The sequence below is a fragment of the Macaca fascicularis genome, chromosome 20, assembly GCF_037993035.2.
Source record: "Macaca fascicularis isolate 582-1 chromosome 20, T2T-MFA8v1.1".
Taxonomy (NCBI): domain Eukaryota; kingdom Metazoa; phylum Chordata; class Mammalia; order Primates; family Cercopithecidae; genus Macaca; species Macaca fascicularis.
This window is the reverse complement of record NC_088394.1, coordinates 22,299,099-22,585,738: the sequence shown is the minus strand read 5'-3', so window position 1 is coordinate 22,585,738 and position 286,640 is coordinate 22,299,099. Positions and strand designations below refer to the sequence as shown.

At 47.1% G+C, this 286,640-nt stretch overlaps 3 protein-coding genes across 7 annotated transcripts; 2 read left to right on the top strand and 1 right to left on the bottom strand.

Annotated features, from left to right (window-relative positions):
* Positions 1 to 2,105: 2,105 nt before the first annotated feature.
* Positions 2,106 to 48,994, top strand: GGA2 (golgi associated, gamma adaptin ear containing, ARF binding protein 2). Of its 4 annotated transcripts, none has more exons than XM_065537592.2 (18): positions 2,106 to 2,274; positions 14,670 to 14,754; positions 17,282 to 17,366; positions 18,683 to 18,758; positions 19,598 to 19,696; positions 21,250 to 21,373; positions 24,596 to 24,699; positions 26,377 to 26,457; positions 27,018 to 27,155; positions 30,172 to 30,253; positions 32,411 to 32,536; positions 33,312 to 33,434; positions 34,051 to 34,079; positions 34,462 to 34,595; positions 38,805 to 38,962; positions 42,663 to 42,832; positions 43,836 to 43,946; positions 45,628 to 48,994. In XM_065537592.2, exons 3-18 carry the CDS (start codon positions 17,302 to 17,304, stop codon positions 45,736 to 45,738), a joined length of 1,731 nt encoding a protein of 576 aa, XP_065393664.1. In that variant the 5' UTR covers positions 2,106 to 2,274; positions 14,670 to 14,754; positions 17,282 to 17,301; the 3' UTR covers positions 45,739 to 48,994. The 4 variants fall into 4 exon arrangements, 3 of the variants coding, with proteins under 3 accessions (XP_065393664.1, XP_045238716.2, XP_005591520.3); XM_045382781.3 differs by lacking the exon at positions 14,670 to 14,754 and adding an exon at positions 10,051 to 10,160; XR_012429460.1 differs by lacking the exon at positions 14,670 to 14,754 and having other exon boundaries at positions 30,921 to 32,536; positions 45,628 to 46,723.
* Positions 48,995 to 59,176: 10,182 nt separating this feature from the next.
* COG7 (component of oligomeric golgi complex 7) lies at positions 59,177 to 125,946 on the top strand. Of its 2 annotated transcripts, XM_074028152.1 has the most exons (18): positions 59,177 to 59,539; positions 66,704 to 66,852; positions 67,489 to 67,605; positions 70,351 to 70,519; positions 78,118 to 78,239; positions 78,773 to 78,855; positions 79,826 to 79,948; positions 89,299 to 89,497; positions 95,384 to 95,511; positions 97,091 to 97,245; positions 100,446 to 100,562; positions 103,650 to 103,715; positions 107,530 to 107,716; positions 109,959 to 110,099; positions 115,627 to 115,710; positions 120,808 to 120,922; positions 121,673 to 121,816; positions 125,348 to 125,946. In XM_074028152.1, the coding sequence occupies exons 6-18, from the start codon at positions 78,817 to 78,819 to the stop codon at positions 125,512 to 125,514; spliced, it is 1,665 nt and encodes a 554-aa protein (XP_073884253.1). In that variant the 5' UTR covers positions 59,177 to 59,539; positions 66,704 to 66,852; positions 67,489 to 67,605; positions 70,351 to 70,519; positions 78,118 to 78,239; positions 78,773 to 78,816; the 3' UTR covers positions 125,515 to 125,946. The 2 variants fall into 2 exon arrangements, with proteins under 2 accessions (XP_073884253.1, XP_005591519.3); XM_005591462.5 differs by lacking the exon at positions 78,118 to 78,239.
* A 7,201-nt stretch (positions 125,947 to 133,147) lies between these two features.
* Positions 133,148 to 221,497, bottom strand: SCNN1B (sodium channel epithelial 1 subunit beta). Its single transcript, XM_005591460.4, has 13 exons — positions 221,359 to 221,497; positions 167,997 to 168,315; positions 163,503 to 163,776; positions 161,096 to 161,286; positions 147,843 to 147,946; positions 144,324 to 144,487; positions 143,916 to 144,023; positions 139,938 to 140,055; positions 138,583 to 138,658; positions 138,437 to 138,494; positions 136,627 to 136,688; positions 134,282 to 134,357; positions 133,148 to 134,031 (listed from the first exon to the last, which is right to left on the bottom strand). The coding sequence occupies exons 2-13, from the start codon at positions 168,305 to 168,307 to the stop codon at positions 133,651 to 133,653; spliced, it is 1,923 nt and encodes a 640-aa protein (XP_005591517.3). The 5' UTR covers positions 168,308 to 168,315; positions 221,359 to 221,497; the 3' UTR covers positions 133,148 to 133,650.
* Positions 221,498 to 286,640: the final 65,143 nt, after the last annotated feature.

Below are 286,640 nucleotides of genomic sequence, written 5' to 3'. Positions count from 1 at the left end.
CCTCCCAAAGTGCTGGGATTACAGGCGTGAGCCACTGCGCCCGGCTGGTTCACTCTTTGTGAGGAACATCTGAACCCTTGGCCCCATCCTGTGGTACGCAGGCCATACGGGGGATCAAGGCCCTTTGTTTGGGGTTAAATTGAGGTTGCCAGATGGAGGTTGCTAAGGGAAGGGTGCCATTTGAAAATACTATATAAACTGATGCTTTTTACAAATGGTAGTGGTCCTCCTGTCCAGCCCACTACCACTAGACTGCCCCGTAAGTCCCCTCAGTAAACCTGCCTCATTCAGTGACTCTGGGTCTCTTCCGCCTCTCAAACATGGTGCCATCCCTACTGAAGTTAATAGGGGTGCGGCACAACAGCTTCAATGGAAAATTATGCGTTGTCTAGACAGCACAACCTTCCAGGTTCCAGCCTTTGTCTTTGAGAAGTCTTATATAACTCTGTTAAGTTGTAGACACCTGATAGCAACTCAAAATAATTCTTGCCTATAAATAGGTAAATTAATTCTGCCCACTGGAGGGACAGCTCTCACGCCGATGGAACAACCAGTTTTGTGTCCATTTGCACACTCATTTTACATTCCTTTTTTTCCAGATAAATTTGCCCTTCTTTGACTTCACTTTTGGATTGATTATAACATCTGCTTGGTTCACTCGTAATTAAATAAAATGTTTAACATGTGTTCATTTCATAATTATGAGAATCATGACATACGTTTTTGGGAAAATTATCTTTTAATAAAATAAGCAAGTAAATAATATATCGATGGTGTACTGTGTGATGCAGAAAATGAAGCAGAGTGTTGAGGAATGCAGGACATGTTATTTTAGAAGTGTTCCAAGAAACCAGGGAGGCGGAGGTTGCAGTGAGCTGAGATAGCGCCACTGCACTCCAGCCTGGGCGACAGAGCGAGACTCCATCAAAAAAAAGAAGTGTTCCGGGAAAACCCTTCTGTGAATAAAAATGCAAGCACATAGGCGGGGCGCAGTGGCTCATGCCTGTAATCCCAGCACTTTGGGAGGGCGAAGCGGGCAGATCATGAGGTCAGTTCAAGACCAGCCTGGCCAACATAGTGAACCTTCGTCTCTAAAAATACAAAAAAATTAGCTGGGCGTGGTGGCACGCGCCAATAGTCCCAGCTACTTGGGAGGCTGAGGCAGGAGAATCGCTCGAACCCGGGAAGCAGAGGTTGTAGTGAGCCAAGATGGCGCCACTGCACTCCAGCCTAGGCGACAGAGTGAGACTCCATCTCGAAAATAATAATAAAAAAAAATGCAAGCACTGTGGAAGGTCAAGGTAAGAGGATCTTTTGTAGCCCAGGAGTTTGAGACGACCCTGGGCAACATGGTGAAACCCAGTGTCTACCAAAAACACACAAATTAGCCTGGCGTGGTGGTACCCGCCCGTTGTCCCAGCTCTTCAGGAGGCTGAGGCGGGAGGGTCCCTTGAGCCCGGGAGGTGGAGGCTACAGTGAGCCGTGATCGCGCCTTTGGACTCCAGCCTGAGTGACAGAGCAATACCCCATCTCTTAAAAAATAAAAATGCTAAAAGAATTATTCACGTTCTTAGGCCGGGCGCGGTGGCTCAAGCCTGTAATCCCAGCACTTTGGGAGGCCGAGGCGGGTGGATCACGAGGTCAGGAGATCGAGACTATCCTGGCTAACATGGTGAAACCCCGTCTCTACTAAAAATACAAAAAAAAACTAGCCGGGCGTGGTGGCGGGCGCCTGTAGTCTCAGCTACTTGGGAGGCTGAGGCGGGAGAATGGCGTGAACCCGGGAGGCGGAGCTTGCAGTGAGCCAAGATCACGCCACTGCACTCCAGCCTGGGAGATACAGCGAGACTCCGTCTCAAAAAAAAAAAAAAAAAAAAAAAAGAATTATTCACGTTCTTCTGAAAATCAAATTTAACTGGGCGTCCTGTATTTCATCTAGCAACCATATGGTGAGTGGTCTCAGAAGACCCGCGCTGGGTAGAGGGATCTGGGCTGGGAAATATCCCGGCCCGCCCCGCGTGGAGGCGGGGCCTGGGAAGTGGGCGTGGCATCAGCGGCTCCGCCCCGTCACGTGCCCACCGCGCCTGCCGCGCAGTCAGCCGAGTAGAGCGCCAGGCGGCTACGGCAGCTAAGGAGGCGGTGGCGCCCGCGGCCGCGGCGTCGGGGCTGAGGCGATGGCGGCGACTGCGGTGGCGGCGGGGGCGGGGGCTGTGGCGGGAACCGAGTCGGCCCAGGGTCCCCCGGGCCCGGCAGCGGCGCTGGAGCTGTGGCTCAGTGAGTAGCCTGGCAGGCCCTCGGCGCGGCCGCTGCGCCGCACGTGAGGCCTCACTTCCCGCCTCCCGGGGCCTTGCTTCTGGGCGGGCGGCCGCAGGGAAGGCTGGCGGCCGGGTAGGGGGTCTGGGCCCTGCGCGGTGGGGAGGATCGCCCAGAGGTCCGCGGAGAGACGCCCCAACCATCCGCCGGGGCTGCGGCCCCCGTCTGCGCTCTGCCCCTACCCCTCCGCCCACCCGTCCCTTAGCCGCAGAACAGGACCCGGACCCCGACCCCGATACCAATGGCTACGTGACCTGCGCTTTCCTCTGCGCCAGGCACTGCTCACAGCGTCTCAGCCCTGCTTAATCCTCGTTCCCACCCCGAGCTGGCTTCTATTAACCCCACTAGGGAAGCGGGGACGTTGAGGCTTAAGGAGACGCAGTCGTGCATGACACGCAGTCTCTTTGGAGCTGAGAAAGATCTCTATCTGGCTACCGCGTCAAAAAGAGCTTTTTTACCTCTTGTGTTTACTTTGGCCAGACTTTTTTTTTTTAAATGCATATATATATATATATATATTTTTTTTCCCCCCCTCTAAGAGACGGGGTCTCATTATGTTACCCTGGTTAGGCTCAAATCCCTTGGCCGGAATTCTTCTGCATGTCTCCTGTAAGCTTCACAGTAATCTTAGGGGCTATTATTATCTCCGTTTTACTAATGAGGGATTGAGGATAAAAAGGATAAATAATATTCCCTTTGTACCCAGCCCTGCTAGGTGCCGGGAACACTGAGAGGCATAACACAGGGTCCTTGCTCACAAAAACACTTTTTAGTGGGTACAGGCCGGCAGTCCCATCACCTTACTAAGGGGATTGGCGAGGAGGAGGAGGGCGTTCGTTTCACCTGTTGTGGTAGAAGTTGGTTTACCTGGGGGTCGTCACAGCCGACCGCATTCCAGGCAGAAGAAACTGCATGTGCAAAAGCTGGGGACAAGAGAATGTGGAGCACTTCGGGAACAAGTAGGTCAGTCCGCTGGAGTGCAAGCCTAAAGCGCAGGAATCCGGGAAAGGCTGCACGGCTAATTGGGGCGAGATCTTCATGAGCCTTGTGTGCTGCAGAAAGGAGTTTGTTTTTTCCGAGGGCGGGGGAGCTGTTTGGGAGTTTTCAGCCAGAGAATCTGATCAAGGAAGCCTGTTAAAGGCGTCACTTGCAGCCATATGGTGCTAAGTTGGGCGGAGAGGGTGAGACTTAAGGCAGGGAGAGCAGCTAAAAAGCTCTTTTGGTGGTGGTTGGGGGTCGCAGGAGGACTAAGGCAGTGGGGAGAGGGAGAAGTAATGAGCAGGCGCAGTCAGCAGCCTCGGTGCCTTGGAATGGAGACAGGGGACAAGGAGAAATCCAGGCTAGATCGCAGATTTCAGGCTCGAGGAACTGGTGGGTTACAGATGTCTCCCCTGTGAGGAGGAGCTGGTTCAGACAGAGAAGGTTGAGATGTGGAGTTTGAGGTGCTTGTGGCATAGTTAAAAAAGAGATGCCCTCTAGGCAGCTGGTTGGCACCGGAGAGGGCGAGTGTGGGATGTACGGTTTGGGAGTCTGGTTCATTGGCAGTCAGCTTGCGGGAGAAGCTTGTGTATATTAAGAGCAGAGGTTTGGGGAGAGAGCGTGGGGAGCCCCAGCATTGAAGAGGCAGATGGGAAGAGAAGACTGAAGGCTGAGCAGAAACAGGCAGGGGGAGACCTGCAGGGGCACCCACTGATAGCAAAGGAGGGATGTGGTTGTAAGGTAATTTTGCTACTTAAAAATGGGGTAGAATGAGGAAGGAGAAGAGGGAACTTTGAATTTGGTAACCAACCAGTTATTTAAGGAGACGTCCTTGAGTTAAACAGTAGACAGAAGGTAGTAGTTTTAGGAGGCAATGGAGAACAGAAGGCTTAGACTGGAGTTGCAGGAAAAAAAAAAAAGGACTGGTCATGCCTGTAATCTCAGCACTTTGGGAGGCCGAGGTGGCGCGATCCTTTGAGGCCAGGAGTTTAAGACCGGCCTGGGCAACAGGGTAAAACCCCATCTCTACTAAAACACAAAAAATAGTCATGTGTGGTTGCACACACCTGTAATTCCAGCTAATTGGGAGGCTGAGGTGGGAGGATCGCTTGAACCCTTGAGGCAGAGGTTGTGGAAGTGGAGCCGAGATTGCACCACGGACTCCACCCTGGGCAATAAAGCGAATCTGTCTCAAAAAAAAAAAAAAAATGTAGCCGGAGTAAGAGAAAGTAGCTGCCTCAGGTGGAGGAGATAAAAGGGGAGGGCTTGGGCTTGGAACTGCCCAAGGACACGGTTCTTCAACTCCAGCTTTTTTTGAAACAGAGTCTCACTCTGTTACCCAGGCTGGAGTGCAGTGGCACGATCTCAGCTCACTGCAGCTTACCCCTCCTGGGTTCAAGCATTTTTTCCACATCAGCCTCCCCAGTGCTAGCTTTTTAAAAATTTTTATTTATTTATTTATTTATTGAGATGGAGTCTCGCTGTGTTGCCCAGGCTGGAGTGCAGTAGTGCCATTTCGGCTCATTGCAGCCTCCGCCTCCTGGGTTCAAGCAATTCTCCTGCCTCAGCCTCCCGAGTAGCTGGGATTGCAGGCACACGCCACCACAACGGGCTTGTGTGTGTGTGTGTGTGTGTGTGTGTGTGTGAGATGGAGTTTCGTTCCTGTCCAGGCTGGGGTACAATGGCATGATCTTGGCTTACTGCAACGTCCACCTCCCAGGTTCAACAAGCGATTCTCCTGCCTCAGCCTCCCAAATAGCTGAGATTACAGGTGTTAGCCACCACATCCGGCTAATTTTTGTATTTTTAGTAGTGATGGGGTTTCACCATGTTTGTCAGGCTGGTCTCAAACTCCTGACCTCAGGTGATCCGCCTGCCTTGACCTCCCAAAGTGCTGGGGTTACAGGCATGAGCCACTGCGCGCAGCCCAGGCTAATTTTTAATATGTTTTGGTAGAGATGGCGTTTTACCATGTTGGCCAGGCTGGTCTCAAACTCCTGACCTCAAGTTATCTGCCAGTCTTGGCCTCCCAAAGTGCTGGGATTACAGGCGTGAGCCACCGTGCCCGGCCTAATTTATTTTTTATTATTATGGTTTTTTTCATGGCATATACATTGTATTAAGCTCCAGCTTTTGGGGGCAATGTCCCAAAGTTGCTAGATCTTCCTGTTTTTCAGGAACGACTAGAACCTATATTCTTAAGTGAAATCTCTTGGGTTTTCAGAAGTTGGCGCCGACTTTGGGCCATAATTTGGGGAAGGCCAGGCAGAATAAATGTGTGGGGAGGGTGCAGCCAGTGGTCTCCTCAGCCGTTTTTCATGAGGCTTGAATGTAGAAGGAGGGAGAAAGGGTAGCAAGAGGGAATTTAGGAGTAATGGAGATTGTTTTAGAAGGAGAGGGGCACATGTGAGCCCCCCTTCATGTTGATGTTCCTTTGGGGAACTGCCCCTCCCCAATTCTGGGTACAGTGTCCCATACATTGCAGAGGGGCCTGAAGGTGCTCAGAGCCAGAGCAAAAAGGGGGGACCTGGCCTTACAGAGAGGAAGGACACCTTTTGTTTTTCCGACTGTCTGGGGAAGGAGATCAAGATGATTGCACATGCAAACAAGTTTGTCCGTGCCACTATCACCACCCGAGTATTAGGTGCTCAAGTGGAACAGGGGACTTGAGGAAGGTGGGGAAGCGTTGGGGGAGTGGCTGGTGAGGCAAACCGAAGGGGGCCCACCCAGACAGAGAGCTGGGTTTCTCAACCTTTGCATGAGTGACATCTTGGTCTCAATAATTCTGTGTTGTGGGGGCTGACCTGTGCACTATAGGATGTTTAGTGGCATCCCTGGCCTAAACCCACTGGATACCAAAGCTCACACCCTTCCTCCCAGTCATGACAGCCAAAAATGTCACCAGATACTGCCACGTTTCCCCAGGGTTGAGTGGGATGGGATCACTCCTACCCATCTCCCTGCTGAGATCCTGCATTAGGACTGTGGAGTGCTGACTGGACATCAGGAATGTGGGTTGCAGTCTTCATGGCTGTATTTGTTGTTGTTGTTTTTCTTCTGGGAATAGGAGCAGAGAAGAAGTGAACGATGGGTTAAGCCAGATTTGTTGGGGATGGTGGGGCATTGGTGCTGCAATGGAGGGATAAGGGGGTCGTGGGATTGATGGTATGGCCAAGATGTGGGTGTAGTTGAAGGCAAATGCGCATGCGTCTGAGCTGGATGAAGTCACCAGGTGTTTGAGGAATGGCCAAGCTCAGGTCACTGGCCAAGCTCAGGTCCCTGCAAACAAGGCAGCGGTATCTTTAAGATGGGAAAAGAGTAATAAAACCTGTCCTTAGGGTTGTTGAAAGAATCAAAGACTTTGGTACACAGAAAGCACTTAAAATAGTGCCTTACTATGCTTGTAGTAAGTGCTCAAGAAGAGCCAGCTATTATTATCATTAGGCTTTTATAGCTGCAAGTAATCGAAACTAACTCATACTCACTTACCAAAAAAAGGAAAGTAAAGAAAGTCCCAGAGTAGGGGTGGGCTTAGTCCAGGAGCTCACTTCTTTAGGAGGCAATGACAAAGAAGTCATGGTTCACTTCTTTGAATTTTCTCTGCTTTGCTCTTGTCTGTACTGCAATCCCAGCAGAATTCATTTCTTTTCTCCATTGATTTGCAAGAGTTATTGCTCTTCTGCCTGTTGGCTTGGGTTTTGTGTCCACCTTGGAGTCAGCATGACCTGGGGTCCTGAAATATGAAGATGGCCAGACCTGGGGTGGGGTGCGGGTGGGGTGCAGGTGGGGTGCAGTACCCAACCCAGGGCCAAGGGTGGGGAAGGTGAATGGGGGACCTAGAATTGAGGAGAGGGGTTGTTCCCAGAGGAATATCAGGAAGCTGTTACCAGAATCTCATGCCTTAAAAATACAAACGGCAGCGCCTGTGCATTCTGTCATTCGGTTCTGCAGCCTTTTTTTCCACTTCATGTATTTTGGTCATTGTTCCACATGACTGCAGATGTAGTCACCTTGTTCTTTTAAATGAAAAGCCTTAGATGCCCTGTTGTATGGGTGTCCTAGGATCCTTTTAACCGGGTCCCTGTTGGTGGACATCTTAGGTGTTGCTAGCCTTGTGCTATTAAAAACAGGACTCCTCTTGGACTCTGGGATTCTAGCTCTGGTAGTGCTGCCAGGGAGGCCATGGCTTAGTAAAAGTTGGGTGCTCAGTAAATCTGTTTCTTCCTTCCACTTGGAATGATGTGTAGGACATTCCCATGCTGGGTCTTGGAGGTTTTCACATGTGCTGAATTGGATGACTGCCGGACTCTTGGAGTCCACATGTTCCTCCTGGGGAAGGAGTCCCTCTGCAGCGTGGACTGCTGAAGGATTGCATTCTGCTCCTTGGGGTGACCGCTTCCCTACAGCGTTGGGGCTCCCCTTGCTAGCACAGGCGGCTGCTGGTGCCAGTCATGACCCCGGTGGTTGGTTGGCAGCTGACGTGGGATGGTTTGGCTTCTGAATTAGTCAATCTTGGATGAGCCATTTCACTCACAGCTGGAGGTCTCAGCTGTTTTCTTAACACCTCTGGCCCTATAGCACGCTTGAAATGAATCATACAAACACTGCTTTTAGTGAGGAAATACATGGCAGCAGTGTTATTTCTCAGCACCCCTCTGTCCTGCTCAAGTGCCAGCTATAAACCACCTTGGAGTCTGGGATAGCCCAAAACAGAGAAGGCATCCTTTGAATTTCTCCCTGGCCATGCCCTGTCTGGCCCCTAGCTAGTCCTTGGAGCAGATTAGTATCAAACTGACCTGCAGGGGTTGCTGTGGCCTGGTCAGACCCAGCTGCTGGCCCCCTGGGGGTCATTTTTTGGATCTGCGCAAGTCCTCTGAAATAGTTTGTGCAGGCTGGGATTATGTGTTTAGGGGCCCAGTTATTTCAGACTAAGATAGCCATCTCCCCGTGATACCAGTATGTCCAGCCAGCTGGCCAAACACTGTCTAGCAAAAGAGGAATCATCTATTCAGTAGGTACCTGCCAGCAACTCTTCTAGGTGCTGGAGCCTGTGAGAGTGAATGAGACAGGCGTCCTTTTTGCCTTCAAGGAGTTTATGAGCGCGAAGATCAAGCTGGCTTCCAAGAGAGGCCCTAACTTTGTCAAGGAACTGAAGACCTCACCGCGAGAGTGGTTAGAAACACGTCCAGGCTGTGGAGCTGGGCCAGCCTGCAACTGAATTTTTGTTTCTGCCATTCCCTTGCTTTGTGGCTGGGTAGGTTTCTTCATCTGTAAAATGGTGTAGATGTTTGTGCCACCCTGGGTTCTGAGGTCATCTGGCATGGTACCTGGCTCATAGTCGGTACTTTTTCTTTTTTTCTTTTTCTTTTTTTTTTTTTTTTTGATACAGAGTTTTTTGTTCTTGTTGCCCAGGCTAGAGTGCAATGGCATGATCTCAGCTCACCGCAACCTCTGCCTCCTGGGTTCAAGCAGTTCTGCTTTAGCCTCCCAAGTAGCTGGGACAACAGGCACGCAACACTACACCTGGCTAATTTTGTATTTTTAGTAGAGATGGGGTTTCTCCATGTTGGTCAGGCTGGTCTTGAACTCCCGACCTCAGGTGATCTGCCCACCTCGGCCTCCCAAAATGCTGGGATTACAGGCATGAGCCACCGTGCCTGGCCTCATAGTAGGTACTTTTTAAAATGACAATGAACACCGTGACTTTTGAGCCATGATAAATCTTTTTGTTTTCTTCCCCGCCGCAGGAGAATCCGTTTTCCTTTTATTCATTATGCAGTGGGGCTAAAGTGCAGGGCACGAAGGCTTTTACACAAAATTTTAAGTTTTTATGTATAGGTTTTCATGGAAATTTAAACATTTAACAGTGATAGGGATAATAACCCATCATAAGTACATTATCACTAGGTTTCAGCAACTCTTTATTTTGCCATTTATTTTCAACTATCCAAATATTCTAGAAGTATTTTAAATCAAATATACAATATCATTAATTTTGGGAAAAAGTAACTATATCTGACAAGTAAAGATAAAAAGGAAAATACCATTATTACAACTAATACAATTTTCAATATGTAAAATAGATCAAATTATGTATTCACCAAAGAGTAGACTCTACAACCACTGAAGGCTTTGCATGAAATGTTTTGACATGGTTCATCCAACATTTCATCTTCAGACACAAAAAATCAATACATGAAAATAATTACATATAAAGGGCCATCGACTATGGTTGGAGGAGGAAATTGCAAATCAACAGTGGGATATTCCAAACCACTGTATTGTGAAAGGAAACCCAAGAAAGAAAATAGGAATTACTATTGTTCCCGATAAAAGGAAAGGAAAGGTAACTCCTAGGGAGCCACTCCCTCACTTTGCCGTATTCAGATGTCTAGAACAAGGCACAGGTCTGGCCATATCCAAGGGAAGATGAGGATTCAGGGTATAACAAAAGATAGCAGAGATCATGGGGTGTCTTAGGATTCTGTCCCCCACATCCATCCTTGCACAAAAACTTAATCTAACATCTCACATTGGTGGGGATCTGGTGTTCTTGTAAGAAAAAAAGTCTCAGAAAATGTTTCCCTTGTAGACTCTGGGGCAGTTGATCCTCAGCACTTTCTATTTTGGAAGCCAGAAAATTCTTTCTTGATTGAGAAGGGGGGCAGTCTTGTGCACCATAGGATTCCCATTGTTGACTGCATGTCAGTGGGTGCCACCAGTTATTAAAACCAGAAATGCCTGGGCAAACTTCCTCAGGATGCAGAAGCTGCTCCCGTGAGAACCGCTGCTCCTCTCCATATGTGAACAGACTGACAGATGCAGGCAGCACCAGCAATCTCTTGAACCACTGAGGTGCACTGGAAAATGTGAATCACAGTGTGCCCCTGTGTTAGAATTATTAAGAGGCTTTTGTTTTGTTGACAAGAGCTGAGACCATACAATGCACCACGACAAGATTCGCTGGGAAAATGATCTTTTCATAAAGTTTTGAACCCAGATGTTCCTCCTTTGTTGTTTTCCTGGAACTGGGTAAATTCAGTTTTCACTTCCATAGCTCCCCTAACAATCCCAAGGCCAGGTCTTTTACTGCTTCCCTAGGTGGCGTGACCATTATCAGCCTGGGGGAAGATGAGCTGATTTCATCTCTTATCGGCCTGGGGGAAGATGAGCTGATTTCATCTCTTCCTTTATAACCATGACATGGGGGCCTCATTTCACATGCACAGATACCCTCCAAAGACTAGATGAGCAGGCCTGAGCCACCCTGGTGCTTGGAGTAGTGACAGCCGTGCCCCGATGCCACTCTCTTCCCACCATTGTTGAGTTTTGGGCCATCATGCATTCAGTGCTTCAGTGGACAGAGAACCAAATGCAGGTGCTCTCACAAATCTGGAGCCAATTAAAGTTTTTTGGACTCCAGCTCAGCTCAGACCACTGTCACCAGCTAGGGACTGTGGACACCACTGGTACCTGCTTGAGACTGTGGGTGACTGTGGGCTCTGAGCAGGGATGTGCTGTGTCCATGTGACACTCCTTCTCCCCAACAGTTCAAGAAGGTGGTGCCCTAGGAATGCCATCTGGACCCAGTGGAACAAGAAGGGCAGAAAGCACCTGGCACCCACTGTTCATACCACTGTCATCCAGTTTCACAATATGGCTAACGTGAAGATGTTTCCTCTCGATGAAAATCTAAACAACAACAACAAAAAAAGAAAAAAAGAAAAGCCTAGTTTTGTTGTTTCTCTCAGCAGAAGTGATATTTTCTAGTCTTTACAGTTGAGAAGTTCAGGATTTTATAACGTTAATTTCTCTCTTTAAGATGGCATTAGTGCACCGAATACCAATGAAATTCATGCTGATAGCCCTTGTCATAGCAGCGGCATGTCGATGCAAGTCTTTGTATTCACATGGCGGCGGTGACACAGCCTCCAGTTCCTGTGCTTTATCTTTGTGAAGAAAACTAAATAGAAAATACAGGTCACGGTCATTTGCCAAGGCATGCAGGTCGAAGTAATATTTTGTATAAACACTGGCAGACACATGAATATTAAACTCAAGTGGCTCCAAAAAACACTTCTCCATCTTGCTCATGTTCTCAACTGCCATGTCCTTGGGATTCTGGCTGTCATCCACACTCCACAGACCACGAGTTCTCCAAACCTTGGAGGCAAGAAGCATGGCTCCGAGGACAATCTTTTTCCAATTAGTAGGACAAAGATCGATGTTAGCATTAGTTAAAAATCATTGGATGTACACCAAAGCAACGACTGCACATGGAGCTGTTAGTTTTATGACTTGAAAGAGTACAGAAATATCTGAAAGTACAGTTGCGTTTGGGATCATGCTCGAAGGATTTGCCTGGAACCTTCTCTTGTGAAAGTAGATATATTGGCTTGTCAAAAATAGCCACAGATCTATTTGCATATCTGTGCTTTGTGTTGTAATATATTGCCAAAGTCACACTTTCTAATGTGTGTCTAAGATCAGGCTGGCTGACTGTGCTGTTATCTAGCAGTATGGTGGAACAAGAGCTGTATTTTCTATCAAGATGCCATGGAGGTATATAATATAGGTGAGAGCTCCTCCTCTTTTCTTGCACACTCATTTGATATTTTCTCAAAAAGAGTGTGCTTTCCCTTGGGTGGTCAGAAGCAAAATATTTGAGCATCTCCTGGTCACTGATGTGCTGCAGGTCATGGCCCTCACGGGCTCCTAAATCCGGCTAGGCAGGCTCCACAGCAGTGGGGTGTGGCACTACTGCCACCTCCGCCTCCATGATGTTATAGCTGCAGGGCGGTTCCGCCCACCGCACCCTGCACTGGCTTTGCTTGGGGCTGGCATTGGGGAGCAGCATGTTCCATCTGTTGCACCTCTGCTCCTCTCTGCCTTGGCCTGCAGCTTTGCTTGACGCTGCCTCATAGATGTCAGCACTGCAGGACAGCTCCCCAGACCCCCTGTGCTGGCCCCGCTTGGGGCTGGCATTGGGAAACAGCATGTTCCATCTACTGCACCTCTGCTCCTCTCTGCCTTGGCCTGCACCTCTGCTTGCCACCGCCTCATAGATGTCAGAGCCGCAGTACAGCTCCGCAGACCCCCTGGGCAGACCCTGCCTGGGGCTGGCGTTGGCACACAAGCAACAGCTCAGCGTGTTCCCCATGAGGCAGCTCGGCTCCTGGCTCCTCTCCTCTCCGGCAACTTGGGCCTTCCCTTGCTTCCAAGTCTGCAGAGCTCAGCACTTCCACCTCTTCCCAGCAAAGGCATGCTGGCAGGGCTAGCGCCTGGCTATGGGGCTGCACTCCACCAGCAGCGCACAACCCCCCTCAGCCGCCTCCCCGAGCTGACTTGTCTACAAGGGTCCCTTGGGAACCTGTTTGATTTCTTTAGAATGGGTCTAGATGCAGCAAGCCTGAGAGCTGTGATTGCGGAGAAGAGAGCACACAGGGAGCTCCTCCTGCCACTGCTTCCCACCAACTGAAGGAGGTTGCCCTGCCAACCACCAGAGCTCCCTCCTGGTTCCCAGGAACCTATCAGGCCCAGAGTCCCCTCCACGCGCCCTCGCCCCCATTGTGATGTGGGAGCCTAGGCACGTGGCTCACCAGTTTCCGCCCTGCCGGTGGCCCCGCCCCTACCTTTCATTCAATTGCTGGCTGCTGGGAGCTTTCAGGTTTTTCCAATGTGAGGAACATCTTACGGTTTCAGCAAACGAAGAGGCTTATGTAAAAGAAAACCAAGCCAGGCAGGGTGGCTCACATCTGTAATCCTAACACTTTGGGAGGCTAAGGCAGGTGGATCACAAGTTCAGGAGATCAAGACTATCCTGGCTAACATGGTGAAACCCTGTCCCTACTCAGGTGATCCGCCTGCCTCGGCCTCTCCAAAGTGCTGGGGTTACTGATAAATCTTGATTGAGTCCTCATGATACAAGTTCTAGCAAATAAGAAAGAAACCTCCTTACGTTTTGTAAATTATTTTGCTGTTTGGCCTTGGTTAAGGGTTTGGAACGTAATTTAACCTCAGAGATTTTTTCTTTCTTTAAGAAAGCTGGCCGGGCGCGGTGGCTCAAGCCTGTAATCCCAGCACTTTGGGAGGCCGAGACGGGCGGATCACAAGGTCAGGAGATCGAGACCACAGTGAAACCCCGTCTCTACTAAAAATACAAAAAATTAGCCGGGCGCGGTGGCGGGCGCCTGTAGTCCTAGCTACTCAGGCAGGAGAATGGCGTGAACCCAGGAGGCGGAGCTTGCAGTGAGCCGAGATCGCGCCACTGCACTCCAGCCTGGGCAACAGCGTGAGACTCCGTCTCAAAAAAAAAAAAAAAAAAAAAAAAAGAAAGCTGGTGTCGTCTGGGCGTGGTGGCTCACGCCTGTAATCCCAGCACTTTGGGAGGCCGAGGCGGGCAGATCACGAGGTCAGTAGTTCGAGACTAGCCTGGCCAATATAGTGAAACCACGTCTCTACTAAAAATACAAAAAATTAGCTAGGTGTGGTGGCGGGCACTTGTAATCCTAGCTACTTGGGAGGCTGAGGCAGGAGAATCACTTGAACCCGGGAGGCGGAGGTTGCAGGGAGCCAAGATCGTGCCACTGCACACCAGCCCAAGTGACAGAGCGAGACTCCATATTAAAAAAAAAAAAAAAATCTGGTGCCCATCAGTGCTGTGTCTCTTGTACTTGGCAGCCAGGGAGGAGGGAGAAGGCTGGATTCTGTGAGGGGAGTTTGGGCCATGCCTCCTGTTCTCTGCTTCTCCCGTTCTCTCCCTGCCTCCCCCTGTGCTCTCCCTGCCTCTCCTGTTCTCTCCCTCCAGGTCCAGTCACATGTGAGATCAGAATTCTTTTGAAGTGTCAACTTTGACCTTGTAGTGAACTGAAACAGAAGCTTAAATGGTATAGACTTTAGGTGATTCAGACATAATCGCTGAGAATCACTGCTTTAAATAATTTATTTGATGAGTTTCTATTTTGTACCTATGGGTAAGGCACTGTAAGGAAGATACGGTTTCTGCCCTCAAGGTTTCATTCTCTTTAGGTAGGACAAAGCATGTGTACATATTACAGTAAAATCCAGAGACTGTACATAATAATGAACAATTATCTTTTATAGACCTCTTAACTGCATGGTGCTGTACTAAGCATTTTAGACACCTTCTCCTTTAAATCATATGACAGTCCCATGAGGAAGGTACTATTTTCCCTATTTTATTTTTTCATTTGGAGAGATGGGGCCTCACTATGTTGCCCAGGTTTGTCACGAACTCCTGGGCTCAGGCAATCCTCCTACCTTAGCCTCCCAAAGTTCTGGGATTACAGGCATGAGATACTGTGCCCAGACTGTTTTTATTATTATTTTTGAGACAGGGTCTCATTTTGTCCTCCCAGGCTGGAGTGCAGTGGCACAACCATAGGTCACTGCAGCCTCGACCTCCTGGGCTCAAGTGATCCTCCTGAGTAGCTGGGACTGCAGGTGAGTGCCACCATGCCTGGCCTTTTTTGTTTGTTTGTTTTTTTGGAGACGGAGTCTCACCCTGTCGCCCAGGCTAGAGTGCAGTGTCATGATCTTAGCTCACTGCAACCTCCGCCTCCCGGGTTCAAGCGATTCTCCTGCCTAACGCTACTGAGTAGCTGGGACTACTGATGCATGCCACCATGCCCAGCTAATTATTTGTATTTTGGTTGAGACAGGGTTTCACCGTGTTGCCCAGACTGATCTCCAAGTCCTGAGTTCAGGCAATCCGCCCTCCTCGGCCTCCCAAAGTGCTAGGATTAAGGCGTGAGCCACTGTGCCCAGCTGTCTAATTTTTTAAAAAAATTTCTGTGGAGATTGGATCTCGTTATGTTGCTCTGGCTGGTCTCGACCTTCTAGACTCAAGCAGTCCTCCTCTCTTGGCTTCCCAGAGTGCTGGGATCACAGGCATGAGCTCCAGCGCCTACTCCTATTTTATTTTATATTTGAGGAACTGAGGCTGAGAGTCCAAGTACCTGTGACTAATAAGGGGTGTAGCTGGAAATCCCTATCGGAGAAGGGGCAGATAAAATATCTGTTCAGAGGAGGGGGAGACAGCTTTTGTTTTATGGGGACGGGAGATAAAAAGATCAGAGAAGTCTTTAGGGTGGAATGTGAATTGGAACTCAAGGGTAGATAGGATTTTAAGATACAGAACATAGGGAGAGAGCTTTGGGGGAGTGGGGAGGAGAATATAGGAATCACTGATCCTTCCCTCGCCCTTGTGTTCTCTCTTCACTTAGAATGGAGTCAGTGGGCAGGAAGATGGTAATTACCTGTCCGATGACTCTCCCTGTCTGGATACACGACTTCCACGTGACATAAATGTGACTGCAGTCAGGAAAAGTTCAACTCTGGGCTGTGTTGAGTAATCAGAGGGAGAAGCAGTGGGGCTGTTGTAGCGGGAGGGAGTTTTCTGCAGGAGCTGGAAGTTCAGACGGGTCTGGAAGAATATGGATAGGGCACTGAAAGGCACAGAGCTGACACTCCAGCCAGGAGAATAATGGTATCAGAAGTACTGCCCCGAGAAGCAACACCTCATTTCCAGATCCTAAAAGAGCTGCTCTGTCAGAACTAGTACGGTTTCTCATCGGAGCAGCTGGTCAGGCCAGGACTGGATGGCCAGAGGGGAATTGGAAGGGTTGTTGTTTTGTTTTTTTGTTTTTGAGACAGGGCCTTGCTCTGCCGCCCAGGTTGGAGTGCAGTGGCCTGATCTCGGCTCACTGCAGCCTCAACCTCCCAGGCTCACGCAGTCTTTCCACTTCAGCTTCCTGAGTAGCTGTGACTGCAGTCACATGCCACCACGCCCAGCTAATTCTTTTTTTTTTTTTTTCTGAGATAGAGTCTCGCTCTGTTGCCCATGCTGAGTGCAGTGGTGCCATCTCAGCTCACTGCAACCTCCACCTCCCGGGTTTAAGCAATTTTCCTACCTCAGCCACCTGAGAAGCTGGGATTACAGGAACACTCCACCACGCCCAGCTAATTTTTGTATTTTTAGTAGACACAGGATTTCACCATGTTGGCAAGGCTGGTCTCAAACTCCTGAACTCAGGTGATCTACCTGCCTCTGCTTCCCAGAGTGCTGGGAATACAGGCGTGCGCCGTTGTGCCTGGTCTTAATTTTTTTAAATGTTAGTAGATACGTGATTTCCCCATGTTGCCCACACTGGTCTCAAACTCCTGGGCTCAAGTGATGCACCTCAGTCCCATGAAGTGCTGGGATTACAGGTGTGAGCCACCGCGCTGCCACTAGAAGTTTTATGAACGGGCAGGATTATATTCCTTCTGGTGGCGTGTTCTTGTCTTCCTGTTACACAGTTGAGACGCTTCCAGGTGGCCTCTCTTCTGTCTCCGCTGGTCGCAGGCCAGGTGGGGGTATCCCAACTCGGGTGTGAAGACAACACCCGGGCCAACCTCTACACTGAAAGTGAAGCCACTGTCAGGGGAATAACTTGTCAGGTAATTTTTTTTTGAGACAGAGGCTGCCTCTGTCTCCCAGGCTGGAGTGCAGTGGTGTGATCTCGGCTCACTGCAACCTCTACCTCCCAAGTTCAAGTGATTCTCCAGCTTCCCAAATAGCTGGGATTACAGGCATGCCTCACCACGCCGGCTAATTTTTTTGTATTTTTAGCAGAGATGGGGTTTCATCATGTTGGTCAGGCTAGTCTCAAACTCCTGACCTCAAATGATCCCCCCACAGCCTCCCAAAATGCAGGGATTACATGCATGAGCCACTACGGCCAGCCAGCTGTTCTTTAATTTGCTGGTTCATTCAATTAGCAAATATTCAGTAAGGGCATACCATGTGCCCAACACTGTGCTGGATGGTGGTGGGCAGCATAGGCACAATTCCTCTCCTTCCAGCTGTCTGCCCACTGGTCTGATCCTGTAGATCCGTGATAAGACAGCCCTTGGCCACCGTGTGTATGGGGAGGGGTGTAAATTTCTTCTTCTTATGCATATTCTAACTTTATTATTTATTTGACAGACAAAGCCACAGACCCAAGCATGTCGGAACAGGATTGGTCAGCTATCCAGAATTTCTGTGAGCAGGTGAACACTGACCCCAATGGGTAAGGTGACTTACACATAGTTGACTCTGGGGGTACCCCACACTGAGTGTAGGCCTTTGTCTCTCAAGACTGTTTTAGGGTTAAGTTCTCTAGGCAAGGCTTGGTGGCTCATGCCTGTAATCCCAGCACTTTGGGAGACCAAGGCGGGAGGATCGCTTGAGCCCAGGAGTTTGAGACCAGCCTGGGTGACAGAGTGAGACCCTGTCTCAAAAAAATAGAAATACAGTCAGGCCGGCATTCATGCTGTCATTTTCCCCCATAATCCTGAGAATGTTATTTTTCTAAAATTAGCAAATTCATGTGGGGAAAAAAAAACACAGGATAGCTCATTTGCAACTAGCAGTTATTAATTTTAAATAGTGTTATAAAACACTAATGCTGAGGAGAACTCTGAATGTTACTGATACAATATAGACACGTTACCTAATTAAGAGATCGGTGTGTTCTCCACCATTTAAATGTAATCTTAAGAAAAAGGAAAGGGGGAAGGTTTTACTGAATTCTGTTTCCACAGCATCTGGATAGGACCTGAAGACTCAGAATCAAGTGAGTCATCCAGATGTTTTGTTTTTGTTTTGTTTTCTTTTCTTTTCTTTTCTTTTTCTTTTCTTGAGACAGAGTCTCACTCTGTCACCCAGGCTGGAGTGCAATGGCGCGATCTCAGCTCACTACAACCTCCACCTCCTGGGTTGAAGTGATTCTCTTGCATCAGCCTCCTAAGTAGCTAGGATTACAGGCACGTGCCACCACACCTGGCTAATTTTTGTATTTTTTTAGTGGAGATGGAGTTTCACCATTTTTGCCAGGCTGGTCTCAAACTCCTGACCTCAGGTGATCCAACTGCCCTGGCCTCCCAAAGTGCTGGAATTACAGGTGTGAGCCACTGTGCCTGGCCCATCCAGATGTTTAATCTGTGTGGTGTCACATATTTGGCCAGTTTGAACCCAGAGTTTGATCGCACTTTCTGCTCTAGCATTTCCTGGGCATTTATCACAGCCATACAGGGCCTGTGCTGCTCTGGCTATGCATGGGAATGGGCTGGGACTGGAAGCTTGGAGTTTGGGGGCTGGGGGTTGGCTGAGGTGAGGGCAGTATGCCCTGGGCAGGAGGAGGAACTTGTGTGCTGTAGGTGCAACCAGGGTGGGTGGGAGGTGGCCATCTCCAGGGCCCCCATGAGGGCTGTTTGTCAGGCACACTCCACCTCTGCTTTTGGACACCAGCCCCTGGAAGAAAAGTGACTTTACTGAGCATGCTCAGCCACTTGGGTTAGTTTCTTCTTGCCTGCCCAGAGTCTAGGTCTTTTTGTTTCCCTATAGCCCCACACATGCGCCCTGGCTACTGGCCCACAAGATCCAGTCTCCGCAAGAGAAGGAAGCTCTTTATGCCTTAACGGTGAGTTTGGCTTGCCTTGTAGCCTAAGCTTTCCTATCCTTGTCCTATAGAGAGCTGAGAAGCACTTTGCTTCCACCCAGATCCTTTCCATTGGGGCTGGGAGCTCCTCTGAGAGGTTCACCTTCACAGCAGGTTGGAGGAGGGAGTTCTGGGCCAGGGTCCCCACCCTTCTTCTCTTTCTCATCTGTTTCTTCAGGACAACATTGAGTCTACTGTGGGAGAAGGAAAGGAAGGTTTTATTTCATTTGCCCTTCTTAGACCAGGGCTGGCAAGTTCATGTGCCCTGTCTAAAGAGGGCAGCTCTAGCACAGGGCCCACTGACTGTTGGCAGGTATGAGTATGGGCTCAGGATTGCTAGTTTAGGTCTTTGTATGTGTTTGAGAGTTTAGATGTTGGTGACTAATTTTCAGTGTTGAAAGCCGTAGTATGGACCAGAGGAGGGGTCTGCAGGCCCAGCTTGCCTCTTGAGTGCCAGTGGGTGATATCTGGCTGGTCTTGGGCACTGGATACCAGATTTCTGCCTCTGGGGAGGAGTTGGTTCTTGAGCCACTTTCACCTCTCAAAGGGTCTCCTTAAAGGTGGAGTGACCTCAGGGTTTGACATACACCACTAAGCTCTTTCCTGGGCATAAACCTGAGGCAGTTATAGCAAGATTGAACAGGGGGCATTTTTTTCTTGATCTGAAAAAGTCCTCTTCATCAAAACTTCAGTGTCCTCATAGGCTTGAGGCAGGGTTAGCCGTGGTTCCAGCGCAGTCTCCAGCAAGTGGTTACCAGTCTAGAGGGGAGCCTGGGACCACTGGCTTTCCACCTTCTCACGGGGGTCGTGTGTCTGTGCAGGTGCTGGAGATGTGCATGAACCACTGTGGGGAGAAGTTCCACAGTGAGGTGGCCAAATTTCGTTTCCTGAACGAGCTGATCAAAGTGTTGTCCCCAAAGGTGAGTACCTGGGCTTGGCTCTGCCCACTGTGTCACACCTATGCCCGCCGTCAAACTCCTGGTGCCCTCCTCAGGCCAGAGGCAGGCCCACACATGGGCAAAACCTGCTCCTGCCTGTGAAAGCGCTCTTCTTTCCAAGCTCTAGGAAGAGGCTCTGCTCATCAGCTGACCTGTGCCCCTCACTGTTAGCGTTTTCACATTTCCCCTGTAAGAAGGCCATGGAGACATGTGGCCTAGAGGAGATGAGGAACTCCAGCTTGGAGGCACAGGTTCCTGGTAGAGACAGTGAGAGATCCCAGGGGTGGCCTGAAGTTATCCTATCACCTCCTCCCTTGTCCTCTGCACCTGTCCTCCTGGCCCCTGTCTTAGCTCAGCCAGTCTCAGGTAACCAACATTGAGCCCTGCCTTACTGTGTTCCCACAACAGTGCTGACACTGACTGTGGGTCCCACAGTTCATTTCAGTTCTGATGCTCCTCAGAGCTGCATACTACCCAGACCCCATGCGGTGAGGGCTCAGTGCTGCTTAGGCTTCCCATGTTTCAGCTGCCAGCCATGAGTCTCATGTGTCCTCAAACTGCTGCACTTCTGCATCCCCAGCTGCAGATTCAGGGGTTCCCATGAACGCCCCGCCTCCCGCCGCCGCACAGATTCCATAATTCCCTAGAATGATTCACATAGACAGGAAAGCACTATACTTTCTATCCCTGTTTTATTATAAAGGATACAAATGGAAGCAATGCATAGGCAAGGTCTTGGTGGGGCAAGAGGGGACAGATCTGCTGTCCCTCTCCTGGACTCTGAGCTTGCCGTCCTCCCATCGTAGGTTCAACTGAGAGGTTCTCTGAGCTTCCTTGTTTCAGTGTTTTTTCTGTTTTTTTTTTTATTTTACACATCATTGCTGGCTTGAACTAGCTCTAGGTTTTATTACCTAGGCATGATCCATCGAATCATTGGCCACGTAGTTGAACTCAATCTCTAGTTCACACCCCCCTGCCTGCCCCTGCCACCTCCGTCGTTGGGGATGTGAGGGCACGGGTCAGGGGATGGGGCTGAAAGTTTCAGCCCTCTGATCACAGGGTTGATCTCTTTGGAGTGGCCAGCCCTTGAAACTCTCTAGGCACTCACTGTAAGTCATTAGTGAAAACTCAGGTGCACCCTGCGAGAGTGTCTCTTGAATAACAAGACACTCTTATGACTCAGGAAATTCCGAGGGTTTCTGAAGTTCTGTGCCAGGAACTGAAACAAAGACCAAGTTTTATTATTATATTCTTGTCTGAGGCATAAAAATGACTGTCTCCAGTGGTGTAGAACAGGCTCTGACCTAGGCCTCTGCATGGTGGGGTTTAGTGTGAGTATTGTGGAGATCAATTCCTTGAATGCCGGGAAGGACTCCGGGGCTGGGCGCCAGATGGGGTGGCCTCTAGTCTCTCCTCACACTCGTACTGTTCCTGGGTGCTCGTGTCTCTGGGCCTCAGCAGCTACCTCTTCAGTTAAAGTGTCGGTCTCCCAAGTCTCTTCCAGCTCTAGAATTCTCTTTCCTTTTTACTTTCAGTACCTGGGGTCCTGGGCCACAGAAAAAGTTAAAGGAAGAGTCATTGAAATACTCTTTAGTTGGACAGTCTGGTTTCCGGAAGACATCAAGATCCGAGATGCCTATCAGATGCTGAAGAAACAAGGTCTGACTTGCGTTACTGTGTCGTATTTCCTCTTGGCTTGGCCTGTATCTTCCTGCTTTTTCGTCTGCCTTACAATTTTTGTTGAAAGCTGGACTTCTTATGTAGGACCATAGACACTGAGGTAGAGTTTTGATTTTTTTTTTTTACGCAATAAATCTTTTATCTACTTACCTTTAAAAGCCATAGTGCAAACCTAGAAAGATGATGTAAGGCTTGCTTTTTTCCCTGTTGCCTGGATCATAGGAAACCACAGCGTGAGAAAAGTCAAAATACAAGCTACGTATGTCACTAAAGCACTTATTTATCTTTTAAAATTCTTGGTTGCTTAAAAACTAACCTTTTCTTTTTTTTCTTTTTTTTCTTTTTTTTTTTTTGAGACAAGGTGTTGCCCCATCACCTAGGCTGGAGCACAGTGGTGGAGTCATGGCTCACTGCAGCCTCGACCTCCTGGACTCCAGCCATTCTTCTGCCTCAGCCTCCCAAGTAGCTGGGACTACAGACGTGTGCCACCATACCCAGCTGATTTATTCACTTATTATTCTCCCACCCGCACCCCCCCCCCCCCACACACACACACTCACTCACTCTCCCTCTGTCTCTATCTCTGTCTCTGTCTCACTTGCTCTCTTACTTACACCAAATATTTTTTTTTTTTTTTTTTTGAGACGGAGTCTCGCTCTGTCGCCCAGGCTGGAGTGCAGTGGCCAGATCTCAGCTCACTGCAAGCTCCGCCTCCCGGGTTTACGCCATTCTCCTGTCTCAGCCTCCTGAGTAGCTGGGACTACAGGCGCCCGCCACCTCGCCCGGCTAGTTTTTTGTATTTTTTAGTAGAGACGGGGTTTCACCGTGTTAGCCAGGATGGTCTCGATCTCCTGACCTAGTGATCCGCCCGTCTCGGCCTCCCAAAGTGCTGGGATTACAGGCTTGAGCCACCGCGCCCGGCCTACACCAAATATTTTTATTTTTTATAGAGACAAGGTCTTGCAATGTTGCCCACACTGGTCTCAAACTCCTGGGCTCAAATGATCCTCCCACCTCAGCCTCCCAGGCGTGAGCCGCCATGTCCATCTTTAACCTCTTTTCCTGAAACAGTGGAACCTTACTGTGAAGTACAGATAAATGCTACCTATGAGCCAGAGTGTGAAAAATGCTATTGTGATAAAAGTAACAATGTGCAGACAGATCTTTCAGTACTTTTTTTTTTTGAGACAGAGTCTTACTCTGTCGCCCAGGCTGGAGTGCAGTGGGACGATCTCCATTCACTGCGACCTCTGCCTCCTGGGTTCAAGCGATTCTCTTGCCTCAGCTTCTCAAGTAGCTGGGATTATAGGCACCCGCCACCATGCCCGGCTAATTTTTGTATTTTTAGTAGAGATGGGGTTTTTACCATGTTGCTCAGGCTGGTCTTGAACTCCCGACCTCAAATGATCCGCCTGCCTCAGCCTCCCAAAGTGCTCAGATTACAGGCGTGAGCCACTGTGCCCAGCCGTGGATTTATTTTTAATTGACACATACTTATACACATTTATTGGAGACAATGTGATATTTTGGTTCATGCATACAATGTGTAGTGATCAAATCAGGGTAATTGGCATATCCATCAGTGAGGTAAGGAGTTTTTAATCCCTGGAATTGGGTAGAGCTTTCCTTTTGGTAGGCAGGATTTGAACTGGGTGTGAGATTTGTTGTTGCTGTAGTTACATCAGACTTCAGATTCCTCTGGTGTTAGCCTGTATTTAGGTTGGGGGCTAGTTTGTTAGTTTTTTCAGGATCTGTTCTCTCAGCTGTAGGTCTTCACTTTCCTCTGCACCTCAGAGAGAGCCTTTCTCGTTGTTCTTGCCACTTGTAGCAGTAGACAGCTGTCCCTTGTCAGAGGGATAGGGTGGTGGGCAGGGCCAGTCTTTGTTCTGGTTCACCCTGGTTCTTAGGCAGGCACTGCATCCTGGGTCTTGGTAGGATCTGTTTGTGATCCTGCCTCACCCCAGTGTAGATCTGGGCCCAGGACATAATTCCTGCTCCTCCTCCTAGGGTACTAGGGTTTGTTTTTGTTTTTTCTCCCCTATTTCTTCTCTAGCTGCTGTGGGTTCCACCAGTGTTCTAAGGCTGCAGCGTTTGTTCCTCTTCTCCCTGTAATCCTGCCTTCAGGCCTTCCCGCTGTTTTTGTGAGCCTCTGGAGAAGAGCTTATTTTCTTTCTGTTGCAGCCTCCAGAAATTCTGTATTCTCTTGGCAGCTCACACTGGCCTGTAAACAATTTTAAAATAATTCTAGCTTAGTTGTTACTATTGGTATTGCCTTTTGTCAATCCTTGGAGGTTGTTTTTTTCCTTAGATTTCAAGTTACTTGGTTGTTGCCCTGTGATCTGAGCTCTCTGATGGATTCAAGGAAGTTGTAGGCTGGGCATGGTGGCTCACGCCTATGATCCCAGCACTTTAGTAGTTTGAGGTGAGGAATCTCTTGAGGCCAGGAGTTTCAGACCAGCGTGGGCAACATAGCAAGACCCCATCTCTACAAAAAAATTTTTTAAAAATTAGCTGGGTGTGGTGGTACCCACCTGTAGTCCCAGCTACTTGGAAGGCCAAGGTGGGAGGACTGCTTGAGCCCAGGAGTTTGAGCTGCAGCAAGCTGTGATCATACCACTGCACTCTAGCCTGGGAGACAGAGCAAGAATCTGTCTCAAAAACAACAAAAATGTTGTGAATTTGCGCACTTTCCAGTGTTTTGTTGTTGTCACAGTGGGGGTGATAGTTCCCACCCTTGTGTGTCCTGTTTGGAAGATGGGAATCTGAATTCCTTTTTATATTGGGCTCTTAAAAAAAGGAACCCGGGTTCAGAATGGACTGTTGTTCCCTGTCACATGCACTCAGCATTTTCAGGAGCTTCATCAGGGACCCTCCAGACACTTTTGATCCCTGGGAGGTTATGTAGCTGGATAAACTGATTCATGTTTTTATAGCATAGGGCCCACAGACTGCAGGCCTTCAGGACTGGCTCTTCTCTGACATAGTTGGCTCTGATGTCCCGGGCACCATGGTGGTCCCTTGGATTCTCCTAAGAGATGATGTAAAACTTCATTCATAGACTGGGTGTTGTCTTTGAAGGCTGTTGACAGTGCTTTCCTAGCATGGTATCAGGAACCAGGGGTTTCTGGACTTTATACTGGATTCTGACTGAAGTTTCTGGGTACCATATTGGTGTCTTAACTTTGTAAATTGCATTTTTAGGAATTATAAAACAAGACCCTAAACTACCAGTGGATAAAATCTTACCCCCACCATCTCCCTGGCCCAAGAGCTCCATCTTCGATGCTGATGAAGAAAAGTCCAAGGTAAAGAACCAGACCTACATGGTGTCTGATCAGACCTTTTCCCTTAGGGACTGTAAATGCCCTTTGATGCTTGAATCAGATTGTGAAGGGGGGCAGGTTACGTGGATTCTCCTGTCCAGACAGGCCCTTAGGAGTGAGGTAGCAAAAGATTTGGGTGCATTCTTTACAGATAAGCCGACTAAAAAGGTGCTGGGCTCTTTGTGCCTTCTCCCTTTTCTGCACAGCCTTCCTTGGGGAAAGAAGGTGCAGAAGGCTAGCTCATGGGAAGTGTGGGTGATGGGTCATGTCCTCTATGGGTGTGGTATTGGGGTGGGGAAGGTGGAAGGACTTGCTGCTGTGTGTTGGTTCAACTCTTTCTCAGTGCCAGTGAGCCTGGCCCTATCCATTTTTCATCCACTATGAACTCCCCAAATCATTGTTCCTTGGACATCAGTATCTAGAGGGACAAGAAGAGTAAGGTGGCCAAGACCCAGGGATAACTCTATGATGCCTGTGAGTGGGGAACCCTTTGGCCTAGTGCTGGCAGGGTTTTCGGTCATGACTGTTCTTGGTCAGTCACAGGTCTAGTTCATGGAGCGTTGGAAGGCTACACGCTATGTACTCATTTCTGTGTGGTATGGTCTGCCTGCCAACGGCACCCCCTCCCTGTACCCACTCCTTGGGCCTAGATACTCTGTGGCCATCAGGTCTCTGTTGTTAGAATGAGCAAGACTAGTCTAGGCTCTGGGCCGCCTTTCTCCCTGGCTTTCCTCCTGCTTGGTGCCTTGGGTTTGCAGAGGGTGGGAGGAGCTAGGAAGGAGGTATGGTGTGACTTCTGAGAAAGAATCCTGTGTTACTAGCCCTCATTTTCCCCACTTTTCCTGCCATCCGTTCCATGAAGATTGAGTGACTTCTCTGTGCCAGGCATCCTGCTAGGCATTGGAAATGAAGGGATGAACAAGATCACCAGGGTCTGTCGCATCGTAAAGCACATGGTCCAGGGCAACTGCAGACCTAGCACCCTTTTGGGCCAGAGAATTCCCTGTCGCTGGGGACTGTCCTGTGCACTGTAGGATGTTCACAGCATTCCCGACTCTACCCACGAGCTACCAGTAGCACACCCTCTCTAGTTGTGACAACCAAATTTCTCCAGACTTGGCCAGACATCCCCTGGGAGAAGTAATCCCCCACGTCCCCCTATCCTACTGAAAACCAGTGGCGGGCTGGGCACAGCGTCTCATGCCTGTAATCCCAGCACTTTGGAAGGCCGAGGCAGGCGGATCACGAGGTCAAGAGATTGAGACCACCCTGGCCAACATGGTGAAACCCCGTCTCTACTAAAAACACAAAAATTAGCTGGGCATGGTGGCACACGCCTGTAGTCCCAGCTACTTGGAAGGCTGAGGCAGGAGAATGGTGTCAACCTGGGAGGCAGAGGTTGCAGTGAGCCAAGATCACGCCACTGCACTCCAGCCTGACAACAGAGCAAGGCCCGGTCTCAAAAAAAAAAAAAAAAAAACAGTGGTGTATTGGGATAGTCAGAGTGCCTGCATCATAGTGTCCTTGGGACCATTTGGTGAGACAGTGCATGTAAAATGTGTGTGCTGTTGTTAGTGTTAACTCTTCTGTAGCTGCTGCTTCTGCTCTGGTCCTGAGGGAGTGGTGGTCTCACCTACTCTTCCTGTTCCCTCTCTCCAGCTTCTGACAAGGCTTCTAAAGAGCAACCACCCTGAGGACCTTCAGGCCGCAAACCGGTTAATCAAGAATTTGGTCAAGGAGGTGGGCATTCTTCCAGTTGGTTCAGTAGAAGCAGCATTTGACAGAGGCTGAAGGACAGTGCGCATGAGCCTATGCTTGAGGGATAGAGGAATGGTTGCCTGGGAGAAAGAGTGGCTCCTAGCCCTGAACTCTGGGGAACAGCCATAGGCTCCCTCGAGGGCAGCAAGGTGGTGATTGGAAGCAGAAACCCCGCTGCTGCCGTACTTCTCAGCTGCTTTCATCCATGCTGCTCAAAGCATTTCCTAGACACCAGCTTCGGTCCCAGCAACAGGTATTGGTATGGACAAAGTCCAGGTTTAGAAAACTGCTTTTCAAAGGGCTTGAGGCTGGTGGCACAGAGGCAGAGGTCACGGTCACCATTCCCCAAACTGCAGTTTCCTCCCCAGGAATTCTGGGCTTTTGAGTATTTTTTCATCCACTGTGTGAGCTCTCCCATGCACTTAACGTCCTGGTGACTCCCCTGAGTGAGCTCTCTCAATAGTGACTCTTTCCCATCCCTTGTTCAGGCTTCAGCCAGAGTTTCTGCTCCTTCACTCCCATCCTCTTCTTTTTCCCAAAAGGAACAAGAAAAATCGGAGAAGGTGTCCAAGAGGGTCAGTGCGGTGGAGGAAGTGCGAAGCCATGTGAAGGTACTGCAGGAGATGCTGAGCATGTACCGCAGGCCAGGGCAGGCCCTGCCCGACCAGGAGGCCCTGCAGGTAATCTTCAGGTGTAACACAGGGGGCTGCACGTGTTTACTAAAGTGAGTTCGTGGTGCTTTCACCTGTATGCACCCATGAAGCCATCTCAGAGTCAAGATGGTAAACATATCTGACACCTCCCCAGATGTCCTTGTGCTGCTTTGTTCTCCTTTCCTGTCTCCCCTACTCTGCAATCCCCGGGCAGCTACTGATTTGCTTTCTGTTCTGATTTGCTGACGACTCCCAGACTCTTGTATAAATGGAATGATGCAGTACATAACCCTCTATTTTTGCCTGGCTTCTCGATCTCACTCTAGATCCATCCCGTTGCTGTGTGTAGCAGTAGCTTGTTTCTTCTTACTGCCAGGTACTATCCCATCACCTGGATGTACCACAGCGTGTAACTATTGATGGGCCTTGCGTTGTTTCCATCTTTGGGTGATTATGAATCACGCTGCTATAAACAGTTGTGTACACGGGATTTTGTGTGAACATCTATTTTCATTTCTTGTGGGTAAATGTCTGGAATTACTAGGTCATATGCTAAGTATATATTTAACTTGTTAGGAAACAAAGTGGCTAAGCTATCTTCCAGGGTAATTGCACCATTTTACAATCCTAACAGCAGCATATGCAAGTTCTAGCTCCTCCACATCTTGAGATCTTAATTTTTATATAGCATCTTTATTGAGATAAAAATTAACATACCATAAAAGCAAACATCATATCTACCTAGTTATAGAATATCTTAATCACCCCTAAAAGAATCCTTGTACCCATTAACAGTCATTCCCCCTTTCCCAAACTCCCCTTTCCCCAGTCCTTGGCAACCACTAATCCACTTTCTGTCTCTCTGGATTTGCCTATTTGGATCCTTTGTCCAAGTGCGGTTACGCAATACATGGGCTTTCGTGTCTGGCTTCCTTTACGTAGCCTAATGCTTGCAGGTGCATCCATCTGGTAACTTTTGTCACTGCTCCATTTCTGTTCATGCCAGAATAGTGTTCCATTGTTTGGCTATGCCACATTTTGTTTCTCCATTTATCAGCTGATGGGCATTTGGTTTGTTCCTACTTTTTGGCTATTATGAATGATGCCTTTGAATTATTCATTACGATTAATGACTTTGAACTTTGTCTAAGTTTTTATGTGAACATAGGTTTTAAATTCTCTTGGGTATATACCTAGAAATGGAATTGCTGGATCTTGGGGTAACTCCATATTTAACATTTTGAGAAACTGCCAAACTGTTTTCCAAAGTGGCTGTGCCATTTTACATTCCCAGCAGCAATGTATTGGTTCCAGTTCTCTGCATCCTGCCAACATTTGTTGTTATCTTTTTGATCGGAGCCCTCCTGGAGGGTGTGAAGTGCTGTCTCGTTGCAACTTTCTGTTTCTTAACGGCTCGTTTATTTTCTATGCTTATTGGCAGCTTGTACATCTTAGAAGACATGTCTGCAAATCCGTTGCCCATCTTTTGGAGTGTCTTTTTGAGTTACAAGCGTTTTTTTATGTATTCTGGATACAAGTTCCTTATCAGACAGTTTTCTCCCATCTTTTTCACTGTTTTGATAGCATCTTTTGAAGCGGGAAAGTTTTGTTTTGTTTTGTTTTTTGAGACAAAGTCTCGCTCTATCGCCCAGGCTGGAGTGCAATTGCGTGATCTCAGCTCCCCACAACCTCCTCCTCCTGGGTTCAAGCGATTCTCCTGCCTCAGCCTCCCAAGTGCTAGGATTACAGGAATGTGCCAGCACACCTGGCTAATTTTGTATTTTTTTTTTTTTTTTTTTTAGTAAAGACAGGGTTTCTCTATGTTGGTTAGGCTGGTCTCAAACTCCGACCTCAGGTGATCCGCGTACCTCAGTCTCCCAAAGTGCTGGGATTACAGGTGTGAGCCACCGTGCCTGACCAGTAGAGACAGGGTTTCACCATGTTGGCCAGGCTGGTCTCGAACCCTGACCTCAGGTGATCCACCTGCCTTGGCCTCCCAAAGTGCTGGGATTACAGGCATGAGCCACCATGCCTGGCCTTCTTTTTTTTTTTTTTTTTTTCTTTTTTTTAAAATGTCTTGCTGGTGCTTTTGTTGTCACATCTAAGAAACTACAGTCCAGCTGGGCGCAGTGGCTCACGCCTGTAATCTCAGCACTTTCAGAGGCTGAGGCAGGTGTATCACCTGAGTTCAGGAGTTCGAGACCAGCCTGACCAACATAGAGAAACCCCATCTCTACTAAAAATACAATATCAGCTGAGCATAGTGGCGTATGCCTGTAATCCCAGCTACTTGGGAGGCTGAGGCAGGGGAATCATTTGAACCCGGGAGGCGGAGGTTGTGGTGAGCCGAGATCACACCATTGCACTCCAGCCTGGGCAACAACAGCGAAACTCCATCTCAAAAACAAACAAACAATCAAAAAGAAACCACAGCCTTTCTGTGGCAGGTTTGAGGCAGCCATGCTCTTGGTCTCTCTTGGAGCTCTGTTCTCCACCTCCTTCTGCAGGTCTGTTTCAGCCATCTCCCTCTGCATTCCAGTTTTTTTTTTTTTTTAAATGTTTCTCTGCACAGGAGATCCAACCCCCACATAACTCCTTCCACTTCATAAGATTAGCAGAAATGAACTACTGTCTTTCCAAATTCCTAAGAGAAAGCCTCCTGAGTAGCTGGGATTACAGGCACCCACTAACTTTTGTATTTTTAGTAGAGACAGGGTTTCACCATGTTGGCCAGGCTGGTCTTGAACTCCTGACCTCAGGTGATCTGCCCACCTCAGTCCCCCAAAGTGCTGGGATTACAGATGTGAGCCACCCTGCCCAGTCAGATTCTTTTATTTTCAAAAATCATACACTTGTAGCCTGTAATCGTTTTCTGAAACTCTGCCATGTTACTTCAAACCTGCGCTCTCGAAGTCAGGACCAACAGGAGGCCTCCTGAAGCCCCAGACACTGCCACCTGCCTGATCAGAGGTTCCTGGGGCCCTGAAGGGGGGCGTTGTGGGGTGCCTGGGCATGTGTCATGAACCACGTTGTGCTCTTTCAGGTTGTGTATGAGAGGTGTGAAAAGCTGCGGCCCACGCTGTTCCGGCTGGCGAGTGACACCACTGATGACGATGATGCACTCGGTAAGTTTTCTTTCTTTGGGTGTAGCTAGCAGCACGGGTGCAAGACAGATTCGGTCCCTCCTGTCACGCTGCTGTGCCAGGAACAAGACAGAGTGGACTTGATGTTCCATGGAGCTTGTGCTTAGGTAGGGTGTGGCTTGAGTTGCCTCAGAACTGACTTCCAGCAGGATCCAGGCTTCAGTAAGAAATCAGCAACAGGTCTAAAGCCTGAAAAGGGGTGGAAATTGACCATGGAGATTGGGGTGTGAGAGGTAGAAGAAAGATCCCTCTGGAGGCTTCAGGAAAAGCTGATCAATCTCAGGGGCCAGAGAAACAGCTGTGGGTGGTGTCTCAAAGGGATCACCAGCTTTTGTACCTTCAGGGGCCAGGTAGGTCACCTAAGAGAGCCTGGCCGATTGGAAATGGAAGGGACATCCGTAGGGACGTGAAAAATTGTCCACAGTTACTAAAAAAAAATTTAACTCTTTATTATGGAAAATCTCAAAACATGAGAGACGGGAATAGTAAAATAAATCCTATGTATTCTTCACTCATCTTTAATAATTACCAGCTCATAGCTGATTTTTCAAATCTTGTTTCATCTGTACCTCTTTTTGTACCCACCCATTCCCTAGTCTGTTTTGAAGCAAATTCTAGACATTCCTTTTTCTTTTAATTTTTTTTTTAGATGGAGTCTCATTCTATCGTCCAGGCTGGAGTGCAGTGGTGTAATCTTGGTTCACTGCAACCTCCACCTCCCGGGTTCAAGCCATTCACCTGCCTCAGCCTCCCAAGTAGCTGGGATTACAGGCAACCACCATCATACCTGGCTAATTTTTGTATTTTTGTAGAGATGACGTTTCACCAATTTGGCCAGGCTGGTTTCAAACTGCTGGCCTCTAGTGATCTGCCTGCCGTGGCCTCCCAAAGTGCTGGTCTTACAGGCGTAAGCCACAATCCCCAGCCTCTGGACATTTCAAAATAATCAAAGATTCAGTCAGTGTTCAGATTTCCCTGATAAAATTTCTCCTTAATCATCTCTTGCTAACTTAAAAAAAAATTGTTCTAAATCAGACGCAAAAGAAAAGCCATACTGTATAATTGGTTTATATTTCTTTAGTCTCTCTTAGTGGATAGCATGTGCATGCCCTCTGCAATCCTTTTTCGTTTTTTTGAGACAGTCTCACTCTGTTGCTCAGGCTGGAGTCCAATGGCGTGATCTCAGTTCACTGCAGCCTCTACAGCCTCTATCTCCTGGGTTCAAGCAGTTCTCATGCCTCAGCCTCCTGAGTAGCTGGAACTACAGTTGCGCACCACCATACCTGGCTAATTTTTGTACTTTTCGTAGAGATGGAGTTTTGCCATGTTGGCCAGGCTGGTCTCAAACTCCTGGGCTCAAGTGATTTGCCCGCCTTGGCTTCCCAAAGTGCTGGGATTACAGGCATGAATCACCACGCACAACCTTTTCTCCTTGCATGAAAATAGGCCCTCTGAATTGAGAGTATTCTCAGTCTCAGTTCTGCTCGTCGCATCCCCCATGATGCTGTTAATGTTTCTGTTTCTGATATTTCTTTTTTTCTTGAAATAGAGTTTCGCTCTTGTTGCCCCGGCTGGAGTGCAATGACGTGATCTCAGCTCGCTGCAACCTCCCTCTCCTGGGTTCAAGCAATTCTCCCACCTCAGCCTCCCGAATAGTTGGGATTACAGGCACCTGCCACCACGCCCGGCTAACTTTTTGTATTTTTAGTAGAAACTGGGTTTCACCATGTTGGCCAGGATGGTCTTGAACTCCTGACCTCAGGTGATCCGCCCACCTCAGCCTCCCAAAGTGCTGGGATTGCAGGCCTGAGCCACTGCGCCCAGCCAACAGGTTCTGAGTTAAAGTTAAAAGTTTGTTATTTAAAGGGCCTTAATTTGAGTGCTTACTGCTGGCCAGTACTCTGGACAGTACAGGTGTAGAAGGTAAACAGATTTGCTTCCTTCTGCATTGAGAACTATTAACATGTTAGGACTCGGGTTAACTGACTAGGCCTGATATGGTCCGATGACACAATCTAGGGGCTGGAGCCATATGAACATAGTCGAGCCATATGAAGGCTGTTTTATGGAAACGCTTAGAAAGGATTGAGATTGTTGGTCACCAAACCAGGGGGTTCTGATTCTTCCCTCATTCTTCAGCGGAAATTCTCCAGGCAAATGACCTCCTCACCCAAGGAGTTCTGCTGTACAAACAGGTGATGGAGGGCCGGGTCACCTTTGGAAACAGAGTGACCAGCTCAGTGGGAGACATCCCTGTCTCCAGAGGTATGTTTGAAAGCCTCTCCTTGCCTTCTGCGTCAGGGCAACCTGCAATTCCCAGAAAAAAAAAAAAAAAATGGGTCCTAAACATAGTCTGGGTTAAGGAATAGAAATGAGAGAACTCGCCCTTTGTTCCCCTTCCTGTGAAAGCGGGTTTCATGTTGCCATGCCCAGCCACAGGAATCGTCATGAGCTGGTTGCCGGGCTGGACCCCAGCTTTGACTACACACGGAAGCAGATGGCTAAGCTGTGCCTGGGTTTGAATTCTCATAAATGCTTGCATATGGGAGCTAGAGACAAAAGAAATGGTCTTCCTCAGTGGTTCCTAGTGCCAGGTCAGCTGTATCAGAATCACCTGGAGCACTGGTTGAACTGCCACTGCTTAGGTCCCTGGCTTGGACCTTCTAAATCAAGACTGCTTGGAGCTGGGCCTGGAGGTCTGCGTCTTTCAAGCACTGCAAGTGATTTTGATCACCTGTGGTCAGAAGCCTCGGAATGGCCTGAGCTGGAGAAGGCCGAATCTGCTCTCCTCCAGGGTGATGGGACCTTTGCATGATGGCCTGTGATCCCTGGGGTAGGAAGGCAGACCTTGGCTCCCTATTGTCCTGGATGCCAGCTCAGCTTGTGTGTCAGGACACTCACCTGAGTGGAAGGTTCTTGGAAGGGCAGGAAGGGCATTACCATTTGATTAGGAGGTGGCCTGAGGGAAGCTGATTGGATTTATGTGGAGACTTTGCTCTCATATCCAGCTGATTTCTCTTCCTAACCCTGGGCTTTCTAGTCTTTCAGAATCCAACAGGCTGCATGAAGACCTGCCCCCTGATTGACTTGGAGGTGGACAATGGACCTGCGCAGGCGGGGACTGTGGCACCATCTTTGCTTCATCAAGACCTGGCAGCCTTGGGTGAGGGCAGGTCCTTGTGGGGAGCAGGCATAGGATGGGTGCCAGTAGGGAAGCAAGCTGGTTCCCTTCGCGGAGCACGTGCCTGCTGCTGAGGGGGTTGAGATGGTTGTGAATAGGAAGAATGAGCTGGTTCCCTCTGGGGACACGTACCTGCTGCTGAGGGAGTGAGTAGGGGAGTGAGTTGGTCCCCTCAGGAAGCACGTGTCTGCTACTGAGCGAGTCAGGATGAGTGTGAGTAGGGGAGTGAGCTGGACCCTCGGGGAACACGTGTCTGCTGCTGAAGGAGTCAGGATGGTTGTGAGGAGAGTGAGCTGGTCCCCTCAGGAAGCACATACCTGCTGCTGAGGGAATCAAGGTGGTTGTGAGTAGGGGAGTGAGCTGGTTCCCTCAGGGAGCACATACCTGCTGCCGAGGGAATCAGGTGTTCTGGGCAGTTGAGCGGGTCCCCCTTGCATATTAGTCACAGATTGGCCATGGATGAGTCGCATGACCTTCAGTAAGTTGCTTATTTGTCTAGACTTTCTGGATGTCCTAGAAAGGGTGGGTGTGGCATTAATCACCATCTTGAAGCAGGTGGAGTTAATGTTATGCATCTCACTCCACTCCTTTCTTACAGGAATCAGTGATGCTCCTGTTACAGGCACGGTGAGGATGCTCTTCCCAGGGCCCAGAGAGAGAAGGGGAGGGTCTCAGACCTGCCCTTGTGAGGCAGCACTGCCTGGCGAGCGGAGAGGTGCTCCTACACTGTCCCGGTGGAATCATGGCCTTGGAGGTCCAAAGCCTCTTCCTCACCCATACTGTCTGGCTGGTACCCCAGGGGAGACAGGTTACACCAGACTCCTGCTTCCTGGAGGTCTGCCCAGGAGCCGAGTGTGATCTTGCCCTTTCTTTCCCCTCTTGCCCCAAGAGATGTCACCAGCCTGGGCCACAGCAGCTTGGGTGGGTTCAGGAGAGCTGTGCCTTGGTTTTACTGTGGCTGATGGTCACTCATACCCTGGTCTTACTTTAGCCATTCCTGATTTGACAGGTTGCTGATCAGAATTGCTGTGAGGAAAAGAGGAATCCCTCCTCCAGCACACTGCCAGGCGGTGGCGTTCAGAACCCTTCTGCAGACAGGAATTTGTTGGACCTCCTCTCACCACAGCCAGCTCCAGGCCCTCTGTGAGTCTTCTGGGCAAGGGGAGTGGGAGAGTGTGGCTCCTGAGTGCAGTTCCTTCTCATGGGACAAGGGCCAAAGAATGGTGCTCTAAGACAGCCTCTCGCCCTGGAGAAACATCTTTCTTTTTTTTTTGAGACAGGGTCTCGCTCTATTGCCCAGGCTAGAGTGCAGTGGCACAATCTGGGCTCATTACAACCTTTACCTCCTGAGTTCAAGTGTTTCTCCTGCCTCAGCCTCCCGAGTAACTGGGATTACAGGCACATGCCACCATGCCCAGCTAATTTTTTTTTAAGTTTTAGTAGAGATGGGATTTCACCATGTTGGCCAGGCTGATCTCAAACTCCTGACCTCAGGTGATCCGTCTGCCTGGCTGAGAATCATCTTTCTATTGAAAGTTTAGGCCAGGTGCGGTGGCTCATGCCTTGTATGAGTTCGTTTTCACACTGCTGATAAAGACATACCCGAGACTGTGTAATTTAAAAACAAGCCGGGCGCGGTGGCTCAAGCCTGTAATCCCAGCACTTTGGGAGGCCGAGACGGGCGGATCACGAGGTCAGGAGATCAAGACCATCCTGGCTAACACGGTGAAACCCCATCTCTACTAAAAAATACAAAAAACTAGCCGGGCGAGGTGGCGGCACCTGTAGTCCCAGCTACTCGGGAGGCTGAGGCAGGAGAATGGCGTAAACCCGGGAGGCGGAGCTTGCAGTGAGCTGAGATCCAGCCACTGCACTCCAGCCTGGGCGACAGAGCGAGACTCCGTCTCAAAAAAAAAAAAAAAAAAAAGAGGTTTAATGGACTCATAGTTTCACATGGCTGAGGAGGCCTCCCAATCATGGTGGAAGGCAAAAGGCATGTTTTCTTTCTTTTTTTTTTTTTTTGAGACAGAGTCTCGCTCTGTCACCCTAGGTGGAGTGCAGTGGTGCAATCTCAGCTCACTGCCACCTCTGCCTCCCGGGTTCAAGCAATTCTCTTGCCTCAGCCTCCTGAGTAGCTGGGATTAAGGCGTATGCCACCACACCTGGTTAATTTTTTGTGTTTTTTTAGTAAAGATGGGGTTTCACCATGTTGGCCAGGATGGTCTTGATCTCCTGACCTCATAATCTGCCTGCCTCTGCCTCCCAAAGTGCTGGGATTACAGGCGTGAGCCACTGCACTCAGCCAAAAGGCATGTCTTATGTGGCAGCAGACAAGAGAGAATGAGAGCCAAATGAAAAAGGGTTTCCCCTTATAAAACTGTCAGATCTCATGAGACTCACTACCATGAGAACAGTGTGGGGAAACTGCACCCATGATTCAGTTCTCTCCTACAGGGTCCCTGCCACGACATGTGGGAATTGTGGATGCTACAATTCAAGATGAGATTTAGGTGGGGACACAGCCAAACCATATCATACCTGTAATCCCAGCTCTTTGGGAGGCCAAGGCAGGTGGATCGCTTGAGCCCTGGAGTTCAAGACTAGCCTGGGATATATGGCAAAACCCCATTTCTACAAAAAACACAAAAATTAGCCAGGCGTAGTAGCTCATGCCTGTAGTCCCAGCTCCTCAGGAGGCTGAGGTGGGAGGATGACTTGAGCCCGGAAAGTCGAGGCTGCAGTGAGCCATTACCATGCCACTGCATTCCAGCCTGGACAGCAGAGTGAGACCCTGTCTCAACAAAAGTTTAATATGCTGCTTCCCTTTTCTCATTTTACTTCCTTTCCTAAGTCGTTGGAAAATACCTGCTTTGGCCAAGACATCTGAAAGGGGGTTTATTTAAGGACTAGGAATAATAGAACATGAGGTTTTTGCTGTTTGTTTTTGTTTTCCCTTCTAATAACCATGTAATTGAAGTTAAGTAAAATTTGATCCATAGAGAAATATACAACAAAGTGCAAAGTACCACTCCCTAAAAACAAGGTTGAATGTTCCTTCTTTGCTTTTTTTCTGTACAAGTAGTGGTGCATTCTTGTGGCTTGTTGCACAAACAGGATTTTTTTTTTTTTTTTTTTGAGACGGAGTCTTGCTCTGTCGCCCAGGCTGGAGTGCAGTGGCCGGATCTCAGATCACTTCAAGCTCTGCCTCCCGGGTTTACGCCATTCTCCTGCCTCAGCCTCCTGAGTAGCTGGGACTACAGGCGCCCGCCACCACGCCTGGCTAATTTTTTGTATTTTTTAGTAGAGATGGGGTTTCACCGTGTTAGCCAGAATGGTCTCGATCTCCTGACCTCGTGATCCGCCTGTCTCGGCCTCCCAAAGTGCTGGGATTATAGGCTTGAGCCACCGCGCCCGGCCACAAACAGGATTTTAATTTACAAACTGCACTCCAGCATGACCTTTTCATATCATTATCTGTGATGCATTTCATATCAGTTTCTATAAATATGCCTCAGTCTTCTTAATAGCTACATTATAATTCATTGCATGGATGTATTTGATCATTTCCCTTTTGTGCACATTTACATAATTTCCAGTTTGGAGATGCTTAGGGGAGTGCCTTATAGTACAGATCCCTGAAGGGAGAGGTTCTCTTTTTTTTTTTTTTTTTGAGACAGAGTCTCGCTATGTCGCCCAGGCTGGAGTGCAGTGGCCGGATCTCAGTTCACTGCAAGCTCCGCCTCCCGGGTTCCCGCCATTCTCCTGCCTCAGCCTCCCGAGTAGCTGGGACTACAGGCGCTTGCCACCGCGCCCGGCTAAGTTTTTTTTGTATTTTTTAGTAGAGACGGGGTTTCACCCTGTCAGCCAGGATGGTCTCGATCTCCTGACCTCGTGATCCGCCCGTCTCGGCCTCCCAAAGTGCTGGGATTACAGGCTTGAGCCACCGCGCCCGGCCGGGAGAGGTTCTCTAAGGTGTGAACGTAACAACATTTTCATAGATCCTGTCCCTTTGTCTCTGGAAAAGTGCAGCTTACCTTCACCCAAACAGCCTGAAAGTGCCTGTGTTCCTGATAGAAACCGCCTGGCTCTGGCAGAAGTGGGATGTCCTGGGAGTTCATTCCCATTTGCCGCCCAGAGGTCATTTCTTGCAGTCTTCTTTTTTTCAGCCACTTGGGCAGGGTGGGTTATTTCTTCTCGCGGGACTTTAGTTTTCTAAAATGTTTTCAGTTTGTGTCCCAAATGGACAAAATCATGGAGTGGATAGTAGCTGGTTTAATTTGTGTATCATCTGCCTGGCTTACGTCCCTCTGTGATCACACCTGGAAAACAACCTGCCTGAGCTACTTACTGTCAGGGACTGCCTGACAGGTACAACATGAACAGCCCTCATAACAAAGGCTCTAGGTTATTGGGTTCTTATTATGTGTGGACATTTTAAGTGCTTTTCTTTCTTTCTTTTTCTTTTTTTCCTGAGACAGAGTCTCGCTCTGTTGCCCAGGCTGGAGTGCAGTGGTATGATCTCAGCTCACCACAAGCATGCGCCACCACCACCTGGCTAATTTTTAATTTTTTTTTTTTTTAATTTTTGTACTTTTAGTAGAAACTGGGTTTCACCATGTCGGCCAGGCTGGTCTTGAACTCCTGACCTCAAATGACCCACCTGCCTCAGCCTCCCAGAGTGCTGAGATTACAGGCATGAGCCACCGCACCCAGCCTCTAAGTGCTTTTCACACATTGTCTCGTTTGAATCTTGTAACAGCCCTACAAGGTAAATTACTTTTCTTTTTTCCATTTAACAGATGAGGAAGCTGAGGTATGAGTTTGATTACTTGACAAAAGTCATGTAACATCTGGTATATTAGCTCACACCTGTAATCCCAGTACTTTGGGAGGCTGAGGTGGGCGAATCACCTGAGATCAAGATTCAAGACCAGCACGGCCAATGTGGTGAAACCCTGTCTCTAATAAAAGTACAAAAATTAGCCGGGCGTGGTGGCAGGTGCCTGTAATCCCAGTTACTCAGGAGGCTGAGGCAGGAGAATCGCTTGAGCCTGGGAGGCAGAGGTTGCCGTGAGCCGAGGCAGTTCCACTACACTCCAGCCTGGGCAACAGAGCAAGACACTGTATCATCAAAAAAAAAAAAGAAAAAAAAAAGGCATATAACATCTAACTGTGTGTGTGTGTGTGTGTGTGTGTGTGTGTGTGTGTGTGTGTTTTTTTTCCCTTGTTCTGTGTGTGTGTGTGTGTGTGTGTGTGTGTGTGTGATTTTTTTCCCTTGTTCTGTAATAAGCCTAAATTCCAGGAAATCGCTACAATTTTTGCTAGTCTTTGATATTTTTTATTTCTTTGTAGGAATTATGTTTCGCAGAAAAGTGTCCCCAAGGAAGTGCCCCCAGGTACTAAGTCCTCTCCAGGTTGGTCCTGGGAGGCTGGCCCGTTGGCTCCTTCCCCATCTTCACAGAATACACCTCTGGCTCAAGTGTTTGTCCCTTTGGAGTCTGTTAAGCCCAGTAAGTACAATTTTGCTCCCCACCTTTTTTTTTTCCTGGGAATCTATTAGACTCCCAGCTTTTTCCACTCCAGTTTGGTAGAGGTAGCCCTTAAATTTGGTTGATGAATGGGAGAGATTTTGCATGAGGGCAAAAAGTAAGAGGTTGTGGCCAGGTATGGTGACTCATGCCTGTAATCCCAGCACTTTGGGAGGCTGAGGTGGGAGGATCACTTGAGGCCAGGAGTTTGAGACCCGCCTGGGCAAGATAGCCTTGTCTCTATTTGGTGGGGGGAAGAAAAAAATGGGGAGGCTAAGGCAGGTGATCACTTGAGGCCAGGAGTTTGAGACCAGCCTGGCCAACATAATGAAGCCCTGTCTCTACAGAAAATACAAACATTAGCTGGGCGTGGTGGTGCATGCCTGTAGTCCCAGCTACTTGGGAGGCTGAGGCAGGAGAATTGCTTGAACCCAGGAGGTGGAGGTTGCAGTGAGCCAAGATCATGCCACCACACTCTAGCCTGAGTGACAAAGTGAGACTCCATCTCCCAAAAAAAAAAAAAGTTTGCTTCTTTGTCTTTTAGCTAATTTTCTTAGCCTTCCTTAGTATTGACACTGTCAAGGATATGGGCAAGCCTTTAGGCACATAATGTTCATTGATTTGGGATTCAAGAAGGGAATGTTTAATGTGGCCTGAAATGACTGGCAAGAGGTAGAATTCAAATGAGTGGAAGAATTTGTCTAGTGATAATCCTTCTCTAGGGATCCTCATTAAAGCAGAAAAGTGGATATTACCTATGTTACAAAGGGAAGGAAATGGAAGGCTCAGCTAATCAAGGTGCATACTAGCGCAGAGACCGTAGTATGCACAGCAGGACACAACTCAGGTCATCTGTTCCAGGGCCTGGGCTCTTTAGCACAGAGCCCTCCTATGGCTCTTTGTGATGAGGTTAGATTGCAGAGAGCCCTGAAAGCCAGGCAGACAAATTTGTAAATAAACAGAGTTGGTAAACAGTGGGAGCTCTTTGCACATTTCTTTATTGATTTTTGATTTAAGAAATAATACATGTTCAGTGTTAATTTTCTGAATTCAATAATTGTACTGTAGTTACGATGTTAACATCTGGGGAAGCTACATGAAGGGTATATAGAAATTTTTGTATTAGTTTTATAACTTCTTATAAGTCTGAAATTATTACAAAGCAAACTTTAAAAAGTAAAAAAGTTAAAAATACATGTTCAAAATGTAGAGTTTTATTAAAGATAGAATAGGCTGGACTCAGTGGCTCACGCCTGTAATGCCAGCACTTTGGGAGGACGAGGCAGGCAGATCACTTGAGGTCAGGAGTTTGAGACCAGCCTGGCCAAAATGGTGAAACCCTAAAAATACAAAAATTAGCTGGGTGTGGTAGTATGCACCTGTAATCCCCAGCTACTCAGGAGCCTGAGTCAGGAGAATCACCTGAACCCAGACGGCAGAGGTTGCAGTGAGCTGAGATCGTGCCACTGTGCTTCAATGTGAGCAACAAAGAAGACTCTGTCTCAAAAAAAAAAAAAGATGTACTAGAAAAGTAAAATCATCTATACCATTATGAGCCAGAGATGGAAATTCTGTTCATGTCTTGATAGATTTTCTTCTTGTCTTATCATGTACGTATATTTGTACATACACAGTTCTTAATAATTTTATACCACAGTGTGTACAGAATGTTACTCTATTTACTGTTATTTTATAAGTCTATACCACACTGCAGCCTCAAATTCCTCTTGGGCTCAAGCAATCCTCCTGCCTCAGACTCCCAGGTAGCTAGCATGACAGGCATGCACCACCATACCCAGCAAATTTTTATTGTCTTTTTGGGGATGGGAGGCAGATCTCACTATATTGCCCAGGCTGGTCTTGAACTCCTGACCTCAAGCAATTTTCTCATCTCAGCCACCTGAGTAGCTGTGATTACAGGCATGAGACACCATACCCAGATCTAAGCTATATTTTAGTAATGTATATTTTGATATTAAAGCGTTTTCCCAGCTGATTAAGCAGTCTGAGTGCCATTCATTGAGCCAGCCCTGATTTTTGAAGGATATGTTATGTTACAGTCTCATTTAGATCTGTTCTGCATGTTCTGTTTTATGCCACTTTACTTGAATTGTAATTTTATCTGTGTATTTGCTATAGCCCTGCCCCCCTTATTAAATTTATTGGTCTTACATAGTTTTCCCCCCTCAAATAAACATTAGAGTCACTCCTGAGCTAAATTAAAAGTATCTTTAGAATTTCCATTGGAATGCTATTAAACTTACTAATTTGAGGTGATTTGGTTTCTACGGTTTTGTACAATTAAATATAAGGTGGTGTGTGTGTGTGAGCATGTGCGTGTGTTTGTAGTCACACAAAAGAGACTAGAAGGAAATAAGTGCTTATTTCTGGGTAGAATTAAGAGTGCATTGGCTGGGCGCGGTGGCTCATGCCTGTAATCCCAGCACTTTGGGAGGCCGAGGTGGGCGGATCACCTGAGGTTGGGAGTTTGAAGCCTGACCTCCCCCAGCCTGACCAACATGGAGAAACCCTATCTCTACTAAAAACACATAAAACTAGCTGGGCATGGTGGCGCATTCCTAGCTACTCTGGAGGCTGAAGTAGGAGAATCATTTGAACCTGGGAGGCGGAGGTTGTGGTGAGCCAAGATCATGCCGTTGCACTCCAGCCTGGGCAACAAAAGTGAAAGTCCATCTCATAAAAAAGAGCATTTATTTTATTTTTTTATGATTGTGTGTGTGTATGTGGTTTTTTTGTTTGTTTTTTCGTTTGTGAGATAGTCTTGCTCTGTCACCCAGGCTAGAGTGCAGTGGTGCAATCTCGGCTCACTGCAACCTCCGCCTCCCGAGTTCAAGTGATTTTCGTGCCTCAGCCTCTCAGATGGCTGAGATTACAGGCGTGCACCACCATGCCCAGCTAATTTTTGTATTTTTAGTAGAGATGGGGTTTTGCCATGTTGTCCAGGCTGGTCACGAACTCTTAGCCTCAAGTGATCCACCCTCCTCGGCCTCCCAAAGTGCTGGGATTACAGGCATGAGCCCCCACGCCTGGCTGATCATTTTCTGTTTTCTATAGTGTTCATGCATGATTTTAATCATGATCATATCTTCCTCAAAAATGTGATTTTTTTTTTTTTTTTTTTTGAGATGGAGTCTCGCTCTGTCGCCCAGGCTGGAGTGCAGTGGCCGGATCTCAGCTCACTGCAAGCTCTGCCTCCTGGGTTTACGCCATTCTCCTGCCTCAGCCTCCCAAGTAGCTGGGACTACAGGCGCCCGCCGCCTCGCCCAGCTACTTTTTTTGCATTTTTTAGTAGAGATGGGGTTTCACCATGTTAGCCAGGATGGTCTCAATCTCCTGACCTTGTGATCCGCCTGTCTCGGCCTCCCAGAGTGCTGGGATTACAGGCTTGAGCCACCACGCCCGGCCAAAAAATGTGATTTTTTAATAACTGGTGGTGTGTCTGATGGTTGAATGGTGGGGAGAGGTCAGTTTGGAGGGTCATAGGAGTCCAGCTGGAGTCATGGGGACTTGGATTATTGTAGTGCAGAGAAATTCAGTCCTGGACATGTTCTGCATGGAGAAGCAGTAGCATCTGGGGATAACATGTATATCTCTTTCCAGCCTGGCTGTCTGGGGGGTTTTGTAGTGGTGTTAACCCTTCTGCTCGTGCCCTCTCTACCAGGCAGCCTTCCACCTCTCATCGTGTATGACCGGAACGGATTCAGAATTCTGCTCCACTTCTCCCAGACGGGAGCCCCTGGGCACCCAGAGGTACAGGTGCTGCTGTTGACCATGATGAGCACGGCTCCCCAGCCTGTCTGGGATATCATGTTTCAGGTGGCTGTGCCAAAGGTGAGTCATCTGTTGTGGATTTCTCAGTAATGGCTGTCATTTTTGAGTGCCAAGTTCTTTGCTGGGACTTATCTGTCGAGTGTCAAGGAAAGAATCTTCACTCAAACTAACTGAAGATAAAGTGGGAATGTAATGGCTTACCTGACTGGGGATTCCTGAATATCTGGCGTCAGATATGAGTGGATCCAGATAGGTTCTTAAACGATGCCTCTAGAGTCTGTCTGTATCTCTTGACTCTGCTTTTCTTTGTCTCCATTCTGACAGTTTCTCCACAAAGCAGGAAAGTGGCTACCCACAGCTCCAGGGTTGCATGGTCCTTAACCCTCTTTATCTCAGAAACTCTCACCAGGCATGAAGCATGTATACTGATTACCCAGGAAAGGGCTCTGATTGGCCTTGTTGGTGTTACTTCCATACCTTGGACCAGGAACTTGTGTCCTGGGATATGAGGCACTTGGCCAATGTGAGATAACATATCCAGCCCTTTTCAAAGGAAGTGGGGCCCTACTGCTTAACAGGCACCCCACAGTCACAGGGGAAGGGGCCCGTCCTGAAAGGAAAAGATTCAAGACAGACAAAAATATGACATGCAGTCTCTACTTCTCATGGTAGTCCTGTAGGGAATGTTCTGCTACTACCTGTTGTATAAGTTAACCCAAGGCTCAGAAATTAAATATTTTACTCAAGGTCACAGAGCTAGTGAGAAGCAGTTAGAATTCAACCTAAAATGTGCCCTGGCTGTTGATGCTGCTTCTCAGATGCCAGTTATTGACCACACAACTCCAGATCCATTCTGTATGTGGAAGGAAAGGCCTCTTAGATCCTTTTAACAATTAGTGGGAGTCTGTCTGCTTGGGCTTCCATAGGTGCCTCGGGGTACCACGTCTAAGAGGGCCATTTCCTCTTGGAGGGGTGTTGGGGAGGTCCAGCTCCCCCTCACCTGATCTTCATCCTGGAAGCTGTGGTTAGGAATGAGTTACATGTTGGTTTTCTTCCCCCATAGTCAATGAGAGTGAAGCTGCAGCCGGCATCCAGCTCCAAGCTTCCTGCATTCAGTCCTTTGATGCCTCCAGCTGTGATATCTCAGATGCTGCTGCTTGACAATCCACACAAAGTATGTTCTAGTGTCTGTGGTAGCAGGGAGATGGGGGCCCCTGAACTGTAAGAGGAGGTAACTTTGTGGGTAGAGAGAGGCACATTGAGGCCTTGCTCTAAAGTCTCTGGTTTGCCGGGCGCAGTGGTTCACCCAAGTAACCCCAGCACTTTGGGAGGCTGAGGCAGGTGGACACCCTGAGGTCAGGAGTTTGAAACCAGCCTGGCCAACATGGTGAAACCCCATCTCTACTAAAAATACAGAAATTAGCTGGGTGTGATGGCACGCGCCTTTAGTCCTAGCTACTCAGGAGGCTGAGGCAGGAGAGTCGCTTGAACCCAGGAGGTGGACGTTGCAGTGAGCCAAGATCGTACTACTGCACTCCTGGGCAACAGAGCAAGACTCCATCTCAAAAAAAATAAATAAATAAAGTTGGCCAGGTGCAGTGGCTCATGCCTGTAATCCCAGCACTTTGGGAGGCTGAGGCAGATGGATCATGAGGGTCAAGAGATTGAGACCATCCTGGCCAACATGGTGAAAGCCCATCTCTACTGAAAATACAAAAATTAGCTGGACACGGTGTCGCATGCCTGTAGTCTCAGCTACTGGGGAGGCTGAGGCAGGAGAATTGCTTGAACCCAGGAGGCAGAGGTTGCAGTGAGCTGAGATCACGCCATTGTACTCCAGCCTGGCGACAGAGTGAGACTCCACCGGAAGGATGGATGGATGGATGGATGGATGGATGGATGGATGGATGCATGGATGGATGAGAGAGAGAGAAAAGAACAGAAAAGGGGAGAGAGAAAAAAAAAGAAAAAAGAGGAAAGAGAAAGAAGAAAGGGATGGATGGATGGATGGATGGATGGATGCATGGATGCATGGATGCATGGATGCATGGATGCATGGATGGATGAGAGAGAGAGAAAAGAACAGAAAAGGAGAGAGAGAAAAAAAAAGAAAAAAGAGGAAAGAGAAAGAAGAAAGGGCCGGGCGCGGTGGCTCAAGCCTGTAATCCCAGCACTATGGGAGGCCGAGACGGGCGGATCACGAGGTCAGGAGATCGAGACCATCCTGGCGAACACGGTGAAACCCCGTCTCTACTAAAAAATACAAAAAACTAGCCGGGCGAGGCGGCGGGCGCCTGTAGTCCCAGCTACTCGGGAGGCTGAGGCAGGAGAATGGCGTGAACCCGGGAGGCGGAGCTTGCAGTGAGCTGAGATCCGGCCACTGCACTCCAGCCTGGGCGACAGAGTGAGACTCCGTCTCAAAAAAAAAAAAAAAAAAAAGAAAGAAGAAAGTCAGTCAGTCTCTGGTTTGGTTGGGTGGTAGGAGTATATGTGGAATATCCCTCACTGGAGTCTGTCTTTGGGGCTCATTGAAGGAAGATCAGATGGATTGTCATAGCTGGGGACCAAGGGAGGGACACATGAACTCTCCCTAATCCTCTGGAATCCTCTGAAAGGGCAAGGCCTGTCTTCCTAAGCTGGTCTCTGAATTGCAGCCTATCTCAGGATTTCAGGACTGCAGAAGTATCGAAGGGTTCCCAGGATATGTGCCTATTTCCCCTTGTTTGTAGTCCCAAAGTGAGTATCCTAGGTATTTTGTGTCAGAATTGTTTGAAGCACTCACTTGACTTAACATGGTCACCCTGTTCCTGGGTTGCTCTCCACTGATTTAACATCTTCTGTCTCTTCTATCCCAGGAACCTATCCGCTTACGGTACAAGCTGACATTCAACCAAGGTGGACAGCCTTTCAGCGAAGTAGGAGAAGTGAAAGACTTTCCAGACCCGGCTGTCTTGGGTGCAGCCTAACTTTTCACAAGACGGACCCTTCATTTCAAGCTTAGTCTGGCGTTACTTTTGCTGTCAAGTTGGGACTAATGGTGTTTCAGTGCAGAGTGCCAAGAGTCCTATCCTGACGTCAGGCTCTGGGTGTCAACCTCTGACTTATTCTGCAGATGCTGTGTGTGTGTGTGTGTGTCTGTGTCTGTGTGTCTGTGTGTTTGGGGAGAGGGTGGTAGCGCAGGGCTTGGGATATCGGCAGTGTGGGAAATGTGATGCATTTCTCATCATCATCATCTCTGCTACAGTCATGTTTCTGCATGTCAGCGAGCGACACTGTCCGTGCCTCAGGTTGGAGGTTTTATCAGCCAAAGTGTTTTTTTCATGTATTGTTCGTTCCATTCATCCACTCTGTGCCTTGTCAGCCTTTGAAAGTCTTGGTTGCTCCCAGGCTGCTGTTCTCAGGGACCTTAAAAGGGACCTGGTTAGTCTTGGGGCAGAGAGTATATTCTTGGGCACTCTCTTCCAAGAAAGACCTTGTCTCCATTTTCATTAGACAATGCTTCTTGTGTGTGTTCTGGACGATCTTCTAAATGGAATGCCTGTTGCACTGTTCCCAGGCGAGTGGCTGCCATGAGACCTGAGGACCACACTTGGGGGACCAATCATGTCCTTCACCACTGTGCCTTAGAATCGCCCCTGGACAGGCCTCCTGGGCAGAGGGGAAAGCAGCTCCCAGGCCTTATTCAGGCCTCAGGTCCATGGGTTGGGCAGCCAGTCTGGGCCCTTCTCAGGATCCTCATCTCCATCCTCATCCTCTTCCTTCACGGCATTTACTCGGAGCTCTTTGTGACACACCATGTCGGTCATGGTGAATTGGCCAACAGCCAGCCCTTGCCAGCTGACGTCACAGTCTAAGATGGGGAACTGTGGTACAGATAGACATGAAGAGAGCTTAGCAGTGATTGAGGTGGTGACTAAATATACAGTCATTAAATAAATACCATGTAGCAAATGTACTTTGTGGAGTGTTGAGTAAGTGGAAAATGGAAAGCCAGTTGCATTTAGAGATGATAGGCCTAAAGGGAACTGTCTTCTGTCGAGAAGTAAAGGAAACTTCCTGAAGGATGTAGAAGTTTCAGAGAACCTGAAGATCTGAGGCAAGCTGGACAGGAGAGGTGGGTATTTGTTGAAGGAAAAATTCAAGTTTATAATCACTTCCCACTTAGTGAGCACCTACTGTGTGCTAGGAACTTGAATGTGTATTTTTGACAAGTCCTGCTTGGCCTGATGGGTGAGAGAAGGAACCTGAGCCTGGCTGAGATGGCCAGGTGGAGGGCTTTGAAGTCCAAGCAGCTGAACTGGCTGGGTGGGTTTCTACCTCCGAAACTGCAAGGCTTGTTTGGAGTTCTTAATCACAATATCTGATATTTTTAAAGTCTGATCTTTTGGCTTCTACATATAGTGGAAATCTGCCAACACTAATTGGTAGAGGTGGGAACTGTAAAAGATGAAGTATGCTAATTTTAAGCAAATGTAAAAACTCATAAAACAGATAAACAGTGAGGTGATTTCATTTGCCATAATTCACATAAGACAAATTTTAATCTAAAAGTACTTGCTTGTGTTCTGTGTGCCTTTTTTTTTTTTTTTTTTTTTTTTTTTTCTGTTTTTTGAGGCCACTCTGTCACCCAGGCTGGAGTACAGTGGTACGATCTCAGCTCACTGCAATCTCTGCCTACCAGGTTTAAGCGATTCTCATGCCTCAGCCTCCCAAGTAGCTGGGACTACAGGCGTGAGCCACCACGCCCAGCTAATTTTTGTATTTTTAGTAGAGATGGGGTTTCACTACGTTGGCCAGACTGTTCTCAAACTCCTGACCTCAGGTGATACGCCCACCTCAGCCTCCCAGAGTGCTGGGATTACAGGCGTGAGCCACCACACCCGGCCTCTGTGTAGTTTTTATATGCTCTGTTGCTGTTGCATAGGCTTGAAGAGATACCCATCGTAATGACAGCATCTCCCTCTGAAGGGTTTTGGTCAAAATGGGTGAATGAGACTTACACATAAAGACAGGCTTTCTCCCCTATTGTTCAGAGGTGAACTCACACGTGTGTACCTGAACATTCTTGCTTTTGAGGAGACAGACTCCCAGTGGTACTTACTATGCTTAGGTGTTGGACAGGATAGGTGTGGGAGGAGAGAAGGCAGGCTGCTGTCCTGAAAGTGGCCGTGGTTTATGTTATCACTCCCTTCTAATCAGCAAGTCCAGTGGCCACTCACAGCCCAGCTCCTACCTCTTCATTCACTCAACAAGTAGTGGCTCACACCTATAATCCCAGCATTTTGGGAGGCTGAGTGGGATGACCACTTCAGCCCAGGATTTCAAGTCCAGCCTGGGCTACATAGTGACACCTCGTCTCTGTTTTTAAAAAAACTAGTTGTTGACCAGCTACCCTGAGCCAGGGCACCACCTTGAAGGAGCTTCTCTTCCTCTGGGGAGAAGCAAATTCATGATGTGTGTGCTGGAGATCTGGCACTCATGGCCAGTGCTTTCCAGTATCCTGAACTCTTCAGGGGTCCTGTTGACCCCTATTTCGTGACCTACCTCCGTGACTGCTCTTTTTCCTCTGTCTTGTAAGTGTGGTGGTTTTCCAGAGTCCAATCCTCAGGACTTTCCTATCCACACAGAGGCCTGGTAGTCAGGCGACTCTAAACCATTAGATGGATTGTAGACCTCTCTCAAGCTGCCACCTCCTTGCTGTCCCCAGATCATATTTCAGTCTGTCAGTGGATATCTGTATCTGGAGGTTCCACTGTTGCTTCTATCTCAGTTACTTAGAATGGAACACAGAGTCCTGCCCCTTTCCACCTACATGCCCTTACTTGAAAGCACCTGAGACTTATTGGGTCCCTGATTCCTGCTTCATCTGTATCTGCGGAGTAGTTGTATGTCAAGTGGCCTGTTTTCTAAACAATCCCACATCATGTCCTCCCTGCACTTACATTGCCACTGCTCTGGTTTGGGCTTTTTTGGCGGAGGGGGATGGGGGAGACAATGCCTCTGTCCCAATTCTGAGTACCAGCTCTGGTTCTTGCCACTACCAGAGTTCTCTAGCAAATCTGAGCATCTGACCAGGTGAAAAATTCTGAATGGCTTCCTGATGCCTAACTTTATGGGATCAAATTCAAGTTGCACGCTGACACTCAGTGCCCTTCTGGTATCATCTGCCAAGACCAGGGCCTGCTTCACCACAGCCGCAATAAAAGTCCTTTCAAGCCCTGATAATGCCATGTTTTGTCATAACCTTTTGCCTACATATGCTGCAGTTAATTACTCTCCCTATTATCTTCCACGACCTGGGCAAAACGTTTCCTTATCTGTGAGCCGCTCTGAACACAAATAGGTCATGAAAATAGTGTTGAAAACAGAATGACAACCAAAAGAAAAGCGAATATTACGTAGTACAAATAGTGTAAATTAAGACAGCAAATGTTAAAGGTAGAAAGCAAAGGCAATATTCTAGAATACAAATAGTGCTTGCCTACTACAATATTAATCCCAAATCCTTTAAATATACCCATTATAGAAGATGCTTACCCAGCGTCAAGAGTGTGAAAGTGGGTTGGTTGGTTTTCTTGAGACAGAGCTTTGCTCTATTGCCCAGGCTGGAGTGCAGTGGCACGATTGTACTCAATGTAGCGTTGAATTCCTGTGCTCAGGCGATCCTCTGCCTTCAGCCTCTGGAGTAGCTGGGACTACAGGTACATGCTACCACGCCCAGCTAATGTTTCAGTTTTTGGTAAAGACTGGATCTCTTGTGTTGCCCAGGCTGGTCTCCTGGGCTCAAGCGTTCCTCCTGCCTTGACCTCCCAAAGTGCTGGGATTACAGGCATGAGTCACCATGTCCTGACCCCCAGTTTGTTTTAAAGCCAAGTGATGCACCAAGATGTTTGTGTGCACATGTTACAGTGGTAATCTTTGGGTCATGGAATTATAAAATTTCTTTCAATTTTATTTGAGCTTTCTAAAATCTAAGCTGAAAATAAAACCTTATTTTTTATGCTCAGTGTTGGCTTTTTTTAAGACAAAGACATTGACATGATTCAAAATTACGAAAGGTGAAAATTCTTCCCACCCAGTTACCACCCTCCTCTGTCTTTTCAGAGGGATTCTAGGCATGTTCAAGAAAATAGTATACTGTTCTGTGTTTTGTTCTTTTCATGTAACACTATAGATAGCTTGGAGATAATGCCATTATCAGTATGAATTACTTAGAAACGTAACCCCACTCTCTTCCCTGAGCTCATATGGTACAAATCAAGCATTATGTGTTGAAAGTGCTGCATGTTAAAACTCGGTAGCAATTCCCTCATAGTTTCTTGTATCCTCTCCCTCCCACTGGCAGCATTCCCAGGCACCCAAGCAGACTGGACTTTTCCCGGGCAACCCTCCCTTGTCTCGATTCTGGCAGCCCTGTGCGCTAGAGTGAACCAAGTATGGGCTGGGGAGCCAGGTTCAATTTCTAGTTTTTTGCCACCTGGGTCTCTGGGTCTCTGGGTCTCAGTTTTTATATCTGTAAATGGTAAAAATGTTAGAAGTCTACTTCACACATTTTGGTGAGAATTTAATGAGGTGTACAAAATAGCAGATACAATAGATAGTCTATAAATTTAGGTGCTATTTCTCAAATCACCTTCACATCTGAGATTTTTTTAACCGTTGTAACAGTGGTGACTTCCATTTCATCACTGTTCATTTCACAGCCTCTCCTCATAAAACCACAGAAATTGTGCTAAGAATACTGATAACTTATGAATATTTTTATAGGCAGCAGAAAAGGTTGATAATAAAATCTGACCATACTAGCTGGGTGTGGTGGCTCACGCCTGTAATCCTAGCAGTTTGGGAGGTCAAGGCGAAGGATCACGAGGTTAGGAGTTCGAGACCAGCCTGGCCAACATGGTGAAACCCCGTCTACTAAAAGTACAAAAATCAGCTGGAAATTGCTTGAACCCAGAAGGTGGACTTGCAGTGAGCCGAGATCATGCCACTGCACTCCAGCCTGGGCAACAGAGCAAGACTCCATCTCAAAAAACAAAAAAAAATCTAACCATACCCTTTGTTAAGATCAGGATCAGCTGCAATAAGCAAACCCAAAGTAACAGTCAAAATGTTTACTTTTCTCTGTATTCGTTCATTAGAACTGCTATGACAATGTACCGCAAGCTGGGTGGTTTAAGTCAACAGATGTGTTGTCTGAGTTCTGCAGGGTGGGAGTCTAATATTGGGGCCATGGTTCTCCCTCTTGGTGGTTGCTGGCTTCCACCATCTTTGACTTCCTTAGCCTGCAGCTGCGTAACTCCAGCCTTTGCCTTCATTGTCACATGGTGTTCTTGTGCCTTCTTTACATGACCAGTTTTTCTTAAGAGACATGCTGGAGTGCAGTGGCGTGGTCATAGCTCACTGCAGCCTCAAGCTCCTGGGCTCTAGGGATCCTCCCAGTTTGGCCTCCCAAGTAGCTAAGACTACAGATAGATGCATGCTGCCACACCTGACGAAGTTTTAAATTTTTGTAGAGATAAGGGCCTCACCATGTTGCCCAGGCTAGTCTTGGACTCCTGACCTCTCAAAGTGCTGGGATTACAGGCATGAGCCACCATGCCTAGCCTGACCGTACTACATCTCTAATCATATATAATTAGTACTGCATATCTTTTTGGATTAAGTAAAATCAATTGCCCTAGCATTCAAGTTTCTCTACAGCATAGCCTCATCTCAGCTTCAGTTTCCTCTTTTGGAAATAGAAATACTACCTGCCTTAACTCAAAAGGCTGTGAGGAAACCACGTGGTGGCCTGAGCCTGTAATCCCAGCACTTTGGGAAGCTGAGATGGGAGGATCGCTTGAGCCCAGGAGTTTGAGACCACCCTGGGCAACATAGTGAAACCCCTGTCTCTACAGAAAATTACCTGGGAATGGTGGCATGTGCTTGTAGTCCCAGCTACTCCGGAGGCTGAGGTGGGATGTTGGCTTGAGCCCAGGAGGCAGAGGTTGCAGAGGAGGCAGTGGTGAGACAAGATGACATCACTGCAATCCAGCCTGGGTGGCAGAGCTAGACCCTGTCTCCAAAAAGGCGGAAACTGTCATACTGGATTGAAAACACCACCACCACCAAATGCCAACTCTATGCTGTCTGCAAAAGTTACACTTAGGTTCACAAATCAGTTAGAAGTAAAGGATAAAAAATTAGCCATGCAAGTAGTAATCATAAGAAAGCTGGAGTGGCTATGTTAATACCACACACAAAATAGCTTTTTTTTTTTTTTTTTTTTTTTTGAGACAAAGTCTTGCTCTGTCTTCCAGGCTGCAGTGCAGTGGTGTGTTCTCACCTCACTGCAACCTCCACCTCCTGGATTCAAGCGATTCTCCTGCCTCAGCCTCCCAAGTAGCTGGGATTACAGGCACCCACCACCATGCCTGGCTAATTTTTGTATTTTTAGTAGAAACAAGGTTTCACCATATTGGCCAGGCTGGTCTTGAACTCCTGACCTCAAGTGATTTGGCCTCCCAAAAGGCTGGGATTACAGGTGTGAACCACTGCACCTGGCACAAAGATAGACTTTAAGACAGAAGTATTACTAGAGACAAAAAACATTTAATACTGATAAAAGATCAATATACCAGGAAGACATAAAATTATAAAATGTATATGCACCTCACATCAAAGCCCCAAAATACCTAATGCAAAAAGTAATACAATCAAGTGTAAAAATTGACAATTCAATCATAATTGGAGGCCAGTCACAGTGGCTCATGCCTGTAATCCTAGTATTTTGGGAGGCTGAGATGGGTGGATCACCTGAGGTTGGGAGTTCACGACCAGTCTGACCAACATTGAGAAACCCTCTCTACTAAAAATACAAAATTAGCCGGGTGTGGTGGTGCATGCCTGTAATCCCAGCTACTCGGGAGGCTGAGGCAGGAGAATAACTTGAATCCGGGAGGCGGAGGTAGCGGTGAGCCAAGATCACACCATTACACTCCAGCCTGGATGACAGAGCAAGACTCTCTCAAAAATAATAATAATTGGAGATTTCAATACCTTACCTTCAGTAATGACAGAACAACTATATAGAAAATCAGCAAGGATATAAAATAGTTGAACAACACTATTAATGTAGCTAAAATATATACCACACTCCACCCAATGACTGCAGATACATATTTTCAAGTGCACATGGAACAGTCTTCAGGATAGACCAATGCTAGGCCATTAAACAAGTCTCAATAAATTTAAAAGAATTTAAGGGCTGGGCACGGTGGCTCATGCCTGCAATCTCAGCACCTTGGGAGGCTGAGACGGGATTGCTTGAATCCCTGGGGGATTTTGAAACCAACCTTGGCAGCAAAGCATGATGCCATCTCTATAAAAAAAGAACATAAACCAGCCGGGCACAGTGGCTCACACCTGTAATCTCAGCACTCTGGGAGGCCGAAGCGGGCGGATCATGAGGTCAGAAGATTGAGACCATTCTGGCTAACATGGTGAAACCCTGTCTCTACTAAAAATACAAAAAATTAGCCGGGCATGGTGGCGGGTGCCTGTAGTCGCAGCTACTCGGGAGGCTGAGGCAGGAGAACGGCCTGAACCCAGGATGCGGAGCTTGCAGTGAGCCGATATCGTGCCACTGCACTCCAGCCTGGGCAACAGAGCAAGACTCCGTCTCAAAAAAAAAAAATTAGCCAAGTTTAGTGGCAGGTGCCTGTAGTCCCAGCTACTTGAGAGGCTGAGGCAGGAGAATAGCTTGAACCTGAGAGGTGGAGGTTGCAGTGAGCCAAGATCATGTCACTGCACTCCGGTCCAGAGACGGACTGAGACTCTGTCTCAAAAAAAAAAAAAAAAAAAAAAAAGCATATAAATCATACCAAGTATGTTTTCTAATCACATGGAATTGAATTAGAAATCAACAACAGGAAATCCAAGAAATACCCAGCTATTTGGAAATTAACATGCTTCTAAATAACCCATGGGTTAAATGAGTCACAAGAAAAATTTAAAAACATTCAGAATCAAACAAAAATGAAAACATCAAAATTTATGAATTACAGCTAGAGCAATGCCTCAGAGGATTTTTTTTTTTTTTTTTTTTTTTTTTTAATGGAGTCTTGCTTTGTCACTGCAATGGCATGCATGATCTTGGCTCACTGCAACCTCCGCCTCCGGGTTCAAGTGATTCTCCAGTCTCAGCCTCCTGAATAGATGGGACTACAGGCGCCCACCACCATGGCCAGCTAGTTTTTGTGTTTTTAGTAGAGACAGGGTTTCACCATATTGGTCAGGCTGGTCATGAACTCCTGACCTCAGGTGATCCACCCGCTTCGGCCTCCCAAAGCGCTAGGATTACAGGCATGAGCCACCGCGCCCGGCCTCAGAGGAAAGTTTTTTTAGAGATGCTCTCACACTGTCACCCAGGCTGGAGTGCAGTGGCACTGTTATAGCTCACTGCAGCCTCGGATTCCTGGGCTCAAATGATCTCTGGCCTCTCAGGCTTTTGAGTAGCTGAGACTACAGGTGCAAACCACCATGGCTAGATAATTTTTTTAAGTATTTTTGTAGAGACAGTGTCTTGCTTTATCATTTTAATTTTTGTTTTTATTTTTTCCTAGCCATTAGACTATGAGGGAAAAATTAGCAATTTTAGATGTTTATATGAGAAAAGAAAGTATTTCAAATCAGTAACCTAAGATTCTACTTTAATACACCAAAGAGCAAACTAAATTCAAAGAAAGAAAAGAAACTGATTAGCACAGAGATCAATAATAGAAAATGAAAAATAGAAAAAAAATTAACAAAGTTGAATAGAAAAAAATAAACAAAGTCAAAGTTGGTTCTTTTGTTTTGTTTTATTTTGTTTTGTTTTTTTTGAGACAGAGTCTTGCTCTGTCACCCAGGCTAGAGTACAGTGGCCTGATCTTGGCTCACTGCAACCTCTGCCTCCCAGGTTCAAGCAATTCTCCTGTCTTAGCCTCCCAAGTAGCTAGGATTACAGGCACCCACCACCATGGCTGGCTACTTTTTGTATTTTTAGTAGGGACAGGGTTTCACCATGTTGGCCAGGCTGGTCTTGAACTCCTGACCTCAGATGATCTGCCCGTATCGGCCTCCTAAAGTGCTGGGATTATAGGCGTGAGCCACCGCACCCGGCCTGCAGCTGGTTCTTTTAAAAGAGCAACAGAATTCACAAATTTCAGCAGACTGACCAAGGGAAAAAAGAATTACCAACGTCAGAAAAGAACAGGCAGACGTCACCATAATTCTACGGATGAGAAAAGACCATATGAGAATCCTTTGAACAATTTTATACCAACAAATACAACTTGGATGAAATGGACAATTATTTTTGAGATGGAGTCTTGCTCTGTTGCCCTGGCTGGAGTGCAGTGGTACAATCACGGCTCCCTCCAACCTTTGCTTCCCAGGCTCAAGTGATCCTGCCTCAGCCTCCCTAGCAGCTGGGACTACAAAAAAAAAAAAAAAAAAAAAAAAAAAAAATTCGCCATGCAAGTAGTAATCATCCAGAAAGCTGGAGTGGCTATGTTAATATCACATAAAATAGACTTTCTTTTTTTTAGACAAAGTCTTCCTCTGTCTCCCAGGCTGCAGTGCAGTGGTGCGATCTCACCTCACTGCAACCTCCACCTCCCGGATTCAAGCAATTCTCCTGCCTCAGTCTCCCAAGTAGCTGGGATTACAGGCGCCCACCACTATGCTCGGCTAATTTCTGTATTTTTAGTAGAGATGAGGTTTCACCCTGTTGGCCAGCCTGGTCTTGAACTCCTGACCTCAAGTGATTCGGCCTCCCAAAGTGCTAGGATTACAGGTGTGAGCCACCGTGTCTGGCCTCAAAACCGACCCCATATATATATATATATATATATATATATATATTTTTTTTTTTTTTTTTTTTTTTTTTTTTTGAGATAGAGTCTTGCTCTGTCGCCCAGGGTGGAGTACAATGGCTCGATCTCCACCTACTGCAACTTCTGCCTCCTGGGTTCAAGCAATTCTCCTGCCTCAGCCTCTCAAGTAGATGAGATTACAGGTGTCCGCCACCACACCCAGCTAAACGGCTAATTTTTTGTATTTTTAGTAGAGACAGTGTTTCACCATGTTGGCTGATCTCGAACTCCTGAGCTAGTAATCTGCCTGCCTCGGCATCCCAAAGTGCTGAGATTACAGGCGTGAGTCACTGCGCCCAGCCCAAAATGGACAATTTTTAATAAAGGCCCATGTATTTTTAAACTTTTAGGGTTAGGGGTACAAGTGCAGGTTTGTTATATAGTTAAACTCATTATTAACAACTGATTCAGGCTGGGAACCGTGGCTCATGACTGTAATCCCAGCACTTTGGGAGGCCCAGGTAGGCAGATCACCTGAGGTCAGAAGTTTGAGACCAGCCTGACCAACATGGCAAAACCCCGTCTCTACTAAAAATACAAAATTAGCCGGGCTTGGTGGCACATGCCTGTGATTCCAGCTACTTGGAAGGCTGAGGCGGGAGAATTGCTTGAATCTGGGAGACGGAGGTTGCAGTGAGCTGAGATTGCCCTGCTGTACTCCAGCCTGTGTGACAAAGCAAGACTCTGTCACACACACACACACACACACACACAAAAAAAAGTCGTTTTTCTGTAACAAGAAACTATGAAAATTAAGAAAATTCCATTCACAGTAGCATTAAAAGGAAACACTTATTTTATTTTATTTATTTATTTTTTGAGACGGAGTCTCACTCTGTCACCCAGGCTGGATTACAGTGGCACAATCTTTGCTCACTGCAACCTCTGCCTCCCGGGTTCAAGCAGTTTTCCTGCCTCAGCCTCCTGAGTAGCTGGGATTACAGGTACACACCACCACACCAGGCTATTTTTGTATTTTCAGTAGAGATGGGGTTTCACCATGTTGGGCAGGCTGGTCTCCTTTTGAACTCCTGACCTTGTGATCCACCTGCCTCGGCCTCCCAAAGTGCTGGGATTACAGGTACGAGCCACTGTGCCCAGCAAAGGAAATACTTACAAATAAATAAACAAAATAAGTGCAAGACTTGTATTATACAATGAAAACTACAAAATATTGCTGAGAGAAATTAAAGAAAATCTAAATCAGATCTAAATTCCCAGGGGTGATTCCCACTAGGGGACACTTGGCACTGTGTGGACAGATTTTTGGTTGTCACAACTTGGAGGAGAGGATGTTGCTCCCAATGGGTAGCAGCCAGGGATGCTGCGAAATATCCTACAATGCATAGGACAGCCCCCATAACCAAAAATTATCTGGCCTCAATAGTGCCAAGGCTAAAAAATTCCAATCTAAATAAAGGAAGAGGCATTTCACGTTATGGATTGGAAGAGTCAATAGTGTCACGATGGGAATTCTCCTAAAATTAATCCATCAGTTCAACAATTCAACATAATCCCTATCAAAATTCCAGCAGGATTTTTTTTTTTTTTTTTTTTTTTTTTTTGAGATGGAGTCTGGCTCTGTTGCGCAGGCTGGAATGCAGTGGCGGATCTCGGCTCACTGTAACCTCCGCCTTCCAGGTTCAAGCGATTCTCCTGCCTCTGCCTCCTGAGTGGCTGGGATTACAGGTGCATGCCACCATGCCCAGCTAATTTTTGCATTATTAGTAGAGACGGGGTTTGACATGTTGGTCAGGCTGATCTCAAACTCCTGATCTCGTGATCCGCCCGCCTCCGCCTAACAAAGTGCTGGGATTACAGGCGTGAGCCACTGTACCCCGCCTAAATTTTTAACAAGAACAAAGTAAGAGGACTTACACTATCAGATTGCTCCCCTCGCCTCCCCTCCTCTCCCCTCCCCGCATTGCTCCCCTCCTGTCTCCTTCCCTTCTCTCCCCTCCCCCCAAATAATTGGGACTCCTAGCAGAAGGGTTACCCCAGTTAAAACCTACTCAACCCAGAAGAATGAGACAAACCAATGGAGATGCCAATGAAAAACCAGTGGCTATCAGGCATGGAGATGGCAGCCAGCCACTCATACCCCAACGACAGGCCACCCTGGAAAACTCCCCTGTAGGGTTTCCAAGGATGACATCTTGTTCTCCCCCTTGGGTTCGTCCCACTCTTGAAATAACATAAAACTTTAGAACCTAAAGAATACCCTCATACCTCCCCCTACCTTTTCTTCTTTTCTTTTCGAGACAGAGTCTCGCTCTGTCACCCAGGCTGGAGTGCAATGGCATGATCACAGCTCACTGCAGCCTCGACCTCTTGGGCTCAGGCAATCCTCTCACCCCAGCTTCTTGAGTAGCTGAGACTACAGGCGCACGCCACCACACCCGGCTAATTTTTAAATTTTTTGCAGAGACGGGGTCTTCCTATGTTGCCCAGGCTGAGAAATTGTTTATGACTATGGGTTATGCACAGATTTCTCAGTTGTAACACCAAAAGCATGATCCATTAAAAAAAAAAGGTGATAAGGAACTTAATCAAACTTTAAAAGGTCTGCACCTAAAAACACATCATTAAGAAACTAATTAGGCCGGACGAGGTGACTCACGCCTGTGATCCCAGCACTTTGGGAGGCCGAGGCGGGCGGATCACCTGAGGTTGGGAGTTCGAGGCCAGCCTGGCCAACATGGTGAAACCCCGTCTCTACTAATAATACAAAAAGTAGCCGGGCGTAGTGGCACGCGCCTGTAATCCTAGCTACTCTGGAGGCTGAGGCAAGAGACTCGCTTGAACCCGGGAGGCGGAGGTTGCGGTGAGCCGAGATTGCGTCACCTGACTCCAACCTGGGCGACAGAGCAAGACTCTGGTCACAACTTGGAGGAGAGAGGGGAGGGGAGGAGAAGGGAAGGGGGGGGAAGGGAGGGGAGGGGAGGGGAGGAGACGGGAGGGGAGGGGAGGGGGAGAGGAGGAGGAGGAGAGGGAGAGGGAGGGAGAGGGAGAGGGAGAGGGAGAGGAAGAGGGAGAGCTGGGCGTGTGGTCGCGCGCCTGTAGTCCCAGCTACTCTGGAGGCGGAGGTGGGAGGATCGCTTGAGCCCAGGAATTTGAGGCTACAGTGAGCTGAGATCGTTCAATTGCCCTGGAATTTGAGGCTGCAGTGAGCAGAGATCGTTCAATCGCACTCCATTGCTGCCCAATGCGCTCCACTGTTGCCCAGGCTGTCCTCGAATTCCTGGCCTCAAGCGATTCTCCCGCGTCAGCTTCCTAAAGAGCTACAGGCGCAAGCCACCGCATAAATGCGCTAACGTATGTCAGGGCTTTATAGTAAGCACATAGTTTAGTCCTCGGCAAAAGGTAGCTGACGTGGGATGTTTGTCGGTGCCGGGAGCTCTCAGTCCGGGGCGTTCTTCCCACAACCAGCCCTGCTCAGCGCTCCGGACGCCCGCAGTCGCTATGGTAACAGCCAACGATTTCCGGAAGAAGAACGGCGGGCGGCGAGGGTCATTCCCAGCCGCAGCCTGACTGGGCTGAACAGAGAAGCGCAAAGGGGCAAGTTACCGGTCCTGGGGTTTCTGGGGTTCCCTCGGAGGCCAGCCTCGGTGCTCTCTCAGGCTCGCTCGCTTCTGCATCCCCGTTGCCGCCCGAAGCCAACTCTTAAGTCCTGGACGCCAGGCCTTAGACAGTGCCGCCATGGACTTCTCCAAGTTCCTGGCAGACGACTTCGACGTGAAGGAGTGGATCAATGCGGCCTTCAGGGCCGGCTCCAAGGAGGCGGCGTCCGGGAAGGCGGATGGCCACGCAGCCACCCTGGTGATGAAGCTGCAGCTGTTCATCCAAGAGGTGAACCACGCCGTGGAGGGTGAGCCGCGCGGGGCCCTGGCCGCGGGACCCTCCCCTGCTCTTGGCTGGGCAGAGGTCACCGAACTTGCGTGGGGCACTCGGGTGGGCGGTGCACGCATGGACAGCAAATACCCTCGGCGAGAGAACAAGCCCCGAAGTCCTGATCACATCAGCGGGAGTCTCAGCTGGGGGCCGGGCTGTCTTGTCCACTTGCTAATTTTGGGTGTTGCTTTTCCTCCTCTGGCTGGGCTATAAGTTTCCTTTTTCTTTTCTTTCTTTCTGTTTTTTCTTTTGAAACAGGGTCTCGTTCTGTTGCCCAGGCTGGAGTGCAGTGGCTCGATCATAGCTCACTGCAGCCTCGAACTCCTGCACTCAAGCGATCCTTTCGCCACCTGAGTCGCTGGGACTACAGGCAAGAGCCACCACGCCTGCAAATTTTGTTTAAAAAAAAAAAAAAAAGGCCGGGCGCGGTGGCTCAAGCCTGTAATCCCAGCACTTTGGGAGGCCGAGGCGGGCGGATCACAAGGTCAGGAGATCGAGACCACAGTGAAACCCCGTCTCTACTAAAAATACAAAAAATTAGCCGGGCGCGGTGGCGGGCGCCTGTAGTCCTAGCTACTCAGGAGGCTGAGGCAGGAGAATGGCGTGAACCCAGGAGGCGGAGCTTGCAGTGAGCCGAGATCGCGCCACTGCACTCCAGCCTGGGCAACAGCGTGAGACTCCGTCTCAAAAAAAAAAAAAAAAAAAAAAAAATGTAGAGATGGGATCTCACTGTGTTTCCCAGGCTGGTCTCAAATTCAAATTCCTGGGCACAATGGGTTTTCCAGTCTTGGCCTCCCAAAGTGCTGGTGATTATACCTGTGAGCCACCACATCTGGCCTCAAGTTTCCTTTTGGAACTTAAAAGAGTGGATCTTATTGCAGTTGTCCTTCTCTAACTCAATAGTAGATCTCTGGGATTCCCTTTTTGTTATTATCCATAGGCATTGGAAGACAAGATGGATCTTTTTAAATGCTACAAGTTTTAACCAGTTCTTAACATGTCTTGTTGAGGCACCTTCCAGAATGTAAGATAGAACAGCTCCGGTTTCTGTTATGGTGACTTGAATGTCAGAGTCAAGGGCCCAGTGTCAAAGAAATTGGCTTTGACTTTTTGTAATCTAGGAGCACGAGTCTATGAGATGTTTATTCAAAGAGTTAGGCAGCCTGTTTTTGTACCAAACAATAAACGTAAAAAGAAAAAAAAAAGTGAATTTTGAGAGTATGAAGGAATAGCCAACAGATCCTTATATCTGGAAAAAAATATTATAGTATAGGTGTAAGGGAATGACACAGATCTGGAAAACATTGTTTTGGTGGATTTTATGTCAGCTGAGGAAGATAGGCTGGTCTCAGTAGAGACTTAAACCATTTTTTTTTTGAGACAGAGTCTCATTCCTCATTTTGCTGCCCAAGCTGGAATGCAGCGATACCATCATAGCTCACTGCAGCCTCAAACTCTGGGTTCAAGCAATCCTCTCGCCTTAGCCTCCCAAGTAACTGGGACTATAGGCATGTGCCCCCTTGCCTGGCTAATTAAAAAAAAATGAAATTGTTTTTAGAGACAAGGTCGCACTATGTTGCCCAGGTTGATCTCAAATTTCTGACCTCAAGTGATCCTCCCATCTTGGCTTCCCAAAGTGCTAGGATTACTAGTGTGAGCCACCACACCTGGCCTAAACCATTTTTTGAGGATAAGTTAAATTATAAAAAATAACATGCACTGGCAACCATTTCATATAACGCCTCGACTTGACTTTTATTCACTGTGTGTTGACTCAGTACATACTGCACACAAGTCTCTCTCTTAGGCTCAGATGGAAAGACCAAACAGACTGCTTCCACTGGGAGTGGATGGTCCAAGAGATGTTCCCATTTTTGTTTGTTTGTTTGTTTGTTTGTTTGAGACAAAGTCTCGCTCTATCCCCCTGGCTGGAGTGCAGTGGCACCATCTCAGCTCACTGCAACCTCCGCCTCCTGGTTTGAAGTGATTCTCCTGCCTCGACCTCCTGAGTAGCTGGGATTGCAGGCGGCTGCCACCACACCGGGCTAATTTTTTATTTTTAGTAGAGACAGGGTTTCATCATGTTGGCCAGACTGGTCTCAAACTCCTGACCTCAAGTGATCCACCCGCCTCGGCCTCCCAAAGTGCTGGGATTACAGACATGAGCCACTGCGCCCGGCCATATGTGCCCATTGTTTAAGAAAAGGTAGGGAGGGGGCTTTATTTCACTGCAGATTGTTTTCTTTCTTTCTTTCTCTCTCTCTGTCTTTCTCTTTCTTTCTTTCTTTCTTTTCTTTCTTTCTTTCTTTCTTTCTTTCTTTCTTTCTTTCTTTCTTTCTTTCTTTCTTTCTTTCTTTCTCTTTCTTTCTTTCTCTCTTTCTCTTTCTCTCTCTCTCTCCTTTCTTCTTTCCTTCCTTTTTTTTTTTTTTTTTTCAGGATCTCACTTTGTCAACCAGGCCACAGTGCAGTGGTGTGATCAGTGCTCACTGCAACTTCACCTCTCGGGCTCAATGAATTCTCCTGCCTCGGCCTCCTAAATAACTGGGACCACAGGCATGTGCTACCATGCCAAGCTTATTTTTTGATTTTTTTGTAGAGATGGGGTCTCACTATATTGTCCAAGCTGGTCTCAAACTCCTGAGCTCAGGCGATCCTCCAGCCTTTGCCTCCCAAAGTGCTGGGATTACGGGTGTGAGCCACCACGCCCAGCCCATATTCTTTTTTTTTTTGAGACAGAGCCTCACTCTGTTGCCCAGGCTGGAGTGCGGTGGCACAATCTCGGCTCACTGCAAGCTCCGCCTCCTGGGTTCACACCATTCTCCTGCCTCAGCCTTCCAAGTAGCTGGGACTACAGGCTACCACGCCCAGCTAATGTTTTGTATTTTTAGTAGAGACGGGGTTTGACCATGTTAGCCAGGATGGTCTTGATCTTCTGACCTCGTGATCCCCAGCCCATATTCTTTATTGTACCTTGCATCTTTTACTAATTATTGAGCATCAACTATGCATGTGTCCAGAAATGGGCAGTGGGGAGGAAAAGTTTATCTTGCTGGAGCTTGCTGCCTATGGGGAAGATAGAAACACGGTAAATTACAGTGAGGGGTGGCTTTACTCAGAATAGAATCTGGAGTTGTGAGAGCTGGCAGGAGGGTGCAGTTACGTCTTGTTTAGGAGAATCGTAAAGCACTTCCCTTGTGTTAGACTTTGAAGGAAAACTTTGTAGGACAAAGAGGAAAGGACATTAATAATAATATAATGGCAAATTGGCTGGGCACAGTGGCTTGTGCCTGTAATCCCAGCACTTTGGAAGGCCGAGGTGTGTGAATCTCCTGAGGTTGAGAGTTTGAGACCAGCCTGGCCAACATGGTGAAGCCCCATCTCTACTAAATATACAAAATTAGAGGTGGGTGTGGTGACATACGCTGTAGTCCCAGATACTCGGGAGACTAAGTCAGGAGAATCACTTGAACCCAGGAGGCAGAGGTTGCAGTGAGCAGAGATCCCACCACTGCACTCTAGCTTGGGTGACAGAGCGAGACACTGTCTCAAACATAATAATAATAATAATAATAATAGTACAATAGCACATATACAAAGTTTGGTACATGTCAGACACTCTTTTTAGTGCTCTATATGTATTAACCAAGTGATTCTCAAACATGGGTTGCAATGCCCTCCTCACCTCCCCTTATCCTTGTTCCTGTCCTCAGGAACAGGGAATATTTGGAAATTGGTGGGAGCTTTTTTTTCTTTTTTCTTTTTGAGATGGAGTTTCACTCTTGTTGCCTAGGCTGGAGTGCAATGGCGTGATCTCGGCTCACTGCAACCTCGGCCTCCCGGGTTTAAGCAATTCTCCTGCCTCAGCCACCCGAGTAGCTGGGTTTACAGGCATGTGCCACCATGCCTGGCTAATTTTGTATTTTTAGTAGAGACGAGATTTCTCCGTGTTGGTCAGGCTGGTCTCGAGCTCCTGACCTCAGGTGATCCGCCCGCCTCAGCCTCCCAAAGTGCTGGGATTACAGGCATGAGCCATTGCGCCTGGCCTGTGGGAGCTTTTTCAGTTGTCGCAGTAGTGGGGAACGTTGCAGTGACATTCAGATATAGGACATTCAGTGGGAGGACCCAGTGATGCTTAATGTCCTGCAGTGCTTGGTACAATCCTGCACAATGAAGAATTGTCCTGGCCTAAATGTGAACAGTACCTGCTTTTGAGCATGGTTATTTAATTTAAACCTGACAGTTATCCTTAGAGGTAGGCACAGTTATTACGCCCACTATAGACTTGTAGAAACTGAGGTTGAGAGAAGTTAAGTAACTTGCTCAGCATCATGTTCCTAATGAATGGGGAGCCTGGACTGAACCCAGACAGTTGGTTCCAGAGCCCAGGCCCTTAACCATCATATTTCACTACTTCCTTGGTATTAGAGAGAGAGAGTAACATATACACAGGAGTGTGGCTATAAGAAGGCGTAATCCAGGGAAAGGTGAGAAGTTCAAAAAGAGCTGCATGAATAATATCAGTAAACAGTCTGGGTGTGATCTCAGTGCTTTGGGAAGCTGAAGTGGGAGCATTGCTTGAGGCCAGGAGTTCCAGACCAGCCTAGATAACGGAGCAAGACCCTGTCTCTACAAAATACTAAAAAACTAGCCAGCATGGTGGTTCATGCTTGTAGTCCAGCTACTCTGGAGGATTGCTTGAGCCTAGAAGTTCGAAGCTGCAGTGAGCTAGGATTGCACCACTGCACTCCAGTTTGGGGGACAGAGTGAGACAAGATAATTAGTAGTGTTATTATTAGAGAATCACACTTTTGTAGGGGAAATGTAACTGAAGATGAGGTAGATAAAGAGATTGGGATCAGCCTGCGAAAGACCTTTCTAGCAATTCTTCGAGTTTGGCTTTTATTTCTTAGGCAGCAGGTAGCCTTCATAGGTTTAAAGCGTCATTTATTTTTATGCAAGATGAGACAAGGGCCCAAGTCTGTGATGAAGAAAGTTGATTGTAGCTGTTCAAGCACATGTTGAGGACCCCAAATTGGAGGACTGATTTCTTCATTTAGTCAGTCAAGAAATTTTTATTGGGCACAAACTCTTTTCTAGGTTCTAAAAACACACTGTTGAACAAGACCCAGTGTTGGATTGGAGAGGTCCACAGGGGCCACGTTATGCAGGGATTTTATTTTTATTTTTATGTATTTATTTATTTTTGAGACAGAGTCTCACTCTGTCGCCAGGCTGGAGCGCAGTGGTGCAATCTTGACTCACTGCAACCTCCACTTCCCAGGTTCAAGTGATTCTCCTGCCTCAGCCTCCTGAGTAGCTGGGATTACAGGTGCGCACCACCATGCCTAGCTCATTTTTATATTTTTAGTAGAGACAAGGTTTCACCACGTTGGCTAGGATGGCCTTGATCTCTTGACCTCATGATCTGCCTGCCTCGGCCTCCCAAACTGCTGGGATTACAGGCGTGAGCCACCACACCTGGCCAGGGATTTTATTTTATTTCTTTATTTTTAAGAAACAGGGTCTTGTTCTGTCACCCAGGTTAGAGTGCTATGCAGGGATTTCAGTGTCACATTAAAGAGTTTGAATTTAAGGCCGGGTGCAGTGGCTCATGCCTATAATCCCAGCACTTTGGGAGGCCGAGGTGGGTGGATCACCCGAAACCAGGAGTTTGAGACTAGCGTGACCTACGCAGCAAAACCCCATCTCTACTAAAAATATAAAAATTAGCTGGACATGGTGGTACACAACTGTAATGCCAGCTACTTGGGAAGCTGAGGCAGGAGAATCGCTTGAACCTAGGAGGCAGAGGTTGCAGTGAGCTGAGATTGTGCCACTGCACTCCAGTCTGGGTGACAGAGGGAGACTCTGTCCCAATAAATAAATAAATAGAGTTCAAATTTAATTTTAAAATAAGGCATTGTAGGATTTTTAAGCAGCGGAGTAACATGGTTCAGGAGGCTATTGCTGAGGTCCAGAAAAGAGATGATAGTGGCTTCAACTGGGGTGATGGCGGTGAAGATGATGAGTAATGGGTAGATTTAAGATATTTTTAGGCTTGACGTTGTGGCTCACACTTGTAACCCCAGCATTTTGGGAGGTCTAGCCAGGCAGATCCCTTGAGCCCAAGAGTTTGAGACCAACCTGGGCGACATGGCGAAACTCTGTCTCTACCAAATATATAAAAATTATTCAGTCCTGGTGGTGTGTGCCTGTAGCTACTCGGGAGACTGAAGTGGGAGGGTCACCTGAGACCAGGAGGGTGAGGTTGCAGCCAGGAGGTTGAGCTGTGATTTCGCCACTGCACTCCAGTCTGGGCAACCGAGTGAGACCCTGTATCAAAAATAATTTTAAAATAGGCCAGGCGTGGTGGCCACACCTGTTTTCCCAGCACTTTGGGAGGCCGAGGCTTGTGGATCACCTGAGGTCAGGAGTTTGTGACCTGGCCAACATGGTGAAACCCAGTCTCTACCCAATCTTTACTAAAAATACAAAAAATTAGCCAGATGTGGTGGCGGGCGCCTGTAATCCCAGCTACTCGGGAGGCTGAGGCAGGAGAATCACTTGAACCCTGCAGGCAGAGGTTGCAGTGAGCTGAAATTGCACCACTGCACTCCAGCTTGGGTGACACAGTGAAACTCTATAAAAAAAAAAAAAAAAAAAAGACCGTGGAAAGCAGGCATTGGGGCCAGACCCATGTGAGGCTTAGTTTTAGCTCTGTAAGATCCTGGGCAAGTTGCTTTAACCTCTCTGAGTTTTCTTATCAGTAGGAAGTGGCTGCTACTGACAGCCATGGACATTAAGTAAAACAGTGTATGCAAAGCTCCTGGGGCATGCCTTCTTGCAAATGGCGTTATGATTTCATTGGTGGTGGCAAGCTGGTGTTGGGACAGGTTGATTGTTCATTCCTTGTGAAATCAAAGGCCCTTTCCCATCAGTCTGGGGATGTGATCCTGGCAGGGGCCACCTCACTACCCATCTCGTCTCCTGCCCCATATTTTCTACAGGCTCCAAAAACTGGTTGGTCGTGTGTTTCCTTTCTGTTGTCTGATTTGTTTTCTATTTTTTACTGGTGACTGGTCCAGCTTTCACCTTTTGTGGCTATCGCTGTTCTTGATTTTTTTTTTTTTTTTAACTACAGAAACAAGTCACCAAGCTCTCCAGAACATGCCCAAAGTGCTCCGTGATGTTGAAGCCCTAAAACAGGAGGCATCTTTCCTGAAGGAACAGATGATTCTTGTCAAGGAGGACATTAAAAAATTTGAACAGGATACATCTCAATCCATGCAGGTATTTTGGCTCCTGTCGTAAATGGTGATTCTTGTTTTGGGAAGGTGGTCACTCTCGTAGAGGGTTTAGAACAGCACGGTGTTTTGGGAGGCCAGCCATCACTCAAGATTCTGCCCAGCACTCAAACTATGCTCTTTTTTTTGAGACAGAGTCTCGCTCTGTTGCTGGAGTGCAGGCTGCAGTACAGTGGTGTGATCTCGGCTCACGGCAACCTCCACCTCCCAGGTTCAAGTGATTCTCGTGCCTCAGCCTTCTGAGTAGCTGGGATCACAGACGTGCAACACCATGCCTGACTGATTTTTGTATTTTTAGTAGAGACAGGGTTTCACCATGTTGCCGAGGCTGGTCTCGAACTCCTGGTCTCAAGTGATCCTCTCATCTCGGCCTCCCAAAGTGCTGGGATTACAGGCATGAGCCACTGTGCCCGGCCCCCCGAAACTATGCTTTTGCTTGGGTCTTTCAGCTGATTCATCTCTTCAGCACTGCTGAATAAATTTAGCCAGATGATTGGTGTTTTGGGAGACAGAAGCTCCCTAAAGACAGGAGCAAGCCACCATACTTACATTTCAAGTCCCTGGTGGCAGATGGAGAAAAAGGGCCTACCCCTTCATTTTTCACCCCTCACGTCTCTTTCAGGTGTTGGTAGAAATTGACCAGGTGAAGTCCAGAATGCAACTTGCTGCCGAATCTCTTCAGGAAGCAGATAAGTGGAGCACGTTGAGCGCTGATATTGAGGAGACGTTTAAGACTCAGGTAGGTTTCTTGTTTAGGGGATGTTATGAAAAGTATTTAAGCAAGAACTTGAGGTTTGGAGAAAGCAAAAGAGATAGCATTCGTTGAAACTGTAAGGGAGAGTTGACAGCCAGTAGCAGCATTCAGAAACCTTCAGACTCTGGGTGGGGAAGATCTGAAGCTGCTCGGTGTGTTTCCAGCCTCTTTAGCTTGCACCGTCTGTGTGACTGAAGCCTCTTAGTCACAGAGTGAGTTCAGGAGAAGTCTCGATAAAGATGTACAGGCACCAGGCACAGTAGCTCATGCCTGGAATCCCAGCTCTTTGGGATGCTGAGGTGGGAGGATCACTTGAGGAGGAGTTTGAGACCAGCCTGGGCAACATAATGAGACCCCCATCTCTACAAAAAAATTTTAAAAAATTAGCGAAGTATGGTGCTGCACACTTGTAGTTCCAACTACTCAGGAGGCTGAGGCGGGAGGATCTCTTGAGCCCAGGAGTTGAAGGCTACAGTAAACTATGATCATACCACTGTGCTGAGGGACAGAGCAAGACCCTGTCTCAAAAAAAAAGAAAAAAGAAAAAAAGAAAAACCAGCACAGGCAGAGAAGGATGGGGGTAAATGAATGAGAGGGTGGAACATGGGGAGTGGGGAGCCTTATATACCATGGGGACTTGGTGGGTTATTGACCCCTTCTGAGGCTGCCAGGTGTGGAAAATAGTAATATTTTCGACCTGGGATATAAGGATGAAGTAAGATGATGTCTTATGAAGAACTCTTACTCAATTATAAAGCAAAATGAATGATTTATCAGTCAATTTTTTAAAAAAGTTACAAATGCACATGGGAACAAATTTATTAAACATGAATAAACTGCAAAATAAGTTTTTTTCCTAACCCTGATCCCCACCTTAATCCTTGAATTTTAGTTTTTTTTTTTCTTTTGAAACGGAGTCTCATTCTGAAGCTCAGGCTGGAGTACAGTGGCATGATGCCTCCACCTCCTAGGTTCAAGTGATTCTCCTGCCTCAGCCTCCTGTGTACTTGGGATTATAGGCGCGCACTACCATGCCCAGCTAATTTTTGTATTTTTAGTAGAGACGGAGTTTCACCATGTTGGCCAGGCTGGTCTTGAACTACTGACCTCAGGTGATCTGCCCTCCTCGGCCTCCCAAAGTGCAGGGATTCCAGGCGTGAGTCACTACGCCCGGCCAGGGGCCAATTTTTCTTGTACAGACTAGCCCTGTTACCAGCTTTATGCACATCCTTCCAGATACTCACATGCATATTTATGTTCCCTGCCCCTTTTTTCTCACAAAGCTCATTGTGAACACTGCTTTGCAGTTTGTTTTTTCATTCAACAATATATCTATTTTTATTTATTTTTGAGACAGAGTCTTGCTCTGTCGCCCAGGCTGGAGTCCAGTGGCATGATCTCGGCTCACTGCAAACCTCTGCCTTCTGGGTTCAAGTGATTCTCTTGCCTCAGCCTCCCGAGTAGCTGAGATTATGGGTGGGTGCCACCACACCTGGCTAATTTTTATATTTTTAGCAGAGACAGAGTTTCACCATGTGGGCCAGGCTGGTCTCAAACTCCTGACCTCAGGTGATCCTTCGGCCTCGGCCTCCCAAAGTGCTGGGATTCCAGGCGTGAGCCACCCCGCCTGGCTGCCTGGCCAGTTTCTTAAAATGTTTTGTAAAGACAAGGTCTTGCTATATTGGTCAGGCTGGTCTCGAACTCCTGGCCTCATGCAATCCTCCTGCCTCAGCCTCTGGAAATGCTGGGATTTTTAGGTGTAAGCCACTGTGCCCTGCCTGGATGTGAATGTTTTTAAAACTCTTAGCACATATTGCTAAATAGCCTTCCAGAAAGACAGTATAAATTTAAATTTATGATACCAGACAGATGGTCTTTTTTCTTTGTACCCTCACTAACAATTCCTATTATGATTTTTCAAACACTTTTCCAATTTGTTAGCAGGAAAATGGCACTTTCTTGTTTAATTTAATCTGCATTTGTTTGAGTACAGTTTTTTGGGTTTTTTTTTTTTGAGACAGGGTCTTTGTTGCCCATGCTGGAGTGCAGTGGTGTGATCTTGGGCTAACTGCAGTCTCCACCTTCCAGGCTCAAGTGATCCTCCTGCTTTAACTTCCTGAGTAGCTGGGACTACAGGTGCACACCACCACACCCAGCTAATTTTTACTGTTTGTAGAGACTGGATCTTGCTGTGTTAACCAGGCTGGCCTTGAACTCCTGGCTTCAAGGGATCCTCTTGCCTCAATCTACCAAAGTGCTGGGATTACAGGCATGAGCCACCACCATGCCCAGCCCCATTTTCTTGCTTGATGAGTTGCCTTTTCATGTATTTTATCTATTCCCAATTGAGGCAGTAGGGATCTTTTAAAATAAATATCCTCGGCCGGGCGCGGTGGCTCAAGCCTGTAATCCCAGCACTTTGGGAGGCCGAGACGGGCGGATCACGAGGTCAGGGGATCGAGACCATCCTGGTTAACACGGTGAAACCCCGTCTCTACTAAAAAATACAAAAAATTAGCCGGGCGCGGTGGTGGGCGCCTGTAGTCCCAGCTACTCGGGAGGCTGAGGCAGGAGAATGGCGTGAACCCGGGAGGCGGAGCTTGCAGTGAGCTGAGATCCGGCCACTGCACTCCAGCCCGGGCGACAGAGCAAGACTCTGTCTCAAAAAAAAAAAAAAATAAAAATAAAATAAATAAATAAATAAATATCCTCTATTCTGGTCTTTTCTAGGACATAGCTGTGATTTCTGCCAAGCTAACAGGTATGCAGAACAGCTTAATGATGCTTGTTGATACACCAGACTACTCAGAAAAGTGTGTGCACTTGGAGGCACTGAAGAACAGGCTGGAGGCCCTAGCCAGTCCGCAGATTGTAGCAGCATTCACCTCTCAGGCTGTAGGTGAGTGCTAGCTGCTTCTCATCTCTGTGTAGATCTCTCTGTAAAGATAAGGCCTTGTAAGTCTTCAGTTTTTAGAATGTCTTTTTTTTTTTTTTTTTTTTTTTGAGACGGAGTCTCGCTCTGTCACCCAGGCTGGAGTGCAGTGGCCGGATCTCAGCTCACTGCAAGCTCCGCCTCCCGGGTTCACGCCATTCTCCTGCCTCAGCCTCCCGAGTAGCTGGGACTACAGGCGCCCGCCACCTCGCCCGGCTAAGTTTTTGTATTTTTAGTAGAGATGGGGTTTCACTGTGTTAGCCAGGATGGTCTCAATCTCCTGACCTCGTGATCCGCCCGTCTCGGCCTCCCAAAGTGCTGGGATTACAGGCTTGAGCCACCGCGCCTGGCCTAGAATGTCTTAATGGTGATTGAATTATATAGATTAGAAGGAACTCTGTAATTTTTTTTTTTTTTTTTTTTGAGATGGAGTCTTGCTCTGCCACCAAGGCTAGAGTGTAGTAGAATCTCGGCTCACTGCAACCTCTACCTCCCGGGTTCAAGCGATTCTCCTGCCTCAGCCTCCCAAGTAGCTGGGATTACAGGCGTGCACTGCCACGCCCGGGTAATTTTTGTATTTTGAGTAGAAATGGGCTTTCACCATGTTGGCCAGGCTGGTCTCGAGCTCCTGACCTCAGGTGATCCACTAGCCTCAGCCTCCCAAAGGGCTGGGATTAACATACGTGAGCCACTGCGCCTGGCCAGGAGTGCCTTTCTATTGCATTTACGTGTAGAAAGCAATAACTGATTTTGGAATTCTTGGGCCACATGCTTTCTCCTTCAGACTTCTTCATTGTCTTCTGCCATCTATATTTATTTTATTTTTCTTTTTCCCCAGAATGTCTCACAAAACAGCCAAATATACTTCTGTAAAGACAAAAGGTGAAATGCTACTTCTGTGAATTCTGTCTTCTAGTGTGAATGCATTTCCCTCTATATTCTGATAAGTATGAGATTGGCCTGTTTCTTCTTCCTATTTTTTTTTGTATGTATGTAGCTTGTGTTTCTTTTTCCTAAATAGTTATAACAGGGACTGACAAACATTTCTTGTAAAGGGCTGGATCATAAATATTAGGATTTGGGGGCCATATGGCCTCTCTCACAGACACCTCTGCAGTTGTGGCACAAAAACCCACTCATAAATGGATGGGCTTTGCGGTGTTTTTTTTTGTTTTTGTTTTTTTGAGATGAAATCTCGTTGTGTTCCCCAGGCTGGAGTGCAGTGGCGTGACCTCAGCTCAGTGCAGCCTCCGCCTCCCAGGCTCAAGCAACTTTCCTGTCTCAGTCTCCCGAGTAGCTGGGATTACAGACGTGTGCCACCACACCTGGCTAATTTTTATATTTTCAGTAGAGATGGGGTTTCACCATGTCGTCCAGGCTGGTCTTAAACTCCTGACCTCAAGTGATCTGCCCACCTCAGCCTCCCAAAGTGTTGGGATTAGAGGCGCGAGCCACCACGCCTGGCCAAGTAAAACTTCATTTACAAAAACAGATGGCAGTTTGGCCTGCTGGCGCATAGTTTGCCAAACTATGGCTTATAAGATTCTTTTACCTTGTAGTTTAGTAACTTCTCTAGGTTCTTTTTCAGTTTTGAAAATTTTTAACTTTTCCAGGAACCCAGTGTCACCCCTTTTCACCTACTAATTCATATCTTCATTTACAGAAAATTGCCTTCCTTAAAATTTTTTTTTCTGTTTTATTTGTTCTCTGTTTTATTATATTGATGTTTGAGAACATCAACTATCTGTTCATTAGCTCTCCCTTTTCCCTCTCGGTATATATCATATTTTCTCTGGTTTCATTTGGATGTTTGCCTACTCCCTCTCAGTCCCCTCCTGCCTTGTGTTGTTTTTCTTTTTCTTTTTTTTTTTTTGAGACAGAGTCTCACTCTCACCCGGGCTGGAGTGCAGTGGCCGGACCTCAGCTCACTGCAAGCTCTGCCTCCCGGGTTTACGCCATTCTCCTGCCTCAGCCTCCCGAGTAGCTGGGACTACAGGCGCCCACCACCTTGCCCGACTAGTTTTTTGTATTTTTTAGTAGAGACGGGGTTTCACCGTGTTAGCCAGGATGGTCTCGATCTCCTGACCTCGTGATCTGCCCGTCTCAGCCTCCCAAAGTGCTGGGATTGCAGGCTTGAGCCACCGCACCCGGCCCTTGTGTTGTTTTTCTAAAGCTTGTTTTTCATTTGGCTGATGGGGTTTTCCAAAGTGTCTGTTCTGGAGCATATATGCAGGGCAACGTGAATCCATGACCCTGATATGCAGTCCTCAAACTTCACCCAAATAAACTCTCTACTTATTTTTGAAAATAAAATATCTGTTCTCTGCCGTGTGCAGTGGCTCACACCTGTAATCCCAGCACTTTAGGAGGTCAAGGCAGGAGGATCGCCTGAGCGCAGGTGTTTGAGACAAACCTAGGTAGCATAGCAAGACCCTGTCGCTACAAAAAATAAAAAATTAGCCAGGCATGGTGGCGCACGCTTGTAGTCTCAGCTACTCGGGAGGTTGGGGCAGAAGGATTGCTTGAGCCCAGGAGTGACAGAGTGAGACCTTGTCTCAAAAATAAAAAGTTTTGTTATCTTTGTTCTTCTAATTAATTTTTAATTTTTGTTATGTCATGATTTACTTCCTAATTTTTTTCCTTAGCTCTGCCAACCTCCCTTTTTATCTCATTGTAATACCTTAGATTCTTTTTTTTTTTTTTGAGACGGAGTCTCATTCTGTCACCCAGGGTGGAGTACAGTGGCATGATATCTGCCTCCTGGGTTCAAGTGATTCTCCTGCCTCACCTCCCGAGTAGCTGGGATTACAGGCATGTGCTACCACACCCAGCTAATTTTTTGTATTTTTAGTGGAGATGGAGTTTTACCATGTTGGCCAGGCTGGTCTTGAACTCCTGACCTCAGGTGATCTGCCCACCTTGGCCTCCCGAAGTGCAGGTATTTACAGGCGTGAGCCACCATGCCCAGCCTACTTTTTTTTTTTTAATAGATGGGGTCTTGCATTATATTGCCCAGGTTGGTCTTGAACTCCTGGCCTAAAGCGATCGTCACATCTCACCCTCCCGAAGCCTTAGATCCTATTAAAGAAAGGATATGTAATTTATTTGAGAGTGAAGAAATTATTGCCTAAAATTTTCTTCTCTTTCTTAGGGAAAATCTTTGGAAGTGTTCTCTATTTTTTAGAAAAAAAAATTAAAAATTGTGGCAAAATACACTTAACAAAATCTACCATTTTAGTAATTTTTAAGTGTGCATTTTAGTGGCATTAAGTACATTCACATTGCTGTGCAAACATCACCACCTTCCATCTCCAGAACTTTCTTCATCTCTGAACTGAAATTTCATACCCATTAAACAGTAACTGTCCATTCCTCCTACCCTCACCTGCCAGCAATCATCATTCTACTTCTGTCCCTATGAATCTGACTACTCTACATGTCTCCTATAAATGGATTCACATACTATTTTTCCTTTTATGGCTTAGCATAACATCTTCAAGTCTCATCCATGGAGTAGCATGTGTTAGAATTTCCTTTCTTCTTAAGGCTGAGTAATATTCCATCTTATATATATACCACATTTTCTCTATCCATCTGTTGATGGACATGTAGGTTATTTCTACCTTTTGGCTATTATGAAGAATGCTACAATGATCATGGGTGTAAAAGTGTCTGTTTGAGTTCCAGCTTTCAATTCCTTTAGGTATCTACTCAGAAGTGAAATTGCTGGATCATATGCTTATCTTTTTTTTTTTTTTTTTTTTTTTTTTGGAGACACAGTTTAACTCTGTTGCCCAGGCTGGAGTGCAGTGGCATGATCTTGGCTCACTGTAATCTCTGCCTCCCAGATTCAAGTGATTCTTGTGCCTCAGCCTCCCGAGTAGCTGGGATTAAAGGTGTGCACCACCACACCCAGCTAATTTTTGTATGTTTCGTAGAGTCGGGGTTTCGCCATGTTGGCCAGGCTGGTCTCGAACTCCTGGCCTCAAGTGATCTGCCCGTCTTGGCCTTCCAAAGTGCTGGGATTACAGGTGTGAGCCACCACACCCGGCCCACATGGTATTCTGATGTTTAATTTTTTAAGTAACTGTCATACTGTTCTCCATAGCGACTGCACCATTTTACACTATCACCAGCGATGCACAAGAGTTCCAGTTTCTCCACACCTTTTGAACCCTTGTCATTTTTTGTGTTTTTGGATTATAGCCATACTAATGAGTATGAAATGGTATCTTATGGTTTTGATTTTCATTCCTCTAATGATTAATGATATTGAGTGTATTTTCATTTGCTTATTGACTCTTTGTATATTTTTGGAAAAATGTCTATTCAAATCCTTTCCCCATTTTTGTTTTGTTTTGTTGTTTTGTGAGAGAGGGTCTTGCACTGTCACCCAGGCTGGAATGCAGTGGTGCAATCATGGCTCACTGCAGCTTTGACCTCCCGAGCTCAAGTGATCCTCCCACCTCAGCCTCCCACGTAGCTGGGACTACAGGTGTGCACCGCCATACCCAGCTAATTTTTTGTTTTTTGTAAAGATAGGGTCTTGCTATGCTGCTTAGGCTGGTCTTAAACTCCTGGGCTCAAACAATCCTCCCTCCTCAACCTCTCAAAGTCCTGAGATTACAGGCATAAGCCAGGGTACCTGGCCCTTTACCCAATTCTATATTGGGTTATTTGTTTTTTTGCTGGTGAGTTGTAGAAATTCTTCATATATTCTGGATATTATTCTTTTATTGAATATATCTTGCAAATATTTTCCTCCATTCCATGGATTGTCTTTTCATTCTCTTATTGGTGAAATCTTTTGATGCCCAAGTTTTTAATTTTTTTTTTTTTTTTTATTGGAGACGGAGTCTTGCTCTGTCTCCAGGCTGGAGTGCAGTGGTGTGATCTCGGCTCACTGCAACCTCTGCCTTCCGGGTTCAAGCGATTCTCCTGCCTCAGCTTCCTGAGTAGCTTGGACTACAGGCGTGTGCCACCACGCCCAGCTAATTTTTGTATTTTTAGTAGAGATGGAGTTTCACCATGTTGGCCAGGATGGTCTCAATCTCTTGATCTCGTGATCCGCCTGCTTCAGCCTCCCCAATTGCTGGGATTACAGGCGTGAGCCACAGCACCAGGCCCCAAGTTTTTAATTTTGTTGCAGTCCAATTTATTGAGTGCATAGGTACTGTGGTGGAGTTTTCTTTGTTTCTACTGATTCATGTTTGTGTGTGATAGTGCTTTTGTTCTGGGCATGGTATTTACTGAAAAACAGTGGAATTTCCTTGGAAGCCCTTCCTTGTTTACCTGGGTTTTGTTGAAAGCGTTCCTTTAGTGAAAAGTTACATTCTCCACTGTGCTCTTCAGTTACCTAGAAAGACCTCAGTACTCATCTCCAGCCCTCTAATTCCCTGTCTTCCCCATTTGTTAATTCTTTATTTTGAGTCTTTTCTTCGTTCACAGGATTCTAAGGCTGGAGCTGGGGGGTTGGGAAGTCGCCGTCTAGGAGCTTGGTTCCTCACGTTCTCTAGTAAATTTGTTGCTACTACAGAGCTCACTTTTCTGGTTGGGGTTACATCCAGTTATGTGGGGTGGGGGGAGTGGGAGTGGCGATGGAGAGGTGGTGGCTCCATGCATTTAAGGTTTTTTGTTTGTTTCCTTCGGAGTGAGCTGGCTCCTGGGAACTGGTGCTGGATTTGAGTGATGCCTGGTGGTTCAGCATCATGGGTTTGCTTTTGGAGATAAGCACTTTTTGACAGTTTTTGTGCACAAATTTGAATCAGGCTTGACTCTAGGCAGGACGTGGATTCAGAAGGGGAAAATGGAGCTTTTGAGCCCAGTGGGCTGCCTCCTCAGCTGAGCCGCGGAGGAAACAGCCCTCCATCCCAAGCCCCTCTAAGCCCCCTTGGCCCCCAGTCTTTGGCCCTTTGTACTGTGCTGCGCCACCCTTACCACCCAGACTTTTACCAGCTTCCTCGCCCATTGTGGCCCGAAGTGATTGGATATCTGGTTGGGATTCTCTGAAGTATGTAGTACAGATATTTTCCTGGCTTCAATGCAGATAAAATGATGTTTTTCTTTTAGCGATTAATCTTAATTTTGGCAAGTATCAGGAAGGGTTCCCCCCCGCCCCACAGGCAATGTGCTGTTTATTATCAGCCATGTTTCATAGAAGGCTGAGGTGGTTCTTTATCTAACGGTTTTTACTTTTTTATTTTTTTTTGAGATGGAGTCTCGCTCTGTTGCCCAGGCTGGACTGCAGTGGTGTGATCTTGGCTCACGGCAACCTCCGCCTCCCGGGTTCAAGCGCCTCAGCCTCTGGAGTAGCTGGGATTACAGGCGTGCGCCACCACTTGCCTGGTTAATTTTTTATATTTTTAGTAGAGGTGGGGTTTCACCATATTGGCCAGGCTGGTCTCCAGCTCCTGACCCCAAGTGATCTGCCCACTTCGGCCTCTCAAAGTACTCGGATTATAGTTCTGAGCCACCTCGCCCAGCCTATCTAATAGTTTTTAAAGGGAATTCTCTGATAAATTTGTTCATCCCCAACATGTTCCCCTTTCCCATCTCTCTCCTAAAGTGACAATGTGGGTATAGCCAAGTATACATGCCCAGTTCATTTTATATAACCAATGAATTCAGCTGATACACTGAAGCAACTTTTTATAGAATTATTTTAATTCATTTTTTTGCCCCTCACTGGTCAAACCCAATTTATAGAATTTTGTGTTTTGAGCTAGAATCTTGCTCTGTCACCCAGGCTGAAGTGCAGTGGTTCACTGCAGCCTTGTCCTCCCGGGCTCAAGTGATACTCCCAGCTTAGCCTCCCTGGGTTTACAGGTGTGCACCACGCCCAGCTAATGTTCTATTTTTTGTAGAGGGGTCCTGTGTTGCCTAGGACATTTTTGAACTCCTGGGCTCAAGCAGTCCTCCCACCTCAGCCTCCCAAAATGCTGGGATTATAGGTGTGAGCCACCACACCTGGCCTATGGAATAATTTTAAATGTAGCAGGAAGATTCATTTATTTAAGTGTTCTTATGAAAATAATAAGCATTTTAAAGGCAAGTATTTGTTTTCTAACTCATGGATTTCTGCCCATTAAGTCGAGTTCCACCGGCAGGTCTCCAGTGCTTAGCTGGGCGTCCCACAGTGGTTGCTGTTACATTTCCTTCACAGCAGTTTAATGGGCTTCCCAGAAGTGAAGGGGAACAAAGCAAATATAAGAAGTTTGGGGACCTGTTAGCTCAGGGTTTTTTTTTTTGTCTTTCCTTTTGATACAGTTCTAAGGCTGTGGCATGTACGTTTTGGCCAGAAGGGGGCAGACAGGAGCCAGAAGTGGCGCTGCTGTGCACGCTAGTCAGAGACTGCACGGAAACCCTCCTTCCTGTCTGTCCAGTGGTGAGCCTGGAAGCAAGTGCTTTGCCCAGTCATTTCCTCTGCCCTTAGGGAAATGTGTAAGAAACTACTTGATATTAAGCCCATAACTTGGGTCTTAGAATCCATTGTTATGTGTGGAATGCTGATAGTTACCAAATTATTTGATTTTATGTTTGTTTTGTTTTGTTTTGTTTTGTTTTAGATGGAGTCTTGCTCTGTCGGCCAGGCTGGAGTGCAGTGGCACGATCTTGGCTCACTGCAACCTCCACCTCCCGGGTTCAACCAATTCTCCTGCCTCAGCCTCTCAAGGAGCTGGGATTACAGGTGTGCACCACCACGCTCGGCTATTTTTTTTTTTTTTTTTTTTTTTTTAGTATAGATGGGGTTTCACCATGTTGGCCAGGCTGGTCTCGAACTCCTGACCTCAGGTGATCCGCCTGCCTTGGCCTCCCAAAGTGCTGGGATTACAGGCATGAGCCACCGCGACCGGCCCAAATTATTTACTTATTCCTCAAACCACCAGATATGTTGACATGTAGAAGTTCAGTGTGTTTGCTTTTTTAAAGTTCCCATTGGGTATAATCGAAGTAGGAATTTTCAAAGACATAACTAACCTGTCAATATTAAGTTAAAATATGAATTCTGTGAGGAACAGTGGGGAAAATACCTTACAGTATCTGGTTTTCAAGCCATGCTTATTTTTCAAATTTATGATCCCCATGCATGAGTTAATTCAGTATCTAGGCAGGAACTTGTGAATCCTAGCTTCCATATATCCATCTTCATCCTGGTGACTTTTTTCTCATGTCTACACCAGAAAGGCTGGTAACAATATATATACCTTGTATATTCTTTAGATCAGTCCAAAGTGTTTGTGAAGGTGTTTACTGAAATTGACCGGATGCCCCAGCTCCTGGCCTACTACTACAAGTGTCACAAGGTAAGAAGCTGTGCACCATGACACTTGTGCGGTTGTGGAATGCTCATAACTCTGGATCACAGAATCGCAGGTTCATAATTCAGAAGGTAAAGACATTTGCCTCCGTGCCCTCTGGCTGTTTTTCTCTTAATTAGCCAGTAGGGGGTGCTCTTGGTCTAGCATATGGATTTATTTAATTGCCAGTTGAAAAAAGAGTTTCCCGTTTTCATTCTCTTTTCTGTTTACAGCTGGATTCATTGTAGACTTGAAACATTGTTTTAATTTATTCTCATTTTTGTCTTTTAAGGGAGATTTATGTCTTAAGCTTTATTACACCCTAGGAAGCAGTAAGAATTTCTCTTTTTTTCTTTTTTTCATTAGAGATAGGGTTTCACTATTTTGCCCAGCCTGGAGTGCGGTGGCTATTCACAGATGCGATCATGGTGCACTACAGCCTCGAACCCCTGGGCTCAAGTGATCCTCCCATCTCAGTCTTGTGAGGAGTTGGGACTACAGGCACGTGCCACTCCACCTGGCTTGGAATTTTATGTTTTCTAGGTTTGCTGAAGTTAGATTGCCAAAAAACTTGACAGCTTCCTGAGCTGACCTTAATTCCTTCAAGTCCAGTGCTCTATGTCTTTTGAGCAGTGATATTAGGACATGAAGCTTAAACACACACGTCTACCCGCTCTTGCCCCGAGGTCTATTCAGAAGAGTGATGATGTGCCACGTGGTTGCATGTTACATGCTTTTAGGGCAGGATAAATGGAGAGGGGATCACATCTGCAGGACAGATTAAAGCTGTGAATCAGTGCAGGTAACTGCACGTAGTTTTTTTCCCTACCTTTCTTTGAAGTGGATGGACCTCGCTGGGCTGCCCAGTGAGCTCATTGAGCAATCTGTGATTGCTCTGGGTAGCAGGGCAGGGCAGTGTTAGCAGGCAACCTATGTTGACGTACCCAGTAAGGTTCCCTTTGTTCTGTCTCTGCAGGTGCAGCTTTTAGCAGCCTGGCAAGAGCTGTGTCAAAGTGACCTACCCCTGGACCGGCAGCTTGCTGGACTCTATGACGCCTTGCTTGGGGCTTGGCACACACAAATCCAGTGGGCTACACAGGTAACAGCTCATTTTTTTTCTAGGAAGAGCAGAGCCTATGGTGACAAGGGAACGGGTGACCGCCTCCGGAGTGGCCACCCTCAACTGCAGAGTACTGCTCAAAGAACTTCCCCGTTTGTTGCCATCATTCAAGGGGTTAAAAAATAACCAGTTAGGCTGGGTGTGGTGGCTCACACTTGTAATCACCACACTTTGGAAAGTCAAAGCAGGCGGATCGTTTGAGCCTAGGAGTTTGAGACCAGCCTGGCCGACACGGTGAAACCCCAACTCTACAAAAAATGCAAAAGTCAGCCAGGTGTGCTGGCACAATTACTCAGGAGGCTGAGGCAGGAAGATTGCTTACGTCCAGGAGGTTGAGGCCACAGTGACTATGATTGCACCACTACACTTCAGCCTGGACAGCAAAGCAAGCAAGACCCTGCCTCAAAAAAACAAACAGACAAAAAAAAAAAAAAAGATAACCAGTTAAATGTTTAAGTTTAAAAATAAAAGATAATCTTAGAAGCCCACGTCAGTGAAATCTTTAGGTCTCCACTGAAACTCTTCTTACCACTCTTATCTATAACTTAAATAAGACCTAATGTGACAATACCACCTGTTGTCCAGCAAGGGAGCCTGTGGAATTCCTAAAGGCTGTTTTATTCCCATCTAAAAGCAGGAGGCCCCTGGTCAGGTGGTGTTTGAGTAAACAGGAATGTTTTTATCTTTACTTCAGGTAAAATTTACCTACCTGAAGTGAGTCTCCCTTGTTCTTACGATATACCAAGAATTGGGGGAAGAGATAATTTTAAAGGTACCCCTTGACTAAGAGTGAGGACAGACAGAGGAACTTTGTTTCAAGTGGCAACTTTCCATCATTTACTTTCCTGAAGTCTCTAGGCATTTCTAGCCATAAAGGGTTTAAACCATTGTTCTCTTGCCTTGAGACAGGAGGCACCGTAGAATCTCTTCTAAGCAGGGGAAGAGCCTGTCTTACTTTGCAGTAATGACTTACTGGGCCTGTTTCTGGTGTGGCTTATTTTATTTGTTTATTTTTTTCTTATTTCTTTTTTTTTTTTTTTCCAAACCTTTATGCTGAGGGCCGATTTTCAGTAGCACTCAGATAGAGAGCTATTGAAATAGATTGCAGTGAGGGAGCTGCTCTGCTACGTACGAAACCCCAACCTAGAAGCAGATCATCTACAACTGGTTTAGTGCCAGGTTCCCCATATTTTATTTTTTACAATAGTTGTGAATCACTCTTCAGATGTTCATCAGTCATTTGCTGGAATGAACTTGACTATGGTTGGAGAGAATTCCTTATACAAGGGTCATGTCATTCAAGTTGTTGGTTAAAGCGCTTTTTTCCATCCTTGTTCTTTTTCCTTGAACTAACCTAATTCATTCTTAGGATTTTGTTTTGTTTTATTTGAGACAGGGTCTTGCTCTGTCATGCAGGCTAGAGTGCAGTGGCATGATCCTGGCTCACTGTAGCCTCAGCCTCCTGAGCTTAAGCCATCCTCCTGCCTTAGCCTGCAAGTATCTAGGAATACAGGTTTGTGCCACCATGCCTGGCTAATTAAAAAAAAAACATTTTTTTTGGAGAGATAAGGATCTTAGTGTGTTGCCCAGGCTGGTCTCCAAATCCTGACCTCAAGTGATCCTCCCACTTTGGCCTCCGAAAGTGCTGGGATTACAGGTGTGAGCCACCACGCCTGGCTCTATTTTATTTTTCTTAAGAAGAATATTTCTTTTTTTTTGTTTTTTTAGACAGAGTCTTGCTCTGTCGCCCAGGCTGCAGTGCAGGGACACAATCTCTGCTCACTGCAATCTCCGCCTCCTGGGTTCAAGCAATTCTCCTGCCTCAGCCTCCTGAATAGCTGGGATTACAGGCACCCACCACCATGCCCAGCTAATTTTCGTATTTTTAATAGAGATGGGGTTTCACCATGTTGGCCGGGCTGGTCTTGAACTCCTGACCTCAAATGATCTGCCCACCTCAGCCCCCCAAAGTGCTGGGATTACAGGCATGAGCCACTGTGCCTGGCCAAGAAAAAAATTATTCATGTGTTCTTGCTTCTTCTACTACTTCTTGTATCGCAAGGATAAAAACAGCTCATGTTCATACATACAAAAGCCTTTCGTCGTCTAAGAAAAAGAACTTAGACTTCTCAGACTTCTCTTGGGGCCTCATCCTAGACTTTGGGAGACATGAGTTTCTGCTGATTTATTCTGTTGGCCCGTCACCCATTTTCTTTTCAGGATGTAAGTATAATAGCTGGGCCGTCACCTCCTGAAGATCGATATGGCACACAGGAGCCAGGGCACATGTGTCTCCTTCAGATTTTTCCCCCTAGCATTTTCATATGAAAAACTTCCAATATATAAAAATGTTGAAGGAATTGTCCAGTGAATACCCATGTATCCTAGGTTGTGCAGTGAGCATTTTGCTCTATTTGCTTTATTGTACATCTGCCCCTCTATCCCTGTCTCTGTCTGTTCATTAATCCATCTTATTTTTTACAATTGTTTTTATTTGTATTCTTTTTTTTTTTTTTTTGAGACGGAGTCTTGCTCTGTAGCCCGGGCTGGAGTGCAGTGGCCGGATCTCAGCTCACTGCAAGCTCCGCCTCCCGGGTTTACGCCATTCTCCTGCCTCAGCCTCCGGAGTAGCTGGGACTACAGGCGCCCGCCACCTCGCCCGGCTAGTTTTTTGTATTTTTAGTAGAGACGGGGTTTCACGGTGTTAGCCAGGATGGTCTCGATCTCCTGACCTCGTGATCCGCCCGTCTCGGCCTCCCAAAGTGCTGGGATTACAGGCTTGAGCCACCGCGCCCGGCCCTGTATTCTTTTTTATATAAAAATATTAAACAGAGATGCGGTCTCACTATATTGCCCAGGCTGGTGTCAAACTCCTGGGCTCAAGTGATCCTCCTACCTCAGCCTCCCAAAGTGCTAGGATTACAGACACGAGCAAAGTGTCTAGTCAATCATCTTATTTTTTAAACTCATTTCAAAATAAGTTACAAGGCTGGGCATGGTGTCTCACACCCATAATCCCAGCACTTTGGGAGGCGGAGACAGGAAGATCACCTGAGGTCAGGAGTTCGAGACCAGCCTGGCTAACATGACAAAACCCCATCTCTACTAAAAATACAAAATTAGCCAGCTGTGGTGGCAGGCGCCTGTAATCCCAGCTACTCGGGAGGCTGAGGCAGGAGAATCACTTGAACCTGGGAGGTGGAGGTTGCAGTGAGCTGAGATTGTACCACTGCACTCCAACCTAGGCAACAGAGCGAGACTCCGTCTCAAAAAAAAAAAAAAACAGAGTAAGTTGCAAACTTCATTCACTTCACACCATACATATTATTAACTAAAGGTCAATGTTTACTTATATTTTTTGAGGTAAAATTTGAAATACAATCTTTTTTTTTTTTTTTTTTGAAACAGGGTCTTGCCCTATTACACCCACTGGAGTACGGTGGCATGATCATGGCTCACTGCAGCCTTGACCTCCTTGGGCTGAGGTGATCCTCCCCTCTCAGCCTCCTGAGTACTGGGACTATAGGCGTGTGCCACCACACCCAGCTAATTTTTGTGTTTTTTGTGGAGACAGGGTTTTGCCTTGTTGCCCAAGCTGGTCTCGAACTCCTGGGCTCAAGTGATCCTCCCACTGTTGGGCCGCAAGCCTCCCAAAGTGCTGGGATTACAGGCGTGAACCACTGTACCCGGCCACAGTGATCTTAAATATGCCATCCCATTCATTTGACAACTACAAATACCTGGGTAGCCTAATCCCCTTTGAGGATTCAGAACATCCATATCACCATCGCCCTGGAAAGTTCCCTCATGCTCCTTCCCAGTTGGTCTGTGCACCAATACCCTTAAGGCAACCACTGCCCTGATTTTTTCCATCATAAGTTAGTTCAACGTGTTCTAGAATTTCACCTAGATGGAATCAGCTTCTTTCACTCAGCATGTTTTTGAGATTTGCTCGTGTTGTGTGTATCACTAGTTCGTTCCTTTCTGTTGCTGAATACTGTTACGTGGTGTGTATATACCTGTTTCTTTACACTTTTTTTTTTTTTTTTTTTTTTTTGAGACGGAGTCTCGCTGTGTCGCCCACGCTGGAGTGCAGTGGCGCGATCTCTGCTCACTGCAAGCTCCACCTCCTGGGTTTACGCCATTCTCCCGCCTCAGCCTCCAAGTAGCTGGGACTACAGGCGCCCGCCACCTCGCCCGGCTAGTTTTTGTATTTTTAGTAGAGACGGGGTTTCACCATGTTAGCCAGGATGGTCTCGATCTTCTGACCTCGTGATCCACCCGCCTCGGCCTCCCAAAGTGCTGGGATTACAGGCTTGAGCCACCGCGCCCGGCCTCCTTTACACTTTTTTAAAAATTTTTTGAGACGGAGTTTCGCTCTTGTCACCCAGGCTAGAATGCAGTGGTACGATCTCATCTCACTGCAACCTCTACCTCCCAGGTTCAAGTGATTGTCCTGCCTCAGCCCTGTGAGTAGCTGGGATTACAGGCACACACCACCATGCCCAGCTAATTTTTGTATTTTTAGTAGAGGTGGGGTTTCTTCATGTTGGCCAGGCTGGTCTCGAACTCCTGACCTCAGGTGATCTACCTGCCTTGGCCTCCCAAAGGTGGTGGGATTACAAGCCTGAGCCACTGCACCCAGCCTGTTGATACTTCTTATTGGTAGATACTTCGTATGTTTCCAGTGTTGGGCAATTATGAATAAAGGTACTTTGAATATTGTTCTGTAGGTTTTTTTGTAGACATATGTTCCCATGTCTTGGGTAAATACCTAGGAATGGGATTGCAGGGTCAAATCATAGGTGTATGTTTTGGTTTATAAGAAACTGCCCAGCCAGGCATGGTGGCTCACACCTGTAATCTCAGCACTTTGGGAGGCCAAGGCAGGAGGATTGCTTGAGCCCAGAAGTTTGAGACCCACCTGGGCAACATGGCAAAATCTTGTCTCTACAGAAAGTACAAAAATTAGCTGGGCGTGGTGGCACATGCCTGTAGTCTCAGCAACTCAGGAGGCTGAGGTGGGAGGATCACCTGAGCCTGGGAAGCTGAGGCTTCAGTGAGCCATGATTGCTCTACTGCACTCCAGTCTGGGCAACAGAGTGAGACTCTGTCTCAAAAAAAAGAAAGATGGCTGGGCGTGGTGGCTCATGCCTGTAATCCCAGCACTTTGGGAGGCAGAGTTGGGTGGATCACCTGAGGTCAGGAGTTTGAGAACAGCCTGGCCAACATGGTAAAAACCTGTCTCTACCAAAAATACCAAAAGTTAGCTGGCTGTGGTGGCACACGCCTGTAATCCCAGCTACTCGGGAGGCTGAGGCAGGAGAATCGCTTGAACCTGGGAGGTGGAGGTTGCAGTGAGCCGAGATCACACCACTGCACTCCAGCCTGGGCGACAGAGTGAGACTCCGTCTCAAAAAAAAAAAAAAAAAAGTAAATAAAAGGAAAGAAACAACCACTTTGCTCAAAGCGGTTGTACTTTTTCCACTCCTACACAGTGTGTAAGAGTTCTGGTTGTTCCACATCTTTGCCAAAATTAGGTGTTGACATTCTCTTTATTTTTAGCCATACTGGTGGGTGTGTAGTAGTATCTCATCATGGTTTTTATTTGCATTTTCCTGATGACTAAGGATGTTGAGGAACTTTTCACGAGCTTACTGGCCATTTGTGCATCTTCTTTTGCGAAATGTCTATTCAAGTCTTTTGTCCTTAAAAACAAACAAACAAAAAAAAAAAAACCAAAGGTGATTTGCCTTTTTATTATTGAGTTGTAGCAGTTTTTTGTTTTTTGTTTTTTTTGAGATGGAGTCTTACTCTGTTGCCCAGATTGGAGTTCAATGGCATGATCTTGGCTCACTGCAACCTCTGCCTCCTGGGTTCAAGCAATTCTCCTGCCTCAGCCTCCTGAGTAGCTGGGATTACAGGAGTGTGCCACCACATCCAGCTAATTTGTTTTTTTTTTTTTTGTTTTTGTTTTTGTATTTTTAGTAGATATGGAGTTTCACTATGTTGTTCAGGCTGGAGGACAGTGGCAAGATCTGGGCTCACTGCAAACTCCTCCTCCCTGGTTCAAGTGATTCTCATGCTGCAGCTTCCGGAGTAGCTGGGACTGCAGGCGCATGCCACCATGTCTGGCTAATTTTTGTATTTTGCGCAGGCTGGTCTCAAGCCCCTGGCCTCAAGCGCTCCGCCCACATCAGCCTCCCAAAGTGGTAGGATTACAGGTGTGAGCCACTGTGCCAGGCCTTGAATTTTTAAAATAACATTTAAAAATAATGAATTTGGTGGTGGTCTAGAGGGTGAACTGATGAGGCTATGTTGGAGACAGGTAAGAACCTTTGGTAGAGGATGGTGATGGAAATGCTGAAGTTCAAGAAGAATGAGCAGTTGTTAGGACCTGGTAACAGATGAATGGACCACAAGAACGGAGAGTCGGAGGGCGGTTTTCATCCTGGTTAAATGGAGACGTTACTGACGGGAACAGAGAAGTTGAAGGAAACAGGTCTGGGGAGGTCAGTGGCAAAAGAATGAATTCCAATTTTGACTGCTTTTAAATTCCAAGTGAGAGTGATGCATCCTAATGGTGACATCCGGTAGGTGGTTGGAAGAAGCACAAATTGAAGAGTCCTCAGCGGTTTAGCTGTTTTTGTTCTTTTTTTTCTTTTGAGAGGGAGTTTCCCTCTGTCACCCAGGCTGGAGTGCAGTGGCGCTCACTGAGTCTCAGCTCACTGCAACCTCTACCTCCTGGGTTCAAGCAGTTCTCTGCCTCAGCCTCCTAAGTAACTGGGATTACAGGTGCCCACCACCACATTTTTAGTAGAGACGGGGTTTCACCATCTTGGCCAGGCTGGTCTTGAACTCCTGACCTCGTGATCCACCCGCCTTGGCCTCCCAAAGTACTGTGATTACAGGCATGAGCCACAGCGCCTGGCCTGTTTTTTGTTTGTTTGTTTGTTTGCAACAGAGTTTTGCTCTATCGTCCAGGCTGGAGTGCAGTGGTACAATCTCAGCTCACTGCAGCCTCTACTTCCTGGGATCAGGTGATTGTCCCACCTCAGCCTCCCAAGTAGCTGGGACTACAGGTTCACACCACCACACCTGGCTAATTTTTAAACATTTTTTGTGAGACAGGATCTTGCTTTGTTGCCCAGACTGGTCTCAAACTCCTAGACTCAAGCGATCTTCCCACCTTAGCCTCCCAAAGTGTTGGGATTACAGGCATGAGCCACTCTGCACCTGTCCTGAATTTGTTTATTAACTCTAAAAGTATTTTGTGGATGAAGATTTTCTACACATAAAATAATGTCATCTGTGAACAGAGATATCTCTGTTTTCAATTTGGATGCCTTTTATTTCTTTTTTTTTTTTTAGCCAGTTGCTCTGGCTAGGACTTTGGGTTCTTTGCTGAATAGAGTGGCAAAAGCAGGCATCCTTATCATCTTCCTGTTCTTAGGTGAAAAGCTTTCAATCTCTCACCATCAGGTATCACATTAGCTGTGGGTTTTCATATGCGGCCTTTATTATGTGGAGGAAGTTTCCTTCTATTCCTAGTTTAGTGTTTTTCTCATGAAGGGTATGGAATTTTGTCAAATATATTTTCTGCATTAATTGCGATGATCATGTATTTTTCCCTTCATTCTGTTAATGTGTTATATTACATTGATTCGTTTTTAAAAATTAGAGATTAATAATATTTTTATTTTTTGAGGCTGGTCTCAAATTCCTGTCTTCATGTGATCCTCCTGTTTTGGCCTCCCAGGTGCTGGGATTACAAGGCTGAGCCACCACCGTGCCCGGCCTTGATTCATTTTTGTTTAGTTTAACCATTCTCCCATTGCTGGGTGAATCCTACTTGGTCATGGTGTACGATGTTCTTTCACATGCTGCTGAACTCAGTTTACTAGTGTTTTGTTGAAGATGTTTGCATGTGTATTCATAAGGCATGTTGGTTTATAGTTTTCTTTTTTTTCTTTTTTTTTTTTTTTGTGTCACCTAGGCTGGAGTGCAGTGGCACCATCTCAGCTCACTGCAACCTCCGCCTCCCAGGTTCAAGCAGTCCTCCTGCCTCAGCCTCCCATGTAGCAGGGATTGTAGTCATGCACCACCGCGCCCAGCTAATTTTTTTGTATTTTTAGTAGAGACGCAGTTTCACCACGTTGGTCAGGCTGGTCTCCAACTCATGACCTCAAGTGAGCCACCCACCTAGGCCTCCCAAAGTGCTGGGATTACAGGCATGAGCCCCCACACCTGGCCCATAGTTGTCTCTCTAGTTAGTTTTTGGTGACCATCAGAAAAATGCTACATGAATGCGTTCGTTAGATTTGAAAATAGCTAGACACTTGGGGCCGCTGATAGACAACTCGCCAGTTGTTCTGGGCAAGTTGCAAGTTCCAAGTATTGCCGGTTTACTTTACTTTCTGAGCATGTTCACATTTGCCATGAGAAAAACTTTGGGATTATAGCTCTAAACTAGACCTCTTTTCATCGATCAGGGAGATCCTTTTGAGATGACCCAGGAGACAGCTTCTTTAAAAGTTATACTTCTTTAAAAGGTGCTGTGGCTCACACCTGTAATCCCAACACGTTGGGAAGTTGAGGAAGGAGGATAGCTTGAGGCTAGGAGTTTGAGACCAGCCTGGGCAACATAGTGAGACCCTGTCTCTACAAAAAATAAAATAAAATAAAAAAATTAGCCAGGTGTGGTAGTGTGCCTGTAGTATCAGCTACTTGGGAGGCTAAGGTGGGAAGATCACTTGAGCCTGGGAGTTAAAGACTGCAGTGAGCTATGATTATGCCACTGCACTTCAGCCTGGGTGGCAGAGTAAGACCCTGTCTTAAAAAGGTTTTTAATTTTTAATTTTGATTTATTTTTATTTTTTTTGAGACAGAGTCTCGCTCTGTCACCCAGGCTAGAATGCAGTGGTGCAATCTTGGCTCACTGCAACCTGCACCTCCCGGGTTCAGGTGATTCTCCTGCCCCTGCCTCTCGAATAGGTGGGATTACAGGCATGTGCCATCACACCCAGCTAATTTTTGTGTTTTTTTTTTTTTTTTTTTTTGAGACGGAATCTCACGCTGTTGCCCAGGCTGGAGTGCAGTGGCGCGATCTCGGCTCACTGCAAGCTCCGCCTCCTGGGTTCAGTCTCGCCATGTTGGCCAAACTGGTCTTGAACTCCTGGCCTCAAGTGATCTACCTGCCTTGGCCTCCCAAGGTGCTGAGATTACAGGCATGAGACACCGTGCCTGGCATCTCAGAAAAGTTTTTAAAAAAAGGTGGGCTCCTACTTGGCTCCTTGTGCTAAGGCAGGTACACCTCTCTCTCACTGCAGGTTTTCCAGAAGCCCCACGAGGTGGTAATGGTGCTGCTGATTCAGACCCTGGGGGCCCTCATGCCCTCGCTGCCCTCCTGCCTCAGCAACGGTGTGGAGAGGGCAGGGCCCGAGCAGGAGCTCACCAGGCTGCTGGAGTTCTACGACGCCACCGCCCACTTCGCCAAGGGCTTGGAGATGGCACTGCTCCCCCACCTACGTAAATATTCCTTCCTGCCAGTTCTCCAGCTTGTCTTTACTCGCTCTTTCTGAAGCGTCTGGGGCCTGGATGTTTGCCTTTTCAGATGACTGATTTTACAGAAGTGGAAGGGATCGGTGTTTTCCTTCTCAGCAGATGTGGAGGGCTTTTCCACGAAAACATTGCCATCAGGGAAATAGTTGTTTAATATATTTGCCTGGCTCCAGTGCCGCCTGGGTGCCTTACATGCTCCGGGGATGTGATGGACACCTCTGCGGGGGCTTGGGATATAAAAGAGGCATCACAGTGAGGCAGGTAGACGTTATGGCAAAGAGTTGGCAGCAGATTACACCAGGAGGCAAGTGTGCTCATCCCTCAAAGTCATCACGAAGCCTCAGACAGTTCACCCTCAAAAGTCAGTTTTAGAGAACAAATAGGCTACAGGGGCTTTTTGTAGGAGCAACAGCAAGTGTCCTAGGGCAGGGGAGCTGTGTTAGGAGTACAGGTGGTTGTAGAGAAAATGGGCTTTCCCCGGTGGCCAACTGAGAGCAGAGGACCCCTTACTCCCATTTGGGTAAACAGCGCCTGGTGTGTGACGTGCTCCAAGCTCTTTCCCATCTCTGTTAAAAGCTTCATAAATTTTTAAAGAACACAGATCCTGTGACGTATGTTGCTGTCAAATCAGGAAATCGCTTCAGGAAGGCCTTGTTCTGCTGTTGGCGGCTGTGTGTCACTGACTTGGTTTATTTAATAGTTACTCTCTTTAATTACATTTGTGTATAATTGCATCGTACATTCCAGGGAGTGTGTTTATTGTTCGGATTCCTGATGACTCATCGGTGTTTTTGGCACGCTCACAGGTCAGGCCTTAGTTATGGGAAAGGCCCGGTGGATGGGGAAGCTTCCAAGGGACCGTGATGCCTTTGTGGAAGTGGCTAAAGAGAATTGAGAGAGCTGGGCTAAGGCGAGTTACCGCAGCACAGTGGGACGAAGGTGGAGCAAGGAATGGCCGTATCCTTCCCCTGGGGATGGATGTAGTGGGGAAGAGAACCACTCTTGAGACAGATCTAGAAGTGCTTTGCTAGTCAGCCATGGGACGAGTCTCAGTCTCGCCCAGGCTGGAGTGCAGTGGCGCGATCTCCACTCACTACAATCTCCACCTCCTGGGTTCAAGCAATTCTCCTGCCTCAGCCTCCTGAGTAGTTGGGATTACAGGTGTGTGCCACCACACCCAGTTCATTTTTGTATTTTTTAGTAGAGATGGGGTTTAGCCATGTTGTCCAGGCTGGTCTCGAACTCGTGACGTCAGGTGATCGACCCGCCTCAGCCTCCTGAAGTGCTGGGATTAGAGCAGGTGTGAGCCACCATGCCCGGCTGGGACTTTAGATTTCTTTTATTTTTTTTTTTCTTTTTTTTTTTTTGAGACAGAGACTTGCTTTGTCGCCCAGGCTGGAGTGCAGTGGTGTGATCTTGGCTCACTGCAACCTCCGCCTCCCAGGTTCAAGCAATTCTCCTGCCTCAGCCTTCCAAGTAGCTGGGATTACAGGCACACACTACTACATCTAGCTAATTTTTTTGTATTTTTAGTAGAGACAGGGTTTCACCATGTTGGCCAGGCTGGTCTCAAACACCTTACCTCAAGTGATCCGCCCATCTTGGCCTCCCAAAGTGCTGGGATTACAGGCATGAGCCACCACACCTGACCTAGATTACTAATGATTCTCCCTGAGGTTTTCCAAAAGAGTTTTGGTTTTTCTTTTAACTTTAAAATTCTTTGGAAACACACAAAAATAAAAATAAAAAGAGAGCAAGAACAATCCATAAACTCATCAGTCAGAGCCACCAACAACATTATTTGCTTCCAGTAATACAAATATAAATACACATTGTTCACAAATATTAATATAAATACTTAATGTCTATCATATAAATATAATAAATACATAATATATATTTAACATATGCTTCTATGTATTTACATGTAATAATATGTTATATAATATATACAAAATATCTTAAAATATTGGTTGTAGACAGTCTTATATTTTCATTTTTTGAAATGCTCAAAATAATATAATGAGCATTTTTCTTATGTCATTAAATGTTTTCCTAAGACATAGTTTTGTTGTTTTTGTTGTTTTTTTGAGACAAGGTCTTGCTCTCTTGCCCAGGTTAGAGTGCAGTGACACTATCACAGCTCACTGTAGCCTTGAACCTTCTGGGCTCAAGTGATTCTCTGAACTCAGCCTCCTGAGTAGTTGGGACCACAGGCACATGCCACCAAGGCTGACTCATTTTTAAAAATTTTTTGTAGAGACAGGGTCTCCTTATTTTGCTCAGGCTGGTCTCAAACTCCTAGACTCAAGCGATTCTCCTGCTGGCCTCTCAAAGTGCTGGGATTACAGGTGTGAGCTACCACACCTGGCCAATTTACTACCATTTTTTAATCACTATGATATATAAAACTATTATGAACTGTTTCATACATTAGTTTTTGAGCCTAGCTCTGATTATTCCTTAGGATAAGTTTAAATTTGCAGTTGCTCAGAAATGAAAAATTTTTTTTTTTTTTTTTTTTGAGACGGAGTCTCGCTCTGTCGCCCAGGCTGGAGTGCAGTGGCGCGATCTCCGCTCACTGCAAGCTCCGCCTCCCGGGTTCACGCCATTCTCCTGCCTCAGCCTCCTGAGTAGCTGGGACTACAGGTGCCCGCCACCTCACCCGGCTAATTTTTTTGTATTTTTAGTAGAGACAGGGTTTCACCATGTTCGCCAGGATGGTCTCGATCTCCTGACCTTGTGATCCGCCCGCCTCGGCCTCCCAAAGTGCTGGGATTACAGGCGTGAGCCACAGCGCCCGGCCGAAATGAAAATTTTGAAGATTTTTTTTTTTTTTTTGAGATGGAGTCTCGCTCTCTTGCCCAGGCTGGAGTGCAGTGGTGCGATCTCCGCTCACTACAGCCTCCACCTCCTGGGTTTACGCCATTCTCCTGCCCCAGCATCCCGGCACGTTTCGTTCTTTAGACCTATTTTTGTATCTATCAGTAGTGAACAAAGGTGCCTGTGTTCCCATGCCCTCACCAGCACTAGACTCTTTTTTTCTCCTGTCATTGGCAGGTTCTTAGACAATTACTGATGTATCATTTTAGTTTTTCACTTTGGTTATTAGCAAGTTTGAAAGTTATGTTATAAAAAGTATCTTTTCTCTTTTGAATTGCTTATTCTTTAGCCTGTTATTCTGTTTGGGAGTTTAACTGATTTCTGGTTAATTTGTAAGAGCAATTTATTTAAAATAATATATTATTAACTATATTATAAAAAACGACAAAAGTATGTATTATAAGAATTAATGATATAGAAATCTGTGACACAAAATAACTCTCCTTTAATCCCACTTTAACCACTGTTACAAATTTGGTGCATATACCTGAAAGATCCTTATATAGTCAGGAAGTTTTACCATTGGTTATCAAATATGTTGTAAATATATTGCCTAACTTTTAGTTTTACCTTTAACATTTTCTCTATTATTTTAGTAATTAATACAGGTACCTAATACAATTCAAAATATAAAAGATTATGCAATGTAGAGTAAATTTTAAAAATTTAGATTGACTTTATCATTATAGAAAAATCTAGAAAATACAAGGACGGAAAAAAAAACCATTCGCAACCCACCATTCAGAAACAGCATTTTGGGTCAGGCATGGGGGCTTGCACCTGTAGTCTCAGCACTTTGGGAGGCCAAGGTGGGGGAATCATTTGAGTCCAGGAGTTCAAGATGAGCCCTGGCAACATAGTGAGACCACATCTCTACAAAAAACAAAAAAATTTAGCCAGGTGTAGTGGCACGCACCTGTAGTACTAGCTACTCAGGAGGCTGGGGTGGGGAGGTCTCTTGAGTCTGGGAGGCCAAGGCAGTGGTGACCTGTGGTTGGACCACTGCACCTTAGTCTGGGGAACTGAGTGAGACCCTATCTCGAAGAAAAAAGAAAAGAAAAAAGGAAATAACACTTTGGATTCTATACATGTGCAGATTTGATTATTACCACATTAGACCCACATTACTTTACCTAATCTCTACAAAACCTTGTAAAATTGGTGCCAGAAATCAAGACCAGCAGACTTTAGCTGAGTGAGTATTGAAGGAGAAGTAGGAGTTAACTAGATGAAGAGGGGAAGGGATGAAGCCGGTCCTTCCAGACAGAGGATCAGCATGTGAGCAGAAGGAAGCTTTTAGGAACTGAGAGAAGGCTAGGAGCTAGAGGAAGAGGGAAGGAGGATGAGGCTGTAGAAGTAATAATAAAACTATCTGGAGGAGGGGACCAGAAGGAGGTGAGGACACCAGTAAGTAGGCGATTACTTTTACTAATCCCCTGTTGAGACTGTGTCCAAAGCTTTCTGATTCTGAGCCATGTTTCCAGGAGCATCCCTCTATCTCTGTGTATTTGTTGATTTCTTTGAGATGATTTTCAGGAACTGAAGTACTGTGTTATAGAATATGCACATTTACATTTTGATACGGCGTGTTTTACATTTTTATGTGGTTGAACGTAGGAATTTTTGGAATGCCTGGGCTTTTGTTTTTTGTTTTTGTTTTGAGACAGAGTCTCGCTCTGTCGCCCAGGCTGGAGTGCAGTGGTGTAATCTCTGCTTCCCGGGTTCAAGCTATTCTCTTGCCTCAGCCTCCCAGGTAGCTGGGACCCCAGGTGCGTGCTACTATGCCCAGCTAAATTTTTTTTTTTTTGTATTTTTAGTAGAGACGGGTTTCACAATATTGGCCAGGGCTGGTCTCAAACTCCTGACCTCAAGTAATCCGCTCACCTCGGCCTCCCAAAGTGCTGGGATTACACGCGTGAGCCACCATGCCCCGGCAGTGGGAGTATCCTGTTTCTGTGAAGTCCTAGGAATATGTGACATGGAATTTGTTCTTCCTGTATTGCCTTTTTTCTGTGGCAATTCTTTTTTTTTTTTTTTTTTTTTTTTATGAGATGGAGTCTTACTTTGTCACCCAGGCTGGAGTGCAGTGACACGATCTTGGCTCACTACAACCTCCGCCTCCTGGGTTCAAGCGATTCTCCTGCCTCAGCCTCCCGAGTAGCTGGAATTACAGGTGCCCGCCACCATGCTCAGCTAATTTTTGTATTTTTAGTAGAGATGGGGTTTCACCATAATGAGTAGGTTGGTCTCAAACTCCTGACTTCAGGTGATCCACCTGCCTCGGCTTTCCAAAGTGCTGGGATTACAAGCATGAGCCACCATGCCCGGCCTCTGGCAATTCTTGAACCTGACCTTGACGAAGGTTATGTTTTTTTTTTTTCTTTTGGAGACGGAGTCTCGCTCTTATTGCCCAGGCTGGAATGCAATGGCGTGATCTCGGCTCACCACAACCTCCGCCTCCCAGGTTCAACCGATTCTCCTTCCTCAGCCTCCTGAGTAGCTGGGATTACAGGCATGTGCCACCATGCCCGGCTAATTTTGTATTTTTAGTAGAGACAGGGTTTCGGTTTCTCCATGTTGGTCAGGCTGGTCTCGAACTTCTGACCTCAGTTGATCTGCCCACCTTGGCCTCCCAAAGTGTTGGGATTACAGGCATGAGCCACCATGCCCAGCCAATGGGGGTTATCTTTTGAAGGGATTCTTATCCGTGATGGGCCATGAGATTCAGGGGGCTGGTGTCTTTAATAGTGCTTTAGGCAAACCACATGCAAAGCCCAAATTTATCCAGATATTTGCTGAACTGATTGTAGGAGAAGCTTCCATGAATGATAAAAGCTGCTTAACAAAATGTATTCCCCTGTGGAGATCAAGTGGGGAAAGTTCTAATAGAGCGCCTCTTGATTGTTGCTTTCCCATAGTTAATTTCAGTTTCTTTGTTCATGATCGTTTTACATTTCTGATTCTCTAAAGATGAACACAATCTGGTAAAAGTCACGGAGCTGGTGGATGCCGTGTATGATCCATACAAACCCTACCAGCTGAAGTATGGCAACATGGAAGAGAGCAATCTCCTCATCCAGATGAGCGCTGTGCCTTTGGTAAAGTCGCAGTGTGTCCTGGGGCCACTGAGGAAGCATTCTGTTAGCCAGGCTCTCGGCCACGTCTGGGAGAGGGCTGGGGAGTTGGGATAGGGGGTGCTGAAATACGGGATTTAAGCACTCGTGGGCTCTTGTAATCCCAATGTAAAACGAGTCCGTATATTTGTTACCAATTTTCTGTTGATTGATGGATTGAAACAGGGTCTCCATCTGTCACCCAGGCTGGAATGTAGTAGTGCGATAACAGCTCATTGCAGCCTCGACCTCCTGGGCTCAAGTGATCCTCCTGCCTCAGCCTCCTGAGTAGCTGAGACTCCAGGCATGTACCATCACGCCTGGCTCATTTTTGTGTATGTTTTATAGAGACAGGTTTTGCCATGTTGCCCAGGCTGGTCTCAAACTCCTGGGCTCAAGCAATCCACCCACCTGGGGCTTCCAAACTACTGGAATTACAGGCGTGTGACAACCTACCGGGCCCTAGTTTTCTATTTAAAATCCCCAGTGAAGGTTTAAAGAAAATGAGAGGCTTAAATCTTTTGGGGATAAGTTGATTACCTCCCTGGTTTAGTAATTTCTTATTAAGGCTGTCTTTTGTTTAAGGAAGACATGCAAATGGGCACAGGAGCTTAGCACTCCTGGGCAATGTTGCAGGGGCAGGTTCACTATGTGGGCATGAAGGGTGGAACTGAGGCCATTTCCATTTCAAATATTATTCTGTTTTCAAGTCATAAGGTTGTCTAGCGAGAGGTGCATTGACATTTCAGAATTGATCTTATAGTAGTTCAAATCTACTGCCTCTTACGATTTTCTCGTTTTCTGGGGATATGCCTAGAAAGTCTGTTGCACTTCAGTGCCATACTTGCCCCTGAAGGAAGGAAGCATTTTCCTTTTGCCTTATTTATTTATTTATTTATATTTATTTTTTTGAGAGGGTCTTGCTCTGTCACCCAGGTTGGAGTCCAGTGGTGCCCAGGTTGATGTGCAGTGGCACAGTCACAGCTCACTGCAACCTTGATCCCCCAGGCTCAAGCGATCCTCCCACCTCAGCTTCCCAGTAGCTGGGACTACAGGTGCACGTCACCACGCCAGGCTAATTTTTGGTAGAGATGGGTTTTCGCCATGTTGCCCAGGCTGGTCTCAAACTCCTGGGCTCGAATAATCTGCCCACCTCTGCCATCCAAAGTACTGGGATTACAGGCTTGAGCCACCGCACCCAGCCCCCTTTTGCTACATTCTTTGGAGCTTCTGATACGGAGAATTTGAATCTCGAGAGCCAGAGGGAGAGATATCATCTTAATAATCACAGAAAAAGAGGAAAGCAATGAAAAACACTAGGATGAAGTAGACAGACATTTGATCGTGCTTTTCTGCTAGGAGTGAATTTCCATGATCCCACTGATGACTTAGACTGTTCTCCCTTGATTCAGGTTCTAGAGGAGCGTTCAAAGGTTGGGACTATATTTTTGACATCGTTATTAAGTGATTTTACTACAGATGAGAGGGCTTGGAGGTCTTCCCCTATCTCAACGTCTGTTCTAAAGCCTGACATAGCTTTTGTTTGTCTGTATTTCCTCACCAGGAGCATGGGGAAGTGATTGACTGTGTGCAGGAGCTGAGCCACTCTGTGAACAAGCTGTTTGGTCTGGCATCTGCAGCCGTTGACAGATGCATCAGATTCACCAATGGCCTGGGGACCTGCGGCCTGCTGTCAGCCCTGAAATCCCTCTTTGCCAAGTAAGGCTGGGGGACTGGGGACCAGACGGGCCACATTGGAGCACTGTCTGTCCCAGTTAAAAATGCACGTGTTCTGTATTCGTTCTCTGAACCCTGGGAAACACTTGCACCTGAGCCCAAGAGGATGTTGTTAAGGATATTCACAGTGGCATTGTTTGTAATGGTGGAACATTTGAAACAACGTAAATGTCTACCCATTAGGGAAGGCTACATAAGATGTGACATATTCATATGAGGAAAACTTGTGCAGCGGTTAAAGTATGTTAAGAAAAAAAAAAAAGAAACCTTAGACAAGTTAAATTTAACAAAGTTTATTTGAGCAAGAAAAAGGATCTATGACCTGGTGCGGTGAGTCACGCCTGTAATCCCAGTACTTTGGGAGGCCAAGACAGGTGGATTGCTTAAGCTTAGGAGTTCGAGACCAGCCTGGCCAACAAGGTGAAGCCCTGTCTCTGATTGTTCCAGAAATACCGAGCATGCCTCTGTGAACTGTGGAGGCTCCTTGGACCCAGAGCTCTCTGGCATTGCCATCGGGCATCCAGCATCTCAAAAGTAGTTCCTCATAGACATTTCTATAGGACCACATCATCTGGTGTGGCTAGATGAGCCCGGATATGTTCCTACAGAAAAAGAAACATCAGACTGGGTGCAGTGGCTCACACTTGTAATCCCAGCACTTCAGGAAGCTGAGGCGGGTGGATCACTTGAGGTCAGGAGTTCGAATCCAGCCTGGTCAATGTGGCGAAACTCATCTCTACTAAAAATGCAAAAATTAGCTAGGCATGGTGGTGGATGCCTGTAATCCCAGCTACTTAGGAAGCTGAGACATAAAAATCGCTTAAATCCAGGAGGCAGAGCTTGCAGTGAGCCAAGACTGCGCCATTGCACTCCAGCCTGTGCAACAAGAACGAAACTCAGTCTCAAAAAATAAAAAATAAATAAAAATAATACATTTCCATATTAAGCATTCAAACTGTGCAAAAGTATACCTGGCAAACCCCGGCCATCTTCTCTAAAAGGGAAGATTTTGAAGTTACCAAAATAGCTGATGCTTATAAAATTAGGGAAATCAGGTTGAAGCTAACTTGAGCAGGGTTCAAATGGCACATTGTTCAGTAGTGAGGAGGGTTTGGGGAAGGGCATTAAGGGAGGCAGGGGCAAGGAGGACAGGGCCTGCAGGGAAGGCAGGAGTAGGTTGGCCTAACTCAAACTAGGATGAAGCATAGAGTATAGCGGCCAACTGGTGGTTCAAGAAGGAGGGGTATTAAGACTGTGATGGGCACAGGAGCTCTGGACACTTACTAGTGGGGACCTTGGAGATGATAGTGCTCCTCTCTGAGTAAACTGATGATGACAATATCTCCTTTCCAAGGAGACTGTGAATATTAACCAAAAACATACCATTAAAGCCCCTAACACAGTGACTCTGATGTGGTTGACAGCTGGAAATGTGTATTGTGAGAAACAGCTGGAGGGTTTGAGGACAAAGATGATGTGATGAAAGCGACGCTTTCCTCTGAGATTTCATGACAAACCCATTTAGAATTCTGGATCGACAGATAATGAACTGGAGAAAGCATTTGCTTATAGCCATACCTGAGAATAGCGGCTAAACACAACTCCTCCTGCAGGGTGCGCCTGCTCTTTCTGCAGAGCACATGGATGTTTGCCATAGTTTCGGGGGTGGTGACACGGTTGTTTAACCTCCCATGGCTAAAGCACAATCATGTTCCTTAACATTCCCCTGTCGGTTTGTCCTTGAGGCCAGCCCCTCTCCCTCCTGGGACTTACAACCCTAGGAAGCTTTCACCTCTGTTGATGCAAGGGGAAGGTGTTGTCAGTGGGACTCTGTGTTTTGTAGCTTTCCGCCTGAAAGCCGTTTCTTCCACTTGGTGGCCTATGTCTCCACTGCATGGACTGACCTTTCGGGACTGTGCCCTGGGTCCTCACATTTCACTTTCCTCATTTAGAGCTTCGGTTTGGGAGGGGCAAGCAGCAAGGCCTCTTGTGATACATGCAAATGTCCCAGGTTTCTTAGCTTTCAGAGGACATGGGGGTATAAGTATGGGGCACACACTCTGTTCTCCCGGAGCTTAAAGTCTAGCAGCAGCAATAAGCATCACACAGGCTCTTTCTTTATCTGGAAACAAGGTCTTGCTCTGCCACCCAGGCTGGAGTGCAGTGGTGTGCTCATGGCCCACTGCAGCCTTGACCTCCTAGGCTCAAGCCATCTTTCCACCTCAGCCTCCCAAGTAGCTTGGACTACAGGCACATGCCACCACGCCCAGCTAATTTTTGTATTCTTTGTAGAGACAAAGTTTTGCCATGTCAGCCAGTGTGGTCTTGAACTCCTAGGCACAAGTGGTCCTCCCACCTTGGCCTCCCTAACTGCTATGATTATAGGCATGAGCTACCACACCCGCCTAATTTTTTTTTTTTTTGGAGATGGGTTCTCACTGTATTGCCCAGGCAGGTCTTAAACTCCTTGAGCTCAAGTGATCCTCCCTCCTCAGCCTCCCAAAGTGCTGGGATTACAGGTGTGAGCCACCACGCCCTGTCTAAACAAGCTGTTTAACTACAGTGTTTTAGACGCTATGAGGGAAAAGTAGGTGTGTACAGTGAGAGCAAACAGCGCAGCCTGTGAGGGAGGATCTCCTGGCTTTGAATCCACTTTCATGCTTCTGTCCCATTAAAGTCAGACCCTTGCCAGCCGTGAAACTTTAATCTCTGTGCCACGGGTATTTACATTTAGAGGATGAGAATGATGCAGAGGTACCTTGGATGTCATGACCTTCCTTACGTTATCCCAGGTCACAGTCAGTTATTACCTTGGGACTGTGATGTTTAAATAGTTCTTCAAACCTGCTTTCCCAGAAATGTACTTATCTGGATGAGGGGGGATTTATCAGCATCATCTCTCACGTGGTTGCTCCCTGGAGTCAACTTCATGATTATTCCTTCCTTCTCCTCTTGGGCATCTCTCTTAGAAACTGCTCAACCAGGTGGTAAAGACAGTCTTGCCACATAGAGAAGACCTTTTTGTGGTCAGAGGTTTACAAGCAGTTTCCCTCCTCGGTGGGAGCCTCTAAAGATGCTCTCAAGGCCATTAGCAGTTGGTCCAGAGCTGTAGAATTCCAGGTCTCTTTAGAGCTGGGGAATCGATGGTGACCTCCCTACCATTTTCTTCCCTTTCCCGGCAGGTATGTGTCTGATTTCACCAGCACTCTCCAGTCCGTACGAAAGAAGTGCAAACTGGACGACATTCCTCCCGACTCCCTCTTCCAGGAAGATTGGACGGCTTTTCAGAACTCCATTAGGTAACCCGGGGGCGGTAATTCCAGCTTGCTGCTAATGTAGTCAGCATAAACATGCATGTGCAGTATATAGAAATGACAAACGTGTTTGGAAGGGGTTCATTTTTTTTTTCTTTCACTGCCTTTTTAAAAAGCAAATACTCCAGACTCTAAACACAAACCAATAAATAAAAACCCAACCCAAACTAACCAACAAAAAGACCCCTCCAGCTCTTAAGATATTTTTTAAAGTTCAAATGCCTCATCTCCTTTAATGACTTAAATTTTTTATATTTGATGTGAGATTTTTTACCCCCCCTTAGCCTATAGTTTTTATAGACCTAAAATAACGTAGGGCTTATGTACTAGAAAATGCACAGGTGTTTGGATCCTGTTTCTGGATCTGAGAACCATGGTACATGGTAGTAAATGGTTCCAGGCAATGCTATTTGGCCTGGAAAAGGCCATTTAAGAGTTCAGTGAAAGGGCTGGGCTTGGTGGCTCATGCTTTTCATCCCAGCACTTTGGGAGGCTGAGGCAGGCAGATCACTTGAGGTCAGTAGTTCGAGACCAGCCTGGCCAACATGGTGAAACCCCGTCTCTACTAAAAATACAAAAATTAACCGGGTGTGGTGGCGCATGCCTGTAATCCCAGCTGCTCGGGAGGCTGAGGCAGGGGAATTGCTTGAACCTGGGAGGCAGAGGTTACAGTGAGCCGAGATCCTGCTGCTGCACTCCAGCCTGGGTGACAGGGTGAAACCCTGGCTCAAAAAAAAAAAAAAAAAAAAAAAGGGTTCAGTGAAAGAAGGAATTGAGGTGACCCTCTCAAGTGTTTGTTGATGGCCAGATTCTGGAATAGCCTGTGTGGCCTATGGGCCACTAGGTAGACACCCTATTTTGCCCCAGGCCCTGAGGCTTGATGGAGGTTCCATCAGCAGTTGCCTGAGAAAATTTGGTCCTTGACATGTCCAGCTGGAGAGCATGGACTGTTGGCCTATGGCCAGGTTTGACCTATGGACATGTTTGATCATTGCAGTTTTTAACAAGTGGATTTGTTGCCAATATTGAAAAGCTAGATTTAACATGATCCGGATTTCTAATGTCACCTAAAAAATGAGACGCTCAGGCAACACTGGGCCTGCATTGTCATAGCCACTGGGGCTGGCAGCAGGGGTCCCTGAGGAATGGCACGGGTTCCCTGTTGTGCGGTGCTTCTCTCCTCTCCCAAGTAGGCTAACAGCGATACAATTAGGCTCTCAGACCACTTGGGAGAGAAGAGAAGCACCATACAACAGATGAAAAGCAGGCTGGGCACGGTGGCTCACACCTATAATCCCAGCACTTTGGGAGGTCAAGGCAGGTGGATCATCTGAGGTCAGGAGTTCAAGACCAGCCTGACCAACATGGTGAAACCCTGTCTCTACTAAAAATAGAAAAATCAGCTGGGCATGGTGGCCCATGCTTGTAATCCCAGCTACTTGGGAGCCTGAGGCAGGAGAATTGCTTGAATCTAGGAGGTGGAGGTTGCAGTGAGCCAAGATTGCACCATTGCACTTCAGCCTGGGGGACAGGGCAAGACCTCATCTCAAAAAAAAAGCAATCTGGACGTTTCTTTTTCTTAAAACCATTCCTCCTGGATATATTTTCCCAAGAGAGAAATGGCCGTTCACCTGGCGCACTTCACCCACTTTCATGTCTTACCTGACCCTTGCCCTGACACATGTAGTTCTCAATGCGGTGGCCTGTGTCAGAGCAGACCCAGACCCACCCAAGGCTTTTGGGTAGATCTAGGACCACTCAGGACTATTTTAGATTATTACCTCACCTCACAGGCTCTGTTCTGGATTTTATTTTGATGAAATTTAATGTTCTATGGGTTGATAGGTGCAGCAAACCATGATGACACACAGTTACCTATGTAACAATCATACACATCCTACACATGTATCCCGGAACTTAAAATAAAATTAAAAAAAATTTAATGTTCTAGATGCTAACTGTATCCCTTATCACCCGTGGTGGTTTGGTATTCTGGAAAATATTATGCACAAGTTTGTTCTGTTGCACTTAAGGGAAGTGGCATATTTTACTTTCTCATAAACTTTTCTTATGATGGAATGCCTAGATACCCTGGTGATGATGGGCAGTTTTAGAGAAAGTTAAAAGTTAACTAGACTTAAGATGTTTTTAATCCTTGGATTTGTCCTGACATTATGAGTTTGGTGTTGAAGGACTCAGCAGCTGGGAGTTTGAGGCTTGGCATAAAATAACTTGAAAATTAAAGGATCATTCAATACGGATATGATGGTCATTTGGGCTTATCTCTGAGAAACAAATGGATTCATCTTCATCTGCCTTTCATATCATCAGGGAAAGATACTTCTAGTACCAAAACATTTTCTGTGTCTGGCAACTAACAGGCGTCTAACAAATATTAAGTAATACATTTAAAAAATTTTTTTATTTTAGATACAGGCAGGGTGTGGTGACTCACTCCTATAATCCCAGCATTTTGGGAGGCCAAGGCAGGCGGATCACTTAAAGTCGGGAGTTTGAGACCAGCCTGGCCAACATAGTGAAACCCCGTGTCTATTAAAAATACAAAAATTAGCCAGGCGTGGTGGCGAGTGCCTATAATCACAGCTACTTGGGAGGCTGAGGCAGGAGAATCGCTTGAACCTGGGAGGCAGAGGTTGCGGTGAGCCGAGATCACGCCATTGCACTCCAGCCTGGGTGACAGAGCGAGACTCAGTTGCAAAAATAAGTAAATAATAAATTTTAGATGTAAAGTATCTCTGCCCTGTTTTTCTCAAGGACAAAGCTGAGTATTTTGGAAATGTAAAATTATTTGAGGGGCCCATGGATAGAATTGTGCTTTCGTAGCAGAGATGCCATTGACAGTGGAGGTTATTGGAAGGGACCAGCATTTTCTTTTTACATTAATGACTAATGAATGAAACATTTCAGACCAGCAAATGTTTAACAGCTTTCCCAGAACGAGAACTACCCAAAGGAGCAAATAGTTAGGATTTTTATGAATAAGACAATGTTTGTCCTGTAAAGGTCAGCATTCCAGATACTTGAACTTGAAGTGCTTTTTGTTTTGTTTAGGATAATAGCCACCTGTGGAGAGCTTTTGCGGCATTGTGGGGACTTCGAGCAACAGCTAGCCAACAGGTAGGAGAGAGGAGTCATTGTCCTCTAGACCCTGGGGTTCCTGATCAGCACGAGCTTGGTCTAGTACACAGTACAGCAAGGACAGCATATGGCAGATCTGAAGGCCACAGGGCTGGAGGGCTGTCTGTACCTAGATACAGCGTGTCATAATTGTCATCATTAAACTTTACTCAGCACCTAAAAAGGGCAAGGCTTTGTCCTATTTGGCAGGGGTCACGTAATTTTGGTTTGATATGTTGGTTTCAGCCTAAATGAGGAAACAGTACATCTTGTCTCCAAATTAGGAATGGGCCGGGTTCCGACTGCATGTTTATAAATTAGCTGTTGGGACTGAAAATAAATTTCCATATAGAAACGGTGTGACAAGTGGTGGTGAAGTCCCTTGCGCCAGCCTTCAGGATCGGGGTGAACTTAGGCAGTCTGCCTTCTGGGTCCTGCAGTCAAATTCGTGCTGCCGAAGGGCTGTTTGTCGAAGGGGAGTCTCTGGGGTCTGCCCTGGAAAAGCTTGTTCTACTCTCTTCCTCTCATCTCATACCTGCCAGGGCTTTTATATTGCCCTGAGGTGACCTCCTTCAGACAGTTTTTCCCTTCAAGGGGCTCTGGCTTCCCACATTTCTTTCTTTATTCCTTTCAATGAAATCTCTCGATTCCCTTGGTATGGCTGATGCCTTCTATTCCTTAGGAGTAAAGGGGAAGAAGTCTGTTTGATATAGTTGTTTGAGGGACCAGCAGCAATTCCTTAACCTCCTTGGGTGATTCTTTATTGCCCTAAAGTAATCTCTGGGTGATGGAATTTTTAGCAGTGGTACAAGGTGAAATGAAAGCACCACTGTTCCAAAAGTAAGGAGTGGGCCCTGGGAAAATACAGAGGAGCCACAGCAATCTCCCTATATCTCGCCCAAGCTGCCCAGGATGAGAGAAATCTCTCAGATGAGATTTCAGCTCGGCCTTGCTTTACTCAGCCCGTAAATCACAAAATGATTCCTTTCTGCAAATAAGTGATCATAAGAGCTGGGTGGCCAATGTCAGTCTTGTCACTGGAGCAGCCCAGCGCGTTCTGACCTGTTGCCTCTGCCACCCGCCTGTTGGTGGGGAGTGGTCCTTGGTAGGAGTCTAGGTGCTGCAGGTGAGATTGATGGGGAGATAAGATAAGCTTTACAGGCGCCTGCCACACACACTGTGCAGCCTTTCAGCCAGGAACACAGATGGTGACTGTCCCTTTCCAGGCTTAGTGCTTCCAGGGTGACATCATCTCCTTCAGGAACTCCCTTGGATACACCCAGGCTGTTCCTGACTTGAAGCTCAGCCAGGCTTTCAGCCTCTCTGGGCTGCAAAATGCAGCCGAGAGAGGCCCATCTTTTACCTATTGTGTCCCCATTCATGCTCCTAACCAGTCTCTCCTTACTCTTCGGAATGTAATACTTGACTTCATGAAGAGATTGAGGAAAATCTGTGTCCTAGGAATTACCATTTACTTCATTTACATTATTTACGCATACTCCATTGTATGCCTGTGGCACTTCAGTTTTATTCACTCCTGAAAGTCACACAATTTCTGTGCTGGGCATTCAGGAGCGAGTTAGGAACAGCAGCAGCTGCTCCCACTCTATCCTGCTGTGAGCCTTTCCCCATAAGGAGAACCATCACAAAAAGTCTTGGACTAAAGACAGCTGGTGGTCTCAGAAATGACGGAAAACAAAGAATTGTGAGAAGAAATGGCCAACGAAGAGCACAGACCTTCCTCAGCAATTTGCCCCTACCTCCTGCCCCACCTCCTACCCCACTTGCCTCTACCTTCTGCCTCACTCACCCCCTACCTCCCGCCCCACTCGCCCCCTACCTCCCGCCCACTCGGCCCCTACCTCCTGCCCCACTCGGCCCCTACGTCCCGTCCCACTCGGCCCCTACCTTCCACCCCACTCGCCACCTACCTCCCACCCCACTCACCCCTATCTCTTGCCCCACTCACCTCTGTCTCCCACTTTACTTACTCCTACCTCCCTTCCCACTGGGCCACAGCTTCCCTGGGCTCTAAGCTAGGTCTTGGGGATATCAGATAATTAGACTCAATCCTTGTCCTCAAAGAGCTTAGAGATTAATGGGAGCATCCAGCATGTGCCAATATGCTGATTGCTGTGCCAAGAGAACGCAATGTGCACAGAGGAGGGAGCGTTACAATTCCATTGGTTCCCTCAGCTATGACAAGTTATTGCCCACTTCTCAGCCATGGAACTTGTAAATTTATACTAGATTTCCAAAACCTGACTGTCTCATTGCACTGTCCCCTGAAGACCTGGTCACCAAAGCCTGGGTCACCCGTCCTTCAACAGTTGTGGAGCTCCTGCCACATACCAGGCGCCATGCTAGTGCTAGTAATTCACAGATGAAGAACACTCCAGGTTTTGTCCTCACCATCCAGTTGGAGGGAAATGAGACAGCATGTGTTAAATGCAGAACAGAAGCAAGAGCCCTTTGGGAGTTCTGCCATTGGTTGATGGGGCAGAGGGCTGAAACCTCCCGGGGTCCCTAAGGCCTCTCCTCTGCCAGGCCTTTCTAATGCCCCTGTGATGCACTATCTTTGGGAAAAAGCCAAAATCAGATTTGCCTTCTGGGAAGATCATTCTGCTGACCCTTAGGAGGACAGATTAAGTAGAACTTCGAGGACTAGAGGAAGGGAAGCCAGTTAGTTGGAAGCCTGCTGCGATCCAGGCAAGAACTAGTGAAGATTAGAAGTAAAGCAATGGCAGAGACAGGCCACAATTTGACAGATAAGAGACCCAACCAAAGTTACTGGTTGGCTCAAGCAACAGGAAGAATTAACTTGACCTTAATGGCAGAGGCAGGTAGCTGCTTATGTCAGCAGTGGCTCCTGAGGAAGATCCTATCGCTGGGATTTATTTGCAAGTACAGGCATTTCTTGACCAACTCAAGGATCTGTTTTTGAAATAGTGAGTGCATCCTAAAAACTGGTATGTCCAAAGCAATGTTTTCATAAGAAATTACAGTAAAGGAGAAGGCAGGGAATTAGCCACATTTGGGATATGTCTTAATGTGGTTCTCCTAGTTATACATGTTCATGTAATTCTGTACATATTTAGACAGGTAGGATGGGTGGTAAAGTTGGGCTCAGGAAAACAGGGTGGAGGTTAAGATTCCACTTCCCCAGCAGTACAAGGGGTGGATTATCATATGGAACCTCCTCTAGGCGTTTGTCTTTCTCAAAGAGTTTGGAAAGTGCCAGCCTCAATAGATCTCTCTGTAACACCTAAACCACAAAAATAAACCTCCCTGTGCCACCGAACACAAACACCACGCAAGCTCGGCATGTAGGACAGGCGGATCCCTTGGGTAAAGAGGTGTGCAACGAGCTGCTGTCACTGTTCTCCAGGAGCCAGCCAGCTGCTGTCCTGCCCGGCGGTCTCTCTGATGGTGGTGCTGGTGGCCCACCCTGGCATTTGACTGTTCTACACCCTGATGCTCATATAGCAAGAAAAGTCTCCACAGAAGGTGCACAGTGTTCCAGACCAAACTGAGAGCTGCCCCTATGTAGGCTGTTGGTCATATTAGGGAGATGGCATGTTCTGGCACTGTGAGTGTTAAGCAGGAATAAAAACACTGGGATTTTTATTGTGCACCTGAGGTCCAGCTCACTCCTCAATGATGAAGGGCATCCTTTCATTGCCTTATAAACTGGACCTTAGTTCAGTCTGTCTCATGAGGATATCTTAGAATTTAGTAAGGGCAACCTGACTGCTCCAAGAAGAAAGTTCCATGCATATAGCTCAGGGCATAATGGTCATTCCTTTCATTACAGGATTTTGTCCACCGCTGGGAAGTATCTATCTGATTCCTGCAGCCCCCGGAGCCTGGCTGGTTTTCAGGAGAGCATCCTGACAGACAAGAAGAGCTCTGCCAAGAACCCATGGCAAGAATATAATTACCTCCAGAAAGATAACCCTGCTGAATATGCCAGTTTAATGGAAATACTTTATACCCTCAAGGTATGAGACCAAATGGATGGCATTCTTGCAAATGAAAGGCTTCCTCTCTTCACTCACCCTCTCCCTTTCCAGGATACAGGCGGGCCCTGTGTGTGGCCCTGGGCTGTGATGTACCCTGCTACTACTTCTCTGTCTCATTTATGTTGGGATTTTAAGGAGCTAATATATTAAACTTGAAACCCATTGTGATACAGATGTAGAAGTTAGAAGAGATGCATCTTTATTACTGATAAAAGCCAGGTTAGAGAGTGTGGCTTTAGGCCGGATGCAGTGGCTCACACCTGTAATCCCAGCACTTTGGGAGGCCGAGGTGGCTGGATCACCTGAGGTCAGGAGTTTGAGGCCAGTCTGGCCAATGTGGTGAAACCCAGTCTCTACGAAAAATACAAAAATTAGCCAGGTGTGGTGGCATGCGCCTGTAGTTCCAGCTACTTGGGAGGCAGTGGTGGGAGAATCACTTGAACCAGGGAGGCACAGGTTACAGTGAGCTAATATGGTGCCACTACACTCCAGCATGGGTGACAGAGTGAGACTCCATCTCAAAAAAAAGGAAAAAAGAGAATGTGGATTTAGATCTGTGGCTAGGGGGACTTGCTGTAATTCACTCCAGAATGAAACTTGTCAGCCGGTCAGGCAGAGCTGGATAGCCCCTGGCCCTGTTCAGGGTCAGCCTCCTGAGAGGGAACCAGATGTGTACTGCTTGCAGGCAGGCAGACCTGTAATAGAGGACCCCAACCCAGGATACCAGGAGGAGCAAGAGAAGTCACTCCTCTTTCCCAAGGGAGGAGCCAGGCTGCAGAGTCACCAGGAGTCTACCCAAGTACAAGTTCTTCCACATGGGACCATGAGGACTTGGGGATTGGTGTTCCCTCCTGGTGTTTTTCTTTAAACTCTTAGTTTGCCTGCCATAAAGCTGCCCTTGACTTTGAGCTTTGGGCCCCTTGGGGTCCAGGGACAGGAGAACTTCGTAACAAATGGAATGGGTCACACAACTGCCCGGGAGTGGCCTCCAGGGTTATAAGAAGACCATGGGCATCCTTTGCAGAACTGTCCCCCTCCTCACTGGTCTGGCTTTAACTTCACTCTTGGTGATAGACAGAGGAGACATTGCTGTTCCTGGAGCACCAGATGCAGTAGAAAAAAAATTATTTTTGCGACGGAGTCTCACTGTGTCGCCTAGGCTGGAGTGCAGTGGCACGATCTTGGATCACTGCAACCTCCGCCTCCCAGCTTCAAGCAATTCTCCTGCCTCAGCCTCCTGAGTAGCTGGGATTATAGGCGTGCGCCACCACACCTAGCTAATTTTTGTATTTTTAGTAGAGACAGGGTTTCACTATATTGGCCAGGCTGGCCTTGAACTCCTGACCTCAGGTGATCTGCCCGTCTCAGCCTCCCAAAGTGCTGGGATTACAGGTGTGAGCCACCCTGCCCGGCCAGATGCAGTAGAAAATTATCCAGGGCCTAGAGCTCTGGAATGAACTGCACAGGGGGCCTGGACATGTGTGAGGCTTCAGTGCTGTTCTCCCAGGGCCTCCCCATCTCTTTGCACCTTGACCCATCAACTGGCTGCATTGAGCTTGACAAACACTTCTTAAAGCAATTCTGTAAACTCATTCATCCATGCTTCTGTGATTAGGTTAAAACAACTCTGTTTATCTTTATTGCTAATCTGATTTATGTCTGTTGTAATCGGTTCATTTATAATAGCAAAACTAAGGTTACACTTTCCATCTCTGTATTTTCTCAGGCTATTTGGAATTCCTTGGGACTCATGGAGGTTGTACATACTCTGGCTTTCAGCCAAGTGTATTTGACCTGACCTCCCCGGGAATTAGGGCTCTGTACATCACTCTGATTTATATGTGAAGCTTCTGATCTTGTTTCCCCCCTCTTTCCTACCTCCTGTATCCCTGAGGGATGGTCACAGGTGAACTTTTCCTAAACTAGAGAGTCTGTGAGCTCATGTTAGGCCAAATGCATCAGAATCACCTGGGAAAGTGAATTTAAAATACAGATTCCTGGGCTTCAACCCCAGTGAACTCTGATGCAGTAGTACTGGGGTGGAGCTTGGGAATCTGTAATTCAGCATGTTCCACAGGGGGGCCTGGGGCACAGCCGGGTTTGGGGAACCACTATTGCATAGAACCCCCAATTCTCCTGTGAGTTTTCAAAATGGTTAACTAGCTAATACTTGGGTTGGGTTTCGGGCCTAACAACTGCCTTTTGCATTTTCTTGTCTTAGGAAAAAGGGTCAAGCAACCACAACCTGCTGGCTGCACCTCGAGCAGCACTGACTCGGCTTAACCAGCAGGCCCATCAGCTGGCTTTCGATTCCGTGTTCCTGCGCATCAAACAACAGCTCTTGCTCATTTCCAAGATGGACGTGAGTTTCGCACTGACCGCATCAATTTCCCCCGGGTCCTGCCTCCAACTCAAGCATATTGAGTGTGGGCTTAACCCTCTCTGTTCCAAGAGTTTTGGGAAGATCCCGCTTTAACTCTCCCAAGCCGGAAAGAGCCACTTTCCAATTTCACCTCATTGCTTAACATGAATTTCTTATCTTTATTGTAGTTACTCTGATACTTTATTCACAGACGGTTCTCAGGATTATTAAAATTGCTTGATTAACTTTCCCCATTTGGAGCAGTGGAGAAGTAAGAGAGATTATGTGCCCCTTCGTAGGTTAGACCAGGTCAGAAGAGCTAATTGTCTTTTGAGATTGAATTATTTTCACACCACGCGAAACATTTCTGGAGAATTGGTTCTGGAACTTTACTCAGGGGAGTGCCTTATCAGAATGGATCTTGTGTTTTTGAGGGGGCTTTGGAGGGCTCTGTTCCTTTCTTTCCTTGATACCTTTTCTGTTTGGCTGTTTCTACAATCGACTCACCTTCCTTTCCTTACACCCTCTTCTCTTTTCTGGTTGCCCAAATTATTTTTCAAGGCATTGCCTATTAATTCTATTTTCTTTCCCTTGCTCCAGATCTTGTTACTTTCCTTTTGGATTACTGGGCAGTACAGTCCCCTGGTTAATGTATCTTACTGACCCTTCAAGGTCATTTGGATTCCAGTTATGGGCCTTTAATAACCAAGAGATCTTTTTACAAAATGACAAGAACTCATCTGGCAATATCAAACGTGCTCTGCTTTCTGCCACCGTCTAGAAAGCCTGCAAGGCTGGGATTCCAGGGCTCCTGCATGGTCTCAGTCAGGCCTCACCCCCTCACTGGAAGTCAGGATTCCCATCCGCTTTAAAAGGACTCAGTTAAACGACATGATCATGAGGTTCCTTCCACCCTTGAAGTTTGTGATTTTCACTCTTTATGATTTTTCTGTGCATAATGCCATGAGATCTATTTCAATCAGATTTTGTATTAGTAGGGCAGAAGGGGATATAAAGTGGAGGAGAGATGTAGCAGAAATGAGGCGGGTGCCATCACGTGGCTGAGTTATTCCTTCCTCTCTGAGCCTCCGTTTCCTCATCTGTGTAATGGGGATACAGTAATTCTCATATAGATTGGTGAGGATTAAGTAAGATTTTGTATATTGATAGAATTTAGTATCGCACTGGCTACAGAGTAGATGTATAATAAGTGGTAGTTTTCTTCCTTTCTGTGATTCTCATTTTTTAGGAAGAATGACTTACTTGATTTTTTTAAAATAAAAATTGTATAGGTATTTATTTTTAGAAACTCAAGCAATACAAGAAAAAAAAAAAATCTAATAAATACCTTCAAGATCCCACCATCGAGAAATAATCAGTGTCAGCAATTTGATGTCCAGCAACCCAGACATCTCTCTCTGCATGCCTATACATGGTAAAGGCTGAGTGGCCATCAGCAGACAGATCTATAGGAAGAAATGGAATTATACTATAGTGCTGTTTTTAAGAAAAACAAGATATGCACAATATAATTTTATTTGAATTTAACCAGAAAAAAAGAGACACTAAATGAAACGAAAGGAATTATTGAACTTGAGACATTTTTCTTTTCTTTTTTTTCCTTTTTTTTTTTTTCCAAGACTGAGTCTCACTCTGTCACCCGGGCTGGAGTGCAGTGGCATGATCTTGGCTCACTATAACCTCTGCCTCCTGGGTTCAAGCGATCCTCCTGCCTCAGCCTCCCGAGTAGCTGGGAGTACAGGCACCTGCCACCACTCCGGGCTAATTTTTGTACTTTTTGGTAGAGATGGGGTTTCGCCAGGTTGCCCAGGCTGGTCTTGAACTCCTGACCTCAAGTGATCCACCCACTTCGGACTCCCAAAGTACTGGGATTACAGGCATGAACCACCAAGCCTGGTCGAGATTTTTTTTTCTTCTCCACAAAAGATACTCATTTCCCAGAAGCTCTCTCCAAGGTTATGAAAAAAAGATTATGAAAACTATGAAGAGATTGGAGTTGCCATTGCTTTTTGTTAATCCTGTTTCCGTTGCGGACAGATACTGATACATATGATCCATTGAAAGACGAGGGGATTAGCTTTCCTTGTCTCTCTCCTGTCCCCTCCCCAGCCTCCAGATTGGGTTGTTTGTATTATTTTTATTTTGTCAAAGCTGACGGTACTGACTTTCTGTTCTGAAACCTCAGTGCTTCCCGGTTTAGTTCTACATTTAAACACGGCTGGTGCTTCCCCCGTCCTTTTCCCCCTACTTCTGCATTCCAGAGTTCATTATGATGGAGTTCCTGGGTGCTTGCTCCTACCTTTTCGTTCCGGCTTCACCGCAGCACCCCGGGCCCTTGGGAATGGGCGCAGGTGGCTTTGGAGATTAGGAGGAGCGCTCCGAGAGCGCCAGCACACAATACCAAGGCAAACACTCCGGCCTTAAGGATTTGAAAATTAAACCCTGGTCATCAAATGTTTGTTTTCAGCATTTGCTGGTAAATTCTATTGCCCTTTTATATTCCAAGACTACAAACCAACGCTTTATTTGATTTCAAAATAGATTATTGAAGTGTACCTATTTTACCTGGTGACAGATGGATAGAAAAGCTCATTTGAAGGATGCTTTAAATAAATTTTGAACAATTAAAAAATGACCTGCAGCATTTCCCTATTGCCCTCAAGTGACATTCTCTGCTGCTTTCCCTCCCCCTCCCTTTTTTTTTTCGAGACAAAGTCTCACTCTGTTGCCCAGGCTGGAGTGCAGTGGTGTGATCTCTACTCACTGCAACCTCCGCCTCCTGGGTTCAAACACTTCTCATGCCTCAGCCTCCCGAGTATCTGGGACTACAGGCGAGCGTCACCACACCCGGCTAATTTTTGTATTTTTAGTAGAGATGGGGTTTCACCATGTTGGCCAGGCTGGTCTCAAACTCCTGGCTTCAAGTAATCTGCCTGCCTCAGCCTCTCAAAGTGTTGGGATTACAGGCGTGAGCCACCGCACCCAGCCCTCTGCTGCTTTTTAAGCACCCCCTATTTCAAACCACTCTGTCTTGCCCTTCTTCCAAACTTCTTTCCCACTCTGGCTGTTCTTTCCTTCTCTCCTCCGCCTGTTCATGTTTTGAACAGGCTCCTCCTGCCTCCTCTCTGAGGCCTTTCCTGGGGCCTCCAGGCTGCAGTCCCTGGGATGGATGGCGGCATTGCTTGTCTTCGCCCTGCACATCAGTACCTGCTCTTGGTCTCCTGGAAGCAATTGCTTCTCCCCACACTCTGCTTCCCAGCCTGTCAGCATCTCAGCTCCCTGCTGCACCCCTTTGCCAACAAACCACCAAGGATTGCTGTCCTTTCCTTTTCTCTGTGTCCCCTACCTGTTTCCACGGGGGGTTCTCATCATCTCTGTTTATGAGCTTGCCACCTGCCCCCCACCCCAATTTTCTGCAGAGCTGCTGTATTTACCTTCACAAACTTTGTTTTGGTTTTATCTCTCCTCATTCAAAACCCTCCCCAGGGTAAGTCTGATTGTCTGTTTTTAGAAACCTTTTCACGCATACGCAGTAGGGAGAAGAGTATAAGGAACTCCATATACTCATCACCTGCTCCTAGCCATCCTGTTTCGTACATACCCCCTCATCTGAAATAGGACTCTAAAAATAATCACAGTACCACAATCAACCCTGAAAAAGAAAAAGAAAAGGAATTCCTAATGTCATCAGTGTTCAAATTTCCAGTTGATTTATAAATGGCATAATTTATTTTAACCCTTTGAGTCAGGATCTAGGATCCAGGATCCTGCACACTGAGATTTATTGGGATGTCTTTTGTGTCTTTTTTGAATGGTAAGTTTCCTCTCTCTCTCTCTTTCTTTTTCCCTTGCAATTTACTTGTTGAAGGTAAAGCCTTTACTTAGCCTGGTGTTTAAAGCTGTGCCTTCTCCCTGCAGCCTCTTTCTGCCTCTGTGTACCACATACCTCCTATGGCCAGCCGCTTCTCTCGTCGCCCTGAGCTCTTGCTCCTTGCCTCCAACACTGAGAGCTCTAGAAGTGGGAGGCAGCACTCATGTGTCTGCAGGGGGAAGAGAGGAGGGCCCAGAACAGGATGGGAGGTGTGGGGGTGTACAGGGTGGGAGTATGTAGGGGGGCCTTGCTTCCCCAAGTAGCTCCCTTCTAGAGAGCAAGGAGCAAATCTTACATTTCTTTGTCTCTTCTCTGCAAAGCCTAGCACAAGACACTCGACGTCCTGGGTACTTGGTAAATGTGGATGGTTGGCGTGTGCCTTCTTGGTGGATTGGGAGTTAGCTGGAAAAAAAAGTAGGCTCTTTTGAGACAAAAGAGCATTCTCAGGCAAGAACAAAGAGTCTAGAAAACTGTAGGACAGGGGTTGGGGGCACCTGGGGTGGGGAAGAAAAGAGCTCATTTACATCAAAGAAAATGAGACCTAATCGAGTGGGCGCTAGAGACCATGGGGAGGGCTGCCGAGGCTGAGCCTGGGCTGGGAGCCCAGGGGTGTACGTGGTCATTCCTTTCCCGGAATGCTACTTAAAGGATCAGGCAACCGGATCCGGCATCAGGTGGCTGCAGACAGCAGTTCCTACATGACCGCCAGAGTCACTCCCAGAGTTCAGCCAGAAAGGGCCTTGTGTTCCAGGCTGGCTTTAGAGTGGCTCAGGTTGGAGGTAAGAAGCGAGATTTCTGTGTGAAGGTGTGCCACGCTGAAGTCTGTGAGCACATGTGCACGGGTCCTTTCCCCAACTCTGTACAGACTGCTGGCAAGACTCCCACAGCAACACGGAAGACGTATTCACTCCAAATGGCAAGAAACGCATGGTGGTGCCGAGGTTCTTCTCACACAGGGGGACCACAGAGAGGCCAGAGGGGCAGCTGTTGGGGTTTGGAAGTGCCATCCCATCCCCGTCCCTCTGAGTTCTGATCAGTTGAGAAACAGATCCAGAAGGTGGTGAGAAATAAAGCAGCAGCTTTTGTTGAGATAAAGCAGTATTGCCAATGAGGCTTGGCTCTTCCTGCAGCCAGAAAGGCTTCTTAGGCCTCCCTCCCAGATCAGGGATTGACACGTGGCCTCTGTGGGGGACCTCAGGGAGCCCTGTTCTCCTTAGTGTGCTAAGGACCCATGAAGCAGTGAGGCTGCCTGCACCCAGCACCTCTCTACACAGTGGCCCCGCTACGCAGAGAAACTTGGACCAAAAATATCCGACTTTCTCCTGTCACAATCTCAGCGAGATAAATAAAAGGGATCAGTTCCCACCCCACAGTTCAGCCAGTGTGGCAGTTCCTGTTTTATGGACCTGCAGGAATGCAGAGAGAGAAACCATTGCCTCTGTTTGGCGGGCTTCCAGGTGAAGCTTTAAAGAAGGGAAGCCCCTGCCTGCTGAGTGGTGAAGGCTCCAGCGGTCAGTTCTGACCAAAGATGGTGCCTCTGGGGAAGGCCACATTCTTCTTTGTGTATTTCTGGGTGGCGTCTTCACGGCTGCCCGGCTGCTAGGTACTGATTGTGTCCTCTCCTTCCACCCCTAGAGCTGGAACACAGCTGGCATCGGAGAAACCCTCACGGATGACCTGCCTGCCTTTAGTCTCACCCCTCTCGAGTACATCAGCAACGTAAGAGCTTCTGTGTGCTTCTCCGGGATAGTCCAAGCCTTTCAGACCTTCCTTGTCTTTTGATTCTTGCCCTTATAGATAGTCATTTCCTCATAGGTGTTATCTGACCCTTTTGGATAGCCTGTGCTTTAGGGTAGTCTGCACCCAGATCCTGGACTTTAAGAAGATGCAACAGAGCCACATGGCGATTCCAGACCCCGGCACATTCTCACCCCTTCACCATCTCCCTATATGAGATGTGGCCACTACCTAAGGGTGCCAGAGTTGAGAGTCTAATAGGAAATCCTGACTTGGGAAGTCAAGAGGCAGGTGGCCACATTCTTCTCTGTGGCTTTCAGAAGAGTAGTGTGTGTTTGTGGTTGTGAATTCAAATTCAGGCAGCTTTTAGTGATCACCTACCATGTGCCAGGCTCTGTGCGGAGTGCTTTCATGTTTAACTTCATAGTAACAAACAAATCTCTTCGGAAGAATTGCAGTTATAGAGACTGAATATTAAAAGAGAACAGAATAAACCATGCAGGGGAGTGGGGGCACGTGGAATCCTTGCTGCCCTCCCCATTCACCCCTGGGAATTGACAGTCACCCAGACACCTGCATACAGCCTTTCTTTCTGTTCCTTCCTGCAGTCTAGCTCAGGTGCTCTTAAATGTCAGTGCACACAAGAAACACTACAGAGGAGTAATATGTGCCAAACCACACTCACCTCACACAATGGGAGATTTCTGGGATTTTTCAAGGTGATTTCTGCCTTACGCTCTTGCCTTAGAATCCAACCCCTATGTGTAAGTTGTGACTCTGCTGAAATAATTAGAAGGGAATTTTAAAAGTATTATAAATATTAGGCTGGGCCTGGTGGCTCATGCTTATAGTCACAGCACTTTGGGAGGTGGAGGCAAGAGAATTGCTTGAGCCCAAAAGTTTGAAACCAGTCTGGGCAACATAGGGAGACCCCACCTCTACAAAAAAGTAAAAAATTCTCCAGGCATGGTGGTGTGTCCTGTGGTCCCAGCTACTTGGGGTGCTGAGGTGGGAGGATCGCTTGAGCCCAGGAGGTCAAGGCTGCAGTGAGCTGTGATTGCACCCCTGCACTCCAGCCTGGGCGACACAGCAACCCCCTGCCTCAGGAAAAAAAAAAAGTACATGTTGTATAATTGCAAGAAGTGCATGGCAGTCCCACTGGCAGGCAGTGAGGTGGCTGGCTCTCTGCTCTCTGTTCATTTGGGGCAATATCAAGTCTAAAACAACAGTCATTTCCCTTCTATTTCCCAGGGCACCTGATACCCTCTACTGATGAAACTGTTAAGATGTGGGTTGGTCTTTACAACCCATGGGAATAATCTGATTTTATTTTTATTGATTTATTTATTTATTATTGAGATGGAGTCTCGCTTTGTCACCCAGGCTGGAGTGCAGTGGCACTATCTTGGCTCACTGCAACTTTCACCTCCTGGATTCAAGTGATTCTCCTTCAAGTGATTCTCCTGCCTCAGCCTTCCGAGTAGCTGGGATTACAGGCGCCCACCACCACACCTGGCTAATTTTTGTATTTTTAGTAGAGACGGGGTTTCACCATGTTGACCAGGCTGGTCTCAAACTCCTGACCTCAAGTGATCCGCCCACCTTGGCCTCCCAAAGTGCTGAGTTTATAGGCATGAGCCACCGTGCCTGGCTGAATGATCTGATTTTAGAACGGAGATAGTATGCTTGCAATCTAAATTGATTCAGAAAATGATGGTGCTGGATGGGACCTGAGAGGCTGCCAAGTTGATTCTAAGGTTGAATAAACTGGGGTCTAGAAAGGGAAGGAGGGCTAGGAGGAGTTTCCAGGCCTAGGCCCTTCCCTGCCTGCTGCTGTCCTCCTGGGTTGTACGGAGGCTGATGACCTGAACCCAGGAAAGAAAAGGAACACCTAATTGAACACGTACTGTGTGCAAGGACAGTGCCAGGTTGGTTAGTGGCTGGGCCAGATCGTGTCTGTGAGACAGGTGTGGCAGCCCTCCTTCACAGTGGGAGTAGGGCTGGGAGGAAGCAGCGACTTACCCAGTGGCTGCTCTGTTAGGACACCAGCTGCTTTACGTGCATAGCACATGTATTAATTCTACCCTCACCACAACCTTTTGAAGTAATATGAGGTCATCCTCATTTCAGCAATGATGATCCAAGGTCCTGACAGATTAAAGTTGCCCAGGTTCTCACAGTGGTAGAGCCAGAACTCCAACCCAAGTCTGTCTGGCCTCAAAACTTTTCATTTTTCCCAAGTCACTGAGTTAACTCAACTAGAATATCAAGAAATATTGATTGCATATGTGAGAACAGTAGACAAATATCCACAGGTGGGATAATAAGCAGCCCTTTCCATGTTGATTTCCATATTGATTTCCAAAGAGTGAATAGAGCCAAGACCCCTGAGAGAAACCTGCCCCGTGAGATCCATCTAGGAACCCCAGCAGTCCCTACAGTCTAAGGCTAATTGATTGAAGTTAGAGGTGTCAGATTGTTGAAATTTTTCACCTAAATGATACTTTGCCTTATTGGTGAAAGCCCTCACCCACACAGAATCATGTGAGCATTGTAAAGAGATGAAATAGGAGAAAATGCTTTGAAATTTTAAAACAATGTATATGCAAGGTAAAGCTGAGTCTGTGCACTTAGCCAAAAGCTTATGGCTACAGATGAAAGGTATACCAAATATAGGAGTATGTCTGGGGTCTTTGTATATAGTAGGTGTTCAGGAAGGGCTTGTTGAGAGGAATTATTATAGTGTGGAGAAATTCCAACACCAGAAATCAGCATCCTTCTCTTCCCCTAGCCTTGGGGAAAAATGATGAATTTGTTAATACTTCAGGCTGAAATTTACAGTAGTTGTTATTAGTGAGGTAAGTGGCCACTTGCTTACTTTGGGTGAAAGATTATACTGAGTACATCAAAGAAAAAAATGATTTATTTTACCATCTGTGTATCTCTTACAAAGGGACACCAGGCCGGGCGTGGTGGCTTACGCCTGTAATCCCAGCACTTTGGGAGGCCGAGGCGGGCAGATCACCTGAGGTCAGGAGTTGGAGACCAGCCTGGCCAACGTGGTGAAACCCCGTCTCTACTGAAAATACAAAAATATTTAGCCAGGTGTGATGGTAGGCACTTGTAATCCCAGCTACTCGGGAGGCTGAGGCAGGAAAATTGCTTGAACCCAGGAGGCGGAGGTTGCAGTGAGCCAAGATTGCACCATTGCACTGCAGCCTGGGCAACAAGAGCAAAACTCTGTCTCAAAAAAAAAAAAAAAGAAAGGGACACCAAACTAATCATGAATGTTTACACTCACACAGCCAAACCATATTGAATGTTTAGAAACAAGGGCATGATCATCCTGTAGTTCTCTGGGCTGGGTAGATTTTTGAGTCTCTGTTAACTTCTGGACACCACACCCTGAAAGGAGCCCGCTGTTACGTAGACATGTGTGAGGCCAGACTGAGAAGATCTTGCTTCGATAGTCCTCTGACTTTTAGCTTACAGAATTAATTATCAGTGGCAGGAATGTCATGGAATGAATATGTAGCCAGAAAAAAAAAAGCAACAACAGGCTCAAAGACCTTTTAAAAACATATATTATCTTTTTGAAACCTGAAAAGTCAGCCCTCTTATTTTGAAACAAAACGTATACTTAACCTTAATGAATGATAATAGAAATAGGAAACAAATGATTGAATGAATGATAAAAACAATGAATGATAATAGAAATAGGAAATAGTGGTCTGAAATACACTCTTGGCATCACATGGGTATCTGACAAACACATAACCAAGACTGCTAATTGTGGGCATGTTCTAAATGTCTTTTAGGACAATTGCAAATGACCTTTTGCAATTCCCCACCAGCCAGGGTTTTGTCTATCTTTAGTTTCAAGAGTTTATATTATGAAAACAATATAGTTTTTTCTTCAAATTAATTTATAGTTATAAATGGCTTTTTTTCCAAACAGAATTCCTTTCTTCTTCTGGTTAAATTATCTAGGAGGGAGAGAATCAGATCCAAATCCAGAAGACAGGATTTTTTTTTTTTTGAGAGAGAGTCTCTTTTTTTTTTTTTTTTGAGACAGAGTCTGCCCAGGCTGCAGTGCAATGGCATTATCTCGGCTCACTGCAACCTCTGCCCCTGCCGAGTTTGAGTGATTTTCCTGCCTCAGTCTCCCGAGTAGCTGGGATTACAGGCGCCTGCCACCATGCCCGGCTAATTTTTGTACTTTTAGTAGGACAAGGCTTCACCATGTTGGCCAGGCTGGTCTTGAACTCCTGACCTCAGGTGATCCATCCACCTCGGCCTCCCAAGGTGCTGGGATTACAGGCATGAGCCACTGCGTCTGGCCTCAGAAGACAGGATTTGAATTCTTGCTTGGCCTCACACTTTCTGAGACTGGTATCTTATTGGTTTTTCACCTATGAACAGTAATAATATATTTATAGAGTGCTTCAAATTTTACAAAGCATTTTGATATCCATTAGTTCATTTGAGATAGAGATTGTGTTGAATGCATTTCAAAAATATTGGGGCCATTATAAGAAGGACGAATCTGGCCGGGCACGGTGGCTCAAGCCTGTAATCCCAGCACTTTGGGAGGCCGAGACGGGTGGATCACGAGGTCAGGAGATCGAGACCATCCTGGCTAACATGGTGAAACCCTGTCTCTACTAAAAAATACAAAAAAAAAACTAGCCGGGCGAGGTGGCGGCGCCTGTAGTACCAGCTACTCGGGTGGCTGAGGCAGCAGAATGGCGTGAACCCGGGAGGCAGAGCTTGCAGTGAGCTGAGATCCGGCCACTGCACTCCAGCCTGGGAGATAGAGCGAGACTCCGTCTCAAAAAAAAAAAAAAAAAAAAAAAAAAAAAAAAAAAAAAAAAGGATGAATCTATAATCTATATGCAAACTACCAGTGATTCTTTTTTAGGGTACTGCCATAACAAGCATCACCACATACTAGAAAGATCAGACTTGGGATCACCCGAGGTCTAGCAATTTTGTCTCTCTGCCTTTACACAAATGTACCCATAAAGTAATAACCCATATGTATCAATGTCAGGCTAACAGCACTTTCTTTTGTTTCAGATCGGGCAGTACATCATGTCCCTCCCCCTGAATCTTGAGCCATTTGTGACTCAGGAGGACTCTGCCTTAGAGTTGGCATTGCACGCTGGAAAGCTGCCATTTCCTCCTGAGCAGGGTAAGCGGGGATGGTTTCTGGCGATGTTACAAGTCAAGTTGTCAGTTTCCAGGGTAGAAACCCCAGATGACACCTTATCCTTGGGCTCGTTTGTCACCAAGCCCTGTTTTTTTTTTTTAAACCTTCTAACTTGTACTTTTTGTACAGATGCCACATCTATAACAATATCACAACTTGAAAAAATCTATAAGCACATCCCACTGTGGAACACACTGGTATTTCCACTTTCGCTTGTGCCCTCTGGCTCTGCTCTGTAAGCAGATGGTATTTTGTGTGTAACTTTATATTCTGTATTATTATTATTATTATTATTATTATCATTATTGAGACAGAGTCTTGCTGTGTCACCCAGGCTGGAGTGTTGTGGCACGATCTCAACTCACTGCAACCTCCGCCTCCCGGGTTCAAGCAATTCTCCTGCCTCAGCCTCCTGAGTAGCTGGGACTATAGGCACGCACCACCATGCCTGGCTAAGTTTTGTATTTTTAGCAGAGACGGGGTTTCGCCTTGTTGGCCGGGCTGGTCTCAAACTTCTGACCTCAAATGATCCGCCCATCTCAGCCTCCCAAAGTGCTGGGATTACAGGCATGAGCTACTGCACCTGGCCCTAAGATGTAACTGTTCTCGGTTTCCTGTGTTTCCCATTGAGGCCGGAAGCTTCCTGGCACTTTGGTGCATTCAAGCAGCTACTGCAGGCCAGGTCACCCAGCAGGTTCTGCGTTTTCCTTGGTGACCTCCTTTTCTTTTCAGGGGATGAATTGCCCGAGCTGGACAACATGGCTGACAACTGGCTGGGCTCGATCGCCAGAGCCACGATGCAGACCTACTGCGATGCGATCCTGCAGATCCCCGAGCTGAGCCCGCACTCTGCCAAGCAGCTGGCCACCGACATCGGTGGGTCCTCAGGGGACAGGCGGTGGCAGGGACAACTCTTGCCCACTGCATCTGTCAGTTTCTCCTTTGCCCTCCAGGAATCTCATCCCAAGTCTCCCCTTAGCTTCAGCTGTGGATTTGGCTCTGAAGCTGGTTGCAAATTCAGATTCTGCAGGCCCCGCCCCAGAGATTCTGACTTAGCAAGGCTGGGTTGAAGCTCAGACATCTGTGTTTTCAAAGAGGACTTGAGAACCATTGAGGGGAGCTTCAGTGAGATAAGCTTCAGCAAGTCCTGCAGCCTGGCCTCACCTGGCCTGCTCCATTTGTACCATAATTCCCAACCCGTGTTTAATGAGCTCTTACTGCATACCAGGCATGCCTGGCGCTGGACCAAACACTCGCACCCATCATCTTATGAAATTCCAAACTCCCCTATGAGGTGGGTGCTCTCTTCTCCATCATACCGATAGGGAACAGAGGCCCAGGGCGGTTGCATAACAAGGCTACGTGGCCAGGATCACTCTGTGGTCTCCATCCAGATAGCATCCTGCCTCCCAAGTCAGTGGGCGTGTCCCCTCTGCTCCTGCCTGCCCTCTTCACTGGAGGGCCTCACTGCCCAGGTGTGCTCTGAGCGTGGGGCTACTACTGGCAGGTAGCAGGGAATCTCCCCAGTCTCTTGATACCATTCCATTGCCTTGCCTGCTCTTTAGCATAACACAGCTCTTGGGGTGGTCAGGAGAGTGGGTGGTAGACGCCTGAAAGATCAGCTCCCTGGGGACCCAGCCAGAGCTTCGTCCTCAGTGACCACAGGGCTGAGCCAGGCTCAACCGGCTTCTGGCTCTTGTTTTGCAGAAGAAGAACTAGAAGGGAGGTGCTTTTCTCCGGGTCCCAGAGCTGTTAGTGGTGGAGCCAGGCCTGGGATCCAGCTGTCCTGAGTTCCTGACCCCTGCTCATTTCATAGTCAGCTCTCCGCACTTACCAGAGGCATAGGCAGCCTTTTGGCTGCTTCCCATCAGAGAAAGATGAGAGAATTCAGTTGCGTGTTGGTGTTACCTGTCAGTACAGGCAGCAGCAGGGGAAGAACTGGAACTAGTAAGTGGAGTGAGATCTAGGGATTGCCCCTCAGTTTAGTTGTTCTTGTTATTCCTCCCTGTTAAGCTCCCCCTGCAGATTCATTTCTTCACTCATTCAGCATTGCTCCAGCATCTGTGGGCCAGCCGTAGTTCTAGGAGATAGAGACAACAGAGCTTTAGGCAGCTCCCATGCTTACTGAGCTCACACTGTAAGGATGTGAGGTTAGGGGCAGGGAAGGTAAGGCTAGTATATGAAACTGACAGGGTGTAAGGTGATAGAGTTGGTGAGGTCTGTGGCAAAGCATGCACACCCGAAAGACATTCAAATTAAGCGTGAGCACAAACAGAACAAAAAACACTGTAGGCCAAAGAAAAGTGTCCTAGGAGACTGTGGGCCTGCTGTTTGCAGCTCTTGGCTGACAGTCAAGTGAAGCTCACGGTTTTATGGATAAACTTGTAAAGGAGTAGGTACCTGCCTGGCGGCACCTTTGCTGGGAAGCAGCTCTTCCTGAGTCAACCAGGACAGAGTAGGCACCTCCTCCCTGCCCTGCCCTGCCCTGCCCTGAGTTGGGCCTCAAAAAGACAACACAGGGGGCCAGGCACCATGGCTCGTGCCTGTAAACCCAGCACTTTGGGAGGCCGAGGCAGGAGGATTGCTTGAGCCTAGGAGTTTGAGGCCAGCCTGGGCAACATAGCGAGACCCTGTCTCTACAAAATGTTTAAAAAAAATTTTAAAAAAAAGACACAGGGAAGGTTGAGGCCTTGCCTGGAGTTCCACTGTAGTCAGGGAGAAGACATGAACCCAAGATCAGAAAGTAGACAGGGGGGCTGGGCTCAGTGGCTCACGCCTGTAATCCCAGCACTTTGGGAGGCCGAGGTAGGTGAATCACGTCAGGTCAGAAGTTTGAGACCAGCCTGGCCAATATGGCGAAACCCTGTCTCTACTAAAAATACAAAAAATTAGCTGGGCATGGTGGTGGGTGACTGTAATCCCATCTACTCGGGAGGCTGAGGCAGGAGAATTGCTTGAACCCGGGAGGCGGAAGTTGCAGCGAGCTGAGATCGCGCTGTTGCACTCCAGCCTGGGCAACAAGAGTGAAACTCCGTCTCGCAAAAGGAAACAAAAAAAACAAGAAAGTAGCCAGGGGTGTACTGGGTGGTGCTGTCTTTCCAAGCATGAACTGGGAGGAGCTGGAGAAGGCTTTGCAAGGCTTCCCTTGGGTTGGGTTGCACTGCCCAGGATGGAGGGAAAGGCAGCGTTGATCTACTGATGACCTGTGACACATTGGGTGCTCTCATGTTCGTTTCCCGCTTCATGCCCTATCCATGCTGCCTGATGGGTGGTAACTGTGTGGACAGATGGAAGCAGAGACTCAGGGACGTGGAAGGGCTTCTCTTGAGGTCACACCTGGCTGCACCTGGTTTGCTCCCCCATGCTGACAGTGTCGCCCAAGCTTGCCTGGTGTTTAGAACCACTGGGGTCGGCTGGGCACAGTGGCTCAAGCCTGTAATCCCAGCACTTTGGGAGGCCGAGACGGGTGGATCACGAGGTCAGGAGATCGAGACCATCCTGGCTAACATGGTGAAACCCTGTCTCTACTAAAAAAAAAAAAATACAAAAAACTAGCCAGGCGTGGTGGCGGGCGCCTGTAGTCCCAACTACTCGGGAGGCTGAGGCAGGAGAATGGCGTAAACCCAGGAGGTGGAGCTTGCAGTGATCTGAGATCCGGCCACTGCACTCCAGCCTGGGCGACAGAGTGAGACTCCGTCTCAAAAAAAAAAAAAAAAAAGAACCACTGGGGTCACTTTGTAGAATGACAGAACCCTAGAATCCTCTCTTGGGATGCTCGTCGACCTAGTCTGGGGGTAGGCTCAGAAATCTGTATCTGGCTGTATCCCCAGGGCCTCAGGGGTCATCTGGGAAATGTGGAAACCTGCATTATACCAGGGTCCCACCCTGGACACTGTCCTTGTCTTCACTTCGGGGTTCTGACGGGAGGTCTTTGGTAGCTGCTTAGACAAGCTCGTGTGTCTCCTGACCCTCTGGGTTTCCCAAGTGGTCGGTGGATACGTTAGGGTCCAGGGCTGGGAACCCAGGAGTCCCCAGAACAGAGCTTTGGGTGAGGTCAGCTGGTCCTTCAGACTGGTGCTGAAGGCGGGTGTGTGCATGGGAGTGTGGATGTGAGAGTGTGTGTGCATGTGAGTGTGGATATGTGTGTGCGGGTGTGGATGAGAGTGATGTTGGTTAGTTCTTTATTAGAGTTCCTAGACTCAAGCCAAGCTCACAGTCTAGTCTGACACTGTGGGAAGAACCTGGCGAGTAAAGGGTACTACCTATTGAGGGCAGGGTGGGCGCCCCGCATCTAGGGACTTGGCAGGGCGGCTTCTCTGTTTCGTATTCAGCGGAGGCCTTGTGGGGCTCTCTCGTGCTTGGTGCTGAGTCTGTGGAGCTCTGTCTTTCTCCTCTCCGCCCCCACAGACTATCTGATCAACGTGATGGACGCCCTGGGCCTGCAGCCGTCCCGCACCCTCCAGCACATCGTGACACTCCTGAAGACCAGGCCTGAGGACTATAGACAGGTCAGCAAAGGCCTGCCCCGTCGCCTGGCCACCACTGTGGCCACCATGCGGAGTGTGAATTACTGACCCCACCGCACACCCGACCACCAAGAGAGCCAGGGGTGCTGTTCTGTGACTCGCCAGCACAGATTTGCTCAGAAACTCTGCCCAATCTTGGGCAAAGTTACTTGAAAAAGACTTAATTCAGCCATGCACAGTGGCTCACACCTGTAATCCCAGCACTTTGGGAGGCCAAGGCAGGCGGATCACGAGGTCAGGAGTTCGAGACCAGCCTGACCAACATGGTGAAACCCCATCTCTACTAAAAATACAAAAATTAATGATAGAGTGAGACTCTGTCTCAAAAAAAAAAAAAAAAAAAAAAAGGCCTTGGTTCATTTGTATAATCAAAAAGGAGTTATAAATTAAAGATGTATTATTTATCAGAGAAGACTTTTTAGATAATTTTTTAAAGGATCAGATCTTGAAAATGGAATAAATAACTACTGTGAAATGCAAGAAGACTGTTTCCTTCCTTCTTTTTTTTTCCCACCCTCACTCTTTCACCCAGACTGGAGTGCGGTGGTGTGATCTCGGCTCACTGCAGCCTCTGCCTCCTGGGCTCAAGTGATTCTCCCCCTTCAGCCTCCCGAGTAGCTGAGATTACAGGCACCCACCACCACACCCGGCTAATTTTTGTATTTTTAGTAGAGACAGGGTTTTGCTGTGTTGGCCAGGCTGGTCTCCAACTCCTGACCTTAAGTGATCTGCCTGCCTCGGCCTCCCAAAGTGCTGGGATTACAGGTGTGAGCCAGCGCACCCAGCCTCTTCCTTCTTCAATGCATTTTTTAGTGCTTCCCACATGCCTGCCGTGCTGTGTGCACTGGGGATGTCTGGGGATACGGGTCCTGCCCTGTAGCTTATGCTCGGTGGGAGAGGGAGGGAGGGAGAAGAAGGTAAATAGGGGTAATTTCGGAGGTAAGTGCTAGCGGAAAAGCGGGTGTCAGGGTGGAAGCTGGCACTGCATAAAGTGGGCAGCCCAATAGTCTTGATTGACGTTGATCAGAGAGTCTGTTACAGAGTAAGAGCCATGTGGCGGAGAGTGAAGGAAGAGGCGCGTTCAGGCCCAGGGAGTGGTGCAGACTGGGCCCTGAGGCATGTCCAAGGGCAGCTCGGGCAGGAGAGGAGGGGCTACATGGAGGAAAGGGGAAAGCAGTATCCCTGGAGAAACTGGGGGCCACATCATATGGGGGCTCATCAGCCATGGTAAGGAATTTGGCTTTCACTTTTTTCCTTTTTTTTTTTTAAGACAAGTTTTCACTCTGTCACCCAGGCTGGAGTGCGGTGGCACAATTGAAGCTCACTGCAGCCTTGAACTCTTGGGCTCAAGTGATTCCCTGCCTCAGCCCGTTAAGTAGCTGGGACCGCAGATGGGGACCACCATACCTGGCTAATTTTTAAAAACATTTTTTGTAGGAACGGGATCTTGCTTTGTTGCCCAGGGTGGTCTCGAACTCCTAGGCCCAAGTGATTCTCCTGCCTTGGCCTTCCAAAGTGCTAGGACTACAGGCGTGAGCCACTGTGCCTGGCCCACATTTTTTCTTTTTTAAAATGTATGGTGTATGAACTTCAGCGTTTTTCATTAATAGCGTCTATCTGTTAAGATTATATTTGGCTATAAGTAATGGAATAACGTAATTTGAGTGACTTAAACAGAAATTAATTTTTCTTGATAACAGGAAGTAAAAAGTGGCTGGGCACGGTGGCTCTCGCCTGTAATTCCAGCACTTTGGGAGGCTGAGGCAGGCGGATCGCCTGAGGTCAGGAGTTGGAGACCAGCCTGGCCAACATGGCAAAACCCTGTCTCTACTAAAAATACAAAAATTAGCTGGGCATGGTGGTGCATGCCTGCAATCCCAGCTACTCTGGAGGCTGAGGCAGAAGAATTGCTTGAACCTAGGAGGCGGAGGTTGCAGTGAACCCAGATCGTGCCACAGCACTGAAGCCTGTGTGACAGAGTGAGACTCCATCTCAAAAAAAAAAAAAAAAAAAAAAAACGTGGTGGCTACAAGCACTGATGTAGTGGCTGGTTGGAGTCAGGCCCAAGGCCAGCCTTTCTGTGATTTGAAACTTTGCCCCATGTGCTGGAGGCCTCATCGTGGAAGGTGACTCTTGCAACTGTAGGTGCTGCATCTGCATTCAGGGAAGAAGAGAGCAGAGATGGTAGAGCAGCAATTCTGGCCCTTCTATCAGGCAAGTGGCAGCTTCCCTGAAGCCCTGGCCAACCTTCTAGCCCTCACTGGCCATTTCTCAGTCATGGGGCGTCCCCGCTACAAAGGAGGTGGGAAAGCCCAGGCTGGCTTCTACCAGCATTTCTCAGCCTTGGCTATGGACGTTTTGGGCTGGACAGCTGTGTGTTTGACGGTGTTCTGTGCAGTACAGGTCATTTACCTTTCCTGACCCACTAGGTGCCAGTAATATTTTCCTAGTTGTGAAGCCAAAAATGTCTCCAGAAATTTCCTCCAGTTGAGAAACACTGACTTAGACCAATCAGGACTTACAGCCTGAGCTGGGCTTATTGACTGCCTTGATTGGGTTTCTGTTAACAAGAAAGAAAGGGGATGGCAGTGGTGTCTGTCACAGGGGCTGTCATTGGAATCGAGCCCTGCCTGGATCTCAGGGGCTGGGCTGAGCTCTGCCTCTCTCTGGGGTATCTCACTTAAACCTCACCACAGACTGGGCATGGTGGTTCACGCCTGTAATCCTAGAGCTTTGGGAGGCTGAGGTGGGAGGATCACTTGGGGCCACGAGTTTGAGACCAGTCTGGCCAACATAGTGAGACCCTGTCTCTACAAAAAAAAATCAACAGCCTGCTGTGGTGTGCACCTGTGGTTTCAGCTACTCGGGAGGCTGAGGCGGGAGGATTGCTTGTGCTTGGGAGTTTGAGGCTACAGTGAGCCAAGATTGCACCACTACACTCCAGCCTGGGTGACAGAGCAAGACTCATCTCTACATAAAATTTTTAAAAATTATCTGGGTTTGGTGGTGGGCACCTGTAGTCCCAGCTACTCAAGAGGGTGAGACAGGAGGCTCAGTAGAGCCCAGGAATTGGAGCTTGCAATGAACTATGATCTCAACACTGCCCTCCAGCCTGGGTGACAGTGAGACCCTGTGTCAATCAATATATAAATAAATAAACAGACCTCACTTGAGCCTTGGGAGGCAGGGAGTCTTATCCGCAGTATGGCGAGGTTTAAGGACTTTCCTAGAGCCACTCAACTACCATGTGGCAGGGCCAGAGTTCAGAGTGAGCCTGGTGACCGTGGTACCTGTACTCCTGCCTGGCTGCCAGGCAACCTTCCTCCTGTGGGACACGGTGGGCACGTGGCAGGACACGTCATCCCAGCGGGCAGGCAGGTCACCCAGGCCAGCCCTCTGGAGTGACCCTGCCATGCCCAAAGGCTTTTTTTTTTTTTTTTTTTTGAGATGGAGTCTTGTTCTATTGCCCAGGCTGGAGTGCAGTGGGGTGATGTCAGCTCACTGCAACTTCCGCCTCCTGGGTTCAAGTGATTCTCGTGCCTCAGTCCCCCAAGTAGCTGGGATTACAGGCACATGCCACCATGTCTGGCTAATTTTTGTATTTTTAGTAGAGACGGCGTTTCATCGTGTTGGCTAGGCTGGTCTTGAACTCCTGACCTCAGGTGACTTGCCTGCCTTGGCCTCCCAAAGTGCTGGGGTTACAGGCATTAAGCCACTGCAGCCAGCCTCCAAGGCCATTCTTGAACCAGCCCCACTGGGCTGCCAGGGCCCGTGTCCCACCGGCTCTGTCCTCACAGGGCTTCCCACACATGCCATCCTCACATCCTCAGAACCAGTTTGGCTGGCCCCGACAGCATCTGCTTCAAACCCACACGAAGAAAAATATTTTGGTTTCTCATGTGGTGGATCACAGGCTGTTCCTGGCAGGTTTGAGCCTGGCTATTGCCTCGAAGAAACGAGAGCCAGAAACCTGGAAGGTGACACGTGCTGCTCGAAAGTGGAAGTGGAAGCTTTGTGGTGAGCTTTGTGCTGGGCTCATGAGAGCTACTAGGCTGTGGAGTGGGACAGGCTTGGGCTTCATTCAACGCTTCGCCACCTCCCAGCTGCTGTGTGACCTTAGAAAAGTCACCTCACCTCTTCGAGCCTCATTTCCTAATCTGGAAACTGAGAGTCAAAATGGTACCTAACTCAGGGTTATTTGAAGAGCCACCGAAATGCAGTGGTGGTAGCCACATGTACACAATGTTAATTTCTTTCTTTTTTTTTTGGAGACAGAGTCTCACTTTGTGGCCCAGGCTGGAGTGCAGTGGCGTGATCTTGGCTCACTGCAACCTCTGCCTCCCAGGTTCAAGCGATTCCCTGCCTCAGCCTCCCGAGCAGCTGGGATTACAGGCATGTGCCACCATGTCTGGCTAATTTTTGTATTTTAGCAGAGATGGGATTTCACCATGTTGACCAGACTGGTCTTGAACTCCTGACCCCTAGTGATTCGCCCACCTCAGCCTCCCAAAGTGCTGGGATTACAGGCATGGGCCACTGCTCCCAGCCCACAGTGTTAATTTCATAGTCGTCTGGCATCTGTAACCCACCTTCCTTTTTGGGGTAGAGTTAGGATTTACAGAATGCTGTTTTCTGGGCAATTTGGTCTCTGCAGCCTAAGTTTCCAGCCGTAAAAAAGGAATCTCAGAGTAGGAGCAGGACAGCATTTCTCTCCGCTAGATCCAGAGGGCAGGGGAATGACTTTTAGCAATGAGGCCATTGCACCACGGCCTGGCCCTCACGGCCCCCTGAGAGCAGGGATGGCAAGGTGATGCTCACCCCCAGCCTGGTCCTGACCTCACAATCTACAGGCAGCTCCAAGACGTCTCTGAACAGGACCTCTCACAGGTGTCTGTAAAGGGCCGCCCTCCATAGATTCACTCAGGGCCGGCCAGGCAGTGTCTCCATCCATTCCCTGTTGCCGTGGCCTGTTCAGGATGATCATGGGCCCTGGGCGGGTCCAAATGAGCCTCATTCCTGGGGCTATTGCTGGGAAAATGTGCAGGAAGAGCCTTCTTCCCCCTGGAGTTGCTGTGCTGAGGGGACAGGGCTGCAACTGCAGGTGTAAAGAGATATTCAGAAAGAACAGCACATGGAGGAAACCTTTCTAAGAAGGACAGCAACATAGAATCACCTGATGGGGCCAGGCGTGGTGGCTCACGCTTGTAATCTCAGCACTTTGGGAGGCCGAGGCTGGTGGATCGCGTGAAACAGGAGTTCAAGACCAGCCTGGACTACATGGGAAGACCCTGTCTCTCCAAAAAATACAAAAATTAGCCGGGCGTGGTGGTGCATGCCTGTAGTCCCAGCTACTCAGGGAGGCTGAGGTGGGAGGATTGCTTGAGCCCGGGAGGTTCAGACTGCAGTGAGCCGTGATCGTGCCACTGCACCGCAGCCTGGGCAACAGAGTGAGACCCTGTCTCAAAACAAGAAAAAAAGAAACCTTAGGCCAGGCATGGTGGCTCACGCCTGTAATCCTAGCACTTTGGGAGGCCGAGGTGAGTGGATCACCTGGGGTCAGGAGTTCGAGACCAGCCTGGCCAACATAGTGAAATGCCGTCTCTACTAAAACATAAAAATTAGCCAGGCATGGTGGTGGGCAGCTGTAATCTCAGCTACTCAGGAAGCTGAGGCAGGAGACTCGCTTGAATCCAGGACGCAGAGGTTGCAGTGAACTGAGATCGCGCCACTGCATGCCAGCCTGGGCAACAAAAGCAAAACTCCATCTCAGAAAAAAGAAAAAAGAAACCCCAGATCTGGGCGAGCCCGTGCATACAGCCGTGCCTGAAACCCTTTTCCTACAAGAGCTAATGAATTCCCTTTGTAGCTTAAACCTGTTCAAATTGACATGTGACTGAAGAGCTGCCACGCGGGCTAGATAATAATGCCCCCTACCTTCAAATGAGAGAATAGATACGAAAGCTCTGGGCTCCTGTAAGGGACTGGTATTGTTATGACCATTGGCACCCAAAGGGTGAGGCTGGGGTCTCAGCTTTGTCACTTACAAACCTTGAGTACCTTACTTCACTTCTTAAGCCTCAGTGTACTTACCTGTGCAATGGGATGCTATTGTACTATTTCTCAGTGGTTATGAGAATGAAATAAGATTTAAAAAGTTCTTGGCATGGTGCCTGGCATATGATAAGTACTTGATCCAATGTAGTCCTTGTTTAATGACAACAAATGGTAACAGTGAGTGTGGCCACAACTACTACTGCTAGTAATAAAAGCAGTAATCACAGTAGTGAGGGTGGTAACCACCAAGAGTGGTGGGCCCAGCCTGCGGACTAGCCAGGTGCCAGGCTGGGAAACCCGGTTTCCTACTCAGCCCTCCCTACTCAGCCCCTAGCAACGTTGCCTTTGACTGAGGTGGCACCGACTCTGTGGCACCTCCTTCTTCCAACAGGTGCCATCCTGAGCACTTGGAGGCCAGCTTGTTTACCCTCCAGACCAAGGGATGCAGGTGACGTAGGCCAGGAAGGCTGGGCCCTCAGAGGCTTAGGCTTTAAGCCAGCCTCTCCTTCATCACCAGGGGCCTGGTGGGTGATAGCAGGGTGCTGCAGTGCTGTGTGTGCACCTGCCAGACCATACTCTTCTTTGGGGACAGCTCCCTGATCTCTCTTTGGGGACCTTAAGATTCTGGGGGACTATATTTGGCAATTAAAAATACAAATAAAAAAATTAAAATTAAAATTTAATTTAAAAAAATTAGCCAGGCATGGTAGGGCACACCTGTAATTCCAGCTGCTTAGGAGGCTGAAGTGGGAGGATGGCTTGAGCCCAAGAGTTTGAGGCTACAGTGAGCTATGATCATGCCATTGCACTCCCACCTGGGCGACCCTGTGCCACCATGACACCCCATCTCTATAAAAATATATATGTATAAAATGCTCAAGAAAAACAACAAATGATTTATTTGTATGTGTCTCCAGTATTGTATGGATGTACATATACTAAAAAATCAGTTTTTCAGCCGGGGTCGGTGGCTCACGCCTGTAATCCCAGCACTTCGAGAGGCTGAGGTGGGAGGATCACCTGAGGTCAGGAGTTTGAGACCAGCCTGGCCAACATGGTGAAACCCCGTCTATTAAAAATACAAAAATTAGCTGGGCGTGGTGGCATGCACCTGTAATTCCAACTACTCAGGAGGCTGAGGCACGAGAATCACTTGAACCCAGGAGGCAGAGGTTGCAGTGAGCCGAGATCGCGCCACTGTACTCCAGCCTGGGTGACGAGAGCGAGACTCCATCTCAAAAAAATAATAATAAAAATTCAGTTTGTATATCTGAAATTCAAATTCAACCAAGCAGCCTGATTGTTATCTGGCAACCCTGGGAACTGTGCCCCCGCCACCCTTGGACCATGTGATTCTCCTGGGGGCCAAACTGGCTTCAGGTCTGGGCAGATGAATTCAGGTGTGACCAATCAGAGCAGCTTATCTAGCTGGCCACACTGACTGGGTCAGAGATGGGCGCACAACCCAGGCAGGGGCTAATGAGTGTTGGCCTGGGAGCTGGCAGTGGAAGGAGGGGCTTGAGACCCTTTCCCTTAAACCAATTTTGGTCTCTCTCAAGCCATTACGGATGCCCTTCTGCCATCAGGGCACCCCGGCTGCCCAGTCAAATGAAGAACACAGCTGGACTCAGTGTTTTCTGCGTTTATTTTCTAGAGTAAATTAGGTGCCACCTGGCAGGGTCCCCACACCTGATGCCCTTCCATCTCTCCACCACCCCTGCCCCAGAGGCCAGCCAAGGCCCGGAAGGAGAAGACCATATGGCCCGCCTGCCTGTTCCTCTCTGGGGTGGACGGAGACTGGCACTGGGAGGGAAGTGGTCTGCCACCAGGAGAAGGTGTTCTGAGGGGTCTCCAGGGCCTGGCCGGGACCAGGATCAGGACAGGTAGGGACAAGGGTAGGAACCAGGTGAAGATACAACTAATTCCTGCATCCTGCACCAGCACCATGATCCTACGGAGCCCTTGGCCAGGAACGGGCCAGTTGCTGCTGGCCTCTCTGTTGAAGGACACAAGCTCTGGCCTGGAGAGCTACCCTCTCCACCCTTTGGAGAGGGCACCATAGAGTGAGGCCTTGGGCAACAGTCTCGGCTGCTCAGTGAGTTCAAGCCACTGGGGTGGGCAGGGGCAGGGTTAGATGGCATCACCCTCACTGTCAGACTCGATGACGTCCAGTGGCTGCAGACGCAGGGAGTCATAGTTGGGGGGCGGGGTGCCCGGGATGGGCAGGGCCTGCTCACTGGGGTAGGGCCCGGTGTTGGGGCTGCGGGGGGCCGTGTCAGGCTGGTAGCCGAAGTTGATGTGGGCCTCCACCAGCTCAGCCACCGTGGGCGGTGGGCCGGAGTAGCTGGCTTGGGCTCGCCGCTGCCGGAGGCTCTTGGCCAAGGCCACCAGCTTGATGATGGTGATCCACACAAAGTCGATGATGATCTCCCCAAACTCGATGAGGCACAGCACAGAGCCCCCCATCCAGAAGCCAAATTGGCCACCCAGATTCGAGAGCAGCCAGACGAGCTGTGGGGAACGGGGAGCTGGGGTGGGCTCAGGCCACACATTCTTGCCTCTAGCCCAGACTCACAGGTTCCTGGGAGGTGATTCTTGGGTGGGAATGGGAGGCGGTGACCATCTTGGCCCAGGGGAATAACTTGGGACTGCTTTGGGGATCTCCTAATCCCTCCATAGGGCTCAGAACCCTTCCCCCTCCCTCAGGGTGCAGGGGTCAGGGCAGGGCAGCTCTGGGGTATCAGGAGCCTCCTAAACTCACGTTATTGGCTGCTGATTCTTCAATGGTGCGATAGTTAAATTCTTGGAAGTAGATGTTGAGCTTGACAATTCCCTTCCTGCAGGAGGCAGCGAGAAGGGCCAGGACTAATGTATCCCCCTTCCAGACAGACAGACAGACACATGCGTGTACATAGACACATGCACACACATACATATGCACACACACCCACATGTATGCACACACACCCGCATGTATGCACACACGTATGCACCCACATGCACCCACACACCCATGCACACATGCACACGTGAACACACACAGGAAGGCAGCCAAGGAATGGCCGCCCCAGCCCTCCTCTATCCTGAGCTTCTCTCATGCATGCTCCCATGAGTGGTGAAGTCCAAACAAGAATTGCAAGTGCAGCCCTTCCCAGCCCCTCTAGGCATCTCCACCCAGCACCCGTCCTATGGCCCCCTTCTTCCACCCTTGCCTACCAGTTCCCTACAGGACACTCTGGCCTGGGACAGCCCCAAAGATCTGCTCCGAGCTCCCCACTTTGTACCCTCAGGGTGGCCCGGGTTACACGCAGTGACTCTGCACAGAGCTCTTCACTGAGCCATGAGCACCTTCACTGCACCTGGGACAGAAAGGGGTGGCTGTGTGGGCTTCCCCTCCCACGTGGTGGTCCTCAGAAAGGCTGTGCTATCTCGTGTCTCCAGGGTTCCAAGCTTTGTCTTCTGCCTGGACATTGGTGCCTCTTCTTATTTGAACAGCACTTACTCCTCCTTGGAGAGTTCACGCAAAGCCACCTCCCTATGCAGACCTCCCTTATCTCTCAGGCATACTAAGGCTCCTTCCCTGCTGTACTCAGACCCTCCTCTCCTTAAGCCCTTTTTGCATATATTTGCCCCCTGAACTCCTGCTAGCTTGGACTGTGTGTCTTTCTTGTGCTCAACTAATGTTTTTGTTGAGTGGATGGAGAGATCCATGAATAAATGGAGGATGGCTGGGTGTGCGGGTGGGAGAATGGAGGGGTGGATGATGGAGGATGAATGGGTGGAGGATGGCTGGGTGCGTGGGTGGGAGAATGGATGATGAATGGGTGGAGGATGCTGGGTGTGTGGGTGCGAGTCTGGAGGATGAATGGGTAGAGGATGGCTGGATGCGTGGGTGGGAGAATGGATGATGAATGGCTGGAGGATGGCTGGGTGTGTGGGTAGGAGAATGGAAGGGTGGATGATGGAGGGATGAATGGGTGGAGGATGGCTGGGTTCGTGGGTGGTTGATGGAGGATGAATGGGTGGAGAATGCTGGGTGTGTGGGTGGATGATGGAGGATGAATGGGTGGAGGATGGCTGGGTGTGTGGGTGGAGGATGGAGGATGAATGAGTGGAGGATGACTGGGTGTGTGGGTGGGAGAATGGAGGATGAATGGGTGGAGGATGGCTCGGTGCATGGGTGGATGATGGAGGATGAATGGGTGGAGGATGCTGGGTGTGTGGGCGGAAGATGGAGGATGAATGGGTGGATGATGGCTGGGTGCGTGGGTGGAGGATGGAGGATGAATGGGTGGATGATGGCTGGGTGTGTGGGTGGAAGATGGAGGATGAATGGGTGGATGATGGCTGGGTGTGTGGGTGGAGGATGGAGGATGAATGGGTGGAGGATGCTGGGTGTGTGGGTGGAAGATGGAGGATGAATGGGTGGATGATGGTTGGGTGCGTGGGTGGGAGAATGGATGATGAATGGCTGGAGTATGGCTGGGTGTGCGGGTGGGAGAATGGAAGGGTGGATGATGGCTGGGTGCGTGGGTGGATGATGGAGGATGAATGGGTGGAGAATGCTGGGTGTGGGGGTGGATGATGGAGGATGAATGAGTGGAGGATGGCTGGGTGTGTGGGTGGATGATGGAGGATGAATGAGTGGAGGATGGCTGGGTGCGTGGGTGGGAGAATGGAGGATGAATGGGTGGAGGATGGCTCGGTGCATGGGTGGATGATGGAGGGTGAATGGGTGGAGGATGCCTGGTTCGTGGGTGAAAGAATGGAGGATGAATGGGTGGAGGATGGCTGGGTGCATGGGTGGATGATGGAGGATGAATGGGTGGAGGATGCTGGGTGTGTGGGTGGAGGATGGAGGATGATTGGATGGCTGGGTGGACAGTGACAGAGGGAAACACAGGCTCCTCCTTAGTAGCTGGTAGACTCAGAGTCCCCGTGGCTGCCTTTCCTCTCTCTCACTCCTAGTGCCTCCTCCTGGAGACTTGCTCCTGGGTCTGACCCATGTGAGAAGGTGTCTGAGGAGCTGTCCTGTGTCCAAACTCCTGCCCCGAGTTTCTGGACCCTCTTCTCTGCTTCCCCAGCCCCGCCCAGGCTCAGGCTCACCTGCTCAGGGTGATATTGGTGCTTTGGTCCCGCTCCTGAGACAAGACGTGGAAAATCCAGTCCTGGAACCCAAGAAGGCGGCTGCAAAAGTTGCCATCTGCAGCATCCCTCCCAGTCATGGCCCTGCTCCCTGGGGGAGGTAGACCACAGCCCTGTCCCTTCCCAAGGCCCCTGGGGGAATCACAATTTGGATGGGGAGCAAGAGGAAGGGTGTAGTGGAAGCTGTGGCTGCTGTTCTGGGGAAGAAGGGACTCGGGTCTCCAGACTCTTCCCCGGCGGGCCTGGCCACCCTGCCCGGCTCTTTCCCACCTCTGGTCCTCATGCTTCCTGCTCCCTCTGCCTGGAATCCTCCTCAGCTCTGCCCATGTTGACTCAGCCTCTGCCTCCAGGTGTCAGCTCCAATGTCACCTTCTTAGAGAGACCTTCCTTGACCACGCTATCTAACGTGCTTTCCCAGAGGGTGGGCATGGTGGCTCATGCCTATAATCCCAGCATTTTGGGAGAGCTGGTGTGGGAGGATTGCCTAAGGCCAGGAGTTCAAGACCAGCCTGGGCAACATAGCGAGACTCCATCTCTTTAAAAAGTTTAACATATAGCCAGGCCTGGTGGCATATGCCTGTGGTCCCAGCTGAGGACCACAGCTAAAGCAGGAGGATTACTTAAGCCCAGGAGTTCGAGGCTTCAGTGAGCTGTGATCATACCACTGCACTCCAGCCTGGGCGACAGAGCAAGCCCCTGTCTCCAAAAATAAAAAATAAAGTAAAAATACAAAAATAAAGTAGTTTCCCCCAGTTACTCTCTCCCATCACCTGTTTATTTATTTCACAGCCATAATCACACTTTGAAATGATTTTATTTCTGTTTGTGATCTTGGCCTTCTCCTATTAAAAGGATTATGTCTGTCTAATTCTGTGTTGTGTACATAGCACACTGCCTGGGAGAATATTGGTGGAAGGAAAGAAGGAAGGAAGGAAAGAAGGAAGCAGGGAGGGACGAAGAAAGGGAGGAAGGAAGAAAAGAGGAAGGAAGGAAGGAATGAAGGAACGAAGGAAACAGGGAAGGAGGGAGGGAGAAGGAAGGAAGGAAGAAAAGAAGGAAGGAAGGACAGAAGGAAGGAAGGAAATGAGAAGGGAGGGAGAAAGAAAGGAAGGAAAGAAGGAAGGGAGAAGGGAGGGAGAAAGGAAAGAAGGAAGAAGGGAAGGAGAAGGAATGAAGGAAGGAAGAAGGGACGAAGGAAGGAAGAAGGAAGGGAGAAGTGAGGGAGGGAGGAAGGAAGGGAGAAGGAAGAAAGGAAGGGAAAAGGAAGGGAGGAAGGAAGGAAGGAAGGAATGAAGATGGAAGGAAGAAATAAAGCAGACAAAGGAAGGAAGGAGGGAAAGAGAGAAGGAGGGAAAAAGGCACCCCCTCCAAATTTCCAAATAGCCCACATCTTTTTTTTTTTTTTTTTTTTTTTGAGACGGAGTCTCGCTCTGCCGCCCAGGCTGGAGTGCAGTGGCCAGATCTCAGCTCACTGCAAGCTCCGCCTCCCGGGTTCACGCCATTCTCCTGCCTCAGCCTCCCGAGTAGTTGGGACTACAGGCGCCCGCCACCGCGCCCGGCTAGTTTTTTGTATTTTTTAGTAGAGACGGGGTTTCACCGTGTTAGCCAGGATGGTCTCGATCTCCTGACCTCGTGATCCGCCCGTCTCGGCCTCCCAAAGTGCTGGGATTACAGGCTTGAGCCACCGCGCCCGGCCAAGCCCACATCTTATGCCCAGACTTGTCACCAGCCCAAAGCTGAGGGCCAGGAACTCGGCCCCCAACTGTCTCACCTCAGAGGCCTCAGAAGGCCAGTCAGCCATGGAGATAGTCATCTTGTACTGGGTGTCACTGAAAGAGAAGGTCAGGCCTGTTGCGGTCCCTGCCAGTGATGCCCCTCCATGCCCACCCGCTGCTGTGCCCGCCCACCCGCACTCACTTGCAGGATTCCTTGCACATGCCAATGCAGGTCTCTCTCTGCGCCACGCTCATCTGCAGATCTGAGTAGCAATGGGCTGTGCAGGAGACAGAGAGGTGGCCAAGAGGTTGGAGGGGGCTTTCTAGCCCCGGTCCCCTGCTGAGCCTCTGGCTGGCCCCTCTGCTCTCCTGGCCCTGTGGTTAGGTGGCGGGAGGAGGTGTCATGAACAATCACCGCTCCCTACCCAGCCCCCGACCTCCAGCATTTCACCCCAGTCTGGCCTGGGTCCCAGCTCAGGCCGGTCAGAGCAGCTTTCCTTTTGCCGGCCATCCCCATCCCTGCCTGGGGGATGGGGTTATGGGGTCATGAACAAAGGGTGGGTGACTGGAAGGAGTAACGTTTTTCCCGTTTAGTTTGTGTTGGTTGTAAGTGGTGAGTCTCCTGCTGACAGCATTCTTTTTATTCTCTCTCTTTTTTTTTTTTTTTTTTTTTTAAGAGACGGGGTTTTTGCCATGTTGGCCAGGCTGGTCTCGAACTCCTGGCCCCAACTGATCATCTTGCCGCAGCCTCCCAAAGTGTTGGGATTACAAGCATGAGCCACTGCACCCTGCTGACAACATTCATCGGTGGTTGGACTCCAGACCGCCAGGGCTCCCAGGCCCCAGCTCCAATTGCTTGTGAGCCCAGCAGGGCTCTTCTTCCCGCTGTGACTTCAGGTTTCGAGTCCTCGGAGGCCACCATCATGCTAATGGCTTCCTCACCCTCCCCTCCCACCCAGCGCCTTGCAGAGAGACCCAGTGAACCCACACAGACATGAACACACATGCTGAAGAGGGACGCATGACCTTATCCATACATGCACGTGCACACACACACACATACACACGAGTGCACTAAAGCCAGAGTGTACAAATGCAGACCCTGGAAGTGATTTGTGCCTGTGCATAAACCTACACACAGCAACCCACCACACTCACGAATGGCTCCTGTGCGTTTGGACGCAAGCACGGAAATGCCTTTGCATGTGTGCACTTGAAAACATGAGTGCAAGCACACACTCGCCAGCAGCCACATGCCTAGGGTTGCACGTGTGCGAGCATTTGGCACACAGACACAGGCCCACAAGGACACGTGCACCCTATGCCTATGTGTTTCAAGCCCATGCTTCATGAAATTGAGGAGCAGAGAGAAGGCTGGGTTCCTGCAGAAAGGAGGCCTGGGAAGGGATTGTAGGAGGGACCTCAGACTGCGGAGGAGCCACCCTGGGCACATCTCTGGACTCTGCTGAGGGCACTGAGCTCTGCCCGCTCCTCTATGGTCAGAGCCTCTGTGGCCCCAGGTGGCTGGAGTGCCGATCCCCCTGTGTCCCCGCTCACCCCAGTCTGGGAAGTCCCGGTTGTTGCAGTATTTCTCCCCACGGGGCAGTGGGTAGAGGTAGTGCCCACACTTGCAGCTACGGATCATGTGGTCTTGGAAGCAGGAGCGAAGACAGGCCTGTGGGGGGTAGGGGGTTCATAAGGAGAGAACACAGGCACGGTCAGTGATGTCCCCATCCCAGCACCGGGGTGTCCAGAGAAGTGATGCCCAGGTTAAGGGAGCTGGGGGAGCTGGCGGAGGTGCTCCAGGGCTGAGAAGCTGTGCTGAGATGACTGGCTGCAGCTACAGACCCCACAGTCCTGGACGTTTTTGGGCTTCCCAGCAGGTCCCTGGACCCCGCAGAGGGACCTAGGCCAGACCCCAGTATCCCAGGTCTCACCATTCAGAGCTGGGGTCCTCACCCTTCACCATGGGGAAGAGCAGCTTGCTCCTGATAATAAAGCCAATGCTCAGAGAGCTCTCATTATGAGGATGCCAGCCTCCGTCCAAGCACTTGACACAGATGCACCCTGATAGGCCGCCAAGGAAGCCAGGCAGGCTAGCTCTGTGTTCCTTCCTCCCAGAGGGAAATGCCCAGGGAAAGCCAGGAGAAGGATGATCGCTGAGTGTCCTGACGCACAGTCAATGACAGAGGAAGTGAGTGGCCCACTGGTCTGCAGAACATCTCCTGGTGGGGCGAGGAAGAAGAGGGCTCCTGGGCAGCCTCCGGGAGGCTGGATGTGATGAGTCTCAACTCACTCGGCCCCAACATACTGGGCTTTCAGGTCATTCTGACCTGGTTTCAGTCCACTCAGAGACCAGCTATGTGTCCTAGGGCGAGTCATGACCCTCTGGGGCTCGGTTTACTCATAGGTGAAATAGGGTGTGGAGGACACCTGTCTCCTGAGGTTGGGAGGGAGGATTCAGGGCCACATCAGGTTCTCGGGAAGCACTGCACGGATGGAGGCAGCGGTTCTTGGTGTTTCATTGTCTATCCAGTTTCTTAGGTCCTGACTACCCTGGGCTCCTGGATACAGCCCTGGCCAGCTCCTCCCTACCTCTCTCCACTCAGCCCCGCCCTCCACACCTGCGCCCCTGAGTCCCCTTCTGCTCCTCCTGCGTCTCCGTCTCAGGTCCCTATGTGTTGCCTTTCTATTGTCCCTAATGAGTCTGTGGTTTCCTGAGGGCAGGAAATCGGGGCTGGGTGGCAGATTAAATGGCATGGCCAGGAGGAGCCAGAGCTGGGTTTCCAGCAAGTGTTTTACATTCTTTTTTTTTTTTTTTGAGATGGAGTCTTGCTCTGTCGCTCAGGCTGGAGTGCTGTGGCATGATCTCGGCTCACTGCAACCTCAACCTCCAGGGTTCAAGTGATTCTCCCGCCTCAGCCTCCCGAGTAGCTGGGATTACAAGCACGTGCCACCACACCTGGCTAATTTTTGTATTTTTAGCAGAGACCAACTTTCACTATGTTGGCCAGGCTGATCTCAAACTCCTGACCTCAGGGGACCCACCCACCTTGACATCCCAAAGTGTTGGGATTACAGGCGTGAGCCACTGTGCCCAGCCTCTTTTTTACTTTTTTTTTTTTTTTTTGTATTTTTCCTGAGACAGGGTCTCACTCTGTCGCCCAGGCTGGAGTGCAGTGGCGTGATCATAACTCTCTGCATCCTCAAACTCCTGGGCTCAAGCGATCCTCCCGCCTCAGCCTCTGAGTAGCTGGGACTACAGGTGTGCATCACCGTGCCCCACCAAGGTGTCTTATATTCTTGTAGACCTCTCTGTCTCATCTGGAAAGCGGGAGTCCTTCCCAGGCCCTGTGACGGAGGCTGGGGTGGGCTCAAGCCGGCTCCTGGTTGGAGTGGCCATGGGAATGGGCAGAGCTCCCGATCAGGGCCTGGCTCTTGGCTAAGTTTTCTGGCCTGAGTGGCTACCACACCGGAAGAAACGAGAAGCGCAGTTTTCCTGGAATGAAGTTTCTGGGGCTGGCGCCTTCTTCTCCATGTTTCCCACCTCCCTGTACTGCTCTGTCTGTCTGTCCCTCCAGAGGCTCAGATGACGGCTAGAGTTCTCCATAATGGGCAGAAGTCCCTCCAGACGCGAGGTGGCCAAACCAGCCAAGCAATGGGTGGGCAGGTGGGCACCAGGAGGGTCATTTCCTGTGACTACAGGGAAAGGCAAACCATGCCATGCTCGGGCACCCAGACACTGAGGCTGGCATTGGGCTGCCCTCTTGTTATGCCTCAGTGCACTGATCTGCCAACGCAGACTGGGCTGGAGAGGAAGTATCAGCGAGTGGTCATTTTTGTCACCTTTGCAAGGATTCAATCTGCCCTCTCCAAGGGGGCCAGGACTAGGGGCAGGTCTGGGTTAACTCTGGAGATCAGGACAAGAAGGAAGCTGCCAGCTACAGCAAAGAGGATTGAGGGCAGATACAAAGAGGGACTTCCAGTGGGTGCAGTGGCTCATGCCTATAATCCCAGCATTTTGGGAGGCCAGAGTGGGAGGACTGCTTGAGCCCAGGAGTTCGAGACTAGCCTGGGCAACATAGCAAGACTCTGTCTCTGCAAAAAATTTTAAAAATTAAGAAATTAGCCAGGCACAGTAGCTCATGCCTGTGGTCCTGGCTACTAGGGAGGCTAAGGCAGGAGGATCACTTGAATCCAAGAGTTCAAAGCTGCAGTAAGCTATGATGGCACCGCTGCACTTCAGCCTGGGTGACAGAGCAAGACCCTGTCTCTCTTTTTTATTTTATTATTTTATTTTTTGAGACAAGGGTCTCGCTCTGTCACTCAGGCTGGAGTGCAGTGGCATGATCTCAGCTCACTGCAACCTCCACCTCCCAGGTTCAAGCAATTCTCTTGCCTCAGCCCCCTGCGTAGCTGGGACTACAGTCGTGTGCCACCACACCTGGCTAAATTTTTTTTTTTTTTTTGTATTTTTTAGTAGAGATGGGGTTTTACCATGTTGGCCAGGCTGGTGTTGAACTCCTGACCTCAAGTGTGATCCACCTGCTTTGGCCTCCCAAAGTGCTGGGATTACAGGCGTGAGCCAGCATGCCTGGTTATCTCTTTAAAAATAATAATAATAAAGACCGGGCATGGTGGCTCATGCTTGTTATCCCAGGACTTTGGGAGGCCAAGGCGGGTGGATCACAAGGTCAGGAGTTCAAGACCAGCTGGCCAACTTGGTGAAACCCTGTCTCTATTAAAAATACAGAAAAATTAGCTGGTGTGGTGGCAGGCGCCTGTAATCCCAGCTTCTTGGGAGGCTGAGGCAGAGAATTGCTTGAACCTGAGGCGGAGGTTGCAGTGAGCTGAGATCATGCAACTGCACTCCAGCCTGGGTGACAGAGTGAAACTCCATCTTAAGAAAAAAAAAAAGTAGGGGGATTTCTTAGGTAAATTGATGATGCATTTGAACTGGGGTCTGCCAATCCCAATTTCCTCATTCCTAGAATGGGAATGATAATAGCATCTACATCTTAGGGTTGTTGTGAAAGTTAAATGATGTAATGTATGTAAATTACTTACAACAGTGACTGCCTAACACATGGTAAGCCTGCTATTATTAGTTTATCAATAAATGCTGCTGTCATTAGTATATTATGGATTCATGTGGGGAGGGGGTTGAAAGACTAAACGATGATGGAATGTGTTCCAGCCCTTAGCACAGTATTTCACACGCAGTGAAAGCTTGATGGTGTTAGCTGCTATTTTTTGTTTTCATCTCGGGAAACCCCAGAGTAAGATCCCTATATTCCCCTGGGCGTCCCCAAGGGCACACCTGCTCAAGTGGGGATGAGAAGTGGCCAGTCCTAGGCCCTGGTGAGAGAGCTCAGGAAGGTGACTGGTCCCACAGGCCCAGGGGTGCCCCGTGGCCACCTACAAAAGCCCAGCAGAGCCAGCCTTGCTGGGGCCAGTTCTCCCGGAGGACTGAGGTCTCCGCCCCATAAACCCGGACAGGGGCCCTGGGGCATGAGGTGTGCGCCGCCTTCCCACCTGGATGGAGTAGGTCGTGTTGTAGTCACTGTAGAAGTTTTGGACGGGGACCTCGGAGCCATTCACGGTGCACGGGCTGTAGGGCTCCCCCATGCGCTGAAGCTTGTCCTGGGTTTAGAGGGGTTGCTTGAGAGGGGCCCTGGTCGCTCCAGGAAACCCTTTCTGCGCCTGCCTTGCATCAAGCATGCGGGGATAGAGGGCTGTGGACCCCTGCAAGTGCCAGAGGGGGCGCCAGAGGGCTCACCTTCCCCTAAAGCTTGGCCACCCTGAGGGGGTTCCAGCCAAAAGGAAGGCAGGCCAGGGCTGGGGGGCCCGGATCTCCTCCTCCCAGGCCAAGGGAAGTTGGCCCTGGACAGGTGGGCCCCCACCCTCAGACCCTCTAGGACTGCCCTTGGGCTCTGGACATACCACGAGCACCCCGATGGACGTCTCTGTCCCCGACATGGCATAGATGCCCTCGTCTCTGATGAAGGGGTATGACCTCTGCTCGTGAAGCATCAGCCTGACCCCAGCCGTGGACGCGAGGAAGGGGACGTAGTCTTCCTGGCCTATGTCCAGGATCAACTTCAGGCCTGTGGGGAGGGTGAGGTGAGGGCTGCCTGAACTTGTTCCTGAGGCAGAAAGGAGACCCCACTACCCACTTCTCCAAGCTCCCTCCAGCCAGGGGACCTCCAGGGACCGCCAAGGAGGCTGGCTCCACTTTGCAAAAACTCAGTACTCAAATATTGCTTGCCTTCTGCAAAGCCCCATCATCTCCAAGGCAGGCTCTGACGTAGCCTCCTCCCTGGGTGTCTCTTGCCTCTCCATGATCTCTTTTCTGATCAGGAGGTAGATCTAGGAGGCACGGCATGGCCATGGCCCACCCACACCACCCTGCCTCACACCACAGGTGCCCTCGCTGTCACCGTTCAATGCCTCCGAGCTTCTGCACACCTTCCTCCTGCTGTGCCTTTGCAAATGCTGTTCCCTCACTCTGGAGTGCTGTTCCCTCACCTGGAATGCTGTTTCTTGCTCTGGAATGCTGTTCTCTCACCTGGAATGCTGTTCCTCAATCTGGAGTGCTATTCCTCAATCTGGAGTGCTATTCCTCAATCTGGAGTGCTATTCCCTCGCTCTGGAATGCTGTCTCTGCCACTTCCCTTCCCCCTAGAAACACGTGCTCTTCCTTCAGATCTCAACCAGCATCACTTCCTCCAGAAACCTTCCCTGATGGCTCAGACGAGGTGTCAGGGTCTTGGTTGTACGCTCTCCTTAGCCCTGGAACTTTCCTTCTGAGTACCTGCCTCATTTTTGTGATTCTTCTTTTATTGTCTGTCTTCCTTCCCCACTTGACTGTTATCAAGGGAAGGGACTGGACCCAGTCTCCCACGCACCACAGTCCTGAGCTATGTGGAGCTGAGTCTGTCTGGTTAAGACAGTAAGGGCTGGTTGAGTACTTGCTGCCTGCTGGGTGCTTTGCTAAGGGCTTCATTAAATGTGAGCTCCTTGGCCGGGCACGGTGGCTCACACCTGTAATCCCAGCACTTTGGGAGGCTGAAGCAGGCAGATCACTTGAGGTCAGGAGTTCAAGACCAGCCTGGCTAACATTGTGAAACCCCGTCTCTACTAAAAATACAAAAATTAGCCAGGCATGGTGGCAGGCTCCTGAAATCCCAGCTACTTGGGAGGCTGAGGCAGGAGAATTGCTTGAACCTGGGAGACAGAAGTTGTAGTGAATTGAGATTGCACCACTGCACTTCAGCGGGGATGACAGAGCAAAATAGAAAAGAAAAAATACAAAAATTAGCTGGACATTGTGGCGCATGCCTGTAATCCCAGTTACTTGGGAGGCTGAGGCAGAATCGCTTGAACCCCGGAGGCGGAGGTTGCAGTGAGCCAAGATCACATCACTGCACTCCAACCTGAGCGCGAGCGAGACTCCATCTCCAAAAATAAAATAAAAGAAACATGAGTTCCTTGGATGCTCACAAGGGCCACATGATGGAGGTACTAGTATTGTCCCCATTTTACAGATGGAGAAACTGAGGCACAGAGAAATGAAAGGACTTGTCTGAGGTCTTCCAGTGAGGAAGTGCTTTTGCTGGGCTTCTTACACAGCAGCTGGCTGCCTGACTATAATCATCTGCGTCTGGAAGTAAGTTGACTGGCACCTCTGTGACAGTGCTCTCAGCAGCACGGGGGCTAAGTGAAAGGCACTCAGCTCACCTGCCCCACTCTTGGCCAGCGGCCCTGACGGTCGCTGAATGACAGCCTGCCTCTTGGTGGCTGCAGAGATCAGAACCTGAAAGATGGGAGGAGGGATCCACTCCCACCTGTGCCTGGCTCACAAGCCCAAAAACCACAGCCAGCCTGAGTCCACCAGCCCTTCTCTAGCGGTCAATGCAACACCTGAGCCCCGAGGGAGGGGGAGCCGTCATCCCCCATGCCCCATTTCCTCACTTCCATGGACTCCTTCAGCTTCTGTGTGTCTCTGTCTTTCTTTAAGAATTGTACAGCCGGGCACAGTGGAACACATCTGTAATCCCAGTACTTTGAGAGGCCAAGGAGGGCAGATTGCTTGAGCCCAGGAGTTCGAGACCAGCCTGGGCAACAGGAGGAAACCTCATCTCTACAGAAAATTAGCCACCTGCAGTCCTAGCTCCTCAGGAGGCTGAGGAGGGAGGATCACCTGAGACCAGGAGGTCGAGGCTGCAGTGAGCCGTGACCATGTCATTGCACTCCAGCTTGGGCGACAGAGCGAGACCCTGTCACAAACAAACAAACAAAAAACCAAAACTGTACACCAGAGGGGCAGAGGGACTAAGAGACTAAGTGTTATGTGTTTCTTTTCTTTTTCAAATTCGTATAAATGTGAGTGGTACAAGCACACTTTTGTTACATGGAGTTATTGTACAGTGGTGAAGTCTAGGCTTTTAGTGTAAACTTCACTGGAATCCTATATACTGTTCTCATTAATTTCTTGCCCCTCACCTGCCTCCTACCCTCCCATGCTCTAAGTCTCCGATGTCCATCCTTCCACACTGTGTGTCCACCTGTGCACACCATTTAGCTCCCACTTACAGGTAAGAACATGCAATGTCTTTTGGTCCATGTATTAACTGCATGATCCTGGACAAGTTGTTTAAAAACTGCTCAGAATACTCAGCGTATATGGAGCATTTCCTACTTCCTAGGCAGTTGAAACAATTTACCACATTGCATCATAATGACTCACAAGGCATATACTATTTACTCATCATAATGGCTCACAAGGTAGATTCGATTTACTATACTAAATGCTCTGCTCTGCTACTATATACTAATGTATGAATGGGGAGACTAAGGCTTTGAGAAGGTTGCTCTGGAGCTCAGGAACACCCTGCAAATAAATGGTGGGGCTGCAGTGGTGCGATCATGGCTCACTGCTGCCTTGACCTCCCCAGCTCAAGCAATCTTCCTGCCTCAGCCTCCTGAGTAGCTGGGACTACAGGTACGTGTCATCATGCCTCGCTAATTTTTGTACTTTTTTTAAGAGATGGGGTTTCACCTTATTGCCCAGGCTGGTCTCGAACTCCTGGGCTTAAACAATCCTCCCACCTCGGCCTCCCAAAGCGTTGGGATTACAGGCATCAGCCACCATGCCTGGCTGAACCTTGAGCTCTTGACCACGAAGCTGTGCTGCTTCCAAATCCTCACTTTGCTCATCAGCAAAACGGGAACACCAGTTGCTACCCCAGGGATTCTGAGCATTGCAGGAGGGAATGGCTGAGGAAGCGCCTGGCCTGGCCTCCCCTGGCACACAGCAGAGCCTCAGTAGTGGTCACTCCGCTTGATGCCGCATTAGTCCCCCCTCAGGCCCACCCTGCAACAGCTGATGGTATTTCAGTCCCACATCATAGGGGTGGTTAAAGCCTCTTGGCTCTGGCCCCAGGATAAACCAAAACTCACCAAATTCAGGTCCAGGGTTGGCCGAAGGAAGTGCCTTCTCTGTCATGCCCCAGTTGAAGATGTAACAGTTACCATAGTGAGGGTAGAAGATGGACGTGAAGTTCCTAAAAGAAACAGCATCAGCTGCAGGGCAGGTTCCACCACAGACAATGCCTTCCCCGACTATCTGCTTTCCACCCTTCGTTTCCTCCTTGGAGGGGCTCCGAAAGGGAGAGGCAAGCAACACGTCATTCTGTCCATCCTCTTGCAAAAACCAGAGAGGGGATTCCCAGGCTCCCTTGGGAAAGCAGGGGAAGGGAATTTCTCTGGAGTTGGGGCTCAGGCTCTCTGGTTTAGCTGTGAGTTATGAAAAAGAACTTTCTGGCCGAGCCTGGTGGCTCACGCCTGTAATCCCAGCACTTTGGAAGGCCGAGGTGGGAGGATCGCTTGAGGCCAGGAGTTTGAGACAAGGCTGGGCAACATGGTGAGACCCTCATCTCTACAAAAAACACAGAAATTAGCCAGGTGTGGTGGTGCATGCCTGTAGTCCCAGTTACTTGGGAGGCTGAGGTGGGAGGATTGCTTGAGACCAGGAGTTCGAGGCTGGAGTGCACCGCTGCACTCCAGCCTGGGTGACAGAGTGAGACCCTGTCTCTAAAACACAAAACAGCAACAACAACAACAACAACAAAACGAAAAAGAGCTTTCTTAGATGTTTTCATCTGTCTCACATACACCCCAAAAGAGGCACATCCATGTCCTCACCCTCAGAACCTGCAAGTGTGACTTTATTTGGAAAAAGGGTCCTTGCAGATGTGACTAAGGATCTCCAGATGAGGTCATCTTGGATTATCCAGGTGGGCCCGAAATTCAATGACAAGTGTCCTTAGAAGACACAGAAGAGAGACAGATACAGAGGAGAAGTTCATTGAAGACTGAGGCAGGGGCCTTCAGACATAAGCCGAGGAACGCCTGGGCCCACCAGAAGGCTCAGGGGAGGCTCCCTCCTTGCCTCTTCTGTTGACGGGTGTGCTGGAGTTCATGAAACCCTGTTCGGTCAACATGCATGTTCTCAAGTCTCCAAAGTAAGCAGCTTTAAAAAATATCTCTTGATGTTTTTATATTATTCTTTTTTTATTTATTAAAAACAAGAGGAGGTTGGGAACGGTGGCTTATGCCTGTAATTCCAGCACTTTGGGAGGCCAAAGTGGGAAGATCGCTTGAGCCCAGGAGTTTTGTTTGTTTGTTTGTTTGTTTTGAGACAGAGTCTCGGTATGTTGCCCAGGTTGGAGTGCAGTGGTGTGATCTCACTCCAGGCTGAGGAGAATCTCAGCGATTCTCCTGCCTCAGCCTCCCAAGTAGCTGGGACTACAGGCGCCCGCCACCTCGCCCGGCTAGTTTTTTGTATTTTTTTTCAGTAGAGACGGGGTTTCACCAGGTTAACCAGGATGGTCTCGATCTCCTTACCTCGTGATCTGCCCGTCTTGGCCTCCCAAAGTGCTGGGATTCCAGGCTTGAGTCACCGCGCCCGGCCTAATTTGTGTATTTTTAGTACAGACGGGGTTTCATCATATTGGCCAGGCTGCTCTTGAACTCCTGACCTCAGGTGATCCACCCACCTTGGCTTCCCAAAGTGCTGCAATTACAGGCATGAGTCACTGCGCCTGACTGAGCCCAGGAGTTCGAGACCAGCCTGGCCAACGAATTGAGACCCTGTCTCTAAAAAAAAAAAAAAAAAAAAAAGCCAGGCATGGTGGCGAGTGTCTGTAGTCCCAGCTACTTGGTACTTGGGAGGCTGATGTGGGAGGATCACCTGAGCCTGGGGAGTTTGAGGCTGTATTGAGCTGTGACTGCACCACTGCACTCCAGCCTGGGCAACAGAGTGAGACCCTGTATCAAAAAACAATAATAAATTGTAAAAAGTTAAAAATAAAAACCAGAACAAATGAGAGTAAGTACATCAAATAACACACACACACAAAACGTCACCTGCCATGCCGTATTGTCTCTGAAGCCCTTATGCTCCACAGCAAACTTTCACTGAGTGACTTTTATGGGCCAGGCCTGTGCTGAATCTTTCTGTGTACATGATCTCATTTAATTCTCAAAATAACCCCACGAGGGCAGGCGTTATTTTCCCACGTTTTCAGATAAGAAAGCCATTTCCTGTATCTTTTGTCTCGGTCCGTGGCCTTGCAGAATGACTTGGGTCCAGGGCAGGCTGTGAAATGGGATATGGGGGCTGCCCCAAGCTCTGCCACTGTCAACAGATTTCAGCTGCTTACTCAACCTCTGAGCTTGGGTTTCCTCCGTGGTGCAAGGGGAAGCAGGAAGAAACCACATTTTTCCACCCAATCAATGTTTGTTGAGGTGGGTGCTGGGCTAAGGACACCAAGCAAAACAAGACAGGGCTGCCTTTTGTAGCTTCCAGTGTGGCTGAGGACAGAGAGTGGAATCCTATCAACCCCCGTCTCCTTCCAAGATGTGATTTTCCTATTTCTTTTTTCTCTTCTCTTTTCTTTCTTTCTTTCCTTCTTTCCTTCTTTCTTTCTTTCTTTTTCTTTCCTTTCTTTCTCTTTCTTCTTTCTCTCTCCTTCCTTTCTCTTTCTTTCTTTTCTTCTTTCTCCTTCCTTCCTTTCCTTCCTTTTCTTTCTTTCTTCTCTCTTTTCCTTTCTTTTCTTTTCCTTCCTTCCTCCCTTCTCCCTTTCTCTCTTTTCTTTTCTCCCTTTCTTTCTTTCCTTCCTTCCTTCTTTCCTTCCTTCCTTCCTTTCTTTTTCTTTCTTTCTTTTCTTTTCTCTCTCTCTTTCTCTCTTTCTCTCTTTCTCTCTTTCTCTCTTTCTCTCTTTCTCTCTTTCTCTCTTTCTCTCTTTCTTTCTTTCTTGACAAAGTCTTACTCTGTAACCCAGGCTGGAGTGCAGTGGCATGATCTTGGTTCACTGCAACCTCTGCCTCCTGGGTTCAAGCAATTCTCCTGCCTCAGCCTCCTGGGTAGCTGAGATTACAGGCGGGCACCACCACGCTCAGCTATATTTTTTTTGAGATGGAGCTTCACTCTTTCACCCAGGCTGGAATAAAGTGGTGACATTTCAGCTCACTGCAACTTCTGCCTTCCGGGTTCAAGCGATTCTCCTGCCTCAGCCTCCCGAGTAGCTGGGATTATAGGTGTCTGCCACCACAACCAGCTAATTTTTGTATTTTCAGTAAAGACGGGGTTTCACCATGTTGGGCAGGCTGGTCTCGAACTCTTGACCTCAGGCGATCCACCCACCTCAGCCTCCCAAAGTGCTGGGATTACAGGCGTGAGCCACCGTGCCTCGCCTAATTTTTGTATTTTTAGTAGAAATGGGGTTTCACTATGTTGGCCAGGCTGGTCTTGAACTCCTGACCGCAGGTGATTTGCCCACCTCAGCCTCCCAAAGTGCTGATATTACAGGTGTGAGCCACCAGGCCGGGCTCCAAGATGTGACTTTGGTCTGTCCACCTGTCTCCACCTCAGACTCGCCCACCCTGACCCAAGCCACCAGCATCTCATGTCTGGATTCTTGCTGGAGCCTCTGCCTCTGCTCATCCTTAAGTTCTTCCTTCTGTACAGGTCAGGGTGATTGTTTAAAGTTGCGAGTCAGACTATGGCACTTCCTTTCTGAGAACCCTCCAAAGGCTTCTTGTCACTCACAGAATAAAGTGCAAAGGCCCTATGCTGGCCTTCTATGTCTCGTTCCTTACACTCCAGCAACACTCTAGATGTTTCCAAGCTCAAGGCTTTTGCCGCTGTTGTCTTTTGTGCCTGGAATAGTCTCCAACCAGCTCTGCAGACACTGGCTTCTCCCCATCCTTCAGCTTTTATCTGCTCTAAGGCCTCCCCTGAACCCCTATGCAAAATGATGGACTTGAACTATTAGTTAATAGTACTTTATTACTAATAGTAATAGACTTTTCTACCTAGTTACTCTAGATCTTTTCCACCAGTTTATTTATATGTATGTATTTATTTATTTTGAGATGGAGTTTCACTCTTGTCGCCCAGGCTGGAGTGTAGTGGCACGATCTTGGCTCATTACAACCTCTGTCTCCCCGTTCAAGCGACTCTCCTGCCTCAGCCTCCTGAGTAGCTGGGATTACAGGCAGGCACCACCACGCCCAGCTATTTTTTTTTTTTTTTTTTTTTTGAGATGGAGTTTCGCTCTTTCAGCCAGGCTGGAGTGAAGTGGTGCCATCTCAGCTCACTGCAACTTCTGCCCTCTGGATTCAAGTGATTCTCCTGCCTCAGCCTCCCGAGTAGCTGGGATTACAGGCATGTGCCACCACAACCAGCTAATTTTTGTATTTTTAGTAGAGACAGGGTGTCACCATGTTGGCCAGGCTGGTCTCGAACTCCTGACCTCAGGTGATCCACCCGCCTTGGCCTCCCAAAGTGCTAGGATTTCAGGCGTGAGTCACTGCACCTGGCCCTTCCACCAGTTGATTATCTTCTTTATCAGATACATCAGAATCTGAAATCATCTCCCCCCGCCTCCTTTTTTTTTCTTGGTGGAGACAGGGTCTCACTCTGTTACCCAGGCTGGAGTGCAATGGTGTGATCATAGCTTACTGCAGCCTCAAACTCCTGGCCTCAAGATATTCTCCTGCCTCAACCTCCTGAGTAGCTGGGACTACAGGCATGAGCCACCATACCCAGCTAATTTGTAAAATTTTTTGTAGAGATGGGGTCTTGCTATGTTGCCCAGGCTGGTCTTGAACTCCTGGCCTCAAGGGATCCTCTGGCCTTAGCCACCCCAAATGCTGGGATTACAGGCATCCACCACTGTGCCTGCCCTGAAATTATCTTCTTGACTTAATTGCTCACTTAGCTGTCTCCTGCTTAGAACATAAGCCCGGGGAGGGAGCATGACCTTGTCTGTCTAGAAGGCGAAGAGCTCAGAGGTCAAGAGCACAGACCACAGAGCCAGCCTGGTTGATTTCAATTCTGGCTGTGTCCCTTAGGCAACTGGTGAGCTTGGGGATGGTTACTTCACCTCTCTGTGCCTCACTTTCCCCATTTGTAACACCAGATAATACTGGCAGTCACCCTACATGACCGTGGCAAGGGGTGGATGCCTAGCATACTGTAATACTCAAAAAATCTTGGCTGCTACTGTTCACAGCTCTGTGCCCAGGGTGTGATACAGAGCACACAGACACTCAGTAAATATTTGATGAATAAATTACAATAGGTGATAAGAGCATCTATAGAGATAAGCGACACCTAAGTCCCAGTGGAGAGCGGGGAGCGGGTCAGGGAAGGTTTCTTGGAGGAGGCGAGGCCTGAGCTGAGACTTTATGAACAAGTAAGCAATAGCTAAGTCTATAGGGTGGGGAGGAGAAAGGGCTCACCAGGCAGGGACACAACACGGGCAAAGCCCCAGAGGGAAGAAATAGCTCTGGGCAGGCACCGTGGAGTCTATAAACCGTGTGGGATCAGGGCTGTGGCCACAGGAAAAGAACAGAGCAGAGCAAACCGGCTCAATCCAGGCACTGCTCTTGAAGGAGAGACCTCGCCCCAGGGCGCGGGGACACAGTGTTCCCAAGAAGCTGTCGTGGTCAGATGCAGCCTAGGAGCAGGAGGCTGCATGGGGTGTGGCCGGATCCCCTCCTGCCCGCACGAGGTGCTCTTGGTCTCCACGTGCGTGCCAACCATTTGCTTGCTGATAATACTTTTCACCTGGAGAGGCTGCTCCCAGAACTGGCTGCCGCTGGTTCCAGAGCCAGGTGTTTCCCTACAGAAATCTCTGCTGGGCCAGGGGCCAGGAATGCAGACAGAGACCAGCAAGCCTCCAGAAAAGACTGGGAAATAGAGCATCCTAGCAGGAAGCAGTAAAACAACAGTGGTACTGTGTGGTCAGAGGTCAGGGAAGACTTTCCAGGGCAGAAACTAGTTGGATAATCCCCGAATCAACAACCACCATAGTAATAACAATGCTTCAATATGCCCAGATCTTGGTTCCTTTATTTTTAAATTTTATTTTTCTTTCTTTTCTTTTTTTTTTTTTTTTTTTTTTTTTTGGAGATTGCCCAGGCTGGAGTGCAGTGGCATGATCTTGGCTCACTACAATCTCTGCCTCCCAGGTTCAAGTGATTCTCCTGCCTCAGCCTCCCTAGTAGCTGGGATTACAGGTGCGTGCCACCACACCAGGCTAATTTTTGTATTTTTAGTAGAGATGGGGTTTTACCATGTTGGCCAGGCTGGTGTCAAACTCCTGGGCTTAGGCAATCCTTCCATCTCGGCCTCCCAAAGTGCTGGGATTACAGACATGAGCCACCTGGCCCAGCCCAGATCTTGGTTTCTAAATACCATTCTTCAATTTAAAAAAACCAGAGCTTGGGCGAAGCGTGTTGGCTCTCTCCTGTAATCCCAGCACTTTGGGGGGCTGAGGTGGGAAGATTGCTTGAGCCAGGCGTTTGAGACCAGCTTGGGCAACACAGGGAGACCCCATCTCTACAAAATAAAAAAAAATTAGTCAGGCATGTGATTGTGCTACTGCACTCCAGCATGGGCAACAGAATGAGACCCCATCTCAAAAAAAAAACAACCAAAAACCAAAAAACAAAAAACCAAACAGAGCTCTTTAGAGAAATGGCTGATTCCAGGGTGGGAGTATCCTGTAGTGCCAGAAAGTAGGCAAAAGTTAAAAAAAAACCCACGCAGGTGAGGACATATCAAAGGCATACAGGCGCCAACTGACAGAGTGGCCAAAGCTAGAAGAATTTAAGCAAGAGAATAGATAACATGGAACTGGATTACAACCTAAATCTATAGGAGTCCATACTGTGTCAATAAATGATGGAATAAATAAGTAAATGGAGGAGAAGAGACAAGTCTTCCTTTACAGAAGAATTCCAAACAATATATATTCTTCTCTCTAGGAGGGGTGGAGCTTAGTGTTCCTTTCCCCGGCCACTCCCTTCTCCTTCCCCTGAGCATAGTCTGAATTTCGTGACTCCTTTCCAAAGCACAGAGCAAAAGCCAGCACAGTGGCTCGCATCTGCAATCCTAGCACTTTTGGAGGCTGAGGAAGAGAATCACTTGAGCCCAGGAGTTGGAGGCTGTGGTTTTTCTGTAAATCTAAAACTATTCATCAATAAAAAGTCTCTCTAGGCCAGGTGCGGTGCTCATGCCTGTAATCCCAGCACTTTGGGAGGCTATGGTGGCGGACAACCTGAGGTCAGAAGTTTGAGACCAGCCTGGCCAACGTGGTGAAACCCTGTCTCTACTAAAAATGCAAAAATTACGCCGGGCGCGGTGGCTCACGCCTGTAATCCCAGCACGTTGGGAGGCCGAGGCGGGTGGATCACAAGGTCAGGAGATCAAGACCATCCTGGCTAACACAGCGAAAACCCATCTCTAGTAAAAATACAAAAAATCGGCTGGGCGTGGTGGCAGGCGCCTGTAGTCCCAGCTACTCAGGAGACTGAGGCAGGAGAATGGCATGAACCCGGGAGGTGGAGCTTGCAGTGAGCCGAGGTAGTGCCACAGCACTCCAGCCTGGGCGACAGAGTGAGACTCTGTCTCAAAAAAACAAAAACAAAAACAAAAGCAAACAAAAAACAACAAAAAAAAGCAAAAATTAGCCAGGTGTGGTGGTGCATGCCTGTCATCCCAGCTACTTGGGGGGCTGAGACACGATAATCACTTGAACCCAGGAGGCGGAGGTTGCAGTGAGTGGAGATCACGCCATTGTACTCCAGCCTGGGTGGCAAGAGCAAAACTCTGTCTCAAAAATAAATAAACAAACAAACAAACAAAAAAACCAATCTCTCTCTATATATTTTAGTCTCACTCTGTCACCCAGGCTGGAATATAGTGGTGTGATCTTGGTTCACTGCAGCCTCAAACTCCCAGGCTCAAGTGATCCTTCCCCCTCAGCCTCGGAGTAGCTGAGTCTACAGGTGTGTACCACCATGCCAGGCTAATTTTGTTATTTAAATTTTTTTTTTTTGTAGAGATGGGGGTCTCACTATGTTGCTCAGGTTGGCCTTAAACTCCTGGCCTCAAGTGATTCTCCCTCCTCGGCCTCCCAAAGTGCTGGGATTAAGCGAGCCACCGCACCTGGCCAAAAGCCTTTTTATTTATTTATTTATTTATTTATTTATTTATGAATGATGGAGTCTCACTCTGTCTGCCAGGCTGGAGTGCAGTGGCATGATCTCGGCTCACTGCAACCTCTGCCTCCTGGGTTCAGCCTCTTACCTCAGCCTCCTGAGTAGCTGGGATTACAGGCATGAGCCACTGCACTCAGCTAATTTTTTGCATTTTTAGTAGAGACGGGGTTTCACCATGTTGGCCAGGCTGGTCTCAAACTCCTGACCTCAGGTGATCTACCTGCCTTGGCTTCCCAAAGTGCTGGGATTATAGGCGTGAGCCACTGCGCCCAGCCCAAAAGCCTTTTTAAAAATAAAATGCTCCTATAATGTTTAGTATGTGCCAGGCATTGCACTAGGTACTTTCCATATGTTAACTCATTTAATCCCCCAATAATGCTATGTGGTTATTTCACTGTCCCTACTTTCCAGATGAGGAAACTGGGGCACAGAAAGGCTAAGTAGCATACCCAGCCACATACTGAGCTGACATTCAAGTCCAGGCAGTTTGGCGTTGGGGTCCACATGTGGCTCGCGTTTTCCAAATTCTGCAGCTGCTGCTTCTGGAGCATTTGTCATGTTAGGAGCGGGACAGGATGGAGTCAGAGAGAGAGGGAGGAATCTAGGGCCACAGTGTCTGGGACCCAGCACCGGCCTCACCGGGAGGGCAGAGAGAGGCACATTCCCACAGTTGTGTCCAAGGCTGACTCAGGAAGGCAGGTGACCAGTCAACTGTGGGAGTGAGGAAGAGCTCAGAGGGCAGTTGGCTGAGATCTCTATGCTAAGGTGCCTGGGTGGTGCCTTTCACTGGGACCTGCCGAGGGCTGGGGAAACAGGCTTGGGAGAGGTGGGCAGGGAGGGAAGTGACGATCACCATTTCTGATGAGGCAATAAGAGTGACGTGGGGTGGGCCTGGCCCACTCTGCTGGCTCTGCCACTCACCAACTGTGACTTCAGAGATGTTACTTAACCTCTCTGGGCAGGTTACAGCAACTACAAAATGAGAGGGAAGGCTGGGCACGGTGGCTCATGCCTGTAATCCCAGCATTTTGGGAGGCTGGGGTGGGAGGATTACTTGAGGCCAGGAGTTTGAGACCAGCCTGGGCAACACAGTGATACTCCGTCTCTTAAAAAAATAAAATAAGGGGAAAATAACAGTTCCTTTCTCATGGCTTTGTTGCCAGGGTTAAAGCAATTTTAACGTGCAGAGTGCTGAGAATAGTGCCTGACACATACAGGGATGAGAAAGGCCCAGTAAATGTTGGCACAATTATTGAATTTGCATTCCTTGTCAAATGGGGTTTTTTGTTTTTGTTGCTGTTTTTTAAGAGAGTCTCTCTCTGTCGCCCAGGCGGGAGTGCAGTCGCACAATCTCGGCTCACTGCAACCTCTGCCTTCCGGTTCAAGTGATTCTTGTGCCTCAGTCACCTGAGTAGGTGGGATTACAGGCACACACCACCACACCTGGCTAATTTTTACATATTTAGTAAAGATGGGGTTTTGCCTTGTTGTCCAGGCTGGTCTCGAACCCCTGGCCTCAAGTGATCTGCCTGATTTGGCCTCCCAAAGTGCTAGGATTACATGCATGAGCCACTGGGCCCGGCCTAAAATGTGGGTTATAAAACTATTATAAAAATAGTAATTGGGCTGGGCACGGAGGCTCACTCCTGTAATCCCAGCACTTTTGAGGCCGAGACAGGTGGATCACGAGGTCAGGAGATCGAGACCATCCTGGCTAACACAGTGAAATCCCGTCTCTACTAAAAATACAAAAAATTAGCCGAGCATGGTGGTGGGTGCCTGTAGTCCCAACTACTCGGGCAGCTGAGGCAGGAGAATGGCGTAAACCCGGGAGGTGGAGCTTGCAGTGAGCCGAGATCGCACCACTGCACTCCAGCCTGGGTGACAGAGTGAGACTCCGTCCCCCAAAAATAAAAATAAAAATAAAATAGTTATAACTATTATTTATTGAGCCTAGTAGTAGGGTCAGTTACTCATGCATATTAATTCACTTAATGTTCAAAGTAACGCTGTAGGGCAGGTACTATTCTCTCCCCTATTTTACAGAGGAGAGAAACTGAGGCATGGCAAGGTTAAGAAATTTGTTCAAGATCACACAGCTTGTAAGATGGAGCCAGGATTTGAGTCCAGGTGGTCTAACCCCAGACCCCACGCCTTGACCCCTTCACTACACTTAACCCCTACCCCTCGCCACGGCCACAAGGCAGAAGTTATGTGGCCGATAGGTGGGGGTTTTACTGGCCCATCAGCCATCTATTTTCCCTGTTTCTGCTAACAGTTCTTCAGCTTCCCTTGGGGGACCACCTGTCCCTCATCCTCAGCCCATATGACCCAAATGGGGCTTCCTTTGGAGGGCTCCATGTTGACAACAGGCCAGCTATACCAAGCCCAGCCCAGCTACCCACGAGGTGGCCAGCACAGCTTTCGGGGCTGGGCTGTGTGTGGAACACAGGCCCTTGAACACCAGGATCCCATTCGATGGGGAGGGAGTTGACAGCAGGTTCACTTTCCTGCCCCACTCTCGCTCCCAGGCGTGTTCTCACTGAGCAGATGGGCCATGCATTTGAAGTTGCAGTATTACAGCTCTCTTTCAGCTGAGTGGGTGAGATGAATGTGCTCGTGGACGTTACGGTAGTCTGTTTGGTATCCCTAGCCTTATGGCAGGTGTGGTTGGCGGGTGTGCCCTGAGCAAAGGACCCTGGCCAAGAGAGTGAGATTGAAACACAGACTGCGACCAGCTAGCCATGGGGTGGCCCTCAAGGAAGAGGGGGGCACCATCAGTCAAATCTTCCACCTATGGGGACCACCTTTTGCTAATCTGTACAATGGAACGTATGTGCTGCTCTGCCCTGCTTAGTGGCCTTGAATTATCTGACATTGTGTGCAAGAACCCCGCCCATGTATGCCTGTGCATTTATTTTTTTCTTTTTGAGACAGAGTCTCGCTCTGCCGCCCAGGCTGAAGTGCAGTGGTGCGATCTCTGCTCACTACAACCTCCGCCAATGGGGTTCCAGTGATTCTCCTGCCTCAGCCTCCCAAGTAGCTGGGATTATAGATGTGCATCATCACTCCAGGTTAATTTTTGTATTTTTAGTAGAGACGGGTTTCGCCATGTTGGCCAGGCTGGTCTCGAACTCCTGACCTCAGGTGATCCACCCGCCTTGGCCTCCCCAAGTGCTGGGCTTATAGGCGTGAGCCACATGTCCGGCTGCACCTGTGCATTTTGTGGGGACAGAGGCCCCAGAGCTTTCTGAAGATTCTCAGTAGAGATTCTGGAAGGTTCTGAGTTCAGAGAGCTGCCTGCAACCACAGTCCCTGGGAGGTGAGCCTGGAAGCCTGTCACATGTCCATAGCATTAAGATTCAGCTAAAAGCTCCTTTCCACAGGGGCCTGAAGTGTGAGCATTGGAGGCCCCAGGTCACTGAATCTCAGAAACAGGACTGGCTGAAACCCAGGGTGGGGCCGAGGTGGGTGTGGCATACCCCACACCTGGAGGCTGGGTCAGGAGGCCCACAAGGAGCTCTGAGGCCTCAGCAGTGCTCCTGCCCATGCTCAGGCCTCCTTCCCACGTGCTTCTGCCAGCTGAGCTCTCTGGAGGCTGTTAGGAGGGGATAGAATGGAGATGCCCACTTTCTGGTTGTCCTAGAGACTGGGACAACACCTGATGTTCAGGCCCAGGGGTGGTTTACCAGGAGCTGGGAGGCCGAGGAGGTGGGAATCTGTGGGTCAACTGCAAGAAGACCTAGACCTCCGGTTACCATTACCCTCATTCTGCCAGTCTCTCACATTAAAAGTCATTAGGGAAAAATAATATTTACAGGAAATACTTATATAACCTTGTGTTTTTTTTTTTTTTTTTTTTTTTTTTTGAGACTATCTCATTCTGTCACGCAGACTGGAGTGCAGCAGCGTGATCATAGCTCACTGTAGCCTCGACCTCCTGGACTCAAGGATCCTCCCTCCTCAGCCTCCTGAGTAGTTGGGATTACAGGCGAGCACCACCACATCTGGCTGGTTTTGATTTTTTGTAGAGATGAGGTCTCGCTATGTTGCCCAGGCTGTTCTTGACCTCCTGGCCTCAAGCGATCTTCCTGCCTTAGCCTCCCAAAGTGCTGGGATTCCAGGCATGAGCCACCACGCCCGGCCTCATAGCCTTGTTCTAGGTGCTGCCATGAACCTACTCATTTACTCTTCTCAATGACTCTATGAAGAAGCTACGATTATTGTTCCTGCTTCACAGATGAGAAAACTGAGGGCAACAGATGCCTGGGTGCCCACCCTGATCCCCTCATTGGGCTGGTGCACCTACCCCCAGCTGCTAGGAGTGAGGTCTGGGAGGTTAGGAGACCCCACACCAACCTCTTGGAAATGACCCACAGCCCAAGCTGGTCTCATGTCACTGTAACACACATCCATCCTAGCCCCGCACCCCATATATATAGATTCACACAAGTGGCCGCAACATTTATGCTCATGTGGACACACACACACACACACACACACAGCCAGTTACCAACTCACTGGGCATGCAGCAGGCCGGTCCCCTCCTTCAAGGGAGGATGACTCTATGGTTCAGTTTATGCTCCAGATCCTCCTACAGATCAAGCTGAGCCTAGACTTGACCTGAGACCACATCCTTGCTTAACTTTCTCCTCCCTCCTTTTAAAATTTAATTTATTTTACTTTTTTCTAGAGGCGGGGTCTTACTATATTACCCAGGCTGGTCTTGAACTCCTGGTCTCAAGTGATCCTCCCGTCTCCGCCTCACAAAGTGTTGGGATTACAGGGGTAAGCCACCCACTCACCACGCCCAGCTTTTCTTTTTCTTTTTCTTTTTCTTTTTCTAGTTTCTCCTCTTCCTACATGTTCCAAATCCTCCTTCCTTATCCCACTTTCCTTGCAGACATTTCCTAACACAATCCTCTCAATGCTTCCTGAGCAATTCAGCGCATCCCTGCCTCAGGATCTGCCTTCAGGACACTGGACCTAAAAGACACCGAGGCACAGAAAACTGTGCTGCAGACAGCCAGTAAGTGGCCAGGCAGGATTTGAACGCTGGCAGGCCGTACTCCCAACCGTAACACGCCACTGCCTTTCAGAGCAGGGGCCTGGCCAGGTAGGCTTGGGGTGGCTCTCACCGGTAGTTGCAGGGCTCAGCTCCAAACAGGCAGGCCAGGATCATCTGCTCGCCGGGGTAGCTCATCTCCACCAGCTCCTGCTGCGGCACCTGTGCAAAGATGTTGGTGGCCTGCAGGCTGTACCACTCTGTCACTGCCTGGGTAGCGCTGGTGAAGTTCCGGAAGGTGCACTGGGTCCCGTTGAGGCTACACTGTGGAGGCCAAGAGGGTTTTTTGTGGGTGGTGTGGGAGCTGCTAGCAGGACCCCAGCCACTGCTCGAGGGCCCTAGCAGGGCAAGAGCTGTGCTTTGCCAGCCGTCTTCTGGCTGCAGCTTGGTGGTGGGAAATGTGTTCATACTCATGCTCACACATACTCAAGGGCTGCCGCCTCATACACAGCTGCGTGCCAATCACAAGATCCCCTCATCAGGCTGGTGCACCCACCCCCGGCCGCTGGGAGTGAGGCCTGGGAGGTTAGGAGACCCCTCAGCAACCTCTTGGGAGTGACCCACAGTCAGTGACCAACTCATGGGCATGCACAGAGGCTGGTCCCCTCCTTCAAGGTAGGGTGACTCAGTGACTCAGTTTACAGCCATCAGCCTCACCTCACTCATACCATTATGCATGAGCAAAAACACACACGTGGTCATGTGTGCAGAGGCATGCACAGAAGACGCCCTCTCTCTGACCTCCACAGCCTCATGTCACTGTAACACACGTCCCTCCTAGCCCCGAACCCCATATACACAGATTCACACAAGTGGCTGCAACACTTATGCTCATGCGGACACACACACACAGTTCTGATTCCTTTTCCAGGCTCTGCCAGAGACTTTCAGATGCAGCTCCCCTGGAGGCCATGAAGACCAAGAAGAAACTCAACACGCAGGAATGCTGCCTCTCATCTGTCCTGGGAAAGACACAGATCCAGTCACCCTGAGTCCAACACGGGGTGCAGAGCACCCTTCCACCTGGTCACAGCCAGCTTCTCATGACATTCAAGTCATCGCACAGGCATGGGACAGACTTGGCCCTCAGACTCTGGCCTTGGCCACGAGGCTGCTGCTGGTTCTCCCTGCTGGAACCCGGGAGGCCGGATAGAGAAGCTTCCCCCGGCATTCCTATACCACCCTTCCCAACACGCCCGGCCAGCCCACTCCTGGGGGCCTCCCTGCCTCCCCTTGGGGAGGTAATGGCAGCCCTTAATCCTCACTCTGTTCTGGGCTCTGTTCCCAGTGTCTTACATCTATAATCCCATTGAAGCTTCGCAGCAATGCCAGGAGGTAAGTATCATTGTTATCCCCATCATCATGAAGAAATTGAGGCCCAGGAGGTTAAGGAAGGTGTGACCACAGCAGATCCCCCATGTGACGTTGGCTAGTTTGTGTGGAGAGGTGGGGACAAAGCAGTTGTGGAAGTCATAGTGTCATGAGTGTGAACAGCAAGGCAGTGGCTCCCCCTCTGGGGAGTGTATGGTTCCCTCCTGGATCCCCATTCAAGACTGATCATCAGAATCACCAGGGAGCCTGTTGTCAATACAGATTCCTGGGCCTGGGCCCAGAACTGCTCACTCAGATTCTCCAGGAGTGGGGCCTAGGGATGTGCATTGTGACAGAGCTCCCGTGGGATCCTGAGACACAGACAGGGCACCTTCTTCCCACTTTTAGGCTTAAGAACTAATGGCATCCCAGCCTCCCAGTGCAGGGCAGTTGTTTCTTGGCATCTGACTGTACTGCACAGCTGTGGCTTTTCACCTGCCCAATATTTATGCCCCTATCTTTTGATAACAAGACTTGGTTCCTCCCTCAGGGAACCACCCTCCCCCTCGCTCAGTCCATGTGGTCTCACAGAGGCTGACATCACTCCCAACTCCAGGGCACATGGCCCAGGACTGGCCAATCATGAGAGCCCCTGCTGTAGCCCACAGTGATTGGTTTAGGGGTGAGCATGTGACCTAATGAGTCTTCTCAGGACCTTTGCTGGGACGATAGGGAAAGAGCTCTTTTTCTGGGACGACTGCTAAGCAAGGGCACTGAAGGGACCCTCCACATGGAGAGATCTTGCCCAAGATTGAAGTCGCCTGAGAGAAAAGTGGAACCAAGATGGAGAAAGATTCTTGATGACCTCATTAGAATACCTGGATCCAGCCTTGCCTGAATGCAGTATACCTCTGGACTTCTTAGTTATGTGAGCCAATGAATTGCCTGTTTTGCTTAAGCTAGTGTGAACTGGATCACTTATACCAAAAGAGTCTTGACTAACATGCCAACAATTTCTATTTTTAAAAAATCTCTGCTAACAAGCAAAACAGGCTCTGACTTCCATCTTATCTTTCCCCTAGCAAGACTCAAATTATTACAGAAAAGAAACACCCACCAGCCTCAATGGGTGGGGCCCATTGTTTGACATGTGCCTAGGGACCACTTACTAGTCTCATGGCCATTTTGCACCCATGGGCATTACAGATCTTTTCTGATGCTGAGCTGTTTGTTAAGCCATTGTGGTTATCTCCAAAGAGATCGAGGACCATGGGGTGGTGGGGGTTCCGTTCATCAATAAGGACCAGGGGTGTGTGGTTCCAGATGGAAGAGTTCAGGGTCCTGGTGGCATTGACATGGCTTAGCTCAGGAGCCAGGATTCTCTCCAGGACAGCTTCCATCAGCTCATCCAGGTCCTTCAGCAAATGCTTGACTTTGGAATACCTGGATGGGGAGAGGGCTGGTTAGCAGGAGGAATGAACATCTGTAAAGCAGAGCAACTGAAATCTGGGACCCACTCTGTAGCAGTCTGTTTTCACACTGCTATAAAGATACTACCTGAGACTGGGTAATTTATAAACAGAAGAGGTGTAATTGACTCACAGTTTCGCATGGCTGGAGAGAGGTCTCAGGAAACTTACAATCATGGCAGAAGGTGAAGGGGAAGCAAGGCATGTCTTACACAGCAGCAGGATGGGGGGAGAGAGAGAGAGAGAGAGAGAGAGAGAGCATGCACAGGGGAGACTGCCACTTTAAAACCGTCAGATTTTGTGAGAACTCACTTACTATCACAAGGACGGCATGGGGAAGCCACCTCTATGATCTAATCACCCACATCAGGTCCCTCCCTCGACACATGGGGGTTACAATTCGATATGAGATTTGGGAGGAGACACTGAGCCAAACCATATCACGCTGTTACTCCAGCATGGCTGCCACTATGTATAAGAACACCACCCCACCTAAACACCTACCTCTCCATCTACCCACCCACGCATCCATGTGTCCTTCCACCACCCATGCACTCATTCATTCACCAACTTTTAATGAGCACCTACTATGTGCCAGGCACTTTGCAAGGCACAGACGGTATAGCAGCAAACAAGAGGGACCTGGTCTCTTTCCTTATGAAATTCACATTCAAGTGAGGAAGAATTGTAATGGCTCATGGTTATTGATAGCTTACCCTGTGCCAGGTGCTAGATGCTTTCCAGGTCTTATTTACTATTTGCCACAAGTCTGTTACCGTCCCCATATATAGATCAGGAAATTGAGGCTCCAGGAATTGGTGTGATTTTGCAAGCTCACTCCACTGATAAAGGGCAGAGCTGAACTTAGAATCCGGGGTTGCTGGGCTCCAGCGGGTATGTTTACGGGGGTTCTGAGATCTCCCTCCCAGGAGGGAGCAACTTTGGGAACAGGAGCCAGTTTCAGGAGAGAGAAAATGGATGGGACTGTGAGGCTGGCTCCAATGTCTTCCCTCAGCCCTCTGGAGCTCTCATGTTGACATGGTGGCCAGTGAGAGATGGATCTATCAAGGAGTATCTCTGCCAGGCCCCGTGGGGGCCCGGGCCCTGCACCCCAGTCACTTCATATCCAATTTACCCAAGACCCTGCCTCAGAGTGGGTCATTGAGGCCACAAGTGCCAACTCTGGCTGGAGGACTTCCTACAGGAGCATTAAATGCTGGACAGAGGCCAAGGTCCTGGTACAAAGGTATACAGCAGCTGGAGCTAACATTGGCCTTCTCTGCCAGTTCCCTGACCATTAAATCTGTGTACACAGGAAGAGGAGGATCGGGAAGGGTGGCGTCTGTGCAGGCGGCGGTGTTATTACAGCCCAGATGTCCACAGCTGCTGGGAAGCTTGGTGGGTCACTCTGTGGGCTCCAGGTTTGAATCCTGGCATGCCACTTAATATCTTGGGCAACTTAACCTCCCCGAGGCTCTGTTCTCTCATCTACAAAACAGGGGAATATAAATAAGTACTCCAGAGAATCGTTGGGAAGATTCAGTGAGGTGCTGCTTGTAAAGTGCGTGGATCAGTGTCCAGATGGAGTGCTGTCATTCCTATTACTATTAGAGGTTCTCTTGAACAGCTCTAAGAAACCACCAAGGCAGGAAGAACCCCATTAATAAAAAGAAGGGACTTTCTGATAATTGGGAAAGTAATCACTGCGCATGAATTCCCTTCCAGGACTTTTAAAAACAGAGATGCTGTCTCACCACGTTGGCCAGGCTGACCTTGAACTCCTGGCTTCAAGTGATCTTTAAGCCTTGACCTCCCAACATGCTCTGATTTCAAGCCTGAGCCACTGTGTCCATGCCCAGTCAGGACTCTTTTCTTTTCTCTTTTATTTTCTTTCTTTCTCTCTCTTTCCTTCGTTCCTTCTTTGTTTTTCTTTATTGCTTTCTTGCTTTCCTTTCCCTTTTTTCTCTTTTCTCTTTCCTTTCCCTTCCTTCCCTTCCCTTCCTCCTCTCCCCTCCCCTCCTCCTCTCCTCCCTCCCTCCTCCCTCTCTCTCTCTCTCTCTCTCTCTCTCCCCCTCCCTCCTCTCTCTCTCTCTCTCTTTCTCTCTTTCTCTCTTTCTCTCTTTCTCTCTTTCTCTCTTTCTCTCTTTCTCTCTTTCTTTCTTTCTTTCTTTCTTTCTTTCTTTCTTTCTTTCTTCAGGGTCTTGCTCTGTGGCCTAGGCTGGAGTGCAGTGGCAAGAGCTCGGCTGACTGCAACTTCCACCTCCCAAGTTCAGGTGATTTTCTTGACTCAGCCTCCTGAGTAGCTAGGATTACAGGGGTGTGCCAGCACGCCCAGCTAACTTTTGTATTTTTAGTAGAGATGGAGTTTCACCATGTTGGTCAGGTTGGTCTCGAACTCCTGACCTCAGGTGATCCACCCGCCTTGGCCTCCCAAAATGCTAGGATTGTAGGCGTGAGCCATTGTGCCAGGTCAGGACTCTCTTTTGGATAAAAATGTTTTCTGTGACTCAACCCTTCTTTCAGTTCCTTGAATGCCCCAAATTTCTCACCAGCTGCACCTGCTGTGTCCACCACTGGGGGCACTCTCTTCGCTCTACCTGGCCAACTTCTACTCATTCCTTAGGGCACTTTGTTTTGTTTTTTTTGTTCGTTTGTTTTTGGACTGACTCCCTGTCTCTCCACAACCCTGACTAGGTTGGGTCTCCTCATGTGTCCCCTTCACAGGCCTTGCTATCAAGCGGAGAACTGGCAACCTGGAAGAATGGTTAAAAAGTAGCAGCTCTGGGATCACGTCTGACCTGGGTTCAAATCCCACAGTCGCCCACCGTGTGTCTCCAGGCAAGCTCACTTCTCCGAACCTCCATCTCTTCACCTGTAAACTGGGGCTGCGCCAGGAGTTCCCAATCCTAGGGTGATTGTGTGGATTAGAATGACACCAATTACCCAAAGGACACTGAACACAGTGCCTGGCATATCGTAAGCATTTGTTGAAGAGTTGTTTTATTTATTTATTTATTTTAATTTTTGAGACAGGGTCTCGTTCTGTGGCCCAGGCTGGAGTGCAGTGATGTGATCTCAGCTCAATATAACCTCTGCCTCTCGGAGTCAAGCAATTCTCGTGCCTCAGCCTCCTAAGTGGCTGAGATTACAGTATTTTTAGTAGAGACGAGGTTTCACCATGTTGGCCAGACTGGTCTCGAACTCCTGACCTCAAGTGAGCTGCCCACCTCGTCCTCTCAAAGTGCTAGGATTACAGGTGTGAGCCATGGTGCCCAGCCGAGTTGTTTTATTTTTTATCATCATAATGATAATGAATTCGATATTTGTGAGGACAGCTCTGTGGGGCCTGTTTTCTCTGGCAGGCTGTGAAGAGGACAAGGACTCTGTTTTGTTCACTGCTGTATTTGTGTTGCCTAGAACAGTGCCTGGCACGTAGTAGGTGCTCCATAAACACATGTGGAATCAATAAATAGGCACTGGCCTGCCTGAAGACAGAGGGTGCCCAAGGTTCTCTCTAAGCCTAGGAAACTTATGATTTTTTATTTTTAAGAGATAGGATCTGGCTCTGTTACCCAGGTTGGACTGCAGTGGCATCTTCTTGTTTTTATTTTTAATTAATTATATTTTATTAGCCTTGACTTGAAACTCAAGTGGCGCCTTCTCAGCCCACTGCAGCCTCGAGCTCCTGGGCTCGAGCAATTCTCCCACCTCTGCTTCCTAAGCAACTCAGACCACAGGCATGTGCCACCACGTCTGGCTAATTTAAAAAAAAAAATATTTTTTTTTAGAAGTGGGATCTTGCAATGTTGCCCAGGCTGTTCTCCAATTCCTGGCCTCAAGGGATCCTTCTGTCTTGGCCTCTCAAAGTGTTGTTATTACAGGCCACTGCACCTGGCCAAAAGTTTACGAAGTTTGAATCTTAGTTGCTGCAAAAGGATGAAAGCAAATGGAAAGACAGAGAGGAGGAGAAAGAGAATGAAGGAAGGAAAGAAAGAAAAGAAAAAAAGAATAAGGAAGAGAAATGAAAGAAGGAAAAGTAATAAAGAGAGAAAGGACGGAAGAAAGGGGAGAAAGAAAGAGAAGGAGAGAAAGGAGAAGAAAGGAAAGGAAGGAAAGGAAAAGTGGAAGGGAACAAAAGAGAGAAAGAGAACTGCCCGTCTGCTGAGGTCAGCTGTGCGCTCAGGGGCCACCTACTTGAAGGGGCTAGCATTGCAGATGGTGACGGCGGGGAAGTCCATGGTCTTGAAGCCTACGGAGAGGGAGACGCTGACCTCCCAGCTCAAGTAGGTCCTGATGAAGATGCCCCACTGCCAGCAGACGAGAGCAGTGAAGAGCAGGGTGAGCAGGAACCACACGGCTTTCTTCTTGGGCCCCTCGCAGATGATACGCTTGGGGCCGTGGGTGTTGGTGTTATCGCAGTACCACACCAGCAGCTCCTTGTACGTGTAGCCGGGGCCCTTCTGCAGCCGGTGCAGGCACTTCAGCAGGTACTTCTTCACGTGCATGGTGGCACCTGCAGAGAGGCATGGGGACGCACATCAGTTGGGACACCAGCCTTGCCTGCGACGATGTCCCAGTCACATGCAGGAACTGGGCGGCAGCACATCCCCGTTCTTCCTCCCTCTTTACCTTCCTTCCTCCCTCCCTCCGTTTTTACCTTCTTTTCTTCCTTCCTTTGGCTATCCATCATCAATCCATCCATCTAATCAACCAAAATGCATTTATTGAATGCCTACTATATGCCAGGCACTCAAATGGTCCTTCTGGACTCAGTGAGCAAAATGGACAAGGTTTTTTGCCCTTTGGGAGTTCATAACCTAGTGAACAAGTGACTTAAACTCTCAACTCAGGTTCTCTGTGCATAAAATGTGGTATAGCAAGTCCTCACACGGCATCGTTTTGTTCAATGCTTCATTGCCAACGTTGATGAAAAAGAAAGTAGATTCCCAGCCAGGGCCACGGTCTATATGGAGTTTACATGTCCTCCCCATGATGTGTCTGCATGGTGCCAGGTGAGTGAGTGTGACTGTGTGTGAGTGCTCTGCAATGGAACGTGTCCTGTCTAGGATGGGTTCCCGCCTGTGGCCTGAGCTGCAGAGATAGGCTCTGGCCACTATGACCTTGAACTGAATAAGTGGGTAAATAATGATCTTGTTTTTATTAATCTTTCTTTTTCTTTTTTGAGATAGGGTCTCACACTCTTACCCAGGCTGGAGTGCAGTGGTGCAATCATGGCTCACTGCAATCTCTACCTCTTAGGCTCAAGTGATCCTCCCACCTCAACCTCCTAAGTAGCTGGGATTACAGGCATGCACCACCATACCGGTGAAGTTTTTTTTTTGTTTTTTTTGTTTTTAAAGACAAGAGTCTGGCTCTGTCACCAGGCTGGACTGCAGTGTTGTGACCTCGGCTCACTGCAACCTCTGCCTCCCTGGTTCAAGCGATTCTTCTGCCTCAGCCTCCCGTGTAGCTGGGACTATAGACACATGTCACCACGCCCAGCTAATTTTTGTATTTTTAGTACACCATGTTGGCCAGGATGGTGTCAATCTCTTGACCTCATGATCTGCCCGCCTTGGCCTCCCAAAGTGCTAGGATTTTGGGCATGAGCCACCGTGCTGGGCTGAATTTTTGTATTTTTAGTAGAGTCGGGTTTCATAATGTTGCCCAAGCTGGTCTCAAACTCCTGAGCTCAAGTGATCCCCCCACCTCAGCATTCCAAAGTGCTGGCATTACAGGCGTGAACCTCCGCACCTGGTCTTAATCTTTCTTAAATGTATGTATAACTCATATTTATTTCAATGTTTAATATTAGAAGCATTTTGGTCTTTACTTAGAAATTTGGTGACTTTTTTTTGTGACCAGAAATAGGCCTAGGAGCTTAACTCTTGTTGATATCAATTAGACTATGGTGAAATTGATTTCACTATACATCGTTTCACCTAGAGTTGCAGTTCCCAAGAACATATCAACGATGTTAAGTGAAGACTTACTGTAATAATTACATCTAACTTACAGGATTGCTGAGAGGGTGAAATTCGGGGACGAACAAAAAGTGCTATGTACTGAGCCTAGCACAGACCAAGTCCTCAGTATACCAGTTTCCATTGTCACTAGCTGTCAGTGGGTAAGACAGATGTTAAGCAAAGAATCCATCAAAAATGCAGAGCTATGAAACATGACAGGAAAGACTGGGACCCCATGCCCTGAGATGCTAGAGGCATTAAAGGGTGGTGGTTTAGAATAAAGATTCTGTAACCAAATTTTCTGGCCTTTTGTTTGTTTGTTTGAGACAGGGTCTCACTCTATCACCCAGGCTGGAGTGCAGCGGCATGATCATGGCTCACTGCAACCTCGAACTCCTGGCAAATGTCTGGCTTTGACTCTCAGCACTGCTGCTTTCTAGCTGTGTGACTTTGAGCAAATCTCCTTCTCAGTCTTTCAGTTTCCTCATCCATAAAATGGGGATAATCACAGCTTCCGCCTGACAACGGTGTCATGGAGGCTGGCTGCATGGAAATATGGAGAGGGTGGATTCATGCCTGGCACCTAAGTGTCAGCGATTTTTATTAGAAAATGGACGCCTGACCAGGTCTGAGAGTCCTTGGAGGAAGAAAGAAAAAAGAAAAAAAAAGGTGTTCTGTGGATATGAATTAGAATGGGGTGAGGTTGTGTCCAGAGCATTGAGGTTGGAGGGTATGGGTCATGAGGAGGAATGCCAGAGCTTTCTGAGACTCTGTTTCCCATAGGCATGAGGGGGTAGGATTCTTGTGAAGACCACCAGGTACTTGTTACAGCACATGGGGTATCTAAGGACATTCCTGCTTCCCCCTCCCTTCTCTTGACACAGAGCAGGAATCTGCAGCAGGAGCATCCCAGCTGTATTCCTCGAGCCCCAGTTGTATTTGATCTTCAAGGTCCAGACCAAAGGCCACCTCCTCCATGAAGCTCTCCTGACTCCAGGCTGGACCCTCACTCTGTTCTGAGAGCCTTTCCCTTCTAGGGGCACCATGCTGGGCAGTGTGGTTCCTATGTGCCCAGCATCCTCTTCCCTTTGCTCTGATGTTTCAGGTGAAGGTATCTTGCTGTCCCCTTCATCTCATTTGGTGTGAGTTGCCAGGCTGATCTCTCCTCTTAGCTCTGGGAGATGTGCATATGACCCAGACTGGAACATTAGGACTCAATTCTATCAGTTTAAATTGGAATAACTAATGGAGAGACCCCACTTTTAACTAAGCCTACTAAGCTGAGTTGGAGAGAAATTTCTGACATCACATTTGAACACTTGGATCCAGCCATGCCTGAAGCCATTAATTCCTGGCCTCATCAGATATGGGAACCAACATATTTTCTTTCTTACTTATGCATATTCAAATCGGATGCCTGACATTTGCACCTATAAGAAGCTTAACAGTAAAATAAATTGACCCTTGTTTTATACTGTGTTCTAGTTTCTTGTGCCTGTGGCTTCTCCCAGGAGATCGAAAGTCCCCTGAGGATAGCAGCTCTATATCCCTGACAAGGCCCAGCACTCCATCGAATATCCAGATGTTAAATCTGCCCAAGCATGTTCACTCCTGATCCAATTATCTGACACAGTAACATCTCTCACCTTCCTTCCCCAAAAGGGGTCTTGTCCAACTTTTTTTTTTCTCTCTCTCTCTCTAACTCTATGTGCCTGCGCAGGCCATCATGGCTTTAAGAGGATGTTCATAGACTAACCCCACTCCCAACTTTCCCCAGAAGGTCTATTCCCTGCTCTGAAATAATAAAGTAGTAACAGTTATTATAATAACAACTACAAGGGCAACATCGAAGTACTAAATGTTTGCCATGACGCAGGCACGTGTAAAGAACCACGGCTTCGTCTGCCTTGTATAGTCTAACACCCTAAAGCCACACAGGTGAACAACACATTAGGTTCCCATAGGTAGTCGTAGAAGAAACAAAGGCCTCTAGAATGTCTCCTTTTTAATATTCTCATGTAATTATTCTGATTTAGTCAAGGAGAAAATCTTGTGTCCAAAATTCGTAGGTTCTTGGTCTCGCTGACTTCAAGAATGAAGCCACGGACAGTAGCGGAAAGTATTATAGCTCTTAAAGTTGGTGTGTCCGGAGTTTGTTCCTTCAGATGTTCAGATCTGTCCGCAGTTTCTTCTTTCTGGTGGGTTTGTGATCTCGCTGACTTCAGGAGTGAAGCTGCAAACCTTCGCGGTGAGTGTTACAGCTCATAAAGTCTGGGTGTTAATCCAAAGAGTAAACAGTGGCAAGATTTATTGCAAAAAGTGAAAACACAACAAATGGGGAAAGTAATCCCAGCGGGTTGCCTCTGTCTGTCTCTCCGCCGCTTTATTCCCCTATCTGACCCCACCCACATCCGGCTGATTGGTCCACTTTACAGAGAACTGATTGGTCTATTTTACAGAGAGCTGATTGGTCCATTTTACAGAGAACTGATTGGTCCATTTTGACAGGGTGCTGATTGGTGTGTTTACAATCCCTGAGCTAGACACGGAGTGCTGATTGGTGCATTTACAATCCTTTAGCTAGACACAGAGTTCTAGACAGAAGAGTTCTCCAAGTCCCCACTAGATTAGCTAGATACAGAGTACTGATTGGTGTATTTACAAACCTTGAGCTAGACACATGGTGCTGATTGGTGTATTTACAATCCCTCAGCTAGACATAAAGGTTCTCCAAGTCCCCACTAGACCCAGGAGCCCAGCTGGCTTCACCTAGTGGATGCCACAACAAGGCCACAGGTGGAGCTGTCTGCCAATCCAGTGCCATCCGTCCGCACTCCTCACCCCTTGGGTGGTTGAGCAGGCGCCATGGAGCAGGGGGCGGTGCTCATCGGGGAAGCTCGGGCCGCACAGCAGCCCATGGCACGGGGGAGAGGCTCAGGCATGGCAGGCTGCGGGTCCCGAGCCCTGCCCCATGGGGAGGCAGCTGTGGCCAGGCAAGAATTTGAGCGTAGCGCCCGTGGGCCAGCACTGCTGGGGGACCCAGCGCACCCTCTGCAGCTGCTGGCCTGGGTGCTAAGCCCCTCACTGGCTGGCTACTCCGAGTGAGGGGCCCACCAACCCCACGCCTACCCGGAACTCACACTGGCGTCCACAGGCACCTCTCCCTCCACACTTCCCTGCAAGCAGAGGGGGCTGGATCTGGCCTAGGCCAGCCCAGAGAGGGGCTCCCACAGTGTAGCAGCGGGCTCAAGGGCCTCTCAAGCGTGGCCAGAGTGGGTGCCGAGGCCGAGGAGGTGCTGAGAGTGAGGGCCGCCAACACGTTGTCACCTCTCAGTCTCAGGTTGGTACTAACAGGTCCTAACACCTCTCCAACCCTTCTAATCTCCAGGTTTAACGATGAGGCCTCAGGCTCAGACAACAGTATCTAGTTAGAATGGGCAATACTCTGTTTTCACAGAATGTTTCACATAAGTAATGTTTTACATAAGTAAAATGTTTTACATAATGTTTTACATAAGTAAAATGTTTTACATAAGTTTTACATATGTAATGTTTTACATAAGTAAAACGTTTTACATATGTAATGTTTTACATAAGTAAAACGTTTTACATATGTAATGTTTTACATAAGTAAAACGTTTTACTTATTTTTAAGAGCCACCTTCTACTTATGGCAAGAGGTACTGACTTTTGCTTTATGTTCATAAATGTGCTTAAGTAAAAAAAGGGAAATTGATTTAAAGAAAAATGTTTAAACAGTATTATCTGTAGCAAAAGTTGTTACAAAAACTAGGCAAATAGCAGAAGTGTGTTGAGTATTGGCTGAGCGTCAAACTAGTCTGGCCCCTTGGGTCATTAGCCAAATAAAAGTAAGTGCTGCAAACAACTTTATGATGTTCTGGTCAGATTTCACCCCCAAGGTGATAGATGGTCTGTGTTTGGAATGTATACACCGTTTATGGAGAAGAGATTGAATCAGCGTACAGCTTAACCCAATCCAAGCAAGTCAAGTAGAGACTGAGTCCATGTGTGCATGCAGAAAGAGACACACCAATTGTCATGCTTCAGTGTCACAGGTTGCTGACTATACATTGGCCCTGAACTCATGGCAAATGTTCCTGGTAGTAAATGCAAAAACAATAAGTGTGGGAAACTATTTCAGTTTTCTTTCTTTCTTTCTTTTTTTTGAGACGGAGTTTTGCTCTTGTTGCCCAGGCTACAGTGCAATGGCGCGATCTTGGCTTACTGCAACCTTCACCTCCTGGATTCAAGCAATTCTCCTGCTTCAGCCTCCTGAGTAGCTAGGGTTACAGGCATGCGCCACCATGCCCAGCTAATTTTGTATTATTAGTAGAGTCGGGGTTTCTCCATGTTGGTTAGGCTACTCTCAAACTCCCAACCTCAGGTGATCTGCCCGCCTCAGCCTCCCAAAGTGCTGGGATTACAGGCGTGAGCCACTGCGCCCGGCCCTGTTTCGGTTTTCTTATGAGACAAAACATCTGCTCACTCTCAGGGGCAATTTTTTTCCTGAGATTGGATCATATAGCCCAGAGTCCTTGTGATAATTGGGAGCGCAGCCCTGTGTGGGCCTCTACTTACTGTTTTGACAAAAGACACATAAATGCTATTCATATGTCCAATTCTTAACATCCCCCTTCTGAATAAGAGGTTGCAAAAGGCTGACTCATCAGCTGTATGGGGTGTGCAAAACGTCTTTGTTGTTCTTAGCACAGTATTGCTTTTGTTTGTTTGGTTGGTTTTTTTTGAGACAGAGTCTTGCTCTGTTGTCCAGGCTGGAGTGCAGTGGCATGATCTTAGCTCACTGCAACTTCTTTCTCCTGGGTTCAAGTGATTCTCTTGCCTCAGGCTCCCCAGTGGCTGGCATTACAGGTGTGTGCCACCATGCCCAGCTAATTTTTGTGTTTTCAGTAGAGACGGGTTTCACCATGTTGACCAGGCTGGTCTCCAACTCCTGACCTCTAGTGATCCGCCCACCTTAGCCTCCCAAAATGCTGTCACAGGCGTGAGCCACCATGCCTGGCCCAGTATTGCTTTTTGTTTGCTCAGGCTGGAGTGCTGTGGCAAGATCATGGTTCACTGCAGCCTTGACTTCCTGCACTCAAGTGATCCTCCCACCTTGGCTTGCTGAGTAACTGGGACCACAGGTGCACACCACCATGCCTAACTAATTTATTTTATTTTATTTTACTTTTTGTAGAAACCAGGATGGTGGGGGTGGGGAGGGGTGGTCTCACTATGTTGTCCAGGCTGGTCTCAAACTTCTGGGCTCAAGCAATCCTCCTGCCTCGGCCTCCCAAAGTGTTGGGATTACAGGTGTGAGCCACCATGCCCAGCACAATTCCTCCTTTTAATTAACAGTTTCAGTGAGATACAGTTCACATGTCATATAATCCATCCATTTAAAGTGTAGAATTCACTGGATTTCAGTATATTCACATTGTTCAACTATCATCACAATCAATTTTAAAACATCTTTATTTCCCCTAAAGAAAACTCCATGCCCATTAGGAGTTATTTCTCATTCCTCTCTCCACCCTCCTCCCCACCATCAGAAACCACTTATGTATTCTCTTTCTCTCTAGATTTACCTATTTTGGATGTTTCATATAAACCAAGCTTTTCCATCCTGTGGCTCGCAGGCCACAGGCAGCCCAGGATGGCTTTGAATGTGGCCCAACACAAATTCATAAACTTTCTTAAAACACTATGAGATTTTTTTTTTCTTAGCTCATCAGCTATTGTTAGTGTTAGTCCACTTTATGAGTGGCCCAAGACAATTCTTCTTCTTCCAGTGTGGTCCAGGGAAGCCAAAAGATTGGACACTCCTAATAAAAGCAGAATTGCAGACTGGGCACAGCGGCTCATGCCTGTAATTCCAGCCATTTGGGAGGGTGAAGTGGGCAGGTCGCTTGAGGTCAAGAGTTCAAGGCCAGCCTGGCCAACATAGTGAAACCCTGTCTCTACTAAAAACACAAAATTAGCTGGGCGTGGTGGTGCGTGCCTGTAATCCCTGCTACTTGGGAGGCTGAGGCCGGAGAATTGCTTGATCTCAGGAGGTAGAGTTTGCAGTGAGCAGAGATCGTGCCACTGAACTCCAGCCTGGGTGAGAAGAGTGAAACTCAGTCTCGACAAACAAACAAAAAATGGAATTTCACAATATGCGGTCTTTTCTGACTGGCTTCTTTTACTTAGTGTGTTTTCAAGGTATGTTGCAGCATGTATTAGTGCTTCATTTCTTTCTATTGCTAAATAATATCCCATGTTATGTTGAGACTACATTTTATTTATCCATTCATCAGTTGATGGATAGTTTGGTTGTTTTTACTTTTTGGCTGTTATGATAATACTGCTGTGAATGATCATGTATAAGTTTTGTGTAGAAATAGGTTTCATTTCTCTTCGGTATATACCTAGAAGTGGTCTCGAACTCCTGACCTGGGTCCGATGGTAATTCTGTGTTTAACGTTTTGAGGAATTGCAAGACTGTTTTCCAAAATGGCTGCACTACTTAACAATTTCACCCGTTGTATAAGGGTTCTAATTTCTCCATATCCTCTCCAAAACTTATTATCCATTTTTAAAAAATGATTACAGCTACCTTAGTGGGGTGTAAAGTGATATCTTATGTTGGTTTCAATTTGCATTTTCCTGATAGCTAATGATGTTGAACATCTTCTCATAGGCTTATATATTGGCCATTAGATCCATTATATGGCCACTATGTCTTCTTGGGAGAAATGTCTATTCAGATCCTTCACCATTTTTTAACTGGGCTATTTATCTTTTTACTACTGAGTTGCAAGAGTTATTTCTATATTCTGTACACAAGTCCCTTATCAGGCGGGACTTGCAAACATTTTCTTTCCTTCTCTGTGTGTGGTCTTTTTATTTTCTTGATGGTGTCCTTTGAAGAACAAAAGTTTTTAAGTTTGATGATGCCAAATTTATCTATATTTCTTTTTTGAGTGTGTGTGCGTTGGTTTCATATCTAAGACTCTATTGCCTAATGCAAGGTCCTGAAGATTTGTTTCTATGTTTTACTCTAAGGATTTTATAGTTCTAACTCTATATTTAGGTCTTTGATTCATTTTGAATTAATTTATGTATGTAGTGTGAGATAGGAATACAACTTCATTGTTTTTCTTGTAGACATCCACTTGTCCCAGCACCCAGACTATTCTTTCTCCCATTTAATTGTCTTGGCACCTTGTCTGATTTTTAATCATTTAAATGAAAAGAAAGTTGAAATAAATGGAGAGCTATACCATGCTCATGGATTAGAAGACTCGATATGGTTAAGATGTCAATTAACCTCTAGAGTCAACTCACTCTTAATCTCTAGAGTCTACTCAATTTCAACCAAAATCCCAGCAGAATTTTTGTAGACATTGACAAACTGATTCTAAAATTTATGTGGAAAAGCAAAAGAGCTAAAACAGCAAAAACAAAACAGAATCAGACACACATGCACGTGTACACGTGCACACACATACACACGTCAAAACAAAATTTTTAAAAACTTACGAAGAATAAAAACAAGTTGAAAGACATTTCTATGTGATATCAACACTTACTGTAAGTTGCATTTATCAGGACAGTATGGTATTGGTGTAATGATAGATCTACCGATCATTGGATTAGGGAGCTCTGATAGACCTACAAATTTGCCAAGGTAATTCAATGAAGAAAGTGTGGTCTTGGCCGGGCATGGTGGCTAACACCTGTACTTCCAGTTCTTTGGGCCAACAAAGTACTGGGATCACTTGAGCCCAGGAGTTTGAGACCAGCCTGGGCAACACAGTGAGAACCTGTCTCTATTTAAAAGAAAGATTAAAATGTAAAAAAAAAAAAAAAAAAAAAGTGTAATTTTTTTCAACAAGAAATGCTTAAACAAATAGTTGTCCATATTTTTTTGAAGGGAATCTTAACTCCTACCCCACACTATATGCAAAAACTAACTTCAAATGGTTCATAGACCTAATAAACTATAAAACACCCAGAAGAAAGCATAGAAGAAAATCTGTGGAACCTTAGGATATGCAAAGATCTTCAGATAGGACACTAAAATCATGAATCATAAAAAACTTATAAATTGTACTTTATTAGAATTAAAATCTGCTTTTCTTTCTTTTTTTTTTTTTTTTTTTTGAGACGGAGTCTCGCTCTGTCACCCAGGCTGGAGTGCAGTGGCCGGATCTCAGCTCACTGCAAGCTCCGCCTCCCGGGTTCACGCCATTCTCCTGCCTCAGCCTCCCGAGTAGCTGGGACTACAGGCGCCCGCCACCTCGCCCGGCTAGTTTTTTGTATTTTTTAGTAGAGACGGGGTTTCACCGTGTTAACCAGGATGGTCTCGATCTCCCGACCTCGTGATCCGCCCGTCTCGGCCTCCCAAAGTGCTGGGATTACAGGCTTGAGCCACCGCGCCCGGCCTAAAATCTGCTTTTCAAAAGACATGGTTGAGAGAACGAGACAGCAAGCTCCTGGGAGAAAATACTTGAAATACATATATCTGACAAAGAATTTCTATGCAGGATATATAAAGAACTCTTACAACTAAATAATAAGACAAACAGTTCAGCAAAAAATGGGCCAATGATTTGAATAGACAACATAAAAGAGGAAATATGAATGGCCCATAAGCACACGAAAAAATGCTCACCATCATTAGTCACTGGAGAAATGCAGATCAAAACCACGATGAGATATCACTTCACACCCACTACAAGGACTGATAGTATCTAGTGTTGGTGAGGATATGTAGCAACTGGAATTCTCCTACACAGCTGGTTGGAATGCAAAATGGTACAGTCACTTTGGAAGGCAATTTGATATCGTTTCTTATAAAGTTGCCGGACGCGGTGGCTCACACTTGTAATCCCAGCACTTTGGGAAGTCAAGGTGGGTGGATCACTTGACATCAGGAGTTTGAGACCCTGTAGCCAACATGGTGAAACCCTGTCTCTACTAAAATACAAAAAAATTAGCTGGGAGTGGTGCCACATGCCTGTAATCCCAGCTAGTTGGGAGGCTGAGACAGGAGAATCGCTTGAACCAGGAGGTGGAGGTTGCAGTGAGCCGAGATTGTGCCATTGAACTCCAGCCTGGGTGACAGAGTGAGACTCCATCTCAGAATAATAATAATAATAATAATAATAATAATAAAGTTAAGGAGGCCAGGTGCAGTGGCTCATGCCTGTAATCCCAGCACTTTCAGAGGCCAAGCCAGGAGAATTGCTTGAGTCCGGGAGTTTGAGGCCAGCCTTGGCAACATAGTAAGACCCTGTCTCTATATTTAAAAAAAAAGTTAAATGGACACTTATCATATGACCCAGCAATTCCACTTTTACTTATCCAGGAGAAAAACATACGTTCACACACAGACTTGTACATATATGCTCACTTATTCATAATAGCCCTCACCTAGAAGCAATCTGCACATCCACCAACAGGGGAAGAAATAAATAAATTACGGCATATCCATAATGGGATTCCATTCAACAATAAAAGGGAACCAACTATTGATACATAAAACATGGACGTATATAAAAAATATGTTGAGTAAAAAGCTAAACACATAAGAATACATACTATAGAATTCCATTATATGAACCCCTAGAAAAGATGAATTAATCTATTGTGACAGAAAGCAGATCAGTAAGTATCTGGGCCTTGGGTGAGTTGGGTTGACTAAAAGTTGTACAGGGAGCCTTTTGGAGATGATGAAAATATTCTGGATCCTGAATGGGATGGTGGTTCATTAAATGCATACACTCGTGAAAACTCATCAAACAATATACTTAAAATGGATGCATTCTATTATATGTAAATATTGTCTCAGTATTAAGTTTTAACAAAAGACTTTAATCCATTGCCATTTCAAAATGATGAGATTTTGCATTTTTTTAAAATGTGGATTTTCTTCATCTTTTGAAAAGTCAGAAAGATGTGACAGTTGTCCCCGCGTGACCATGTTCTGCTAGAGTTGACTAGCAGCTGCTCTCCTTGGATGGCTAACGTGTTCCCAGTTCACCCCGATTCTTCCCATTCCATGCTGTCTTATACCCAGCCCTCTTTACTCATTTTCATTAGCTGCTCTGGCTCATGTGGACATCAGACTTTGTGACTCCTATAAATTGCAGGTCAGATTCTTTCATTAAAATCCCCTATACTTATTTTTGTAGCAAAACCTCAATTATCCAAGATTACCGGGGAATATGGTTTCTGGTAACTGGATTTTTAAAGTTAATTGAAGGTTAACCTGAAAGTGGATTTGACTCTGGGTATTGAAAAATCTTGCATGTTTCTGCCTCTGCAAAGGCAACCAGAGGACATGACTGACTCTTTATTCTCAAGCACCTGGCCAGGTGTAGGAGCCACAGGTGAGGTTTAGTGTCCAGGCCAGAAAAATGAAGAAGAGTTTTTAGGGGAGCTGTCAGGATCTCTAGAGCAGCCAGGGCATACTTTGGACACAATTTCTATTTATAAATTCAAATATTATGTGCATTTCCAGCACCAAGATTTTGGTCTCTAAATACCATTCTTGACTAAAAGAACCAGGGCTTCTTAGAAAAATGGTTGCTACCAGCTTTGGTGCAGGAAATGTATAAAATGAGCCTTTCTCTTTTTAAATATTTATTTATTATTATTATTATTATTATTATTTTTGACACAGGGTCTCACTCTGTCATCCAGGCTGAAGTGCAGTGGCACAATCACAGCTCACTGCAGCCTCAGCGTTCTGGACTCCAGCTATCCTCCCACCTCAGCCTCCTAAGTAGCTGGGACTGCAGGTGCACGCCACCGTGCCTAGCTAATTTTTGTTATTTTTTTTATTTTTTGGTAGAAATGGGGTTTTGCCATGTTGCCCAGCTGGTCTTGAACTCCTGGGTTCAAGTGATCCTCCTGCCTTGGCCTCCCAAAGTGCTGGGATTACAGGTATGAGCCACTGTGCCTGGCCTATATGTTTTAAATGTTTAAATATTAACCATCTGGTACTTTAAAGAATTTTGCTGATCTCTGATTTACTATGTGATATATATTTGCACTAAATAAGAGGAAACCTGGGGCCAACCACAGTGGCTCAAGCCTGTAATCTTCTAGCACTTTGGGAGGCTGAGGCAGGTTGATCACCTGAGGTCAGGAGTTCGAGACCAGCCTGGCCAACATGGTGAAACTCTGTCTCTACTAAAAATATAAAAATTAGCCGGGCATGATGATGGGTGCCTGTAATTCCAGCTACTCAGAGGCTGAGGCAGGAGAATCACTTGAACCTGGTAGGGAGGCGGAGGTTGCAGTGAGCTGAGATCACACCACTGCACTCCAGCCTGGACGACAAGAATGAAACCCCATCCCCCACCGAAAAAAAAAAAAAAGAAGAAGGAAGGAAGAAGAGAAGAGAAGAGACGGAAAAGGAAAGGAAACCTGGCCACACGTGGTGGCTCATGCCTGTAATCCCAGTGCTTTGGGAGACTGAAGCAGGAGGATCCCTGGAGTCCAAGAGTTTGAAACCAGCCCAGGTAACATATTAAGAGCCTCACCTCTACAAAAAACCTACAAAATTAGCTGAGTGTGGTGGCATGTGCCTGTGGTCTCAGCTACTAGGGATGCTGAGGTGGGAGGATTGCTTGAGCCCAGGAATTGGAGGTTGCAATGAGCTATGATGGTATCATTGCAAGTTTAGCCTGGGTGACAGAGCAAGACACTGTCTAGAAAATAATAAATAAATAGTAAAAAGAAATATTTCAAATGGGTATTTCATATAAATATTTATAAACTTGATTTTGTTATTTCCCTCTAACTACCTGCTAATTTGAAGTTTTCCTAAGCATTGATCATTTGTATACCACTTTTGCATTTTTTGCTAAATCCATGTAGCACTTGTATCATTATTTACTTAATAGATAACACCACATCATCTCACTTTTTTATTTTTGGCTAAAATAAACTCAACTTCCTCCTAGGCACTACTGTGAATTCAAAGCCATATTACACCTATGAAATAACAGGTTTGATGTGCTGAGCCATTTTTTCCTAATGCACATTAACATACTTTCTTAACTGTTCAGAAAAAGGTTCCTGTGAGAATCATTAAAAAAAAAAAATCATCTTGGCCAGGTGCAGTGGCTCACACCTGTAATCCCAGCACTTTGGGAGGCTGAGGTAGGTGGATCACAAGGTCGAGAGATCGAGACCATTCTGGCCAACATGGTGAAACCCCGTCTCTACTAAAAATACAAAAATTAGCTGGGCATGGTGGCACACGCCTGTGGTCTCAGCTACTTGGGAGGCTGAGGCAGGAGAATCGCTTGAACCCGGGAGGTGGAGGCTGCAGTGAGCCGAGATCGTGCCATTGCACTCCAACCTAGAGACAGAGCAAGATTCCGTCTCAAAAAAAAAAAAAAAAAAAAAAAAAATTCATCTTGTTTACCACCCTTTGGGAAATGCCCTGTTAATTGTCTTTTATGGGCTGAAGCATGTAATGGTCCAAGGACATACGTTCTCTTTCAAGGCATTTCCTGCTGTGGCTTCATGCAGTTCTTTTAAGCATATTGGGATAGGCATAATTATGCCCATTACACAGAGAACTGAGAGCACAGAGGGACTCAGAGGGACTTACCCATAGTCATGGTGAGTCAATGGGCAGGTCTGAAAATAGAAACCAGATTGCCTGGCTTCCGGCCACCTCTCACCTACTCGCTCAGACAGGACACCTGACACCTTGCACCTGTTCTAGTGGCTGCTGGGGAAATGTGAAGTGGAGCAATGCAGCTGGCTGTGTCCTCCGTGTGCACCTATGAATCTCCTTTGCCCAATGCTGTGGTTCCCCTGACATCTAGGGGTGCTCCCAGAAAGCCAAACTCAGCATGACTAATGGAGACAATAGGAAAAGTGGCTTCCTCCACAACCCTCTAAGAGGGGGAGCCATAAAAGTCTTATTTGAGCTGATCAGAGACAGTGGATGTTGTCAACATATATAGTTAAGTGAGAGCAAAGAAAGGGTAGAACAGTATATAAAGCCCACATGCATTTATGTTAAAAAAATATATATATACAGGCTGGGCATGGTGGCTCACGCCTGTAATCCCAGCACTTTGGGAGGCTGAGGCAGGTGGATCACCTGAGGTCAGGAGTTCGAGACTAGTCTGGCCAACATGGCAAAACCCTGTCTCCACTAAAAATAAAAATATTAGCTGGACATGATGGCGTACAACTGTAATCCCAGCTATTGGGAGGCTGAGGCAGGAGAATTGCTTGAACTTGGGAGGCGGAGGTTGCAGTGAGCTAAGCCCACCCTCCAGAGAGAGACTCCGTCTAAAATAATAATAATAATAATAATAATAATAATAATAACAACAACAACAATATAGGCAGGCTGGCACGGTGGCTCACTCCTGTAATCCCAGCACTTTGGGAGGCTGAGGCAGGAGGATCTTTGAGCCCACAAGTTTGAGGCTAGCTTAGGCAACATAGAGGTATTTCCTTGTGTCTGTGCAGTCCTTCTACCAGGTCACACAAGAAAGTAGTAATATGAGTTGCCCTCAAGAAAGGAACTGAGTGACTGGGGGAACAGGCAGAACAGGAGACATAAAAAAAAATTTACTCCTCTTGCACCTTTTGAATTTTGCAGCATATCAATGTTTAATCTATTTATTCAGTCAGCAAATACTGATTAATCATTCATTGTGTACTCCGCACCGTTCTAGGTGCTGGGCATTTATCAGTGAACAAAACAGGCAATGAATCCCTGCCTTTGTGTAGCTTACATGTCCACAGGAAAGAGAAAAAAAAATATTGAAAAGAGCAATTAAAATTTTAAATGTGGACTGATTGGAGTTAGATCCAAAAAATTTGTAGAGCAGTGATTAGATTTGCGAAGATTGAACTGTTCCGTAATACTAAGTATGGGCCGAGCTCTGGGGAAAAAAACATGTTTATGTGCTGATAGGGTTGAAATTGGTGCAGTCGTTTGGACAGCAATCTGGCAGTCCCTGCTACATTTAAAATGTGACAGTCCATGACTCCACAGTTCCACTTCATGTAGTAAGTGTGCTTTGGTGCTGCATGCACGCACGTGTGCACAGTTTAAGGATGCTGATTGCAACGCCGTAATACTCTCAAATGGGAAACACCTTCACCACTTATAATGAGAAGGTTGCAGAGGAGTGGATGGGGTGCAAACAGCTGCACCACAGGAACTGTGGAAGCAAAGCAAGGAAGAACAACTGCTGCAGGTTAAGGCAGGACTAGGGCAGTCCGGACGGGTGTGCCTCAGGGTTTCAGGTGAGCTGAAGTGTTGACGTTCTAGACCTCTGGGCGGCTGGAGCACCCCTGCCCCCCATTGCCTGCCCTCCTCTGCAACTGGTCACGTGCTACCTTGTCTCTTTACTGTAGTGTGAATTCGGTGCATACAGTATGCACGTATATACTCCATGACTCGAAAAAGGCTGGAAAACACTGGTTTAGAAACACTTTATCATTCATTCCAGCTCTGAAATGTTAAGATTTTACAGCAATGTCATGCTGATGTCAACTCTTGAGTTTTCCGGGGTGGGTCACGGAGGTTCACTGTATGGCAGTGTCGAGGTGGTGGCCACACTCCCACACCATGTGGAGATGTCCTCTGGGGTCGCCGCCCCACGTGTTGGGTGGTGTCTGGGGGATGTGGCTGTGCACGCTGTTGGGGGCATGGTGGTGGCTGTCCCACGGTTTCATTCCATGGTGTGGCAATGGCAGAGTCACCCTCTCATTCTGTGGGGCAGGGAGCACCCTTACGTGGTAATGAGTCATTCCCATCCACATCGCAGGCAAGCACAGCCCATCTGGGCGTTAAGGACCTGAATGTGGGCCAGGCGCGGTGGCTCAAGCCTGTAATCCCAGCACTTTGGGAGGCCGAGACGGGCGGATCACGAGGTCAGGAGATCGAGACCATGCTGGCTGACACGGTGAAACCCCGTCTCTACTACAAAATATAAAAAACTAGCCGGGCGAGGTGGCGGGCGCCTGTAGTCCCAGCTACTCGGGAGGCTGAGGCAGGAGAATAGCGTGAACCCGGGAGGCGGAGCTTGCAGTGAGCCGAGATCCGGCCACTGCACTCCAGCCTGGGCGGCAGAGCGAGACTCCGTCTCAAAAAAAAAAAAAAAAAAAGGACCTGGATGTGGCTAGCATTCCCATTCAAGGGCAAACAGGGTAGGGTTTGGGAATTAGGCCCCAGTCAGGGTCTGGTTCTGCCATCTCCTTGAGGAAGGGGCTCAATCCATGACATAAATAGGTTGGTCTCTCTGAGTCTTTATTTTTAAATTTTAATTTAATTTTTAAATTAGAGATGGGGTCTTGCTGTATTGCCCAGGCTGGTCTCAAACTCCTGGGCTCAAGCAGTTCCCCCACCTTGACCTCCCAAAGTGCTGGGATTACAAGTGCGAGCTATTGCATCCAGCCATGAGCCTTAATTTTATAATCTGCAAATGGGAATAGTAGTACCTGTGCCTTCTAGGTTGTTGTCAGGATTCAATAAGATAAGGCGTGGGAAGCAGTTTGCACAGTGCCTGTCACAAAGTAAGTGTTCATAAATGGCAACTATTGTTACTTTTAAAAATTATTATTCTTGTTATTAACATTTTATGGAAGGTGTAGAATTATTCAAAATGGCCCTGGGTGTTTACCATGGGTGGTTGGAGCTGTCATTCACAGAGAAATGGCCAAGTGGAGAAGAGGTCTCCAGGCTCTGCTTCTCGTGGGACTGCGTCACTCCCTGGCAGCGAAATCCCACACTCCCCAAGGTCTCTAGTTGTCCCAGATTCCCCAATGGCTGGCAGCTGGCTTTCCCAGACAACTGCAAACAGCTGCACCTAAACCCAGCCTGCCTGGCCCTGGTGGCCATCTATGCTTCAGTAATAAGGCCACTTTCTTTCTTTTTCTTTTTTCTTTTGAGACCAAATCTCACTCTGTTGCCCAGGCTGGAGTGCAATGGGGCGATCTCGGCTCACTGCAACCTCTGCCCCCGGGTTCAAGTGATTCTCCTGCCTCGACCTCCCGAATAGCTGGGATTACAGGCACCTGCCGCCACGTCCGGCTGTTTTTGTATTTTTAGTAGAGACAGGGTTTTGCCATTTTGGCCAGGCTGGTCTTGAACTCCTGACCTCGTAATCCACTGCCTTGACCTCCCAAAGTGCTGAGATTACAGGCATGAGCCACCGCACCCAGCCAACAAGGTCATTTCCTACACTTGGCTCCTATGAAGGAAGACCCGTGAGACTGGGGTCACCCCACTAGGATGGAATCCTCACCATGTCAGCAGGTGCCCTGGCCCTGGCAGTGCCTATCTGTGGGATTACAGGGAGCCTAGGAGACAAAAAACATCTCTGCCAGGCATGGTGGCTCATGCCTGTAATCTTAGCACCATGGGAAGCCGAAGCAGGAGGATCACTTGAGCTTAGGAGTTCGAGATCAGCCTGACAACATAGTGAGATCCCGTCTCTACAAAAAAATAAAAAATGAGGCCAGGTGCTGTGCTTCACTCCTGTAATTCCAGCACTTTGGGAGGCCGAGGCAGGTGGATTACCTGAGTTTAGGAGTTCAAGACCAGCCTGATCAACATGGTGAAACCTTGTCTCGGCTAAATATACAAAGGCACCTGTAATCCCAGCTACTCGGGAGAGTGAGATTCCATATCAAAAAAAAAAAAAAAAAAAGAGCTGGGCATGGTGGCATGTGCCTGTGGTCCCAGCTGCTCAGGAGGCTGAACTGGGAGGATCATCTGAGCCCAAGAGATTGAGGCTGCAGTGAGCTGTGATTGCACCACTGCAGTCTAGCCTGGGCAATAGAGCAGGACCCTGTCTCTAAAAACAACCCAAAAAACAAAAAGACGAGAGATCCCATTCCTCAGAGCTCAGCACACCTTATCACAAACAAACAAACAAAAACCCACCCCCACACAAAACATCTCTGTGTTGCTGACTTTGGCCTTGTGGGTTTCCTTATAATGCCCTGTCCTTAACTCACACTTCATGGTGGTGTAAATTCATCCCACCCCTCTACATGGCCAGTGTTGATCCTACAGAGGCCCCTGTTGAGGCAGAACTCAGACCTGGAATAGATGCCCCTCCTCCTGTGCTAATTCTGAGCTATGATGGTGCTGTGGTCTGAATGAATGTGTTCCCCCACCAAATTCATATTTTAAAACGAATTCATATGTTGAAATGAGGCTGGCTTTAGGAGATGTTAAGTCATGAATCATGGAGTGGGATTAGTGCACTTATAAAAGTGACAAGGAGGCCGGGCGTGCTGGCTCATGCTTGTAATCCCAGCACTTTGGGAGGCCAAGGCAGGTGGATCACCTGAAGTCAAGAGTTCGAGACCAGCCTGGCCAACGTGGCGAATCTACTAAAAAAATACAAATATTAGCTGGGCATGATGGTGGGTACCTGTAATGGCAGCTATTTGGGAGGCTGACACAGGAGAATCACTTGAACCCAGGAGGCGGAGGTTGCAGTGAGTAGAGATTGGACCACTACACTCCAGCCTGGATGACAAAGTGAGACTCTGTCTCAAAAAAAAAAAAAAAAAAAAAAGTGATCAGGAAAAGCTCCCTGGGCCCTTCCATCGTGTGAAGACACAGCAAGAAGGTGCCATCTACGACCCGGCAAGTTGGCCCTCACCAGACACTGGATCTGCCAGTGCCTTGATTTTGGACTTCCCAGCCTCCAGAACCATGAAAAATAAACATCTGTTGTTTATCACCCACTCAGTTTATGATATTTTGTTATAGCAGCCTGGATAGACTGAGATAGTGGTGTGGGTTTCCTGTAAAAGGCTGGTTGCAACAAGCTGAGGGGCAGGAGGACCCCACCCTGTGTGCACTCCTCCCTGTACCCTTTTTTTTTTTTTTTTTTTTAAACCTCAGGACATCCTGCAGATGACTCAGGTGCGGCACTTTTTCTTCATCCCCCAAGCAAAGAGAAACCATTTCTCCTGAGAGAAACCTTGAACTTTGTCATCTGGGCTGTTGGGAAAAGAAGGGAGTGCTTTAGGCCAAAATTGCTGGTGCTAAACACCACCCAGGAGGGCTGAGAAAGAAGGGAGTGATTCTGACAGGAGCCAGTGGGGCGGGTGAGTAAGTCGTGTGGGGCAGAGACCTGCCACCCTCTGCAACCCAGCCCTGCCCTCCTGTGGGCTCAACGCAGCCCTGCTATGCCCATCTGGCTGGTTCTGAAATGGAAGATGAATCATGGCAAGTATCAGATAAGAGCTCAGACGAAAGCTGCTGGCTGGCGATAAAGAACGCTGGCCACACCTTTCAGGGAGCATGTACCAGGGTCCTTGGAAAACCTTGTCTGGTCTCCAGATGTGAAGCTATAACCCAGGTTCTCTCCATCTCCTGCAGCTAGCTCCAGGGAGGCCTCGACTGCCCTTAACGGATCTCGACCGGGCATGGTGACTCATGTCTGTAATCCCAGCACTTTTGGAGGCTGCAGCAGGAGGATCACTTGAGGCCAGGAGTTACAAACCTGGCCACATAGCAAGACCCCATCTCTAGAAAAAATTTACAAATTAGCTAGGTGTGGTGGTGCATGACTGTAGTCCCAACTGTTCAGGAGGCTGAGGAGGGAGGATCACTTGAGTCCAGGAGTTGGAGGCTGCAGTGAACTATGATCGTGCCACTGCACTCCAGCCTGGGCACCACAGCAGGACCCTGTCTCTAAAAACAACCCAGAAAACAAAAAAGAGATCCCATTTTTCAGAGCTCAGCACAGCACACATCCCTGCTCTTCAGGCACTGCACAGAGAGCAGGCTGCAGGATCTGAAAGTGACGCGCTGGGGAAAATGCCCCTCAGAATCCTGTTTGGCCTCTTCCCTGTTCCTTCCAAGGCCCTCATCTCTCTCAGCCTGCTTTTGTCAACCCCAACCCCACGCATGGACCGATGCTCTGAGCAGAACCGCTATAGCCTCAGAACAGCTGCTTGTGCCTGCTTTTCTTCCTAACCATCAAGGGACCAAGGGGATTGTTCAGGTTGGGCCCATCCAGGTTGGAGGATGCTGGATAAGAGCTGAAGTCCAGCGTGCTCCACCTGCCAAGTCGGGGTCCCGGGGACTATAGCCACACAAAGAAGTAACTTTTCCTAAGGCCCTCAAAGGTGACACATGGGTTGCTGCAAAACATGGACTTCTGCCTGGAGCCACAGTCAACAATGTTTGGCTGAGCTGGGCTATATTTTCTTTTCTCTTTTTCACGCTATTTTTTTTTTTTTTTTTTTTTTTGAGACAGGGTCTCACTCTATCACACAGGCTGGAGTGCAGTGGTGCAGTCGCAACTCACTGCGGCCTCCAACTCCCTGGGCTCATGATTCTCCTGCCTCAGTCTCCCATGTAGCTGAGACGACAGGCACATGCCACCATGCCCAACTAATTTTTAAAATATTTTGTAGAGACAGAGTCTCACCAAGTTGCCCAGGCTGGTATATTTTCAAAAGAAGAAAGTCTCCTATCGCTTGGTTAGAATGTAAGTGTGCATGACACCCCGTGTGGAAAAAAGATGCCATAAAGATACAGTTTGAAGGAAAGGCTTTACCATGATTCCCCTTACTGGGGAGTTGGTCAGGGCTTGGTTGCTGGATCCAGGCTTTGGGTGTGCCCAGCAGTGCCATGCAACCTTGAACAAGCTACATGGTATCTCAGTGTCTCTGTCTCCTCATTTGCATAGAGAGGACAGTATGACACCTGCCTCCCAGGGTGCTTAAAACAATGTGTAGTTCACAGCATTATGGGTGCATCAGCTTTGATTGGCTGTGGTTCGCTTCATTATGCAAGTAGAAAAATTACTGTCTTCTAAATACAGAAGGAAAACTGTAGCGTTTAAAATAAACAGGCTGGATACAGTGGTTCCCAACTGTAATCCCAGCACTTTGGGAGGCCGAGGTGGGAGGATCGCTCGGGCCCAGGAGTTTGAGACCAGCCTGGGCAACACGGTGAAACCATGTTGGTGAAACAAAAAATACAAAAATTAGCCAGGTTTGATGGCACAAACCTGTAGTCCCAGCTACTCAGGAGGCTGAGGTGAGAGGATCCCTTGAGGCCAAACCAGTGAGGCTGCAGTAAGCCATGATTGCACCACTGCACTCCAGCCCGGGCAACAGAGCGAGACCCTGTCACTGATAATAATAATAATGATAATAATAAACAAGCTAGGCATGGGGTGGCTCATGCCTGTGATCCCAGCACTTTGGGAGGCCAAGGTCGGAAGATCACTTGAGCCCGGGAGTTCAAGACCAGCCTGGGCAAGACAGCGTGACCGTTTCTCTACAAAAAAATCTTAAAAAATAAACTGGATATGGTGGCATGCGCCTGTAGTCTCAACTACTCAGGAGGCTAAGGTGGGAGGATCACTTGAGTCGAGGAGTTCAAGGCTGCAGTGAGCCATGATCACGCCACTGCCCTCCAGCCTGGGTGACAGAGCGAGACCCTATCTCAAAAAACAAACAAAAACTCACTTCAAAAATAAACGCTCAAGGTATAGCATGGGTGGCGAAACCCCGTCCACGATTCAGAGGCATTTAACCAAATTGCTGCAGGATAGGACTTCCATGTTTGAAACTGACCTGACCCACTTCCGGATTTTAGGAACTCAGATGTTGCATCTGTGCTGACTGCCCGTTTCCAGTACCTCCTGGGTTCTTGAGTCCAGCTCTTGCTTGTTAAGAAGCTCTGAGAAGCTGTCTCTGAAAACAGAGGCCTCTTGTAGCAAAGGCAGACCAAGGATTGGAGCGAGAGATTGCTGGCTGTCTTTCTATTCTCCGAGACTAAGTACTTAATGCACAAGGGCTGACTTTGAGATGTGCAAGGATGGACTTCGTGCCCATCATGATCTGGGCTGTCCTTGGGAACCAATTATACTATCATTCACTTAATATTTTTCTTTAAGTTGACTCACTCTTGTTTTCTACTTAAATACCTACTTCAGTTTTGTCCTAAGCAAGAATGTCCACAAAATCACAGGTTGGATGCTACTAATTATATATGTTTCCTAATACCCCTCAACATAAATAATTACTAATGAGATGAAAAGCAGTTGTCTGTGCACTATCTAAAAGCCATCTGCACGTGCCACTCTGCATGGGGTGACAGATTCAGCAAAGATCCCTTCTTGTCTTGTAAACTCACCAGATTAGATAAAACACCTTCCCACTTGTGACTCAAAGACAGCTGGCCCGACTGACCCCTCGGCCCCAGCTGCCATGCCGGGCGGCTTCCTTACAAGACTCGTTCTGTGGGTTTCTCCACTGCTGGCTCTGAGACAATATAGGCCTCCATCCCAGCAGCCTGACACATGTCTTGCTAACCGATCCGGAAGACCCCAGACTCTAAGACAGAAGATGTGGTCATAGCTGCGAGGAAAACCTTCCTGTTTATTCTTTTCTTTGTGAATGTTCTTTTCAAGGAAAAACAAGTACGTATCTGGCCTTTGGAGGACTCATCTTGTCATGAGGCCAGAGGGCCTCCTGGTTTGTCATTTTCTTGTTCACCGGCTGGCCAAGCACCACATTTTGATTTGAGAGGTGACCACATTTTGCAATGGCTAAATCTTCTCTGCCTGGCTTCTCTGTATGGATACAGACACGCATGGCAAGGAACCTTAAACATACAAGAGCAGAAGCGTCCCACAAACTACGATACAGGCACACAATGAGGTATTGGGGAGCCATTAAGAAAAATGGTTAGTTATTATTATTATTCTTATTATCATTTTTGAAAGGGAGTTTCGCTCTGCCTCCCAGGCTGGAGTGCAATGGTGCAATCTTGGCTCACTGCAATCTCTGCCTCCTGGGTTCAGGTGACTCTCTCTGCTTCAGCCTCCTGAGTAGCAGGGATTATAGGCGTGTACCACCATGCCCAGCTGATTTTTGTATTCTTAGTAGAGATGGAGGTTTCACCATGTTGGCCAGGCTGGTCTTGAACTCCTGACCTCAGGTGATCCGCCTGCCTTGGCCTCCCAAAGTGCTGGGATTACAGGCATGAGCCACCTTTCCCAGCCAATTATTTTTGTTTTTTTAAAAAAGACTATGTTAGGCCAGGCATGGTGGCTGCTGTCTGTAATCCCAGCACTTTGAGAGGTCAAGGTGGCAGGATTGCTTGAGGCCAGGAGTTTGAGACCATCCAGGGCAATATAGCGAGATCCCATCTGTACAAAAAATAAAAACATTAGCTGAGCATAGTGATGCATGCCTGTAGTCCCAGCTTCTTGGAAGGCTGAAGCAGGAAGATTGCTTGAGTCTGGGAGTTTGAGGCTGCAGTAAGCTATGATTGCACCACTGCACTCCAGCCTGGGCAATAGCAATAAAAGAACATAATAATCACTGGAGACTTGGGAGAGTAGGAGAGGAGTTAGGAAGGAGGAATTACCTAATGGGTATGCTGTACACTATTGGGGTGACGGTTACACTGAAAACCCAGACGTCACCACTAGGCAGTATATCCATATAGTGAAACTGCATTTGTTCCCCATAAATTTGTAAAAATAAAAAATAATGACTGGGTGTGGTGGCTCACACCTGTAATCCTAGCACTTTGGGAGGCCGAGGTGGGTGGATCACTTGAGGCCAGGAGTTTGAAACCAGGCTGGCCAACATGATGAAACCCTGTCTCTACTAAAAATACAAAAAAATTAGCCGGGCGTGGTGGCGCACACCTATAATCCCAGCTACTTGGGAGGCTGAGGCAGGAAAATTGCCTGAACCTGGGAGGCGGAGGTTGCAGTGAGCCGAGATCACATCACGGCACTCCAGCCTGGGTGACAGAGTGAGACTCTGTCTCAAAACAAAGAAACAAAACAAAAAACAAAAAAAAACCATGTGGGTTTATATGCATCTATGTGCATAGGAAAAATAATACAGAGGGCATTAACCAGAGGTTTATAATGATTATCTCTGGGTAGCAGGATCTTGAGTTATTTTTAAAAAATTGTTTTTAGTTTATCTGTGCTTTGGAACTTTCCTACAATGAACATATATTGCTTGCATCATAAAAATAATAAATGAGAAGATAACTTTTAATAGCAAAATGGAAAAAAGCTTATAATAGAATGCTGCGTGAAAAGACCAAGATTCTAAGTATATGAAAAAATCAATAGGCAAAGATTATTGTAGGGAAGCAGGAAATACAGACTTAAAAAAAAGGTTAAGCTTCCAGGGATTTTTTTGTTTTGTTTATTTAAGAGACAAGGTCTTGCTCTGTTGCCCTGGCTGGAGTGCAGTGGTGCAATCATAGCTCATTGTGGCCTCAAACCTCCTGGCTCAAGAAATCTTCCCACTTCAGTCTCCTGAGTAGCTTAAGTAGCTGAGACTACAGGTGTGTGGCATTTATTTATTTATTTATTTATTTATTTATTTATTTATTTATTTGAGACAGGGTCTCACTATGTTGGCCAGGCTGGTCTCAAACTCATGGTCTAAAGAAACCCTTCCGCCTCGACCTCTCAAAGTGTTGAGATTGCAGGTGTGAGCCTCCTTGTCCAGCCTCCTTCCTTGAATTTAGGTACAACCCTGGTGTAAGGGTCTGCGGAGATGCTGGATGGGTTGGAATTAAGTTTCTACTATTTGGCAGAACAGAGGTTTGTATAAGAAGTTAAGATCAGATGCACACTTCGACTTGCATTTTGATATTTGTACCTGTTTTCCAAAATTGTGTTATTTTTATAGTTTAAAAAAAATTCAAAACAGAGGCTGGGCACGGTGGCTCATACCTGTAATCCCAGCACTTTGGGAGGCTGAGGTGAGCGGATCACTTAGGGTCAGGAGTTTGAGACCAGCCTGGCCAACATGGTGAAATTCCGTCTCTACTAAAAATGCAAAAATTAGCCGGGCATGGTGGTGCAGGAAGGTAATCCCAGCAACTCGGGAGATTGAGGCAGGAGAATTGCTTGAACCTGGGAGGCAGAGGTTGCAATAAACTGAGATCACGCCCCTGTACTCCAGCCAGGGCGACAAAGTGAGACTCCAGTCAAAAAAAAAAAAAAAAAAAGAAAAATTCATAAAAGTCACCAAAACGGAGAGTGTTCAATGAACTAGAAAAATCTGCCTTGGGGCTCTAGCAGCCTGAAAACTCTTTTCATAATTTCTGGACCTGTTCTCCTGGGGACGGAGTGAACCGAAGAGGGATTTCAGAGGAGGTGGCTGCAACAGAGCTTGCATTTCCTGGATGGCTCCTTTCTCCCATACCCTTGTTGACAGAGTCTTATTGCTGTGTTTGCTTTCCTTATTGCCAGAGCACTCAGCTGCACCAGGCTTTATCCTGTACACTTAAAATTACACGGGAAAACACCCCACCCACCAGGCCCCATGCCAGGAGCCATGTCATTGTGTCCCAATGGACACAGAGGACTGGGGGGGGTGCCAACGGTGAGCACCTAAGCCCATGGACCTTCCCTTCCCCAGTAATGGAAGTGGCCGCTTGCCCAGGATGGGTGGTGTGTGTTGACAGCCAGCAGGGAAGAGTGTGGTCAGTTTCATCTGCTCCCTCCCTGCCAATGCTGGAGGCAACTTGGAGAGGGTAGTTTGTGCCAAAGCTTAGAAGATGCCAGGGGTGTGTGTGTGGGGTGGGGTGGGATGGGTAGGGGTGGAGAAGGGAGGCAGTTATTCCACTGGGAATAAAATGTGGTGTCCCAGAATAGAGTCAGAAAAATAAGGTCAACCTGATAATGTTTGGAGGCTCATGTAGGAGGATAAGCTATAGTTTCTCTTTCTCTGTTTTACTTTGGGAAACAGGAATGATCCTATTATTATTAAAAATGTACCAGAGGCCAGTGGCTCAGGTCTGTAATTCCAGCACTTTGAGAGGCCGATGTGGGTGGATTGCTTGAAGCCAGGAGTTCCAGACCAGCCTGGGCAATATAGTGATACCACTGTCTCTAAAAACAACAACAACAACAAAAACAAATTAGCTGGGTGAAGTGGTGCATGCCTGTGGTCCCAGCTACTTGGGAGGCTGAGGCGAGGGGTTTGCTGGAGCCCAGGAGTTCCAGGCTGCAGTGATCTATTGATCTATGATTGTATCACTGCACTCCACCCTGGACAACACAGCGAGATCCTGTCTCCAAAAAAAAAAAAAAAAAGTGAGTTTTTGAGTTAGACAGACTTGAGTGACATCTCTTCCCATCTCTTACTGGCTGGGTGGCTGGGTGATCTTGGCAAAATTGCATCACCTCTTTGAGCCTCAGTTGTCTCATTTGCAAATGAGGCCAGCAATAGTACCTTGGTTTTTTGTTTTCAGTGAGGGTGAAAATGCATATAAAGCTCTTGGCATGGTGTTGAATGAAGGTTGGCTACCATAATTCATTAGGGAAAAAGAAGGATGAAATGTGTAGGTGGTTGCTGAGTTTAGATACTTAATTGCAAGGCTGCCTTAGAAAGGACTGGTGCTGGAAGGGGAATTTCCCAGCTTGCTAAAAGAAAGATTCAGTCTTTGGCCTGCACTTCCTTGAGGCTTAGCTATCTATGTCACGCTCCTGTCAGAAACTTTCAAGGGCTACTGATGTCTATAGAATAAAGGCCCCTCTACCCTTAGCTGGCTTCCAAGACACCTTGCAACCTGGTCCCAGCCTAGATGTCTCCTTTAATTCCTTGCACTTTGCTTTACAATGGAGTAGTAGTTAGGAAGTTGGGTTCGAACCCCAGCTTGGTCACTGACTGTGTGACCTTGTGGAATTTACTCACCCTCTCTGTGCCCTGGTTTCCCCATCTGTAAAATGAGGGGAAAATAGTACTGACTTCATTGGGTTGATGTGAAGATTAAATCGTAAATATGAAGCACCTAGCACCGTGTCTGGCATAGAGAGCGGTCAGTGCCTATGAGAGGCTTCTCAGTTGCATCCCATACCCATGCAACCACACACTGAAGCCCATGGGTACCCTGGGAATTCCCACCACCACACTTTGACTCATGCTGTTACTCAGTCCTGGAGTGCAAAACCTTTACCTCTACCCACATATCCTCTACGATTTCCAGGCCCAGCTCCAGTGCCACCTCCTCCAAGAAGTCCTCTGTGAATGGAGGTCATCCTCCCTCCTCCGTAGCCCCAGTTTTTTTTTTTTTTTTTTTTTTTAATTGAGATGGAGTTTCACTCTTGTCACCCAGGCTGGAGTGCAGTGCCGTGATCTCAGCTCACTGCAACCTCTGCCTCCCAGATTCAAGTGGTTCTCCTGTCTCAGCCTCCTGAGTAGCTGGGATTACAGGCATGAGCCTGGACCAAGCCCAGCTAATTTTTTTTTTTTTTTTTTTTGTATTTTTAGTAGAGATGGGATTTCACCATGTTGGCCAGGCTGGTCTCGAACCCCTGACCTCAGGTGATCTGCCCACCTCGGCCTCCCAAAGTGCTGGGATTACAGATTACAGGCATGAGCCACCGTGCCCAGCCCCCAGAATGTTTTCTGAGGACCAATAATGTGGATGGAGTTAAGACCACTGAACTGTACACTTAAAAATGATCACAGTGTAAATTTTGTTATACACATGTATTTTCCACAATTAAATATTTTAAAAGACACATTGAATATTTAAAAACTCACAAATAATTTTTAATATTGATTATATGTTGAAGTAATATTTTGGATATATGGGTTCAATGAAATATTTTAATAAAATTAGTTTGATCTGTTTGTTTTTACTTTTAAAATGTGGCTATGACAATTTTACATTGCTGGGCTGGGCACAGTGGCTCACGCCTGTAATCCCAGCACTTTGGGAGGCCCAGGCAGGAGGATCCCTTGAGGCCAGGAATTCAAGATTAGTCTGGGCAACATAGCAAGACCCTGTCCCTACAAAACATACAAATTAAAAAAAAAAAAAAAATTAACCAAGCATGGTGGCGTGCACCTGCAGTCCCAGCTGCTCGGGAGGCTGAGGTGGAAGTATCACTGGAGCCCGGGAGGTCGAGGCTGCAGTGGCCCATGATCATGTCACTGCACTGTAGCCTAGGTGATAGCGTGAGACCTTGTCTCAAAAGAGGAAATAAAAAAAATTTTCAATTGCTTATGCCATTCCGATCTGTGGCTTGTGTTGTATGTATGTTGGATAGTGCTGACCCAGATCAATGGTTGGCACACCGTAGGCACTTAGATGTGGGTATAATATGGGAATGAATACAGTTTTGCAGCCAAGTAGGTGCTTTTCAGGCATAAAACAAACAAAAACTGTTGTATCTGGAAGGCTGCAAGGGAATGGGAGAGAGTTTGTGTCGGGGCAGTTTACATAACTAAATCATCATAATTAATATCACAATTCTCTTGCTTCGGCCTCCCAAAGCTCCGGGATTACAAGTGTGAGGCACTGTGCCTGGCCAGTATCTATTATTATGTTGATGATAGCAGCCACCATCCACAGAGTACCTAATGTGCCAGGAACTGTCACAGCACTTTAAGTCATCATCTCATGTAATCCTTGAGTCAACGCTCTGGGGCATCATTGCCTCTGCAGCATGGACAGCTGCCCAAGGTCATCCCACTGGAGAGCGAAGAGCAAGGGTTTGCCTGAGGGCTGGTCCAGGCCTCCTAATACCCCTGCCTTTCCCAGGGTCCAGGCTCTGTGTGCTGTCTTGTCCTATGGGACTTGATGGCCCTGCCTGGGATGGACAGCAGACACCAGCCCTGCTCACATCCCCACCCACAGGCGGGGTCTTCAGAGGAACAGGGAGCCCCAGTGAAAGGCAAGACGATGCTGTTGAGAATCCAGGAAAAAGGCCGGGCACCATGGCTTTTGCCTGTAATCACAGCATTGTCGGAGGCTGAGGCAGGTGGATCATTGAGGGTAAGAGTTCGAGACCAGCCTGGCCAACACGGCAAAACCCCATCTCTAGTAAAAATTCAAAAATTAGCTGGGCTTGGTGGCACACGCCTGTAGTCCCAGCTACACAGGAGGCTGAGGCAGGAGAATAATCACTTGAACCCGGGAGGCGGAGGTTGCAGTGAGCTGAGTTTACACCACTGCACTCCAGTCTGGGCGACAGAGTGAGACTCTGTCTCAAAAAAATAAAATAAAATAAAGTCCAGGAAGAGAATTCAGGAATTCATACTCTCTGGTCTCCTTAAGCTCACGCATCCAGATCTGGCCACCAGCACTCTCAAGTTCAAGGACTCCGGGAAACCGGCTGGGACTTAGGTGGTCATTCTTGTTCAAGGCAGTTGAGGCAATGGCTCTGGGCCCAGCCTGACCCAAGAGAAGGCCCTGCCCTTGTCCCTAATGCTGCAGCAGCCACAGCTCTCTGGGGGGGGTGTGGCCTTCCCCTCCCATCCCTGGGGCTCCAGGCCTGAAGCTGAAGGCCAGGGCCTACCCAAGACCTCATACCTGGGGCTCAAATTCGTTTGTGTAGAGGCCCACGGTGGTGTCTAATGTGAGAGCTCCTCAGAGGGGGCCTCGGCTGTAAACTGCACGGATCAGAACCCCCTGGAATGGGGAAGAGGTTTGCAACACATGGACGAGAACTTCCACTGTCTCCCAATTCCAATCATGTCTGTAAGTCGTGGGTTGAACTTGAGGAAACCGCTTGAGTCTGGTCAGAGACAGTTGACTGAGGAAGCCAACTGAGACCTAATTCCCTCGGTAAGAACTGGGTGTCAAGGAGTCTGGCCTCAGAGAGAGTAAAAAATCCCACCTTCTGTGGACTGTGGGGCTCCCCCACCCTAGGAGAGAGTCAGTGCAGAGCTGGGAGCAGGGGTTCTCCAAGTCTGGTCCCCAGACCAGCTGAAACAGCATCACCTGAAAGCTTGATAGAAAGGCAAATCCTCAGTCTCCCCCTGAGGCCTCTGGGTTTTAACTAGCAGTCTGGGTTTTAACAGCCTTCCAGGAGGCTCTGGCCATGCTAAAGTTTGAGAACCTCCGGCCCACCACCTTACTATTCCAAGTAGGGCACCAGAACCAGCAGCACTGGCATCATCAGCTTGTTAGAGACACAAAAGCTGGGTCCCACTTGACCTACTGAATCATCCGCATTTTAACAAGACCCCTAGCGACTCGTGCGCATGTTAACATTTGAGACGTGGCCAGGCAAGGTGGCTCACGCCTATAATCTGAGCACTTTGGGAGGCTGAGGTGGGAGGATCACTTGAACCCAGGAATTTGAGACCCCCGTCACTACAAAAAAATACAAAAATTAGTTGGGTGTGGTGGCGGGTGCCTGTAATCCCAGCTACTCAGGAGGCTGAGGCGGGAGAATTGTCTGAACCCAGGAGGCGGAGGTTGCAGTGAGTTAAGATTTCGCCACTGCACTCCAGCCTGGGCGACAGAGCGAGACCAAAAAAAATAAAAAATAAAATGTTTCCTAGATAATTTGATAATACATGCAGCAGAGTTTGGGAGCCACAAAGCTAGAGCAAGAGTCAGCAAACATTTTCGGGAAAGGGCCAGGCCAGGCAGCAGTATTTTAGGCTTTGTGTGCCATACAGTCTATGTCGTGGCCATTCAGTGCTGCCATCATAGTGCAAAAGCAGCCGTAGATAACATGTAAATGACTGGGCATGGCTATGTTTCAACCACACTTCACTTATGAACACTGAATTTTGAATTTCATTTGATTTGCATGTGTCATGAAATGTGATTTTTTTTTTCAACCATGTAAACCATTCTTAACTCACAAGCTGCACAAAAAACAACTGGTGGACCAAACATTGGCCTTTGGGCCACAGTATGCAGACCCCTAGGTTGGAGGAATTAATTGAGGCCAAAGAAGCCCAGATGGGGCTGGGTGCAGTGGCTCACACCTGTAATCCCAGCACTTTGGAAGGCCGAGGCAGGTGGATCACGAGGTCAGGAGATTGAGACTGAGACCATCCTGGCTAACATGGTGAAACCCTGTCTCTACTAAAAATACAAAAAATTAGCCGGGTGTGGTGGCACGTGCCTGTAGTCCCAGTTACTCAGGAGGCTGAGGCAGGAGAATTGCTTGAACCCAGGAGGCGGAGGTTGCAGTGAGCCGAGATCGCGCCACTGCACTCCAGCCTGGGTGACAGAATGAGACTCTGTCTCAAAGCAAAACAAAACAAAACAAAAAACCAGATTGCAGGCCTCCTCCTCTTTCCTGGTGTTTGCACACAGAATCGCCCCTGCACAATCTCAGAAACCTTAGTAGCACTTGATTATGAAAAAGTTATGTTGACAAGGCCCAATCAAGAACCAACTTGATCTGGCCCTAGACCAAAGACTTCAGGTTGGGCCTCAAATCCTCCATCATGCTGGCAGGATTTCAGGGAGCTGCCTTCCTATGGTTGACTCTGTGCCCCACCTTTCTGGCTGGCAATTTTGTTGGCCCTTAGTGGTCATTTACTGTGCAGCAGGCACTGTGCTTAGCTTTACTCACATTATCTCATCTCCTTCTTACAGCCACTCTGCAAGACAGGGAAAGCTAGAATACACTCATGCATATTATTATAGTCTTTATTTTTATTTTTCATTCTTTAGACGAAGTCTCGCCCTGTCACCCTGACTGGAGTGCCTTGGCACAATCTAGGCTCACTGCAACCTCTGCCTCCCGAATTCAAGCAATTCTCCTGTCTCAGCCTCCTGAGTAGCTGGGATTACAGGCACCCGCAACCATGTCTGGCCAATTTTTGTATTTTTAGTAGAGACGGGTTTCACTGTGTTGTCCAGGCTGGTCTCAAACTCCTGACCTCAGGTGATCTTCCAGCCTCGGCCTCCCAAAGTGCTGGGATTACAGGCGTGAGCCACTGCGCCCGGCCGCATATTACTATATACCTGTTTTTCAGACGAGCACAGAGCGGAAGCACAGAGAGGTCAGGTGATTTGCCCGAATCACACAGTGAGAGTAAGTAGCAGAGCAAAATTGAAACTGTGTCTGTTTGCTCCAGAGCCTGCTCTCTAACCACTTCGCTCTATTGCCTCCTGATAATCTATATTAAGGACAATCGATAATCCACCACCATCACCAGTCACCACAATGCCCAGACACAACCTTCTCCAGAACGAGACTTGGGCAGCAAACCTGGGCTGTTTGCATCTTGATTGGCATTTACACTCAACCTTTCCCTGCCTTGAGTTGCAGCTGGAGCTGAGGCACTCAAGACAGTTCTGTACCTTCTGCAGGAAGAAGGAGGCTGGCAGGGTAGCCCTGTATGGTTGTGCAGGCTGTGCACTTAACAACTCCAGGGAGCATCCTTCATCATGTATGTAGTCTGCGTGATTGACAATGACATCCCTGGAGTTGGCAGCGCACATACCCTACCGGCATTTGTAGCAGCCCTAGAGGCTAGAAGCAAGACACTCAGGATTCCCTGGCATACCATTGACCTTCGGTGCCCACCTTTACTGCTATTTGGAAGCAAATCATCAAAAAGGGAGATGAGCCTACAAGGAAATGCCATCATGCGTGGTGGAGGTGTGTGCTGGCAGCTCTGGGGAACCCTCTGAGACAGGAGCAGGAAGGAGTTTTCCCCCAGAGCCCCTTCATGCAGCCTGGAAAAGGAGCCTGCTCCCTTATCTCTCTTAGACCGGATTGGCTGCAGCATCAGCTCTGAACTCTCCACCCTGTTCCACACAAAAGCTCTCCTCCCACCCCTCCACACCCTGGCTCCTTGAGAAGAAAAAAAGGCCCTTGGGTGATCTCTCCAGTCATGTCCCCACACTGGCTCTCCAGTGCCCATTCTCACGCTGGGCAACACCTACTTCTTGCAATCCAGAGATTGAGCTGCTGGGAACTACCAGCCAGATGCTCTGAGCAATTCCCTTAACTGCTGCCCCCTTTGCAGTGTTTGTTTTTTCCTTTTGTGATTTCAGCCAGGCCCTGTGTCACAGCCTCACAGGCATTAGCTCATGTGCCTCTCACCACAGCCCCGTGAGGAGGAACTGTGACCATCACCATTTTACAGACAAGGCGGCTGAGGTTCAGAGAGGTTAGGTCAATTGCCTGAAGTCACACAGGTCAAAAGCGGCAGAGGTAGAAATCAAATTTAGGTCTTTCAGGCTTTAGAGCCCAAATTCTTTGCCAACTTTCTAGGAAACGACACGTCATCATGTCCTTAGGGTCTGTTACCCCATCTGTGGGCTGGGTCTTGGGTCTGGGAAGCCATGTGGGTGACCATAATGTTGCTGCTGGTGGTGATGGTGATGACGGTGAGAATGGTGATGGTAATAGTGATAATGGAGGTGATGGTGAGGGTGATGGTGGTGATGGTGATCATGATGGTGATGGTGAGGATGGTGATGGTGATGGTGATGATGGTAAGGATGGTGATAATGGTTGTGATGATGATGGTGGTGATGGTGAGGATGGTGATGGTGAAGATGGAGGAGATGGTGAGGGTGATGGTGATCATGATGGTGATGGTGGTGAGGATGATAGTGATGGGGATGATGGTGAGGATGGTGATAATGGTGAGGATGGTGATAATGGTGGTGGTAATGGTGATTCTGATAGTGGTGATGGTGAGGATGGTGGCGATGATGGGGATGATGGTGGTGATGATGATGGTGGTGATGGTGATCATGATGGTGATGATGGTGATGGTGGTGAGGATGGTGATGGTGATGGGGATGATGGTGAGGATGGTGATAATGGTTGTGATGATGGTGGTGATGGTGAGGATGGTGAAGGTGAGGATGGAGGAGATGGTGAGGGTGATAGTGGTGATGATGATGGTGATCATGATGGTGATGGTGGTGAGGATGATGATGATGATGGGGATGATGGTGAGGATGGTGATAATGGTTGTGATGATGGTGGTGATGGTGAGGATGGAGGAGATGGTGAGGGTGATGGTGGTGATGGTGGTGATGGTGATCATGATGGTGATGGTGGTGAGGATGATGGTGATGGGGATGATGGTGAGGATGGTGATAATGGTGGTGGTGATGGTGATTCTGATAGTGGTGATGGTGAGGATGGTGGTGATGATGATGGTGGTGGTGATAGTGAGGATGGTGATGGTGATGGTAATGAAGGGGATGGTGGCGATGGTGACCATGATGATGGTGGTGATGGTGACCACGATGATGGTGGTAATGGTGACCATGATGATGGTGATGGTAAGGATGTACCTACTTGATACAGTTGTTGTGTGCAGATTAAATGAGAGGTTCAGGCAAAACATTGCTCCCTATCCTGTACTTTGTTTAAGAGACAGGGTCTCACTCTGTCACCAAGGCTGGAGTGCAGTGGCACAATCACGGCTTACTGCAGCCTTGAATTCCTGTGCTCAAGTGATCCTCCCACCTCAGCCTCCCAAGTAGCTGAGATTATAAGTGCCACCACATGTGGCTAATTAAAAAAAAATCTTTTTTATAGAGACAGAGTCTCTCTATGTTGCCCAGGCAGGCTGGTCTCAAACTCCTGGGCTTGAGCAATCCTCCCACCTTGGCCTCCCAAAGTGCAGGGATTACAGGTGTGAGCCACTGCAGGAGGTTCCCATGCCTGTTCTATAGTAAGTGCTTATACATGCTGGGTCAGCTGGGATCCCTGTACCCTCGACCTCCAGAATGGGTTCCATGGCATTGCAGTTTGTTAAATAAACACATTATTTACCAAACACCAGGTGAAAGGCATGAATCAGAGACTTTCAAGAAAGGGAAAGAATAGTGACTTTTTCTTTTAATTTTATTTTTGAGACGGAGTTTCGCTGTTGTTACCCAGGCTGGAATTCAATGGCGCAATCTAGGCTCACCACAACCTCCGCCTGCCGGGTTCAAGTGATTCTCCTGCCTCAGCCTCCTGAGTATCTGGGACTATAGGCATGCCTAGCTAATTTTATATTTTTAGTAGAGACGGGGTTTCTCCATGTTGGTCAGGCTGATCTCAAACTCCCGACCTTAGGTGATCCGCCTGCCTCAGCCTCCCAAAGTGCTGGGATTATAGGCTTGAGCCACCGCACCCGGCCGGTGACATTTTTTTCTCTTAACCCCTTCTGTTTCCTGCTCTGTCTCCATCTCCTGCCAACCTCTGAAATCCAACTTTGCCTTTCCAGGCTCTGGTCTGGGCCACACGTTCCCCACCTTGTGCCAGGGTCGGGCTGGCATAGTAACTGGCCTTGGATCCAAAACGTTGGGAGAGTGGCGCAGGGTCCACAACCCCCTCATCCCCTAGGAAGGCCATCTGGCTGGAGAAAGCCAGGCTTCCAGGGAAATTTGAAGGCTGGGAATGTGGTGCCCTGAAGGCAAGGGCTGAGTACCCTCTTTGTTGGGGGAGATTAGAATCTTCACCGGCACAGTGACCCAAGGTGGTTCCTGGCATTGTGAAAAGCCGAAACTTTACACTTGGCTGCACGTGAACCAAAAAGGCTTCGAGAGCCACGTCACATAGAAAAAAATTCCCCACCTCCTCCACACTCACCTCTCAGATGACACCAAGAAGCTGAGGAGAGGCAGGCTGCGGTGAACAGAATGGGATCTGCAGTCAAACTGCTTGGGTTTGAATCCCAGACACACCATTTGCTAGCTCTGTGTGACCTTGGGCAAGTTACTTAAGCTCTCTGAGCCTATTTTATGTTCCATGAAATGCAGACAATTACCTGTTTCTCTGGATTGTTGTAAAGATACATTGAAATCCCGCAGTAGGAGAGCTCTGTTTCTCTGTGTGTAAAAGTGGGATAATAATTCACGCCTGTAATCCCAGCACTTTGGGAGGCCAAGGTGGGAAGATTGCTTGAGCCCAGGAGTTCGAGACCAGCCTGGGCAACATGGCCAAACCCTTTCTCTACAAAAACAAACAAAATAGAAAAGTTAGCTGGCCGTAGTGGTGTGCACCTGCAGTCCCAGCTACTGGAGAGACTGAGGTGGGAGGATCACTTCAGCCTGGGACGCTGGGCTGCAGTGAGCTGTGACTGAGCCACTGAACTCCAGCCTGGGTAACAGAGTGAGACTCTGTCTCAACAAACAAGAAAAATGTAAAAATAATATTAATAATTAAAAAACTGTACCTACCCCATATGGTTGCTGAAAGAATTCAATGAAAGAAAACACGTGCCTGGCATGAAGTGATACTTAAAAAATGCTGCTGGTCAGGCGGGCTGGCTCATGCCTGTAATCCCAGCACTTTGGGAGGCTAAGGTGGGCAGATCACGAGGTCAAGAGATCAAGGCCATCCTGGCCAACATGGTGAAACCCTGTCTCTACTAAAAATACAAAAATTAGCTGGGCGTGGTGGTGCACGCCTATAGTCCCAGCTACTTGGGAGGCTGAGGCAGGAGAACCACTTGAACCCAAGAGGCAGTGGTTGCAGTGAGCCGAGATCGTGCTACTGCACCCCAGCCTGGTGACAGAGCGAGATTCCATTTCAAAAACAAACAAAACCACCCACAAAAAAACGGTGCTTATTTTTATTATTATTACTGTAGGGGAGAGAGCCATTTGGGCCCCATCAGAGTTGATTTGGTAAACGATATTATGTGTTGAAAAAGAAACTGAGTCCAGTTCAGTCCTTGTGCGTAAGGCAAACAAAACAAGAGGGTTCCCAGACAAGGTGACCACACCTCCTCAAGTGAATGAGATCCTTTGTAGAGGGGTCTTCAGGGTAGGGTTTTTAGCCAGCTGGATCATAAGATCCAACAAGAATATAGCCCTGCCCATTTCAGGCCCAGCCACCATTGGTGGGGCCCTACTGGGAGTTCAAGATTAGAGGTGAAGATGGGAAGGGGACCAGAGAATGGGGGGTCCATGGAGTTTCCTGGGGGATGAGAGATGTGGCTGGGTCACCACTGTATATTCAGTGTCTAGCCTAATGCTGGTATGCATCCATCCATCCATCCATCCATCATTCATTCATTCATTCATTCATTCAATAAATGTTCACTGAGCATCTACTAGGAACTTGGACAATAGCAGTAAACAAAACACATAAAACCTTGCCTCTAAGTGTTTTGGTTCCTGTGAACTAGTGTTATAGCACTCAGGAAACACTCCCTAAATATGAATGAATGAATGAATGAATGAATGAGTTGCAAAGAAAACTGCTTTGTATTGGGAAAGAAAGCGTCTTCTCCCTTTCCACTCAAATGTAGGAAAATGTGCAGCCTCCTTCCCCTCCACCACGGCTCTCCTCCAGGTTCTGCTTTCTGTGAGGGTTGGGGAGGGGAATCTGCCCAGTGGGTTCACCATCCTGTGGCCAGGATGGCACCACTTTCTATCACCTGGTGCCAAGGGATCGGGGGAGGTGAGGCCCAGCTGGGCTCCTGTTCCAACAGCCAACGACTTGTAACTAACCAGATTGTCATCCACTCAGACATCCACCCTCCCTCCACTCACCCAAGGCCCTGATTCTGAGATTTCAATTTTCCCTGAATTCTGCAGATAAAACTGTTTCTGGCTTCTCTGCCCAGAGCTCTCCCATCATTGCCCTACCCTCGTCCCTTCTCCAAGCAGGGCAGGAGCAGCATAGCAACCATTTGGAGGTTATCAGAGCAAAAGCCAGGGTGGGTCCAGTGCCTGGGGGTCAGCATGTTGTGCCCTTGGCTTGCTAATGCCTCAGGATCCCCCTAAATTCCCCCCACCAAGTTATCCCATGGACAGGTGGCAGTCCACCTGTCCCACAGCTGAGCTCCAACTCCAGCCTGCTTGACTCCCAAACTCTTAACTGTTAAACAGCCTGTCCGGGTACAGCTAAAGAGACTGGGAGACTTTAGCACCCAAATCTTGCCCTTGATGCTTTAAGGAGCCAGGCAAGGTGTCTCATGCCTATACTCCCAACGCTTTGTGAGCTTGAGGTGGGAAGATTGCTTGGGCCCAGGAGTTCGAGACTGGCCTGGGCAACATAGTGAGACCCTGTCTCTATAAAAATGAAAGAAAAGAAAGAAAATGTTTTAAGGACAGAAATCGGCTTCCCAGACAGCCTGGGGTAAACCAGAACTCGCCTGGGCCCTTCTCCTGGGGCAGGCAAAGCTCTGCCTCCAAGGTAATGGGATAATGAAGGCCTCCCCCTCCCTACATCAGCCTCTGCTCCCCCACCACACCCCCGAATGCAACCAGGGCGGGAGGGTAGGTGTTGGGTGCTGGAGGCAGGGGTCTCTGGCCTGTGCAGGCCCATGGCCATCTCTTGGGGCTTTCTCTCTCTTCCTAAATCTCCCCCTCTTCCCTTTCTCCTTTCCTCTCCGACACTCCCCTCCTGGCCCCATTAATGAGCCAGGCATGTACCAGGCATGCTTCTAAACATTTCATATTCCTCCCCGCCACCCTCCAATCTCTAAAACAATCCTTGAAAGCCTGTCTTGAAGTCCACAGCCTCAGACCCCAAGCTTCCTCGTGGTCTCTCTCCCTAACCCAGTCCACCAAAGCCTCTCTCCAACTCCTTGCTGCCTTGTGAACTTTGTCTCTGCGAAAGACAAAGGTAATCTCTCCTGGGGTGGGGGTAAGGTGGGGGGGGGTGGTGTTTTCCAATCAGGATTCAAACCTTGAGCTCAATTAGAGAATCAACAACCTCCACATGTAGACGTAGGTGAGACACCCACTGAGGAATTTCAGGAATCAGCCGGCAGGTGAGACAAAGCTAGTTTTGGGAGGGTGAACCCAGCCCCCGCTTAAGGTCTTCAAATGAGTCCAATCAGGAGTAGCTCTTGAGAGAGGCTACAGAAGACTCCAGATCTCAGTCCTCCTTTCAAACCTTGGCTCAGGAATGAGCTCCCTAGCATGTGGAGGGGAACAAGGTGGCCTACATTGGTCCTGGGGGTCTGAAAGGAAAGAGCCACATTTGCCAAGGGGCCACCAGTGGCCCCCAGACCTGCAGCCCCCAATCATCAAGATTTTCCCAGCCAGTGGGAGGCTGAGGCGGGCGGATCACTTGAGATCAGGAGTTTGAGACCAGCCTAGCCAACACAGTGAAACCCTGTCTCTACAAAAAATACATGAATTAACCAGGCATTGTGGTGCACACCTGTAATCCCAGCTATTCGGGAGGCTGAGGCAGGGGAATTGCTTGAACCCAGGAGGCAGAGTTTGCAGTGAGCTGAGATCATGCCACTCCAGCCTGGCAATAGAGCGAGACTCTGTCTCAAAAAAAAAAAAAAAAAAAAAAAAAATCCCAAGCAGGGAGGCACTGGGGAAGAGAGAGTTGGGGTTGAAACTCAGGTTCTGTTATTGCTGTGTGTCCCTAGGGCAAGTTTCTCAACCTCTCTGAGCCTCAGTGTCTTACAGCCTCACCCCATCAGTTGAGCATCCTTTCCCTGTTTTTGGCCTCCTGAAGCCACCTCTCGTCAAACCTACCCCAGGAACCTCCTCCAAGTTCATTTCAGCCCCATGACTGTACTTTGGCTAGGACATTGTTTTCTTCATGTAAAAAATAAATCCCCGTTTTGAAAACACAAATGCTAAGACTTTCAGGGTTGGCCAAGTGCAGCGGCTCATGCCTGTAATCCCAATACTTTTCGAGGCCAAGACAGGCAGATCAGTTGAGGACAGGAGGTTGAGACCAGCCTGGCCAATGTGGTGAAATCCCATCTCTACTAAAAATACAAAACTAGCCTGGTGCAGTGGTGGGCGCCTGTAATCCCAGCTACTGGGGAGGTTGAGGCATGAGAACTGCTTGAACCCAGGAGGCAAATGTTGCAGTGAGCTGAGATTGTGCCACTGCATTCCAGTATGGGCGATAGAGTGAGACTCTGTCTCGAAAAAAAAAAAAAAAAAAAAAAAGCCTCAACCTAGGCCGGGCCAGGTGGCTCACGCCTGTAATCACAGCACTTTAGGAGGCCGAGGTCCGGAGTTCAAGACCAGCCTGGCCAGCATGGTGAAACCCAGTCTCTACGAAAAATACAAAAATGAGCCGGGCATGGTGGCACGTGCCTGTAATCCCAGCTACTTGGGAAGCTGAGACCTGAGAATCACTTGAACTGGAGAGGTGGAGGTTGCAGTGAGCCAAGATTGTGCCACTGCACTCCAGCGTGGGCAACAGAGCAAGACTTTGTCTCAAACAAAACAAAAACAAAAAGACTTTCAGGTTTATTTGAAGTTCATTTATTTAACACACGTATTCAGGCCTTACTGTTTGCTGGGCAGTGTTTTAAGCACTTGACACATTTAATCCTCATAACATTCCTTATGAAGTGAGAATCTTATCATCTCCCATTTACAGATGAGAAAATTGAAGGACAGAGAAATTAAGTAACTTGCCTGAGGTCACCCAGCTAATAAGTGGCAGAGCCAGCAGTCCAGGTTAGTAGCCCCCAGGTAAAGAATCACTGCATCTTTTATGTACTCCCATCAGCCAACAAGATTTTGTTCTAATCTACATTTTGCAGTTTACATTATGGAAACACAATTTCTTTTTAATTTTGCAAATGCAAAATGATACAAAAATCCAGACTTGATTTTTTTTTTTTTTTTTTGGACACCGGGTTTTTAACTTCTGTTGCCCAGGCTGGAGTGTAGCAGCATGATCTTGGCTCACTGCAACCTCTGCCCCTGGGGTTCAGGTGATCCTCCTGCCTCAGCCTCCCAAGTAGCTGGGACTACAAGCACATGCCACTCCACCTGGCTAATTTTTGTATTTTTTGTAGAAACTGGGTTTTGCCATGTTGCCCAGGCTGGTCTTGAACTCTTGGGTGCAAGAGACCCATCCACTGCAGCCTCCTAAGTGCTGGGATTACAGGTGTGAGCCACCGCGCCCAGCCCAGACCTGATGCTTTTACAAATTCCCTAGGTCCCTGCTCCACTTGAATCTGCTGCTTGTAGTATTTGGTCCAATTGCTGATTCCAGCCTCCCTACTCTCCTAATCCTGACCTCCTACAAGAGCCTCAGGTATGCAGAGAGAGCATTTTGTATGGATGGAATAATTGAATCCCTGCAGGATTTTTGTGAGGCCAGCACTGTTAGGCAGCCCCATTTCACAGAGGGAAAACTGAGGCTTAACGAGGTAGAGCCGCTTGATCAAGTAAACACAGCTGAGAAGTGATAGAACCAAAGACTACAGCCCAAGCATTCTGATGTCAAAGCCCCTAGGTTTTTGTTTTTGATTTTGTTTTTGTTTTTGCATCCCCCAATTTTTTTTTACTGTGGCAAAATATATAACATAAAATTTATCATTTTAACCAACTGCAAGCATACACTTCAGTGGCATTAAGTACACGACAACCACTATCAGTATCCATTTCCAGAACTTTTTTTGTTTGTTTTTTTGAGATAGGGTCTCACTCTGTGACCCAGGCTGGAGTGCAATGGTGCTATCATGGCACACTGCAGCCTCAACCTCCTGGGTCCAAGCGATCCTCCCACCTCAGCCTCCCAAGTGGCTGGAACTATAGGTTCACACCGTCACACCCAGCTAATTTTTTTGTACTTTTTTGCAGAGATGAGGTTTCACCATATTGTCCAGGCTGATCTTGAACTCCTGGCTCAAGCAATCCGCCCACCTTGGCCTCCCAGAGTGCTGGGATTACAGGTGTGCATTTCCAGAACTTTTTAATCATCCCAAACAGAATGAGACTCTGTACCCATTAAGTGATAACACCCCATCCCCCAGTCCTCGTAATCTCTATTCTATTTTCTGTCTCTACGAATTTTCCTATTCTAGTTACTTCATATAAGTAGAATCATATATTTGTCTTTTTGTGATGAAAGCCTCTACTTTTTAAAAAAGGTAATATTTTTTAAATTTGAAAGCATAATGTATAATTTGGGTGGTGTCAAAAGGAATTCAGCTTATTTCTTTTGTCTTTTTTTTTGTTTTGTTTTTGTTTTTTTTGAGACGGAGTCTCGCTCTGTCGCCCAGGCTGGAGTGCAGTGGCGCGATCTCGGCTCACTGCAAGCTCCGCCTCCTGGGTTTACGCCATTCTCCTGCCTCAGCCTCCTGAGTAGCTGGGACTACAGGCGCCCGCCACCGCGCCCGGCTAATTTTTTGTATTTTTAGTAGAGACGGGGTTTCACCGTGGTCTCGATCTCCTGACCTTGTGATCCGCCCGCCTCGGCCTCCCAAAGTGCTGGGATTACAGGCGTGAGCCACCGAGCCCGGCCTGTTTTTTTTTTTAAGACACAGTCTCACTATGTTGCCCAGGCTGTTCTCAAATTCCTGGCCTCAAGCAATCCCCCCTCTTTGGCCTCCCAAAGTTTATTGGGATTACAGGCGTCAGCCACCGCACTTAGCCACCTTGTTCCAACATTATGCTTGTTTTATTTTTATTTATTTATTATTTTTTATTTTTTTTTGAGATGGAGTTTTGCTCTTGTTGCCCAGGCTGGAGTACTGGTGTGATCTCAGCTCACTGCAACCTCCACTTCCCGGGTTCAAGCAATTCTCCTGCCTCAGCCTCCTGAGTAGCTAGGATTGCAGGCCTCTGCCACCCGCCCGGCTAATTTTTGTACTTTTAGTAGAGATGGGGTTTCACCATGTTGGCCAGGGTGGTCTCAAACTCCTGACCTCAGGTGATCCACCCACCTCGACCTCCCAGAACCACTGCACCTGGCTGTTATGCTTGTTTTAAATAAGAAGGCGTGTGGCTATAATTTATAACTATAATATAATAAATGCATGGGGCAAAAAAAAAAAAAAAGTGAAGAATGCCAAATTGTATGTAATGAAAAATTAGTCTCCTTTTCACCTAAGACCCACAGTTCCACCTCTGAAAAAGGAAACACTATTACTAGCTTCCGGTGTGTACTCTAGATTTTAATGTGCATGTATATATACACATTCTCTTTTAGCAATACATCTGGAAGATTGTTTCACATCACTTTTTTTTTTGTTTTTTGAGACGGTGTTTCATCTGTCGCCCAGGCTGGAGTGCAGTGGCACGATCTCAGCTCACTGCAACCTCCGCCTCCCTGGTTCAAGCAATTCTCCTACCTCACTCTCCCAAGTAGCTGGGATTACAGGCACCCACAACCACGCCTGGCTAATTTTTGTATTTTTAGTAGAGACGGGGGTTTCACTATGTTGATCAAGCTAGTCTCGAACTGCTGACCTCAGGTGATCCACCCGTCTGGGCCTCCCAAAGTGCTGGGATTACAGGCATGAGCCACCCGGCCTGGTCTCACATCCCTTTATAGAGAGTTACTGTTTTCTTTTTTTCTTTTTTCTTTTTTGAGACAGTCTCGCTTAGTCGCCCAGGCTGGAGTGCAATGGCGCGATCTCGGCTCACTGCAAGCTCCGCCTCCCGGGTTCACGCCATTCTCCTGCCTCAGCCTCCCGAGTAGCTGGGACTACAGGCGCCCGCCGCCTCGCCCAGCTAATTTTTTGCATTTTTAGTAGAGACGGGGTTTCACCGTGTTAGCCAGGATGGTCTCGATCTCCTGACCTCGTGATCCGCCCGCCTCGGCCTCCCAAAGTGCTGGGAATACAGGCGTGAGCCACCGCGCCCGGCCTACTGTTTTCTTTTTAATGGCTGCCTCCCAGTCTTTTATGTGGCTGTTCCAACACTTACAGAACTTAGTTCCTTTCTGATGGACATTTTAAATAGTTCCAATCACTTGTTCTCACAGTGCTGAATATCCTTGTTCTAACACGTTGTGTCCAATGCAGAGATAACCACGGGATCAATTCCTGGAGGTGAAATGTCAGATTCATAGCATATGTGCATCTTCAGTGTTGACATGTTTGCCTAACTGCCCTCAGAGTTAGGCCAAGAGCTTGCACCAATTTGCACCCTGACCACCGGCCTAGGCCATTCACTCCCTGGGCTCCCTCATCTGAGGTTGGGCCATGGTGTGACTTAAGCCAGGAACTTGCACCAATTTGTACCCTCACCAACTGAATTTGAGAGTCTTGGTTTTCCTGCATCTTCATCGACACTGAGTGTTACTCGACAACCTGACAGGTTGAAAACAAGCATTGTGGTTTTCTTTTCTTGGAGTGCAGTTGAGAATTTTTTCATCTGTGTGAATTTAATGTATACTTCTTTTCCTATGATCAACCACATTATAGCCTTTGCTCTTTAACTTTTTGGGTGGGGTATTTAGTCTTTGATTTGCAAGAACACATTTCTTTTTCTCCTGAGACAGGGTCTCGCTGTGTTGCCCAAGTTGGAGTGCAGTGGTGCAATCATAGCTTGCTGCAGCCTCCAATGCCCAGGTACAAGCCATCTTCCTGCCTCAGCCTCCCAAGTAGCTGGGACTACAGGCATGTGCCATTATGCCTGGCTAATCATTCTTTTTTATAGAGATGGGGTCTCACTATATTGCTCAGGCTGGTCTCAAACTCCTGGCCTCAAGCAAGCAATCCTCCCACCTTGGTCTTCCAAAGTGCTGGGATTACAGCCATGAGTCACTGCGCTCAGCCTGCAAGAACCCTATCCATAAAATAATTCTTGGTCATAACAGTGGCAAATATTTTAACTAGCTTGGAATGCCTGAGTTTATGTGGGTGTTTTTTTTTTTTTTTTTTTTTGGTCACGCAGAGCATATTAACTTTTATGTAGTCAGACCCAGCAATCTTGAAGGCAAAGCCTTAAAAATAAAATTATTGTTTTTTATTTTTAAAATACAGACAGGGTCTCACTATGCTGCCCAGGCTGGTCTCAAGCTCCTGGCCTCAAGCAGTCCTCTTAGCTCAGCCTCCCTGAGTGCTGGGATTATGGGTGTGAGCCACCACACCTTGTCCTTCTGATTCTGAATCAGTGCTTCACAGAGGATGTGTGGAGGGGCCTGCTTCTTGATTTGAGATCATCTGCAGGATATGACTGTCCCCAACCTGGGCTTGACCTGGGGCCTCCTTAATAGTCCTCTTGTAGAGTTGAGATCATTTCCTACTGCCTGGGACTTGTGCCTTGAACCGTGTTTTCATGGGGGCCAAGAGAGAAGGCCCACAGGCACAGAGGGGCCAAGAGAGAAGGCCCACAGGCACAGAGGGGCCAAGAGAGAAGGCCCACAGGCACAGAGGAGCCCTAAGAACAGGCTCTTTATAAGGTGGTTGTGATGGTTAACACTGTCAACTTGATTGGATTGAAGGATGCAAAGTATTGATCCTGGGTGTGTCTGTGAGGGTGCTGCCAAAGGAGATTAACATTTAACATTTGAGTCAGTGGGCTAGGAAAGGCAGACCCACTTTAATCTGAGTGGGCACCATCTAATCAGCTGCCAGAGCTGCTAGAATATAAAGCAGGGAGAAAAACGTGAAAAGGCTAGACTGGCCTAGGCTCCCAGCCTCCGTTTTCCTCCCATGCTGTACCCTTCCTGCTCTCAAACATCGGACTCCAAGTTCTGTTTTGGGACTCGGACTGGCTTCCTTGCTCCTCAGCTTGCTGACAGCCTATTGTGGGACCTTGTGATCGTGTGAGTTAATACTTAATAAACTCCCCTTTATCTATCCATCTATCTATCTATCTATCTATCTATCTATCTATCTATCTATCTATCTATCTATCTATCTATCTATCTATCTATCTGTCTATCTATCTATCCATCCATCCTATGAGTTCTATCCCTCTAGAGAGCCCTAACTAATACAGTTGCAGTGGGGTGGGGGCAGGTCTTCAGCTGTCAGGGGCAGTCCTCACTAGGAAGCAGCTCCTCTAAAAGTCAAGTTTGCCCCAGGCCCTCAAGGAGGGGCAGACTGGAAGCTGTAAGTCTAGGATGTTGAGCAAATTTGGAAGAATAATAGTTCTAGGAACTCCACCAGCTCCCTTAGCAATTTTTCTATCTGTAAAAAAAATGGTTTCTTCCAAGCTCCAGGGCCGAGAGGGACATGCCTTTATCTTTTGACATACCCTCCAGATTATGTCTTTGCTGAGGACAGAACTCTGCACCATCCACCCTCCCTTCTATTTTGAGGCAGATACAGGTGGCTGGAGGAGATCTCATTTGAAGTTTTACTCTAGGCCAGTGGTTCTCAAACTTGAATGTCCATCGGAATCACTGAGAGAGCTTATTAAAATACAGATTGTGGCCAGGCGTGGTGGTTCATGCCTGTAATCCCAGCACTTTGGGAGGCCAAGGCAGGTGAATCACTTGAGGTTAGGAGTTCGAGCCCAGCCGGGCCAACATGGTGAAACCCCATCTCTACAAAAAATACAAGAATTAGCTGGGTGTCAGGGTGGGCGCCTGTAGTCCCAGCTACTTGGGAGGCTGAGGCAGGAGAATCGCTTGAACCCAGAAGGTAGAGGTTGCAGTGAGCCAAGTTCGTGCCACTGCACTCCAACCTGGGTGACAGAGTCAGATTCTGTCTCAAAATAAATAAACAAATAAGAAAAGATAAAATAAAATAAAATAAAATAAAATAAAATACAGATTGCCAGGCTCATTTTGAGAGTCTCTGATGTGGGAAGTCTGGGATGGGTGTGAGAATCTGCATTTCTGTTTTTTAGAGACAGGGCCTTATTCTGTCACCTAGGCTGGAGTACAATGGCATGATCATGCCTCAGTGCAGCCTCAAACTCCTGAGCTCAAGCAACCCTTCTGCCTCAGCCTCCAGAGTAGCTAGGGCTACAGGTGTGCACCACCATGCCTGGCTAATTTTTAATTTTGTGCAGAGATGGAGTCTTGCTACGTTGTCCAGTCTGGTCTTCAACTCCTGGCCTCAATTGGTCCTCTCACCTCAGCCTCCCTAAGTGCTGGGATTCCAGGTGGGAGCCACTGCACCTGGCTTGTACTCTGCATGTCTTTCTTTCTTTTTACTTTTTTAGAGACAGAGTCTTGCTCTGTCACCCAGGCTGGAGTCTAGCCCGGTGATCATAGCTCACTGCAGCTTCAAACTCCTGGGCTCAAGCAATCCTTCCATTTCAGCCTTGTGAGTAGCTGGGACTACAGGCATGCGCCACCACGCCTGACTGAGAATTTGCCATTTCTTTCTATCTTTTCAACGAATTCATTATGTTTTGAGCAAAGGTCTTGCTCTCTGTTGCCCAGGCTGGGGTGCAATCAGGTGATTACAGCTCATTGCAGCCTCAACCTCCTGGTCTCCAGCAATCCTCTCACCTCAGCCTCCCAAGTAGCTGGGACTACTGGCATGTGCCACTACACCCAGCTAATTTTTGAATTTTTTGTAGAATCTTGCTATGTTGCTTAGGCTGGTCTCAAACTCCTGGGTTCAAGTGGTCCTCCTGCCTCAGCCTTGCAAGCAGTTGGGATTACAGGCGATAGCCACTGCACCTGGCATTTCCAATAAGCTCAGGTGATGATTATGCTGCTGATGAGGGGACTACACTTTGAGACCCACTGGCCTAGGTCATTCACTCCCTGGGTTCCCCCATCTGAGGCTGGTCCACTATGTGAGGCCAAGGGGTTTAAAGGAGCACAGGCGGCTGGGCGTGATGGCTTACCCCTGTAATCCCAGCACTTTGGGAGGCCGAGGTGGGTGAATCACCTGAAGTCAGGAGTTTGAGACCAGCCTGGCCAACATAGTGAAACCTCGTCTTTACTAAAAATACAAAAATTAGCTGGGCATAGTGGCGGGCTCCTGTAATCCCGCTACTTGGGAGGCTGAGGCAGGAGCATTGCTTGAACCCGGGAAGTGGAGGTTGCAATGAGCCAAGATCACACCATTGCACCCCAGCCTGGGTGACAAGAATGAAACTCTGTCTCCCCCTGCCCCCCAAAAAAGGAACACAGGCTTCATTCCAGTCAAAATAATGGTAACAGTTGCTGTGTGCTAGGGACTATGCATTCATTCTGTCATTGAACCCTCCCAGCACACCCGTGGAGTGGGTTTTATTAGTACTAGTTCCACTTTACAGTGAGAAAACTGAGGCTCAGCAAGGGCTCACGGGCTTTGAATCAGACAGATTTGGTGTCCAACTCCAGCTCTACCCCTGACCCACTGCAAGATTTTGGGCAAGTGGTTTACTCTTCTTGAGCCTCAGTCTAACTCATCTGTAGAATGGAGATCACAAAAAGCGACTCCCAGGGCATTATGACTACAGGGGTGATGACTAGAAGAGCACCTGCACACAGTAGTTACTCAAGAAATGCTCATCCCTATTCCTGCCTCACGCCCCATCACGGCCTCAAGTTCCTTTTCTCACTTTTCAGATACCTCTTCCTGTCTTTCCTCCTACTCACCCTACTGCAAAGTGACAATAGACTACATCACTTCTTAAACATGCTTCCTTTGGTCATGCCTCTAGGCTTTTGTAAAGGCTGTTTCCTCTGTATGGAATGCTTTTCTCACTCCACTGCTCCAGAAGAACTCCTATTCATCCTTTAAAACCCACCTTAAAAAGCCCTTCTCTTTGAACCGTTCCTTGAAACGTTCCTTTCTTGTCCTTGGCCAGAAAACGTATTGCAGCATCTTATTTGAAGAAGGGACTCAAAGTGTTACTTTCCTTCCTTCCTCCCTTACTATATTCCTACTACATTTTATAAGGAATATAATTGGAGTATAAATCCACTGTTACAGGGGCCAGGCAGGCAGGCACCGTTATCAGCCATTATCAGCATCAGCATCAGCAATGGTTAGACAGTGCTTACTTGAGTCAGGCACTGTGCTAAGGGGTTCATGTGTGTTGACTCATTTAATGCCTAGCATAACCGTTTGAGGCAAATGCTATTTATTATGCCTGTTTTACATGTAAGGAAATGGAGTCGCAAAAAATGCTAAACAATTTGCCTGAAACATGGGTTGCTTTCTTTCTTTTCTTTTTTTTTTTATTTGTTTTTTTTTTTTTTGACAGAGTTTCACTCTTTTCTCCCAGGCTGGAGTGCAATGGTGCAGTCTTGGCTCACTGCAATCTCTGCCTCCTGCGTTCAAGTGATTCTCCCACCTCAGCTTCCCAAGTAGCTGAGATAACAGGCACCCACCACCACGCCCAGCTAATTTCTGTATTTTTAGTAGAGACGGGGTTTCACCATGTTGGCCAAGCTGGTCTCGATCTCCTGAACTCAGGTGATCCACCTGCCTCAGCCTCCCAAAGTGTTGGGATTACAGGTGTGAGCCACTTAGCCTGGCCTGAAACTTGTAATTAATCCACTGCATAGCTGGGAGATAGAGACTGGCTGTGGAGTCTGTGGTGTTACCTTTTATATTAGCTGCCCTTTATGAATGAGGGGTGGGCCAGGTAGTGACTGTCATGCCCTGCAAGGTGCCTGCTGCACGTAAGGGGGCAGCTGAATGTCCGGCCTGGAGTTGCCAGCTTTTCTTTTCTTTCTTTCTTTTCCTTTTCTGAGGCAGGGTCTCACTCTGTTGCCCAAGCTGGAGTATAATTATGTGATCACAGATCACTATAGTCTCAACCTCCTGGGCTCAGGAGAGCCTCTCACCTCAGCTTCCCCTGTAGCTGGGACTGTAGGTACATGCCGCCATACCCAGCCTATATATATATACACACAGCATATATATATAGATAGATATAGATATAGATATAGATATAGATATAGATATAGATATAGATATAGATATAGAAGAGATGGGTTTTTGCCATGTTGCCCAAGCTGGTCTTGATCTCCTAAGCTTAAGCAATCCACCCTCCTTGGTCCCCCAAAGTGCTGGGATTACAGGTGTGAGCCACCATGCCTGGCCGTTGCCAGCTTTACTGATATCTCAAGAGGATCCAGAAATATGGAGTCTTACATGAACTGATTTTTAAAATCTTGGGAATAATCTAAAAATTTGAAAGTCCACAGGCCTTCCTTGTGACTTTTGCTGTCTCCTATATTCCAAAGGGGAGCACCTCAGCTCACTTTGTTTCTGTGTCTTAACTCAGGACCAGGCACACCTTAGACCCTTTGTAAGTAACATGACACTTCTGGACTCCACAGTGAGCTGGGCTTGGCTCTCAACAAGCCGAAATCTCTTCTTTGGTTCAGGACTCAGTGCTCAGGACCCTCTGGTCTGCACTTGGGGTGCGGATGAAGTCACAAACAGCGGCTGTAGGCATCACCCCTGCCCCAGGGCCATCTCCAGGTCTCCCCTGTTCAGGAAAAGACTTCCCGCTCACTGATGCTGATGAGTCGCTACGTTTTGTTTACATCACCCCACTAATCGACCTAACAGTTTGGGGAGGGTGCCGTTTTACAGATGTGAAAACTATGGCTCAGGGAGGGGAAGGGAATTGCCTGAAGTAGGAAGTGGTGAAGCTGGGATTATAACGTAGTATCTCTGATTCTAGCTTTTCATCAACCCGGATCATGGGTGCCACCAAAGTTTTAAGGGTCCCGTCATGCAGTCTACAGAAAACACACTCTTCACACCACAGCCTGGATCTACAAAGTTTGTGGTACACAAATGGGACCCTGGACAGTCCAATCTGCCAGTCTGTGGTTCTCAACTCCTTTTGTCTGCTATTGGAGGGTGAGTTTGGCTTTGGGGGGCATCTATAGAGAAACCCTGGAGGTAGCCCTGATGGAACCTCTGCCCACTGGGGCATGGCCAGGCAGAGCTAGTGGCCTGACTGAGTGCCAGCCTTTGGGACCAGCAGAGACTGCAGCTAGAGAGTGTGTCCTCGGCCATAGACAGAATAGAGGTGTGTGCACACACCTGTGTATGTGTATGCATGCATGTACACATGCTTGTGTGTATGTCTCACGTATGTGTGCATGTGTGTGCTTGTGTGTGAACATACATATGTACCCATATATGTGCATGCATGTGTGTGTGTGTGTGCATGCATGTATGGGTCTGTATGTGAGCAGTGGAAAAGAGAGGACCTCTTCCCCTAAATTCAGATCCTGTGAAGTTAGTTTAGGATAAAGAACAGGACATTGAACTTAACCCCAAGATAACAATTTATGGAAGACACTAAAATAAAAACCAACCTGAACATTTTTGTCACCTAAATTCCCATCGGTAGGCATTATCCATGGTGGGAATCCATGCAGCAATTTAAATAAATAAGCTGGGTTTATATGCAGCAGCATGGATAACTGGAGATGAGAGGGCTTAAGTTGCAGAATGGGCCGGGCGTGGTGGCTCACGCCTGTAATCCCAGCACTTTGGGAGGCCGAGGCAGGCGGATCACAAGGTCAGGAGATCGAGACCACGGTGAAACCCCGTCTCTACTAAAAAAAAAAAAATACAAAAAATTAGCCGGGCGCGGTTGTGGGCGCCTGTAGTCCCAGCTACTTGGGAGGCTGAGGCAGGAGAATGGCGTGAACCCGGGAGGCGGAGCTTGCAGTGAGCCGAGATCGCGCCACTGCACTCCAGCCTGGGCTGGGCGACAGAGCGAGACTCCGTCTCAAAAAAAAAAAAAAAAAAAAAAAAAAAAAAGTTGCAGAATGACATAGGTGGGTTATACCATTTCTACATCTAGTTCTATTTTTTTTTGAAACAGAGTCTTGTTCTTTCACTCAGGCTGGAGTGCAATGGTGCCATCTCAGCGCACTGCAACCTCCACCTCCCGGGTTCAAGCGATTCTCCTGCCTCAGCCTCCTGAGTAACTGGGATTACAGGCACCTGCCACCATGCCTGGCTTCTTTTTTTTTATTTTTCAGAGATGGGGTTTCACCATGTAGGCCAGGCTGGTCTCAAACTCTTGACCTCAAGTGATCCGCCTGCCTGAGCCTCCCAAGGGTTGTACCATTTCCATTAAACATCTGCCTTCAACATTACTTAGTATTTTACATATTTTCTATGGCTCTGTATATACGACTGTGTAGGTGGAGGAAAACGTCTGGAAGGAAACACCCCAAATTCTGAAGGTGGTTCCCTTTGGGGAGCTGGGAGGGCAGGGCTGGAGGATTACAGAGGAGGAAGAATGGGTCTTTGTGTTCTGCATGGAATGACACAGTTCAATGGGTAGGCAGGTTGGGTCACTCATGGATGCTGGGATCTGAGACACGGATGCTCAGGTCTCTGGGAGCTTTCAGACCCATTCACCCGGCTTTGTGAGAGCTGGGCTGCCAGGGACCAAAGCCAGTCTTGGTTGTTCTGCCCCCACTCCCTGGTGGAGGTGAGTGGGAAGATGTGCCTTTTGTGGACTGGAGCTCTCTGCTGCTTCCTCCCTAAACTCTGTGCCTCAGTTTCCTCCTCCATGCTAGAGTGAGAATGTCCCTGTACCCTCTCCCTCCACAGCACACCTAAGCCATATTACATTCTCCAGACATCAACTTAGCGCTGCAGAGTGCTCAGCGCCGACAACTGCAGGGCGTTCCGATCTGGCCTCCTCCACAGCATCACCCCAAATGGGACGCTTAGAGAAGAAACCCACGTTCCCCCGGTCGCAACTGAGAGCCCACGAGGTAGGCTCCAGGGTCGGACTGCCTGGGTTCAAATCTGAGCTCAGCAACTTGTTCCTGGGAGCTAGGAAAGCTTTCCCACCCTCTGACCCTCAGTTTGCACCTCTGTAAAATGGGGACAGCAAGAGAACCAACCCACAGGGATGCCCTGTGGGCGAAGTTAGGTCGTTTGAGCGAGGCGCTCTGCTGCGCTGCGCCCAGCACGTAGAAAGCGCTCTCGAGTTTCATTGCTGTCACCGCTTGAACAACCTCTCGCTCCGCCCACTCCGTGCCAGGACTTTGCCGCCGTCTCTGAGGTCCCAGACACACCGGGGACCCTCGCCCGGTCCCGCCTTTCGCACCCTGGGGGTTTTTCCCAGCCTCCAGCTCTCCCCTCCGCCCCCAATCGGTTCAGTACCCAGGCCGGGTCCCCGGCGCCGCAGATAGGCACCCAAGCGCCCTCCCGTGGGAAACTGAGGCCGGGACAGGAGCGCGCTGGCCGGGGTTGGGCAGGAGAAGGTGCGGCGCGCAGGACTCTGGGCAGCGCGCGGGAGACCGGGTGCGAACCAGGGGTCGCCGTCATACCTGCTCGGGCAGCAGAGCGGGGACACGGAGGACGCGTGCTGTCGGCGGTGGCGGAGGCGGCGGTGCGCGCTAAGCTGGCGGCCGCGGCCGAGTGGTGGTGACACAGGGACACCCGGCGAGCGCGGCGAGACCGAAGGGGAGGGAGCAGGCTCAGGGGCGGGGAAGAACCGGGAGCGCCCGCGGGCGGAGCATACCGGGCGCTACCGGCCTGGCCACACGCAAGGTCCTTGCTCCCCCGGCCACCTCCCTCGCCTCCCAATAAGCTCCAGCCCCCAGACGCCACGTTCAGGGACACTAAGTGCCCCCTGCACGCACACGCTCCGCATTCTCCCTCCTCACCTTGGGACATCAGCGATACCCACATGCACCACGAATATGTCCACAGACCCCTCATCCGAGTGTCCCCCACGTCCCCTCAGTACATATCACATGCCACATATATGAACACTCCATCCCACCCCACGCGTGTACCTGTCGCGTTCACCTCGGCGAAGCATCCCGCTCACCTGTACAGTCGCGCCCCCATCACGTCCACACCGCCGCAGACACAGTGTCCTTTGGGCAAGTTGGTGATTTTAGGGGGATCCGTGCAGTCACTTTTTCCAGGAACGTTCTTCCCTCTGCCTCTTCCACCTCCACCAAGGTGGAGACCTTCCAAATCTCAGTCATCCCCTATAGGTCCGATCTTTGCGTTAGAAATTCAAACAGCCCACCCAGAGGTTGGGACCTCTGGCCCCCTCTGGAGCGCCCGCTACACCTGTGCTCCAGCGTCAGGGCACTGACGGGCCTTGCGCATTTCCTCGAATCTTCTCTTCCATTTCTTTTCTCTCCTCATCAAGTCAAGGTTTCAGGACTATCATTTCAGCCACTTTTTTTGCCAATATCCGTAACACTTCATTTCCTATATATTTCTCCATAGGTTGTCCTAATGCAGTCATTCTCAAAATTTTTGTCTTAAGCATCTTTTGTATTTTTTTCTTTCTTTTTTTTTGACAGAGTCCCACTGTGTTGCCCAGGCTGGAGTGCAGTGGTGGGATCTCAGCTCACCTCAACCTCCGCCTCCTGGAATCAAGCGATTCTCCTGCCTCAGCCACCCTAGTAGCTGGGATTACAGGCACTCACCACCATGCCCGGCTAATTTGTTTGTATTTTTTGTAGAGATGGGGTTTCTTCTTGTTGGCCAGGCTGGTCTGGAACTCCTGGACTCAAGAGATCCACCCGCCTAGGACTCCCAAAGTGTTGGGATTACAGGCGTGAGCCACCGTGCCCAGCCAGGTATCTTCTGTACTTTTAAAAATTATAGAATACCCAAGACTTTTTGTTTATATGGGACACACACGCACACACACACATAAACATGTGTGTGTTTTTAAGACATATATATTATTTTGTTTATATAATGATACTTTCCATATGAGACATTAAAACTGATACCTAAAAATATTTATTAATGCATTACACTCTAACTAATAAACCCACTACTTGTTGACATAAATAAAAGGCTTTTTATGATTTTTTTCTTTTTTTTTTTGGTAAAGGGAGACAGGGTCTCAATTTGTGGCCCAGGCTAGAGTGCAGTGGTGTGATTATAGCCCCCTGCAGTCTCCAACTCTTGGGGTGAAGCCATCTTCCTGCCTTAGCTGGGACTACAAGGTGCGTGCCACTGCTTCTGGCTAATTAGAAAAAGTTGTTTTGTTTTTTTTTTTCCTAGAGACAGAGTCTTGCTATGTTACCCAAGATGGTCTCAAATACCTGGCCTCAAGCAATCTTCCCACTTCAGCCTCCCAAAGAGCTGAGATAACAGGTGTGAGCCATCATGCCTAGCTGAAAAAATATTTTTCAAAAAAAAAGTCAGTGGGAAGAAGGGCACTGTTAAGCATTTTTGCAAATCTCTTTAATGCTTGGCTTAAAAAGAGATAGCAGGATTCTTGTATTCAGTCGGCTGCAATCTGTTGTTTTAGTTGAAGTAAATGAAGTAAATTCAGCTTCATGTAACTTGACCCACCATTGCTTTTTTCTTTTTTCTTTTTCTTTTTTGTTATTATACTTTAAGTTCTGGTGTACATGTGCAGAACATGCAGGTTTGTTACACAGGTATGCAGGTGCCGTGGTGGTTTGCTGCACCCATCAACCCATCATCTACATTAGGTATTTCTCCTAATGCTCTCTCTCCCCTAGCCCTCCACCCCTGTCAGGCTCCGGTGTGTGACGTTCCCCTCCCTGTGTCCATGTGTTCTCACTGTTCAACTCCCACTTATGAGTGAGAACATGCGGTGTTTGGTTTTCTGTTCCTATGTTAGTTTGCTGAGAATGACGGTTTCCAGCTTCATCCATGTTCCTGCAAAGGACATGAACTCATCCATTTTTATGGCTGCATAGTATTTCATGGTGTATATGTGCCACATTTTCTTTATCCAGTCTATCATTGATGGGCATTTGGGTTGGTTCCAAGTCTTTGCTATTGTGAATAGCGCCGCAATAAACATACATGTGCATGTGTTTTTATAGCAGAATGATTTATAATCCTTTGGGTATATACCCAGTAATGGGACTGCTGAGTCAAATGGTATTTCTGGCTCTAGATCCCTGAGGAATCGCCACACTGTCTTCCACAGTGGTTGAACTAATTTACACTCCAACCAACAGTGTAAAAGCGTTCCTATTTCTCCACATCCTCTCCAGCATCTGTTGTTTCCTGACTTTTTGATGATCGCCTTTCTAACTGGTGTGAGATGATATCTCATTGTGGTTTTGATTTGCATTTCTCTAATGACCAGTGATGACCTACTATTGCTTTTGCACTGTTAGGGAACATGTCCATATGTGAAAAAGGCAAATAACATCCTAGGATTATTATGAAAGTGAGTATGACTTCACAGTTCCTCCTGAAAGGATCTCTGGGACCTCCCAGGGGTCTGTGGACCTCACTTTGAAAACCAATGCTTCCCAGGTGTATTTGGTTGTGACCATATAAAATTGTTGATATTTGACTATTATTGACCTATGAAAATAGCAATTTTGGCTGGGCAGGGTGGTTAATGCCTGTAATCCCAGCACTTTGGGAGGCCAACGTGGGCGGATTGCCTGAGCTCAGGAGTTTGAGACCAGCCTGGGCAACATGGTGAAGCCCCATCTCTACTAAAATACAAAAAATTAGCTAAGCATGGTGGTGCGCACCTGTAGTCCCAGCTACTCAGGAGGCTGAGGTGGGAGAATCACTTGAACCTGGGAGGCGGAGGCTGCAGTGAGCCAAGATTGTGCCACTGCACTCCAGCCTAGGTGACAGAGTGAGACTCCATCTCAAAAAAGAAAAAAAAAAAGAAAAAAATAGCAATTTCATATGGTTCAACACAATATGTTATTTTTGAAGGTTTTCCTTCGGGGCCCTGTTGGACATTTTTAGAATGAGTGCCCTGTGGAACTGTGCTGTTGTGACCAGCTTTATGCAACTGACATCTTCATTTTGTGTCATGAATTCCATTGTTGGAGAGTTGGAATTTTGGGATGTCTGGGAACTCCAGACTGGTTGATGTTAGGCTGGCAAGTTTTAAGGCATGAATGTTTAAGCAACTATGAACAAAGAGTGTTGTGCTCTGTAGTTAACTTGGCCTCCTGAGGAGAAAACCAACTTCTTTCCCCTTTTTGTTAGGGTCTATAGTCTGACAGCATTAGACAGCGTCCACATGGACTTTAGCCAGCTGTTTAGCACTGTGGATCGTTTTGAGGTAGGAAGTAGGCAAAACTTGACTCTGGACCAGTTTGAAGACTGGCCAAACATGGAAGAGACACCAACAGCACCTGTCCGTAAAACATGGCCATCAGTGCCATTACAGTTTACCATTGTCATGGCAACAGCCAGAAGTTACCGCCCGTTTTCTAGCTATCTCTGAATAACCTGCCCCCTTAATTAGCATGTCATTAAAAGTGGGTATAAATATGACTGCTAGGCTGCTCTGGCCATCATGGGGTAGCCCTGCTCTGCAGGAGCAGGGACAAAGCCCTAACACTGCTGCTGCCTTCAATAAGGCTGTTTTCTTCCACCACCAGCTAGCTGGCTCTTGAATTCCTTCCTGAGTGAAGCCAAGAACCTGCCCTGCGTTAATTTGGCCAAATTTTAAAAAATCTCTTTTTATGGATTAAGATTCGTGGGTTGAATTATGGCAGAGTCAGATGAATTCATGCCTGAAAGGATTTATGACTGGTTTGGGAGGTATCTCAGGGCCAAAAAAATGTTCTGTTGAATATTTTTGTAGTATTGTGGAAAGACAGCCCTTTTGCTTTCTTTGGGTTAGTGCAATTTTAGGAGATGAGGTCTGAGAGGGGATCCAAGATCAGCCAATCTAGCCCTAGAAATCAGAGGGGTGTTAGATGTTGAAACCATATTACCCTTTATAACCACCATCTATCACAATACTTCGCATGGAAGACAAGGTGAATATTCTCTTTGGGGGTGTGGGAGAGTTGGGGACACCAAATATCCATTCATTCTACTTCAGGAACTGCAGTTGGTTTAGCTCCGGGGTCACCACTCCTTTTTCACTGTTAGTCTGTATTTTGATCTTAGGGGTGTTGACTTCATTCATTACCACCCCATTCAGGGTGGATATGGCCCAGGCCTATTAATTAGCATTTTGTATTCCTCTTGGGATAGTAATTTGTTCATATGTGGGACATGACCCAAGTCAGATCAACTCTGATTGGTGAAACTCTATACAAGGACTCTTTCATTGAGCTCTCAGGGAGTTTCACTGGCTTGGGAGTTGTTCAGATGGGGAGCTATATTTTGGAATAGGCTGTATAATAATGGATTCCACCCAGAAAGATGACAAAGAGAAACTAGATCCTGATATCATTGTTTGACCCAACTAAAAACATACCAGAGGTTAGCCTTACCTCCTGGACATTTCAGATGCATAAGGCTATAAATTTCCTTTTTGCTAAGCAATCTTGGGGTATCTGTTGCTTGCAACCAAAAGACTCCTGGCCGATTCTGGTGAAAATTGTATCCAAATTGCAAAAGAAGGAAGTGAGGAGGAAGAGCTAATACATCTATTTGCAGAATCTTGACAGACTGGAATGTCTGGCTCTAAACTGAGAATGTAAACAACAACAAGTACAAATGTTAAGTCTAACAGTGAGTGAGGCTCAGATAGGCAACTGCCTGCCTGAGTCCTGAAAGGGAAGCCACGGCTTGGGGCATGTGCAGCCCCCTGAGACAGAGGGTTAAGGACACTCCAGAGATGCAGTGCCACCTACAGGTCCGGAGGCCCCCCAGTGCTGGGTCTCTGGCTGGGTTGGTGGAATCCTTATCTCATTCCATTAATCAAAGGCAGATCCCTGATCTTCAATCTCTCTGTTCTTTTGTTTTTTGTTTTGTTTTGTTTTTTTTTTTTGGAGACGGATTCTTGCTCTGTGGCCAGGCTGGAGTGCAGTGGCATGATCTTGGCTAACTGCAACCTCTGCCTCCCGGGTTCAAGCGATTCCCCTGCCTCAGCCTCCTGAGTTGCTGGGACTACAGGCGTGCCCCACCATGCCCAGCTAATTTTTTGTATTTTAGTAGAGATGGGGCTTCACCATGTTGGCCAGGGTGGTCTTGGTCTCCTGACCTTGTGATCTGCCTGCCTTGGCCTCCCAAAGAGCTGGGATTACAGGCATGAGGCACTGCGCCTGTCCCCTGATCTTCAATCTCAATGCCCCAGGCCACAGCAAGCTCCGGGTGCTTCCCTGCCTGTGACCACAACATACCAGCTGACACGATCCATATCCTTTTTGTTATCCCTCTTTCTGTCTCCAATATTCCCCAGCCCTTTAAATTTTTGTTCCCATTTCACAGACCTGGAGGTGTCAAGGAACTTGCCCAAACAGCCACGAAACCCAAAGAACAAGAATGAAGTCCATGTTCCGAAATGTTTTGCTAACCTGCAGAGTTGCACACTGACAGCCCTCGAGTGGGGTGGGTAGAGGATGGGAGAGATCCAGCTTTTGTCAACCTGCCATGTTTTAGATTTTCGAACCAATGTTTAAAAACCAGAAAATCACATACAAATGTCAATTTCCCGATTTTCTGGAAAATAAGCAGTCAGGAGACTTGGTGAGACAAGAGTCTCCTATTCCTGCTTGGCTTGAATGGCCTCAGTTCTCTGGATTCCTGTGGCACCCCCTCTCCCTGTGTCCCATACCCAGCCTGGGCCTCTTGTTTCTGCCCCAAGGGGAACTGAGTGTGGGGCCTCTACTCCCGGTATGTCCAGGTCACCTCATCCTGACCTTTCCCTCAGCCTGGCCAGTCGGCCACAAGAATCGGCCACTACCAAGCCTGGCAGTTTTTTCACATTGTTCCCAGAAATCCAACCACAAAGCCTCAGATCGCACAGGGCGCAGCCAGCCTGACGCTCAGAACTCACCTGGCAGCTCAGAGCACATACTTTTCCATTTTTCTCTTCCCACTCACTCAGACTAAAAATTTAATCAGCTCCTAGGGCCTTGACCTGGGGAAGAGGAGGATCTGGGAACAAACTGTGATTTTGCCACAGAGGTTTTCAGTTGCATCCGGAAACCCTGAGAAAGTTCAGGTTGAGGCTTGGAGACTTTAAAAGGCTCTAACACTGTGCTACGCTAAGAACTTTCTAAACGTGCAGGGGTGAAATGAATGATAATACATATTCGGTCATTTTCAAGCTGCTGAATTCTCTGAGGTCATAAAAAAGAATGAAGTAAGGCCAGGGCTGGGTGCGGTGGCTTACGCCTGTAATCTCAGCACTTTATGAGGCTGAGGTGGGAGGATTGCTTGAGGCCAGGAGTTCGAGACCAGCTTGGGCAACAAAGTGAGACTCCCCTATCTCTATGAAAATTTAAAAATTTAGCTAGGCATGGTAGCATGTGCCTGAAGTCCCAGCTACTTGGGAGGCAGATATAGGAGGATTGCTTGAGCCCAGAAGTTAGACCAGCCTAGGCAATACAGCAAGATCCCACCTCTACAAAAAATAAATTCGCTGGGCATGGTGGCACACTCCTACAGTCCCAGCTACTCGGGAAGCTGAGGTGGGAGGATTGCTTGAGGCCAGGAGTTGGAAGCTGCAGTGAGTTATGATCACACCACTGCACTCCAGCCTGGGTAACAGAGTGAGACCCAGTCTCAAAAAAAAATGAAGGCCAAATATTAATGATCACTGATTATGTGTTCTGGGCACTAGAGATACACTGGTCAGCGAGGCAAAAACTCCTGCCCTCGTGGAGCTTGCATTCTAGTGAGAGAAGACAGACAAAACACAAGTAGGATAAAGAATGTCTAGATGGTAATAATGGCTATGCAGAAAAACAGATGCAGGCCAGAGGAGATGAGTAGAGTTTGAGGGGTTTTTTTTGTTTTTTTGTTTTTTTGCTTATTTGTTTGTTTTGAGACAGTCTTGCCCTGTTGCCCAGGCTGGAGTGCAGCAGTGTGATCTCAGCTCACTGCCACCTCCGCCTCCCGGGTTCAAGTGATTCTCCTGCCTCAGCCTCCCGAGTAGCTGGTATTCCAGGCACGCACCACCACACCTGGGTAATTTTTGTGCTTTTAGTAGAGATGAGGTTTCACCATGTTGGTCAGGCTGGTTTCGAGCTCCTGACCTAAAGTGATCCACCCTCCTCGGCCTCCCAAAGTGATGAGGTAACAGGCATGAGCCACCGTGCCTGGCTGAGGTTGAGCTTTAAATGGGATGATCAGAGAAGGGGACTCACGAACAGGAACCTAAAGGAGGTATGGAGGTTGGCTCTGCAGGTATCTGGGAGAAGAATATACCAGGCAGAGGGAACAGCAAGGGCAAAGGCCCTGCAGTGGGGTATGTGCTGGGTGTGTTTGAGGAGTAGCAAGGAGACCGGTGTGTCCAGATAGGAAGTGAACAAAGAGAAGAGACTAAGGGGGGGTTCAGAGAGGTAATGGGGGGATGGGAGCAAACCTTGTGGGAGAGTCTTGTAGGCCAGTGTAGGGACTTTGGTCTCCTTGTTTGTTTTTTGAGACAGGGTCTCACTCTGTTGCCCAGGCTGGAGTGCAGTGGTACAATCTCAGCTCACTGCAACCTTCGCCTCCCTGGTTCAAGTGATTCTCGTGATTCAAGTGATTTTTAGTAGAGACTAAAAATACAAAAATACTCTGTCTTTTAGTAGAGATGGGGTTTTGTTATGTTGGCTAGGCTGGTCTTGAACTCCTGGCCTCAAATGACCCACCAGCCTTGGCCTCCCAAAGTGCTGGGATTACAGTCATGAGCCACCATACCTGGCCAGGACTTTAGTCTTGAATCAGACTGAGGTAGGATCCTTGAGAAGGTTTGGGGTGATGTAATCTGACTGGAAAATTTTTTATGTATTTTTTTATTGTGGCAAAATATACATATATGCATGACATAAAATTTGCCATTTAACCATTTTTCTTTTTTTTAAGACAGGGTTTCACTCTGTTGCCCAGGCTAGAGTACAGTGGCAAGATCACGACTCACTGCAGCCTTCACCTCCTGGGCTCAAGAGATCCTCCTGCCTCAGCCTCCTAAGTAGTTGGGGACTACAGGTGCATGCCACCATGCCAGGCTAATTTTTTTTTAATTTTTTATTTTTTTTGTAGAGAAGGGGTCTCCCTATGTTGCCCAGGCTGATTTCAAACTCCTGCACTCAAGTGATCCTCATGTCTCAGCCTCCCAAAGTGCTGGGATCACAGGCATGAACCACCACGCCCAGCACATTTAACCATTCTTAAGTGTACATCTCAGTGGCATTAAATGCATTTACATGGTTGTGTAACCATCACCACTATCCATCTCCAGAACTTTTTCCTCTTTCTTTTTTTTTTTTTTTTTTTGAGACGGAGTCTCGCTCTGTCACCCAGGCTGGAGTGCAGTGGCCGGATCTCAGCTCACTGCAAGCTCCGCCTCCCGGGTTCATGCCATTCTCCTGCCTCAGCCTCCCGAGTAGCTGGGACTACAGGCGCCCGCCACCTCGCCCGGCTAAGTTTTGTTTTTGTATTTTTAGTAGAGACGGGGTTTCACTGTGTTAGCCAGGATGGTCTCGATCTCCTGACCTCGTGATCCGCCCGTCTCGGCCTCCCAAAGTGCTGGGATTACAGGCTTGAGCCACTGCTGAAACTTTATACCCATTCAACAATAACTCCCCAGCTCCTGGCAGTCATTCTACTTCCCGTCTCTATGGTTTTGACTACCTTAGGGACCTCGTATAAGTGGAATCAAACTCGTTTTTGTTATTTTGTATATGGTTGATTTCACTTTGCATAATTTCTTCAGGGTCCATCATGTTGTGGCATGTGTCAGAATTTTCTTCTTTTTTTTGAGACGGAGACTCACTCTGTCGCCCGGGTTGGAGTGCAGTGGCCAAATCTCAGCTCACTGCAAGCTCCGCCTACTGGGTTTACGCTGCCTCAGCCTCCCGAGTAGCTGGGACTACAGGCGCCCACCTAGTTTTTTGTATTTTTTTAGTAGAGACGGGGTTTCACTGTGTTAGCCAGGATGGTCTCCATCTCCTGACCTCGTGATCCGCCCGTCTCGGCCTCCCAAAGTGCTGGGATTACAGGCTTGAGCCACCGCGCCCGGCCAGAATTTTCTTCTTTTTAAAAGGCTAAATAATATTCCATTGTGTGTAGAGACCACATGGTTTGTTCATTTATCTGTTGATGGACATTTAGGTTGTTTCCACTTTTTGGCGATTGTGAATAACGCTGCTATGAGTATGGGTGTTCACTGTTTGAGTCACTGGTTTCGATGCTTTTGGGTAGATCTGACTGAAAGATTATAAGTCTCACTTTTTTTTTTTTTTTTTGAGAATGAGTCTCCCTCTGTTGCCCAGACTGGAGTGCAGTGGTGTAATCTCGGCTCGCTACAACCTTCATCTCCTGGGTTCAAGCGATTCTCATGCTTCAGTCTCCTGAGTAGCTGGGATTACAGGCACCTGCCACCACGCCTTACTAATTTTTGTATTTTTAGTAGAGACGGGGTTTCACCATGTTAGCTGGGCTGGTCTCGAACTCCTGACCTCAAGGGATCCACCCACCTCAGGCTCCCAAAGTGCTAGGATTACAGGCATGAGCCACTGCACCCAGACGTTATAAGTCTCACTCTATTAGTATAGCCGGCCGGGCACAGTGGCTCATGCCCATAATCTTAGCACTTTGGGAGGCCAAGGTGGGCGGATCACTTGAGCCCAGGAGTTCGAGACCAGCCTTGGCAACATGGCGAAAACGCATCTCAACAAAAAATTTAAAAATTAGCCAGGCGTGGTAGAGTGTGCCTGTAGTCCCAGCTACTCAGGAGGCTGAAAGATGGAAGGATTTCCTGAGCCGGGGAGAGTCACTGCAGTGAACTATGATTGCACCTCTGCATTCCAGCCTGGGCAACAGAGTGAGACCCTGTCTCAAATAAATAAAAAATAAAAGGGATTGGCTGGGCGAAGTGGCTCACGCCTGTAATCCCAGCACTTTGAGAGGCTGAGGCAGGCAGATCACGAGGTCAGGAGATTGAGAACATCCTGACTAACACGGTGAAACCCCGTCTCTACTAAAAATACAAAAACAAAATTAGCTGGGCGTGGCAGCGGGTGTCTGTAGTCCCAGCTACTCAGGAGGCTGAGGGGGGAGAATGGTGTGAACGCAGGAGGAGGAGCTTGTAGTGAGCCAAGATCGCGCCACTGCACTCCAGCCTGGGTGACAGAACGAGACTCTGTCTCAAAAAAATAATAATAAAAAATAAAATAAAATAAAATAAAATACAAAAATAAGAGGGATTGCTGAGCATGAACTAAGATGAACTAAGGGTGCCAAGGGCAGAGCAGGGGGCAGGGTGAAAGCTGTGGAGGTGCCCAGATTCTGGATACGGTGCTCAGGAAGAGTTGGCGTAATTTGCTGAGGAATTGGATGTGGGATGTGAGAGAAAAAAACAAGTTGCAGAACAACGGCTACAATGTAACATTACAGTATTTGCACAAAACCTTGTAAAACAATAGAATACGTTTAAATGGGTATATATATTTGTTTATGTAAATGCAGGCACAAAGGTTGGGCGCGGTAGCTCACGCCTGTAATCCCAGCACTTTGGGAGGCCAGAGCAGGAGGATGGATTGAGTCCAGGAGTTCGAGACCAGCCTGGGCAACATGGTGAAACCATCTCCACTAAAAAAAAAAGAAAGAAAAGAAAAAAGAATTAGCTGGGTGGTGGTGGTGCGTGCCTGTGGTTTCAGCTATTTGAGAGGCTGAGGTAAGAGGATTGCCTGAACCTCGGAGGTTGTGGGTGCGGCGAGCTGTGATCTCACAACCAAACTCCAGCCTGCGAAGCAGAGTGAGACCCTGTCTCAAAAAATATAATAAAAATTAAATAAAATAAATGCAGAAACAATGTTTTAGAAGGATACAAACCAAATATTTAATGGGTATATATACCTACACACACACACACACACGTGGATATATATGAAAATACAGAGACAAAAATTATAGTAGGATATATATCAAATTCTGCAAAGAAAGGGAGGGAACAGGGATAAATATGTGTTCAGGCTGGACGCAGTGGCTCACGCCTATAATCTCAGCACTTTGGGAGGTTGAGGCAGGTGGATTACTTGAGGTCAGGAGATCCAGATCAGGCTGGCCAACATGGTGAAACCCCGTCTCTACTAAAAATACAAGAAATTAGCTGGGGATGGTGGATACACCTGTAGTCCCAACTGCTTGGGATGCTGAAGCAGGAGAATTGCTTGAACCTGGGAGGTGGAGGTTGCAGTAAGCCGAGATTACACCATTGCACTCCAGCCTGGGTGACGCAGCAAGACACTGTCTCAAAAAAAAAAAAAAAAAAAAAAAAGGGTGGTCAAGAAGAATTTGATCCTTAGATGTATGAATTTTTTTTTAAGGAGTATGCTCAGATATCACTTATGTAATTAAAAAAAATAAAAACCCTAATAAATAGTGCTTACATCATTAAAAAGAATAGGAGGGACTTGCTTTAATTTATGACCCAGTCTTTCAATTGTATGCTTAATGCGTCAGATTCACTTTCGAAACTATTTAATTGCTACTTAAGTGATCTGAAATCACTGGTTCATGCTGGGAAGGAAAATAAGAGACCTTCACTAGGTTTGGTCTACTAAAAGAGAACCCCTTTCTAACTAGTGTGGGTTTACAACTGAAAATGAGCCAGAAAGTTTTATTTTTTTAAAATTAAAATTAAATTTTTATTTTTTACACATAGGGGTTTAGAAATAAACAGTCTTAAAGAAGTTGACAATTATGGGGCCTTAAAAACTAGAGTTTAGGAGGGGTGCAATGGCTCATGGCTGTAATCCCGGCACTTGGAAGGCCAAGGCAAGAGGATTGCTTGAGTCCAGGAGTTTGAGAACAGCCTGAGCAACGTAGCAAGACCCGGTCTCTACAACAAACAGAAAAAGTAGCTAGGCATGGTGGTGCACACCTGTAGTCCCAGCTACTTGGGAGGCTGAGGTGGGAGAATCACTTGAGCCCAGGACGTTGAGGCTGCAATGCGCCATGATCGGCACCACTGCACTCCAGCCTGGTGACAGAGTGAAACCCTGACTCCAAAAGAAACAAAACCTAGAGTTTGATCACATAAGTGTTGCTAATAATAATTTCAACAACAATAACAGTAGCAGCAGCAAGTGCTTACACTTAGGTAGCACTTACTGTGCCAACCATTGTCTTAAACATTTTCTATCTACTAACTCTGTTAATCCTCACGATAGCCCAGTGAGACAGAGACTATCATCCTCATTTTATAGGGGAAAAAACAGAGATGTGCAGATTTCTACTGGGTGCATTTTCTAAAGGTCAAATCCATTGTCTGTTGTTTCCCCCCAGCCTGTTTCTTGCCTTTTTACTTCATTTGTGAGGTTTTGATCATATTGAAATGTTAAATATTGGGTCGAGTGCAGTGCCTCATGCCTGTAATCCCAGCACTTTGGGAGGCTGAGGCGGGTAGATCATTTGAGGTCGGGAGTTTGAGACCAGCCCGGCCAACATGGTGAAACTCTGTCTCTGCTAAAAATATAAAAAATTAACCAGGCATAGTGGCACATGCCTGTAATCCCAGCTGCTCAGGAGGCTGAGGCAGGAGAGTCGCTTGAACCCCGGAGGCAGAGGTTGCAGTGAGCCGAGATTATACCACTGCACTCCAGCCTAGGTGACAGAGTGAGACCCTGCCTCGAAAAAAAAAAAAAAGTTAAATATTGGAGTAGTAAACAATAAAGCTGTGGGATGCCTATAGCAGGTCCATTTGATTCTGTAGTTTCTCCCCTGGCTCTATCTTTGAGGTTGGGGAGGGATTTCTTTTTTTTTTCCCCTTTGAGACAGGGTCTCAGGCTGTCACTAAAGCTAGACAGTCGTGTGATCATAGCTCAGTGCAGCCTCAAACTCCTGGGCTTCATGGATCCTCTGGCTTCAGCCTCCTGAGTATCCAGGACTACACACCACCGTGCCCAGTTAATTTTAAAAATATTTTGTAGAGATGGGATCCTGCTATGTTGCCTGGGCTGTTCTCAAGCTCCTGGCCTCATGCAATCCTCCTGTCTTAGCCTCCCAAAGCGCTGGGATTACAGGTGTGAGCTACCACATGCAGCCTCCGCTGTTTTAGAGTCTCCACACATAGCCAGAATAATCCTTCTATGACTCAAGCCATATTAAAGAAACAGAGTGACACTCCTCAGTCATCTTAGAAGGATGCTAGGTGTGGCCAGTAGGCTCTAAGGTGCTCCCGGTGATTCCGCCTGCTGGTGTGAACACTCCTGCGTGGGGAGGCTGATCTGGTGGCTTGCTTCTAATCATCGAAGATGGCAAGGGTGATGGGATGTCATTTCTGTGATTAGGCTGTGTAAGTTGCTCGCTGCTGTCTTGCTAGCACCCTGCCTTGCTGGCTTTGATGAAGAAGCAAGTTACTATGCTGGGAAGGTCATGAGGCAAGAAACTGAGAGTAGCTTCCGGGCAAAAACTAGACAGGAACGGAGGCCCCTAGTCCAACAACTCTTGAGGAACTGAATCCTGCTAGCAACACCTTTCCCCAGTAGAGCCTTTAAATGAGACCCAAGTCCTGGCAGACATTCACTCTATCACCCAGGCTAGAGTGCAGTGGCGTGATCAGAGCTCACTGGAGCCTTGACCTCCCCATCTCAAGCAATCCTCCTACCTCAGCCTCCTGAGTAGTGGACCACAGGTGGGTACCACCACAACTAGCTCATTTTTTATAATTATTTTTTGTAGAGGCATGGTTTCGCCATGTTGCTCAGGCTGGTCTCGAGCTCCTGGGCTCAAAGAGTCCTCCCACCTTGGCCTCCCAAAGTGCTGAGATTTACAGGTGTGAGCCACCGTGCCTGGCCCCTGTCAGACACCTTGATCATAGCCCCATGAGACACCACGAAGCAGCGCTCACAGCTAAGGCTTGCTAGGGTTCCCACCTGGCAGAAACTGTCACGTAATAAATGAGTAATGTTTTAAGCCACTAAGTGTGGTAATTTGCTATGAGGCAATAGTCAGCTAATACACTAGGGAACTGACTTATTATTTTGAAAATTTGTAATGAAAATGAGAGTGTCAAGCATGTATTCTGGCTGTCCTATACAAATGAAATCTGAGGATAGTCGTATAACTGATATTGGAGCAGTTTTCTTTTATAGATATATCTTAACTAATAAAAGAAAAATTATCAATACTTTGCAACATTTTTGTTTTTTGAGACAGGGTCTGGACAGGGTCTCACTTTGTCACACAGGCTGGAGTGCAGTGGCGCAATGTCAGCTCACTGCAGCCTCAACCAGGGCTCAAGCGATGCTCCTGCCTCAGCCTACCAAGCAGCTGGGACTACAGGCACACACCACCATGCCCAGCTATTTTTTTTTTTTTTTTTTTTTGGTAGCCATGGAGTTTCGCCATGTTGCCCAGGATAGTCCTGAACTCCTGGGCTCGAGCAATCAGCATACCTCGGCTTCCCAAAGTGCTGGGATTACAGGTGTGAGTCACTGTTTCAACCCAGGAGTTCGGAGACCAGCCTGGGCAACATAGTGAGACCCCATCTCTTAAAAAAATAAACACTACTCAGTCACAATACTATCATGACACAAAACAAAATGAGCCCCAGATCTTTTCTATTTTTAGACCAAGTTTCACTCTGTCATTCAGACTGGAGTGTGGTGGCATAATCACGGCTCACTGCAGCCTCAACCTCCCCGGGCTCAGGTGATCCCCCCTCCGCATCCTCCAGGAGGTGGATCTGTAGGTCACCCCCTGGGAATACAGGTGCATACCATCATGACTGGCTAATTTTTGTAGTATTATTATTTATTTTTTGTAGTGACAAGGATTTGATGTATTGCCCAGGCCGGTCTTGAACTCCCAGGCTCAAATGATCCCCCCGCCTCAGCCTTCCAAAGTGCTGGGATTACAGAATCTTTATTAACATGTAATTCCCCATATTTTCATTTCCCCAGTTGCCCTCAAAATGTCTTTTACCATTGGTTTAAACTGAGACCCAGTCAATGTTCACAAGTCGCATTTTATCATCTCTCTCTCTCTTTTTTAAAATTAATTTTTGGTTGGGCACAGTGGCTCACGCCTGTAATCCCAGCACTTTGGGAGGCTGAGGCAGGCAGATCACCTGAGGTCAGGAGTTCGAGACCAGCCTGGCTAACATGGCGAAACCCTATCACTACTAAAAATACAAAAATTAGCCGGGCATGGTGGTGGGCGCCTGTAATCCCAGCTACTCGGGAGGCTGAGGCAGGGGAACCACTTGAACCCTGGAGGCGGAGGTTGCAGTGAGTGGAGATCACCCCATTGTACTCCAGCCTGGGCGACAAGAGCAAAGCTCTGTCTCAAAACAACAACAACAACAGAAATTAAATAAACTTTACTTTTAATAGAAACAGGCTCTTTCTATGTTGCCAGGGCTGGTCTTGAACTCCTGGGTTCAAGCAATCAGCCTGCCTCAGCCTCCCAAAGTGCTGGGATTACATGTGTGAGCCACTTATAATCAGGCTCCTGGCCTGATTTCATCTCTTAAGTCTTTTTAAATCTAGACTCCCGTTCTCCCTCCTTTTTCCAGGTCATTGGGTTGTTGAAGCAACTAGGACCATTGTCTTGCTGGTAGAATGGTCTACCTTCTAGACTTTGATGTCTTGTGGTGTATTTAATTTGACCTTCTATCTCCTGTATTTCCTATAAACCAGAAGCTAAATCTATGGTTTGATCAGATTTTGGCTACACATTATTGGCAAGAATTCTTCCTGGGTGGTGTTATAAGTATGCTCTTGCATCACACCAGAAAGCTCAAAATGAAAGGCTGTCTCATTAGTGAAGCTAAGATTGATTCATGGGTTCAGGTGGTGACAACCTGATCCTTCCATTGTGAAGTCGTTTCTTCTCAGAACCAGTAAGTTCTCTATGGCCTGATGACTTGGCTGCTTCTGAATCGCAGGAACCCAGGAGGCGGAGGTTAAAAATCCAGCCTCCCTTGAACCTTTCACCTTGCAGTTTCAGCATCTATTGATGATAATTGTCTGAGTCAGTTATTTTGTTCGGAGTTGCAAAGTTCTAATGCTCATTCTTTTGATGTTTGTGAGGTGGCATTCTTCCTTAAAGAAGAGCTTCTTTCCCTCACTGACTAGGGCAGAATAAATTTTTTCCTTGTTATCGCTACTATTTTTAGAGTAAGGACTTGATGCAACAGCTGCCTCCGATGATGACGAATAGTTCTTTCTTTTTTGTTTTATCTTTCTCTTTTTAAAATATCATTATGAATTCATTGATCTTTCAAAATAGATTTAATGTGTTTCATTCAATAGTATATTATTATTATTATTATTATTATTACTATTATTATTATTATTTTAAGACAGTGTCTCACTCTGTTGCCCAGGTTGGAGTGCAGTGACTTGATCTCGGTTCACTGCAACCTCTGCCTCCTCGGTTCAAGCGATTCTCATTCCTCACCCTCCTGAGTAGCTGGGATTATTGGCTTGCACCAGCTTGAACCCAGGAGGAGGAGATTGCAGTGAGCAGAGATGGTGTCACTGCACTCCAGCCTGGGCAACAGAGCAAGACTCCATCTCAAATAAATAAATAAATAAAAATAAATTAATTAAGAAAATAAAATAAAATGGCAGAGAATGGGTCTAAGATCAAACAGGTCAACAACCCACACGTTGGTCTTGTTAGAACTCCAGCACCTCACATAGTGTGCGGCACAACGAAGGCACTCCATAAATAGAAAGAAAGCTAGGAGGCAGAGGGAAGGGCAAACACTAAAGTCTGTGTTCTTAACCCAGAGGGAGCAACCTCAGATGCCTACAGCAGTCGGACAGATCATACAAAGGCATGGAGTGAACCTGTTCTAGGGAGAGGCATGCACCATGCCCAGCTAATTTGTGTGTTTTTAGTAAAGAAGGAGTTTTGCCATGTTGCCCAGCCTGGTTTCGAACTCCTGATCTCAAATGATCCACCTGCCTTGGCCTCCCAAAGTGTTGGGATTACAGGAGTGAGCCACTGTGCCCAGACTATTATTATTATTTTTTACTTTTGCTAGTTAAAAATTTTCTATACAGACAGAGTCTTGCTTTGTTGGCCAGGCTATTCTTCAACTCCTGGGCTCAAGTGATTCTCCTGCTTTGGCCTGCCCAAGTGCTAGGATTACACGTATAAGCCACCATGCCTGGCCCATTTATTATTTTTTAAAATAAATGTTTTAAGGCTGGGTGCACTTGTTCATGTCTGTAATCTCAGCACTTTGGGAGCCCGAGGCAGAAGGATCACTTGAGGCCATGAGTTTGAGACCAGCCTGGACAACACAGGGAGACCCTATCTCTACAAAAAATAAAAAATTAGCTGTGTGTGGTGGTGCATACCTGTAGTCCCAGCTACTGGGGAGTCTGAGACAAGAGGATAGCTTGAGCCCAGGAGACTGAGGATGCAGTGAGCAATGATCATACCACAGCACTCTAGCCTGGGTGACAGAGTGAGCGTCTTAATTTCTTAACATCTTACATAACCACATGGTACCTTTAACAAAAGTGAAAAACCCATGTTCATACATTACTATTAACCAAACTCTAGACTTTATTTAAATGTTACCAGTTTCTCCACTAATGTGGTTTTTCCGTTCCAGGATTATTCATTCTCTTTTTGATACTAAAAAATGGTCCAATTTGAGCAAGTGGGAGCCCTGCCAGGCTACCTCTGTGTCCTTCTGATGGGACCGTGACCTCGCATAGTCTTTGATAAGCTTCTCTGCTTTCCAGCCCAACAAGATGCCCCAGGCTCATTTGGATTTGATTTGCTTGCCAACATTGAAAAAGTAGCAGATTGAACTTGAAAATCAGGATTTTCTATTTCTCCTGAGAAGTCAGCAGCTCTGGCAACGCTGAACTTGCATTCCTTGGCAGAGATTGGCTGAAGGTTACTTAGTAGGGCTGTCCCATTTAGACACGGGGTGTGCTCTCCAGTTTGACATGGTCCTCACCTCTCCCTAGAACAGGTTCACTCCATGCCTTTGTATGATCTGTCCGGCTGCTGTAGGCATCTGAGGTTGCTCCCTCTGGGTTAAGAACACAGACTTTAGTGTTTGCCCTTCCCTCTGCCTCCTAGCTTTCTTTCTATTTATGGAGTGCCTTCGTTGTGCCGCACACTATGTGAGGTGCTGGAGTTCTAACAAGACCAACATGTGGGTTGTTGACCTGTTTGATCTTAGACCCATTCTCTGCCATTTTATTTTATTTTATTTTATTAATTTATTTTAATTAATTTTTTTTTGAGACGGAGTCTTGCTCTGTTGCCCAAGCTGGAGTGCAGTGGCACCGTCTCTGCTCATCGCAATCTCCTCCTGGGTTCAAGCAATTCTCCTACCTCAGCCTCCCGAGTAGCTGGGATTACAGGAACGTGCCACCATACCTGGCTAATTTTTGTATTTTTAGTAGGCACAGGGTTTCGCCATGTTGGCCAGGCTAGTCTTGAACTCCTGACCTCAGGTGATCCGCCCACCTCAGCCATCCCAAGTGCTGGGACTACAGGTGTGAGTCGCCGCAGCTGGCCATCCCTAACATTTTTAATGCAAAGTACATTTCCCAAGCTCTACTGTGAACTGGTCAATTGGCTTCTAGCTAAATTGGGCCAAAAAGAGGCACTGGCGGGAGATTGGATGGTGGGACAAGGGGAGGAGCCAGGGCGGTCCTTCGTTCCCCAAGTTCAGAGAACATTTCCCAACAGAGGCTGCACCTCCTCCATGATTTAGCTTCTCACTGGGCAGCTCCTGCTGTGGTTCTAACTCCTTCTAGGTGGACCAAGCTCTGGGCATGACCCAACTCTGGGCATTGGTAACACCACATCCTCCCTGTGTCCCTCCAGCCGTAACTGTGAGAGTAGCTTCCTGATGTTGCTGAGTCCAGGATTGCTTCACCATCTCCGGCTTGGCTTCTCAGCTGTTGAATCATTTGTGTAATTAATTTCTTGAATCAAATTCCCTCTATTTGAATTGCTTAGAATGGTTTTGTTTTTCAGGGACGACACAGACAATCCCTGATTTACAATGGTTCAATTTAGGATTTTCTGACTTTACCATGGTGCAAATGCGATATATATTCAGTAGAAATTGTACCTGGAGTACCCATACGACCATTCTGTTTTTCACTTTCAGTGTAGTATTCAATACATTACACAAGATATTCAACACCTTCTTATAAATTAGGCTTGGTGTTAGGTGATTTTTCCCAACTGTAGGCTAAAGTAAGTGTCCTTTTTTTGTTTTGTTTTGTTTTTGAGATGGAGTCTTGCTGTGTTGCCCAGGCTGGAGTACAGTGGCATAATCTTGGGTCACTGCAACGTCTGCCTCCCAAGTTCAAGAGATCCTCAGGTAGCAGGGACTACAGGCCTCTCAAGTAGCAGGGACTACAGGCATACGCCACCGCAACCGGCTAATTTTTGTATTTTTAGTAGAGATGGGGTTTCACCATGTTGGCCAGGCTGGTCTTGAACTCCTGACCTCAAGTGATTCACCTGCCTCAGCCTCCCAAAGTGCTGGGATTACAGGCGTGAGCCACTGTGCCCAGCCTAAAGTAAGTGTTCTGAACTTAAGGTGGGCTAGGCTAAGCTATGATGTTTGGTAGGTCAGGTATATCAAATGCATTTCAACTTGATGCAGGATAGGCAAGTCCCCAAGTTGGGGCTTAGCCTAGGAGGGTTCTTGGCTTTGCCCAGGAGAGGATTCAAGGTCAAGCTGGTAGTGTTAAATAGCAATTTTATTGAAGCCACAGTGCACAGTAGCAGCAGAGGGACTGCCCCTTGCACAGCAGGGCTACCCCATAGGCAGTGTGCCCAAAATAGCAGCTCAGAGGCAGGGCTGCACCCATATTTACACCCACTTTTAATTATGTACAAATCAAGAGGCAGTTTATGCAGACGTTTCTAGGAAAAGGGGTGGTAACTTCTGGGTTGTCAGGTTGTTGCCATGGAAGGGGGCAGGCGTTGCCATGGCAATGGTAAACTGACATGGTACACTAGTGAGCGTGTTTTATGGAAAGTTGCTTCTGCTCTGGCCCTGTTTTAGCTAGTTCTCAATTTGGTCCAGTGTCCAAGCCCCACCTTGAGTGGAGTCGTGCCTCCTACCTCAATTAAGATATTTTCAACTCATGATGGGTTTATCGGATGTAACCCCATCGTAAACCAAGGAGGAGTATCCATAGATTCCTTTCTTTATCTATACTTATTTGCTTTGTGAATCTTGGCAAGTTACTTAATCTCTCTTAGCCTCAGTCTTTGTATCAGGAAAATGGGATAATAATAGTGCCTATCTCATATTATTGTTGTAAAGGTTAAATTCCAAGATGCATAGGAGATGCTTAGCTCAGTTCTTGGCACCTAATAAATGTTTGAAAACCCTATCTGTTGTTCCCCCTCATTTTGGGGGGTACTAATTCCATCATTGTTTTTATTTACTGAAATTAAATTTTCTATTTTTATGGATTTATGGGTACAAGTGCAGTCGTGGTACATGGATATAGTGTGTAGTGGTGAAATCTGGGTTTTTAATGTACCCATCACCCAAATAGCGTATATTGTACCTAATAGGCAGTGTTCCATCCTTCACCCCTTTCCCACCCTCCCACTTTTTGGAGTCTCCATGCCAGGCTAATTTTTGTATTTTTTCGGTAGAGATGGGATTTCCCCATGTTGCCCAGTCTGGTCTCGAACTCCTGGGCTCAAGCAATTCACCCACCTCGGCCTCCCAAAGTGCTGGGATTACAGGCATGACCCACTGCACCCGTCCAGTAAGTATTACTATTATGATCCCCAGTTTTCCACGTATAAACAAGCACAGAGAGGTTAAGTGATTTGCCCAAGGTCATACAGCATTTAAATGAGTAATCAGGAGGTAAACTCAAATATGTCTGATTTTCATACAGTCCATACAGCAATTAAATGAAGAATCAGGAGGCAAACTTAAACATGTCTGATTTTCAAGTCTTGTGTTTTGGAGGAATAAAACCAGGACATGTCAAAAACTTCCTCCTCTGTATGTCCATGTGTACCTATTGTCTAGCTACCACTTACGAGTGAGAATATGTAAAAACCCTTATCTATTCTTATTCTAGGTTACAGAGTGCCAACTGTACCTGACCCCACCAGGGACAGCCAGGGACTTCTTTCTCTGTGCCTCCATGGACACACAGCTAATGTTTACTGAACAGCTGTTATGTACCAGAGTCTTAACTTATTCAATCGTTTTTTTGTTTGTTTGTTTGTTTTGAGACAGAGTGTTGCTCTGTCACCCAGGCTGGAGTGCAATGGCATGATCTCGGCCCACTGCAACCTCCCACTCCCGAGTTCAAGTGATTCTCCTGCCTCAACCTCCCGAATAGCTGGGATTACACATGCCAGCCACCACACCCAGCTAATTTTCCTATTTTTAGTAGAGATGGGGTTTCACCATGTTAGCCAGGCTGGTCTCGAACTCTTGACCTCAGATGATCCACCCACTTCGGCCTCCCAAAGTGTTGGGATTACAGGCATGGGCCACCGCCTTATTTAATCTTAAGAAAAATATTTATAGAGTAGCTATTACTATTCTTCCCATTTTCCAGATGAGAAAATCAAAGCACTGGGTCTCATGGCTTGTACAGAAGAGGAGGCACAATTTGCACCTGCGCAGTCCACCTCCAGCGTCCATGCGTTTTAACCTGTACTCCAAATTTTTCTGGCATGTTGGACATCATTGTTACAGGATGTAAGGAAGTGTCTGTCTCCTCCAGTAGCCCACAGCCTGAGCTGGCTCATTAATTACTAAGCACAATGCAATGTGATACTTGCAGATCTTTTGTGTGCTTGTTCATTTATTCAGTCATTCATCCATTTATTCATTCAGGAAGCTCTGAACACCAATTATGTGCCAATCCTTTGCTAAGGGCTGGTGAGGAGGCACATGGTCACTTGGGGGACCCAGACCACACCTTCTCTAGCCACTGACTGCATAGTGGTGAAAGAGGAAGCTTCTGACATTTCCTGGTTTTATTATTCCAAAGCACAAGACTAAAAAGTCAGACATATTTGAGTCCGCCTCCTGCTTCTTCATTTACTTGCTGTGTGCCCTTGGGAAAATCGCTTAACCTCTCTGTGCTTGTTTAATACGTGGAAAACTGGAGCTCATCATAATAATACGTACTGGCCAGGCGTGGTGGCTCACGCCTATAATCCCAGCACTTTGGGAGGCTGAGGCGGGTAGATTGCTTGATCCCAGGAGTTCCAGCCTGGGCAACATGGGGAAATCCCCTCTCTACCAAAAATACAAAAATTAGTCGGTGTGGTAACTCATGCCTGTGGTCCCAGCTACTTGAGAGGCTGAGATGGGAGGATCACTGGAGCCTGGGAAGTTGAGGCTGCAGTGAACTGTGATCGTACCACTGCACTCCAGCCTGGGTGACAGAGTGAGACTTTGTCTCAAAAAAAAATAAAAATAAAAATAAAAATAAAAAAATAAAAATAAAAATGATACCTCCTTCTCAAGCTTCATGTAAGAGCAAAACAAGATGATGAACGCAAAGCCCTTGGTGGAGTGCTAGGCACACAGGAAGGACTGAATCCATTGTTACTACTATTTGTTGCTGATGGTTGTTAACTTGCACGACCACCAACAATGGAAGATTGTTGTTCTAAAAACTGCATCCCTTAGTTTGGCAAAATTTTGGTGGTGCTAGCAAACCAGGTGCATTCCTTCTGGCTTTTCAACCGACAAGTCTCAGCAGGATGAAAACAGTGCTAGTAGGCATGACAGATGCATCTTTATTGAATACACAAAGTCAGCTGTTGTTCTCCAGGGGCTCTGCAGAAACACTGGAGAGAGCTCGGAGCTCTGCAGGCTTCCTCCGCCCTCCCAGCAAGCCTGGCCCTGCCTGGCTCCAGATCAGTCATGCCTGGCTGGGTTTAAAGAGCTGCAACCCATCTGAATGTAGAAGGTACGAGTTTCAGTCCACAATCTTGGTCGTGCAACACATAAAACTGTTTACTTTTCTGTTATAAAGTAATTTCTATTTCTGTCTTGTTCATAAAAAAAGCAGAAACTTAAGTATCAGCCAGTTCTAAGCCTAAAGATATGCTGAGGACTCCCAAATGTCTTCAGCATTTTCCCTGAAACCCAAGCACATCTATCTGTGTCCTTGACGATCTCACTTGGATGTTCATTAGACATCTCCAAATTAAGAATCATCCAGCACTGAACACAGGAACCTTCTCCCTCACCCTCCTCCTTCTGTAGGTTTTCTCCATCTCAGTAAATGGCAACCCCATTCTTTAAGTTTTCAGACCAAGGCTGGGCGTGGCGGCTCACGCCTGTAATCCCAGTGCTTTGGGAGGCTGAGGTGGGCAGATCACTTGAGCCCAGGAGTTCAGGACCAGCCTGGCCAACATGGTGAAACCCCATCTCTACTAAAAATACAAAAATTAGCCAGGCATGGTGGTGTGTGCCTGTAATCCCAGCTACTTGGGAGGTTGAGGCAGGAGAATTGCTTGAACCTGGGAGGCAGAGGTTGCAGTTGACAGAGTGAGACTCTGTGACACACACACACACACACACACACACACACACACACACACACACACACACAGAGTTTTCAGACCAAAGACTTGGGAGGCTTTTTTTCAAACCACTCCCCTCCTTTTTTTTTTTTTTTTTCTTTTTTTTTAATTAAGGTGAGATTCACGGAACATAAAATTAGCCATTTTATTTTATTTTTTATTTTTTTAGAGGCGAGTCCTCACTCTGTCATCCAGGCTGGAGTGCAGTGGTACGACCCTAACTCACTGCAGCCCCCAACTCCTGTGCTCAAGTGATCCTTCCACTTCAGCCTCCCAAGTAGCTGGGACTACAGGTGCATGCAATCGAGCTGGGCTAATTTTTTATTTTTTTTTTGTAGAGATGGGGCGGGTCTCACTATGTTGCCTAGGCTGGTGTTGAGCTCCTGGCCTCAAGCAATAAAATTAACCATTTTAAAATGAACAATCCAGTACAACTGAGTGCACTCAAACGTTATGCAACCATCACCTCTAATTCCAAAACATTTGTATCACCCTGTAAGAAAACTCCATACTCATTAAGCAGTTACCCGCCTCCCGTCTCCCACTACACCCTGCCAATCGCCAGTCTGCCTTCCATCTGCATGGATTTATCTATTCTGGACATTTCACATGAATTGAATCATACAATATGTGGATGGACTATCCAGCCTGGGTGACAGTGTGAGACTCCGTTTCAAAACAAAACAAAACTGCCAACCATCGCTCTCTAAATGTCCCATAGGCACCACAAACTTGACAAGCCCAAAGCGAAACTCACCCCACTCCCAAATAGCTGAGGTTGTTGTCCTTCTTGGCAACAACTTAAAGGACCTGACTTCTTCCTCTTAGCCAAGTGTTTTGAGGTTCAAGCATGTTTTAGCCTGTATCAGCACTTCATTCCACTTTAGGGTGGATACTACTCTATTACAACCCACAGCCAATCAGCCAGTGAATCCAGCTGAGTCTACCTTCAAAGTATCTCTAGAATGGATTCACTTCTCACCATTTCCACTGTTGGCACTTCATTCCTCCTCCCCAACACAGCATCACCTGTCACCTGGATTTTCTTACTTCTGTCCTTCATGCTTCCCCCTCCCTCCCCACCCTTCCTGGTCCAATTTTTTTTTTTTTTTTTTTTTTTTTTTTGCGATGGAGTCTCACTCACTCTGTTGCCCAGACTGGAGTGCAGTGGCACGATCTCGGCACACTGCAGCCTCCACCTCCTGGGTTCAAGCGATTCTCCTCCCTCAGCCTCCTGAGTACCTGGGATTACAGGTGTGTGTCACCCTGCCGTGGTAATTTTTGTATTTTTAGTAGAGACGGAGTTTCACCATGTTAGCCAACTGGCCTCGAACTCCTGGCCTCAAGTGACCTGCCTGCCTCAGCTTCCCAAAGTGCTGGAATTACAGGCATGAGCCACCACGCCTGGCCCAATTTAAAAAAAAAAAAATTTTTTTTTAAGATAAGAGTCTCACTCTGTTTCCCAGGCTGGAGTGCAGTGGCTCCATCATGGCTCACTGCAGCCTCAAACTCCTGGACTCAAACATTACTCTTACTTCAGCCTCCCGAGCAGCTGGGACCGCAAGTGTGCACCATCATGCCTGGCTAAATTTTAAATTTTTTTGTACAGACTGGATCTCCCTATGTTGCTCAGGTTGGTTTTGAACTCCTGGGCTCAAGCAATCCTCCCGCCTCAGCCTTCCAAAGTGGTAGGATTATAGGTGTGAGCCACCATGCCTGGCCACGCCCAGCCCAATCTTTTCTCTACACAGAATCCAGAGTGACTTTGTTAAAACCTAAGTCACATAATGTCCCCTCTGCTCAAAACTCTCCAGTGCTCTCCAGCTCATCTCATTCATAAAGTTGAAGTCCCGGCGGCGTCCCCCAAGGCCCGACATCCGGCCTCTGGCCATTTCTCTGTCTTCACTTCTGCCATTATCTCTTCACTCTGTTGAAGGCCAGTTGGGTTGGATTCCTTGCTGTCAGTACATTTGACCATTTCTCTCCTACCTCAAGCCCTTGGTACTCAACCTCTTTCTGGAACATTCCTCTTACAAATATAGTTCGGTGGTTCGCCTCATTTCCTTCAGGTCGTTGTCTAAATGTCCCCTCAGTGAGGCCTTCCCTGGTGATTCTTACAAAATTGCACCCCTCCCAGCCCTTTCTCTGATTTATTTTTCTCCACAACAACTGTTGTCATCATCCAACGTACTTATTGTGTGTTTAACCACTGTCCCCGCTATTGGAATGCAGGCTCAACAGAGCTAAGAATTTAGGGATGTTTAGAGCACTGCAATATTCACATTTGCCTAAACTACAGCAGGTGCTTGTCTGTCACATAGTAAGTGCTTAATAAATATTGGTTAAGACCGGGCATGGTGGCTCATGCCTGTAATCCCAGCACTTTGGGAGTCCGAGGTGGGCGGATCACCTGAGGTCAGGAGTTCAACACCAGCCAACATAGTGAAACCCCGTCTCTATTAAAAATACAAAAATTAGGCTGGGTGCGGTGGCTCATGCCGGTAATCCCAGCACTTTGGGAGGCTGAGGTGGGTGGATCATGAGGTCAGGAGATCAAGACCATCCTGGCTAACATGGTGAAACCCCATCTCTACGAAAAATACAAAAAATTAGCCGGGCGTGGTGGCAGGCGCCTGTAGTCCCAGCTGCTCGGGAGGCTGAGGTAGGAGGATGGCGTGAACCCAGGAGGCGGAGGTTGCAGTGAGCCGAGATCGCGCCACAGCACTCCAGCCTGGACGACACAGACTCTATCTCAAAAAAACGCAAAAAAACAAAAATTAGTCTGTATGGTGAGACATGCCTATAATCCTAGCTACTCAGGAGGCTGAGGCAGGAGGATGGCTTGAACCCAGGAGGTGGAGGTTGCAGTGAGCTGAGACTGCACCGCTGCACTCACTCCAGCCTGGGCAACAGAGCATCTCAAAAAAAAATATATATATATATTTATATAATATATATTTGTTATATATATAAATAATATATATATTTGTTCAATTAATGAATTTTGGGATCTTCACTCTTTTCTCTTTGATGGTGTCTAAGTTCCAAAGGGCTTACAAAGTGACAAGATGTCAAGGAAAGGTGTCTTCTATTTTTTTTTTTTTTTTGAGGCAGTCTTGCTCTGTTGCCCAGGCTGGAGTCCAGCGGAGTGATCTTCATTCACTGCAACCTCTACCTCCTGAGTTCAAGCAAATCTCATGCCTCAGTCTCCCAGGTAGCTGGGATCACAGGTGCGTGCCACCATGCCTGGCTAACTATTGCATTTTTAGTAGAGACAGGATTTCACCATGTTGCCCAGGCTGGTCTCGTACTCCTGGCTTCAAGTGATCCACCCGCCTCAGCCTTCCAAAGTGATGAGATTACAGGTGTTAGCCACTGCGCCCGGCTGCATCTTCTATCTTAAAATGAGGACTACCTTGCATGGACACACTAAATTCTCCTCTGACACTGTTCTGAATTCTTTCATTCCTTCACAGCAATGCTCCCGATTGAGCAGTCTTCATCAACCTTCCTCGTCAATCCAGGGCAATCTGGCTCTTACCAACATCATCAATTTCCTTTCTGTCCAAAACCGATGGACGGTTTTCAGTCCTTGATTTAGTTTGCCTTTCTGCAAGTTTTATGCTGTTGCCTGCACATGCTTTCGTGAAATTGTCTCTTTCCTTGATCTTCATGATGTCATGCTCTCATTGTCTTTTGTCCTCACATGTTACACTGCTTTGTGTGAGATGCTTGTGTGAGCTCCATTTCCTCTGCTCACTCCTTAAATGTTGGCATTCCACAGGGTTTCAGCCCAGGCCTTGTTCTTTCTCATGTTTCTCTCCTTCCTCCTCTCCCTGGAATGAACTTATCAACTCTCATGACTGTATCCTCAGCCTGAATCTTTTTCTTGATCTCTAGGCCCATATACAATTGACTACAAGGCTGGGTCCAGCTTACATCTCTAATCCCAGCACTTTGGTATGCCAAGGCAGGAGGATTGCTTGAGGCCACCAGTTCAAGGCCAGCCTGAGCAACATAGTTGGGACCCCTTCAAAAATTAAAAAAAAATTAACTGGGCATGGTAGCACCTACCTATAGTCTCAGCTGTTTGGGAGGTCGAGGCAGGAGGATCGCCTGAGCCCAGGAGTTCGAGGTTGCAGTGAGCTATGATTATACCACTGCACTCCAGCCTGAGCGATGGAGTGACACCCTGTCTCTTAAAAAGAAGAAAGAAGCCAGGCGCGGTGGCTGATGCTTGTAATCCCAGCACTTTGGGAGGCCAAGGTGGGTGGATCATGAACAAATTCAGGAGTTTGAGACCAGCCTGGCCAACATGGTGAAACCCCATCCCTACTAAAACTACAAAAATCAGCTGGGCATGTTCGCGGGCATCTGTAATCCCAGCTACTCAAGAAGCTGAGGCAGGAGAATCACTTGAACCCTGGGAGGTGGAGGTTGTACTAAGGTGAGATTGTGCCATTGCACTCCAGCCTGGGTGACATAGCGAGATTCCGTCCCCACTACAAAAAAAAAGAAAGAAGGAAGAAAGGAAGGAAGGAAAGAAAGGAAAGGAAAGGAGGAAGGGAGGGAGGAAGGAAGGAAGGAAGGAAAGAAGGAAGGAAGGAAGGAAGGAAGGAAGGAAGGAAGGAAGGAAGGAAGGAAGGAAGGAAGATTGACTACAGAGCAATGCTCTCTAAATGTCCTGTAGGTACCACAAACCTAACAAGTCCGAAGTGAAAATAACCCCACCCCCCAAATTGCTGGGGTGGTTGTCTTTCTTGGCTAATGGAATCACCAGCCATTCAGTTATCCCACAGGTAAACTCAGCCCTCATCCTTGTTCATCTCTTTTGCTTAGTTGCACATCCCATCCATTATGAATCCTCTAACCCCATTTCCTGATATCTGGAACTCTCACTGCCCTCTGCAGCCATTCCTATAGTTTAGACTGTCATCTTTTCTCACCTTGACAGCTGGTCTCCTGCCATCTTCTCTGCTTTTTCCCTCCAATTTATTCTCCATATACAAATGAGATACATTTTTCTGGAATGCAAATTTATCCTGAATTTCAAATCCTTCCATGGCTTTGATCATTATTGGGATAAATTCCTTGAACCAGCTTATAACACCCTGCCTGGTCTAGCCCCTGTGGTTGCTCCACCATCATGGCTTGTCTTCTGCTCTCTAGACAGACAGAACAGACTTCTTGTCTTCAACATACAATGATTTTCAATGCTTTTCATTTTTGCTTACATTGATCTATTTGTTGTCAACATTGCCCTTCCCTTCCTCCCTTTCCTTCATCCTGATAACTCTTACATATCTTCCAGGTATCAGCTTAGAAACCATTTTTCCAGGGAGTTCCCCCATCTTCCCAAGTCTGGTACAGCACAGACTGCTATGTGTTTACCAAACCCTGGTTCTTTTTCTTCTTGGGCTCATAGTTGGACTACATTTCCCAGGCTCCCGTGCAGATGGGTGAGACCAAGTGACTGAATTCTGGCCAATGGAAAGTGGGTAGAATGATGTATATCTATTCAAGGTCTGTCCTATGAAAACCTCCCATGTTATCTTCCACAGTGTTCTTTCCCTCCCCCAGGTGGATGCAGAGGATCTGACAGGGAACTGACACTCTTACGGGAGGGCAGTGGAGCCATTAGATAGAAGGAGCCTGGGTCACTGAATGACTATGTGGAGCAGAGTCCCACCTACCCTTTCCTCAACCAGCATTATATTGTAACATAAGTGAAAAATAAACTTTATTGTATTAAGCCACTGAGATTTGAAGGTTGTCTGCTATAGAAATTAGCCTAGCCTGATAAATATATCTGGATTATTTGTTCTCTCCTTCCCCACCCCCATTATCCCAAAGAATTCTTTCCTCCCCAACCACAGCACTGACTATATTGACAGCAACAGTCTCTCTACCTGTTTGTCTCTCTACCTGACCATGAAGGTGTGGGAGGACCTGGATCAGGCCTGTCTCATCCTAGATAGAAACCAGCATTCAGCTCAGCACCTGGCCAGTAGCAGCCACTAAGTAAATATTTGTGGAGTTGTTTCTGTGGTGGTTGAGTTATCTGTTCCTGACTGCCTGTTTTGGTAACTTCCCTAGGACCAGATTCCTCCTACCTCTCACCATTCCTTTCCAAACACCCAGGTCCTGCCCTTGAACCTGCCCAGTAGCTGGAGCTCTCTGATATCACAGCTCCTGCAACTGATCCACCTCTTGGAATTCCAAATAGTGCCAGGGTTCTTAGGCCTGGGCCTTCACCCACCTGTTAGTATCCCTGACATGGCCTGATTTTCTAGCACCTGCTGTCTGAATGTTACATTTTTTTTCCTGCTAAACTGGACTTCTTTTCAAGTCCTGTAACTTCATTGGTTAAGGCTCTGGCAATGGGATAATTACTAAGATGTGTTGTTAAATGAAACGAAGTCAGGGACAGGAAGCAGGGTATATACTATGCCGTCATTTGTAAAATATAACAAACATAAATATCTACTGAAGTTTACGTAAAATATTAGAACGGGGTGTCCAATCTTTTGGCTTCCCTGGGCCACAATGGAAGAAGAATTGTCTTGAGCCACACATAAAATATACTAATGATAGCTGATGAGGAAAAAAACAAAAAATTCGCAAAAAAAATCTCATAATGTTTTTAAAAAGTTTATGAATTTGTGTTGGGCTGCATTCAAAGCTGCTCTGGGCTGCATGCAGCCCATGGGTGGTGGGTTGAACAAGCTCGCATTGGAAGAACACATCGGAAATCGGAAATAATGGGTGGGTGGAGGATTAAAGTCCTTGGAGTCGTTGAGGGAGGGAGATTTATCTTTATTCATTTGCACTTTGTATAGGGTGAATAATGACCCCCCAAAGATGTGTACACCCCAATTCCTTGAGCTGTGAAAGTATTACCTTACACTGCAAAAGGGACTTTGCAGATATGATTTTTTAAGAATCTTGGAATGGGAGCATCTTCTTGGATTATCTAAGCAAGCTCAATATAATCACGAGGTTGGCTGCAAGAATGCAATGCAGGCAGCCTTAGGGCTGGAAAAGTCCAGGAACAGTTTCTCACTAGAGCTTCCAGGAGCAACACAGCCATGCCCACCCCTAAATTTTAGGACTTCTCATCTCCAACACTGTAAATAATAAATATGTGCTGCTTTTTTTTTAAAAAAAGTGTTTTTACTTTTTAAAATATTTTATTTTATATATTTATTTATTTTTTGAGATGGAGTTTCACTCTTGTTGCCCAGGCTGGAGTGCAATGGCATGATCTCGGTTTACAGCAATCTCCACCTCCCAGGTTCAAGCGATTCTCCTGCCTCAGCCTCCCAAATAGCTGGGATTACAGGCATGTGCCACCACGCCCAGCAAATGTTGTATGTTTTAGTAGAGATGGGGTTTCACCATGTTGGTCAGGCTGGTCTCGAACTCCTGACCTCAAGTGATCCACCCACCTTAGCCTCCTAAAGTGCTGGGATTACAGGCATGAGCCACTTTGCTTGGCCTTTTTTTATATTTTAGAGACAGTGCTTTGCTATGTTTCCCAGGCTGGTCTTGAACTCCTGGGCTGAAGCGATCCTGCCACCTCAGGCTCCCAAAGTGCTAGAATTACAGGCATGAGCAAATGTACCCCGCAACTCGTGCTGTTTTAAACCACCACATTTGCCACATTCGTGGTAATTTGTTGTAGCAGCAATGGGGAATTAATATTTGGAATTGTAATCCTTGGAAACTTATGCTCAGAATTTTTTTTCTATGTATTCAGAATTTTAATGAAAATACATAATCAATCCAATCCTACCCTTTAGGCTTCGTCCCCTGGAAAGAAAAGCATCAGGACCCAAAGACATGAGTATCAGGAAGTTACTGCAGCATTGTTTGTGACAAAATGCGGAAACAGTGACTGCCCATCAATACAGGGTGGGAGAATGCGTACTGGTGCATTCATTATGCACCATTATTGTACCACCAAATGTTATGCTACCACCAAATGTTATGCTGCCATTACAATATTGGATTAGAGTCACACTGGATCATCTGAAGGATTTCCACAAGGCATCATTGAGTGGAAAAAGTAAGAAAGGAAAAAATGTGTATAAGATGAATCTATATTTTTGTTTAAAAAAGACAAAATTACAAAAAACGTATGTATGTATATGCAATGTGTGTGTATGCGTATGCATATGTGTAGGCATGTGTGTGTGTGCTAGAGAGAAACAGAGAGAGGGAGAGGTGTTGGGGGGATGAGAAGAGAATAGAATTACATAAGAATTAAGAAAAATGGCCGGGAATGGTGGCTCATGCCTGTAATCCCAGTGCTTTGGGAGGCCAAGGCGGGCAGATAATCTGAGGTCAGGAGTGCGAGACCAGCCTGGCCAACATGGTGAAACCCTGTCTCCACTAAAAATACAAAATTAGCCAGGTGTGATGGTACATGCCTGTAATCCCAGCTACTTGGGAAGCTGAGGCAGGAGGATTGCTTGAACCCAGGAAGCAGAGGTTGCACTGAGCTGAGATTGTGCCACTGCACTCCAGCCTGGGCAACGAGTGAGACTCTATCTCAGAAAAAAAAAAAAAAAAGAAAGAAAGAAAGAGAGAAAAATAGGCCACACACTGGCATTGTGGCTCACACCTGTAATCACAACACTTAGGGAGGCCGAGGCAGGTGGATCACTTGAGGTCAGGAGTTTGAGACATGGCGAAATCCCATCTCTACTAAAAATACAAAAATTAGCCAGGCGGGGTGGTGCACACCTGTAGTCCTAGCTACTTGGGAGCCTGAGGCAGGAGAATCACTTGAACCTGGGAGATGGAGGTTGCAGTGAGCCAAGATCCTGCCACTGCACTCCAACCTGGGTGATAGAGTAAGATCCTGTCTTAAAAAAAAAAAAAAAGAAAGAAAGAAAAGAAAAATATAGAAGGTCATGCACTTGATTTTTATTAGTTATCTGGGAGGGACCCATGGGAAGAGGAGGAATGAGAGAGGGAGAGGGAGCCAAGAAAATAAGGAAAAAAAAAAAGTGTGCTCTAAAAAAGCACTCATAGCATTACACTTCTGAACCTATGTACGATGATGCAAGAATATGAATATACATATTGAGGGAAAAGATTCACTTGCAAGAGAGCCTACCAAAACAAACAAGACCACAACAACCATAAGATGTTTACCTTGCGTGCAAGATAAAGAAAAACCCAAAAGACCACAACAGTTTAAAAACTCAGGAATGTAAATCACAGTTCAGCTACTGTGGAAAGCAGTCTGGAGATTTCCCAAAGAACTTAAAACAGAATTACCATTTCACTCAGCAATCCCATTGCTAGGTACATACCCAAAGTAATATAAATCATTCTACCAAAAAGACACACCCGTGTGTATGTTCATTGCAGCACTATCCACAATGAGAAACACATAGCATCAACCCAGATGCCCATCAACAGTGGAGTAGATAAAGAAAATGAGGTATATATACACCATGGAATACTATGCAGCCATAAAAAAGAATGAAATCATATCCTTTGTAGCAACATGGATGCAGCTGGAGGCCATTATCCTAAGCAAATGAACACAGGAACAGAAAACCAAACACCGTATGTTCTTTCTTAGACAGTGTGATCTAAACACGAAGTACACATGGACACAAAGAGGGAAGACAATAGACTCTGGGGCCTGCTTGAGGGTGGAGGGTGGGAGGAGGGTGAGGGTTGAAAAACTACCTCTTGGTACTATGCTCACTACCTAAGTGATGAAATCATTTGTACATCAAACCCCAGTGACCGCAATTTACCCATGTAACAAACCTGCACACATACCCGCTGAACCTAAAAGTTGAAAAAAAAAAAAAAAAAAAAGAAACTCAGACTCCAGAAGACAGATTGGGATTATTATCTGGTTCTATCTATGCCTTTCCTACTGGGAGATTCTGGATGAGTTCTGTAATTTCTCTGAACCTCAACTCCTTCCTCTTCTGTAAAATACGGATCATGGCTGGGTGTGGTGGCTCACGCCTGTAATACCAGCATTTTGGGAGGCTGAGGCAGGTGGATCACCTGAGGTCAGGAGTTTGAGATCAGCCTGGCCAACATGGCAAGACCCGTCTCTACTAAAAATGCAAAAATTAACTGGGCACGGTGGTGGGCACCTGTAACCCCAGCCACTTGGGAGGCTGAGGCAGGAGAATCGCTTGAGCCCGGGAGGTGGAGATTGCAGTGAGCCGAGATTGCATCATTGTACTCCAACCTGGGTGACAAGAGCGAGACTCCATCTCAAAAAAAACCACAAAAACAACAAAAACAACAAAAAACCGGATCATAACAGTATCTTCTCCAGAGAGTTACTGAAAGGAGTGAATATGAAATGAGACTGTATCTGTAAAGCACTTAGCTCCATGCCTGATTGGCCATAAGTGGGCAATAAATTGGGGTCATAAACGTCTCAGTGCTGGTCTGGCAAGAATGCACCAACATAGCATGGGGGTGATTTGACCAGTGGACAGGAACCTGGAAGCATGGCTTACCCTGTTCATGCTAAGGACCAACATGTGATCAGTGAGGACGTGGGTGGGAAAAACACAATGTCCCCACCAGCCACTGGCTGAGCCAAAGGTTTGGGCAGAGCAGGTGTGGGGCTGAGTTGTTGGGAGTGGATACTGGATCTTAAGGGAGGCACCAGATCCTGTCCTGGTGGTTCTCTGGGACTGGTGCCTCTGGCTGGGAAGTCCTGGTCATAGATTAGTCTTCACTCTGTTTCAGATGATGCAACCTGGGTTCACAGTGAGGAAACCTTCTCGGAGGCAACATCACATATAAGGGCCAATCCAGCAAGTCTGGACACAGGAGAAAGAGCCTGCTTGTCACACTGCATGGGACAAACTAGGACAATATTTAGGAACAGCTCAGTGGACAGTGTGAGGCTTCTGTTGGCTTAGTATTATTTCTATCAAACTTTTAATATCCACATTGGTCTCCTTTCCTGTCTTCTCGTAACTGGATTCACTGATATTCCCCAACCCAGAACCAGATCCACCCCCGTTCCTGTACCAGTCCTGATCTCAATCTCATTTGCTTTCATTTTCTTAGCATTTGCCTGATACTTTTCCCATCCTTTTATTTTCAAAACTTTTTTTATTTTAAAAAATGTATCTCAACTGGGTGTGCTCATGCTTATAATCCCAGTGCTTTGGAAGGCCAAAGCAAGAGGATCACCTTGAGTCCAGGAGTTCAAAACCAGCCTATGCAACACAGTGAGTTCCTGTCTCTACAAAAATAAAAATAAAAGTATTAGCAGGATGTGGTGGCATACACCAGTAGTCCCAGCTATTCGGCATGCTAAGGCAGGAGGATCGTTTGAGCCCAGGAGTTCAAGGTTGCAGGGAGCTACGATCACACCACTGTACTCTAGCCTGGGTGACAAAGTAAGATTCTATCTCTAATTTAAAAAACAGAACAAAACAAATGTGTGTGTGTGTGTTTGTGTGTGTGTATATATATATATCTTGTAAGTAATATGTAGCTGATTTTGCTTTTATAAAGCAAAAGTCAAAGCATCTCCGAGAGTCTTTGACTTCACATGAGGGAATTTAACCCATTCACATACACTGTAACCATTAACCATTGATAAGTTTCATGGTGTCCTTGCCATCCTATTTTATGTTCTCTATTTGTTTTGAATAATTGATTTTTATCCCTTTTCTAGCCACTTGGAAGTTCCACATCTTATTTTAATTCTATTAGTGATTATTATTATTATTTTTTGAGACAGGGTCTCACTCTGTCACCCAGGCTGGGGTGTAGTGCCATAATCATGGCTCACTGCAGCTTCAACCTCCCAGACTTAAGCAATCCTCTCACCTTTCAGCCTCCTGAGTAGCTGAAACTACAAGTGCACGCCACCACGCCCAGCTAATTTTTTTTTTTATTGTTGTATTTTTCATAGAGATGAGGTTTCGCCATGTTACTCAGGCTGGTCTTGAACTCCTGGGCTCAGGTGATCCTCCTGCATTGGCCTCCCAAAGTGCTGGGATTAAAGACATGCACCACCACACCTGGACAGTGATCATTAACCTTAAATTCTTTTTTTTTTGAGATGGAGTCTCACTCTGTTGCCCAGACTGGAGTGCAGTGGCACTATCTCAGCTCACTGCAGCCTCCATCTCCTCGGTTCAAGCGATCCTCCCACTTCAGCCTCCTGAAGAGCTGGAACTACAGGCATGCACCATCACGCCCGGCTACTTTTTGTATTTTTAGTAGAGACTGGGTTTTGCCATGTTGCCTAGGCTGGTCTCAAACTCCTGGCCTCACGTGATCCTCCCACCTCAACCTCCCCAAAAGATGGCATTACAAGTGTGAGCCACTGCACCTGGCCAGACTTCTGTCTTGATCTCTATTGTTTCCTTAGTTTTCTCAGGCTTCCTAGCTGGGACAGGAGCAATGGCCCAGACTCATCCCCAGTGAAGAGAGACCTGCCGGCCTCCAGAAGGTCTCCTGTAATATGAAATGTGGACTCTGGAACAAGATCATTCCACCAATCTATAGGCAATTGGACAAGTACCAGACTTCTTTGAGCCTCAGATTCTTCACCTGTAAAAATAAATAATCATGGCTGCTGCTTATTACAAGATGCAAGGAGGATCAAATGCATATGAAGTGCTTAGCACAGTGCCTGGCACATAGTAGTGTTTATTAAGTATTAACTACAACTGTATAGTATTGTGACAGGCACTGCTCTCAGTATTCTGTAGCTCAGTCAAAACTCAGCTCTAGGTCCAGGGACCAAGCAGTTACAAGATGCTGCTCATAATGCCTCATGCTGAGATATCGGCTATCACAAAAGCTTCTTTATGACTCCTTCAATTTCCCAAACTGAAACCTGGATCGGCTGAAACCCACATCCAAGTCAGGGTATCCCTGAAACCAGCCCTGAAATTCATCTGTACTTGCAGAAGGCAGTGCTTTTCCTTTAAAATAATGTTCCCATTTTTGGCCAGCATGGTGGTGTACACCTGTAGTCCCAGCTACTCGGGAGGCCAAAGAGGGAGGATTGCTTGAGCCAAGCAGCTCAAGACCAGCCTGGGCAACATAGTGAAATTCCTTCTTTACAAGAAATATTTTCCTTTCCTTTTTAAAAGCTATTTTCTGGTCTTATTTGTGATAATTAACAGTCTATAACAAATTATCTGCAATAATCTGTAACAATCTATCTGGAATTCATTTTAGAAGAAGGTAAAAAAAATAAGGATCTAACTTTTTTTTATAAATAGATAACCATTTCCTCAATATCACTTATTAAGTAATTCCTCCTTCTCTCTGATTCTTAATGCCAGATTTATCACATGATAAATTTTAAAATCTATTTGTGTCTGTTTCTGGACTATCTTCTCAGTTACATTGGTATTTATTTATTTATTTATTTATTTATTTATTTATTTATTTAGAGACAGAGTCTTGCTCTGATGTCCAGGCTGGAGTGCAGTGGCACCATCTCGGCTCACAGCAAGCTCTGCCTCCCGGGTTCACACCATTCTCCTGCCTCAGCCTCCCAAGTAGTGGGACTACAGGTGCCCACCACCATGCCCAGCTAAGTTTTTTGTATTTTTAGTAGAGATGGGGTTTCACTGTGTTAGCCAGGATGGTCTCGATCTCCTGACCTCGTGATCCGCCCGCCTTGGCCTCCCAAAGTGCTGAGATTAAAGGCGTGAGCCACCACACCCGGCTGATTTTTATTTTTGTTTTTTATTTTATTACTTTTTTTGAGACGAAGTTTCGCTCTTGTTGCCCAGGCTGGAGTGCAATGGCATGATCTCGGCTCACCACAACCTCCGCCTCCTGGGTTCGAGCGATTCTCCTGCCTCAGCCTTCCGAGTAGCTGGGATTACAGGCATGTGCACCACACCCAGCTAATTTTGTATTGATTTTTATTTTTTAAACTAATGCCACAATTTTTAATTATTGTACTTCATAGTACTTTTTTACATCTGGCAGAGCAAAGCTTCTTTTACAACTCTTATTTTTCAAGGTTTTAAAGTTTATGTTTGTCTTTTTGTTCTTCCAGATAAACTTTAAATCCTTGGTCAAATCTCTATCCCTAAAGCTCTACAAATAAAAATTCCTTTGGAATTTTGTTTGAATATCAGTAAGTTTGTACAGTATTCACAATTTATCAATTCTTGGCTTCCTGTTCAGGAAGATAGATTGTGTCTCCATCAAGCATTATTTAATCCCCCTTTATACATTTCTTTATTTCTTTATTTTTTTTTTTAGATGGAGTCTCCCTCTGTCTCCAGGCTGGAGTGCAGTGGCACAGTCTCGGCTCACGGCAACCTCTGCCTCCTGGGTTCAAGTGATTCTCCTGCCTCAGCCTCCCGAGTAGCTGGGACTACAGGCGTGCACAACCACCCCCAGTTAATTTTTGTATTTTTAGTAGAGACGGGGTTTCACCATGCTGGCCAGAATGGTCTCGATCTCTTGACCTCATGATCCACCTGCCTCGGCCTCCCGAAGTGTTGGGATTACAGGCATGAGCCGCCATGCCAGGCCTCTTTAGTTTTTTAAAACAGATAATTTCTTTACAGTTTTGCTAGTAAGTTATAAAAAAATTGGAGTTTCCTGGAAGCACTGATTTTCCCTACATAAAAATTACAAATTTCTTCATGGTAAAAAAAAAAAAAGAAAAAAGAAAAAAATCATTACCAAAATCGAATGACTTTGGAAACACTGGAAAAAAAATATTTGCAGCATATTTGACAAAAGTGGTTAATATCCTTTAATTACAAAGGTAAGAGCTCTCATGAATAGGAAAAAGAAGTACATTCTCACATAAAAATGGGAAAAGTATGTGAATAGATGATTCACAAAGGAATAAATACAAGTAGCTAATAATCCATGAAAAACCTACCTCAAAAGTGTACATTAAACCATAAAAAATAACTTTTTAATCTGCCAAATTAGCAGAGAGATGAAAGAATGATATTACCTTCCATTGTCCAGTGTTGGGGAAACAATAGGCACAGAAACTGGTGAGATTGCTCAACCTTTATGGGTGACAGCTTGGCAAGATGGGTGGAAAACCTTAAACATATTCATGCTCTAATAAACGAAATAGGTCGGGTGCCATGGCTCACCCTTGTAATCCCAGCACTTTGGGAGGCCGAGGCAGGTGGATCCCTTGAGGTCAGGAGTTCGACACCAGCCTGACCAACACAGTGAAACCCTGTCTCTACCAAAAATACAAAAATCAGTTGGGCTTGGTGGCGTGCGCCTCTAAACCCAGCTACTCTGGAGGCTGAGGCAGGAGAATCGCTTGAATCCAGGAGTCGGAGGTTGCAGTGAGCCACGATAGTGCCACTGCACTCCAGTCTGGGTGACAGAGTGAGACTCTGTCTCAAAAAAAGAGAAATACTGACATGTGTCCAGTTATTAATCTAGAAGTATGCTTATGTATAATAGCAATACATTTGAAACAAGCTGTTTGTCAAAATAGTAGGGTATTGTTTAAATGGATCGTAGTACCATAAACTGAAATACAGTATCACATTAAAAATTGTGGTGCTGAGCCAGGTGCTCATGCCAGCACTTTTGGAGATTGACATAGAAGGATCACTTGAGGCCAGGAGTTTGAGCCCAGCCTGGGCAACATAGCAAGACCCCTAAAAAAATAGCTGGGCGTGGTGATGCATGCCTGTAGTTCTAGTTACTTGGGAGGCTGAGGTGGGAGGATTGCTTGAGTTTCAAACTGCAGTGAGCCATAATTGTGCCACTGCACTCCAGCCTGGGCAACAGAGTGAGACCCTATCTCAAAAACAAACAAAAAAAACCACCCAAAGTTATGGTACAAAAGAAGTATTTGACCTGGGAAAAGATTGATCATGTGTCATTATGTCAGTGGCTGTCAATTCTGCTTGTACATGAGAATCACCCGAGGAACTTTACTAAAATGCTAATACCTAGGACGCACAACCAGAGATTCTAATTTCATTGTTCTGAGTGAGGCCCCAGGTACCAGTGTTTTAAAAAATTAAAGTTTTAACTTTGAGACAACCATAGATTTACATGTAGTTATTCAAAATAATAAAGAGAAATCCAAGTTTCCTCTGATGGTAATATCTTACAAAACGACCACACAGTACAACCACCACTCCTGACTAATTTCTTTGCATTTTTGTAGAGATGGGAGTCTCACTATGTTGCCCAGGCTGGTCTTGAACTCCTGGACTCAAATGATCACCCTCCTCCGCCTCCCAAAGTGCTAGGATTACACGTGTGAACCTCCATGCCTGGCCTTCTCTCCCTCTTGGTTTATGTCAGTTTTGCTATAGGTTTGTCAATTTTACTGAACTTTCAAAGCTCTGTTTTGTTTATTTTCTCTATTGTGTTTCTAATTTCACTTTCACTGACTTCCACTCTTTATTATTTCCTTCTGTTTGCTTTCAGGTTTTCTCTTTTTTTTTTTTTTTTTTTCCTGATTTTGAGGTGGGAGCTTAAATTGTTGACTTGTGACTTTCCTTCATTTCTAATTATACATTGAGTGGTATAAACTTCCCTCTCAGCACTGTGTTAGCAGTTTCACAAATTTTGATATGTAGTATTTTCATTTTCATTCAGTTCAATGTACCTTTAAGTTTTTCTTGAGAGTTCCTCTCTGACCCACGGATTATTTAGAAGTGTATTGTTTGGACGGACACCGTGGCTCACGCCTGTAATCCCAGCACTTCTGGAGGCCGAAGCGGGTGGATAACTTGAGGTCAGGCGTTCGAGACCAGCCTGGTTAACATGGTGAAACCCCATCTCTACTAAAAATACACAAATTAGCCAGGCATGGTAGCACACGCCTTTAGTCCCAGCTATTTGGGAGGCTGAGGCAGAAGAATTGCTTGAACCCAGGACATGAAGGTTGCAGTGAGCCAAGATCACACCACTGCACACCAGCTTGGGTGACAAAGTGAGACTTCATCTCACAAAAAAAAAAAAAAAAAAGAAGGATGTTGTTTAGTTTACAGTATTTGAATATTTTCCTATTGTCTTTCTGTTGCTGATATCCAGTTTTTGAGTCCCCTGTAGTGTTTCAATTCTTTCAATTTGTCAGGGTTTGTTTTATCACTCAGGATACAGTGTCTTGTAGAATATGTTCTGTGGGCACTGAAAAGAATGTGTATTCTGCTGTTGTTGAGTGGAGTGTTTTGTGAATGTCAATTAGATTCTGCTGATTGATGGTGTTGTTGAACTGAATTTCTATCTAGTTCTTTAACAGCTAGATAGAACAAGTGGAGAGAGGGACGTTGATGTCTCCAACTACAATTGTGGATTTGTCTATTTCTTCTTTCGTTCTACCAGATTTTATTTCACGTATTTTGCATCTCTGTTGTTTTGTGCATACGCATTTAGGATTGCTATGTCTTTTTGGTGGATTGACCTCATTATCATTATATAACGTCCCACTCTGTCTCTGGTAATTTTCTATGCTCTGAGGTCTACTTTATCTGATATTAATCTAGCCAATCTTGCTTTCTTTAAAAACATTTTTTTCTCTTGCTTTCTCTTGATTAGTGTTTGAATGATACTTTTTTTTCTATCTTTTTACTTTCACCTTACCTATATCACTATATTTAAAGTGAGTTTTTGGTAGACAAAGTGTAGTTGGTTCATATTTCCACTCTGCCAGCCTGTGTTTTTAATTGCTGTATCTAGACCATTTACATTTAACATAATTATTGCTGTGTTGGGGCCTAAGATTGTTATTTTATTTTATTTTTTGTTTTCTATTTGTTATTTCTGTTTTTCATTTCTTTGTTTTCTTTTTCCTTCTTTTATGTGAATTATCTGAACATTTCTGAGAATTCCATTTTGATTTATCTATGTTTTTTTAATGCATCTCTTTATATAGCTTTTTAAAAAGTTGTTCTAGGTATTACCTTGTATATACGTAACAATACATGGTCTACTTGCATAGAAGCTTTACCAGTTTAAGTGAAGTATAAAAACTTTACCTCCTTTTCCTTTCCTTTCCCTTACCCTTGTTTAATACACTTATCTTAAATATTTAAAACCACATTTAGAACCACATCAAACAGTGTCAAAAATTTTTGCTTCAACTGTCAAACATAAGTTTTAAAACTCAAGAGAAGAAGAACGGTCCATTCTACTTACTCAAATTTTCCTTCACTGTGTTCTTTCTTCCTTCCTGATATTTCAAGATTCCTTCTTTTATTGTTTCATTCATTTAAATAACTACTTTAGCCATTCTTTTAGGGTAGGTCTGCTGGTGATAAATTTTCTTGATTTTCCTTCATCTGAGAATGTCTTGATTTCCATGGCATCCCTAGAGGACATTTTCACTGGGTATAGGATTCTGGGTTGGCTTTCAAGCTTCTTTCAGAGCTTGAAAAGCACTGTGCCACTTCCTTTGGCCTCCATAGTTTTTGAAGCAAAATTCACTATCATTCCCATGGTCTTTTTGCCTTACCCATAAAGTATCATTTTTCTCTGACTGCTTTCCAGATGTTTTCTTTATCTTTAGTTTTCAGAAGTTTAATTACAATGTGTTTTGGCATAAATTTATTTGGGTTTATCATGTTTGGAGTTTGCCTGGCTTCTTGGATCCATAGATTTATGTTTCTCCAAATTTGGGAAGTTTTCAGTTGTTACTTCTTTAAGTACTTTGTTAGTGACTGGGCACAGTGGCTCATGCCTGTAATCCCAGCACTTTGGGAAGCCAAGGCAGGCACATTACTTGAGGTCAGGAGTTTGAGACCAGCCTGGCCAACATGGTGAAACCCCATCTCTACTAAAAATGCAAAAATTAGCTGGGTATGGTGGTGCGTACCTGTAATCCCAGCTACTCAGGAGCCTGAGGCAAAAGAATCACCTGAACGAGGGAGGCGGAGGTTGTAGTGAGCTGAGACTGCACCCCTTCACTCCAGCCTGTGCCACAGAGTGAAACTCTGTCTCAAAAACAAAACAAAAACAAAAACAAAGTTTTTAGCCCTAATCTGTTCTTTGTCTCCTTCCAGACTCCAATGACATGAATGTTAGATCTCTTGTTATAAGCTCTGGAAGCTCTGTTCATTTTTTTTTTTCAGTCTATTTATTCTCTTTTTTTCAGATGGGGCAATTTCTATCATTCTATCTTCCAACTCAATAATTCTTTCCTCTCTCCCCTCCATTCTACTGCTGAGCTCATCCACTGAGCTTTTCATTTCTGTTATTGTATTTTTCAGTTCTAAAATTTTCATTTGGTTCTTCTTTATGTCTTCTGTTTCTTTTGTGAGGCTTTCTATTTTTTGTTTCCGTCATGCTTATAATTGTTGGAACATTTTTGTCATGGCTGCTTTAAAATCTTTTTCAGATAATTTTAACATCTCTGTCATTTCGTTAATCAGTCTGTTGTCTTTTATTTTTTTCATTCAGTTTGGGATCTTTCTGGTTTCTGGTTTAATCAATCTGTTGTCTTTTTTTTCTTTTTTTCCGTTTAGTTTGGGGTCTTTCTGGTTTGGGGGATGAAGGGTGGTTTTCAATAGAAACCTACCTGCACAGTTTCATATGTTATGTTATATAATCCTGGGATTTATTGAAACCTTTTGTTTCAGCTGGTGTTCTCTAACAATGACCCAACAAGGGGAAGTGTAGGGACCAGCCTGTTACTGCCAGGTGAGGGTAGAAGTCTAGGCAGAAGTCCCCACTCAGCCTCCACTGATCCCTGAGGAAAGAGGGCTCCCTGTTACTGCCGAGGGGTGGTGGAAATGTGAGTTCCAGCTCTCTGTGTCGTCTCCATTAACATCACAAAGCGGTGGCCTTGATATCACCGGGTGATGGTAAAAGTCCCAACTTTCCACTAGACCTTCTCTGACACCACCCCACTTAGAGACATTTTATTACTGCCAGGCATGAGTAGAAATTATGGTTGTCTACCTGGCCTTTGCTGGAGTGGTGTGGATGGGTCCACAGTTTTTTCTGTAGCATTTGGCTAGAGTAAATCGGTTATTGTCTAAAGTTTTCTGTCTTGCTAGGCTGCCACTTTCTTTTTCTGCTGGCTGGAGAGAGAAAGCTTTTGTTGGGGTATATATAGATATATCCCTATATATCTGTGGCAGAGTCTCACTCTGTTGCCCAGGCTGGAGGGCAGTGGCGTGATCTCGGCTCACTGCAAACTCCGCCTCCCAGGTTCAAGCAATTCTCCCGCCTCAGCCTCTTGAGTAGCTGGAATTACAGGGGCCCGCCACCACACCCACCTAATTTTTGTATTTTTAGTAGAGATGGCCATGTAGGGCAGGCTGGTCTCAAACTCCTGACCTCAAGTGATCCACTCGCCTCAGCCTCCCAAAGTGCTGGGATTACAGGTGTGAGCCACCACGCCAAGTCTACTGGGGAGTGGGGGATATTTTTTTGTGTGTGCCTGTCTACATTTTCAGGTTTCAAGCTTTTCAGCTCCGAGTCTGGGATATATGAAGCAAAAGAAAACCCAGGGAAGTCAAACACTGTGTCGTTTCCCAGGTCCTGATGTCCCTAGCTTGTCTGATTTCTTCTCTCCACCTGACAGAGTCTTCTAAAGTGGGTGTTATAGATAATGTCCTAAGTTTTAAATTGTACTTGGTAGGAGGAATAGAGAGAAGAAGTTCTATTTTCTACTCCATCTTTTTGGAAGTGGAAGTCGTCAGTATTTATCAGACTTACCAGGTGATTCTAATGTACAGTGTTAAGAATCACTGTGCAACGTGGAAAAAAAAAAAGTTGATCTCAAAACAGCATATACAGGCTGGGCACAGTGAAACCCCGTCTCTACTAAAAATACAAAAATTAGCTGGGCGTGATGGCATGCGCCCATAATTCCAGCTACTTGGGAGGTTGAGGCAGGAGAATCGATTGAACCCAGGAGGCAGAGATTGCAGTGAGCTGAGATTGTGCCATTGCACTCCAGCCTTGGCAACAAGAGTGAAACTCCATCTCAAAAAGCAAAACAAAACCCAAAAAACCAGCATGTACAATATAATTTACAAATCATGAATATTTGTGCATAGGAAGATTCTGGATGGAAAAATGACAAAATGTTAATAAGAGTTATCTTGGGGGGACAGGATTAAGAGCCATTTTTTATTATAACATTTTGTTTTGAAATAGTTTGGTACTCACAATATTCATGCTTATAATCCTAGCACTTTGAGAGGCTGAGGTGGGAGGATTGCTTGAGGCCAGGAGTTTGAGACCAACCTGGCCAATATAATGAGTCCTTGTCTCTGTATTAAAAAAAAAAAAAAAAAGACTCACAATAAATTGCCAAAATAGTACAGAGAAACTCCATACACACCTCCCCAGCTTCTCTCAATGATAATATCTTACACTTTACTACTATTACTACACAGGTACAAACATTATCCAGATTTCACCAGTTTTTATGTTATAGGCAATTATTATTTTCCCTTTTTGGACTATTTGAAAATATCACCCAGGCAATAACAAAACATTTTGAAAACATTGACTCCTCCTTTAGTAGTGTCTGTGAACTCTCTTCCCTCTGCCTCCTGAAATCTTTCTGATGTTTTTATTTCATTTTTCCACCCAAATTATACTATTTATTTATTTATGAGATGGAGTCTCACTCTGTCTTGCCCAGGCTGGAGTGCAGTGGCACTATCTCTGCTCACTGCAGCCTCCGTCTCCTGGGTTCAAGTGATTCTCCTATCTCAGCCTCCTGAGTAGCTGGGACTACAGGTATGTGCCACCACACTTGGCTAATTTTGTATTATCAGTAGAGACGGGGTTTCACCATATCGGCCAGGCTGATCTTGAACTCCTGACCTCAGGTGATCTACCCACCTCGGCCTCCCAAAGTGCTGGGATTACAGGCGTGAGTCACCCCGCACCTGACCCAAATTATAAAATTTATTAATTCACTAATTCAACAAATATTTATTGCATGCCTACTATGGGTCAGGAATCAATGGGAGAGTAAATCCTAATGCAGCTTCGTATTCTGTGCATTTGATTTTCTGAATATGATGGTGTTTTGACATCTTAAAAACCTTCCGGCTTTGGACGGACTTCTCTTTCCTGGGTCTAGCTAGTTCTTAGAGTTAGCAAAGGACTCAGTTGGGAGTATGCTTTTGATGTGCAAACTAACCAATCTAGATCCATAAGTCCCTTATCCGGCCCAGAAGGCAATGTGTCTCTGTTCTAATCATCCCAGGGTCAGGCACCAGGTTACTAGGGACCACCCCCAAAGTTTAGGTCAAACCCCTTAGGTTTTGGTTTCTTAACAGATTTTGCCATTGGACAGAGCAGACTGGATAGAGCAAAATGTCAAAAGACCTATTGCCAAGTGAAAAAGGAGCTGGGGATGGTGGCTCACGCCTGTAATCCCAGTACTTTGAAGGCCAAAGAGGGAGGATTGCCTGCGCCCAGGAGTTCGAGACCAACCTGGCAACATGGCAAAACCCCATCTCTACAAAGAATACAAAATTAGCCAGGCATGGTGGTGCCTGCCTGTAGTTTCAGCTATTTGGGAGGCTGAGGTGGGAGATCATTTGAGCCCAGGAAGCCGAGGCTGCAGTGAGCTAAGATTGTGCCATTGCACTCCAGCTTGGGTAACACAGCTAGACCCTATCGAAAGTAAATACATAAATAAAACCCCCCCAAAACCTAGCCAATCTTAAACTGTTTACCCTGCTCCCTTTTGCCTGTCCTGAGGGAACCCTTGCTCCTGCCTTCTGTCTCCTGACCACCCTGAGACTTCCCCATGTGGCCGTGTGTGACAAGCCTTGCCTCTTGTTTCTAGAACTTCAGAGTATAATAAACTTTGTTCTCCTGGACCTCCACTATGCTCTTTCTTGTGGCTGCACCTGACTGACCAGCACATAAAAGAATACAGAACAACCTTCCTTCACAGGAGCACTGACTCAAGCACATAAGATAGACATCGATAAACTATTATATAACTAAACATAAAATTATAACCACGTGGAAATTCTATGAAGATGAGGTTCATGGTGCACCAAGTGTTTGAACAGGGAGATGTGACCTGGGGGTGGGAGGTCAGGGAAGGCTTCCTTGAGGAAATGACATGTGGGCAAGATCTGAAAGGATAAACATTAGAAATTAACCAGACAGAAATGTGGCCAGATACAGTAGCTCAAGCCTGCAATCCCAGAACTTTGGGAAGCCGAATTAGGGGGATCGCTTGAGCCCAGGTGGTCGAGGGGCAGTGAACTATGGCATTCCATCCTGGGTGACAGAACAAGATCCTGTCTCAAAAAAAGAAAAAAAGAAAAGAAAAGAAAAGAAATGAAAAGAAAAAAAAAGTGCTGGAAGATTTCCCAGGCAGAAGAAACAGTGTGTGCAGCAGCTTCGAAGCTGGAGGGGACATGTAGGGTGATCAACCATCCCAGTTTTCCTGAGGCTAAGTGGGTAGTATGGGTTCTGGGCACTAGATTTTCAGTTTTTTGTTTTTTGGTTTTTTTTTTTGAGACTGAGTCTCGCTCTGTAGTCCAGGCTGGAATGCAGTGGCGCAGTTTCGGCTCACTGCAACCTCTACCTCCTGGATTCAAGCAATTCCCCCGCCTCAGCCTCCCGAGTAGCTGGGATTACAGGTGTGCACCACCACACCTAGCTAATTTTTGTATTTTTAGTAGAGACAGGGTTTCACCATGTTGGCCAGGATGGTCTCGAACTTCTGACCTCAGGTGATCTGCTCGCCCCAGCCTCCCAAAGTGCTGGAATTACAGGAGTGAGCCACTGCACCTGACCTAGATTTTCAGTTTTATTTTATTTTTAATTTAATTAAATTAATTTATTTATTAGAAATGGAGTCTCACTCTGTTGCCCAGGCTGCAGTGTAGTGGCGTGATCTCAGCTCACTGCAACCTCCACTTCCGGGGTTCAAGTGATTCTTCTGCCTCAGCCTCCCAAGTAGCTAGGATTACAGGCACACACCACCATGACTGGCTAATTTTTGTATTTTTAGTAGAGATGGGGTTTTGCCACGTTGACCAGGCTAGTCTCAAACTCCTGACCTCAGGTGATCCATATATATATATACATATATATGACAGGGTCTTGCACTGTTGTCCAGGCTGGAGTACAGTGGCTATTCACAAGCGTCAGGCACTGATGGTGGTAGCTGGGAGAATGGAGAGAAGACAGACTCTAGGGACATCCAGGGGACTAAAGCAACAGAGCTTGGTTTTATTGATCTGGGGTATCCACGATATTGGCAGTGGAGTGAAGGAGGGTATTAAAGCCAGCCTCCCTCCAGGAACCCTTGGACTAGTTTTAAAGACTTTTTCTTTGGATAGCTGGTGCCCTGATGTGGACCAAACAGCCTAGAAAGTTGCCTGCAACCAGTTTGGCCACGAAAATGACCTTAAGCTGATCTTGCCTCCTGGCTCACCTGTTTCCACATCCTAAGTTGCTTATTGCATAACCATAAGTCTTTTGTTGAAAATACAGCTGGAAGATACAAGGCAAATGGAGGGTAACTATGCAAAACATTCCTCTGATCTCTTAGCATGAGAGCATGTCTCGTAACAAGACCAGGGGTGGCGTGAGGCTGAGAAATCAGATGCCCCGAGCTTGTCACCTTGAAACAAACACCCTGATCCTCAGGACAAAGCTGTCCCAAACATCGGATGTTCCTTAAATTTCCACCTGCTTTTTGTGTCATATTTTGTTTAGTCCACTGTATGGAACAAAGGATGGATTTGCTTACTCTGTGAAGGGAAGGGATTAGGGAGGGGTGGAAGAGCAATGCCACACTAGGACTTTGCCAGTTGTCCTTGGTTTTAAGAAGGCAGGAGTAAACCGAAAGCACCAGATGGTGGTGGCGTAGTTTCGTGAAACTGGAACTTCCTGATTCCTGCCCCCAGCATCATGACAGTCTTCCTCTGGAGGGGACTTTGGCCCCCATGGTAAGCAAGAAGATGGGGAAAGGTCATTATGACCAGACCGTGCAAATGACTAGAAGACCAAATTGAACTTTAATTTCCATTGGTATCTCTGAGCCCAAGCTATAGCATTTCTCATTGTCATCTCCAAACAAATGCTCAAACTGGAAGTCTCAGTGGAGTTGTGGATGGTGCCCAATGGCCCGTGCCTCCTGGCATCCATGTCCTTGGGTGGTCTCCTCCCAATTGGTCTGTGGGGGTCAGGTGCCGTGGCTCATGCCTGTAATCCTAGCATTTTGGGAGGCTGAGACAGGCAGATCACTTGAGGTTAGGAGTTTGAGACCAGCCTGGTGGTAGAACCCTGTCTCTACTAAAAATACAAAAATTAGCCGGGCATGGTGATGGATGCTTGTAAAGCCAGCTACTTGGAAGGCTGAGGTGGGAGGATCAATTGAACCTGGAGGTGGAGGTTGCAGTGAGCTGAGATTGTGCCACTGTACTCCAGCCTGGGTGACAGATCAAGACTCTCTCAAACAAACAAACAAACAATTGGTCTGTGTGGCAGGCACAATAATGGGTCCCAGTGATGTCCACGTCCTAATCCTGGGAACCTGTGAATATGTTCTGTTCCATAGCAAGGAGGAATTAAGGTTGCAGATGGAATTAAGGTTGCTAATCAGTTGATCTGGAGATGGAAGATTTTCCTAGATTATCTGGGTGAGCCCCATATGATCACAAGAGTCCTTAAATGGGGACAAGGGAGGTGAAGGGGTTATCGCCAGAGGAACGGCATCATTAGAAAGACTCAATGGGGGAATTTCTGGCTTTGAACATGGAAGGGGCCAAAGCCTCTAGAACCGGGAAAAGCAAGAAAATGAATTATCCCCTAAAGCCTCCAGAAGAGATGCAGCCTGGTTGACACCTTGGTTTTTAACCCAGTATGACCCGTTTCAGACTTCTGACCTCCAGAACTTAAGAAATAAATAAATAAAGCTGTGTTGTTTTAAGTCACTAAGCCTGTGGAAGCTTATTCCAGCAGCAATAGGAAACTAATTCAGCAGGGGCTACTCCACGAATATTTGTCACATTGAACGAATAAAAGATCTCTCCTGCTCCAATCCATCTCTGCCTTGTTACAGTGATATCTTTCTAAAATGAGGCTCGAATCTCATCATCTCCCAGTTCATGTGAATTTAACTGTCTCCCTTTAACCAAAGGGATGAGTTGAAGCCCCTTCAAGACCCTCTCAACCCTCAGTCCATCATTCCAGCCTCATCTGCTTCCCTACTTATGAGAGTCCATTTGGACATTTTGCTTCACCACAAGTTGGCCATGTCCTTCTGTGCCTACGTGCATTTTATTTTAAATGATTTTTTTTTTTTTTGGTAGAGATGGAGTCTTGCTACATTGCCCAGGCTGGTCGTGAACTCCTGGACTCAAGAAATTCTCCCACTTCGGCCTCCTAAAGTGCTAGAATTACAGGCGTGAGCCACTGTGCTTGGCTCCTGTGTGCATTTTCATATGCCGTCTCCTCTTCCTGGGCTCTCATGCCCCACACCTGGTGAATGTCTCGTCATCTTTTAAGATTCAGCTCAAATGTGACCTCTGGAAGACTTTCTCTAGTGACTCAGGTGAGAATGAGAAAAGAAAATGTTATTAAGAAAATCATGAAGGTCTGGGTGTGGTGGCTCACCCCTGTAATCCCAGCACTTTGGGAGGCCGAGGTGGGTGGATCACCTGAAGTCAGGAGTTCGAGACCAGCCTGGCCAACATGGTGAAACCCAGTCTCTACTAAAAATACAAAAATTAGCCGGGGGTGGTGGTGGGCACCAGTTGGCGGGAGGCTGAGGCAGGAGAATGACTTGAACCTGGCAGGTGGAGGTTGCAGTGAGCCGAGATCACACCACTGCACTCCAGTCTGAGTGACAGAGTGAGACTCTGTCTCAAGAAAAAAAAACATAAGGAAGAGAAAGTCTGTTTATTATTCATTAAGTGGGAGTGGATCATCATAAAGGTCTTTTACCTTTGTCATCTTCGCATTGAGAAGGCTGAAGAGGAAGAGAAGGGGTTGGTTTTGCTGTCTCACAGGTGGCAGAGGTGGAAGAGGTGGAGGAGGTGGAAGTGGAGGCAGGAGAGGCAGGCACACTCCATGTAACTTTTATTGAAAAAAAATTTGTGTATAAGTGAAACAACACAGTTCAAACCCATGTTGTTTAAGGGTCAACTATACATAATCTATCTGTTTATATATATATACATATCACGTATCTATATCTTAATGATCTAGGTTGTATCATAAACCTTCCCCTTTAACCCACTGCCCATATCCCAGATCAATAACCACAGTAATTTCCAGCAGTCACCTATGCCCTGAATTGATCGGCCTGCACTATACTAAACCTCCTGCCTGTCTGCCTCCAATACCGTTGGAATAGAAGGCGAGCCACTCTCACGTAGGGCTGGTGTCTTAGTTGTCCTTACACGCACCTAGGGTAAGGACCTTGGGAAGGAAATATCATCATTCCCAAAGATTAAGGAAGAGCCCAGATATCCTAGTTTTATCCTCCTTTGGTCTCTCCTCTAGAGACTTTTTTTTTTTTTTTTTTTTTTTTTTGAGACAAAGTCTCGCTCTGTTGCCCAGACTGGAGTGCAGTGGCATGATCTCGACTCACTGCAACCTCCACCTCCTGGATTCTTGTGCCTCAGCTTGCCAAGTAGCTGGGATTACAGGCGTGCACCACCACGCCCAGCTAACTTTTGTATTTTTGGTAGAGACGAGGTTTCGCCATATTGGCCAGACTGGTTTTGATCTCCTGACCTCAGGTGATCTACCCGCCTCAGTCTCCCAAAGTGCTGGGATTACAGGCATGAGCCACTGCATCTGGTCCCAGAGATTAAGTTAAACCTCTGAGTCACCTCTTTAAAAAAAAAAAAAAAAAAAAAAAAAAAGACAAAATGTGAATCACCTTTTCTTGATTATAATAGTAATAGCTCATCCTTGTCCAGTATTTGGGAAATGTAGAAATCTATGCAGAAAAAAATAAACTCCCACCCAGACCACCACCACAGTCCATCGGCCTATCTCCTACTGTAATGGATAGCTAACATTTCTCCATCATTAACCCTACATACAAAAAAGGATGAGTTTGTGTCCTTTGTAGGGACATGGATGCAGCTGGAAACCATCATTCTTAGCAAACTATCACAAGAACAGAAAACCAAACACCGCATGTTCTCACTCATAGGCGGGAACTGAACAATGAGATCACTTGGACTCAGGAAGGGGAACATCACACACCGGGGCCTATCATGGGGAGGGGGGAGGGAGGAGGGATTGCATTGGGAGTTATACCTGATGTAAATGATGAGTTGATGGGTGCAGCACACCAACATGGCACAAGTATACATATGTAACAAACCTGCACGTTATGCACATGTACCCTACAACTTAAAGTATAATAATAATAAATAAATTAAAAAAAAAAAACCCTACATACAGATGGAGAAATTGAGGCTCTGCGAGGTTAGGCGAGAGAACCACAGTTTATAAACTTGTGTCCTTCTGGGTCCAAGCCTGATGTCTAATAGACAACAGGACTTATCTATATGCATGTTACATCTGTTTTTTTTTTTTTTTTTTTTTTTTCTGTTTCTGATGATCATGAGCTGGACTTGAAAGGATGATTTGTATTACAGGATGCAAACTTAGAGGGCTTCAGGGGACAGGTATGTTCCTTAATGGGCAAAGGGGCCCGGGAGGCTCTGATAAACATACTTTCCCTAGTTTACAACTTAGCTTTTAATCACTTTGTTTATGGTATCTTTTATCAGGTGTAAGTTGGAGTTTTCATGTCATCAAATCTAGGCTCTTTGTCCTTTATGGCTTTGGAACTTCCTGGAAAGCTTTGCAAAGCCTTCCTTTCCCCTGGGTTATGAGATTACCTTCCTCTATTTTCCTCTAGCTCGTTCATGTTTTTATAGATTTTTTAATGTAAAAATTTAAATCTGACTGGTCTTTTAAAATATTTGAGGGTGGGATTTTTTTTCTTTCTAAACAAAAAGTCAAGTATCTCTATACTTTTATATAGCATTTTACCACTGATGTGAAAAACCACTGTTTATAAGAAAAGCTTTTTAATTATGAGAAATATCGAATTATACAAAAGTAGCATAACGGTATAATGATCTTCTGACTTCAACACTTACCAGTGTAGGACCAACCTTTTTATTTAAATTGCGGGAAAATGAAACATATAAAATTTGTCATCTTAACTATTCAGGTATACAGTTGAGTAGTGTTAAACACATTCACATTATTGTATAACCGATCTCCCGAAAAGCCATTTTTATTCCCTTTGTGTTTTGAGATGGAGTCTTGCTCTGTCATCCAGGTTGGAGTACAGTGGCATGATCTCGGCTCACTGCAACCTCTGCTTCCCGGGTTCAAGCAATTTCCGGCCAATTTTTGTATTTTTAGTAGAGATGGATTTTCACCATGTTGGCCAGGCTGGTCTTGAACTCCTGACCTCAAGTGATCCACCCACCTTGGCCTTCCAAAGTGCTAAGATTACAGGTGTGAGCCACCACTTCTGGCCCCATTTTTATTTCCTAATAGCCTTATGCATACAGACTAGTTCTGCTTTCAAAGATTCTATTTGTTTACTATTATATTACCACTAAACTGCTTTGTGTATTTTATTTTTAAGATTATCATGTAATAAAATTAACTGCATATATTTCCATGAATTTTAACACATGTATGTATTTGCATAACTACTACCACAGTTATCACCTCCAAAGTCTCCCTCAGGCCACCCCTACATAGCCACATCCTCCCTCCGTAACCCTGGTAACTGATCTGTCATCTATTAATATAGTTTCTCTTTTTCCAGAATGTCATATAAATGGAATCATATAATTGGCAACCTTTCCAGATTGGCTTCAATTACTCAGTGTAATGTCTTTGAGATTCCTCTAAGTTGTTGGGTATATCAGTAATTTGCTCCCTTGACAGCGCATAGTGGCTCACAGCTGTAATTCCAGCACTTTGGGAGGCTGAGGCAGGAGGATTGCTTGAGCCCAGGAGTTTGAAACCAGCCTGGGCAGCATAGCAAGACTCTGTCTCTACAAAAAATACAAAAATTAGCTGGGCATGGTGGGGTGCATGGCTGGGCTTAGCTACTCAGGAGGCTGAGATGGGAGGATTACTTGAGCCTGGTAAGTCGAGGCTGCAGTCAGCCATGATCATGCTGCTATACTCCAGCCTGGGCGACCCTGTCTCAAAAAAAAAAAAAAAAGTTTGCTTCCTTTTATTGCTAAGTGGTATCTCACTGAATGACTGTACCACATACAGCTGCTGTATGACACTGTCTTACTGACTGTGACTTTATAGTGGATTTCTCTGTTGGGTATGGTAAGTTTCCCACCCACCAACATCGCTCCCATTTGTTTCCCAAAAGTGTCTTGGCCACCCCAGTGTACTGATTCCTAGGTATTTTGTAGCCTTGGTTGCTATTGTGAGTGATTCCTTTATCTACCTAGTTTTCTAAGCTAGAAAACTCAAAGATATATCGGGAACAATTGTAACAAAAAACTGTGCAAGACCCTTCTGAAGAAAACTATAAACCTATACAGAAAGGCTTGAAGAAAGACTTCAATGCTTAGGACATGTTCCTGAATGTGGCAATTCAATATTGGAAAGATGTTTATTCTCTCCAAATTAATTGAGATACTTTGTAAGTTCGATTGATTTTGATCTCTTTCTTTCCCCTTCCCTTCCCTTCCCTTCCCTTCCCTTCCCTTCCCTTCCCTTCCCTTCCCTTCCCTTCCCTTCCCTTCCCTTCCCTTCCCTGCCCTGCCCTGCCCTTCCCTGCCCCGCCCCGCCCCGCCCCGTGCCACCCCTCCCCTCCCCTCCCTTCCCTTCCTTTCCCTTCTCTTCCCTTCTTTCTCCTTCCTTCCTTCCTTCCTTCCTTTCCTTCCTTCCTTCTTTCTCTTTCTTTCTTTCTTTCCTTCCTTCCTTCCTTCCTTCCTTTCTTTCTCTTTCTTTCTTTCTTTCTTTCTTTCTTTCTTTCTTTCTTTCTTTCTTTCTTTCTTTCTTTCTTTCTTTCTTTCTTTCTTTCTCTGTCTCTCTCTCTCTCTTTCTTTCCTCTTTTCTGTTCTGTTCTCTTCGTTTTTGAGACTAAGTCTTGCTCTGTCACCTAGGCAGGAGTGTAGTGGCATGATCTTGGCTCACTGCAACCTCCACCTCCTGGGTTCGAGTGATTCTTCTGTCTCAGCCTCCTGAGTAGCTGGGACTACAGGTGTGCACCACCACGCCCAGCTAATTTTTGTATTTTTAGTAGAGATGGGGTTTCACCATGTTGGCCAGGCTGATCTCGAACTCCTGACCTCAAGTGATCCACCTGCCTCAGGTGGATCGCAGTGGTGCGATTGTAGCTCACTGTAGCCTCCAATTCAAGCGATCCTCCTGCCTCAGCCTCTCAAGTAGCTGAGACTATAGGTATGCACCACTACGCCTGGATAATTTTTTAACTTTTTGTAAAGAGGGGGTCTTACTTTGTTGCCCAGGCTGGAGTCCTTTTTATTTGGCTCCACCACTCCTGATGTATTCCTCTAAATGGACCCTCCAAGCTCAGCCTCTCTCCATGTGCCTTATTACTCTCATCCTCATCTCCTCCTCTTTTTCCAGCATTTCACTATTAGATTGAGTATAATAATTATATTAACCATCATACATCATATTTCTATAGTATTTGTAAGGGGAAGGAGAAGGGAAGTAACCAGATGGGAAATACACAAATAAAGGATTTTTATATGTGGGTTAAGAAGAAAGAGGCAGTTTGTAACTGTAATTATACACATATGTGCACACACACACACACAATTTTATTGATGAGTCCTTTCAAATAAATAGCTCTTGGTTCCTTCCTTCCTTCCTTCCTTCCTTCCTTCCTTCCTTCCTTCCTTCCTTCCTTCCCTCCTCCCTCCTTTCCTCCCTCCCTCTCTGCCTCTCTCTCTTTTCCCTTCCCTTCCCTCCCTTCCCTTCCCTTTCTCTCTTTCCTTTCCCTTCCCTGCCCTTTTCCTTTTCCCTTCCCTTCCCTTACCTTCCCCTCCCCTCCTCTCCCCTCCCCTCCCCTTCCCTTCCCTTCCCTTCCCTTCCCTTCCCTTCCCTCCTCTTTCTTTTCTTTCTTTCTTTCTTTCTTTCTTTCTTTCTTTCTTTCTTTCTTTCTTTCTTTCTTTCTTTCTTTCTTTCTTTCTTTCCTTCTTCTTTCTTTCTTTCTTTCTGACAAGAGTCTCACTCTGTCACCCAGAGTGGAATACACTGGTGCTACTGTGGCTCACGGCAGCCTCCACCTCTTGGGCTCAAACAATCCTCCAGCCTCAGCCTCCCGAGAAGCTGGGACCACAGGTGCAAGCCACCACACCCAGCTACTTTTTGTATTTTTTTTAGATGTGGGGTTTCACCGTGTTGCCCAGGCTGGTCTCGAACTCCTGGGCTCAAGCAATCCTCCCACTTCAGCCTCTCAAAGTGCTGGAATTAGAGGCATAAGCCACCGTGCCTGGCAGGTCTTTCCTTTTTATCAAGTCTGCCTTTTCCCCCTTTCCCTTCTCCAGCTTCTGTTTCTAATTTTACACATTTTCTCCTTCTACTCTCTTTTGATTTCTTTTGTTTTACTTTTCCTAATTTCTTGAGTTGAATGCATAGTCCATTTACTTTAGAATTGTTTTTTAATTAACAAAAGCATTTACGGCTAAGCATTTTCCTCTGAATACCACCTTGGCAGCATTCTCCAAAACAGCTGATGTGCACTTGAATGGCATTACTTGAGGTCAGGAGTTCGAGAACAGCCTGGCCAACATTGTGAAACCCTGTCTCTACCAAAAACATACAAAAAGGTGGGCGTCTGTAATCCTAGATACTCGGGAGGCTGAGATAGGAGAATTGCTTGAGCCCAGGAGGCGGAGGTTGCAGTGAATCAAGATCGCACCACTGAACTCCAGCCTGGGTGACAGAACAAGACCCTGTCTCAAAACAAAACAAAACAAAAATCCCCATACATTCTGTATGAATGGGAACTCATTCACTTAATGTGACAAAAACCTGACTCAATCCAGCTCAAGCCAGAAAAAGGAAACTTATTGGAATTAATTATATTTATCATCATAGGGAATACTGGTATCCATGAGTCCACTGGATCCGGCACTATGCTGATGTCCGCAGAAGCTGTTCCTCATGTCTCCACCTGCTGGCTCTGTTCTCTGAGCTGCCCTTCCCTCCAGCCAGCGTGCAGCTCTGCAAACCTCTTTCCCAACCTCTCCAAGGAAAGCCCCAGCCCTGACTCTCCTTTGTCTGGCAATCATCAGGCCTGGGGAAACAGGGCCAGGTGCGGCGGCTCACCCATGTAATCCCAGCACTTTGGGAAGCTGAGGTGGAGGGATGGCTTGAGGCCAGGAGTTTGAGACCAGCCTGGACAACATAGTGAGACCCCATCACATAGTGAGACCCCATCTCTACAATGTGTGTGTGTGTGTGTGTGTGTGTGAGAGAGAGAGAGAGAGAGAGAGAGAGAGAGAGAGAGAGAGAAACAGGATGATCTGGTTAGGGTTGTGGATGCTGGGCTGACAGAAACCTGGTGTCCAGTACCTGGTTTATGTGGCCACCGTCTTCCTAAACACCTCTCTAATCATGGCCAGGCCCATCTCAAAATTTTACTGTCTCCTTAACAGGGTATAAAATGTGCTTTGTCACTTCACCCCAGCCTCTCTTTACAGCCTTGGCTTCCCGCTGTCTTCCTTTCTCCCACACCCTGTGTTCTAGCCATAGCAAACTACTCCTCATTTCCAAACAAATGTGTACTTTCTTTCTCTGCCTTTGTACGTGCTGTTCCTTTGGCTAGGAGTACCCTTTTCCCCCTTAGTCATTCTTTAAGATCCTAAGTCACGCCCGAGAATCACTTGGGCACAGTTGGGGCACCTCCTCTCTGAGCTCCTACCTGCTGCTGCTGTTGCACATTGCATCCTGAAGAAGACTTACTCATAGGCAATTGTCTCCCCTTCAAGACATCAGGACCTGGCCAGGCGTGGTGGCTCCTGCCTGTGATCCCAACACTTTGGGAGGCCAAGGCAGGAGGATTTCTTGAGCCCAGGAGTTCAAGGCTGAAGTGAGCTGTGATCACACCACTGCACTCCAGCCTGGGCAACAGAGTGAGATCCTCACTATGGAAAAAAAAAAAGACATCAGGACTGGATCCCTGAAGGCAAAGACTGTGCCTCGACAATTTCCATGCAGCATCTATAATGTAATAGATACTCAGTAAAAGCCTCTTGAAAGAATGTGCAGATGCTCTCAGCTGTCCTGCGCTCTGAATTATTTTACCATTTTTTTGCACTGTATGTTTCTGTGTACTTTCCCTCCCAATGGCCAATACCTTTGGCCTTCACTGGAGAGCTGCCCATAGGCTGCTAGGACATGCTTTTCCTGCGTGTTCAAGAAAACCAGAAATACCTGAAAGTTTTCATGCCCCGGGGACAGCCCTTAACTCATGACTGACAGTGTGGGGATAGAAATCCTCCAGTTCCTTTGCCCTAATGATCCACAGTGTCCCAAAGCTCCCCTGGAGGGTCAAGCCTCAATTACCCTCTGTGTGACTTTACTTGATAACACACATTTGTCCAACCTTCTTTCTCACCCCATTCCCCTTCTCCACTTCTCCACCGATTTTCTCTGGGAACACTTATAAATCACTTTCACACAGCCTGGCATTGTGGTGTCCACCTGCTGCCCGAGCTACTAGGCTGAAGTGGGAAGATCCCTCGAGCCTAGGAGTTTGAGGCCAGCATGGGCAACATAGCAACACCCCATCTCTGAAAAAAAAAAACAAAAAACAAAAAACCACAAAACCAAAAACCAAACAACAGCAGCAACAAAATCACTTGCATATAAATTCTCTGTCTCAGATCCCCAGATCTGCTTTTGGGGAACCAAATCTAAAACAGAGTTAATGGTTCAATGAACAGAAAGAAAAGAATAATAGTTGAGTGTGGCAGCTCACATCTGTAATCTCAGCACTTTGGGAGGCTGAGGCGGGAGGATAGCTTGAGCCCAGGAGTTGGAGGCCGCAGTGAGCTAGGATTGTGCTACTGCACTCCAACCTGGGTGACAGAACAAGACCCTATCTAAAAAAAAAAAAAAAAAAAAAAAAAAAAATGAAAACAAAAAAGAAAAGAAAGAAGAAAGAAAGAAGAAAAGAATAATGAATCCGGAAACCCATAAATATTTATTGATCACCAACTGCATTGGAAGAAACAGGAGCAGGAGGAGGTTCTTCGCTGGGATTTACCTTCTGAAAGAGACAAGATTTGCACATTTAGAAAATGAATCTACAATTTACTCTATAAATACACATTTAGTACATGAAATGAAATGTGAAGAGGAAGCAGGTGGTGGAGGGTGGTCAACATTTATTTCTTCGTTCAACAAACATTTATTGAGAGTCTATAACTTGTGGCACACCCAGACAGGAACACGGTGTACTCTTAGAAGGGTGTTCCTTAAGTGAACTGCCTGTTCTGGCCACAAGAATCTTGACTGTATTTGTTTGTAGGATCCACCTATAATTCCTGGAGAGACTTTTTTTCTTACCCACACAGTGTCATATCAGGTGTGTATCTATTCTTCTGATTATAGGGAAAGATCATCATTATCATCACAAAAATTCAAATATTTGGAGAGCTCTGCACCGTGGAAAAGGAATGTCTTCTATTCAAGAGAGAGGACTAGATGCCTTTTGTCTATGTTTCTTTTTTTTTTTTTTTTTTTGAGACGGAGTCTCGCTCTGTCGCCCAGGCTGGAGTGCAGTGACCGGATCTCAGCTCACTGCAAGCTCCGCCTCCCGGGTTTATGCCATTCTCCTGCCTCAGCCTCCCGAGTAGCTGGGACTACAGGCGCCCGCCACCTCGCCCGGCTAGTTTTTTTGTATTTTTAGTAGAGACGGGGTTTCACCATGTTAGCCAGGATGGTCTCGATCTCCTGACCTTGTGATCTGCCCGCCTCGGCCTCCCAAAGTGCTGGGATTACAGGCTTGAGCCACCGCGCCCGGCCTGTCTATGTTTCAAATAACTTTTATTTTCTCAGATAGAGCCTTACTTGATAGTATTATTTCATTCCATGCTAATATAGTATTTTATTTTAATTGTATATATTTTTAAGACAGAGTCTGATTCTGTCACCCAGACTGGAGTGCAGTGGCATGATCTTGGCTCTGCAAGATCTGCCTCCCACCATCCTCCCACCTCAGCCTTCCAAGTAGCTGGGACTACAGGCGTGAGCCACAACACCCAGCCAATTTTTGCATTTTTGTTTTTAGAGGCAGGGTTTCACCATGTTGCCCAGGTTGGTCTCGAACTCCTGGGCTCAAGCAATCTGCCTGCCTCAGCTTCCCAAAGTGCTGGGATTACAGGTGTGAGCCATCATGCCTGGCCAGGCTTATATAGTATTTTTATTTATTTATTTATTATTATTATTGTTATTATTATTATTATTTAAGTGGGAGTCTCACTCTGTTGCCTAGTCTAGAGTGCAGTGGTACGATCTTGGCTCACCGCAACCTTCGCCTCCTGGGTTCAAGCAATTCTCCTGCCTCAGCCTCCCGAGTAGCTGGGATTACAGGCACGCACCATCATGCCCAGCTAATTTTTGTATTTTTACTAGAGATGGGGTTTCACCATGTTGGCCAGGCTGGTCTTGAACCGCTGACCTCAGGCGATCCGCCCACCTTGGCCTCCCAAAGTACTGGGATTACAGGTATGAACCACCACACCTGGCCTTATATAGTATTTTAAAAGCAATTGTAATATGTTATTGTTTTATCCTTTTTTTTTTTTTTTTTTAATTTGGCCAGGCACGGTGGCTCCCGCCTGTAATCCCAGCACTTTGGGAGGCTGAGGCAGGTTGATCACTTGAGGTCAAAAGTTCGAGACCAGCCTGGCCAACATGGTGAAACCCCATCTCTACTAAAAACAAAAACACAAAAACTAGCCAGGTGTGGTGGCGTGCACCTATAATCCCTGTTACTCGGGAGGCTGAGGTAGGAGAATCGCTTGAACTGGGGAGGTGGAGGTTGCAATCACGCCACTGCACTCCAGCCTGAGGGACAGAGTGAGACTTAGTCTCAAAAAAAAAAATCAACTTTTATTTTAGATTTAGGGGATACACGTGCAGGTTTGTTACATGGGTATGTGGCTTGATGCCGAGCCTTGGGTATGATTGAACCCATTGCCCACGTAGTGAGCATAGTACCCAATAGGTAGTTTTTCAACCCCTTGCCCCACTCCCTCTCTTCCCACTCTTAGAGTTTCTAGTGTCTGTTGTTCCTATCAACAGTGGATTCGATAAAGAAAATGTGGTACATACTCACCATGGAATACTACACAGCCACAGCCATAAAAAAGAATAAAATCATGTCCTTTGCAGTAACAGGGATGCATCTAGAGGCCATTGTCCTAAGGGAATTAATGCAGAAACAGGAAACCAAATACTGCACGTTCTCACTTATAAGTGGGAGCTAAGTATTGGTACACATGGAAATTTTCTTGAATGCAGCTGGGCTCTCCCTTACCCTGTGGAAACCTGATGGGAAGTAGAAAATCTGAGGTTGGTTTCGGGCTTGTGGCCCCCAGGAATAATTACCTGCAAGAATTGTGTCAGCCAACGTCTACCCTGCATTTCTGTTTTCTCCCAAGCCTTCAGTTAAATTTGACTCAATACCTTCATTATGCTTCCAAAGGGGGTTAAAGTGAAGCTTAAGTCTGTGTCTGTAATTGGAATGGTGTGGGGACCACAGAGCCGACGACTCAAGGTGAACTGCAAAGTCCTGAGCAGCCACAGTTCAGGGCAAGGCTGGGGGCACTGGCAGGTGACGTGGGAATGGAACGTCTAAGCATTCCTTGGAGAGTCACATATGTTACAGGGCAGACTGTACTTTCTACTCTCTGGGAAAGCTGGGGATTGTAGTCATTACAGCTTGAACATTTAAAAAAATGCAGCTTTATTTGGTAGACATGGTCTGGTGATGTCTGGAAAGCCCCTCATCTCATATATTATACATTTTCATAGCGAATGCGAGGAGCCCTCCACAAAGGTTTTATCCATTTATAAAAACACCAACAGCTAACCAGAGAGACTGTTCCTCTTTATCCTCTCAAATACTGTGCATTACCAAATTTTATTCTTTGCCAATCCAATAGGTGAAATTTAATGAAAAAATTATTGTTTGTTCCAACTGGCATGTATTTAATCATTAGTTAAGTTTTAGCATCTCTTATATATAAAGTTTGAGCATCCCATATATAGTATATAATATGTATTGTATATATTATATACAATATGTATTATATATGTTATATATTACATATATAATATATGTATTACATATACAATATATAATAATGTATTAATATATTATAATTAATATATGATCTTGGCTCTGCAAGATCTGCCTCCCACTATCCTCCCACCTCAGCCTTCCAAGTAGCTAGGACTACAGCCGTGAGCTACAACACCCAGCCAATTTTTGTAGTTTTTTGTAGAGACGGGGTTTCACCACGTTGCACAGGTTGGTCTCAAACTCCTGGACTCGAGTGATCTGCCTGCCTCAGCTTCCCAAAGTGCTGGGATTACAGGTGTGAGCCATCATTATAATATAGTCCCCAGTGTTTATCGTTCCTATCAAGTTTATCAAGATATTAGTTTATCGTTCCTATCCTATTGTTCCTAGTATAAATATATAACTGTATGTTATTAATATAATAATAAAATTAACATATTATATTATTAATATAATGATATAATTAATATATTATAATTAGTGTATAATATAGTATATAATAATGTATTACATATAGTATATAATATGCATTACACATTATATATAATATGTATTGCACATATACTATATATAATATGTAGTACATATATTATATATAATATCACATATATTATAGATAATATGCATTACATATATTATATATAATATGTATCTTTTATATATAATGTATATATTTTGGAGACGGGGTCTCACACTGTTGGCCAGGCTGGAAGGCAGTGGCATAATCACAGCTCACTGCAGCCTCAAACTCCTGGGTTCAAGAGATCCTCTCACCTCAGACTCCTGAGTAACTAGGACTGCAGATGTTAGGAACCATGCCCAGCTAATTTTGTTTTTGTTTGTTTGTTTTTGTAAAGACAGGTTCTCACTATGTCGCCCAGGCTGATCTCGAACTCCTGTGCTGAAGTGATCCTCCCACCTTGGCCTCCCAAAAGTGCTAAGATTACAGGTGTGAGCCACCACACCCAGCCTTTTAGTATATTTTTTAGTCATTTTTATTTCTTCTGGAGTTGACTGGTCATGGCCTTGACAGTTTTGGTCCCCATTTGTTTGTACTTTTCTCATTGACTTGTAAGAGCTCCTGATATATAAACAATATCATCTATTTTGCTTGACATATCCTGCAGGTGGTATTCCCAGTGGAATGTAATTAATGATCATGAGAGTGTTTCTTTCAGTTTTTATAACATTTACTGCACTTTATTTTTTTAGCTGTAGTTTTAAGTCCTAACCTTCATTCTCTTTAGACCTAGTTCTGGGCTTACTGGGGCATAGCACTCACTGCTAGACATGTCACATTAGATATTCTACGCATTTGATCTTTATTTTGGTTCATTTTCCAACTGGCTGCATTACATCTTCAGGTAAATTTTTCCAGATGAGTGATAACGTTCTGATACTTGAATTCTACATTTGAGAATGTTTTTTCAGTTCTCTTTACATGTGAACAATATTCTAACTGTATATATAATTCAGCAATCTATTGATATTGCTCTTACATTCCAGATGGATGTAACAGTAGGGGGATGAGGAATAGAGAGAGTGAACTGTGTGAATCAGAAATGAATGGAAGATATGACCAGGCGTGGTGGCTCACGCCTGTAATGCCAGCACATTGGGAAGCTGAAACAGGTGGATCACTTGAGGTCAGGAGTTCGAGACCAACCTGGCTAACATGGTGAAACCCTGTCTCTACTGAAAACAGAAAAAGTAGCCAGGCGTGGTGGTTCCTATAATCCCACCTACTTGGGAGGCTGAGGTGGAAGGATCGCTTGAACCTGGGAGGTGGAGGTTGCAGTGAGTGGAGACTACGTCACTGCACTCCAGCCCAGGCAACAAAGTGAGACTCCAACCCAAAACTAAACAGATAAATAAAAAATAAGAAGATTAAGAAAATGAATGGAAGACAGAGTTGGAGACAGAGGCTGTGGACAGGTTTTGGAGGCCCTTGAAAGTCAGCACAGAGGGCACTGAAGGCCTCTGGTCACAGGGAGGACATACACACAGACAGGTTTTGGGAAGGTTAGTCTGGCAAAGGTAATGCCAAGATTTAGGGGAGAGATAAGGGACTAATCAATTAGGAATAAACTTGGCTACAAGATATAGAAAGCTGTAAATAAGGATTCACTTATACCGCATAATAAGAAGTAAAAAAAATAGCAGGCACTAGTTGGTGTAGCTGCTCATGGCTGTTGGGGCTGATGTCATTGTGCTGCCCTTGACCTTTTCCTGATGGTAACAAGATGGCTGCTGCAGCTCCATACATCTCATTTGCTTTCAAAGCACATGGTGGAGGGAAGGGGAAGAATGGCCACAGCTCACTCATTTTATTAGGAGAGCAAAAATTCCCGAAAACTCCTGCACACACAGCAGGCTTCTGTTTATGTTTTATTCACCAGAACTGTGTCATATAGCCATTGTATATCTATAAGGGAGGCTAGGAAGGCAAGTTATTTAGCCAAGCACATTCCAAAGGAAAAATGAGGAATGGATATTTACAGATAACTTAAAGTATCTTCTTGGACACAAAGAGCAGCAGAACCAGCACCACCAAATGAGAACAAAATAAACAAAAAGCAAGATAAACTGGACTGTGTTAAAACTAAGAATATCCATCTGTTCACCAAATAACATCATAAAGAGAATTAAAGAGGCCAGGCATGGTGGCTCATGCCTATAATCTCAGCACTTTGGGAGGCCAAGGTAGAATTGCTTGAGCCCAGGAGTTTGGGACCAGCCTAGGCAACATGGTGAAACCCCATCTCTACAAAAATTACAAAAATTAGCCTGGCGTGGTGGTGTGCACCTGTAGTCCCAGCTACTCAGGAGGTAGAGTTGGAAAGATTGCTTGAGACTTGGGGGCAGAGGTTGCAGTGAGCCGTGTTCATGCCACTGCACTCCAACCTGGGTGACAAAGGGAGACCCTGTCCTCCCCCCCCCCAAAAAAAAATAAAA

Coding starts and splice junctions, on each gene's coding strand:
- GGA2 (XM_005591463.5), top strand. CDS start 2,175: ATGGCGGCGACTGCGGTGGCGGCGGGGGCGGGGGCTGTGGCGGGAACC. Junction 17,367..18,682: donor GTGAACACTGACCCCAATGG/GTAAGGTGACTT, acceptor GTTTCCCTATAG/CCCCACACATGCGCCCTGGC. Junction 27,156..30,171: donor CCGACCAGGAGGCCCTGCAG/GTAATCTTCAGG, acceptor GTGCTCTTTCAG/GTTGTGTATGAGAGGTGTGA.
- COG7 (XM_005591462.5), top strand. CDS start 59,371: ATGGACTTCTCCAAGTTCCTGGCAGACGACTTCGACGTGAAGGAGTGG. Junction 78,856..79,825: donor ACTACTACAAGTGTCACAAG/GTAAGAAGCTGT, acceptor CTGTCTCTGCAG/GTGCAGCTTTTAGCAGCCTG. Junction 79,949..89,298: donor AAATCCAGTGGGCTACACAG/GTAACAGCTCAT, acceptor CTCTCACTGCAG/GTTTTCCAGAAGCCCCACGA.
- SCNN1B (XM_005591460.4), bottom strand. CDS start 168,307: ATGCACGTGAAGAAGTACCTGCTGAAGTGCCTGCACCGGCTGCAGAAG. Junction 161,287..163,502: donor GCAAAATGGCCATGAGACTA/GTAAGTGGTCCC, acceptor TGGCCTCCACAG/TGTAGCCTCAACGGGACCCA. Junction 144,024..144,323: donor CGTCCATCGGGGTGCTCGTG/GTATGTCCAGAG, acceptor CTCTAAACCCAG/GACAAGCTTCAGCGCATGGG.